General features: G+C 42.5%; 2 protein-coding genes, 3 long non-coding RNA genes and 2 pseudogenes across 14 annotated transcripts; 4 read left to right on the plus strand and 3 right to left on the minus strand.

Annotated features, from left to right (window-relative positions):
- The first annotated feature begins 9,147 nt into the window (after positions 1-9,147).
- On the plus strand, positions 9,148-151,848 carry MYOF (myoferlin). 6 transcript variants are annotated; one of them, XM_072806081.1, is made up of 55 exons: positions 9,148-9,545; positions 9,656-9,823; positions 33,107-33,162; positions 35,326-35,417; positions 46,919-47,027; positions 49,475-49,562; positions 60,376-60,542; positions 61,180-61,308; positions 63,660-63,722; positions 63,808-63,858; positions 65,366-65,396; positions 66,288-66,403; positions 67,054-67,180; positions 68,577-68,680; positions 70,782-70,850; positions 70,949-70,992; positions 74,279-74,361; positions 76,444-76,482; positions 79,867-79,991; positions 81,156-81,272; positions 89,159-89,336; positions 90,718-90,842; positions 93,007-93,113; positions 95,771-95,963; positions 97,126-97,281; positions 100,177-100,308; positions 101,565-101,728; positions 104,184-104,298; positions 105,973-106,078; positions 107,309-107,454; positions 108,233-108,406; positions 109,512-109,620; positions 110,696-110,773; positions 113,871-114,052; positions 114,146-114,304; positions 114,453-114,551; positions 115,518-115,679; positions 117,661-117,826; positions 121,239-121,315; positions 125,029-125,040; positions 126,454-126,552; positions 128,094-128,219; positions 130,045-130,200; positions 130,662-130,753; positions 134,192-134,362; positions 134,941-135,089; positions 137,157-137,296; positions 139,459-139,547; positions 139,636-139,731; positions 143,324-143,465; positions 145,968-146,067; positions 147,185-147,375; positions 149,241-149,350; positions 149,728-149,875; positions 151,263-151,848. In XM_072806081.1, exons 2-55 carry the CDS (start codon positions 9,736-9,738, stop codon positions 151,299-151,301), a joined length of 6,186 nt encoding a protein of 2,061 aa, XP_072662182.1. In that variant the 5' UTR covers positions 9,148-9,545; positions 9,656-9,735; the 3' UTR covers positions 151,302-151,848. The 6 variants fall into 6 exon arrangements, 5 of the variants coding, with proteins under 5 accessions (XP_072662182.1, XP_072662181.1, XP_072662183.1 ...); XM_072806080.1 differs by lacking the exon at positions 9,148-9,545 and having other exon boundaries at positions 9,569-9,823; XR_012020855.1 differs by lacking the exons at positions 9,148-9,545; positions 137,157-137,296 and having other exon boundaries at positions 9,569-9,823.
- Positions 141,388-141,517, plus strand: LOC140621253 (U4 spliceosomal RNA; annotated as a pseudogene).
- Positions 151,849-152,422: 574 nt separating the features above from the next.
- Positions 152,423-209,227, plus strand: LOC140621129 (uncharacterized). Of its 5 annotated transcripts, none has more exons than XR_012020858.1 (10): positions 152,423-153,083; positions 167,816-167,956; positions 175,633-175,735; positions 179,670-179,760; positions 183,171-183,829; positions 184,836-184,908; positions 186,076-186,310; positions 195,223-195,501; positions 205,414-205,514; positions 208,792-209,227. It is a non-coding gene; the product is annotated as an uncharacterized lncRNA (long non-coding RNA). The 5 variants fall into 5 exon arrangements; XR_012020857.1 differs by having other exon boundaries at positions 152,444-153,083; positions 183,602-183,829; XR_012020860.1 differs by lacking the exons at positions 179,670-179,760; positions 183,171-183,829 and having other exon boundaries at positions 152,449-153,083.
- Positions 154,444-159,596, plus strand: LOC140621130 (uncharacterized). Its single transcript, XR_012020862.1, has 2 exons — positions 154,444-154,517; positions 159,311-159,596. It is a non-coding gene; the product is annotated as an uncharacterized lncRNA (long non-coding RNA).
- On the minus strand, positions 176,491-176,813 carry LOC140620592 (small ribosomal subunit protein uS14-like). The gene has a single exon (XM_072804736.1). It carries the CDS (start codon positions 176,778-176,780, stop codon positions 176,610-176,612), a length of 171 nt encoding a protein of 56 aa, XP_072660837.1. The 5' UTR covers positions 176,781-176,813; the 3' UTR covers positions 176,491-176,609.
- Positions 185,790-209,712, minus strand: LOC140621131 (uncharacterized). Its single transcript, XR_012020863.1, has 3 exons — positions 209,445-209,712; positions 187,984-188,153; positions 185,790-186,197 (listed from the first exon to the last, which is right to left on the minus strand). It is a non-coding gene; the product is annotated as an uncharacterized lncRNA (long non-coding RNA).
- On the minus strand, positions 202,238-202,782 carry LOC140620493 (large ribosomal subunit protein eL33 pseudogene; annotated as a pseudogene).
- Positions 209,713-272,563: the final 62,851 nt, after the last annotated feature.

Consider the following 272,563-nt stretch of genomic DNA (forward strand, 5'->3'; position numbering starts at 1 on the left):
TGGTGGTCCTCTTCTGGGGCTGTCTCTGGGCGCTTCTGAGCGCTCAGACCTCGGGCTACGTGTTTCCTTATAAGGAGCCGAGAGTTGTGTTTGTCTGCTTTGGGGATCAAGCACAGTACTATGTTCAGTGAGCTAAATCCAGTAACTGAACTGGGACTAACTCGTTCTGTGTCCCGGAGCATGATTTGCCTTTCTAGAAACCAATTTTGCCCATTATGGAATAGGAGAACTGCATTCCCTGAGGCAGGACAGCCTGTCTTCCCACTGTGCTGAATCTTTCTCTTGCCAAAAGTCAGGGGTGGAGTACTGCGGAGTGTAGCAGGTGGCAGAACTGATAGGCACGCCAGACTGAACTCGTAGATTATGAGCCCTAGAGGAGACTAGGCAGGCGTTTGCTCCAGATTGCTGCCCTCTGGCTTGATGTAAGTCAAGTCTGTGTCATGGTTAGCCACCCTAGGGGCTATATTGCTAAAACGAGGAGGCACAAGGAATGTTTGACAGAGCCTCACCTTTCTTATTTATTTATTCAGAGAGAGACGGAGACACAGGCACAGGGAGAAGCAGGCTCCATGCAGGGAGCCCAACGTGGGACTCGATCCCAGGTCTACAGGATCACACCCGGGCTGCAGGCAGCGCTAAACCGCTGCACCACCGGGGCTGCCCAAGCCTAACCTTTCTCTTTTAGACCAAGCATAATCTCACCAGAGACTTAATAAAAGGATACAGTAGCAAAACATCCTAGAAAAGCAGGGTCGCATACCAGTTAACCCCAGATTAGGGCTGCGTTTAGCTCCTGACTGCCTCTTACCGGATGTGTGATGTTAAATAAGTTCTTTAACCTCTCTGAGCCTCGGTTTCCTGACCTGTAAAATGAGGCAAATAATATTTACCCTACAGAATGGATATAAGAATTAAACTGGAGAATTTATGTTAAGTGCTTGCCATTTAGTAAATGCTCAGTTGGAGTTAGCCATTCTTACACAAAAAGCAACAAACTCCTATGTAGCTACATATAATGGATGAGAAACCCTGAAGAGAACTTTAAGGATTTTTTTTCAACATACAAAGATAACGTTTGCTCCCTGCTTCCAAGGAGCTCACATTTCTGATAGAAAAGTGAATAGAATTGGGCTCTTTCACATCTGCTGTGTTTAAAGTATCAGATGGGGTTGGGTGGGAAGAAGTCATGGCAAAACATAACGGGGTTTGTGAAAGTTATACATTGCCCACAGTTGAGAGCAAGAGCAAAATTGGTTTCCATCGAAATTTGCAAAAATCCTTAGAGTGACAGAGAAAGAAATCTCCCTGCTCAGCTTTGAGCCAAATGGGGAGTAAAGAAGAGAAGGAGTTGGGGGAATTATGTAAAGAGGGGTGACACCTGGCAGACTGGCAGCTTGAGGCCTGGTGTCTGGGCCTGCTGGGCCAGACACCTCAATTGTACACATCTGCTTCCAGGTCCCTCTCTTCTGGTGGGAGCTACCACTGTGACTGGGGACCCCTGAGGATGAAGAGCAGGCAGAGGGTCATTGGCTCCGTGGCTTGTTGAATTTTGTAATTGTCATTATTAGACTTGAAAATCAATGTTTGCTCTTTGCAGATAGGTGCTGCCAGGCGCAAAGTGTGAGGAGCTGTAGTTTGCATAAGGCCTCACAAAGGTGCTAGTACTTTGATGTTGACAGCTTATTCTGAGAATCCTAGGGCAAGGATTCAAACAGAAAAGTAACAGCCGTAACAGCCTAGCATACTGGATATTTATTTCAGCAGGTTAGCTCATTTTCCTCCCAGTAGGAAAATCTTCCTGAGAAACCAAAACAGTACCAAAGCCTGCTGAATGTGTTCAGCCTTAGTAAAACGAGATAGTGGGGCTGTTATAGATAAATATGATCAATATCTTTGAAAGATTAAATCTTCCAAAAGGATGCTGATGAATGCCCAAGGCCTCACCAGCAGGTACATCTGTGTTTTCCAATACAACTTTCTGCAGTGATGGAAAAGTTCCTTCTGCTCTATCTAATATATGGCACTAGCCACATATGGCTGGTGAGTGCTTAAAATGTGGCTACTGTGATTGAGGAACTGAATTCTTAATTTTACTTATTTTTTAATTTAAAAACTGGTAGCTAATTTGGTTATTGGAAAACTTTTAAGTATATTTGGAACAATTTGGCTATGCAAACCTATTTTTTCAACTGTAAATTTTATGAAATCTAAATACAGATGTATTTCCAGTGAAAATTTTGTTTCTGAATTGAAGTGTGTGAAACACACAGCAGATTTCAAAGACTATGAAAAAATGTGAAATACTTCACTAGTACTACTTTTTTATATTACTACATGCTGAGATGGTAATATTATAGATACGTTGGGCAAAATAAAATATATTAAAATTAATCCTGCTATTACTGTTTTTTACTTTCTTTACTGCGACTTTTAGAAAATTCAAAATGATAAATGTGGCTTATGTTACATTTCTATTGAACAGTGTCAGTAAACACACAATAAATGTTCTTTAGATGCAGGTAAAGAAGAACCAAGTAAACTCTTGCCTCCTTCCAATGCAATTTTCTTTCAGTAGAGATATTTTTGGAATAATGCAGATCTAATCATGCCACACATTCCCCAATACAAACACTGAAAACATTTTATTGACCCACCTTTGTTCTTGTCATAAAATAACAAATCCCCAATTTGTTCTCTCAGGCTTAGCAGGGCTAAACTGACCTCCCCAGCCTAGTCTCAAACCAGCCACATTTGACACCTTGCATTCCTTGACCAGGCACCATTCTTTCTGCCTCAGGGTCTTTTCACTGGAGGTTCCCCAATCAGTAATGCTCCCACTATTATCTCTTTTCCCTTTCAGACCTTTACTCAATCTTCACTGCCTCAGGGAAGACTTTCCAGCCTCCTAGAGAAGGAGATTTCCTCTCTTTACTGCCTACTCCTTCAAAGCATTCACTATAGTTACAATTGCACATTTGTTAGTAATTCTTTGACTTGTGTCCTTTACCCTCACTAGACTGCAAACTCCTTGAGGAATTTGTCTGATTTTGCTTACCACCATATCCTTCGCACCAATCATCACAGTGCTTAAACCAATTAGGAAGTTAATAAATATTTGCTCGATGAACCAATGGATAAATAAATGATCTAGGCATCCTCTGCCCTAGACTATTGTGGAGAAATAGACAAATTCTTTACTCTCCTCCTTTCTTTACTCTCCTCTCTTCCTAATGAATATTGATCAAATATTCATTAACTCGCACAAAAAGCATCATTTTAGAACCCAGCACCTTCTCAGGGTTGACCCACTGCTCTTTCCTGGATTAGAAAAGTTCATCATGGTCAGCCAGGAAGGGCTACGTTCTAAATCGGTAAATAGGGAGACACCCTTAGCATTTAGCTGAGATCAAAGCAGCCCTATCAGTAAGTAACACGTTGGGAAGCCATTTCCGGGCCAGGTTAGGCAGATTTTCCCTGCTGACTAATCTCATTTAGGAGAGTTGGTTCTCAGTTCACAGTGCATTCTGTTTGAAGAGAGCAAGCTCCTTGGGCACTGACTGCTCTACCTGTTTTAGCTCATTTTAAACTAATTTTCAGTCTGTGGAGTTATTAAAATGTTTCATTTGTATCCAGAGTATTGGGATGTAATTCGATTATTTTGCTTCCCAGCTGAAAAATGCATCTCTAGTTAAAACCTCCACTGCCACTGAGGCATGGTGCAAGTAGGTAAGAGCATGGAGTCTAAAGGCAGACTGCCTCTGTTCACACCCTGACTCCACTTGCTGTGAGAACTTGGACACTATTTAACCAAACTAGGCCTCAGTTTCCTCATCTGTGAAGTGGGGGGTGATAAATAGTACCTACCTCATAGAATAGGGCAGCAGAAGGATTAAATGAGATTAATAAAATGCTTAGGGTAGCATCTGGCACAGAGTGAGCACTCATTAGATGTTAATTGTTCTTAACAGAGCAATAAGTCTCTCTAAGCGGCTGCCCACCCAACTGCCTATGTTCACAGTGTGATGATTTCACCTCACATGTGATGTTTCACCAACATTGAATGCCCTGAAGTTTCTAATGCTTACTATATGTATTTGTTTAATTCAATTTCAGATCATACATATGTCAATTCAACCATTAATATAGATATCCCTGACTTAACAATTTTTTGACTTTATGGTGGTGCAAAAGTGATATGCATTCAGTAAAAACCATTCTTTGAATTTTGATCTTTTCCTCAGCTGGCACCATCTGGTAGAATCCTCTTTCATGTCACTGGGCAGTGACAGGCAGCAAGCCACAACTCCCAGACAGCCGCACCATCACAAGGGCTATACAACTTACAACCATCCTGCTCCTATATAACCATTCTATTTTTCATTTTCAGTACCGTATCCAATAAATTTCATGAGATAGCCAACACTTCGGTTAAATGGTTTTGCCCAACTATAGGCTCATGTAGGTATTCAGAGCATGGTTAATGTGAGCAAAGCTAAGCTATGATGTCTGGTAGGCTAAGTGTATTAAATGCATTTATGATATTTAATGCATTAAATATATGTATCAATTTACGATATTTTCAACTTATGATGGATTTATTGAGATGTAACTGCATTGTAATTTGAGGAAGGTTTGCACTCAATCCAGCTGACACCTCCTCCAGGAGCCTACCCTGCTCGCCCTCACTTGCCATGTTAGACGCCTGTCTTCTCTGTCTCCCTCTATCATTGCACTCCATTAGGCTATGATTATCTGTGAGCTTTCTTGCAGAGAAGACATGTATCTTCTTTATCTTTGTAGTTAGCATGTGCTTGGCACCAAATAGACTTCCACTAGCTGTTAGCTGAATACACGCACGTGTGCATGAATGAAGACTCTTCCAGAAGGATGATTGGGAAGCATTTGTCTATTAAATATTTGGATGAGGAATTCTTTCCATAGGTAAGCACAAGGCTTACTTGATTCCACTTTTCTCTGGTCTTTTTTTCTAGATATATTTTAGAATATGTTCATAGTGAGTTGGAGAAGTTTGGATTCATTCCTATTTTGTATTTAGCTCCTCAATTGCCTTAAATAATGACAATATAATGGTGCCAAGTGTTATAAAATACTTTGTCCCCTCCTGCCCTCCATTTAGATTTAGTCACTACTGGTGCCTTTTTAAAGAAGCAAAATTTAAATATACCGCATATTAAATTTTTAAAAAATAACATCTACTGCTATGTAAAGCCCTGTAATTAAACTACCAAAAATAGTACTTTTGTTCTAAAAATCCTTTTAGTTATCAACTGAAATAATTCTTAACAAAGTACTTCAGCAAAGAGATCTTAAACAATGGACCCTCTGTGCATGCCAGTTTGAAAACTACTGTTAGGTAATATCTAAGATTCTGCAAAAATGGAATAGGAATAAGATATTATGAATTTATCTTCTTTTCTCTTCCACTAACCCCTCTTTGCTACCCCTGTTACTTTGTTCTTCATATCTAGATTTTTTGCTAAGACTCTCCTCTCTTCTATTTCTTTTTCTCTGCCAAGAGCAGTAAATGATAGACACATGAGACCTGTCATGTGGTCCCCACTAGCTGTGGAGCCCCATCAGGTCAGACTTTGGTTTATTTTCCACTGACGCCCCAGTACAGACCCCCACTCCCACCCTCCAGAAACATAGAAACAGACTTGCTCACATCTACACATCTCATAATATGACCTACATTTGGGGAAAGGTCAAACTTTTCAATAAATGGTACTAGAGCAGTTGAATATCCATATTTTTAAAAAATGAAATGTGACCTCTGACTTTACGTGACATATACTCAATTATAAGTGGAATATAAATCTAAATGTGCATGATGAGGGGCACCTGGGTGGCACAGTCATTAAGTGTATGACTCTTGGTTTTGGCTCAGGTCGTGATCTCAGGGTCATGAGATTGGGCCCTACATTGGGCCCTACAATAGACTCTGCACTCAAGGGAGAGTCTGCTTAAGGAGTCTCTCTCCCTCTCCTCTGCCCCTTCCCTCCCCCATCTGTCTCAAAATAAATAAATAAATCTTAAAAAAAAATAAATGTGCAAGATTAAACAAAATGCTTCTACCAGATAATATTGTAGAATATCTTCATGATCCCAGATAGGAAAAGTTTTTGTTTTGTTTTGTTTTAAAGATTTTATTTATTTATTCATGAGAGACAGAGAGAGAGAGAGAGAGAGAGAGAGAAGCAGAGACACAGGCAGAGGGAGAAGCAGGCTCCATGCAGGGAGCTGGACGTGGGATTCAATCCTGGGTCTCCAGGATCAGGCCCTGGGATGAAGGTGACATTAAACCGCTGAGCCACCCGGGCTGCTCAAAAGGTTTTCTTAATATGGAAAATGTACTAATCATAAAAGAAAATATTGATAAATTCAATTGTATTAAAATTACAACCCACAAAGGACTAGTATTCAGAGTACATAAAACAGCTCTTACAAAAACAGTAAGAAAAACAGAGAACTCAATAGGAAAAATGGCAAAAGATTTGAACAAGCACTTCACAAATCAAGAAAGGTAAATATGAAAAGGTATTCAACCATGTTAGTAATCTGAAAAATGCAAATTAAAACTCCAGTGAGGGGATCCCTGGGTGGCACAGCGGTTTGGCGCCTGCCTTTGGCCCAGGGCACGATCCTGGAGACCCGGGATCGAGTCCCACATCGGGCTCCCGGTGCATGGAGCCTGCTTCTCCCTCTGCCTATGTCTCTGCCTCTCTCTCTCTCTCTGTGTGACTTCATAAATAAATAAATAAATAAATAATTAAAAAAAATAAAAAATATATTTAAAAAATAATAAAATAAAATAAAACTCCAGTGAAATACTATTACAAGGTCACCGGATGGGCAAGCATGGAAAAATCTAACATTACCACCTAGATGAGCAGGAGTTTTCACATGCTGCCCATGAAACTTTAAATAGTATGACCATTGGGGAAAACAATTTTAAATACCCACTAATTCTGTAGAAATGCATGCACCCTTTGATACAATTCCAATTGTATCAACAATTCCACTCCTAGGTTAGATCCTAAATGTGCTCATGCACATTTGTAGCAGGAAACATACACAAGCAGTAGCCCTCTTTGTAATAGCTCCAAACTGTGGATAATCCAATGTTCATCAAAAGCAGAGTGGATTAATAAAATGTGGCATATTCACACAATGAAATGGTAGATAGCAAAGAGTAAACAAAGTAGTTACATGGATGGATGTCAAAATGTAATGTTGAGAAAGAGAAGCCAAGCACAAAACAATTCATACTGATTCCATTTCTACAAAAGTCATAATATAGCAAAGAATTCATTCTGTATGAATATAGGTATATGTGTATTATATACATAGGTTTGTATATGTCTGTATACAAAAGTCATGTAATATATAAAATAATTCATGTTGTCATATGAAGGTCATAATCAAGGGGGTTAACCCTATAAAGAAAAGAACAGAAATTATTACCATAAAAATCAAGATAGTGGTTATCTCTGGGAGAAGGAGGTGGAGATACATATGGGAGGGTCTTCTGAAGTGGTGGCCATGTTCTCTATATTGACCTAGATGTTCATTTGTTAAACTGTCACATTTATGTTCTAAGAATTTTTCTGTAATATATTTCACAATGAAAAGAAGAGATGAAAACCAGCCAAACAAAATAAACATAATTTTGCTTATATCCTACCAAAATATAGACTATTTAATCTGTGTCTAAATACATTTAATCTAATATAGTCTATTTAGTCAATGATCTATATAGTATTGTCCATTTGTTGATTACATAAGCAGTTGAGAAGCTCACAGAATTCCCGTAGATAAACAATGCCTTTTCAATGCACTTGAAGTGTTTGCTTACAAGTGCTCTTTTCCGTCGTGTGTTCAAAAGTGGAAGGAAACACTGTGCTCCTTCACCCTAAGTTTTTAGCTTTTCTTCTGAAACACAGTGAGATCCTGATTTAAAGCCAACTTGCATTACAGGAAATGCTATGAAATCACGTACCAGCATGAACTTCTGGTTGCGTACGTGTGTGCCTTAGTGTGCATGCTCTGTGCCAAGGACCCACGCTAAGACCTTTATCTTATGACACCTTTACCTTTAACTTTAGTTCATAGATTAGATAACTATAGATGGGGGGGAGTTGGTTAGAAACTTGTAAGGTGACATAGCTCAGAAGTGGTGAAGCAGGGATCCATACTCAGGTCTGGCTGGCTACTAACCCCAGGCATCCTCTTGCGAACTTACTCATCAGGCTACACTGCTTAATACACTCTCCAGGTCACAGAGATTCTTTGTTTGAGCAAACTGTAGTCAGGCTTCCCCCTGGGCCCATCTGTGCACTTCTTTGTAAAAGTCTATTAAACCAAAACCACTCCCCCACCCTCCATATCTGATCACTCTTAATACCTGATGGGTTTCTCATCCTTCCCGGTCTCCCAACTGATGTCTGGTCATCCTGATCTACCTTCAACAAGAATCCTGTTAGGTCTGTTGAACCAGAACCCCCTGACCCCTATGTTTCTTCCTAGTAATTCTGCATCCACTGGCCCCCACCCTGACTATAAATTCCCACTTACCTATGCTGCACTCGGAGATGAGCCCAATCTCTCTCCTCCACTACATTGCAGGGGTCCCTATACCTGTTGCAATGGTCCCCTTCCCTTGAATAAAGCCTTATTGTGCTTTAATAAGTGTCACTGAATTTTTTTTTTTTTCTTTAGCAAAGGAAAGGAAGACACTGCTGGGGGTTAGCTCTGAAAAAAAAAAAGTGGAGAACCATTCTCCATTTCCATTGAAGACTTAGCAGCTTTTGATGGACCGGGAAAACGTAAGTTCCCAGCTGTCATTCCTTAAGGATTTTTTAAGAAATCCAACGCTGAATCCTTTCATAAAGCAAAAGATCAGCTCCCAATACACCAATTTTGCAAATACCGCCTCCGGATGGGTTTACAATAAACTCAGTTATCCCTCTGTCATGCAACAGGGGGCACCCTTTAACTGATTTTTTATTTTCTTAAAACCCTTTTCTAAGTGGTTGCTGAGTGGAGGTGTTCAACAGCATGAGAAGACACAGCAAAAGTAAAATTAAAAAAAAAAAAAAAAACCCACAACGAAGTAAAGTTTCTAAACTCCGTGAAGCTCAGAAGAGAACGAAGGGGGTGGTGGAACGCCACATCCATTCGGCTTCTCGATCTGGGGCTGAAAGGCGGCCGCGTCGGGGTGGTCTCCGGACCTGGCCGCAGGTACTGGCGCCCATCCAGGCCGGCTGCGTTTGTCGCACATGATTGTTGCGAATTGAGGCTGGGCCCTTGACACTCCACCCTTCCCAGCTGCTGAGTGCGGGGGCCCGGGACTTCGGGCATCCGTTCACACGTCGCCTTCAGGCCGCGACCGGTCGGAGACCCACCCCTTCCCCGCCCCGCGCGGCCCTCCCGGGCAGCAGCGCAGACTCCGCGGCTCCTCGGCTCGGCTCCGCGGCTCGGCTCCGCGGCTCGGCTCCTCGGCTCGGCTCCTCGGCTCGGCTCCGCGGCTCGGCTCCGCGGCTCGGCTCCTCGGCTCGGCTCCGCGGCTCGGCTCCGCGGCTCCTCGGCTCGGCTCCGCGGCTCGGCTCCGCGGCTCCTCGGCTCCTCCGCTCCTCGGCTCGGCTCCGCGGCTCCTCCGCCCCGCTCGGCCCCGCGCCGCCGGCTGGGACTTGCTCTCGGCGCGCAGGAAGAGCCATGCTGCGGGTGATCGTGGAGTCCGCCAGCAATATCCCGAAAACGAAATTTGGGAAACCGGATCCTATCGTTTCTGTCATTTTTAAGGGTAAGGAAACGTGTTCTTCTTTTTTCTCGGGTCCTGGCGTGGCATGCTAGGTTCTCGTGGGTCCCACTGGTTTGACAGTCGGCGCTTAGTCCACGGAGAAGGCAGAGCCTCTCTGGCTTTAGCCGGCTCGTTACCTGGGCAGGTGAGGGGAGAGACCGGTTTTCTACGGGAGGCATTTCAGCTTCCCCGGGGTTTTGAGACGCAGACGATGACCGGATGTGTGAACTCTAAAAATGTGATTTCTGTAAACCCGGGTAGGGATTTGTTGATTTGTGGATGGGACCTCAAATTAGAAGTCTCAAGGAGGCCTGCGTGGGATCAAAGTTAGTGTCGGCCGTCTGGTGTGCAATTTTACCGTCTCTGCGTTTGAAAAGTCGGTGACAGAGGGAAAAGTACCAGTTAAGTTTTTCCAAGCACCGGTACTCCCCACAACAGCCCACTCACCGCCGCTTGGTCCCCGGGCTTCTGGAAGCTGCAGTGAAGTTATTATTTCGGATTCGTCTGTTTTCACATTGTTTTGTGCCGTTTTGTAACTGCGCTTCATCTTTCCAGACTTGGAGAGCGTGTGTTCCGTAGCTTCTAAAGTGCTCACGGAGGAAGGAGCTCTGGACGAAACTAGTCTGTAGTTTGCGCATCTACTTTGGTTTTGCTGAAAAACCTTGGGCAGATGACCTCGTTTCTCCGAATGTCAGTCCTCTTTTCTGTAAAAACTGTGAGCAGGGTTTAGACTGAATTATCTGTAAAAGGCCTACTGTAATTCCAAAAGTTTATTCTTTTACGAGGCTGAATTGCAGCGGAGGGGGCAGGAGTGGCTCGTGTGAGGGCTCGCGCGCAAGCATTGTAAGTGATTCCAGTTTGGGCCTGGGTGATGTGTCAATATCTGAGTTTAGGAGCTTTATCATTTTCTGTTTGTTCAGGGTCACTGGTAAGATTGCCAGCTCACTTCTTGGCAGGAGGGATGAGAGCCGTGGGGGAAGACAGAGAAAGTAGGAGCCTTGATGGGCACCGAGTTCCTGACCACGCCTCTGACCACACCTCAAACATTTCTCGATTCCTCAGGAACCAAGCAACTACTCCCTTCCAGTTTCTGGTTTATCTCTGCCTTTTTCCTTTCTTTTGTCTATTTTATCTATTTCTCTTCTCCAACCTTTCTTTATAAGGATGAGCAAGATGAAAGAAAGGAAACCCAAAGCTGTCAAATGATTGTTTAGTTAAAAAAAGAAAAAAAAAAAAAACAAATTTAGAAGGCAAAAGTTCAATTCTTAAAGGACACCGTGGTTTGAGAATCTGGTTAGTGAATGTCATGTAGTCATGTTATGACAATGTTCCCTTACCTGTATTAGTTGCTTTCAAGTCTTTTGTTTTTCCCTGAAGTAATTGCGTAATAGGGACATAACGTAAAAAGTTTGTACCCTCACCACTGACACATAAAGACATGTAAAAGTATATCAGATTCAACTTGGTAACGTCATTATGGGATACAAGTCATACAGATCATAGAGGAATTAGAATTTAACACTGAATTGAAATCTGACTTAAAATTTTTTGGAACGAATATGCATTGGTCAAAACTTTTATTTTTTTATTTTTAAAAGATTTATTTGTTTATTTATTCAAAGAGAGAGAGAGAGGCAGAGAGAGAGGCAGGCTCCATGCAGGGAGCCCTATGTGGGACTCGATCCCAGGTCTCCAGGATCATACCCCGGGCTGCAGGCAGTGCTAAACCGCTGCACCACCGGGGCTGCCCCTGGTCAAAACTTTTAAATGACTAAAAATATGCCTGAAGCTATCAACATAAGTTGTCAGCTGAAAGTGGAAAACCAGTTAGACTGGGCAAATGCAGTCTCTCCAAACAATTATAGTTATTAGATCATTTAAACTTTAGTCTCTTTTCTAGTCTGCTTTGGTTGTGCAAACTGGGGAGTGAGGTCAGTCATTCATTCACCTAACAAGCAACTTGACAGCAGAATCAACTCTGAGCTCAGAGTAGGAACACCCATACTCTAGCTGATATTTCCTAAATGACCTAAAGTTACCACCCAGGGCTCTAGTTTCTCAGCTGTGGAATGATGGGAACTGATCTCCTTGAGGTTCCTTCTGGCTATAAACTTCTATCATTTTATAGTTCCATGTATCACTCTCACCAAGATGTGGAAGGCAGAGCCTTAGGGACAGGAGCAGACACAGTAACAGAAGTGGCCTATTTCTTCCCCTCAATCTCTTTCCTAGTTTTAAACACTGGTGATGGCAGATCCTTTCCAGGTGTGCCTCCCGGTCTTGAGCACTGTATATAACTAAGTAACATTAAGTGTGGACAGAACTCAGCATACTTATTACAGTGAAGCTAAATGCACTTCACAGTGCAGTGTTGAGAAGTAGAGTGTGGAGAGTGAGATGTCAAAGATGAGGTGAGAAGATGAAGGAAAGCCCCTATGTTTACTGAAATGTGTAAAAGTCCAACCTTTAAGTACATAAAATGGTAAAGTTGGGCCAAAGCCAATTCTCCTCTAACTCCAAGGTGGTAAGAAGAATGTCCAAGTGATGGGCATTAGGGGTGATGGCTGTATAGACCCCAAGGTCCTTGAAACTGAAATTACTCTGTAGTAGAGGAGCTGCTGTGCTGCCAACCAACTGGTTTCAGGTTGACCTCAGTCTTTTGTGTTCCAGCCTCTCCTGAGGTTGACTACAGAACTTCATAGGACCTGGTAGGAACCAGGAGGAATTGGGAGTTGAGTCCCTGTTGAGAGAATGTCATGGATGTTTCACAGTGCAGGAGTAGATTATGATGACCATTAAGCTTATTTGATTTTTTGCATCATTGTGGTGCACTAGCTCTGACTCTTCAGGCCAGAGCACCTGCAAGCCTGAGGTGGCCATTCTTTCTTGAGTTCCATGCAGAAAGCCAGGCCATGAAGCTGAATCTGGCTGAGATTAGTTTCAAAATAATATTTAAGACATTTATTAATTAAAAAATGCAATATAATATAATAGAAGATCACGTTCCTCCTATTCTTTCTTTCTAGCCACTCTTTTTTATTTTTTTTATTTTTTTATTTTTTTATTTTTTTTTATTTTTTTTTTTTAAATATTTTATTTATTTATTCATCAGGGACACACAGAGAGAGAGAGAGAGAGGCAGAGTCACAGGCAGAGGGAGAAGCAGGCTCCATGCAGGGAACCCGATGTGGGACTTGATCCCGGGACTCCAGGATCACACCCTGGGCCAAAGGCAGGCGCCAAACCGCTGAGCCACCCAGGGATCCCCAGCCACTCTTTTTTTAATTTATTTTTTATTTTTTATTTTTTTCTAGCCACTCTTATTACCTAGGAATAACTACTCAGAACAGTTTGATTTGAATCCTTCTTGACTTTTAGCTATAAATATGAAAGTTGTTGCAACAACTCCCTGTTAGTGCCCTGAAGTGCACATTCTTACAGTGTGTATCTTTTAAAAAAACTAAAGTTTATTTATTTATTTGAGTGAGAGAGAAAGAGCACAAGCAGGGGGAGCAGGCAAGGAGCCTGCTAAGCAGGGAGCCCAGTGCAGGGCTCCATCCCAGGACCCTGGATTACAGTCCCAGCCGAAGTCAGATCCTTAGCTGACTGAGCCACCCAGGCGCCCCTTATAGTGCATGTCTTTGTGAACATGTGTGTTTCTGAAGGACAGTTTCTCTTTTTTGTTGTTATTGCCTTTTTGGGTTGTGGTGATTTTTTTTCCCTTTTTTGCTTAAAGATGATTTGCTGGCAATTGCCAAGGATTTCCATTTTCCCTTTAGCTCATCTCTTGCTTTGGTGTCAAATCTCTTAGCATTAGATTGATTGAGAGGGAATTTTCTTGCAGTCCTTAATATTTCTGTGCTTTTATAATGTGGCAACATTGCATTCATATGAAACGTCCAGCTCCTAGGGTGCATAATTGTTGCAGTAATGACATTTTTCTCCTTCTATCCTTATGCTATCGCCCATTCCATCAGCCAGAATTTTCCCTTCTGGTCTTGTGTAGATCATTGCCTTGTGAAATGACTATTACTCAGATGGTCACCAAATAATTGTCATATATTATTACCTGTTTTTACAGATGCCTGTTATTTCATTTGAACATGTTTTTGGAGTGAAATCCTAGATATTTCTGGGACCTCCTTTCAAAGAGCTTATCAACTTTGTAATCTTAAGAAACCACTTGACCTCTCTAAGAATGCTTTCTTTTTCATCTTTTGAAAAATGGAGTTTTAATGGCTTATCTGAAGGGGAGTAGATCTGTAGAGATCCCTTGAGGCTGGGGTTTATGCAACAGAGAATTTTCTGACTTTTTTTAGCAAAATTTAATTTGCTCTTTGACAATTTATAGTTAAATACTTTAAAATGACCTTTTAAATAAGCAGAAAAGCTATGAAATTCTATTTAAGTAGGATGAAGCATGATGGGGGGAAGAGCCAATGGGTCTTATTCACTGTCATCTATGAAGGCACCTGGGGAGCAGCCCACGTGGTGACTTGGTTTACCCAGATGCATCATAGGACTAACAGGAAGATTCCCACAGGCTCAACTGACAATCATGCTATGATGCTGGTACTCTCATAGAACCACTGTCTTGCATTTATTAAACACTCAGGAAAGCAGAACTGTTTGATCTACTGAGTCATTTCCCTCACTTCCGGGAGTACAGAGCTTAGAGAATCACCACCTAGGGAAAGTGGCCCCACTCTATGGAATGAAGCATGGGAACTCTCAGAGGTATACTTCCCAAAGGCACATTTTACAGGCTCTCAGTCATTTACAAAACCACAAATGCCTTTTAAAAATGAATTAACATGGTTTGTTTTTCTTCCCCTCTTCTACAACATCTCTTACTTACATGCATGCCCTCCAGTCATGCCCAAAGTTGCTGGTGTTTTTCTGGTTTGGGTTTACTGGTGGGTTTCTCCATCCCAGGGGGATTCAGCTCTGCCAAAAAGGAATGAGATTTTATATCCTCTGCAACCCCTAGCATATCATTGATGTTGAATAACATTTCAGATGTTAACCATGGAGGCAAGAGCTGGCAGGAGATTTGAGACAGCTTAGTACAATAAAATAATTGATTCTTGGTCCTGAAAGGGATCACCAGAAGTCTGCCAATCTCCCTTCTTTCAGGAAGAATTAAACTGAATATTCTCTAAGGTAGTTTGTGAGTGAAGCTTGGCAAAGAAAAGGTCACTTTACACATTCCTTTTTTTTTTTTAAGTTTATTTATTTAAGTAATCTCTACACCCAACGTGGGGCTCAAACTCATTACCCTGAGGTCAGGAGTCACATGTTCTTCTGACTGAACCAGCCAGGCACCCCTGCACATTCCTGAATGCGGAGCATAGCCAGTTCCTAGCATGTGCTACCCAAATCGATGTTGTAGTACTTTTTTGCATTCTTGATACTGCAAAGAAAATGTGAAGCTTTTATGTTGAAAATTCATACATAAACTGTGCAGTGGTCTATAAGGCATAATAATGCATGTACCACGAAATGTCAATGATCGCCTATTCTTGGTGTAATTTCTATTGAACAACTGTCCTGTTGAGTAGGAGTGTGCTTTGAGCGGCTCTGAGCCACAACTGCTTGGATGGCGGGCACCTTAAGCTTTCTCAGCTAACTTAGCATTAGGTGATAGGTTGCAACGCCTATTGGGCATTCCAGTGCAAAGGCCCTGGGCTTTGGGGTCAGGGGGTCCTAAATAAGAATCCCATTTCCCATTCTTTGCTTGCTCTGTGCTCATGGGCAAATGAATTAAAATTTTTGGCTTAGTGTTCTTAATAACATTTACCTTGCAGGGTTTTTTGAGGATTAAATGAATATACATAGGAAATTGCACATGGGAACTCCTAACTTACTTCCTCCATTTGATAACATTTGCTTTTATGGAGATCTCCAAGCACCAGAGAGCACATGAGGAATAAGTCTAGAAAAATATACTAGCACAGTTTGGTCTCGTAGGCCTAGGAAATCAGCTAGTAAGAACACAAGAATGAGATATGAACCAGAAAAGATGTATAGATTTATAGTGTAAGAGCAGACGGAGGAGAAATATGCTTGGTGGGGAAGTATCAGTGCCTTGGTCTTAAAGGATGAGGAAATTTCACAGAAATGCCAGGAGGAGGATGACATGCCAGGCTTTGAAACAGCACAGGAAGGCCAGGGAGCCATGAGCTTGTGTTGTGAGGCTGACAGAGGGTAATCCAGTGTGGCTAGGGATTGCACTTTACTCACAAACTAGTGGGGAGACACTAGGCAGCATTGTGAAGGCCGGATTAGTACTAGTCAGGGTGACAAAACAGAAGGTTTACTGGTTGAGACAAAGCTTTGCAGGACAGAGGGAGTTCATCCCAGGGCTAGAATGAGAAGGAAGAAGCTAACATAAAAGATACTGAGAAAGCAACCTGGCTCATTGGGTCACCCTTCCTCACACTCCTCTATAAAAATGGGGACATCAGACTGCCTTCCTTCCAGCTGGGGGGGTGGGTGGTGGTACTCTGTAGGTGAGTTCAGGGTTGAGTTGGGGTTTTTCTCTGCAGGAGGCCAGTATGAGAACATGAGCTACCTGGATAGGAGGGTAGATGCCCACTAAGAGGGCAAAGAAAGGCAGAGAAATAGAAAGTGACCGGGAAGACAAATTCTGCTGTTTTCCCAAAGGCCAATGGGGAGCATTTCTAACCAAGCTGAGCTGTGATCTCATTCATATAAAGTCCTTCTCGCCCTACCCGGTTGTCCCACCTGGAAGGTGATGTGTCATGGCCAGCAATTGCTTAATTGCAAGGAACACATACCCACAAGCTTACTTAAATAAAGTGTGGTTTTTTTCTTTTTCTTCTTCTTCTTCTTTTTTTTTTTACCCCCAAAGCTAGAGAGAAATCTCCCAGAATCTAAATCATGGGTCCCACAGGAGTCAGAATCATGTCAAGCAGGGTGGCATTCGCTCTCTCTCCCCTAGGAACGATGGGGCCTCATGCCTCTCTTCTTCCCTGCACAGTGACTGCCTTCATGGAGTCTCTTACTCCTGCTTCCCCACAGTTGGCAGCATGCATGGGGCTTTGGGTTACTTTAGCGGTGACTTGGTCCAGATCTTATATCTCCTATAATCCCAGTGTCTCTTAGTAGGGCTCTTTGAGAGAAAAATACCAGTTGGCTCAGTTTGGGTCAGGTGTTCACCCCTGGTCCAATTAGCTGTGCCAAGAGATACAGATGCATAAGGCAGGTATCCCAGATGCCTCTACTACACAGGATAAGCTTTGAGGACCTAGACCATCAACTCTCTGGCCCACCTCCCTCCAGCTGGGGCATTTGACCTGCTTTGCCATCTTTAAGTTACTCTCTGAACAACCTTACTCTATCCCCTAAAAGAGCTGCCCTCTTTTAGTAAACAACACAATACATGTAAAGTGATGAGCTTTGGATTGGGCAGACTAAGTTTCACTCTTGAATTTGTCATTGGGAACTAAATTTTTTTTTTCTGAGTCTTTATTAGTCTATAAAATGAGGAGAATGATACATACCTCATAGGGACATTGTAAGGATCAACAATGATAAAATATCTAAAACACTATCATAGTGTCTGGCAGATAATACAGATCTTCCTTGACTTATGGTAGGGTTACATCCCAATAAACCCATCATAAGTTGAGAATATCATAAGTTGAAAATACATTTAATACACCTCACCTATGGAACATGATAGCTTAGCTGAACCTACCTTAAATATACCTAGAATACTTACATTAGCTGACATCATCTGGACAAGCCAGATGATGGCTTTGATCAAACAGCCAAAGCCTGTTTTATAATAAAGAATATATATATATATATATATGTAATAAAGAATAAAGGTACTTACTACAGGAATATCTTATGTAATGTATTGAATACTATACGGAAAGTGAAAAACCAAATGGCTGTACGGTGCAGAATGGTTGTAAGTGTATCAGTTGTGATTGTGTGGATGACTGGCAACTGTGGCTCACTGCCCCTGCCCAGCACCATGCATGAGTGTATCATACTGCATAGCGCTAGCCCAGGAAATCCCAATTCAAACTACAAAGTTCATTTCTATTGAATGCATGTTGCTTTTGGGCCATCATAAAGTTGAAAAATTAAATTGTATCATCCCAAATCAGAGACCATCTGTAGTTGTATGGCAAACACCCACTTCCTCTCCTCTTTGTGCCCCCACTCCTTCCCCCCACTGCTGGGGTGGGGCATCAAAATCCTGGGGGACATCTAAGGGGTGGTCCAGGCTTAGATCAGGAAATCGGATGCCTGGTAGCTGTGGTGCACAAGCAGGTCAAGGCAGAGCCAATGCCTGATTCATTTGTGACAGTGCATTGTAACTTCTCCACCAGGCACATGATAGGTTCTTTGTTGCTATTGTTTTACTTGTGGTTAAATGTGGTTAAATGTATATGGTATAAACATTACCATTGCAACCATTTTTAAGTGTACAGGTTAGTAGCATTAAGCACATTCATGGTACTATCATCACCACCTTCAGTCCCAGAACTTTTTCTCCGACTTCTCAAACTGAAACTCTGTACTCTATTCAATAATAATTCTTCATCCCCCACCTCCACTCCCAGCCCCCAGCAACAATCATTCTATTTTCTCTCTGTGAATTTGACTGTGTACCTCATATGATTGTTATCTGTTTGTGACTGGCTTATTTCACTTGGCATAATATCCTCAGGGTTCATCCACATTGTAGCAGGTGTCAGAATTTTTTCTCCTCTTACAGTGGCTGTATGTACCTGCCACATTTTGTTTATCCATTCACCCGTCAATGGGCACTTGGATTGCTTCACCTTTTGGCTGTTATGGGTAATGTAGCTTTGAACATGGGCGTTCAAATAGTCTTCTTGAGTTCTCAATTCTTTTGGGTGTAAAGCCCGAAGTGGAATTTCTGGGTCATGTGGCAATTCTATGTTTAATGTTTTGAGCCACCACCTCACTGTTTTCCATACTGACTGCATGATTTTACAAACATTCCCACCAGCCGCATACAGGATTGCAATTTCTCCACATCCTTGCCAAACACTTATTTTCTGGTGTGGTTTTGTTTTCATAATCATCATCCTGCTGGATGTGAACATAGTAGATTCCTAGTAACTCTCTGTTGATTTGGATTTTCAGCTCACACCTCAGTAACTCAGAGTGAAGCTGTCTGCGGTGTAGTCTTCAACCTCAGTGGCCGGCAGCAAGGCAGCCCTTTTGTGGTGAGAAGCCTGCCTGGCGGAGGCCCAGCAGCAGCCTGAGAGAGGCAGATGGCCAGCTAGCCAGTGGAGCCTGGCTCTCTGATGTCTGTGTGGCCAAGGTCATGCCAAGAGCTATGGCAGAGCTGAAGGCAGATGGAAAATTGGTCTTCTGCAGTGCTAGGTCTTCCGGTTGGTCTGGGCTCCCCAGGGCAGGGCTGGAACCAGAAGTCCTAACCCTCTGTATATGTCTCTTCTAACATTGTGTACTCCTTCATGGCTCCTACTGGAATACACAGTTATATATTTGCTGACTTACTTGATTTCTGTCTGCCTAACCATCAGATAGTAAGCTTCATGATGTCAGGGATTGTTGTCTCTTTCCCTAGCACCTAGCTTAGTGCTTGGCAGGTGGTAGGTGATCAATAGTTATTGAATGAATGGATCTAGCTCCTCACCTCATTCACTCAGGTCATGTTACCAGACCAAAGTGGGTCCCCTCCTTAGTGAGTTATAGACAGAGACTACACCATGTGGAGTCACCTCTCAATGTCATCCTCGATTTGTACAAATAAGGAGACCATGGAAATAATTCCAAAGATGTGGGAGGCTCCTTTCATTAGGGCTTGGGATGAATATTCAGAGAAGGATTTTGACATTATAGGGAAACTGAGGTAACTGTTGGTTACTTTCTGGTTGATTTGCTACAGATCCTCAGATGTTTCTTTTCTTGTTTTAGCAATTCATTAGTTAGCTGCCTTTTCTTTTTAAAGATTATTTCACACACAGAGAGTGCACAAGTAGGCAGAGTGGCAAGGAGAGGGAGAAGCAGGCTCCCCGATGAGCAGTGAGCCCGATGCAGAACTTGATCCCAGGACCCCAGGGTCATGACCTGAGCCAAAGACACCTAATTGACTTAGCCACCCAGGTGCCCCTCATTAGTTAGCTTCTAAAAGATGAAATTGATAGGCAGAAACTTCTAACAGTTTCCTGAGTTCAGGAGGTCAGTCCTGAGTTCAGGGGGTCAATGGTGAATTGAGGGGTCAAGCGGTCTTACCAGTAACGGTCAGGGTCTCACAGGCCTGAGGGACCAGATCCGCCTGCCCACAAACTACAAAACTGATCTTGAATACTTCAGAATTTCCACTGGCTGGTTGGGATCCTTTAAGCTGCATCCCAAAGGGAGCTGGAAGGCAGGGGAGCCCCAGTCTACCTCTGACCATGATAGTAGGGCTTTGGTGTTATTAATAGCAAGAAAGTTCTCTGAATCTCAGTCTTCCCAGCTGTAAAGTGGGCATAAGACCTACCTCTGAAGGTTATACAAGTCCAACGAGATGATGTATTTAAAGTACTTGGACTAAAAATAGATGTTTACAGGGGTATCCAGCAGGCTCAGTTGTTAAAGCGTGTTGACTCTACCGTGAATTTGAGCCCCACGTTGTATGTAGAGATTACTAAAAATAAATAAATAAATAAACTTAAAAAAATAGATATTTACTGTGACCTCACCTCTTGAAGTTTGGCTCTCTTTGCATGTAGCAAAGTGAAAAATCAATGGTCTAGGTCAAGGACTAAGGAAATAAGAAGTTTGCAAATCAAACAAGGACAGCTGATGCCAGACTTTTATGCTCTCCTTTCCCAAGGTGAAGCTATGAACTAGAAAACAGGTCTAGGTTGGGTTCTTATTTTGTCAAAACAACTAGTCAGTTTGGTGAAAATAAAATACTGTTTTACTCATTTTTATTTACTTCATTCAGCAGTCATTTATTTGTGTGCTCAATTATTTAGTTCAGAACCATCCACTGAAACTTCTAGGGTGGTGGAGATGGTTGAGATCTGCCCTGTATGTTATGGTAGCCCCGAGCCACACATGGTTGCTAATCACTGAAATGTGGCCAGTGTGATTTGAGGAACTGAATTTTTAAATATTTTCTAATTTTCATTCATTTAGATGTACACAGCTACATGTAGCACAGATAGCGGGAGGACAGCCACAGTGGTGAGGAGTCCAGGACCTCCTCTCACTCACAGCTGCCCAGCTTCTCCATACCTCAGTTGTCCCATCTACAAAATGGGCAGCAGCCCAATCCCATAGCATAAGTAAAGTTTAGCATAAATAAAAGTTAAGCACATACATAGAAAATGCTTTAAGTGTTCATTGCTCCTTGGGTCTTCCTGAGGTTCTGGCATGTGGGGGTTAAGAGGGAGAGAGCTTGAGGACCAACCACTTGCTCTACCACCACCACTATTTATTAAACACTTACACTGTGCCCACACTTGTTGCATATTGTCTTATTTAATCCTCATGGCATTTGTAGGGAGTAGGTCTTACTATCATATTCATTTTACACACGGAGAAACTGAGGCAGGGACCAGTCAGGATTCAGCTGAGGACTGATTGCAGAGTCTCCATGTGCATTGCCTGAGGTCAACATGGGTAAAGAAACAACCAAGTCAATTTATGATCGCTCTCTTTGTGCTCTGAGTGGATTGAGTTGTTCAGTGTGTGGGGATCATTTGGACCCAGCCTGAGAGAGGAAGAACATATACCAAGAACACAAGAACTTAAAAAAAAAGAAAAATAAAGCTTAGCCTTCCTGGAGTGAGTTTCCCCAGGGTAATGAAAGCCTTTAGGACTTGCCATGACTCAGAAGCTCAGAGCTGACATAGCTTAGCAGTGAATCATTCCTCTGATAATCGAGTCAGAGCCATTTTATTAGTGGAGACTAAAACTCTAATGTATTACATGAAAGGAATTAAAAATCTAATATTTGAGTGGCAAGGGGAGTCTCCTTCGCCTCCTCTCAGCTCTCAGGTGTATTACCTTCATCCTCTTTTACAACCCAATAGCACAACTTACACATTTATTTTTAATTTTTTTAAATTTTATTTTTTACACATAAAAAAAAAATCCTTTTCCTCATCTCTCTTCCCTTCTTAAAAAATAGAAAATTTTCTTTTTGCTTACCTGTCCCGATTGGCAGAAATCACTGCCTGAAATGTCCCTGTCTCCCTCCCTTCTCTCATTTGCTGCTGTGTCTCCCTACTGCTTCTCTCAAACACAAATTCATTAAAAAAATATTGATCAGGAGTGCACTCTGTCAGGCTCTGTGCTCAGCACTACAAATCAGGCGAGGAACTAGCCAGACTCACCCCTGCTCGCATGCAGCTCACAGCCTGGCTGTAAATGCAGCCAGAGGTCAGTGACTTCAGAGTAGTGAAGAATTGGGGGCAGTAGATTAAACTCTTGGAAAATTTAAACTTTTAAAAATTTTGTTACTTGCAGATTATATTGCTGAAGAGAGCTAGTAAGTACAACAAGTGCTTTACATATATATTCACTTAATTCTCACCAAAAAATGAAGTCTGTCTTTTTATAGTTGAAGTTCCTCTTTCTATGGACGTGGGGAGGGCGGATTGCCTGGGTCAAGGTCTGGCAAGAGGTTCAAGTCAGAGCAGGGACATACAGGCCCCCCGCTGAGACTGTAACACCCTGACGTGAGTAGCCCCCCCACGTCTCGGCCCCTGTATACTTTCAGCCCACCGAGGGTAATGCACACAGACCGGCTTGGCTCCGAGCTCAGACCTGGTGGCTGACATCCAGGCTCCGTCTCCTTCTCATTGTATTTCCTTGAGCAAAATCAGCCCTGAGGGCATCTAGCCAGAGTAATGCCAGGGCCTGGGGCATTGGTGCCTGTGGACTTGACACCTTTGGTGGCCTCAGAGGTCTTGTCTGGGGCTCCAGATGCCCCTCTGGTTTGTCCCAGTGTGCTGGACATGTTAGGATGGCTTCCCTTGTGTGACACGGCTTGAAGAAGGGGCCTCCCACCAGGGTACCTACAGTGTGGAAAGCCCTGCCCTGGGATTGACCACAGCCATCCTTCACAACAAGTGTAGCAGGGGTCCAGGGCACAGATTGTGTATACTCATTTACCAGATGGGGAGATGGAGCTTCAGAGGGGTCAGGAGCAGCCAAAGCTGGTCAGCAGGACCAGGCAAGGAGAGACTAGAACCCCAGTCCTGAGACTAAGTTCCCATTACTGTATGTATGTCTGGCTTTCTCTGTGCTTGGCATCTCTCTTGGTTAAGTCTACTTCCATCTCCATCCTAGACACTGATTCCCAGCTCTTCCTCATACCTTGTGGCAGCTGACCAGCCGAGCTCGCTAAAGAGCCCAGAGGTCAAAGCCATCCCCAGTACAGGCAGGGGAATTGGGGGCAGTAGATTAAACTGCTGGTGATGGCAAAAATCCCACTTAAAGAGATTATTTAGTATGGGACACTGGGGTCTGAGGCTCAACATAATTCAACTAGAAATTTGTTGCCTAAAAGGTATGGAATTGAATTCTTAAGACTTTGACTCAGGCTTTGTGCTTATTTTCAAAATTCTTTTCTCTATTTTGTTTTCTCTTGATACTATCTCTTGGAATCAGGGAGGGCAGAGGAACTGGATCCTCTTCATATTGTCTGATGGAGGTAGTTTATGATTCTGATCCTGATCCAACACAAAACAGTGTCCCCTATGTCCTACACATTCACGTTTCCTCATCTGATCCTCAGTACAGCCATGCAAGGTGGGTGTCTTCATCCTCATTTACAGGGTACTCAGGCCTTGGAAGGCCCTTCTGGAACTCTAGGAACTCTCCATCTCCTCAAGCTGGGGTGGAAGTGAATTTGCTAAGTACCAGCCTTCATTCATTCTCTAGCGAATTGTCTCAAAAACATACCAGGCAGAGGAAGGAGAGGTTAAAAGGCTCGGAGCCAGAACACCAACATTCGAATTCTGGCTTTGTCTCCTACTAGCAGGAGACCCTACACAAGCAGCTTAGTTGCATTACGCCTCAAAATATGGATGCTAATAGTAACAGGTAACCTATACCAAGCCCTTAGAAGATTGCCTGGTGTACTATGAGTCCTGTGAATGGTAGCTCTTATTCCTGGATATTAGGTACCAATATTTATTAATGAAGAAATGTATACGGAGAGTTGGATAACTGGCTCAAAGTCACACAGATGGTAAGTGGTGCCCTTGGTAGAGGTTAAGAGTACGGGTTTGGAAATGAGGCAGACGTGGGGCTGCAGCCCAGCTCTGCCACTTACTGGCTGTGTGATCAAGTCACTTAACATCACTCTCAGTTTTCTTATCCATAAAACAGCAATACTAATACCTCCGTTTTAAGGATTAGACATGATAGTGTTTAAAGTGCCTGGCACTTGGGGCACCTGGGTGGCTCAGTTGATTAAGCCTCTAACTGTTGGTTTCTGCTCAGGTCATGATCTCATGGGTCATGGGATCAAGCCCCCATTGGGCTCTGCATTCAGCAGAGTCTGCTTGAGATTCTCTCTCTCTCTCTTCCTCCTCCCCACCTCACCACCAAATAGATGGATAAATCTTTTGAAAAAAAAAACAGAAGAAGAAAAGTAAGGTGCCTGGCACAGAATGGATGCTCACATGCAAAATAAACGAACAAGCCCAAGAGTCACACAGTTCTCCACCGAGACAGCCAATCCAGATGCCTGTCCTGCCTGGTAGCCCTTCACCTGCAGTCCTGGCAGTTGGCGGAGCTGGAACACAACCACTCTCAGGGTCAGATTTTAGGAAGTAGATTCTGTATGGGTTGTTCAGATTGACTGGGCTTCACTTCAGTTCCCTTGGAGGATTTGGTTTTAAGAGCTTGTGTGCCTGTAAGGGCAACTGCAGAGGCCAGTGGGGCATGGGGCATGGAAAGCAGAGCAGTAACCCTGTGTGCCTTTTGTTTCTGTTTATCAGGAGTATCAGTGACTATTTCAGAAATGTACAGAACAGCCTTGCTTTGTATCATAGTTGCCATTTGGCTAAAATGCCTTCCCCAGAACCCGTTTGACAACATATCCTAGAGCAGTAGGGCAGCCGGGGTTAGAAAGCAAAAAGTCAGAAATACACCTTTAGCTGGGTAGAACTGGATGGGCCATATATGTCTTTGTGCTCCCCCTAGGTCCCTCTAGGTCCTGAGGGTGGTGGAGTCTCCTGCTGGACCTTCCCTGCCGTCCAGTTACTGTGAAAATTCTCCCAGATGCTGGTGGCTGCCAGGCTGACTGCCAGGGAGGAGCAGCCACTGCCCCTATGCCAGCTGCCCCAGGCAGGCCTGCGAGGTCTGGAACAGAGCCATGTGAGAGAAGTGCTCCAGCAGGGCTGTGCCTAGCAGAATAGGGCTCTTTCTCTGGTCACTGGATCCTGCCCTCCAGGGAGACTCCACAGTCTGGGAAAGTCTGTGGGGCACACAGGGCATGCTGCCTAGGTGCCATAGTGAAAATTAATAGCTCCTATTAGTTCAGTGCTTCCTGTGTGTTAGGCCCTGTGCTGAGCACTTGCTATTCATTTCCTCACTTAATTATTAAAGTTACCCTAGTAGTAATACTTCCATGAGCTTATGAAGGTCAATTCACTCAAATCATGGAGAAATTACTATGAGTGAAATAACAATATTAATAAAATACAATTCCAGCCTTCAAGGAGTCACTGTCTGGTCTTAATCCTCCAACTCAGGCAACTGTTCTGTGTCTCTGTCTACTGGAGTCTGAATCCCAGCTCCACCACTTCCTAACTGTGTGACCTCTGACAAATTGCTTAACCTCTCCGTGTCATGGTTTCTCCTTTTGTAATTGGGGATGATCATAATAGAATTTACCTTTTAGGGTAGTTGTGAAGATTAATGAGACACTCCATGAAAAGCACTGGAAACAGTGACTAGTTCAGAGCACTTAATGACTGTTAGCTATGCATGAATGGCTTCAGGGGACCTGTGATATTCTAGGCCATATAGTGGGTGATTTTGTATTTGTCTGTGAATATTCCGTAAGACAAAGGGGCCATAACCTGGGACCCTGAGAAAATGAAGAGGTATTCCTAAATGGAAGGTCAAGTTTAGATGCATGGCTGGACCTAGAGATCTTGTTGATCTACTTTGCCTACCAAAAAGCTAAGTTCTTAGGGGAGCTTTGTAAATGGCACCCCCACTGCTCCTGGGGTCATGTCAGTAAGATATAGCAATCTAGCCAGTGAGGACTTGAGGGACTTCATAAGGCACATGATCCACAAAACCTGGAAGAAGACTTAGAGATCATCTAGTCTAAATTTCCCGGGGTATACAAGAGGGACTCTGAACTCAGTGGTTGAGCCTGTGTCTCTCTGAGATAACAGTTCAAAGAATTGGAGAGTTTACTGATTTGAAAGTCCAGTCTGAAGAACTGGGCCAACTCCTGTGTTTTTTCTTGCAGGAGTGCAAGGATCAGGGAGATGGGGTGTCTTTGGAAGCACTGAAAAAGTGTTACCATTGTAGATTACTATTACTAACTTGGTGTTGCTCCTTGTTTTAGCGTTTTCCAGAGAAATGGAACCTGTACCGGTGTGTGTATGTGTGCACGTGTGTGTTCAGAGAAGGGGATTGAGAGATTTATTTTAAGGAATTGGCTCATGTGATTATAGGGACTGGCAAATCTGAAATTTGTGGGGCAGGCCAGCAGGCTGGAGCCTCTGGCAGGATTTTCTTCCTTCCTTTCTTTCTTTCTTTCTTTCTTTCTTTCTTTCTTTCTTTCTTTCTTTCTTTCTTCTTTCTTTCTTTCTTTCAGATTTCATTTATTTATCTGAGAGACAGTGAGAGCAAGAGAGAGAAGCAGACTGGCTGCTGAGCAGAGACCCTGATACAGGGGCTCAATCCCAGGCCCCTGAGATCATGACCTCAACCGAAGGCAGACACTTAACCGACTGAGCCACCCAGGCTCCTCTCAGGTAGGATTTCTGTTCCAGTCTGGAGGCAGAATTCCATCTTCCCTAGGAAACCTTAGTTTTTGACTGTTTGGATGAGGTATATCCACATTATGGAATATAATCTCTTTTACTTAAAGATGATTACAAATGTTAATCACATCTATAAAATACCTTTATGGTAACAGCTAGAGTTTGATCAAACAAGTGGCACATAGCCTCTCGGAGTGACAGATAAAATGATCGACCACAGGAGCCCTCATAGTGGGGTCGTAGCAGTCTGATCCTAGGAGGTCTGGTGACCTTGGCAGCCTTGTCCCTTAGGGTCCAGCACACTGTGCAGCAGGAGCACAGCAAAGGAAATGGCTCTGCAATAGGGCGGGGTGGCTTGGCAAGGAATGCTTATTCACTTCTCTGAAAACCACATTCAGAGGTTGGCATGCAGGTTAATTACTGCAATGGTGACCTTCAGCGAATGGAGACAAGCAGGGAGGCTGACTTATCAAAAAACAGGAAATGTCCCAAAGAATGCCTTGAGTCATGGTCCGGAGTGCATTCTGCATTTGAGTCAGTTGTTCTGTTCTGGGTTGAAAGCATTTAATTCCTGTCCATAGGAGGAAACAGTCATCTTAATAAAATTAGAGATGAGAGCAGGGGTGGAGAAGGGGAAGAGAGGCTCCCGTGATTCATCTGATGTTTAGCACCTGCAATTTAGACCTTTTTAAAAAAAAAAAAAAAAGTGATGAAATTGAATAATTGAATAATATAAATATGTGGCTCTGTGGCTGCTGACAAGAAAGAAATTCATTTACTTTCGAGGTTTTTTCTTTTTTTTAGCTAATATATTTATGTGTGAATAGACTTTCAATAAAATGTAATGTCATGGGATCCCTGGGTGGCACAGCGGTTTGGCGCCGGCCTTTGGCCCAGGGGCGATCCTGGAGACCCGGGATCGAATCCCACGTCAGGCTCCCGGTGCATGGGGCCTGCTTCTCCCTCTGCCTGTGTCTCTGCCTCTCTCTCTCTCTCTCTCTCTCTCTCTGTGTGTGACTATCATAAATTAAAAAAAATAAAAAAAATGTAATGTCATATATTTGGATAAAACGAGAGCCTCCTTTTCAGAATGAATTGAGCTGGGTTTCTTCAGAAGGGTAGGAGCTAATGTTAGCGGGTGATCTTTACTTACTGAGGAGGAGAAGGAGGAACAGTGGTTGAACGCGTGGACTACAGAATCACACTAGTTCTGAGTTAGAGCGTTTCTTCCTAGCTCTGTGATCTTGGGAAAATTACCTAACCATTCTGGGCTTGTTTTGCTCCCCTGCAAATAGGAGGTAATTTACCTGGAGGGCTTGCTGGCAAAGTTAAATGAAACGACCAATGTGCAGGATTTAGCACATGCCTGGCTGGAGAGAGCGCCCCCTAGAAGGTAGCACTACTGACACCAACGCGAGCGCCGGGAGCAGCCACAGTTCCACTTGAATAGTCTCGCTTGGTCTGTGGTCACCTGCTATCTGCAGGGACTCGGCCAGTTCTCTTTGTTCTTAATACACAACAGGATCGTCTGTTCAAGGACACGTATCAGAAGAGTTGTTACGCAATTTGGTTTTTCTTGTGGGATTATGAACCTCTTGGAATTATAAAGCCCAAGGTCTTTTTTTTTTTTAAGATTTTTATTTATTTATTCATGAGAAACACAAAGAGAGGCAGAGACAGAGGCAGAGGGAGAAGCAGGCTCCATGCAGGGAGCCCGATGTGGGACTCAATCCCGGGACTGCAGGATCACGCCCTGAGCCAAAGGCAGATGCTCAACCGCTGAGCCACCCAGGCGTCCCTAAAGCCCAATGTCTAAAGCCCTCTTTACTAAGTGGTTTGTATCAGCCAGATGAAGCTTAGTTTGGCATTCATGGCTTCACAGGGTGGCCATAACCTTCCAGCACAGCCTGGTTGCCTCTACTCCCTTCCACATCCCTTTGGTTCCAGCCACTTGGGCAGTGCAGTGTCCCCAGACATGACCTGTTCTCTCTCCCCTGTGGCTGACCCACCCACCCTATTGCCTCCACCTGGAGTAACTTTTTCTTCCCAACTCCACGTTTGCAACCCATTCTTGTCTTTCAATCCCCAGCTCAACCTCTGCTTCCTCTGTGAGGTCTTACCTGCTATCTTGAAGTCACCTCCTCTTTTCATTTGTACCCCCTCTGATGGCAACTGCAGCCTACTCTCTGTACCAGTCACCTATCGTTAGTTACATCAACCTCCCTGTTGGAGCACCTGAAGCCAGAAACTGTGTCTGGGGATCTCTGTATCTCCCACAGTGTCTAGCTCAGTGCCTGGAAAGTGATATTTCAAAACTGTTTATTGGATAGAAGAATGAGAAAACTCATTAATGCTTATGGAAGAACTCACTTAGTGGATCATTTCCATGGGTTGAGCTACGAGGTCCCTTGCCTGATCATTTCCATGGGTTGAGCTACGAGGCATTGTTCCCATTATTCCTCCTCTGGCAGGAGGAAGCTCCAACATGAGGACAAAGCAGGCAGGAACATGGTGGGCTGTTTGCTGTTTGCTGAAAACATGTATCAAGATTCATTTGGCTCTTCTGTTCAAGAGCCCGTGAACTCTATTTGTTCAATGTTTGAAGACCAAGAATTATCTTATACTCTTCTGTTTCTCCAGTTCCCAGCACATAATAGGTGCTGGGTAGATGTTTGAAGATGAAAGAATGAACAAATGACCCTTCCTTTTTCACACTCCGCAATTGCTGACTCTGGAACAATCCAGCCCCTATTGGGGAAGGGGAGGGGGGTCAGTAGTAGCAGGCTCAGCTTCAAGGTCCCCATGCAGCATTTCTTCTCGTATGCTGACTCCCAGGTCAGTAACCAGCTTGAGATTCAACTCAAGTGAGCAGGTACTGGCTCTTTCCACAGTCTCTCTGGAGCTCTTGTCCCTGTCTAGAATCTTGGGGATTCAGAGGCCAAGTTTTGCTTCCGTACCATCCTTCAGTAACCTGAGTCCTACCTCAAGCTCCTGTGCCCAATTTCCATAAATTACATGTGGCTTTCTCCTTGCTTTACTTACATGATGTGATGTCTTACGATTTCCTATCTTTTCCCTTGAAGGTCTGCTGCAGTCCCAGGATCTAGATTCACTCCTTCCTGACTCAGTTCTCTAGCCACCCAGCTCTGGTTGTGGCAGCAAGAGTGGTGGTGAGCTAGAGGGATATTAATGGTACCATTTCATGCTTGTGCAAGGCAGGAATTCCTAACTTTTGTGAAGATCATGAACTCATGTGAGAATCTGATGAGATCAGTAAACTGTCTCCCCGGAAAAACTCACAGATGTCACGTTTTGTGTTGGAGCAGGTAGTCTTAGAGAGTCTCAGGGTACTCTAAAACCTGACCTTTAGACTTTCCTATGGCCATTGCCTAGGAGGCCAGGTGCATCACACATATTATATTTATGTGTTTTCTTTATCTAGTGTTTCTGACAGCTTCCAGACGGGCGCTATGGTGCGGTGGTGAACACACAGTCAGGTTTTAGAGCCAAGGAGATGTAGGTTCAGAGTCTGGCTTTCTTTTTTATTAGCTGCATGACCTTAGCCAAGTTAACCAGCTTCTCTCAATTCTTTGTCTGTAAAACAGGGATGAGAATATTAACCCTGCAAGGGTGCTGTAAGGATTTAGAGACATGGCAGTAGAATGCACATCCAGGCCCCTGTAGGTGATTATTTAGAGGGAGCTGCTACAATTATCGAAAGAAGCCCATTGTCCAGTTCCATCAGTTTAAACTTTGCTTGGCTTCTCTTTCTCTCAAGAGTACTTGCTTATTCTGTAACCAGAGAACAAAATTGAGAGGTTTCCATCAGATGACAGGAGGGGTGGGTGTGGCCAAATGGCAATGTGGGAGGGGACAGGACAGCTTCTAGGTCCTATCGGAATCAGATCCATTGAGGGGTTCCATAGGCCACATAGAAAGACCACATTTAGAACTAATCAGTACAGGTCCAGGCATGAGCCAATGAGCAAGGTCATGCTGAAGTCTAGAAAGGGAAGCCAGCTAGGCTCTGGGAGTCACTCAAGTGGAAAAGTTAATACTAAGCAGAGTGAGGGTGGTGATTCATGGCTTTATTATGCTGAGGTCTTGGAAGAATGAGGTGGTTAGTCCCACAACTCTTGGAGGAGAGGCTGCTGGAGTTTAAAACCTATCCCTGCCACTTACTAACGGGGTCACTTTGAATATGTTACTTCTCAGTTTCCTTACCTCTGAAAGGGGGATGAAAATTATTATACATATCTCCTAGGGTTTCTTCTTTTAAGATCTATTTTTATTTATTCATGAGAGAGAGAGAGAGAGAGAGAGAAAGAGACAGAAATACAGGCAGAGGAAGAAGCAGGCTCCATGCAGGGAGCCTGACATGGGACTTGATCCCAAGTCTCCAGGATCAGGCCCTGGGCTGAAGGCGGAGCTAAACCACTGAGCCTGCCGGCAGGCTACCCTCTCCTGGGGTTTTTAAAGAGATTAGATGATGTGAGAGAATAGAAAATATACATGTTGTATTGGTCTCTGCCCCCATTCCCCACCACTTCCTGGCACTGAGCTAAAACCTTTATAAATTTTTAAGTGATAGGAGTGGGAGCATCTTTAGTTCTAATGAGGTGACTCTGGGTGGGCTCCTGGATGGGGACTGGTCATTAGAAAGACAAGGCCATGATGAGAAGCTTGGAATTTTTGGCCCTGCCAACCACTTCTCAAGACTGGAGAAAGGGGCTGGAAATAGAGTTAATAATTGATCTTGCCTATGTGAGGAAGCCTCCATAAAACCCCAAAAGCATGGAGTTCTGAGAACTCCCAACCCCATGGGGACAGAAGCTCCTGTGCCCAGAACCTTCCAAACCTTACCTCATGTATCTCTTCATCTAGCTGTTCATCTGTACCCCCTATCGTATCCTTTAATAAACCAGTAAACATAAGTAACTGTTTTCCTGAGTTCTGTGAGCCACTCCACCAAATTACTTGAACCCAATGAGGGAGTTATGGGAACCTCAGATTTATAGCCTGCTAGGTCAGAAGCACACATGACAGCCTGGACTTGCTATTGTCATCTGAACCCTTAACCTGTGGGATCTGAAGCTGTCTCCACGTAAGTAAGTGTCAGCATTGAGTTAAATTGTAAAACACCTAACCAATGTCACATAAGATTGCTTGGTGGGGGACCCCCCCGCATACCTCTGGTGTCAGAAGTTTATGAATGTTCTATGTGATAGTAAAGGAGATACACAGAAGGAAAACTGCTTTGTTTTGTTTTGTTTTTTGTTTTTGTCCTGAAAACAGATGAGCTCATGCTTACAACCTTTTGTATTCAAACACTAGCTTTTATTTTGATAAGTATTTGGGGATTAGAGACCCAACAGATGCCCCTGCTCTTTGGACTTCTCCAAGGAAACTTTAAGCACTAGCTGGATTAACATTTATTCATCCAGGAAGGTGTACTGTCCAGTCTCAGATACAGAAAAGGAAAATCTGTATCTTCAGAAAAGGTGAGCCTGGAGTAACGGAGACCCTATATTCTCTGCGGGTCCCAGAAAGTATATACCCACTAATTACCGGGTGCCGAAGCCCAGGGAGGGAGTCCAGCTCATTCTTGAAGCTATGGAGAGTTACTACATGCAGAGGCAACATGGGCTTCAGAAATTGCAGGCTATATAGGACCCAGTGCCCAGTATTAGCTCACAAGAATTTCCTTGTTCCTTTGAATCTCAGTAGTCACATCTATAAAATGGCAACGCTTGTTTGTTAAAGGTTAGCTTCATTGGCTTCTTTCTGCAATAAGCTGGAGATGTGGAGGCCCTGGGTAACCTTGGTCTATGGGAGCTGGTGAGGGAGAGGCAGGGGATCACAGCATTCCCATGATTTTGAGTCCCTCATCCCCTAACATCCTGTAGATCTGGGCACAGAAGAAACATTTTAGGCTAAAAAAATGCCATTCAGTTTGGAAAACTTTGACTCAGATAGCCCCAGCTCTAGGCAGATGAATGAGAAAATATGGGCACACTAGTCAGCCCTCAGGGGAACACTCTTTTAATGAAAGAATGAATGGTACATGTTCAAAAAATATTTCTAGGGACGCCTGGGTGGCTCAGTGGTTGAACATCTGCCTTTGGCTCAGGGTGTGATCCCGGGGTCCTGGGATCCAGTCCTACATCGGGCTCCCTACATGGAGCCTATTTCTCCTCTGCCTGTGTCTCTGCCTCTCTCTGTGTGTCTCTCATGAATAAATAAATAAAGTCTTTAAAAAATATATTTCTAATTAACTGATCTCTTTTTTTATTTGCAGATGAGAAAAAGAAAACAAAGAAAGTTGACAACGAACTCAATCCTGTCTGGAATGAGGTAACTTGTGATTTTTTTTTTTAACATTGTTTCAAGGGATAAGCTACCTCTGAATGTACCATCTTGGGTCAAAGATTAGCTTTTCCCTTTGGAAGAAGAATCTCTGCATTGTACCCCCACCCCCTCCATTTCCCTTGTGGCCACAGAGACAGCAGAACCGTTCAGGAGATATATCACGATGACATAATACAGTAGTGCAGTGAGCAAAGCCTAGACCTGGAGTGAGAGGGTTGAGTCTAACCTGAAACAGCCTGGAGGTTGCTGAGTGACCTTGTCGCATGTCTGGGGCATATATGTAGAGCAAGGGGTGGGGTTAGATCATCTTCAGAGCCCCAGAAGGAAAGATCCATATTTAAACACCTGTCTGCATGTGACTAATCAAGAGTGTATTACATGACATTTTGTGTGTCTGGGTGAGTAATGACATTTACTGTTTTTCATGTTTTGATAAAGTAATATATCCTTAATGTAGACATTTTGAAAGCTTCAGATCAACATAAAAAAATTGACCTTTGTACCCACTACCCAGAATTAACTACTGTTAACATCTGGGATATATCAATAAATGTTTATTGCATAAATATATTGAATAAAATATGAAATTGGCAAATTAGCATCATATAGCACATATGGCTTCCTATCCTATTTTTTCTTACTATTATATTCTGAGCATATACCATATCATTCCATTCATAAATATTTTAATACTATGCAATATTCTATAGAAGGGTTATAATTTCTTCACTTCTCCCACTGTGGACTTTATTTTATAAACAGTTCCATGTTGAATATATTTATAGGTATGTAAAAATTTTAATTCTTTCCACTGAGTAGATTTTCCTATGCTGACTCATTTTTTAAAAGATGATCATAAGCCCCATTGTTTTTCCCAAAAGCCAATCAAACCTTCCTGGATAAGCACAGGATAAATGTCTTTGTTATTTTCACTGAGTCATCAGGCTGTGAAGACTTCTCCACCAACTGTAAATTTGTCTCTACCCCCACAACTAGTGTCAATATCCTGTAAAATAAAGACTTTGCCTTTTCATTGAGTGAGGTGAAGACAAAATGCCTTTTTAATGCCTTTCTGAGAAGAAGAAAATTCCGAGGCAATTCTACTTCTTTGAAATTTCACTGGAACCCAGAACACAGCCAGCTGGACGGCCAGTTCTGTGAAAGCAAGAGGCTAGTCTGGTTGGTCCAATGGACACTATGGATCCTAGCACCTTGTACAGAACTTGATAAATAAAACAAATTGAAAATACTTACATGTATACAATTAGTGCTTCAAGTTTTGAGTAATTCCAACAGGTGTCTTTATATTTGGTCAATCCATATGGCTAATGGCAGACGTAAACAGACATGTCCTCTCAGGGCATCACCCATCTCGCCCCATTTTGTTTCCAACATCTATTTTTTAAATTGCAAATGTATTTATCAAGTAAACTTCTCAGTTGTAGTTTTATAACTAGAATCTAGCCCAAATGAGATGCCAACCCAGACCCATTGGAGTTAGTATTCTAACATGAGCTCTGACAAATTCTCCATCTACTCCAAACCCATTACAAGGAGAATCAAATCATCAGTAGACACTGTTTTATTTAATTCATATATTACATAATCAATCAAAGGCATCACTGGTGTTTTGATTTTTTTTAATGTTTGCCGTTAAACAGCAATTTATTATATTAAGATGAAAGTCTCATCTGACTACAGACTAATCCTGGTGGAACTTAAAATAAAGGGCTGATGCATTTTAGAAAATGTATTTTTAGATTATTTGTCTCTTTGATAATAATATGATTAGGAAGAGCAAATATTTAGCGAAGAAAGCATTCATTTTATTCTTCTAGCCAATTGTGGTGGACATGAAGTAAATTCTCTATGAGATGGGTTTGGTGACTTGTCCATAGTCACTGAGCCTAGAAAATGGGAAGCAGAAGTCACCCCAGGTCCTCTGAGGCTAAGTCTGGTTTGCCTTCCCACAGCTCTCAACAGCTTTCAGGTTTGGAATTTGGTCACTTCTATCTAACTATAGAATTAAGTAATTCAAAATATTGTTATTGGTGAAGATAATGACCTGGTGTTTAGTATTTGTACATCTTATTATACTCCCTGATCTCTTTAACAACTTTTTTGTTTTTATAACCTTCCTGTGCACAGATTTTGGAGTTTGACTTGAGGGGTATACCACTGGACTTTTCATCTTCCCTTACAATTGTTGTGAAAGATTTTGAGACAATTGGACAAAATAAGTAAGTTGATATCAACTATTTTTTCATTTTACATATTATTTTACTATTGTCTATTTTGTTGAAGGAACATATTGTTAATGACATTTTTATATACTTCCAATATAACTGTGCTTCAATTCCATGTCCCACTGCCCCCCACAGCCTTCTGAGCCAATATCAGATGTGATTAATTGATCACAGTGCCTTTTCCCAAACTTCTGTACAATAGTTCCCCCTAATAGCACTCATGGGAAGAGGGCAAATCCCCACCTGAAGCCTCAGCTTGGCACTTATTTTGGATATTCAGTGTCCCTTTCTGTAGACTGAGTTGATGTGCAGTCCATCTGATCCTGACATTCTCTTCCTAAATTTGAACAAAGAAAATGTGGTGGGTCGTGATATAGGGTCCTTCCAAAGTTTGGGGCTCCATGCATCTTGCTGAGAGATATGTTGCACTTGGTGTTGTGGTGTCTGCTGAGCATAATGACCAAAGGAGCAGGCCATTACTGTGGCATTATTTTGATGGGAATTTTCAGGCCAGAAAAAGGTAAATTCCAGGCAAAATACGAAGCTGGTGTTCATTACTCTTTCTTTATTTCTTTTTTTTTTTTTAAGATTTTATTTATTTATCCATGAGAGACACAAGAGAGGCAGAGAGATAGGCAGAGGGAGAAGTAGGCTCCCTGTGGGGACCCTAATATAGGACTTGATCCCAGGACCCCAGGATGACGACCTGAGCCAAAGGCAGATGCTCAACCACTGAGCCACCCAGGTGCCTCTGTTCATTACCCTTTCAATCCCCCCCCCCCACGCCGCTTCTGGTAGGGGGCCTCCCTCCTCCTGACCTCTCCCAGGCACCCAGTATCTGTATTTATGTTTCAAGGCTCCCACCAGGGTGCCCACTCCACCCTGCCTTCTGGGCCATATCTGCACCCTCTGCCAATTCTTTTCCCAACAGAATTTACCTGTCCTGTATCTCAGTCCTTCAGAGGCTCACTGGTTGAAAGGAGCTGTCTGGGAAGCTACCCCAGGTCATGGTGGTACGGAACTAATAGTTTATACTGTGTGAACTTCCCAAGAACAGTGATCTTGTGACTGAGGCAGCTGGTGACTTATCTGAAGAAGTGAACAAAATGGAAATTTTAGGCCCTTATGGCAGGGTCCTGGGGGAGGTCTTTTAAATTGGGAGATTAGTTCTGTGTCCTACAAATGTCACTGCATAGGTGTTCACCATCTTCCAGTGAAACGCGACCCTGAGTCTGCTTTGAAATGAACAGTGCAGGTGATAATGACCTTGTGCTGTCTGTGCGCTCACTGTGCTAAGCTGCATGCTTCTCCACCATCAGCCAGGAACTGTGAACTTTGACCTTGTGGCCACCAAGTAAACAATGCATACACCTTGGTCAAATTCAAATTTGCCCGTGAGTACATTGCAGGAAAAAAAAATTAACCCATCTGGAATATGCTCTATATTGGTCCAAACTATTTCTGTATTTTTGCCCCAGGTTTTTTTTTCTTGGCTTTTTTTTACTAAAAATTTGGCCTTCAGGGATCTGCTTACGGTTCAGTGTGGGAACTGTCTTTTACCTGAAAGTGCAAGGCTGGGGCAGAGGATTTTTCTACCAGCTTAAGGAATGTCTTGCTTGTTGACATTCCTGTTGCTGTGGAAACTAGTTGTGCAAACAGGACTCTCACTGAGCATCTGCTGCTCTGAGCCTGGAAAAAAACAGGTTTGCCTGTGCACCCATGCCCACACCCACAACAGACTGCCAGGTCCAGTCCATGCAAGCATTGCTCTGGTATGTCAGCGATGTCCCTCCTCAGGCTCTGGGAGCCTGCTGGGCTATTCGGTGCAGACTCTGCTCTTCTCCACTTCATAGTCATCCAACCAACCATCCAGGCTGAATGAAGGTGAAAAAGGAGCCAGAAGTGCCTCTTGGTCATGTGATGAAAATGAAATATTTTTAGCTGAAATGTCAGAGTAGAAGGATTTTAACAGCCACTGAAGAATGAAGAGTTCCCTCTGCAGACAGGCAATACAGCTATCACTTAGGGAATGCCAAGGGCTATGCCAAGCTCTTTAGATGCATTATCCTATTTAATCTTCACAGACACTATGAAGCAAGTGATAGTTTTCCCCAAAGACGCATAGTATTCTGCTCAAGGTCATACAGTATGTATGTGTCAGAGTCAGCATTTATGTCTAGGCCTTTGCTCTTGACTTTTACATTATACTGAAAACCTCAAACCACCTGTGGGAACCAAAATGTAGGTGGAATTATTCGTTAACTGTTGGCTAGAGTAAAAGTAATTTTTCTTTCTAATTTTGCAAAAAAAAATTAAGAACAGTCATCAGAGTATTGGTAATTCCTCCTTATTTAATGGTTTTAAGCAGGCATTTTTATACTCTTGAATAACAAGTCACTTATGCTCATGCTTTACAGTGGACAAGATAAATTTGTAGAGTATATTCTCATCTCCTGTGGTCATCACAATAACCTTGAGAAGTGGAGATGAGATTTGAAACTGGGACTCTGATCTCTTGGCATCCTGGTCCTGCTGTCACTCCATTTGAGTTCCTAAAGAAGAATCAGCTTCAGGAGCCTGGAAATGTAGGAATGAAAGGTGTTTACAATGAGTTTTCATGTTAGTGTCTGTGTGTGTGTGTGTGTGTGTGTGCGTGTGTGCATGCATGCCAAAGAGGAAAAAGAGTTACCAGTTAGGGTTTTTGTATTACTGTTCGCTCTGCATGGAATACTTTTTCCTTCTAACTGCAGTAGATGTGAAATGTAGTCATTTGGCTCCACACCTTGGACTACCCACCCTAGAACTGCCCCTACTTTTGCTCTCCAGCTCACTTCCCTGCCTTATTTTCTCAGAGCCCTTCTTGTTAGCGAGCTCATATGGGCATGGAAAGGGTGGAGGGAGTCCAGCTGGGTATGTGGACATTTGTGTTGGGTTTTAGATAAGTACTGAAAGATGTGGCTGGTCCACATTCCTGCTTTATCTAGCTCAGTTCACTACCATCTGACATGTTCTTATCTATTTGGTTACTCACTTGGCCTTCCCCTTCCCCTACTATAAGCTCCACATCTATCTTGTTTGCCACTATAACACCAATGCTTAGTACAGTGCCTAGCACATAATAAGCTTTCAGTAAGTGTTTTTTGAATGAATTAACAAGTAAGTTTATGATATCAGGGATGCCTGGGTGGCTCAGTGGTTGAGCATCTGCCTTTGATAGAATCCTGAGATTGAGTTCCACATAGGGCTCCCTGCAGGGAGCTTGTGTCTCCCTCTGTCTGTGTCTCTGCCTCTCTGTGTCTCTCATGAATAAATAAATAAAATATTTTTAAAAAAAGTTTATGATACAAATATATGAATGAAACCTAAAGTATCTTGCATTGGATAGTTGGCCCACTAGTAATGGGCCATTGGTGTAGACTGTCCATCCAGCCCAGCTCTCTGGACAGCCCTCTGGTTCCAACTTCAGTTAAGCTGCAAAGAAGTCAGAACATAAAGGAGTCAGAGCACAAGGGAAACGCATGCCTGTGCCAAAGCTGCTGCCTTTTTGTAGAGAGATGTGGGGCTTACCCCTGAGCTCACAGGGAGGCAGCAGATCATAATGCTTGGAAGCTGAGATTCGGGAGCCAGAGACTGCTTAGAGACTCAGCTCTCCTGGTGACTAGTGGGGACCTTAGGCAAGTGACTTAACCCCTCCAGTCCTTAAAGTGATCATAGTTTGGATATTTGCTTGCATTAAAATAATACAACAGGGACTAGATGTACTCACTCACCTGCTGCACCAAAAAACAAGATAAAACATATGTAACCATGGTTTCAGATATTGAACACCAGCAGCATAGGATAATGACAGCCGAGAAAGGGGAGGTCAATGAAATGAGCTTTTTGAGTGCCCAACTTAATGCCTAGAGAGCATTCCCAGGCTGCAGTTCAAGGAGAGGGAAGTCAGGCAGGTCCCAGTTGTCTCCCAGGGTTGGGGACTGCAGATGGGAGTCTAGAGCTACACACACGCCTGCACACAAAGTGGGACCTGGGGATACAGAATTAGAAAAGGAAAAGAGACAAGCTTGGGTTGCAAAATATACGAACTCCCTGAGTAAAGGTTTGTGGGGTTTTTTGGAGGTTTTGTTTTCGTTTTTTATTAGAGAAAACAGAGAATGTGGTTTGGAATGGAATTAATTTAGTGGAGAAGTATGGTATGGCTTATGAGAAATTTTCATTTCCTGGTATATAGAAGACCTTGTCTTCAGTCTTTTTATACTTTTATTTCTCCTAGCAATGAGGCTCACTTCTCACATCACCACATGTACACATGATAGTGAGATTTGTTTAGGTGGAGCCACCACCTTGCTTTCTTCCCCTGTAGTTGGTGAGGAGGGATGGACAACCCATGGGCTGAGGCGGGCTTTCTAACTGACGCAACTTCTCAGACTGTGTGGACATCTAAACCAGAAGCCAGAGTTACTGTGGAAAGGAGTTCTTAGTTCGGTTGTCTTTAGTTCCATATTATCTATCAATAGAGTGGCAAAACTATGAAAAGATCAAAACTGGCTTGGGCTGGCTGACTCCGGGTGCTAAGGCTGAGCCCCCGTATTTGGGGAGGCCTGCTAAGTAGCTGCCACAGTCCTGCGGGCATCCCTTAACATCTCATGAGTAAGTAAAGGGGGACCACAGCCCTGGAGAAAGACACCTAGAGAGACTTGAAAGAGAAAGGCATTTCATAATGACAAGAGCTATAATTATCCTCTAATTGCACTTGGAGGACCATCTCTTAGGAGAGGAAGCTTTACAATTTGTAAGTCATTTGCCAGGTTATTGGACTATCTTCAGTGACGTATCAATTAATGTATTCATTCGACAAATAATTACTAATGCCTATGCGTGCCAGACATTGCTCTAGGCATTGGGAGTACTCCATGCCTTTTATCAGGTTTATATCTGAGAGGAGGGAACATATCAGATGGTGATCAGTAACGATGAAGAAAAATAAAGCAGGGGAAAAAGAGGAGAAAATGATGAGAGGTGTGTGTGTGTGTGTGTGTGTATGTGTGCATATGTGCATATGTATATGTGTGTACTGGTTAGGTAGGGTTTTTGCATAAGGAATTATTTTGGAGTCTGTTTTATAGTGGAATATCTATCTTATGAAAACTCTGGCCTTAAAAACTTTATTCAGATTCCATTAATTGGATCTTATGAGAATTCAGCTATAGCTGAAGTTTACTTCTGGTCTAATTCTGAAAATAAAAACTGTTTTCCAGAGAAACTCTTGGTATGCACAGCATTGAGGTTGGGGAGGGAGCTGTTTTGTGTAGAAAGGGCTGGTTTTAAGAACTTTGCACAGTGATTGCACAGAAATGGATGTGGGTAGTTAAAAGGGTTCTCATCTGTTCATTCCTGCCTGCCTACCCATATCCCTGCATAGATATCCCACTTTCCTGTGATTTAGGCTTGAGTTCATACCAGCTTTCCCTGTAAGTACTGGGCTGGCATCACATGCTTCTTTTGGATCCCCTTTACTAGAGTAGTGTCTGAAATTAAAAAAAAAAATGACTGTTAAGCACTTACTGCACCATCCTTACAATACTGTTAGGTAGTAGCTGCTATAATCCCCACTTTACAGACGAGGAAACTGAGACTCAGAGAAGTAAACAACCTGTATACGGCCTCTAGTATGAGGAGGAGTCTGCATTAGTCAGCGCTGCATAGCTCCAAGTTCTCAATCACTGTTATTCTGTCTCCTTTACTTGTTAGGTCCAAGTACTTGATGAGTAAATAAATGAGTGAATGAATGAGTGAATACATGAAAGCTACTACCTTGATTCTAATGGCTGGGGGAATTAGACAGAGGCAGAGCCTGGGTATTCCCCTACAGTGTTAAAACAGGCAAGCACAGATTCAGAGCTTTGAGGACTGAGTGAACAGGAGAATTGGTTAGGTGAAAATAACAATATAGCAGGTTACAGTCATTTATTCCAGAGCTAATTATTGAGCAAAGCCTGCATGCCAGGCATTAGGCTAGCTGACCTCCTTGCAGCCACAAAGTGACTGACTCTGGCCAAGATGCCTCACTGATCCAGAGAGCTTTTGTTGCAGAGGCTTTGGCTTCCACTCAGTTCCTTCTCTGGTTAAAGTGACGCCATTTGCCACAGGCAGCAGGGTTGGGAGGGACTGGAAAAAAGGGAGTTGTTGCCAGCCCTGAATCCTAAAAAAACCTGCCACAGCCCCAGACCAGGTCAGTGATTCCAAAACCCAGGAATGGAGTTTGTGAAAAGTACAGAACACAGCCCAGCCCCAGAGGGGGGCTGATACACAGCCAGGTTTGGGAGTCACATCTTGGACCAGTGTTTCTACATTTGATGAACAGGACAAAGGCCCCAAGGCTCTCTGACAATCCTGGTATGGAGTAAGGAGGGAAAGCCACAGGAAAAGTACAGATAACTAGGCTTGCTGAGTGGATTTTATTCAAGTTTTGCTTACTACTTTGTTCTATTAAATAATTGGATTTCTGTGCCCAATTATCAAATGTGAATGTGTGTTATCATATTGAAGGTACTTTTAAAAACCATACATGAAAAAAATAAAAAATAAAAAAAAATAAAATATAAAAATCGTACATGTCTCCCTCCCTCCAGATCTAGCTTTGCCAACTGCCTTTCCTGCCCTGACCCACCCTCCACCCATCCCTCTACTTTTCTTGCTCCCACTTAGAATCACTGGTTTTAGACCATTGTTTCTCAAACTTCCTGGGTATAAGAATGAACTAACACACAGTCTGACTCTGAGTCCTGAGAATCTGTAACTGCCCTGGTGATTCTGCTGCAGGGAGTTCTGGGGAACCACGGTGTATGAGCTAATCCAAAGGGCCAGGTGGGCTGCTTGGGAGACTCAGGAGGGTTCTTCACTGGGAGACCCAGAAGATGCCATTTGAGGGGTTTTTTGCTTATCCACAGCTTCCTGTGATAGGACTTGCTGTCATGATTGCCCCAGCTTTTCCCACCCATCTGGTTGTAAGCAAGGTATAAGCCTGCCTCTCCCATCTTTGGGCTCAGCTGGGGGTATGAGTGGGGGTGGGGTGGGGAGGAGTTTGACAGATACAGGCCCTGGGGAATAAGTGTAGGGGTAGGTGATGGGGCCCAGCCAGGGAACCCCAAGACCACTCTGGCCTGGTTGAAATGACAAAGCTCAGCTGGCTGAGAGCCCAATGCTTCAAAGGGTGGACATGACTGACCCTTTCAGGTTTTCTACAGGGGACCTGGGAGCAGCTTGGAGAAGTATCTGTCCTCAGCCCAGTTGGGGATTGTTATGCCCTCATAGAGGATGGAAAGTTGAGACACGCTGCAGTCTCTAGGGGCAGAAACAGTGCATGTGATTTGCTTTCCAGAGTCCAATGTATTTTTCCTTTCCTTCACAAAGGAATTTCCAGTAAACCCTCCTCCAGTAATCCATGTGGGCTGTGTCCCTGCTGCACAGAACAACTTGATATATGTGAGCTCTCATGAACTCAGCCAGCAAAGCCCTTACTCACCACAGTGGCATGTGGCTGTTTGGGTCTATGCTAATAGGGAGAACATTTCCCTTTTCTCTTTTTTAAACATACTAGACTTTGTTTTAACAAGTTAGAGAAGTTCTTAACCAACCCTTGCCTGACGAAGTTGACGAGTTTTCAATTCCACTGCTTAGAATTACTTTCATGTCACAGACCCAACTCAAGACTATCTAGAGATTCAAGAACTGTAAGGGATAAGAACAAGACTGGCTTTTTCTTCACTTCAGAATACATCTGCAGCTTATTAATTCTGCAAACAAAGCTAAAGGGCCCTGAGATTCTTCCACTGTAAAGTTTCCTTTTGAGACGTGGTCCATCTGTTTTAGTGTTGGCTGAAGTCCACAGGGAGACTCTTATTTTTCCATGCAAATTCAGGGCAAACTGTGCGCACTACTGTCACACTGTAATTTGTTAGCATATTTATAGTGTTAGCAATAGGAATGAAAAAGGGCTTTTGGTTTAGTGTCACCTCCTTTAAAGGAAGCTGGCTTGTGGTCCGGCTGCACTGCTCTTGTCCCCTGTGTAGGAGGTCAGGTCATCATTTCCCAGCCTCTCACAGTAATCTGTAGCGAGGCAACATCACAGAAAGCAGCCCACACCAGGCTGGCCGGCCCTCGGAGTCCTGCGGAGCTCAGACTTGCCTATAGGGGGCGCTGTCTCCAATTCACAATGAAAGTTTAGAAGTTGTTACTGTTGGCATTTTATTTCAACTCAGCCTAGCCGTTAAAAATATTTGGGGGGATTAAAATCTTCCCAGGCTTTCATGTTAACACATTGTCTTTACTTCAGAAAAGAAGAAAGTGAAGTTTTCTGTTAAGCCACCTCTCCCACATACAAACACAAAAGCATCAGAATTTTATGATGAAAACAAACAAATTGTAAGAAATGGGGCTAGAGTTTCTGAAAGAAGGAATTGAAGTGTGAGTTTATAATAGGCTGTTTTTATTTTACTCCATTCCTCGTCCACTCTCTGTCATCACTGTCTCTCAGCCTCTTAGGGGGAAGGGAAATCTACACGTAGTGGTTGAGTCAGAACCGAGGATGTAGAGCCATTCATGGCCATGAAGGGCCAGCGGGTGGGCTTTGTTCCAGTTAGCACAAGGCTACCTCTCCAGTTAGCACAAGGCTCCACTCCCTCCTGTCTTACCTGGTGTTCCATAGTTCTGTTATTGGCCTAACCTTTCCCCTGACACCGTATGAATTTAAGCTTGACCACAAGAACATAGGCCAATATGTTCTGGATTGTCCAACATGGACATATTTTAGGATATATTTTTCCTAAATCAATGAACAAGAATTTTAAGAGAAAGAAATATTTAACATGAGATAGTTTTCTACATAGATATCTGTAGAAAATATCACATGTACAAGCCTAGCCACAGACTTTAATAGCTAAGGGTCTGAGAAATTATTTACTTCACGCCACTTATTTACAGAAAACGAAGTGGGCTCAGAGAGTTGGGTGACTTGGTGGTTACGACTTGAAGGAAGTTGGGACACTGAGTTAGGGCAAGAACAGAAATTGTCTACCCCAGTGTTTTTCAACCTGAGGTGATTTTGCCCACTAGGGCACGATTGGCAGGGTCCAGAGATGCCCGGGGGTTGAGGCCAAGGATGCTGTTGAACATCTGACAAAGCACAGGGCAGCCCCCCAGAACAAAGAATTGTCAAGTTCAAAATGTCAGTAGTGCCAAGGTTGAGAAATACTGCTCCAACTGCAGGCCAGCCCTCTCAGTATTGTCCCAGTGTGCTATATTTTATTTTCTCCTAAGAATTAGTTCCTGCTGATAGAGTTTCAGGTCATCTTGGCCTCAGCAAAAGCAAATCTGTGCATGTCCAAATGTACAGATATTATTTTAATTGTACAGGTAGATTATGAATCATGGGACTGTGAAGAATAAAATCCAGTGTGTTTCCATGTCTTTCAAGACAGGTACCTCATTTAGACATTTAATACCAGTCAGATGACTTTTAAAATTGTAGTTTTCACATTTCATCCTAAAAACTCAATTAGCCAACCTCATGGCTTTCTATGCTATTTTTAAAACTTGGGAAGAAATTCTCATCAGGCTCATATCATGTGGGGCTGACGGAGATGTGGAAGAGATTTTGCCAAGGACTCTCACTTTGTGTGGGAGGTGTACTTGTTTCATCTGGTGGCAATGGAGTTATGTGTAGACTCTTGTCCTCAATATGTCAGAGGAATTAAAATCCAAGTGAGGAGAAAATATACTCAGTTTCTAAAAATCTAGCAAACTTAGTGAACATACTCAACTGAGAAATTACTCTATTACTCTATAAACTAAGAAGTTCCATCAATTCTCAGCATCAACTGAAAGACCTAATTCCTGTATTGACCTAAAAGGGCTGAAATATTCACTCTTAACCATCTAGAGGCAGAATTTCTTTTCCATTGCCAATAGCTGACTCTACTTGCGATATTAGAAGAGATGAGAATCCATCGTGGTCGTTGAGCTTCTTATGTGGTGTTCTGTCCAAGAACATGTATTCTTCCAAGAAGCCATGTGCAATGCTTCATGCCATTGGGTGGATTGGGTGAGACAGGGTACCATAGCAATTTTCTGATCTTGTACAGTCTAATAGGCCTATTCACAGAAAGTGAAGTCCCTTATTCATACTGTCGAGCCAGTGGATGTATGTGGTTGAGTGACTGACCCCATTTCTATAATTCACTTCCATTTCTGAGGCCCGAGGGAGAGAGGAGAATATGGATATATGTCAGCTCACAAATGATGTTCACACATTGATATTACTTTTGCCCAAAAGCCCAGAGTTATGTCTTATGCTCAACCATGGTTTCTTTACCCTGTGTTTTTTGATATAAGGAATCTCTTCTATCACTTTGAGGATTTGATGCTTAGTTTTCTATTTTTATGCTAATTATATTCATGCTATCATGTCTGCCATTTATTTGCATCAGTCACTGCAAATGTAGGCAAAGTATAAGTAAATAATATTTTTAAATTCTTCCTGTTTCTTTTTTCCAGTGTCCATACTGAGAGCACACCTCTGAGCTTTCTTTGTTTTTCAACTGGATTTCACAAAGGGAACTTCTTCAATTCATCCAATCTCATTCTGTGTTGTGTGTTATAATCGCTAATTTACAAACTATATTTTGTAGGTTACATTTTTATATTCACTAACTGTCAGGGGTTGTGTGTTCCATAAATTTCTTCGATCACATTCCTCAACTACAAAAACATTTTGGGTGTTCATTCTTAGTGTATGTAGATTTATTTATTCTTTCCTTCATTCAGTAAATAACTATGAATAAAAGATCTATGTTCCAAGCACTGGGGTGAGAGTATTCAACAGAAAAGGCAACAATCCCTACCTGTAAGGGGCCTGACAGTGGTGGGTAGAGACATATGGAAGCTTCTGTACCTTTCGGTTATGTGCACTGAGAGGTGGATGGGTAAGTAGTAGAGACTGAACATAATCCCTCGGGGTCCAGGAACAGGGAGGATTACGCACATCCAACTTCTGAATTCTGCTCCAGAGTATGCAGGTTAGTAAGTTGGCCTCATCAGTAAACTAGCAACTTATTTGCAGCAGGTCTCCCTGGGGAGGACATTTTTACAGTGGGCCATGGCGGATGGGTCTTTTTACATTTACATTTCAGAGGAATGTCTGAATTTTGTCCTACTTTTCTCTCTTGGATTCTGAAGGGTGCTATTCAGTCTTTGTCACCCATTTATGGTGACTACCTCATTCATGACTTGAAATTTCATAGGCACCATAGGAAGACTCTCAAAATGACTACCTGCTATGGAAAAGTGATGTTTACTGCCCAAATTCCCCAAATTTATTTCACTATGAGTGATTTTAATGAGAGCAGACGAATAGGAGGGGAATTAGGAGGTCTGCTGAGAAAGTAGAAGCACGCCTCTCACTTAGGTTACTGTGTGCTTTCTTGTTTCACCTGCAGATTAATTGGCACGGCCACTGTAGCCCTGAAGGACCTGACTGGTGACCAGAGCAGATCACTGCCGTACAAACTCATCTCCCTGCTCAGCGAAAAGGGGCAAGATACTGGGGTGAGCACATTCTCTCTTGTTGAATGACTTTGAAGGGAGATAAGTAACCAAAATTTCATTAAGAAGAGTGTGAAATTAAAAAAAAAAAAAGAAGAGTGTGAAATTATAATCAGCTCACCATGCACAGACACATCCACACCCACACACCACTGCTGGTTTTGAGATAACAGATCTACTTGCAAATGATATGGCCTTATCCTATACTTGCAATCACAGAACTCATAGATTAGATAAACTTGATTTTCTTTGACAGAATGCTATAGAGTGAGTGGGACCCTCTCTTGGTATAGCTCTGTGAATACCACTTGGGTGTTTACATTTGTGTGGTGAGCATAGCTCTCTGTATCAGACACTCTCTGAGACATTCTGTAGAAGGTGTTTCATTAATATTACTTTGGAACATCAGATGTGAATATCATGATGTTTATCATTGCACTGGCAGCCTCTCTAAATAAGTACATACTAATATTGTCTGATATAAGCCCAGAACTCTCTTTCTCGAGTGCACTTAAAAGAAATAAATGGATTCAAAGCTCATAGTGCTCAGATTTCATTTGCTTGCTAACAGTGCTCATAAAGCTACCACACTTGCTCCATTAACCTTTAACATCTTTATTTTCCAATCAATTTACTTTCCTTGGGAGCCTGGGCAAAAGGAGAAAATTTTACACTAAAATAGGCCAACCCTATAGGCAAGAATACAGGCTAGGCTTCTCAAAGCCTTTTCAGAATGTTGATTTTGTTGGTCTATACTCTAAAACTTAAAGGTTTACTGTGAACCGACATTCTAAATCCTAAAACGTAAACTCAGTGTCGTCTGTCATCTATTTTTCCAAAATCTGGCTGAGAGAAATCATACTTAGGAAAGATGATACCAGTCAGTGGTGCTTCTGGCTGGTTTGGGTTTCGTTTTTTAAGCACAGAAGCAAGCACACATAGAACTGGAGCACTTCTAGGAATCCTGATGTTATCAGGAAATCACTGATCCTGAGGCATCCGTGTCCTTTTCTAAGTTTTAAAAATTTGATTCTTCACTTAAGGTTAGCAGTCAAGCCCCTCAGTGCTCCTTGCATTCAACCTTCAGGTTGTGGCCTGGGTCTTCAGCATAGGTAGCCGTGGGATGCTGCTGTGGGATGCTGCTCTTATGATTCTTTATTTGTCACAAAACTGTTGTTGGGGGGGGGGGGTGTCTCATTTATTGTTTTGTTCAGTGTCTCCCAGCTCTGTAGTTCCTAAGTTGAACACAGAATGTGCTGACCCATGAAAGAGTATTCACTGACAAACAGACAGATGAGAAAAAATAAAGGCAATATGCTGGGTGCATGCGCACATGCGTGCACATACTAGAGTTGACCACATGTAGCAAAAATGGCAGCTGGAAGTATGGGATGCCCATTTAAATTTGAATTTCAGATAAACAATGAATAATTTTTCAGTATGACTATGTCCTAAATGTTATGTCTGTATTTTAACTGGTAACTTGGGTATGTATGTGCAGGTGTGTGGGTGTGTGTACATGCGCCATCCATATTTGCAAAGGATTCTCTTTATTCTGAGGTTTGTCCTTCCTCATTTTTGCTGTTAAGATTCATTTCTTTTGTGAAATTATCATAACAGTAGCTAATAGTTATCGGCTTGGGTTAGTGTCCCTATGTTGATGCTCCCTAGCAAACTTTTTGAAATTTTATAGGTTCATGAAATACTTAAGTATAGGAAACTCTGCCCTAAATTAATCCTCCATGTGAGAAATTTATCTCAGGTTTTAAAAATGGTAAAAACTTTATTTTCTGTAAGGAACTAATATGTTTCTTCCTTTATGAAAATGAAAGTTACATAATATTTTCTGTTCTCCTTTTTGCCTTGGTTCCTAGCTATCTTGGAGTCACATTTTACCCAAGATGCAGTTATCTTGAACCTCATGATTTGCATATTTGTTTTCTCTTTAATCAGACTTGATTCTCTTTTATTCTATTTTATGAATCACATTGTTATATAATTTTTGTTAGTCACTCAAGTTGTTTTTAGAGAGAGAAGAAAAAAATGAAAATAAATTTCAGCAATGAATAAAGAAGTCAGTGTGCACACAACTAACTCAACCATGTAAAATGAGCCTCTGTGATTGGAGGCCATCTCAAGTCTAGGATGAAGGCTAATTACAAGTTCATGCTTGCTTGGCACAACTTTGCTCCAATTTGTGAGATTGCCTGTTAGCAATGGTACACTTGCCAACCTATAACAGGTAATTCCTTTCCCAGGCTTTCCTGCCAGCCTGGCTCTCCAGAGGGAAGATAGAAACAATGGAGCATGTGTGATCCTTCTCTCCTTCTCTTCTCACTTTCCCATCCGCCTGCTCACCCCTTCCAGGACTTTTTACTCCTGCTGATTTTGTTTGCATTGAATCTGCTACCCTACACTGATTCTGCCTGCAATGAATTATTTCTACCCAGGCCACCATTGACTTGGTGATTGGCTATGATCCACCTTCTGCTCCACATCCAAATGACCCCAGTGGGACCAGTGTGTCAGTCACAGAAGGTAAGCTGACCCTTTGGAAGGCCCCACCTATGCCAGGGGTAGTCTGTTAAAGACACAGAAGGAGTCTCCAAGAAAGCTTTCTTTGTCATTGTACTGTCTATAGTGCCCTGCTCACCTGGACAGGGCCCCATGGGATAGGTAGGGCTGCCCCAAACTGGGACATTACAGTTGTTTGTGAAATGCCCTTCAGGGGAGAGGAGGAGGGTGAGACAGCCCCTTACTGGCCAGCCTCACAGTGGGCCCGTCCAACTCACAAGCTCTAGTGGAAACTGCTAAGCAAGGCTTTGCTTCAGGTTTGTAGCTTCTACCCCTGGTTGGAATGCCCCTGGTTGTTAAGCTCCAAGAGTGACCTCTGCTCTTTTCATGGGTCTCTTCACTTCCTAAATGTGTGATCAGCAGGCTGTGCTCTCAGTTACCAGTTTTATGGCTGGTGCCCATGGGTTGGGCCTCTTTCTCTCCCTTGGCTTTAACTCGATCCCAGCCCCTGAATAGCCCCTTGGTCCTTTAAGGAATCGTTTCCCTCAGCATGACTCACCTCCTGCTCCCTTTTCTCTGACGCGGATTGTTGGTTCTTCAGGGCATTGGGTGCTGCTCTAGAGGCGACTGCTGGCTCTGGGGAAGGCTTTGGGCCTCAGGGGGAAGGAAGTCTACAAGACGATTAGGCCTTTTATGCAGGCAAGTTTGACCTCCTCTTAGCGGTTTTTCCAAGGTGATGTGACGTAAAAAGTGTCTCTGTCCCTTCCTCTTCCCGAAGATGCCTAGCCAAATGCTCCTGTTTCCCCAGCCCTGGCATGGGCCCCAGGAAAGAAGGAGTCCCTTTTCTTGCCATACTTACCAGCTGTCTTGAAGTTCTTCCTGGGAGAGCACTTGGGCACTTGTTCCTGCCGGCCTTGGCTCCTCGGGACCTGTCTTTTCATTTCTCTTGGTTCTTTTTTTTTTTTTTTTTAACTTTTATTTATTCATTTGTTCATGAGAGATACACAGAGAAAGAGGGAGAGACACAGGCAGAGAGAGAAGCAGATTCCCTGTAGGGAGCCTGATGCGGCACTTGATCCCAGGACCCCAGGATCACAACCTGAGCCAAAGGTAGATGCTCAACCACTGAGCCACACAGGTGCCCATCAGTTCTCTTGGTTCTGAACTCAGCTCTCTGGCAGCCCATGGGGTTTACTCAACACCTACAGTGCCATATCCCTCCTGCCTGACCCCAACCACTGTCCCTGCTCACCCACACCCCGAGGTGGCCCGTTACTGAGGTTCTGGCTCACTTCTTGACCAGGTACTTGTACGTGTTTAACATGGGTCATCTGGTCCCTTCTCCCTTGGGGATAATTAGAACTGACATAGCCCCAGTGCATCAGCAGCACCTCTATGTACCACCATGGGCATGTTGTATGGTGCTCAGACATGCTCAGCCCTACAAAAACCCTGCAATGGCCCAAAAATGTCCATGGCTCCCTTTGCTGCCACAGCAGTAATGACAAATGAAACCCAGAGGAAACAGTCCAGTCTGGAATAGCACATTATCGGGGGAGCTGAACTGACTGGTCCTACCCTTTTCTTTCTCACCCCCTCTCCAAAGCCTGCTGTCACCAGGATTTATGTTAGCCTGAGAAGGACAGTAGGTACTTTCTGGCCTGCAAAAGGCAACCCCAACTGGCAGGATATCTGGCATTGCCTCTGAATTGGAAGGATCTGCTTACCTTTTCTCACACTGCCATTTTTCCTAGCCAGATCCTGTTTATCAGTTTTCTAGAGTTGCTGTAATAAAGCCCCATAAGCTGGCTGGCTTGAACAATAGAAATTGATTCCCTCACAGTTCTGGAGGCTAAAAATCAAGATGCTGACTGGACTGGTTCCTTCTGGAGACCCCAAGGGAAAATTTGTTCTAGGCCTCTGTCCTAGCTTCTGGTGGTTACTGGTAATCTTTGCTGTTCCTTGGCTTGCAGATTCACCACTCCAATCTCTTCCTCTGTCATCTCAGGGCATGGTCCCTGGGTATGTCCAAATTTCTTACTTTTTGTAAGGATCCCAGTGGTTGGATTAGCCTACCTTCATCCAGTGTGGTCTCATCTTTGCTTGATCCCATCCACAAAGACCCTATTTCCAAATAATGTCACGTTCTAAGGTTATAGATGGGCATGACTGCTGGGAGGATGCTCTTATCCGGGTATACTGGAAGATAAACGGCAGTTTCATTATGTTCATTCCATTTCAAGAGCCAAAATGTTAAATGAGCCCTTTTGTGTTACCAATTCAGGCAGGCCTTTAGGGAAAAGATAATACTGTGGATCATTCAAGCAAAGGAGTAAACTTACAGTTTACAGTAAACTGGTGCCACACCATTTCTTTAATATTTATGAAATAAAGAAAGTAGTTGCTGGGTTTCTCGACCTAACACTAGATACTGCAGTGCTGGGTGATAAATGCTTTAGGGTACAGCTCCTGCTCTCCAGGCATATTTAGTCTAAGTTTTAGAGAAAAAAAACTTTTTTTATTATCGTGAAAGTTTGACTTTATAAGAGCAAGGGCTTTGGGGTCAGACTGGCCAGGTTGGATTCTGTATCTGTTGTTAATCTGCCATGTAGCCTTGGATAAATCACTTAGCCTCTCTTAATCGCTTCTCTCTTAATCTCAGTTTTCTTTACCATAAAGTGGGGATAATAGTGGCACCTAGATCAGAAAGTTGTCACAAGGATTAAATGAGATAAGACATATAAAGCACTTAGCTCAGTGCCTAGTATACAGTAAGTGTTACCTAAATGGTGGCCATTGTTATTATTATTATTACTGTTTTTACAAAAACAATTCTAGTTGACGTGTAGTCATGAGCTCAGTTGGGTGGAACACTCTGTATGAACATTCAAATTGTTTCCTCTAAATATCAGAGCTGTTGGAAAAGAATGAATGATCTGATTTGGCTCAAAGTCACATTGCGATACTTAATGCTTATTTGTAAATATCTTTTTTAAAAAAGGAAAAGAAAAAAGTTGTGTCCTAGTAGACCAGAGAGACTTTGAGAATAAGCAATTCATCGAACTATTTGAGAGTGTACGGGAAAATCCCATCCTCTGAGATGGACCACGGATAGGGCATGCTCAGAGACCATATGATTTCCCTGGAGCAAAGGCTGCCTCCTTAGAAATGAGAAAAGCTCTGAACTTTAAATCCAGTGAGGAGAGAATCCTTGCCATCTAAGGTCCCTCTGCTTGAGGCTCCTGCTCCTCACCTTCTGGATTGTCTTGGTAGCACTAATGCTCCAGCAGTGTTCCTGGACTGGGAGTTTACCCATTCTCTTAGGAAACACTCCCAGCAGGCTCTGCAGTGGCAGTTGGCCAAGGTCTTTCTCAGAAGTTCTCTAGAATCCCTGATACTGCTGGGTGGAGATAGGAAAAGAACCTGAGCTCCTTTTATTTGGATTTCAAACAAAGAGTGTTAACAGGTGCTAGCCAGGAAATGAGCTGTGTCTGCAGGGAAAGTTCATTTTTAAGTGTGAGATGACAAAAATGAAATTTTGTTACTTAAAAAATGAACAGGGCAGCCCGGGTGGCTCAGCGGTTTAGCGCCACCTTCAGCCCAGGTCGTGATCCTGGAGACCCGGGATCAAGTCCCGCGTCAGGCTTCCTGCATGGAGCCTGCTTCTCCCTCTGCCTGTGTCTCTGCTTCTCTCTGTGTGTATCTCTCATGAGTAAATAAATAAAATCTTAAAAAAAAAAAAAGAAGAAGAACAGAGTTCTTTGACCTAGAAGTATTATCTTTGCTTTATTAGATGACTATTCACCAAAGCTGGGTCAAGAGTGACATTCTGAATGTCGGCTTCATAATCCAGCTGAAAGAATCTCTTCTTCGGTATTTAAAAAAATCCTTCAACATCCTGGGTTATTTGGATGTTTCAAGAGAGAAAACCTTTTTTTTTTTTTTTTTTTTGTCTTAATAAGACAATTCAATTCAACTAAGCAAAGATTTCTTTGGGTACTTACTACAACTCCGTACTAGGGAAGATGCTAGGAAAAAAAACCCAAAAAAACCAACAATTTACAGACTTGGGGGAAGAAAAGACCAACAAATATGAGGCAGAGAAATAAGAGCAAGATAGCCACACCTCCTGCCATCGTATACTTCAATAACCTAAGCAGAACATCTGGCCCAAAATTTGTTTTCTTTTTCTTTTCTCTTTTTATTTATTATTTATTATTTATTATTTTTTTATTTATTTTCTTTTTCTTTTCAATTGGCTCTTTAAAAAACTTTACCATTCTATGTCAAAGCAATGAGTCTGCTTCCTCTAATTTATATAGGTCTTTACAAATTAAAAATTTTTTTAACTCATTGATCTTTTTGAGTCCAAAAGCAATGCTAGCTTGTAAAAATGTAGACATTACAGAAATATAAAACACAGAAAGTGCAAATCTTCCACAGTCCCTCCCTCCAGAGATAACCACTATTCATGATTACCAATACTGATTTTAAAGATTGCCATTCATATAATAAGTCCTGCATGGAAGAACTTTGAAATCTTAATGATAGAACATAAAAGTGAAGATTTTCAGGAAAATTCGTCCCTGGAAAGTGAAGAAACTAGTTTGACTATAGGTCCCAGGAGTTGGATACCTGAGGGACTTGTGTGTGCATTGTGTGTATTTAAGGACTTTGTTTTCTTTTAGAGAGGTTTTAGGTTTGCCATAATATTGAGAGGAAGATAACAGATTTCAGATACACTCCCTGCCCCTGCACATGTGTAGCCTTCTCCATCATCAGTGTCACTCATCAGAATGGTACACATTTTACAAAGGATGAACCTATGTTGACACATCGTAATTACCCAAAGTCCATAGTTTCCCTTAGAGTTCATTCTTGGTTCATTCTTGGTGGCATATATTCTAGGGTTTGGACAAATGTATCATGACATATATCTATCAGTTTAGTTTCATACAGAGTACTTTCACTGCCCTAAAATCTTCTGTGCTTTGCATATTCATCCCCCACCCAACTTTGGTGACTCCTGATCCTTTTATTGTCTCCATAGTTTTGCCTTATCCAGAATGTCCTTGAGTTGGAATCATATAGTATGCAGTCTTTTCAGACTGACTTTGAGTTAGTAATATGCATTTAAGATTTTCCCATGTCTATTCATGATTTGATAGCTTACTCTTTAAGCACTGAATAATATTCCATTGTCTGGATATACCACAGTTATTTATTCATTCACCTCCTGAAAGACATCTTGGTTTCTTTCATGTTTGGCAATTATGAATAAAGCTCCTATAAACATCCATGTATGGATTTTGTATGAATATACATTTTCAACCTCTTTGGGTAAATACCAAGGAGCGTGATTGCTGGATCACATGGAAAGAATACCTTTAATGTTGTAAGAAGCTGCTAAATAGTCTTAAAAGTGGCTATACCACTTTGCATACCTACCAGTAATGTATGAGAGTTCCTGTTGCTCCACATCCTCACCAGCATTTGATGTTATTAGTCTTCCAGATTTTGGTCATCCTAATTTGTATAGTGGTATCTCATTGTTTTAATTTGTATTTCCTGGGCAGCCCAGGTGACTCAGTGGTTTAGCACCGCCTTCAGCCTAGGGCGTGATCCTGGAGACCCAGGATCGAGTCCCACCTCAGGCTCCCTGCATGGAGCCTGCTCCTCCCTCTGCCTGTCTGCCTCTCTCTCATGAATAAATAAATAAAATCTTTAAAAAAATAATAATTTGTATTTCCTGATGACATAGGATTTGAAGCATCTTTTCATAGTCACATAAAGGGTTACTGACATTCAGAAAGGAGACAGGTCAGTGTTGGCAGCAGTCAGAAGCTTGGTAGGGTTGACTGAAGGGCATGGTAATTGCTGGAGAGGCAGGATAGCATTCATATAAAGGAATTGTGAAGAGCTTGGCATGGCCAAAGTGACATTTTAAGAGGAATAGAAAAATAGAGCAGTAACCATAGGGAGAGTCAAAGAAAGTTGTTTTGTGTTTGTTTTGTTCGTTTTTCGGTTTTTTTATTGTGGGCTATATTTTACATATTTGGGAATGATCCTCCTGAGAGGCAGAAATTGCAGAAGTAAAATCCTTGAGTGGGGAGAGGAGATGAGGTCTGCGCACGTATGGAAGGATTGCCCTCATGGGGAACACAGTTCAGTGATTGTAGCAGGAGGGAAGGCAGACAACAGAGGCAGGTAGGAAGGTTGACTTGGAGTTGGGAGGATGAAGATATTCTCTTCTGATTACCTGTTTTCTTAATGAAATAAGATGCAAGTTCATTAGCTGGCAATGAGAAGGAGAGGTTATCTGAAGCTTTCAAGGTGCACAATAGGTGGAAGTTCAGAAAAGTAAAGTGATTTGATTGTGTTGGCCAATTAGTGGCTTTCTCAGACCAGGATCCAGGATAGATGCCTTGGAAATATGGTGGGATGGCCTGTGAATCCATTTAACATGTGTGATCATGAAATTAAAGTGGGACTGGCCAAGAGGGTGAGTGTATAGCCAAGCTTAGCTCCCTAGGTGAAGGGGTGGAGTGAGTGGAGGTTGAATGAACCAGGTGAGTACAGTAAACCAGAAGAAGGAAGGAGTTGAGGGTGAAGAGGAGCAGGGCAGTGTTAGAGCATGGACTGGCACAGGTCAAGAGAAAAAAGATGTGAAGGCAGTGGCAGGGGGTGGGGAGGCAGGGAAAATGATGTGGTTGATAGAATGAGGGTGCCTGTGTGGCTGCAGACTGTAGACTGGAGTAATAGATGGAACACACTGGAAAGAATCAAAAGATGGCCTTTGTAGGGAGTTGAATAGTGTCCCCCGCCAATTCCTACACAGAATATCAAAAGGTGCCCTTATTCAGAAATGGGATCTTTGCAGATGCACTTAGCTAAGATGAAATCATACTGTTACAGTGACTGGTACCTTTACAAAAAAGAGGTGGGGGTGCCCAGATACCCAGGGGGAGGAGGCCATGTGCCAACAGAGGCAGGGATTGGAAGGATGCAGCCACAAGCCAAGGAATGCCCAGCACTGCCAGGAGCCACCAGCTAATAAGAAGCAGGAAGGAATTATCTCCAAAATTAATGTTACAAGATATCACAGGCAGAGAATGACATTCTAGGACTCTAGAGAAACGGGGTTGTTATAACATCTTCTCCACCCAAAAAAGCATAAAATATTCCAGAAAGGGGATGCCTAGGTGGTTCAGTCGGTTAAGCATCTGACCCTTGATTTCAGCTCATGTCTTGATCTCAGGGTCATGAGTTCAAGCCCCACATTAGGTTCTAGGCTGGGTGTGGGGCCTACTTAAGAAAATCCCGAAAGGACTCTCCATCAAGGAATGGAAGAGGATTAGATGAGATGATGGTCCTGAGGGAGAATAGCCCTGCCAACACTCTCCTTCTAGGGTTTGGAACTGTCAGAGAATCAATTTCTATTGCTTTAAGCCACCTAGTTTGGGGTTCTTTGTGACAGCCAGCAAATACAAGGAAGCAAATACAATCAGCAACTTTCTATTTAGTCAGTGGTTCCATGTAATGTTGCCCTCTCTAGTCATCCTTGTAGATCACCTGAGCTGTGGTTCAGATTTATTCCTGGGTCTCAGCAGTAGGGCACGCCCACACAACTACCCACATCTGGTAATGAAACAGCTTGCAGAGAAGAGTGCGCTTGGCAGGGCCTAAAGGGCCCCCCTCATTCTTTGTGGAACACTTAGGGTGGCATTGTTTAATGCTGTGTAGCTTCCTGCAACATTATGGGGAGATTTCCTGCTCAAATATCCTTCTGCTGTGTGCAGAGATGCTGACAGTAGCCATGACTCAGGCTGGTTTCCTCTGACCCATCCCTCAGGCTCAGGTCTGAATGGCAGAAGGTATTTCCTAGAAGAAACTGGCTCTTCGTTGCCTGTGGTCCTTCAGAAGCATCCATTAAGAGATTAATGAGGGAGGATCCCTGGGTGGCTCAGCGGTTTAGCGCCTGCCTTTGACCCAGGGTGTGATCCTGGGGTCCTGGGATCGAGTCCCGTGTCAGGCTCCTGGCGTGGGGCCTGCTTCTCCCTCTGCCTGTGTCTCTGCCCGCCCCCGCTCTATCAGGAATAAATAAATAAATAAAATCTTAAAAAAAAAAAGAGTTTAATGAGGATTTATACAGGGGCCAGCATGCAGAGGGTACGGTTTACCCCTCCTTCTCCTACTTGCTGCCCTCCATAACCACTGACCCCAAATGGAACAATTCGCAGCAGGGAGGAAACCAGGATGAGCAAAGGGAGTTTGTCTTAGTTGTCAGAGGAGCCCTTGAGGCATTCAGCCCAGCCACTGCCCAGTTCAGGACAGGTTTGCAGCAGGGGGGCCAGACCTTCCTATGTTTCCCTGAGGCTGGCGCAGGGGTCGGAGGAGTGCCCTGTACTGTCCAGCTGAAAAACTCAAGAAGGCAGGCCTGTGTCTCCTTGTTGGTTCTGCATTCACTGAGCTCCTGGGTAGGGTCACGTGTGGTGCTGTTCAGAGCCAGGGTATTTCATCAGGGGCTTGAGAAAATTGGAAGTTGAGGCACTCACCTGGTGAAGAATGGGAGGAGGGACATTCTAAGACCTGGGAGCCCCAAGGTGGGTGGCAGGCAGGCAAGCCTTGCTTTTGAAGCCTCATCAAGGATGGAGTAGAAGAGTCCCAGATTATCTTGCAGAGGGCCAAGGTATTCCTTCTTGCCTTCAGCCTCTCTGGGGTTTCCTGGTATCCTGACAAAGGTGCAGAGAGCAGCTTCTTCCCCCACAGCCTGGTTTTAGACTCAGTCTGGAGCCAGTGAGGTAAGCAAAGACCCAGTCCTCATTTCAGCTCAGCTCCCAATAACCTAACAGGTCACCTCGGCTTTCCAGACCTCAGTTGTCTTGTCTGGATGCTGTGGTGAGGCGCATGTTCTGACCAGGGATCTTGGAGTCCTCTCTGGCCTCACACTCTGTGGGTCTAAAGTGTAGATGCAGAGGCCATGAGGTCAGAGGGGCAGAGGACTAAGGAACAGAGTGGGAAGTCACATGTGGGGAGCAGGACATGGAGAGGAGCCCAAGAAGAACCTGAGATGGTTTAGTCAGAGGGCCAGGAAGAAAGCTGTGTGACTCAGAAAAGTGTGTGTGGCTGCCCGGTGCCCAAGACCATGTTCAGTGGAGTGGGAAGACTCAGAAAAGGGCCCTGAAGCTTAGCAAGAAGTCATGTTGGATCTCTGCGGATAGAAGTAGCTGGAGAGGCTGAGTGTAAAAGAGGTGATGAAGGGAGGATTCATTCTGGGCTGAACTCTGAAGCAATACACGGTCATGGGTCTGGGCTCCTTGTGGTTGCACCTTCCTCATTCTGTGTCCCCTTCCCCCGTGCTGCCCACTGACTTCTCCAGCCCCTACCTCTACCTCATGACTGCTCTCTGGGAAGTGTTCTTGTGTTCTGCACTCCCACCAAAACTGATTCCTCAACAAAAGTTTTTTTTTTTTTTTAAAAGACTAATATATTGAGTGTTGCTGTGTGCCAGGCACCATGTTGAAGGCTTGCATAAAAATTAATTTTATCTTTACAATAACCCTGTGGCAAATACTATTATTCCCACCTTCTTACATATGAGAAATCTGAAACAGAAATTAAGAAACTTACTCAGACTCACACAACTTAAAACTGGAATTTGAACCCAGGCCACATAACTCCAGAGCCCAAGCTTTAAGAGCGGTGCTACACGGCAGTCTGATTGAACTAATTCATACTATAATGTAAGTGACTGACAAATGTGTCTGCATGGAAATTCAATCTCTTACATGATTTTGCATTGTAAAGGAGGGGGTTTCAGAATCCAAAGGTAGAGAGTGAGAATGCTGTTATTTTTTTGGACGAAGTAAATTCCTTAAATTATATTGTACAGATTACCAGGAGGTCATCACTTTTTGGTCACTTTTTGTCTATTAAGATAAGAAAAGCTGAAGTTGGTCAGTGAGTTTAAAAGAGTTTGTGAATAAAAGAAAGGAGAGACGGAGTAGACAGCATTGAGTTTTGTTTTTTAAGGAGAGAAAGAGCTGTGCCTATGTGAAGAGGGAAGGTCCTATAGGGAAGAGTCGACTGGAGGTACCCTGGGGGACAGGTGGGACACTTGGGGGTGTTTCCAAAGAATCAGAAGGAAGTAGGCTCTCAAGTATTGGAAGGGGCTTCACTCTATCAATCAGGAAATACCTTCCCCCCCTGAATATGAAGGGAAGTTAGGAAGATAAATGAGGAGATAGATGCATGTGGAAGTGACAGAAAAGGTGGGCAAAGGGAAAGCATGAGACCACATTGGTCTGTTGGCAAGGAAACCGGAGGTGTGTTTCTCATCTGCCACGAGGGTGGAGAGGGCATTTAGGAACCTGGAGGCTCAAGCAGAAAGGAGGCAATGCAGCACCCTCATGAGTTCATCTCTAGAGAAAAGACTAGCACTGGGGATGGTGGAGTCAAAGTCTCCTCTGCCAAGCTCCAGTGTCCCCTGGGATTGTCTCCTCTCTCTCTCCTAACCACAGAAAGGCCCCTTGACCTCAGGCTGGGTCCCCAGATCAGAACCAGGTGATTTCTGGTGGGGTCCAACTGACTCTTCTCCTCTTGCTCTCCCCTTCATCTCTGGAGTTCTCTTGGTCACTTTGAATACAGCCTGAGTGAGCACCCGATGCACCCGTGAACACATTTTCCTAAAGAAACTGTATCTGAGTCGCAGCACATCCCAAGTGGAGCAGCTCCTTCACCACTCCTGAACACTGAGAATTCTGTTTTCAGGAAACCTGCATTCAGACATTTATAGGATGAGGGCCATCTCTGACCGGATCTCTTGTTGGTGTTTCAGGAGAAGAAGAGGAAGATGGAGGTGATGAAGACAGGTTGGATGGCACAGTCACGGGCCCTGGGCCCAGGGGGTCAGGTGGGATCGTGTCGGAGGCTCACCTTGCCCGGAGGCTCACGAAAGCAAAGAAGAACCGGCGGATGCTGTCCAACAAGCCTCAGGACTTCCAGGTGCGAACAGCCCTGGAAGCGGGCCCCATGTTTTTATGCTACCACAATATTGTCCAGCTTCTGGCAATTGCACTGTTGCTGGGAAGGACCTGTTGCTAAGGGCAGCTGCCCACCTAGCAAAAAGGGACGTCAGAGCATAAACCCAAGAAGAAATGCTGTCCATCTCTCTGTTGCATGCAGGAGTAGATGGAGTCAAGCCTGATGAGACTCTTCAGAGAAACAAAACTATACCCCTCCTTCCCATTGGTGGTAGGAAAGAATAGAGGCACAGTAGTGCATCTTCCTAGTTCTGGGCACTTCCTTGGCAGACAGCTGTGGAGTGATTTAGTACATCCCAGGCTCAAGCAGACCAGGTGGGAGGCTGGGGTCAGAGCAGCGGGCACCTCCCTCCCACCCCCTACTGCACCCTTTCCCTGGCCAGCCCTGGACTGTTTCAACCCCACTACTCCTCTAGGTTTCTCCAACCCAGCCCCACTTCCACCTTGGGAATGAGCAGGGGGGCTACCCCGGCTGTGCGCACCTGCCCCGGGCCTGGCGTCGGTGATCCTCACAGGCAGACAGGCTGACATGGCACCTGAGGATTCTCTCACCTGGTGCTGGGGAAGGATCAGTAACAACACCCCTTCTGTGCTTGCAGATCCGCGTCCGAGTGATTGAGGGCCGTCAGTTAAGTGGCAACAACATCAAGCCTGTGGTCAAGGTCCATGTCTGTGGCCAGACACACAGAACAAGGATCAAGAGAGGGAACAACCCATTTTATGATGAGGTAAATGGGCGTAGCACATGTTTCTGCTTAGTGAGTCTGTTCTATTTACACACATCTTCCTGCCTTCCACCTTCCCCTTCCTCGTTCCACATTGGAGGGGGACTCGTGTGCAGACATCTGGCAAAGACAATGCAAAGTTCCAGCATTCAGCATTCTAAGAGCCACTGGGTCTCAAAATCAAATGGCCTGGTCTCAGAGCTGCCAGCTTGGCACCTGTCCTGTCGGATCCTTGCACCCCTAATGAGGGACCACAGGAAGTCACTTACATCTGCCTTTGCTCTTTCTAAGCAGCAGGACGTCTCTGAGGGATGGTTAAGGAAGTTCTGTGATCGCTTTGCTACTCAAAAAAAAAAAAAAAAAGCATCGCCACATTTTCATAATTAAGACCAGTTCATGCTGGACCCTCATGAAAGAAAACAATGCTAAGTTTCAGTCACAGCTCTAAAGCAGATTGTCACATATTTCACATGGACGACAATGGTTGACTTTTTAAAGGTGTCAACACCTATCTGGCTATAAAAATAATATATGTAAAAGGAAAGCAATTAGGAACCAAAAGGGTCTTCTTTTCCCTCCCACACCGAGAATACAGTCCTGCTGACATTTTCCATAACACTCCTCAGAAATGCTGAATACCTTGGCAGTTATCTTAGGTACCACAAAACTTGCAGAGCAGGGCTGTGAGAAACATGATGTTTGGGGAGTCCTCTGAACCCAGCCCTGCTCTGCTGAGGAGATGCATTTCTGAGATTCCTCAGGCTTGAGTCCCAGGCCCTGTTGTCTGAGCCCAGGCCTATCCTACTGTGGTTTCCTCTCATCCTCCCTCTGGGTTCCCTGCAGCTTTCCGATCCCAGGCTGGCTCCGGCTTTTGTTTTTTTCCCACCACTGTGCATACAAGGAACCTGTTTCTTCTGTCTGGGGTTCCAGTTTCTCCCCCTTTGTTCAAGGTGGCCCTACCTTCACAGAAGGCCCGTCTTCTTTTCACTTGTCACTTTTCCACCTTGGAGGAATTGGAGACAACAACACGCAGTGAAGTAGTGTCAAAGCAGACATATGATGCAGGTGTGTGCTGAGGTGGTGAAGGGGGTAGCACTTGAAGTGGACTTCTGGAGAGCCTGAGAGAGGTTCGCCAGGGAGGACTTGCAGGGAGGACAAGCTTCTGGGTGATTTGCATTTATAATGCAGGATGAACATTTACTCAGCTGCATTCTGAGGAGCTTGGCAAGAATCTCCACCTTAAAATTTTCCCATAATAATGAATTTTTTTGAGATTAGATCTCTGAATCAAATACCAGAGACTCTAAGCAGACCAATTCAGGAATTAATAAAAGAATTTACTACAAAATCCCTAGTTTACCTACATCTTCTTAACCAAGTGACTAAACTTGTTATCACCAATAATGGCACAAACTGATGTGTGTGTCCTGATGTGATATAGTGGAAGGACCAATATCACCCATGTCATTTCTTGTCAAATAGCCAATTTGAATCTAATAGTGAGGAAATATTTACGCCAGTCTGGATTGTGGAATATTCTATAAGACAACTGATCTTGATAGATAAATAAATAACAAAAATAGGCAGGATAAATAAATAACAATAATAGTTTGCTGTATAAAAGGAAACTAAAGCTGGAGTGCTTGGGTGGCTCAGTCGGTTAAGCGTCCAACTCTCGGTTTCAGCTCAGGTCATGAGCTCAGGGTCGTGAGATGGAGCCCTGCATATGAGGTCAGACTCCACACTTAGCACAGTCAGCTTGGGATTCTTTCCCTCTTCCTCTCCTTCCCCTGTACTCTCCCCCTGCTCATGCTCTCTCTCTCTCCCTCTAAAATTAAAAGAAGAAGAAGAAGAAGAAGAAGAAGAAGAAGAAGAAGAAGAAGAAGAAGAAAACTAAAGAGATACAACAACCAAATGTAATCCTTGAGTGGATCCTAGATTAAAAAAAAAAAAAACTAAAACTAAAAAGAACTTTTTTTAGGACAATTGTAGGGAATTTAACTCAATTTTCCAGGTCATGCAAACCCCAAGCATCCATTTTAGTGAGACTTGCAGCATGAAGTAACCTTAGATCTACATATCAGTTAGCTATCGTATTTTTGGCCCCCAATGGACAATTCAATTTCATTACATAAACACTATAATTGTTACATATTCTTTTTTTCCAACATACAAAAGTGAGTTTGCCAAGAAGCTCATGAAGCTTAAACCTCAAGGCCTTTTCGAAGGCTCATGGTCAAACCTACTTTTGGGATTATGTTTTATATTTTTTAGGAGGGTTCTAGCATTAGATCACACTAAACCTGAGTCCACCCCTGTTAACATTCAAACATTTTTCTCTTCTGTTTTGACAGTTATTTTTCTACAATGTCCACATAACCCCTTCTGAACTGATGGATGAGATCATCAGCATTCGGGTAAGGGGGCTTTGGAATAGAAAGGTCATGTTTTCTAACTGCCAGATAAAGCCAATAAGCTTCTCATGGCTCTTCTTTCTTCCAGGTTTATAATTCCCATTCTTTGCGGGCAGATTGTCTGATGGGGGAATTTAAGGTGGGTTACAACAGTCTGTTTCGTTCAACTTAGACAGGCATTTTCATAGTGAGGAATCAGGTTCCTGGCCAGGTATCAGGCTGTCCACCTTGATGACATATTAAAGTTACGTGTAAGAGATTCACACTATGGGCCATGTTTGTCAGAGTGTTCTCGGCCTGGGTCTAGTCAACTTCTAAAGTACAGCACTTACTATGCCTTAAACCAAATGCCTGGAAGATGCCACATCAGGGCCCTCCTAGAGTTCCAATGCAGTGCTACAGAGGGAGGGGGTGCTTGACAGTGGCAGGAAGCCCGTAAACTAGCTCCACTTACCAGTGGCCCCAGGGTTCCATCTCCAAAGCCAATTATTGTAAATGTGGAATCGGAAAAGCAAACCAAAACAGGAAAGAGTATCAGGGTGCTTTTCCAAGTAACTCATTTGGAATCAAAGACAAATACTTTGTGGTGCTTCTCAGCAATTCTATGTGGAATGGGCTGCCTCTCAAAAGAAGGAGCTCCAAGCATTAGAGGCCCTAGAGAATGATCTGGGTCAGGCATACATGTGTTCATACCCTGTGGCTACCAACTAGCCACATACCAACTGATCCTTAGTTTCCTCTTTAAAATGGACTCATTGTGAATACTAAGTGGGATAGAATATATAAAACATCTAGTAGAGTGCTTGGCACATTGAAGTGCCCAATTGATGGTTATATTAATGCTAACATTAATTAATTAGCATTAGCTGGAGGAGAAGAAAGAGGAATATTGGACAGGAAATTGGACCAGGTGACTTCACATAGGGTGCCCAAAGTCCAAGTCTGTCTGGGACTGAAGGATTTTACAGAATGTGAGACTTTCTGTGCTTGGGGAAAAGTTCCAAGCAAACCGGGAAACACTGGTCATCCTACTTTCATGGTCCCGTCCAGCTCCAAGACTAGTTAGTTCTTTCATTCAAAATGATTGGTTGAGGGTCTTCTGTGTTCCACACATCAGACAAGGCATTGGGATACAAAGAGGGTAAGATGGAAGTGTTGTTCTCGAAGAAATTGACTTCTTTTTTTTTTCTATATTTTTTTATTGGAGTTCGATTTGCCAACATATAGCATAATACCCAGTGCTCATCCTGTCAAGTGCCCCCCTCAGTGCCTGTCACCCAGTCACCCCAACCACCCACCCACCTCCCCTTTCACACCCCGTGTTCGTTTCCCAGAGTTAGGGGTCTCTCATATTCTGTCACCCTCTCTGATATTTCCCACTCATTTTCTCTCCTTTCCCCTTTATTCCCTTTCACTATTTTTTATATTCACCAAATGAGTAAGACCATATAATGTTTGTCCTTCTCCGATTAACTTACTTAACTCAGCATAATACCCTCCAGTTCTATCCACGTCGAAGCAAATGGTGGGTATAGAAATTGAAGTTGTCAAGAGCCTTATATTTAAATATAATAATAATGGTTTCTTTGAAGTAACTAAACTGATTTTAAAGTCGATTTGAGCTATTTTAAATTATCTTTTCCCAGATTGATGTTGGATTCATTTATGATGAACCGGGTAAGTAATATTCTTTCTCTCTATGAACTTGAAGATTCTGGGAATCAAGAAAATCTGAGGGATCAACAAAGGAGTTTAAAAAGTATCTCTTTTCTTTTTTTTTTTTTTTAAGACTTTATTTATTTATTCATGAGAGACGGACAGAGAGAGAGAGAGGCAGAGACACAGGCAGAGGGAGAAGCAGGCTCCATGCAGGGAGCCCGATGTGGGACTCGATCCCAGGTCTCCAGGATCACACCCTGGGCTGAAGGCGGCGCTAAACCGTTGAGCCACCCAGGCTGCCCAAAAATGTCTTTTTCTTAATTGAAGAGGGAGAAGGATACTTAGTGGGAATGAATGAATTAAGGAATAGCTTAATAGGGATATCTTTTTCAATCTGATGGCAATTATCCTAACATTCACAAGTATGTAAGTTCTCTGTTTTGTGATGGTATTTTGATCTTACCAAAATCGAATTAGAGAACTAATTAATAGACCTTAGAGATCCTTGTTTGAGTGATACCAGGGCAGGATTGGGGCTGGGGGCTGGTCAGTCCAAAGCACAGAGGACATTTTTTTTTAATTTTATTTATTTATTCATGAGAGACAGAGAGAGAGAGAGAGAGAGAGAGAGAGAGAGGCAGAGGGAGAAGCAGGCTCTATGCAGGGAGCCCGCCATGGGACTCCATTCCAGGTCTCCAGGATCACACCCTAGACTGAAGGTGGCGCTAAACCACTGAGCCACCTGGGCTGCCCATCATGGAGGACATTAATATAGAGACTCCTCTGGCAAACTTGGTGTCATTATGATACTTCAGAGGAAATGATTGTTTATCTTACAGCAGATGAAATCACAAAGGTGTCAGCTTATCTTTAGAGGGTCCCTGTCTTTTTAATCCTTCTTTATTTTAGGTCACGCTGTCATGAGAAAATGGCTTCTTCTCAATGACCCTGAAGATGCCAGCTCAGGTGCTAAAGGTTACATGAAAGTCAGCATGTTCATCCTGGGAACTGGAGATGAGCCTCCTGTAAGCCCCTATGTTCTCTACTCTTTACATTTTTTCACCAAAAATGGGGACCAAGAATTAAGCAAGTGGGTGTGTCAGTAGTTGTGAAAAGCAGCACAGCTTCCAATCAGTAACTCCAACCTTTCAACTCTTCCTATATTTTGGAAACTATTCTTTCCTTCATATAGAACTATTCTTCTAGCTCACTTGGACTCCTTCCTGGTGTCCATGTATGGGTTTTTCATTCAGTAAAAATATGTGTGTTTCCAAGGCTCTCTTGCATCATTTAGCCTACAGAGTGTGGCTCCCATGCAGAATCAGGCATTGCTACCTAAAGGGACAGTTGTCCTTCTAGGGGGCTGGACGAAGGAAGTGCTGAAGAGAAACAGGAAAAACTTCAGGAACTGTTTCTCTCCTTCTCTCCTATTTAGTGCTCATAAAATTACAAAAGGTCACATTATTTTCTTGTGTTGTTGCAATTGAAGAAACATATGAGCTTTGACTTTGCAGACCAATTTTGAGATCGAATTTGTGGCTGAACTCTTAAGCCTGAAACACAGGAAATCCTAATGGAAATAGTCCCAGTCGGTTTCATCTTACAAGCATCAGTCTGGCTTCTTACAAGCACTGTTTTTCTACTTGTCTCATTTGTAATCATGTCTCCCCAATAGGCTGAGAAGCGAGATCGTGATAATGACAGTGATGACGTGGAGAGTAATTTGTTACTCCCTGCTGGCATCGCCCTCCGGTGGGTGACCTTCTTGCTTAAAATCTACCGAGCAGAGGACATCCCCCAGAGTACGTATGGACTTAATCCTACCCTAGGAAGACCATTTATTTGCATGGTCACGTGCGTTAACACCATACTCTGAATAGTGATTGGTGCTGTCATGTTTTTCTTCATGGACTTCTTTTCATTCATTCTGACCCCATTTCTGGCCCCATGAAAGCTACCTGAGCAGATTGATGGGGCAGCCAGTTGGTCACTGATCCATTTTCCTTAAGCGTTTGGCCCATCCCGCTCATCTCTCCTCTTCTCAGTATTCTACAGCTGCTCCTTACTCTAGAGGATACTGAAGAGAGGCCAGCAGGCAGCACTTCCAGCTCCTTTCATCCGAAGGAAAATATGAAATTTTTGAAACAAATAAGTGTGTTTGTTATTGAATTATTAAAAATGGCTGAGCAAAGGGTTGCTACGTGCCAATAACTAGTAATTTGTCAATATGATGTTATGGGGTACGTATAATAAGAGGTGGGTGCATTTAAGAGAATCACTTACTGTGATTTTACTCATAGAGACTAGTCCAGAACTCCTGTGTACTTGCCAAGGACCCAGCATCCTTTTGCCCTGCCTAGCCTGTCTGCTTTCTGCTGGGTCCTGGGACATGGGACCCCTCTCCAAGTCTCCAGGTGGCAGTAGTTTGTATATAGGCCATGGGTCTCTTCAGGATTTGCTACTTTCTCTGGGAACCCGCCTCACTTGTGTAACACCCTATAGTGCTTCTCTCATCTCTCCTTAGAAATATCCTAAATGAAGTAAATAAGTTAAACCTCACATTCAACTTGTGAATGTGAATTCAACTTGCCAATTACTTGGCAAACCAGTGTAATCGATCCTCATTTGCTTCTGAGTTTGTTAAAACAGAGAGAGAGAGAGAGAGAGAGAGAGAGAGAGAGAGAGAGATGCTGTTTATAGTTGCTTAAATGTGTTATTTATGGTTATGTTATTTGTGATTATGCCAAAGCTCCTTGAATTTCTCTGAAGAAAATTGAACTAGGCTTATGTCATTTTGACCTAAAGCACCTTTTCCAAGTTGAAGCCAGGTTGAGTTTTTGAATGGCCTCTTATCCTATCTAGATGGACTTTATTCTACTTTTTCCCTCAACAAATGACTGATTTTCAATATAATAATTTATTGGCATATTTTTCAAGATGTTTTTGTTTTGTTTCATTTTATTTTTGACTTTTTTTGGTGTTTTGTTTCGTTTTTGACTTTTTGGGGAGAACACATTTCTTTCTCAGCTAAGACAAGATTTCTGCAGTTATAATGCTATTAGCGCATGCCACTTTTGAGAACAATTCTTGTTGAAACTGTCTTCATGGATAGGAGAAAAATTTTAATTTTGCTGAGTGATTTCTATCCTTTTAAGAAACTCAAATTTAATTTCTGCTGTGTGATGTATTGCTTTCCAGTGGATGATGCCTTCTCACAGACAGTAAAGGAAATATTTGGAGGCAATGCAGATAAAAAAAACCTAGTGGATCCTTTTGTAGAAGTTTCCTTTGCTGGAAAAAAGGTTTGTATGTGATCTAAATGCAGACACCTCTAGAAATAAATATTTAAAGCATCATGCTTTCCTTGGAGTGAATTTCTGTTTACTCTTTGTTAAAGTAGCCCCCTGATGGTCTGGGAAGTCTGCAGGAATGGAGATTATCTGAGTCAGAACATGCAGACTTCTCCACAAGTTTATTTTGGAGCAGAAAGTATGCAGATTCAAGTTAGAAAAATTCAATCTTCAGAAAGAATAGAACATGAAAACTATCACTGAATTATTTGGATTACTTCTCAAGTCCAAGCATTTTCTTAATCTAAGGCAAGCTCCCTCACTGGCACCAATGATTCCTGGTAAATGTAGAATATGGCTCCCCTAATGTCCAGCTGCCCACTCCTATCATGTTTCTCACTTTCCAGACCCCAGTGAGCTGCTGAAACTGGAGAGCAGTCAGGGGAGCTCCATCTCATTCTGCTGGGAAGAGCCAGGGGACTCTTGGTGTAGACACATCTGTAACCACCACTTTTACCCACAAAGATGGTCAAAGATGGAAGACTGGGATTCTGTAATAGAATAACAATGCACCATGGACAGCTGTAGGCACAAAGAACTAGCATCTTTTATGTAGTTGAACCAGTTACTTATGAAAGCGAGATTTGGGAAACCATACACTTATGGACCAGGTGTTACTTCCTAGGAGAATCAGTGGTGGGGGAGGCGGTGAAAAGCCCTAGAGTGAAATTTACATTCAGACTTTAGGGACGCCTGGGTGGCTCAGCGGTTGAGTGCCTGCCTGTGGCTCAGGTCATGATCCCAGGATCCAGGATCGAGTCCCACATCAGGCTCCCTGCAAAGAGCCTGTTTCTCCCTCTGCCTGTGTCTCTCATGAATAAATAAATAAATCTTAAAAAAATAAAATAAAATAAATAAATTCAGACTTTAACCCACTCCAGAGGTGGGTAAGGCAATTTCCGTAACCTCTCAGTGTCAATTTTCTTAACTATAAAATAAGATAATAATAATCTCATAGGATTGTTGATAATGGTTAATTAATTAGAGAAGTAATTTTGTGAGCCTACTAAATATCAATACTGTCCCATATGCTGAGGATAGAGAAGTTTGCAAGACAGTCATGGCTTTCATGGAGCTTCCTTTGTAGTAGAAGGCATAACAATAAATAAGTTAACAAGTAGTTTAATGATCTTAGGTAGTGCCCATTACTATGAAGAAAACAGAGTGGGGTACAAGAAGTGATTTGTACAGGGGGTTGGAGAGATGGGTTTTCGTTAGGTTATCAGATGGGACACCTTTGAGGAAGTAACATTTGAGCAGAGGCCTGGATGGTGTAAGGTCTGGGGACGGGGGCTTCCAGGCAAAGAGAAGAGCCCAAGGAGAAGACACATCTGCAGTGAAAGAATCCCCTTGAGGCTGTAGTGCCACAAGCCAGGGGGAGCTACAAGATGAAGTCAGAGAGATTTGGGGTGGGGGAAGATAGGTAGGCAGGGTTTTATCAGCCAGAGTAGGGTCTGGACTTCATTCTAAGCGTGCTCGGAGAGCTCACTGAGACTGCTACGCAGGGGTTATCATGAAAGTAAGGAGGCAGGAGAGGACCATGCATCAGACAGGAGCCAACAAGAGGTGTCCAGGGGGAGATCAGTCTCTGCATGAAACAGGGGTGTCAGGACTTACTCGCAGATTAGGTGAGGCACGTGAGGGGGAGAGAGATATGGCTGATTTGATTTTTCCTGTTTTGACAGGAGCTGGTTTGGGGAGCAGGGAGAGGGGCTAGTGGGCAGGATCTAACCATCTGTGTGCACACATTAATGAAGAAGTGCTTACTAGACAGTATGTAACAAGTGCTCAATAAATATTAACACCGGCATCATTACACTAATCCAATGTTAGCAATCTGGCAGTTGAAAACTAACTTTTAGTGCATGGAAGGAGCAAAGATTAATATTAAACCCATGTTACATTTACCAAATAGAGAAATAAACTTGAACCAGGCTACTAAGTATATATCTAGTAAGTAAACTATTAAAGTCATAATCTAGGATGCATATGTTGTGAATTTATGGAAATTAGAATCTTGAATACCTATAGTTGTGTTTTGATGATTTTACAGGTTTGCACAAATATAATTGAGAAAAATGCAAATCCTGAGTGGAACCAAGTCGTTAATCTTCAGATAAAGGTTTGACTTTTTTTCTTCAATAAAAAGTAAGACTACTTAATTTAATAGTTACTGAATAAGTTGAGAAATAACTATTTTTTTCTGTTTCCTTTTAACAGTTTCCTTCAATGTGTGAAAAAATAAAACTAACAATATATGACTGGTAAGTTAAAAAATAAACTTATTAATTCAAACTTAAAGAATTGAGTGTTTGGATTTTGGGGAACACTACTCTAGATGGTCTCTTACTTTTCAGTTTGCTCCTTTTTTCTTCTTTGGCATAGTCACAGGGGGAGGTGATAAATTGCTCCTGGAATTGGGTGTTTTCTTTTAAAAAAATTAATAATGGTATTGTTGCAGAAAACCTTCATGTATCTTGGTTCAATTGCTTGTAAACAAGGGAAGGGAAAAATAATCTGAAAAATCCCGCAAGATAAGAAATCAAGGATTTTTTAAAAAGATTATTTATTCATGAGAGACACACAGAGAGAGAGGCAGAGACACAGGCAGAGGGAGAAGCAAGCTCCTCACAGGAAGCCCGATGTGGGACTTGATCCCGGATCCCAGGATCAAGCCCTGAGCTGAAGGCAGACGCTTTTTTTTTTTTTTTTTTAAGATTTTATTTATTTATTCATGAGAGACACACAGAGAGAGAGAGAGAGGCAGAGACACAGGCGGAGGGAGAAGCAGGCTCCATGCAGGGAGCCCGACATGGGACTCGATCCCAGGACCCCAGGTCACAACCTGAGCCAAAGGCAGATGCTCAACTGCTGAGCCACCCAGGCATCCCTGAAGGCAGACTCTCAACCGCTGAGCCACCCAGGTGTCCTGAAATCAAGGATTTATTTTATTTATTTATTTTTTATTTTTTGAAATCAAGGATTTAAATAGCATTTAGGCTATCCAAAATAGACTTCTGAAATGGAGTAAACAAACCATTTCTTGAGAAGAATCACCAAAATGTTCCAACAGCTATTTTCTTATGGTTAGAAAGGAAAATGGACAAAGCTACCTATCTGATTGAATGAGAAGAAAATTCATTGAAAAGTTCTGATGAAATTTTGACTAGACCATCCTCCTAGCGAGGATGGCCATCATAAGGCCATTCTTTTTTTTTTTTTTTTAATTTTTATTTATGATAGTCTCACAGAGGGAGAGAGAGAGAGAGAGGCAGAGACACAGGCAGAGGGAGAAGCAGCCTCCATGCACCGGGAGCCCGACGTGGGATTCGATCCCGGGTCCCCAGGATCGTGCCCTGGGCCAAAGGCAGGCGCCAAACCGCTACGCCACCCAGGGATCCCCATAAGGCCATTCTTAATGTAATGTTCTAATTGGATGAAGCATTCAGTTAGCAGTCCTTAACTCCTTGAGAGTGAAAATGGCAAATACTGTCCTCATCCTCATCATTAGTGTTTATTCTGGAGTTAGCTACCATTTTTTTTTTTTTTTTTTGAGTATGAAGAAGTGCTGTGCCTTGTGCCTTAACTACAATATCCCACTAGTCTTTAGAGTAATGCCATGGGTTAGAGACGATTATTAGTTCCTTTTACAGATGAAGACACTAAGGCTCAGAGAGGCCAGATGCATGGCTCACTGTCACTCTGATGGTTAGAGACTGAGTTGGGCCCCCATCCTGTCTAGCTGACTCCAGGATTTTTCCTTTGGCAGAATGTATTTGGCTTTTGTGTTAGCACCCTCTTGGTACTATGACAACAGGGCACTTTGGGAGGAGGATAGTAAGTCTCATTTTATTCGATGATGACATCACCATTTATTGAGGGTCATGGAGGAGTCGAGAGGACAAAAAAACCCCTTCCAGTGAGTGTAAGCTTGATTGAAGTACTTGAGACCCTCAGACAACATTGTGAAAGTGTTCTGTGGGCCTCAAGAGACCCCAGGAATGTGGATATGGGCCTATATATCACAGGTTACTACTCTGGCTTACCAGCTTTGATTGTGGATTGAGCCTTCCTAGAGTTGCCTGTGGCCACTACAAATGTGGTTCCTTTCTGACCTAGTGTGCCCTCTCCAAAGAATAGTGTAGACTAGGATGCACAGGGAGGCCCTATTTAAGGAATCCTTGGGTCCAAATCTTAGGTTACATATCCTGTGGGTATTTGCATAACTGAGAAGCTAAGAATTCTTTAAATGTAGTCTAGATCCTTTTGGATGAACAGAGAAGGTTTAAGACTTGTGCATGTGCTTAATATCCTTAAATATTTTTTTCTCATGCAAACTGTTTCATTAGTCTTTCTATAGCCTAATACTATTGTACTATACAATGTATAATATTATATGTAACATGTGATATTACTATAATACAGTATAATAGTATTACACAGTAGCATAATCTTTCTCCCAAATACTTAACCTTTCTTCTTTCCCGTGGGGTCTTAGATTCAGAGCGGATATACCACTATTTTGAATAAAGAAGAGGATGCATTAAGCAGAGAGATGGATGCTATTAATAGAAATCTTATGGGGTACCTGGATGGCTCAGTCAGTTAAGCATCTGCCTTTGGCTCAGGTCATGATCCTGGGGTCCTGGAATCGAGCCCCGAGTCAGACTCCCTGCTCAGCATGGGGCCTACTTCTCCCTCTCCCTCTGCCTTTCCCCTCAACTCGTGTTCTCTCTCTCTCACTCTCTCTCAAACAAATAAAATCTTTAAAAAAAAATAGGAACCTTGTTTTTTACACCTACTGTTTGTCCAGCCAGAGATCACTTCATGAGTTAGGCTTGCAAACTCTCTGTGATATCCATGGAAAAATTCGTTGAGTTTTAGTGGGAATACTTGTTCCTACCATGCAGATAAGATTTAGGTTCTAGGTAAGCAATGCCCTCTGCTGCCCTGCATCTGTTATACAGTAGGTGCTCAATTAATATTTGAATTGAATTGGAAAGGAATTTTTCTCACTCTAGAGGAGAAAAAAATATATATATATAGCCCATTGTAGTCATTAAATCAGAGTAATTAGTGTGAACATGATAAAATCAGATAGTGCACTTATCCTATGTAATGTGATTATATTTCACTCATTATATAATGTCCCTATAATTGGCTTATTCATTTTTTGGCAATGGTATTGAGTGGCTATAAGCAAATTCCTTGGCCTCTGTGTACAAACCATAGTTTCCATAGTTGAAATGAATTGTCTGATTAATGTTTCTCAATGGGTGGTTGGAGGATCATCTGTCCAAATCAGTTGGGATAATGCAGATTGTGTAAATGCAGATTCTTGTTCTCCACTCCTGCCTTTATTAAATAAAAAGTATGAACAGGAGAGGAGAGGTGGGGTTTCCAGGTGATTTTTAAAGTACAGTAAAAACCTTGAGTCCCACTGGCAAGGATGATTTCTGAGGTCTAGGGACTTTTCCAACTCAACCTTATTATTGTTGAAGGGAAGCTATTTATTTATAGGTAGAAGCCTTAACCTGTTCTTTTACACAGGGACCGTCTTACTAAAAATGATGTTGTTGGAACAACATATCTACACCTCTCTAAAATTGCTGCCTCTGGTGGGGAAGTGGAAGGTAAGTCACTCAGCAGAGCTGAAACAAGACAGAGTGCAGAATTTTTGAAGCAGAATAAACTGGAGTAGCCACCTGGACTTGGTTTCTTAAAAGCCAAATGTGATGAGCCTAGTGAACTATTTTGATGATGTTTTGGTGATGACCAGAACAGTTAATTAGTAGTTAATAATTGAGGCAACTAACAGTTTGAAGACTTTATATTCTTGCTCCCATCCAAAAATTCTTCCCAGTAGCTATTTTATAAATTTTTGAGTGTCAGTACAGAGGGCTAGCACCCTATTTTTTTTAGATTGGCATTGACAACAGTCCACTCAAATATAAAATAATACTTCCTTCTCCACTGACTTCTTTAGCAGGAACAAGGATGTCAAGTAGCAATGAGCCATATAAACTCCACTCCTGAAGATAATGTGCATTTTGTTTTCATGTTAACAAGCATCGATAACAAATACACTTTTCGTTGTTCTCCATACTGAGAACTACTGGTTGCTTATACTTGGCATTAGGATTCTGTGCATATTCCAGAAATTATAATAAGAAATGAAGAAGAAAATTGAAGATTATAAGAGGAAAAAATGTAAATTAACATATCTATGATATCAGCAGCTGATTTTTTGTTACCAAAACAAATATAACAAAAATTCTTTTAATTGCCAATATATTAAACATATTGAATAAGTTATATGAGAAAATTTGAGACCAAATATTGTCTTGAGAAACTCAAGGTTCATCTCATCCTCATTTTAAGAGGGAACTTTATAGGTTTTTAAAAAATATATTAATTCAAGCAATATAGCATGAATAAGAATCTGAAAGATTTTAGGGATATAATGAAAAAAATAGAAATTTCTTCTCTTAAGAAGAAAAAAAAGGCAACTAGAAATTCCAAGAAAAACAAAATACTGAACAGAAAGGCATAATTCAGATATAAAGTCCCATGTGGCCATTATTCTAAACAAATGTTAAAAACTAAAAAAGATCCCATCTGCACATCCTCTGCTAAGTGGCAAAGGGGAACATATGACTGGATCTGTAGCAAAAGAAATGTAGTCACAACTTTTTCCTTTCCTCTGCAGAGACAGTATTTATATGGCTGCTATACTGTTAGCACTTGTAATGGATTTTTAAAATTTTTTTCTTTTACCCTAGAGCCAAAGCTCTGAACAGAATATAAATGCTATTGCCCATCGCAATGTAAAAGTACAAAACATAGAGGTTAGAAGTGGAGGAAGGAATGGAAGAGAAGAGAGAGTAGGCCTGCTGGTAGCCTCTTCTTATCAAGTGAGGAATCAAGACAGAAAGGCTAGATTAAATCATAATGGTAAAAAATAGAGTAATTAAAAAATCATACCAAAACCATGTGGGTGGGGAGGGCCAAAATGAGTTAAATTCATCTATCATTGGCAAGAAGTCATTCGATAATTACTTGGAGGTAATTATTCAAGACATATTGGTATAAGCAATTTTCTTAGTGATACAGCAGTAACATCCAGAGCACTAAAACCAGAAATTGTTATATGTAGGTTTCAACCTTGTCTCTGAGGCCTTCTCTCCCTGAAGGCCCTGTAATCAGTCTGATAAGAGTCTCAAAATAACAAAATGCAGCAGACATCCCCCCATCACCACCAAAAAAAGGAAACAAATAATGTACCATAAACTACAAGCCCTTATGTGCAAAGCCTCAGACTAAATTAACTTGGATTTTCTGGCCTTGGTCCCAATTAAGTCAGACCTAAAACAAGTGCAGATTTTATGAAAAACATGAATGTTGGTAACTTCACCAGGCCTCTTTTGGTGGTGAGAAGCTCCCTCTTCTCAGGTGCCTTGCTGCCTTAGAGCTGGAGAGATTTGAGTTATTTAATGGGTGGTGGTTTTGCCAGTTATCCCAAAGGTTTGAGCTGTTTTGCATTTAACTGATGAGATTTGTGTAAATAACAAAAGGGTCATGTCATTTGGGTCTGAATTTGGGGTTTTTCTAGTGTTGCTAAACCACTTACCATATTGGATTTGATAACTTTTTCACTGTCTCTGTTATAATGCCCATGTTTCTCTTGTTTAACCAGTCATATTTTTACTATATAGATCTCTCATCTTCGGGATCTGGGGCTGCGTCATATACAGGTTTATGCTTTGTAATTTTCCTATCTTCTAGATTTTCCTATTTACTCTTGTCTTACTAAGAATGTCTCAATTGACTGCATTTAGAACCTTTTTTTTTTTTTGACATTTTGCTGTCTCAAAATAGTTTTGCTAGCGTATTAATTTTTGTACTTGTGCTATATGGTTGTCCTGCATGGCTAAGCTTAAAGCAAGTGTGCTAAAAGGCTTTGCTACCATCTCACCTAGATGCATACCAACCTATTTGGTGTCACTGTAAGAATTGTGAGAGATAACCTTGTCTGCTATTATTGTTTATGTTCAGTAGGTAGAGTTTTGGGGCACCAAATCAATTATTCAAAATATATGCAGTAACTGCTCCTTACTTTGAACATGGATCTCTAGGTTGGAAGACACTGAACGATTGTACCTTGAAGGTTTTCATCTTCCAAATGGGGGGATCATAACATGTCTTTTGATTTGTACAGCACTGGCCATCCTTTGCAAGTTTGCTCAGTGGTCTCACATTTGACCATCACAATTCTATTATTATGGTTCCTCAAATAGATGAGGACTCTGAAGTTTACAAAAGTTTGTCTTCTTTCAAGTAAACATGAAAACCCCTGCCATGCTAATTTACCCAGGGCTGTGTGGTGAGGGGAAAGAGATATTGCAAGTGAGAAAGCTTTGCAAATATAAAGCATTATTGTCTGCCTTTGTGTTACTGACACAATGCCCCATTCATATTCATTTTTAAAAATAGATCTTATTATTATCTTATCATCAGATTTTATATGAATATTAAGTAGTCCTTAGGTTTATAATGAACTTAGAAGATTTGGTAACACTTCATTCTTTCATAATAATATTTATGTGGTAGCTCCCTATGTTAGAACTAGCCTTTGGTGTTTAGGGAATCAAAATATGTTTGAATCCTTCCCCACCTACCAAAGGAATTTATAATGTTGTCAGAAATTAGCAGCTATTTAAAGTTCAAAAATTAAAATATAAAATAATACCTTATAGAAATCCAAGATGCAAAGGAGCTTTGGAGAGGTGAATGAAGTTTGGAAAATACCGCTTGAAAAGCAGGTCCGAGGAAAAGGTTGATGACCCAGCTAATGAATTTTTGTTCATTGGAAGTTTGATGTAACAATTGTGCATAAAATGGGTTAGGAAAATTTGGGGGAAGGAAGAGACTTAGCTTGTGAGACTATTGGCTTTCCAGGGAGACAGTGCTGAGAAGCATAGAAGGAAGACTCAGACACATAGAAGGAAGGCTCTCCATGTTACTGCATAACCAACAGGCCTAAGTGTTTAAAATACTTGAAAAGAGATTTGCTTGGACAAAAAGAATTAAGCTATTGATATCACAATAACATACAGTAGATCATAATTGACAATGTGTGTCTCCATCCCTGGAAATGTTTAATGAAAAGCAAGTACTCATGACAAACAACTTAATAAGTCGCCCATGCGTACAGGCTGGGGATGAGGTGGGACTAGATGAGAGGGATGGGTCATGTACTGGAAGGTGCCCTTGTCTGAACTATGAAACTATAAACTATGAAACTCAAGATCTGGGCCTAATCTGTCATCTTGAAGGAACTTTGACAAGTCATGTCACTTCTGTGGGCTTCAATTTGCCCATCCATAATGTGGCATGACTATGGTGCAAGAGTTTTAATGTCCCTTCTTTCTTGAACATTCTGTGATTCAACTTCTGGAAGTACCTTCTTTTTCTTACTATGTATCTCTGCTCTAGTTCCTTACAACATATATTCTAGCACAAGGAAAAATCTTAATGCTGCTTATTAATAATAAATTAGTCAACTTTGACATATTCCATATGGCAGAACAGATAAAACCAAAACAATTCATAACAATTCATATGTCCAGATATAACGGTCATTTATTTCATCCTGATCATTTGATAACATGGTAGCACAATCCAGAGAAATCTCTGTTGGAAAAATTCTTGGTTCTTATTTGCATTTCACAAGAAATTTCCAAACAGGTGTGAAATATGGTCGCCTACGGTGTTACCATATCTCACTTAGGCCGTCAGTTATTACTTTCCTATATCATTATTTAAATCTTTATTTTCTCTTGCTTTCTTCACTGAGATTGCACTTCAACTAATTTCTGCCAGGGAGCATGGTTCCTACCTCATCTCAAAAGTGTCCCAGCCCATTTACACATGTAGAAGAGCCTCAAATTAAAAAAAAAAAAAAAAAGGCAAAATGTACTTATATACAGTTTGGTCAACTGTTCATTAATGGATATTCTGCTCATTTGTCACTCCACATTTATCTTTCTTCATTTCATTTAAGCATAGAGTTGGAAAGGGCCATAGAGGTGATGTGGTTAATTTCTCATCCATAGGGGAATTGTCTTGATAATAATCCTAAAAGTCTTGGCCTCAACATTTCCTCTGTCCCCAGGGCAACATATCCCATTGTTTGACACCTCTAATTCACAAAAAGATCTTCCTTATATTGAGTGAAACAAAGAATGCCTCTTTGTAGCACCCATAAGTAATCTTTACTTTTGGAAACAAATTCATCCTTTTTCCCTATAGGAGCATTCAGGTGGTTGGAGGTAGCCCTTACATTTCCCCATCTTCACCTACAATCTCCCTTTGACCCCCTATTTTGTTACATTGCCCTCAGTTCCCCTCATTGCACTAGGAATAGTCTTGCTAAGACAAGGTAGCAGAAATATGGAGCACTATTAGATGCTCATCAGAGAGAGAATGTTATGAATGGGAACTACTTTAGACCAAGTGGCATTTTGGGTGAACAAATACAGTTAATCTGATATACATCATTTAGTATCATTTAGTGACTTCCCCAATCAGTATAATTTTTAATAACAATTACCAATGACACATTTAATACAATGCTAGTTATAAACTTGCAAAAAGGGCAGCCCAGGTGGCTCAGCGGTTTAGTGCCACCTTCAGCCCAGGGTGTGATCCTGGAGTTCCGGGATCGAGTCCCACGTCCGGCTCCCTGTATGGAGCCTGCTTCTCCCTGTGTTTGTGTCTCTGCCTCTCTCTGTCTCTCTCTCTCTGTCTCTCATGAGTAAATAAATAAAATCTTAAAAAAAATAAACTTGCAAAAATGTGAAGATCATCTTGTAAGTCTTCTTATTCTTTCATTTGAATAGCATTATCTTTCTGTAATAAGTTTAACTGAGCTATCTAGAAAATGTTTTTTACTTAGTATTTTATAGCAATAAGAGAAGGTAAATACAGCAAGTCTCACAAGTGCTTATAATTTGCACTAATACAACTAACTCACAAATTAGAGGAAAATATGCTCACTCAGCTAACTACTAACTAATATTTATTTCAATAGACCAAGTGTTAAAAGCTTAAAATGTAATAATGATGTTATCTCTCAGCAAATACAGGAGAAACAGAGGTGGGCTTTGTTCCAACATTTGGGCCTTGTTATCTGAACCTTTACGGAAGCCCTAGAGAGTACACAGGATTCCCAGACCCCTATGATGAGCTAAATACTGGAAAGGTTAGTTTCTCAATTACGGTTTGTTATTAATAAACACTGATTAATGTGATTCCTTCTTATAATGCTTATAATTAAGTCTCATATCTAAGGAACTAGTGCACACGCACACACACACACACACACACAAATAGACCCAACATGTGATGGATCAAGTGTTGAAGGACAGAAGTCCCATTCTCCTCAAGTCTTTGAATGCAAGGTTAGGAAAGGATCCTGGAGGCCATCTAATTCAGCAATTAGTAATGTATAGCATAAAAAAAAAATGTATAGCATGGCCATTCCCCTGGTCCTGCACTTAGGGCAAATGTCAGCAATTAGTGCTGGCTCTTTCCTAACAAGCAATGTGCTGCCTCAGAATTCTGCTCAATACTGTGTTCTAGGAATGTACCAAATGATTGGAGGTAACATGCCTGAAGAGACTGTTCACTATCACCGATCCAATCCACATCTTCATTTTATACAGATGAGGGTATGGAGGCCCAGAGATGGGAAATCCTTTTTCCAGCACGTTAGAAATAATGTCTTTGAGTCAGCTCTCAAGGACCCCAAGAAAGGGACTGTGGTAGAGATAAAACGCTGAGGGATGAGGGGTAAAGGACTGACTGTGGAGGTGGAAGCCTTCCCTTCCTCTCTAGAAAATTCTATTGCCAGCGCTACTAGGTATGGAGGGAGGAGTATCCGCTCTTCATCTTCATGCTCAGCCACACCCAGACTATCTTCCTCTTTTATTTCCTGGCTCCTCTGAGACTTCCCCTGGTGGCCAGTATGGCAGACTTCTCTTCCTGAAAAGAGGAGAGAAGGAGCCAAGTTGTCGCAGATAAACTCAGACAACTACTTTAATAGGGTGAGGGAGACTTGGAGTACCTTCCTCTTCATCCCCCACCTCCAGGAACCCCTTCAGGATCCAGACCTCAGTCATGGCCAGGACCCCTTCCAGTCCCAGCTCTCCTGGCTCTCTGGGGATCCTTCCCGAAATCACCGACTTTTCTTTCAGATACCAGAGAGCTGAATCCAACTGAGAGAGTTACTGACTGACTGATTTTGGAGGTTAGGGCCGTGGGGAGGAAGCACAAAAATGTAGCTGAATGAGCCTGCCTAGAGAGACAGAGTTCTTTTTGCTGCTGTTCACTCCTAGAGGAATAATCCTGTGTTGTTGCCTTTCAGGGGGAAGGAGTTGCCTACAGAGGCAGAATCTTGGTTGAATTAAGCACTTTTCTTGAAAAGACACCACCAGACAAAAAGCTTGAGCCTATTTCAAATGATGACCTGCTGGTTGTGGAGGTAATCGTTGAAGTGTGGATGATGCTTGGTATGGAAATGGGTATTAACGTTAGAGGATTGGTGGTGGGATGGCTAGTACTGGCCTGCCTGAACAAGTGGGGACATCCAGGAACTGAAGAGTCAGCTTTGACAGAATGGGAGAGAGACTTGAATGCTCAAGGACCTCTTGATCTATTTAACACCCTCTTGATCTATCTAAAACAGTCCGATGGGGGGTAACGAGACTTGCTTCATCTTTGTGATGTGAATACCCTAGTGAAAACTGGAGAGACTGACTAATGATACCTCCAAACTGAATGGCCCATTTGCTAATTGGAATTGTGTGGTCATGGGGAGGTTGCCACACGAGCCATTCCAAATGGCTAATCATTTCCACTTTCAGAAGTAGGCATATCTCAGGCTTCCCAGCATGTGAAGGCATGTTTATATTAATGCCCACATTATAATAGCTCTGAGCCCCATTCTTCCTTGAAAACAGGAAGTCTTCCAAATTCACCTCCCCAACCTTTTCTTTCTTCTTTTTTTTAAATCCACTCTTTCCCCTCTTGGGAGACAATTTATGCATAACACCCATCATCCTGTGGTAAAGAGCTACGGATGTAGTTTTTTCCTAGTAAATTCAGATATCAGTGTTACTAACTCCAGGCAATAAATACCAAAATATTATTATCATGAAACCGTTAAATGCTCCATTTTTCTTGTCAATTATTTGGCATATACAGTACAGATTTGTTAACATGTGATGAATAGCCCAGTATTAAACTAGCCCTGTCTCTATTGTTCACTGAATCATTTCCAACACATCCTGTGCCATTACTAGGGGGTTTTAAAAATAAATTAGGCTAGTTTATTTATATTTTTATAAATGAACATACAGCCCTGTGTAAGTTTAAAGTACACAGTGTAATGATTTGGTGTATTTATATACTACAGTATGATCACCACTATAGTGTTAGCTAACACTTCCATCACATCACATAATTTTTTGTGGTGAGAACATTTCAGATCCAGTCTCTCAGCAATTTTGAAGTCTGTAACACAGTGTGGTTAACTATAGCCACTATGCCCTGCATTAGATCCCCAGAAGTTATCTAACTTCTAACCGCAAGTTTGTACACTTTGACCAACATCTTCCCAATTCCCCCAACCCCTGGTAACCACCTTTCTACTCTCTGTTTTTATGAGTTTGCCTTTTTTAGATTCCACATATGCACAACACCATATGGGATTTGTTTTTCTCTGACTTACCTTACTTAGCACAATGCCCTCAAGATCCTTCCATGTTGTCACAAGTGACAGGATTTCCTTCTTTCTTATGGCTGAATAATATTCCATTTTGTATATGTATATCACATCTTCCCCCATCTATTTCTAAGAATCTTAGGTTGAAGCTTACATGTTCCAGAAATCTGAATTTTTTGCCAGAGCAGCCAGCTCACTGATGCCCCTCTGCCCACTCTGCCCCTTGCTGGATTTTCCACACCTCCACCCAACAGGCTTCTTCAGGCTGCTTCCCTTCTCTTACCCTCCATTCCAAGCATGGGAAAGACCTTTCTCTCTTTTTTAAAATTTAAGTTCAGTTAATTAACATATAGTGTATTATTAGTTTCAGAGGTAAAGGTCAGTGATTCATCAGTCTTATATAACACCCAATGCTCATTATATCACATGCCCTCCTTAATGTCCATCACCCATTTACCCCATCCCCCTACCCCCTTCCCTCCAGCAACCCTCAGTTTGTTTCCTATGATTAAGAATCTCTTATGGTTTGTCTCCCTCTCTGATTTCATCTTGTTTTATTTTTCCCTCTCTTCCCCTGGGATCCTCTGCTTTGTTTCTTAAATTCCACATATGAGTGAGATCATATGATAATTGTCTTTCTCTGATTGACTTATTTCACTCAGCATAATACCCTCTAGTTACGCCCACGTTGTTGTAAATGGCAAGACTTCATTTTTGATGGCTGAGTAATATTCCACTGTATATATACCACATCTTCCTTATCCATTCATCTGGGATAGACCCTTCTCTTATTTCTCCATATTACATCAGAAACCAAATAGCAACTTTAGAAAAGCTTTAAGTCCAGTTTGGGACAAGAGTAGGGTTACACAGTGAAATGAGTAACTTAAAGTGGTTGCTAAAGATGGCTAATTTCAAAGCCCCTGGGCTCACACCAGCTTTCTGGATCGCTCACAGTTGGTTTCCCTGTCTGTCTCCAGCCTACTTCTTTGTTGCAGGACTCAGCTCCCCATCTGTCCTTACCCCCAGCACTACCCTGTACACATGGCCACCTCAGAGTCCATGTCTAACAACCATGAGTTCCCAACCAAACCAGGCTTTCTCCTTCCTTCTAGGAGTCTCATGTCTGCCTGTTATGAGATTTATGCCTTTCAGTATGATTGACCAGGAGAATATCCACTCCCTTTAGAGGAAACTCCCTTTCTCCCCCAGAGCACTGTGGCCTTGTTCATTGACTCCCAAGAAGACAATATTAGGAAGTTAGAGTCCAAAGCAGTATATTCTGGATTTTTCAGTCCTGGCATGTTTGGAACATGAGTAATCCAATTATTCATGAGACACACAGATTTCATGCCAGTGCCTTTGTCTTCCCCGAAAGAGAATATTGTGCTGCACATTCTTTCATAGATTACCTCTTTCTCCAACCCTCAGTCTAGGGAAGGAACTTAAACAACTATAAGCATCAGTCTAACCTCAGGGAATTAGATTAGGTTAGGTTAGGTTGGGAATTAGATTAGATTGGATTAGATTAGATTAGATTAGAACATAGTCCTGGCTAAAACACGTACTTCCCAGTTCATGTTACCAAATAGAACAGTTGAATTCAGGTTATTTAAATTGTGAAAGAACCCTGGTCGGTATTTGTTTTATATTATAGTTAATGGTCTATCCAGGCAATCTTCCTAAAAAAAAGCAATGATTTGCCTTGAATGTGAATTCATATCTCTACTTCTAGAATCAGGAACTGCTTAGAATTTTTAAGTCACAGTTTTCCCAATTTTTTACATTAATGTATCCAATAAAAAATTTTAGGGCAGTTTTTTGTTATTGATTTTTGTTTGGTCTTGTTGTTTTGTTTTGTTTTGTTTTGTTTTGTTTTGTTTTTTTTCCTGAATCAGCCTCTTAAGCAAGTGGTTATAAAGGCCAGATTATTACAGTAACTCTTGGGAGATAAGTCTTTAAGAAATTATCAAGTCTCTCTTCATCACTCCACTCTTAACCCCCTACCTATCCCCACTGGTATACAGACACACAAATAATACCATTTGACTTATAATACCAATGGTGCCATAATGCCATTCTTAGATTTAACATTAATGATTTTATCAAGCAGAATACTGAGAAGGGGTAACAAGTAACAGCTTTTAAAAGTAGCTGTGGGACCACTAGGCATAGGACATGAAGGGTCAGTGACAAGGAGACTGTGCCAAAGTAAACTGCCCAACTTGCCACCTTGGTGGCAACTGGGACAGGTGGTAGAAGAATCTGAATGTGATTTTTCAAACAATAATTATTGAGCACTTATGTAGGCCAGACTAATGGGAGAACTCTAATTCTCTAATTCTCTAGTTGTCTAGAACTCTAATTCAAGGAGGCTCTAATTGAGCAGAAGACAGAATGCATGCTCATGAAATGCTCCCAAAGGATATTAGGTCACATGTAGAAATATTGGGAAGGAGTAGGAAGGAGGTGGTCTAGAAACAGATCCCAGATGGTGAAGACAAAACAAGGGTCCTTCAGTGGCCAGGCAGAGGTTCCAGAAGCCAGCAGGTATCTGAATAGGGCTGAGATTACAACACTTGATCTTCTTCTACCTGCCCAATCCCTTAGGGAAGTGCAGGTTGAGCCCTGTGGCTTCTCCCGAAGGGTCTCTCAACTGCAGCAACAGGCCAGGTTTGGTTCTAAGCAGCTCAGGGCTCTTTGGCAACTGAGCAGGAAAAACTCTTTCTCCCTCCTCTGTGTTCCTCCTTTACTCTCCCAGGACTACTGCACTCTCACCACTTCTGACAACTGATGAGGGGGAGGGCGGGGATTTTTCCACACCAAGCAATTCTGCGACACCAGTTAGGTGTCCTATAACTTAACTCAATTATGACACTATCTACCTAAAGACACATTAAGATCTCAGTCCCACAAAACTGTGCCTCCCTCACTTGAGATGCTAATCGAAAGTCCAGGTTCTGATCGATCAGCTATAAATTGGAAGTTCCTATGACTTCCTCCTCAGGTTCTAATTAACTTGCTAGAGCAGCTCACAAAACTCAGGAAAACAGTTTACTTAATGTTTATCAGTTTATTATAGATGATATGATAAAGGTTACAGATGGACATCCAGATGGAAGAGACAAGGTATGTGGAAGGGATTCAGAGTTTCCAGGCATAACATTCTCCCAACACCTGTATGTGTTCACAAACCCAGAAGCTCTCTGAATCCTGTATTTTTGGGATTTTTATGGAGGCTTCATCACATAAATATGATTGATCATTAACTCAATTTCTAGCCCCTCTCTTGAGAACAGAAGGTAGGACAGAAAGGTCCAAGGAACTGCCCCATCTTGAGCAGCTTGCTCACAGTGTGTGCTGATCTGTTGGGAGGTATGATGGCCAGAACCCAAATGATTATCTTAGAGCTCAACTCTGCAGTGTGAGGGTCCTGTTAGGGCTTCTGCAGGTGCCTGAAGCTCTGCTCAGGAAAATCCAGGGGGATTTCATAGAATCATGGCCATATGCAAGGCAGAAGCAGCCCAGCCAGAAATGGCATTCCCCACCCCTTCCAGAGCCTTCTCAGGCATTTCTCCTCTACAGCCCCTGAATCAGCAGATGGCTCCAGATTAAATGTTGATTGTTGTTTCTGGGCCCTGACTTTGGTCCCAAATTATATTTCATATTTTGCTCTTTCTCTTCTCTTTTTTCATCCCAGATGGTTTACAAAGAAGAAGCTATGCTGTATATATAAGTTCTGACTAATACAAATAACTCCCTACTTTCTAATTTTCACACAATTTGAACCAAACCCAGAATTCCCATAGTATTCCTGAACCATGACTAATTCAGGAGGATTAAGTTTATTACTTAGTGAGTAGTTAAGGGGACTCCTGACAAGTAACAAAAGTCTCCAACATTCTTTCTACCAAAGTGACAGTGAACTAATGTAAGGACGTTTTTTTAATGCACAGTTGTAGACAGAGTCTGTGGCATGTGGGGCCCAGCTATAAGTATATTTTAAAGCCCCTCTAGGTGACTCAATATGCAGCTAAGGTTTCAAACCAATGTTTTGGAAAGACTTTCAAAAATGATGGAGACTCAGAGGGATTTCTGATGAAATCCTATTGGAGGTTTCCATGACACCATGTCAAAAATTCCTTTTACCGAAATGGAAATTTTGTAATAGTGGAATGTCCTGCAGTTCTTCAAGACAACAAACTAAAGTTACTGTCAGATGTTCTTAAAACATTCCTCAAGAAGTTAAAAATAGAATTACCATGTGATCCAGAAATCCACTGCTGTGTATATGCCCAAAATTGAAAGCAGGGACTCAAATGAATATTTGTATACTCATGTTCATAGCAATGTTACTGACAATAACCCAAAGGTAGAAGCAGTCCATTGATAGCAGCCATCAATAGATGAATGGATAAACATGAAATATATACACACTGCTAAATTTATTAAACAAGGACGCCATCAGACAGAAGTGGCTCTAATGCCTTGGCAGCCTATATAAGCAAACGAGAATGTAAACCTATTAATGCCTGAAGGTTAGGAAATCAGGGGCACCTGGGTGGCTCAGTCAGTTAAGCGTCTGCCTTCTGCTCAGGTCATGATCTCAGGGTCCTGGGATCAAGGCTCTCATCTGGCTTCTTGCTCAGTGGGGAGTCTGTTTCTCCCTCTGCCTCTCTCCCTGCTCATGCTCGCTTGCTCTCTCTCTCTCTCTCCTATCTCCAATAAATTAATAAAATTTATTTTAAAAAATCAAAACTAAAGGGCAGTGAATAGCAAATAACCATCTAGGCTTTCTCAAATAATGCAACCACTTAAGCTATAGCCAATCAAATAATTTCCTTGTCTTCCTCCACATTTGCTCTGTAGAAGTCTTTCCCCTAGCTCTTGTAAGTAGAGCACTCAGAGCCACTTCTGCTTTGTCACTGCCCAATCCAATATGTTTGCTCAAATAAAATCTTGAAAATTTTAATATACCTGTTTATCTTTCAACAATACAGTGCAGAATTATTCAGTCTTAAAAGAGGAAGGAAATTAACATGTGTTGCAACATGGCTAAACCTTGAGGACATTACACTAAGTGAAATAAGCCAGTCACAAAAGGACAGATACTGTTTTGTATCTGTCAGTTACATGTTTTGTGTACATGAGATACCCAGAGCAGTCAAATTCATGGAAACAGAAAGTAGGTAGGAATGGGGAGTTGAGGTTTAATGGGTACAGAGTTTCAATTCTGTAAGATTGGAAGACTTCTGTGGATGGATGGTGGTAATGGTAACATGGTAGCATGAATGCCCCTAATGCCACCGAACTGTACACTTAAACATGGTTTAGATGGTAAATTTTATGTTATGTGTGTTTTACCACAATTTAAGAAAAAAAATGTTTTTGAAACTATTGTCTAAGTACTTCCGTAAACACACTCTTATACAAGGTCGAAGATCTATCTGTGATTGTGATTCATTTAATAGAATAAAGGCCATGGTATGATGAAAAGCAAAAGAAAGGAAAATCAGCTAATAAATATCCTACAGGGATCAAATAATTTTTGTTAGCTTCCTAGAGATGAAAATGTCATTACTTTGCTACTTAGATTATGGTCCTCAAATTGGTAGCAAGGTAGGAATGCAAAAAGGCAAATCCAACAACAAAAAAAGTCATCCTGTGCCAAAGTTTGATAGCAATGTGGCCTCCAAATCTCAAATTGAAGGACTATAGATCTAGAAGTTCTTTCTCTATGGGCTTTCAGGACAAACTTGCTATGGTGAGAATTTGTCAAACAATTTGAGTATTATCACTCATGGATCTCCACAAGTTCTCTAGTGAAACATGTAGCCAATGTAGCTACAGTATAATAACCACTATAGTCTCACCCCCAAGTTTTGCAAGTGTCTACAGAGCCTGGGTGCCAACAGGGATCTGGAAAGACTTTAGATGCAGACAATATTAAGTGGAAGAATGCCTAGAACATAATGAAACACAGCAGTTTAAACCAATGTATGGCTCCATATGGCTAAAGAAGGCAAAGTACCCAAAGATCAGTGGAGATATGATCCACAAAGAAGGAGACATGCCATCTGAGCAAGGATTTGGGGCAGGTGGATTCAAGAGATTTTATGTGCCCAGATGAAGGAAGGCCAGAAGGGCCCATGGTCATTTCTGCTAGGCTGAAAGATCCTCAGTGTGGTCATTGTTGACCCTATGATCAGCTCCCAACCTCACACACCCACCCACCCACACACACACATACGCACATACCTACATACACACATACACAGTAAACCAGTAGTTTTTTTTAAGGTAGACCCATATATGCTAACATGGAAAAAAAGACATTTTTAGGTGAACCCTTTATCCCATTCTATGGATGTAACATAATTTTGTTTAACCAGTGACCTATTGATAGACATTTGTATTGTTTTCATCTATTCTCTATTTCAGTAAACACTGTAGTGAACATCCTGGTACTTCTATCTTTGCCCACTTGAATGAGTACAAGAGAAACTGCTAACTTTATGAACATTTTCTACTGGTATATAATGCAACACTAATTGTTAGGTTTAGAATTACACCTGCTAGAAACTCACATATAAATAAAAGCAAAAGAAGTCTCACTGAGCCTCGTGTCTGCTCAAACTTTCTAGAAATACCAACGAAGGCGGAAGTATAGCCTGTCTGCCGTGTTCCATTCGGCCACCATGTTGCAAGATGTTGGCGAGGCCATTCAGTTTGAAGTCAGCATTGGGAACTATGGCAACAAGTTTGACACGACTTGTAAGCCTTTGGCATCAACCACTCAATACAGCCGTGCCGTATTTGATGGTAAGAGTCACTCTAACCATCTCTCCTTATGCATTTACAGTGGGTGCACCCAGCATATTCTTCCACTAGCAGCCATTATGTTCAGCATATGCTTTGTGAGAAGAAAAGGTGGAATGGGGAAGAGAGGTGGCTGGAGTCCAAGCATCTTCAAGACTGGTCAAACCCAAGAAGTCGCAGGTCCATTGCCAGGGTCTGAACCCTATACCCCTTCCCATGTCCAACTTTCACACTGGCTCTGTCTTATAAAATCAAAAGACGGCAACTTGCTGAACTCTGAGATCCCCAAATCAGCTCCTGCTCTGCCCAACTCCACTTGACCAAGCCCCTAACTGCTCTTAGACTGAGTAGTGAAAGTGCACAAGACTTTGGCTCAGGAAAGCTGGAAAATCCAGCTTCTGGTCTTCATTCTGTGACTCGCCAACACTATGACCTTAGCGATATCACTTAATTGTAACCTTCAGTTTTAGCCTCTTCTCCCAAATTGCTGTGTGGATTGAATAGCTGTATTTGAACAAAGGTGGATGATAAACAGTCCCTGCTTTTAAGGAGTTTGCATTCTAGTGTATAAAATAAGTCATAGTAGAAAGCAGAGTATGAGAATGCTCTTGTTGATGGTATCAACAAATAGTTTAAGACTATACAGAGAGGAGAAAGAAATTCTGATGGAATGTTCCAACAGTATTGCCATAGTTTTTACCTAAATTCTGTACAAGCAATGTTAAAATATAAGATGTGCTAGAAAATGTTGGCTGATAATTCTTAACCATTATAAGGCTCTCAGTAATACAAAACCCCACATATCCAAAATCCTTTTATTTTCTTGCCCCAATTCTGGCAAAAATGTTTATTTAGAGCAGCACTTTGCAGGTACAGACCCATACAATCTAGCCTCCTCTTCTCCCTGTATATTCTGCGGCCGTGTTATATGATCATTAGTGATGTTCAGACACATGATCCCGAACCACTACAAGGTCCTAAAACTGGTGTGTTCAGTTTAGGAGGGTATTTTAGAGAGATTTTCAAAACAACTATTCCTCAGTTACTTCAAATAAAAAATTTTTTTAAAGATTTTATTTATTTATTCATGAGAGACACACACACAAAGAGAGGCAGAGAGGCAGAGACACAGGCAGAGGAAGAAGCAGGCTCCACACAGGGAGCCTGACTTCGGACTCGATCCTGGGTCTCCAGGATCATGCCCTGGGCTGAAGGCAGTGCTAAACCGCTGAGCCACCAGGGCTGCCCTCAAATAAAATTTAAACACCAAATTACCCCAAACCATTCCCCGAGTATACAGATTGATCAGTAGCCCAGTTTGCACATCTCTTCATAAACATGTTTAGGTGTCCAGTGTTCACTGACTCTCAATGTCCTATACCAGGGAACTACTATTATTACTTGCCTTGGGCCCACACAAAGCCGGTTGTTACCCTGACTTCATACTGGGAGGACATCAGTCATCGCCTGGATGCAGTGAACACTCTCCTAACCATGGCAGAACGGCTGGTAAGTCCATCTTTTCTAGGTGTCCTTCCCACCAGACAGTAAATTATGTGCTAGTTGTATGCTAGACCCTCTAACCTAAGACCTCGGAATATAACGATAAGCAAGATACAAGCTATTTCTTTAGTAACAGTTGAGGTAGGTGTTCCACAGTTGGTATAGAGGTTCAGTGCTATGGGGGACCCAGACTCCTCCCCACTTGTTGCTCTCCCATCACTGAGGAGTTGTCATTGTCTGCATGGTTGAGGTGGCTCATCATTATACCTACCTTCCAGCCCGATGGAAAGAGAATGGGGAAGTAGATGACACACTTGCTTTCTACTCATTTTCCATTAGGCAGAATCCAGTCACACACCCACATCTTACTATAAAGGAATTAGGAAATGCAGTCTTAAGCTTGAGTTGACATATGGCCAGAGAAAAGCCCTGTCACTGAGGAAGTTGGGGTGGACATTGAGGCAGGGATATCCAAGACAACCACCAGTTTCTGCCACAAAAAGGTGTGATGTGGAGAATGGTTTGTTACAATAGAAACATGCAGCCCTTAGAGCTTTACTGCTAGAGGAGTAAAATCTCCACTGTGGGAACAGATGGGCTCAGAGGAACCAGAGCCTGACATTTTATACTCTTTTTGTAAACTAGAGGACTTTGTTTGGAAGTTGGGTGTCCTCTCTGGTAGAAACTGCATAGATGTGGTATCTGCAATTCTCCATCTAGTTGACATTGATGAGGAGAAGAAGGGGCACATGGTTGGGATATTTCTAAGTCAAAGATACTAAATTACTTCTATCGGGTACTGATAAAATCCATCTGTTCTTAGAGTGTTGATTTCCAAATTCCATTAGTATTAACTTTTTCTAACATCTAACCTCTGTTAGGGCAGGACCAACATGTGTGGGGGTCCTGGAATATACCTGATCTAAGAGTTCACAGCAAAATCTAAAAATACCATTTTATGTTATAAAGACAATATTGAAGGAGTATTGTAGGTTTAAGCTAACTTAAGCATAATTGTTCACGTAATAAAGTTGTAACTGATACGCACTCTAGTTTTGGTATTAACTTCCAGGCTTCTGTCTTGAGGGAATTAGTGAAAAATTGATCACCCCTCTATCCTGATTATGTTTTGGGTGCTCTTCAGCCTTATTCATCAGCCTTGATCGGGCTGTCTATATTCCATGTTCATCTGGACAGGCTGGTGATTCCCCATGATGGGGACTTTTGCTAATCATGGAGGGCACTTTCTCTGTCTCTCAGTCAGCATATGCTCAAAGTGACACAACAGGATATGCTAGGCTCTTCTTGCACTTACCTGTCCGAGCCCAAATTGCCATTTTCCCAAGGAATTCTATTTCCTTTTAGTGTAATAGGATGTGAAAACCAAGGTCTGGGTTTTAGAATGCTGATGACTATTTGGTTGCCTTTGCTTCCAGGCCTTCTCACCTTCTCAGTGGGTAGATGTAAACACACACACACACACACACTCACATGTCAATTTATTTCTAGATCGATCAATATACGGAAAGCAATGAATTTATAGGGATTACTCCAATAATACTCTAATATCCTAGGTTTATTTTAGTCTTCCCTATTTCTATATTTGTAACTCCTTTCTCCAACAGTGAGAAACCTCATTTGTTCATGTATTTGATCCTAAAATCCATAGATAAACCCCTGTGAAAAACAAACAGATTTGGAGTTTGATATGTTCGTGGTTCTTTCTTTTCTTCAAACTGAGAGTATATCATCAAAACATTGTGTTCAAAAGCTATTTGGGTTAGTTTAGTGCAATTATGTTATTCATCTATAATATAGGTCATTTGTTTCTGTTTTATATTCCATGTTGGGGTTCCTTCCCCCATCTTTGTTGGCTTTATTTATTTCTTGAACACATGGTTTCAAAATATTTACATGGTTTCAAAAGTCAAAGGTATATGAAAGATTGTCCTACTACTTGTACATGTCAGCATTGACTGCATTTTGAAGACATGTAAATAGTGCTAAGCTACCGTGAGCATTTATTTTTAAATGTAAAAAAATAAACTCTTTGGTTTTTCTGTTAAGCCTTTTATGCATTATTTTTTCTTGAGGATAAGCATTAAACCTTTACTGGGTTTAATGGCATGATGCATAACTACCAATTATTTCCTCTTTCCAAACTCTCCAGCAATTGAACTTAGAGGCTCTGAAATCAGGGATGCAAGGTAAAGTTCCTGCAAACCAGTTGGCTGAAATATGGTTGAAGCTGATCGATGAAGTTATAGAAGATACAAGGTACAGTGATCTTGTTCCTATCTCAGAATTCCCAGTCATGCTTTCCTCCCCAAAACTGAAACACTAAAAGAGCCTCTAGAATTGTCTACAGTGTTTGCCTGAAAAATGAATTTGAATTAGTCAAGATTCTCCAAAGGTCCTAGTCACTGGGAGGAGTCTCTGAATCACCACCAGGAAAAGTTCCACTTTCTGATTAAATGCCAATTCTAAAGCAGCTAGGGAGGCTGAGGTCCCTCCTGGAAACACATCCCAGGGCAGCCTCAGGCAAAAAGTGGGGAGAAGGAAGGAGGGAACAGGCCCAGGCCTGACTCCTGTCAATCCTTGTGCCCACTGCCTAGAGAAAGGTGACTCCTGGCTTCCACAGAGAATAATAGGTCCTAGGGGTGGAGCACTGATTTTGCCATTCAGAATAACATTCCTAATTCATGAACACATTTTTAGAAAAAGCCTTTTTTTTGGGGGGCAGCCTGGTGGCTCAGCGGTTTAGCACCGCCTTCAGCCCAGGGCCTGATTCTGGAGACCCAGAGTCCCACAGTTGGGCTCCCTGCATGGGGCCTGCTTCTCCCTCTGCCTGTGTCTCTGCCTCTCTCTCTGTCTCTGTGTCTCTCATGAATAAATAAATAAAATCTTAAAAAAAGAAAAGAAAAGGAAGAAAAGAAACAGCCTTTTTACTTGCCCCCCCCTTTTTTTATTGAACGCCTAATAAACTGTGGCTAAGTCTCCCTTCACAAAGCCAATATATTTGACTTGAGCCATAGAGAGCCTTTTATAATGTGAATTGGGGAAACAGCTCAGATCTCTGGGCATTTGGAAATCAAAGAGGGAAGTGATTCATCCCCAACTCATTTTAAATATTGACTAATAGAGCAGTGGACAAGGAAGTTCTAAAAGAAGAGCATAATTTAAAACATATGACAAAAAAAAAAAAGAAAAAAGAAAGAAAACTTCTGACAAGCCGCAAGAACTGGGGATGGGTTCCCCCCCTCTTCGGGGCAAATGCCCTCAGTCTCCCTGTCTTCTTGTGCCTTCTAGTGGTTTAGCGAGGTCATTGAAATGCAGCTGAGATCAGAGCAATGCTGGGCTCTAGTTTCAATTCAGACCCAGATTTACTGGGTTTTAAGAGGTCATCTCTCCCAGACTCCTCATTCTATGGATGAGAAAACAGAGGCCCACGGAAATGATGCATCTGATGCCCAGAGTTGGGTTTATCCATACTTTTCCTACTACATGCTTCACATAGTCAACATCTATTTATCAAAGGTCTCATGTGTGTCTTTGAGCTAGCAGCTTCCATATGCATTTTTTGCCTCAAAGAATCATTCCAAGGGCTTAACCTTTGCCCCTGCTTTGCCACAATTACTAATATAACCAAACAGAAATATTTGGCAAGAACTTCGTGTAGAAAATTCTGTGAATTTTGGGGTTTGCTGAGCGAAACACAGATATATCTATTTACACAGTTTTTGAAGAACCAAACTGATGTGAACTGTTTATGAAGAATCAAATGGAATCTTTTTTAACTTGATGTAACAGGAAATTTGTGTTTAAAAGAAGTCATACTAGGATTTCCTTCATTTAGAAGCGAGGGGACATTCACACCAATGGAGTTTCTAGGTAGAAACAATGTGAGTGGGACTTCCTGGAATCAGTGACACCCTCACCCTGTGGCCCTATCAGCTGCCATGGTGAGAGGAAGACCCTGCAGAAGAAGGCAAATTAATTCTGGTGCCAACTTGGCTGTTCTAGACTTCTCATTTTAACGGGAGCTTTGCCTACACCAGTGGTTCTAAACCTTTTGGGAGCTAATGAGCCCCTTTGAATGCCTTTGAATGCTCATTATATATAATGAGACTATGGCAATGAGGAAGACAAAATTTGATGATGATGGCAACGTCATTCAGACTTTACTCTGCAGTAGGCATTGTTCTAAATGCTCTCCATATATTAATTCATTTATTTCTCACAACACCCCAAAAGATAGATGCTATTTTCCCCACATTTGAAGATAGGAAAATAAGAGATTAAGTAACTGCTCAAGATCACAGAACTAATAAATAGTGGAATCAGGATTTGTACCTAGATGGTTGGCTCCAAAGCATGGGGTCTTTATTCATAATGTCAACTGCCTGGCAACACAAACATAGACTTTTTAAGTAAGTTCCTGGGGTTTGCAGGCCTCCTGAGCCCCCCCACCCCCCTCCATGGACTGCCTAGGGGTGCATGGTCCTTAAAAACCTTCTGCTAAGTGCTCTGTAATCTGCCTTCCCTTCCTTCATTTTGCGGGTCTGTACGCTGGTTGCACAAAGCAAAAGAAGGGAAGGCCTGCTCCTCCCAAATGCTGCAGCCATTTCCATCTTCTCTCCTGTGACTCCATGTAGTCAAACCCAAGAAATTGCTTTGGAATTTTAATTCCAAAAGTCCTGGAAAGTCTTCCCCCCCGTCACATTCCTCGTGAGAGTTAGCAGTCTGTCTGGCAAGTCTGCTCTGCCAATTGCCACATACACTCAACTTCAGCTTAAACCTGGTCATGCTTATGGAGTCAGGAAACCGGTGTGGCTTGCAAGATGGAAATCAAACATAAATGAATCTGACAGTTCTGAAGCCCAGAAAGTGATTCTGCAGATTATCTGTTTCTTTTCTTTCCTTTCTTTTTTTAGGTACACATTGCCTGTCACGGAAGGAAAAGCTAATGTCACAATTCTTGACACTCAGATCCGAAAGTTGCGGTCCCGATCTCTCTCCCAGATTCATGAGGCAGCTGTGAGGATGAGGTCTGAGGCCACAGAGGTGAAATCCACACTGGCAGAAATTGAGGACTGGCTTGAAAAATTACTGCAACTGACTGAAGAGGTAGGACTTTAAACTACTCAAAGTCACTCGATATGGCAGAGAATGGATTCTGTGGAATGGCACCACAGAGAGAGAAGGTGGTTGGAGAATCTAGTTTATTATCTGGATAGTGAGCAGACCTGACAGATGGTGAAGCCAGGGAGTTACTGGGCTGGGATGCTAATGGGTAATGGGCTGAGCATCACTGAAGTGAGGACTGGAGAAGAATTTTGAGTTGGTGGTCCTGGAAAGTCTTCAAAGTAGACAAATCATTATCATGATACAATCAAATACCTCAGGTAGAGGGATAAAGTAGCACAGACTATTGAAGTGCAAATTTGCTTGGGATTGGGAAGACCTGGGTATGAATCCTGGATCTACCATATGTAAACTTGGGTAGCCTCTGTAAGCCTCAATTTCCCCATAAGTAAAATGGAGATAATTGTGGTACTCCTTTCACAGCATTGTATAGTGAAGATTGAAGATGATGAATATAAAGGGCTTAGCACGGTGCAGGGCACACAGTGGTGCTGGATGAATGTTGGCTGCCGTTAACCTCCGGGGACAGGAAAACCAAGAGAGTAGGAGACCTGTCCATCCTCTTGAGCTTCAGAAATTTGGAAGAAGGGGGATCATAATATATCTGTGGATAGAAATACATTTGCAAAAACATGGGATTATAAGTAATTTTTATTTTCTGCTTTCTATGCTTTGGTACTATGGTGAACTAATATCACCTTTATAATCAGAAGAAAAGAGGTTTTAGAAAACGAAAATAATATCTCAGATTTGGCAAACATTGGATTATGAGCTGGAGATGCTTTGTCTGTGTCCTATGACAGGTATGAAACCTGTAATGCTTGACTGCTGTTGAGGGCTTTCTTCAAAGGATGGGTGAGATAAGAGGGGATATTTCCTAAAATACCTCTCAGAGCTGTGTAGGTCAGGTTTGGGGCAGGTGAAGTTCCCCCTCTGCTTCACCTTATTCCTCCTGGCCAGCTGCGGTCTGCCTCCCGGCCCTGCAGGCTTCAGCATGGTCCCAGAAGATGTGCAACTCAGGAATTCAGACAGATCTCTGAATTGCTAAGGAGAGTCCTGAGGAGCCAGCCTGCAGAGTCTCCAGTCCCTCTGAGTGTAGACTAACTCCAGCTTTTCTTCCTTTTCCATCTTCTCATATGGCCAGCCACAGAACAGTATGCCTGACATTATCATCTGGATGATCCGGGGGGAGAAAAGACTGGCCTATGCACGCATCCCTGCCCATCAGGTTCTATACTCCACCAGTGGTGAGACTGCATCTGGGAAATACTGCGGGAAAACCCAAACCATCTTGCTGAAGGTAAGGTTTCATCCCTATGCAACATGAAACACTAAACGCAAAACCCGCATTCCCAAGAAAGGGGCTGCTTTATCTGCCAATCACTGAATAACTAATATGATCGTGATCAATTCCCACCCATTCTAGCACTTTCCCGTAGGCTGGTAATTCCTAGAGAGTCTGGGGTCTGCTGGCATTCAGTCAAGGACACTTCCGTAGAGATCTCTTTGACACCAATACTAATGTGACATTGGGAATGCTGTGCTTTCTGGCATGATTTTTCCTCTTATTTCTAATGTCTTGTGCTAAGCAATGCCTCCTTCCCTTCCCTTCTGATAAGTGTTCAGGAAGTAGAAAAAAAAAAAGAGAACATAATATAGATAGTCCATGGAATCCATGCCCTAACCTCAGATTGAAAACTTCGGAGAGTTTGCTGCTTTAGTGCAGTGGTTCTGAACATTTTTAGTCACGGGCTCCTTTAACAACCTGATGGAAGCTACTGGCCCTCTCTCCCAGAAGAATGCATATGTGCCACGCATCCAGTATTTAACACATGATTCAGGAGCTTCGTAGACCCCTGTAAGCCCATCCCAGGACCCTGCATCAAAAACTGCTCTGTGTATGCTTAGGGAGAACCAAAGGAGGGCCTGGGGCTGAAAACCAAGAAATCAAAATAGTCCCAGCTGTATTGGTTTGACATCTGTGTCCCTGGCCAACCCTAGCTGAAGTCTTTGGATTTGAGGAAGAGGAATAAAAATCAAGAAGAGAAAAAGCAGTCAGGGGAGAATGTTCTTTGAAAACAAGGACATATCTGCTAACTTTTAATATATGTACTCATTATTCTTTAATCAGGAGGGTGAAAATAGAACCAAAGTGATTATCTTCCTTCAAATATCTCTTGGTGGAACAAATGTTACTTAAGATAGAACCACAATTATGATTGTGCCTGTCAGCAGTTGGTGGAGGCAAACCGATTAATAAATAAAATTTCACAGTTGGTGAGAGAGGAAGGCAAAATGGTATTCTCTGTGTTAGTTTTTAGAATTTGGTGGATAAACAGCAAAATGCTTTCAAGACAATGTTATATGTATTTATTGATTTTGTCAACACTCATTATCCAGTTTAGGGAGACAATTTAATTCATTGGGATTTTTTTTGCTGGTCTTGGGACATCCCCACCCTTTACACTCAAAAATATTATTGAAGACCCCAAAGAGCTTTTGCTTAGGTGGGTGATATCTATCAATATTTACTGTAACAGAAATTAAAATGAGAAATTTAAAAATATATTAATTCACTTAAAATAACAATAATTAAACCCATTCATGTCAACATAAATTACATATTTTTAATAAATTATAACTATTCTCAAAATTAGAAAGAAGACTGATACTGTTTTACATTTTTATAAACCCCTTTACTACCTGGCTTCACAGAAATATAACTGAATTCTCATATCTGCTTCTACATTTAATCTGATGCAATAAAATTTTTTGGTTGAAGTGTATGAAGAGAATCGGGCCTCACATAGATGTGTAATTGAAAAAGGGAGAAGTATTTTAATATCCTTTTCACATAATTGTGGATACACATCTTTGTTATATAATACCAAACTCAAGTAATGGCTTCTAAAAGGTGATTTGCAGTATGGAATTTGAAACCATATCAGTGAACTTTTCATTTTCGGCTACATTAAAATCTATTGGTTTATTTTGTATTTGAACGGTTCTTTTATCCGTGCATGATTTTGTAACATTTAGCATTGATTATTGAAAAAATATCACTTTATTGGGTTATACAGGTCTTCCTAGTGTTGACACATTTCATCTTGCATTGCTGAAAAAAACACATTCATTAATATCACTCGTCAGAAAAGTCTTTATGGATCAGGATGCTATCAAGCTTACCATGACAGATAGAAGTTTTCCAAAATTCTTTATTTTTACTTGAAAGCCTGAATTTAATCATTGATAACAGAATACAGTCAGTTGTTGTCCTTGAAGAGACAGGCTTACTTTGTTTATGTTCAAGGTAATGTCTGCCCCATACCCAAGTCTGAATAACCATATTTGTCTGTAAATCGCTATTTCAAGTAAAAAAGATTTCCATTAAAAAAGAAAAGCTAATTCGGTTCACATTTCAAACAATTGCACAAGAGCTTTTTCTCAAGATATACATAAATATGCAGCAGAAGTGATTTGTGTGTACTTTCCATTTCATTATACAAAATAATAAAAAGATGTACTCACAAGGGCATCTGGCTGGCTCAGTCAATAGAGCAGGCAACATGATCTCAGAGTCGTGAATGGAGCCTATTAAAAAAATAAAAACAAAAACAAAACAAAACAACAACAAAAAAGATGTACTCAGGGATCATGATTTGGTTAAGATTAGTTAATTTTTACTGTTTTATTGAGAGAATTCATAGGTAAATTTATATTTATATAAATCAATTTATATTATTGAGGGAATTCATAGGTAAAACTAGTCAGTATTTGTTTTCTCCACTGAGAGTGATGAAGAAAACCATTCCCATGGGTTCAGTTTGGTGTTACTGCCCTGATTCCTGCTGCAGTGCCTGCACTCTTACCCACCATGCTTTTGTACCAGCAGTGCACGTATCAATATAGCAAAAAAGACAAGAAACATCTTGGTATTATTAGGAAAAGAGTTTAACTCCATGAACCTCCTGGGAAAGTCTCAAGGACACAAGGAGGGGGGTCTATGGATCACACTTTGAGAACCACCACTTTGTTGTTATTATAATCTCTGCAGGGTCATTTGGAAGTATTTTAACTAAGCAAATGTAAAATTAGACTGGGGAGAGCAATGATTAGATCTGCTTTTGGCTTGAACTTAATGTCATAGCCTATACTGCACCCAACATCACAGAGCATGTTATTGTGCACCTCACAGTATCCGCAGGAAAAAACCCACGGACCAAAGGTGCCCACAGAGCTGCGAGTCAACATCTGGCTGGGCTTAAGTGCTGTTGAGAAGAAATTCAATAGCTTCGCAGAAGGAACATTCACCGTCTTTGCTGAAATGGTACATTCAATGACATCACTATCGTTTCCTCATTGGGGGGAATCCTGTTACTTGTCATCCTTAGAGAAAACATTCATCCATGTGCTAATATTAGACCTCAGTTCTCTGCAGAATCCCCCACCACTCCCATCCCCCACCAACTTTCTGGTGGTCTCTGAGGTACTTCACATGTGCTAACAGTCTTGCCCATCTCCGTGCCTAGATTTTACTATAGGCATGCTGGCTACCAAGTAGAAGTAGTGGGAACACTCTGCTTCTCCATTCTATGTCCTTGTCACTTAGAAACCAAAGGAGCTGTGCACACACCCCCAGGTCTCAAAGCCCCTTGTGATAATAGCTTCTTTAGCTGCTTCCTGGAGTTTATCTCCTTTCAAGGTTCAGAAACTATATCTGAGACAGGTAATGTTGTGGCTGCTTAAACCCAATTTCCCCATCAAGCCTCTACTCAAACTTCTTCCTTCCTTCTTCAGCCTCAAACCCCCCTGTCAGGTGCAAATCATCTTTTCAGTGGCTCATCAGCAGAAAAATGGAAATTTCAGCTTGCACCCAAACAGGGACACTCACTGGCAAATCTCAAGCCTTTTAGTGGTTGACATTGTGAAGAGCAAACCATTGTAAATTTATAACTTCTAACTTAGACAGAAATGCCCTATAAACAGGAGTCTGTTTTTGCCACTAAAGCTGCTTCTAGAAAGGTTTTGGTCTTCATCCCCACTACATTCGAAGGGATGAAGGCACAGAACTTTTAGGCACCATAAAGATTGGACCTTTAAAGGACCTTCATAATGTCAGACAGATTCTTTGTAGACTGCCTGCAAAAGGTACCATCAGTTATAATGTTGATTCTGTGGAGAAATGCGCCCCAAGTTTTAGGCAGTAGACTTTACAAATAAGCTCTTAAAATGAGGACTTTATGTGTATTTAAAAAATTAGGTTCGGAGAACCTTTTGGAGCCATTCAATATAATAATGGGAGCAACTAGTGTGCTATACCACTGTTTACAAAGCACTTTTGATTGCACATTTGAACAATTCTATGAGAACTGGTGGTATTATCCCCAATTAATAAATGGGAATACTGAGTCTTAAAAAGAAGAGTGAGGTACCCAAGGTTGCATAATCAGTAGCAGCCCAAGTTAGGTCCATACCTTAAGTTCTTTCACGTTCTATCATGGTTTAGCTTAAATGGGCTTAAAAATTTATGAGTGGGCTTTATTTCTTGCTCTTTGATATGTTTTCTCTAATTGTTTTTAACAGTATGAAAATCAAGCTCTTATGTTTGGAAAATGGGGCACTTCTGGATTAGTGGGTCGTCATAAATTTTCTGATGTCACAGGAAAAATAAAACTCAAGAGGGAATTCTTTTTGCCCCCGAAAGGCTGGGAATGGGAAGGAGAGTGGATAGTTGATCCTGAAAGAAGGTAAGCCCTTCCATTTTTCTGAGAAAAAAGGGTGACAATGAAACCTTTCCCTAGATATTGCTAAATAAATCTTGTCTATCATTATTCTTGGTAATACTTATGCAATACCCACTGAGCAAACTCCATAGAAATTTAAAATAGGTCATTGGTGCCCCATAATAAAACAAAGAAATAAAAAGCACCTGGTACTAACATTCATTGAGAACTTATGGGTGAATGTATCAAGCAGTGAGCTAAGCACCAGGGTGTTAATTACTTTATTGAATCTGGCCTATATCCCTATAAGGTAGCTAGTGTCAAAAATTATGAAGGATCTGAGATGTTTAGCTAACTTGGAAGCTAACAAGGTCACCTGCCATACTTCATGGATGCTGGCAAGAGACAAGAGACACAGGACTCCTGGGTCAGAGACAAGGGACTTCACTGCCAACAGCAATAGCATGCCAGTATTAACATTTGCTTTAGTTATCTGAGCTCCAATTCCCACAGGGAGACAAGAAGATGGTCAGATGACACTTAAACATGAAGTGGTTGTGTAATAGGAGAGGAACTTAAGCTTAGGGAATCCAAATCTTTTTAATGAGTAGCAAGCATCTCGATCCCTTTGCTCGAGAGAGAGAGAGAGAGAGAGAGAGAGAGAGAGAGAGACTATCTCTATCTTCCAAGATTATTCCTCATATAGGTATCCTTGATGCTGTGGAAACATAAGAACTCATAGAGAATTACCTCCCAACAAATAATAGCATGATCTCCACTGTACAGGTGAGGAAAGTAAGACCTACAGAGATTAAGTAACTTGTCCAAAGACACATAGGTTGTAGGTGGTACAGTCCAGACTTAACTATTAGGCTGGAATGTCTGTAAGAAACAGTGAGAGTACACTTTAAATGGGTGAATTGTGTGGTATGAACAGTGTGTCTCAAAAGCTTGTTATTAAAAAGAAAGGAACAGTAAAGGGGAGGCAAGGATGTGTCCCCTGGAGTTAGGGTTTCTGAATGTTGCCAACAGCATCAGAGTCAGAGCTCCCTCTTCTCCGCCTCTTGACAGCAAACTTGAGTTTGGAGGAAACAAGCTTGGTAAAGTTGGAATTCAAGTCTTAAACTAGAGTTTTTCCTCTCTTTCCACATTTGTTTCCTGTGATCACAGGCATTAGAGAAGGAGGGGAATGAGTGCGCTGGGTCTGGTCTGTTCTGGTCTGGTAAGACCCAACGATTGCACATGATTGCTTGTAACCCATGACAGCTTGCTTTGGATAGAGTTGGGGTTGCTGGTGGGGACAAGGGAAATGGGATTTGAATTGGACAGAAGGAAAAAAGGGTAATGAGGACAGGGAAAGGTGGAGGCATTGGAAAAGCAGAAGGTCAAACCATGTCAAGGCTCTACGGGACCCCAGAGGCAGCAGCCAGGTCTTCTGTTCTCCTTCTCTGGGACCCAGAGAATGATGGGATGAGCTTAATTTATACAAATAGTTGGGGCTACTTCTATTCTGATTTATTTTTTTTAAAGGTTTTATTTATTTATTCATAGAGACACAGAGGGAGAGAGAGGCAGAGACACAGGCAGAGGGAGAAGCAGGCACCATGCAGAGAGCCTGATGTGGGACTCTATCCAGGGTCTCCAAGATCACGCCCTGGGCTGCAGGCGGCGCTAAACCCCTGCGCCACCAGAGCTGCCCTCTATTCTGATTTCTTTCCAGTGCTTGATTCTAGGGGAGGATTGGGCAGGGAAAAGATGTAGGGACGGTAAAAGAAAAAGACACCTCACTTGAGTGGGTACCTGGCAGGAGACTTAAGTCAAAGTTGGAGCCTCTATACTTTCATTTATGGGCTGTCAAAATAGTACCAAATCCAAGAGGAAAATTGGCATGGCAGAGAGTTGTATGGGTTTCTTAAGTACCTAAATGAAGTCTGGAGTCTTAAATGACCTGGTTTGGCCGTCAACCTAGGAAACTATCCAGAAAATTTAAACTCCTCCCTTCAGTTTGTGTTACGTAGACCATGCAAGCCATGAGTAAAAATTTCCATACTTGGCCTCAAGAGACTATTTCCACGCCATTTTTTTTTTTTTTTTAAGTAGGGGGAATAAGGGTGGACAATATCCTATTCTTTTGAACTGTTAGCCAGGAGTTTTGCTGACCGGCCCTGAACTGAAACAAAAATATGGAACATGAGGTCTGTATAAGGAGCTGCCCACAAGACTGTTTTCCCAGTCCCCACCCTGATGACTGAGAAGGAGCAGCCCTGCTAACTTGAGGAGTCCTCTGTGATTCCGGTCTCATTGTTCCCGCAGGCCCCTTCTCCAAAAGAATGTCAGAAGTTATTAGCAGGAAGAGGAGTCTGGTGGAGAACCCCAGGGCTAGAGTAAGGAGGGAGCTGGTGTAGATGTTTCCCGGCCCCTGGGCCTCTGGGGTTGCTGGCTACCATTGCTCCTTTGGTAACTCAAGCCTCACCCACAGCTTGCTGACTGAAGCAGACGCAGGGCACACGGAGTTCACGGACGAAGTGTACCAGAATGAGAGCCGCTACCCTGGGGGTGACTGGAAGCCAGCTGAGGACACCTATACCGATGCGGTGAGGGGGCTGCTCCCCACACGGAACCTCCAGCCCTAGCTCTTTGGAACCGTGGTCTGTGAATCCACCATCCACAAGGCGTGGCCTCCCCTTCTCTTCTGCTCTGTCTTGTGTTCTGAGTAGCCACACAAGTGCACCTCTAAATATTTTCTATAGAAAAGACATTGGGCCTGTTTAACTGAATGTTGGTATATGGTAAAGTTTGAGTTGTGCAATTTTTTATTGTAAATATTTATTACTTAACTAGTTTTTTTAAATCACAAGAAATAAAATGGACATGTCTCTAAAATGTCCCAAGAGCATAAAAGGAAATGAAAAGTAAGTCTTCTCCCAGATTTACATTCCACCCCTCAGTGATAACCACTGAAAGTATGTTTCTGTTCACACTCAAATGTAAAACTTCTCTCCCGTGCCAAAACACACCTAAATAGAATTATGTTGTATGCACAGTTCAATAATTTGTGTTTTTCATACAACAAAATATCTTGGGCATCCTTTTATATCAATATGTATAGATCTATGAGCTTTGTAAAAAAATGCCCACAAGTGTCTTATTATGTGCACCCTGTATAATATATTTAAATATCCTCTCCTTGTGGACATTTTTTTATTTTTTTCCAGTCTTTGTTTTTTTTTCAAGCAATGCAGCAGTAACCATCCTTATATATACATTTTTATCCACTTGTGGAAGTTTATCTCTAAGAAAGATTCCCTGGATGAGTTTGGTCAGATTTCAATGCATATGCAGTTTTGATAAATATTGCCAAACTGCTTTCAAATAGGTTCTATGAATTTTTATTTCCAGCAACAGCATATTAGAGGGCTGTTTTCCTAAACACTCATTACCTCCACTACACCAGCTTTGTCGGAGCTTGAATCAGTGGTGCCCTAAAGTCTTTTCCATTTTCCAACTGTTAATTTAAAGTGAGGCTGTGGGGCATCTGGGTGGCTCAGTCGGTAAAGCATCTGACTCTTGGTTTCAGCTCAGGTTGTGATCGTAGGTCATGATCTCAGGGTTATGAGATTGAGCCTCGAGTCAGGCTCAGTGCTGGGCATAGAGCCTGCTTAAGATTCTCTCTCTCTCTCTCCTTCTGCCCCTCTCCACCACCAAATAAATAAATAAATAAATAATCTTAAAAAAATAAATTTAAAAAATAAAATGAGGCTGAGCATTTTTCCATATGTTTATGGACCACCTTTTTATGTTCTTAGGAACTTTTTCTCCTGTCAGTTTTCATGCAGTCAATACTTTAGTCAATAGGGAACCTAAACCTTGCTCAAATGTTACATGATTAACATCTAGAACTTCCAGTGATATTACCTTGTACTTGAAAACATGTGTTTTTCATGCTTTATCCATCTCTGATGGTTCCCTTCCAATATAACTCCTTATAAAGAGTCACACCATTTCATAATATTAAATTGAGCTATATGAAATTGCTGATATTTGGCCATTTTTGATCTACTACAACAATTTTCCATGGTTCAACCCAACATACCCCTAACAGAAGGTATTCTAAAAAACTAATCTTGTGTAGGGATTGTGAATAAATTGAGATTAGAGATTCCTAAATTAGCATTCGAATGCTATTGTTAAGTGTGAGTCATACTCTCACCTTTGCGTTTTATCTGACACCCTGGCTCACTTCTCTTCTTTTTTTTTTCTTTTTAAAGAATGGTGATAAAGCGGCATCACCTAGCGAGCTGACATGCCCTCCAGGATGGGAATGGGAAGATGACGCATGGGTATATGATATAAATCGTGCAGTGGATGAGAAAGGTAACATTTTAGATCTATTACCTGATGGGCTCTCTGTAGCAAGGCCCTGGTTAACCCCAGAGTAAAGTTTCCTTGGTTGTGGGGCGGTGGGGAGCAGTCCTACTTCTGTCAGTCTGTGACAGTCAGGTCTTGGATATTACCTGTGACTATTCAGAAGCAGAATCTGAAGGACAATGAAGTGCTTGAACAGGTGCAGGTAGGGGTGTCATGAGTGAACACTACAAGATCACAGTGGGCCATGTTGAGATGTTGGGGATCCAGGATGAGAATATGGGAGGGAACTGGCATTTGGATATTCTTCTCTATTCTAGTCGCACCCCATAGGCTCCCTGGGAACATCACACTCAGGAAGAAGGAGTGTAAAATGCCTTATTAGTCATCCTGTTCAGCAATAATACAGATTGTTTTGGGTTTTTTGGAAGTCTAGTTAGCACACAATAATGTAGATTATTAACATAGCTTCTGTTACTGGTGTTTATCCTTTTCTATGAACAGTAACCTGAAGTTAAGTGAACTATAATATTTGGAAATATCAAAAGAGAAAATGTGATTTTTTTTTTCCCTTATAAGAGAAAGAAAAAGTATGGATAGAGAAGGGTTCAAATTGATTATAAGTTCTTTGCTGATCTTGACACACACACCAAGCCTTATAATAATAGCATTGATTGAGCACAAACTATGTGCTAAGCATAGTCCTCATCATTTGCATGCATTATTTTGGTGAATTCTTTTTAAGGAGGTATACTTTACCTTTATGCTGGGGAAATCCGGCCATAGGCAGGTTTTTTACTAACCTGCAAAAAACTTACATAGTAAATAGCCAGCGTGCAGGGATGCTGGGATTTAAACCCTGCTGTGTAACTACACAGGCCACACCCTTCAACATTGTCCCCATGGCCTCTTGCACTGTGCTTTATTCTTAGATGCACATAATTACCATGAGTGACTGGAGGGATAAAAGGGGAGGAGAACCCGGCGCGGGGGGGGGGGGGGGGGGGGGGGGGGGGGGGAGGGGCAACAAAGGAAGCTGTTTGAAGAGGAATCCAGGAGAAGAGAGCTGTATTCAGTTTGGTTGAATTGCAGCAAACTGAAAGGAGCGACAATGGCATTTAATGCCACAGTAGAGCATGTTGGGGGAGCAGAGACAGTGACTGGATGTTTTCTGGAAGTTTATCTGGCAGTCTGGCAAATGCATCCTTTTGGGATAACCATTTGCAAACTCTGTTCCAGGCTGGGAGTATGGAATTACCATTCCTCCTGATACTAAACCCAAATCCTGGGTTGCAGCAGAGAAAATGTATCATACTCATAGACGACGAAGGCTAGTCCGAAAACGCAAGAAAGATTTAACACAAAGCACTGCAAGCACTGCAAGGGTAAGAGTTACCACGGGAGGGAGCTAGGCTGGGGGCCATATAGAATTCCTGTTATTTGGCTATTTCTACAGAAACTGTTTGCCAATCAAGGGCCTAATGCCCTCCCTGCACAGGGGTTCTCAAAATGCACTTGCTACCCCAACCAGCAACAACACATTACCTGGGAATTTGTTAGAAATGCCTCACTCCAAACCTACTGACTTAAAAATTACAGGGGTGAGGTCCAGCAATCTGTGTTTCACAGTGTCTTCTAAGTGATCTGAAGTAGGTTAAATGATAAGAAACACTCCCCAGTAGTAATGGAAATTATTTTGCATGATGAAGTAGTGGCAATAGTTCAGTACTTAGAATAAGAAACACAAGGACTCAGGGGAGCCTGAGTGGCTCAGTGGGTTAAGCATCTGCCTTAGGCTCAGATCATGATCTCAGGGTCCTGGGATCGAGCCCTGTGGCGGGCTCCCTGCTCATCGGGGAGCCTGCTTCTCCCTCTCCCTCCGCTTCTCACACCTGCTCTTGCACACTCTCTCTCTGGCAATGTCTCCTTCTGTATCAGTTGCCTAGGTATCTCTCCATATACCCACAGTCCATCGGCCCCACAGGGGCCAACAGCCGGTCTGCTTTGTTCTTTGCTGTATCACTGGCTCATAGCACAGTGCTTGGAACAGAGTAGATATTTGTTGATGGACCAAATAATCTACCTTATCAATTAAGGGATGTTATTATTGTTGTTATGATGATGATGTTAACATTCACCTTAAAAGTTTTACTTCTGTTTTAGGCCATGGAAGAATTGGAAGACCGGGAGGGCTGGGAATATGCTTCTTTAATTGGCTGGAAATTTCACTGGAAACAGCGTAGCTCAGATACCTTCCGCCGTAGACGCTGGAGAAGGAAAATGGCTCCTTCGGAAACGCACGGTGCGGCCGCCATCTTTAAACTGGAGGGCGCCCTCGTAAGTAACAGGTCCTCAAAGCTCAGATACTATTGGTTGAGGGGGGCGCCTCGGTGGCCCAGTGGTTGAGCGGCTGCCTTTGGCTCAGGTCGTGGGGCCCTGGGATGGAGTCTCACATCTGGCTCCCTGCTCTTCGGGGAGTCTGCTTCTCCCTCTCCCTCTGCACCCCACCCTGCTGGTGCGCTCTCTCTCTCTCACTTGAGCTTGGTCTTTCTCTCAAATAAATAAATAAAATATTTTAAAAATCTATATTGGTATAGGGAAAATAGATGAGTGTTGTATACACTACTGACTCCACAGAGATTCCTCTAGTGCTGCAGAACTGCAGATAATTTGAGAAAAAAACGACACATCCTGGGTGCTCAGTAAGTCTTGTTGCCTGAATACACCATGAATAGAGGAAAAGTTCTAAGAAGTTCTACCGCAGACGTGCCTATTTAATGTTATTTCACCCAGCATGTCCCACATATATCTGTTATAAAACCCTCGTTGCAGGTGACATCTGTTATCATCCCAGGTGCGGGTTCCTTGGATTATACCTTGGAAACTACAACTGTTCCATAGACCAAGAAAGTTAAATATACAGATGTGAGGGGGAGAAAAACAGGAGGATGCCTCATGGAATTAGAGAATAATTCCAATGGAAGCACAATAAAGAAGGCAGGGAGGGGGAAAGCACAAAGGTGGGAGGGATGAATACGAAAATGGCACTGGTCCCTCTAAACCAACATGGTGATTGGGAGCCATTTCCTGGTTTTATATTTTTGCACACTGACCCTGCTGTGTTCTTCTGTTGCTTATTCTCATCCTCCTCCCACCCTTTCAATCCCTTTATTTATCTTTTATGCTTTCCCTTTTGAAAATTTTCAGCATCAGGGTTTGGTAAGCCCGGACTTGAGGCAGAAAGACTGGCTTCCACTTCTTACTCTGTCACTTTCCAGCTAAGTGACCTTGGGCAAGATACTTGCTGTTCTGGGCTTTACTCATTTTTAGAAATGGAGTGATTGGATGAGAAGAGTCTCTTTTAAAAGCCACCATTCCATTTCTTTGTAATTCTTGCCTCTCTGTTTTGAGGCATTGCTAATGAACTTTTCTGCCTTTTTAGGGTGCAGACATGACCGAGGATGGAGACGAGAAGAGTGTGGACAAGCAGAAGTATAGTGCCACCACTGTATTTGGGGCAAACACTCCCATTGTTTCCTGTAACTTTGACAGTAAGTTTTAAACATGGATTTGTGCATTCCCCTGCAATGACTTATCTAAGGCCAATTCTCTGAATCACCAAATATGATTAAAATGTCTTTATGCAAATGTAACTTTTATTTTCATCATTTGATGAGGATTTTTTCAGATACAGTTTTAAAAATCATATTTGGGGTGGGGAGGTCATCAAATCATTGACTCTGATATGGTCTGTCCAATATGTGCTCATTCTATATGAAGCTCCCCGAAAGATTGTTTTAATTAGAAAAAGAGGTTCAGAAAGTTAAGTAAGGGTCGGTTCTGATGATAATCTTTAGGAATTTTGGAATGAGGCAGACCTACTATGTAATAATAATAACAAATATTTATCTAGGCCTTAGCACATGCCAGGCACTATGCATATATTAACTCATGTAATCCTCATAACCACCCTAGGAGGTGGTGTTATTATTGTCCTCATCTTAGAGGTGCAGAAAGATGAAATAACTTGCTCCAGTCTTACAGTTTGTAAGCACTGTAGACAAGATTTTAAGTAGTCTGACTCTCAGAATCTGTGCATGAATCACAATGCTCTACTATCTATCTCTTAGATTACATGTATTGTTGGGATGGGAGCAGATATACATTAATATAAAGATGGGGTATAAAAATTTTGAACTATCAAAATAACTTTTAAGTTATTTAACTTTGAACTATCAAAGAAACTTTTAGCAGATAACTGTTTCCTAGATCTGGGGCTGAAATAGTATAGGAAGCCCTATTTCTATAACTCATGGAAACCAAGTTTCATTTTAAAGGTCTGTGATGACAAGCAGTGGCCTAAATCCAGGTGTTTCACAACAGGACTGATGTTCTCCTGAGTGATACACTTGCACTGAGCTTATTGTAATATTTTTAAAGTTAGTTTTATTTTATAGGAAACAGAACTACTTTGGGAGCACATGTCATCACCACCTATGTGTTCTTTACTGTGGAGTAGATTTGAATGACCCATTTATCTCAAACATGTATTATCTCCAAATATGCCAGAAAATTTGCATTTTTCAGTGTTATGTTTCTAAGTAACCTCCATCCTCTTCTTTTTAGGAGTCTACATTTACCATCTGCGCTGCTATATCTATCAAGCCAGAAACCTCATGGCTCTAGACAAGGATAGTTTTTCAGGTAAAGGGACAAAAATCTCTGTCATACATTACATAGCAGGCCAGCTTGATTCTACTTTTCATCAGGTGGGTGCTTTTAGTAATTTCTCACAACAAAAAGTTTTTCCATATTGAGATGAGTTTGATTTGTGTGAAGTAAACTGCTCAGTCATTAAGTAATCACTGGATATGTTGAACACTATTGCTGGGTGCTGGAGATACACAGAAGATACATGGGCTTTGAATACTAATAATCATTAATTGATGAGTAATAAAAAAGCACCAAGAAGAAAAGCAATTTCTGCTCTCTACTTATACACACAGCTATATATATGGTGTGTATATATATATGTATATACACACACCCTGGGCTCTCTCTCTATATGATATATATATATATATATATATATATATATATATATATATCATATATACACACATACATCCTGGGCTCTTGGGCTGATTGCTAAGTTAAGATCCTTTATATAATTTTTTGGTAGCTCTCTCAAGTTGACAAAGGTTCAAAAATTCACCCATTTGCCTACAATCCTCAACAGGATTGAGGCAGTTTGGAGTCCATTTTGACCCTTCTGTGGCCTTCCCCATAAAGCCATGAGATCATAAACCCCTGAGACCCAGCTTGCTTTGTGGCCTTTGGACTGGTTCTAAGGGGAAGGCTGTGGTTAGGGCTGGGGAAAAGGTCAGGGGGCCTGCAGCTGAGGATTTGTGCTGTTGCTGATAGGATCATGAATGGTTCAGGGTCCATGTTGGCTACGTGGGGAGATTTCCACTTCAGGGCTTGAAGGCCAGCAGAGCTTTGATGGAAACACTCTTAAAGCAGTTGCCTGACACTCAGGCATGCTCACATCAATTGTGAGGTATATTCCAAGCACTGATGTAACCAACATTTGTGCATGGTTTCCTTTTCTAATAAATTAGAGCAGATTCAAAGTTATCCTTCTAAAATGCATCTCCAAAAGGGGTTTGAAGACATTTTTCTGAATATTTACCACCAGGGGGCACTCAATCATTGGAAGTCAAAGTTGAATCCTAATCCAAATTCTTGACTAGAATTGCATAAAACTCAAGACATGCCTTGCAGTTTGAGATAGAGGATATATGATCGGAGCAAAAACAAAGCGTCCCATTTGCGTGATGCCTCAGTGCTAAAACTGAAACAGCCTTTTGGATGATGCAACACTTTCAGGTTAGATATTAGGCTGTTGCTCAGAAGGGTCAGCTCCCAGGCAATTGCAGAAGTTTTGGTGAAGTTATTTAGCATGGAAGAGAAACAGATTGCTTCTTTTTTCCTTATCTTTCTTCAGCTTATTGAGGTATAATTGACAAATAAGGTTTTACACTTAAAGTATAAGTAATGATTTGATATATGTTATGAAATGTTCCCAAAACTGCATTAATTAACACACCTGTCACCTCACGTAGTTAATTCCATGTGTGTGAGACAGAACATTCAAGTTCTCCTCTCCTAGCAAATTTCAGTTATACAATACACATTCTTAACTATAGTCCTCATGTTATACATCAGGTCCAGGCCTTATTCATCTTATAACCAAAATGTGTACCCCCCAACTAACCTCTCCCCATTTCAACCCATCTCCCAGCCCCTGGCAAACATCATCCTCCTTTCTGTTTCTATTAGTTTGATTTTTGAGGAGGTGTGGGGGGACACCCACATAGAAGTGATACCATGTAGTATTTGTCTTTCTCAGTCTGGTTTATTTCACTTAGCATAATGCCCTCCAGGTTCATCTGTGTTGTCACAAATGACAGGATTCCCTTCTTTTTAAATGGCTGAATTATATCTATATATGGTATATACATAATACCACATTTTCTTTATTTATTCATCCATCAATGGATACTGAAGTTTCTCCCATACCATGGCTATTGTGACTAACACTGCAATGAACATGGGAATACAGATAGCTCTTTGAGATAATTATTTCATCTGCTTTGAATAAGTACCCAGAAGTGGGACTGGTGGATTATATGGTAGCACTATTTTTTATTTCTTGGGGAACCTCCATACTGTTTTCTGCAGTGGCTGCATCAGTCTACATTCACACCAATAGGCACAAGCATCCCCTATTCTTCACATCCTCACCAACACTGGCTGTCTCCTAACTTTTTGATGATAGATATCCTAACAGGTGTGAGGGGATATCTCATTCTAGTTTTGATTTGCATTTCCCAGATGATTAGTGACATTGAGCACCTTTTCATGTACCTTGTGGCCATTTGTATGTCTTCTTGAGAGAAACATCTCTTCAGGTCCTTTGCTCATTTTTAAATTGGGTTATTTGGGCCTTTTGGTATTTTGTATGAGTTCTTTGCATATTTTAGATATTAACTCCTCATCAGATATGTAGTTTGCAAATATTTTCTCCCATCCCGTGGGTTTCCATTTTGTTGATTGTTTCCTTTGCTGTGCAGAAGCTTTTTAGTTTGATGCAGTTCCGTTTGTTTGCTTTTGCTTCTGTTGCCTTTGTTTTTGGTGTCAAATCCAAAAAAATCATTGCCAAGACTACTATCAAGAAGCTTGCCCCTTATATATTCTCCTAGGAGTCTTATGGCCTCGGGTCTTATGTTCATGTATTTAGCCTATTTCGAGTTGATTTCCTGTATGGTGTAAAACAGGGCTCCAGTTTCATTCTTCTGCATGTGGCTGTCCAGTTTACCAGCACCATTTATCAAAGAGACTATCCTTTCTTTACTGTGCATTCTTGGTGGCTTTATCAAAAATTAATTCTATCCTTTCTCCACTGTGTATTCTTGGCACCTATGTTGAAGATTAATTGATCACATATGCATGCATTTATTTATGGGTTCTCTATTCTGTTCTGTTGGACCATGTGTCTGTTTTTATGCTAAGACCATACTGTTTTGATTACTATAGTTTTGTAATATAGTTTGAAACCAGCAAGTGTGATGCCTCAAGGTTTGTTCTTTCTCAATATTGCTCTGGCAGTCTATCTCTCAGGTGGTGGTGAGAGTCTGCGATCAGTGCAACTGGAGGTAGCACATGTGATTGAAATGAGTGCTCCTGGGGAGCTGGACTTCAGCCATGGCCTCACGAGTACTGTCTTTTTCTGTTTTAGATCCATATGCACATGTCTCCTTCCTCCATCGAAGCAAAACCACTGAGATCATCCACTCGACTCTGAATCCCACATGGGACCAGACAATTATATTTGATGAAATCGAAATCTATGGGGAACCCCAGACAGTTCTACAGAACCCACCCAAAGTTATCATCGAACTTTTTGACAATGACCAAGTGGTAGATAATTTAGAATTTCTAAGATGGCTTGGGGAATGATGGAGGTTTATAGGGATATTTGTTGGGGAATTTAAGGATTGCTTGTTTCTCTAGGGCAAAGATGAATTTTTAGGACGAAGCATGTGCTCTCCTCTGGTAAAACTAAACTCAGAAACGGATGTCACACCCAAACTTCTCTGGCACCCTGTAATGAATGGAGACAAAGCCTGTGGGGATGTCCTTGTAACTGCAGAGCTGATTCTAAGGCACAAGGTACTTACTGAGTTCTCATGTATATGTTCTTTCCTGGTAGCTGTTTAAAAAACTTGCTAATAATAATTTTTAAAAACTTGCTAATAATGCGAGACACCATTTCCTAGAACTAAGGAGAAACGTTGATGCTTCCATGTTTGTTTTACAGGATGGTTCCAATCTTCCCATCCTTCCCTCACAAAGGGCACCAAATCTATACATGGTCCCACAAGGGATCAGGCCTGTGGTCCAACTCACTGCTATTGAGGTATGCAGCTCCCTAAGTTTTATTGATCAAGTCAGATGGCATAGCTACAGAACTGTACTCTCTCATAGGAAATGGATCTTGCTACATATTCGCTTGCTGTCTCCAACAAGAGAATTTGTCCAAAAATTTGAAATATTCATGGAAACAGAAGGCTTGTTGAAAAAAAAAACAGGTCAATTCCAGCATTACTGAGGAAATCTCGAGTTCTCATTTACTAGGAGCTAGGAGACTGCTGGATTTCTCATGTCAACTGGAGAGAAGGAAGAGGGAAAGCAGACAGAGCAGTGTGCACGTGTGTGTGTGTGCACGCATATGGGTGTGTGTGTGTGTGTGTGTGTGTGTGTGCAGAGAGCAGGGGACCCAAAAGGGGGCCAAGATGGGAAGAAGGATGGGAGCAACAGGAAATGGTGACATGGCAGACAGGCTGATAGAGCTAACTGGTAGCTTCATGGACAGCATCTGGTCCACTCTCAAGGTCTCCCCTGGTCCAGTCAAGTGGCTGTTACCTTGGGATTTCCCTTCTCAGGCTGTCTTAGTAACAGTTCACAAAGACCAAAGCAGACGGCTTAAAACAACAGCTTTCATTTTTGAATGCTTACATATCAGACATTGTGTTAAGGAGTTTACACTTGATCCTCAGAATGATCCTGTAAGTGGATAATAGTGTCGGTCCTGCTTGCAGACGAGACCTAGAGAGAGTCCTAACTTGCCAGGGTTCACAGCCAGGATTCGATTCCTGCACTCTCCACTGCTCTGCCTTTTAGCATCTCAGGCAGAAGAAAAGGGGCAAAAGTGCTTTCTCTGCATGACCTACAGGCTTTCTAGGATAATAGTCCTGGAGATTTTAGGCAAATCTGCCTATAATCTGAAAAAGTGTGCCAGTTACTAAGGAAGAAATTTTTCCTTTTCAATATTATTTGTAATATGCTGAGTTTTCCTCCTCTTTCTTTATATTGTTTTTCTTAGATTCTAGCTTGGGGCTTAAGAAATATGAAAAACTACCAGATGGCTTCTATCACCTCCCCCAGCCTCATTGTGGAGTGTGGAGGGGAAAGGGTAGAATCAGTGGTGATCAAAAACCTGAAGAAGACACCCAACTTCCCAAGTTCTGTTCTCTTCATGAAAGTGGTACAGTATCAAGACTGTAATAGTTCATGTGTGTTGAGTAGCTGAATTTTACACCAAATATGAATATATATATATATATATACATCACATCCCTTGATCACCCCCCGCCACACACACACACACACACACACACACACACACACACACACACACACAGTTAATATATTTCCAAACTCTGACAGCAAATAGAAAAACCCTGCCTTGGCTTTAGCTTGCCAGTGACTTTTCTCCCTTAGATTCTCACACTATAGTAATGGTTTCTTGAAGCTTCACACATCCCTAAAAATGCAGAAATATTTATGAGAAATGCTTAGGTATTTCTTGAATAAACTCTCCATCTGTTTAGCTATCAGGTACAGACTTTTGGTCAATGCCCTGGAGGATAGAACTCTAACCCCCAGCCCTGCTCCTGAAGCTCTGCCATGGACTGGGACCTTCCAGATTGGGACTGCAAACTAGGGAAGGGGCAGCTGAGGAGGCCATTTGGGTGGTGGGGCCATGCCCTATCAGTCTGTGACTGTGCCCCACTTCCAGGTACCCTTAGAGGGCACCCACTTGGCTCCATGGAAGTCCTCCCCTGGTTGTTAAGAACAGGACAGCGTCAGATCTGGTTCACAATCCTCTGTCAGAGACCCCATAGTACTGCAGCAAGAAGAGGTCACCCAGTCCTTCCACTTTTAAAGTAGTTAAATCCTTAGCGTTTTTTTTTTTTTTTAAGTCTTCCTTTCTTACTGTACCATATAAAAAAAGATAAAATCAAGGCATTTTCTTGGCATGATGGAGTAGGGGGCCCAGGACCTTCACATTCCTTTTCCCTCCCTCATCATTTGATGTTGCTAATACACCATTCTCAAACTCTAGGATTCTGTGGTTTAACTTCTGCTTTTGCAAATGAAGAAACTGAGGCCTAGAGAGGGGACACTGTATCCAAGCCCCACAGGGAGTGTCAGGCCACGCACTTTGTGCTGCAGAGGTTACATGGAGAGGTGACAACGGGACAGTTCCGTGCCAGCTGCATTCATTCACACTCCCTGCATTTAGTCTTTGCTCTCACCTGGCAGCACAGACATCTTTCAATCATTATACAACCAGTTTGGAGGAAATCTGGAAGTAAAGTAATTTACACCAGGGACACAGCTGGCAAGTAAGGTAGCCAGAATTTGAACTTCAGTTCCTCCAACTCCAAAGCCCGTACTCTTCTCCCTACAGTGCTGCAGATAGAGTGCCACCTGGATGCTCCAAGCCAGAATCCTGAAGTGATCGCCCCGGGCCACTCAACCCATTCTTGCCCACTCCCTGCCCCTGCCCCCAAGTTCCAGTCTGAATGTAGTCTCAGGCAGCAGGAGTGAGGAAAAGCACTCCATCAACCTGAACTTCTACTCCTGTGCAAGGCCAGAGATAAAAATTATCTGAACCACATACCAGGCACACCTTAAGACCAGCCCATGCTTCCCTAATCGGACAGTGTCACTGAGGCCACCAAATTCCACGTGGAGGAACAGGAGGAATTGAGGAAAAAGGAGCATTCCATTTGAACACTGACCTTTCAAAGCTAAGAGACCCAGCCACAGTTCCCTTGGAGATTCTGTTTTATCTCAGTTACTTCTAAATTCTAACTAATTCTAACTAAACGCTGCCTCTGCATCCTGTCACAGAGCACAGCCAGGTAATAAGGCACTATTCTAAGCGGTTCACACACATCAATTAAACAATCCTATTATTGAGGTCTACCTGGGGCATTGAAAAGTTGCCTGAGGTCACGCAGCTCCTGGTGGCAGAGCCAGGATTCAATCCCAGGCAGCCTTTAAGCTCATGCCCTTAAGCACTATGCTGCTTGCCTAGCACATAAATTCCTAAACTACTTACAGTGAGTCCCCGGGGCTACACCAAATGGGCAAAATGAGTCTGGGTTGGTCCCTTGGGTGAGTTTATTGGCGTGGTCTCGTACAGAGGAGTGATGCCTGCCCCTGTGACCCCTCAGTTCTTGCCCAAGGAGGAACTGTACATGCCTCCGCTGGTGATCAAGGTCATCGACCACAGGCAGTTCGGGCGGAAGCCCGTTGTTGGGCAGTGCACCATCGATCGTCTGGACCGCTTTCGTTGTGACCCTTATGCGGGAAAGGAGGATCTTGTGCCCCAGCTAAAAGGTAAAATGCATGTCTATAAATATCATTTTGGGCTTCTTGTGTGTGATCTGATTTAATCTTTACAAACTTCCTCAAGATAAAAATGCAGATGAGGAAACAGATTTACGGTGGGCCATGTAACTTTCTCAAGCTAGTATAGTTAGTAAGTGGCAGAGCCAAATTTGGATTCCCACCTTGTCTTGGGGAGGATCCAATGCTCAAACTGTTACTTTCTGAAGTAACCTGTCCCTGGCTGAACATAAATAATGTCTCTTCAGGAAATGTTAAGCACTTCCTAAAGTTGTCATATAGTTAAGCAGAGAGGACAAACAAGAAAATGAGTGGTTCAGTCCAGTGTGATAAGTGTTTTGGTGCAGAAATACAGGGATCCCCTCATGAGCACTGAAGCAGTGGGAGGATTTTTATTTCGTATTGCTTTCCATCTGTTGGAAACACAGATTAACACATCCCATTATTATGATGTAATTTTTTTGAAGATTTTATTTATTTATTTATTTATTCATTTATTTGAGAGAGAGAGAACAAGCACAAGCAGAGGGAGCAGCAGGCAGAGGGAGAGTGAAGCAGACTCCCCGCTGAGCAGGGAGCCTGATGCGGGGCTCGATCCTAGGACCGTGAGATCATGTGAGCTGAAGGAATACACTTAAGCGACTGAGCCACCCCAGGTGCCCCTATTGTGATGTTCTTTGAAAAATATTATTTCATTGTTGCCCATGGAGGAAAAACTGACACCTGCTGAGTTTAAATGACTTTCCTTAGGTCACATGATTAAGTAGATGATAGAGCAAGGCATAATACTTACCTTAGGGCTCCAAAGAAATAATAGTTAATGAATAGCATTTTGCTATTGCCTACTCAATAATGACTTATTTTTAGCTTATTATGTGCAGGGTCCATGTTCGGGGCTGGGAACTGGGTCACAACAGTGAAGAAGGTAAGGTCCTAGGACCCCTGGCTATCACGAGATTAGGAGAATTGGCACACACTCATCCAACTGATCGTTGGTGCCTCAAGACCAAAACAGATGTCTTCTGTTTAAGCAGCTGCACTACTCAACCAGTTCTGTTTAATCTTCTAGAAGGTTTGGTATTGATTTTACAGAGCATCTGAAATTCATCTGTTACGTGGTTCTGAGCATGCTGTATCCCTGATTCAGAGAAGAGGAAAAAATAAAATCCACAATCACACTGGGCAAAAAAAGCCTACATGAGTTTACCCAGAAATTTCCCATGCAGAGCGTTTTGTGTTGAATTGATAGTACCTAAAACAGCAACACTTTTTATAACAACAAGGATTACTGTAACTGCAGCATTGTTTTATTTGGGGTTACTAAATGGAGAGAAACTGTTATCCTAGCATTTTTCCTAGTGCTTTCATGGGACAAGGTTCTTTGATCCAAATATGTGAAATCACAAATTCTGTGACCTTTCTCTGGCCTCAAGTGTGGATCTATTGGTGTCTGTTGGTCAGGGGGGTGGGCAGGTTGGGTTTCAAGCAGAGGTCTCTGGTTAGGGACTGTAGGTAATTAATGTGAAGTGTGGTCAAGATTTCAGAGAGCTCTTCAAAGAGGAAAATCCTTAAGGAGTATGAGGCAAGGCATGGGGCGGGGGGGGGGGGGGGGGAGCATAATGTTCCCAAGACCAGAATCTATTATTTTAGAGCAATCTGGTCCTTTCTTAAAACCAATAATAGATTAAGACTTGAGGAATGTGTTTGGCTGGCCTGATGTTGGAAGCATACAGAATAATGTTTTCCTCCTGTCCTTGAGGCTGTTGCTGAGAGGCTGGTAAAGCAGAGAACTGGTAAGAAGGAACTTGCATACAGTTGTATTACTGCTTGCCTGCCTGACTGGCTGTCACCTTCTGTGTCGTGGCTGTTTTGAGGGAGCCCGTCTTGGAAATGCAGAGAGTGCTGATAGATATGGGGCTTCTACTTGGATGTAAAGTAACAGCGTGGCAACTGGAGTATCATAGATGTTCAGTACTTGTCGGTCTCCCTAGCCTCCCCAGTGGCACCCTGATCTTTTCTAACATTCGTTGAGCATTTACTCTGCTCTGGCCTCTGGTATGTCAAAACACAAGCTTTAGGGTCAAACAGCCCCAGCTCACCTACTTCCACTTCCTCTGTGTTTAACCTGAGGCAACTAACTTGCATTCTCTTAGCCTCGGTTTGTTTAGCCTTTATAATGGGGATAACAGTGCATAGTCTACAGGATTATTGAGGAATTAAATGAGATAAAATACATGAAACACTTAACCCACAGCCTGGCACATAGTACCTACCTAAAAAAAAAAAAATGTGTTTTCCCTCCCCTGCTTTATGGCCTTCCTGGGTGGGTTAAACAGAAAGTTCTTTTGGCTTGGCAGTTCCTTCCAGCTTGGTGCCAGCCTCCTGTTGAATGTCTGACTACCCAGTGCTATCTGCCATAAAGAGTGACCATATCCCTTACCCACACCCCTGCCCTGGGGCTAAGGCTTTGGTGGAACCAAACTGGGTGGGCCCAGGGGCTACCCTTGAGTTCTTGCTCTAATTCCAAAGCCGAGAGCCACAAATACAGTTGATCCTTGAACAACAGCAGGGGTTAGGAGTGCTGACCTCCTGCAGTCAGAAATCCATGTCCAGCTTTGACTTCCCTAAAGCTTAACTACCAATAGCTTCCTGTTGACTGGAAGGCTTAAATAGCAATGACATAAACGGTCCATTAACACATATTTTGTATGTTGCATGTATTATATACGGTATTCTTACAATGAAGTAAACTGGAGAGAAGAAAACATTAAGAGAATCACAAAGAAGAGAAGATACATGTACAGTACTGTACGATATGGAAAAAAAATCCACATGTAAGTGGACCCACACAGTGTTCAAACCTGTGTTGTTCAAGGGTCAGCTGTATTCTGGGAATTGCTTAAAGCCAGGGTAATGCCTTTTCCCTGCGTACACATTATGGGAACTGGCGCTGAATGAGCCTTTGCAACTTCAGACCTGAAATGTGCAACTATTCACCCTGCTTTGCTTTTGTGTCTTGGGAACAGATTCTAAGAAACAGAGGAAACAGAGGCTTCTTTAGATGGAGGTTTCCTTCCCCCCCCCCCCCCCACATCCTCTAAAGACAGGTATTGACACCATTTTTTTTTGAGCACTTCCTATGTACAGGCACTGGGCTAATTGTCCAAGACAAGAGAAAAAAAATGGGCCACATCATTCCTTAAAAATGTCTAACCCTACATCACGTTTTGGGGAAAGTGATGAGTCACCTTCTCCATTCAGGTGCGGTCCTCTCTTACTCAGTAAATCCCACCCACGCATAAACTCTGCCTTCCCACTGTGACTGCTGAACTTGAACTTGGACTAGAATGTTCACTACTGTATTTTTCTAAGCATCTTAGGTGAGAAATTGTTTGTCTTGCAGCCTCCCTTCTATCTACCCCACCCTGCCGGGATGTCATTATCGAAATAGAAGACACCAAACCATTACTGGCTTCGAAGGTAGGTTTCAGAACTGATCATTGGATAATGTCAGTTTTATTTTCCAGGTGCTTAGGCATTGGGTATATTAGTCAAACAACCATTCAATGCAATTAAAAACCAGTTTATCGAGAAGATAATAGAATAAAGAATCCAATTCTTACACTCATCAATAGTTAAGATGACATTGCGTAGACTAGTGTCCTCTACCCTGGGTCACCCAAGATGCTTAAAATAATACCCAGACCAGGCCCTACCTACACGAGGAAGACGGGTCTAGTAGACATCAGTGTATTTTAAAAATCTCTCCATGCAATTCTAATGTGCAGGCAGGTCTGAGAACCATTGGTGTGGACAGCCTGAATGATACCATTTGCTAGAAAGAGAAATTTCAAGAGACAGTTTATAATACAGAACATTCAGAAGAGGGACACACAAAGCAGAGCAGGTTTTTTTTCTCCACATGAAGGAGAAGTGTCATGGATTTTTAATGACCCAATTTGTCCGAGTATGGGGTATCTTAGATTTTTATACTCACTGTGGTTTTGAAGTGAAGAAATTGGTGGTGATGCTCACTCAGGACCCTATTTTAGAACCATTCCAGCCAATTCTAAAAGAAGGAAAGGGAAAAAAAAATTTAAAGGTCTCAGTCCAGAAAAAAGAAAACATCAAATATCTCCCTGTTTGTGTTGGCATTTAGGATGGACTTTCACAGCATGTTTTAATGTGCATACTGGCCAAAGAATGCACATGATTGCACTTTAATATGTTATGTCCATAAACAGTGCCTTTTAAAAAATTCACTTCCTTCCCACTTCATTAAGCTCACTAACAACTGGACCATATTAAATGTGGTCTCCACAGCCAGCACTGCATAGCAGTGTATCTGATTCTGTTCCCTGGGAATCCTCCACAGTCACAAATGACAATACCAAATTTGCAAAACTACCACATTCACTTTGTAAACGACCTCACATATTCCCAACAAAACAGTAGTGGTCTAGAGAGAAATTAAGTATTGTATACTTAAGACCCTTTATGTACATTTTCACAACTGCTCTGGAAAAAGGCAGTTTAAGATCCTGTTCTATCATCTGTCTCCAGTTTCCCTACTTCATTGTCAAACAATTCTTTTTCACACCTGCTGCCTACACAGTAGCCCTACACGGAGTGGGGGATCAAGAGGAATGAGGCCAATCTATGCCGATAATCTCACTCATTTCTTAGTAATAGTTAACAGACGACTGGGTTACTGCAGCAACACATTGTAAAAGTTGAGTTTACATCCTGGTATCTGAGTTACAGCCTAACAGCTTTCTGAGGTTTCAGTGACCCACAGTCAGTGGCAGGTCAAGTGGTCGGGAAGCAGATCGTCAGAAGGTCACAGATAGTAGCCTAACACTGCGTCACAATCCTTACATCATCCGCCTCACATCATCTCACACGTAGGCATTTTGTCAGCTCACATCATCATGAGAAGGGCAAGTTCAGCACAATAAGATATTTTGAAAGAGACCCCACATCCACATAACTTACTACACTATATTGTTAAAATTGTTATATTTTATTATTAGTTATTGTTGATCGCTTACTGTGCCTAATTTATGAATTAAACTTTATGGTAAGTATGTATGTATAGGACAAAACATTGTATGTGCAGGGTTCCATACTCCCCACAGTTTTGGGCATCAGTTACAGGTCTTGAGAGGTATGCCCTGCAGATAAGAGGGGAGCACTATACGGAGAATGACTTTAATTCAGCTTGCTCTACTAACACCTCGCTGAGGTCCACGTGTTAAGAATGGCTCGTTGGAACCTCCCCTAAAAAACTGGCTCCGCCTATTCATCAGGGAAGACAGTACACATCTCTGCAAAGTCGAATGAACCAAGTTGAGCTTTGGAAGAGCCAATAACCAGCTTGCTGATGGGCATACATTACATGTACACGTGATGTATGTTTAATGGACATCTGTTACCACTAACACAATCTGGGTAAATTGAGAGAGAGAGTCAAAGCTCACTGTACTGTGGATGCATGCTGGAGGCTCGAGCTTTGGGTGACAGTCTCATGCTCACAGAAACTCACACCATTACTGTGAGAACTGTGGGAGTTCTGAAGTGGGCTCGGCACTACCACCAGAAAAGTGAGAAATAAGTACTTGGGACAACCTGGTAAGTGCTTGCCAGGTCACATGGACATTCCTACATGGCCATTTCAACCATTACCTTCCAATTCCAGTGCTTAAGCAGTTTGTCAACAGCACTCAGCAAAATGGCTTCTCCAACGACAGTGCATGTATGTATGATAAGGAAATGCATGAGGCTGCTTGGGACTGGGGCAATCTTGGTCTGAAGACTTTCATTCTCCTTTCAGATTCCTTCTAATACTAGATTTTGGAGTGAAAGGTGATCTTTAAACAAATATGATTGTTTTAAGCCTAAGGGAGACTCTTACTGTGTAGATACCATAAAGCAAGTTACTTTGGTTGCTCCTGTTAACTTTTCTGCATGAACTATTGAGCAGACAGGTGTGAATAAATTCTCCCATATTAATCCTAACTTTTAAAATCAGGCATTTGTTTTGGGTTGTGCTTTCTAAATCACAAGCTATTCTTTTCTTTGAAATGATTTCAAATTGCTGAAAATAGATGTGAATAAACCGACTTTAAAAATCTTTTTTTAAAAAAATTCATGAACCATTTGGAATGTGAATGCACTTTGGGCATCAAATTCCTCTCTCCAAAATCTCAATTTGGCTGTGATTGAACTTTTAATCCTGCTTTGGGATGGATCTAATATAAGGAATTATTACATCTGTCTCTCTGCCTCTCTTGGCAGTTCTGTGTGCTGAATAAACGTCACCCAGAGAACAGTGAGGGCACTTACAGAGGAAGCCCGTGGCCACCTCATACAACAGCTGTAGGGAGTGCCTGTAATGAGTTGTTCTCTCCTCACATGAAACATGATTAGGATTTCAGGAAGGGGGTCGAGATAGCAATCCCTCAGACCTCCCCTGAGAGTGAACTTGGGTGATGCACTGGCAGGCATGAGGCAAAAATTCAAGCCCCACATCCTAGTGCACCATTCTCTCATCTCTTGGATGTGCCTTGAGATCAGAGTTGGATTCTCCATGCAGAAGCTCAAATGGAAGCATTTGACCACGAGAAACTTGACATCTGAGAACAATTTTGATGGACAGATCTGTATCTGGGATTATAACAGAAGCATGGGGAGAAAGCAAGGAAAGGTTACTATATGATGAAATTGCAGCCATACTAGACCCGAATATCTCATGACAGGAGTGTTGGAAGGGATAAGAATTAAGCCAAGTTGAGGAATACTTTAGGAGGTAAATGAAATGAAAAGTTTAGGGTAGGCAGATGAGCAGCTGCACTACCAGGCACCCCCACCCCACCCCTCCTGTCTTGGGACCACTGTGCTGGCAGACAATGAGATTATCTAACTCTTGAAAACATGGGATGTGGTTAGCTGCCTCCAGCCTTTTCATTCTAGTTTTGTTGATAATTCATTTACACATTTTCAGAGAAGAAACCAATAAGGTGTGTTTAATTATGAGATCATCTTGACCACTTTAAGTAATTCATCAAAAATGTTGACAATATAAGGCATACATGAAAATTAATTTCTCCTTCTCTCTTTCTCTTCAAACCTAATTCTCCTGGGGTCTACATATCCATGTGACTTTATATGGTTTGCCTTCTTCCTGTACACAGCTGACAGAAAAGGTAACTATCATACATGCTTTGCTAGATTTAAGATTCATTTTAGATTTTCTGCCTACAGTGGATATGTGAAGAAACTTTTTTTAATCCAGGCTGGGCTGGGTTACTAACTATAAAGGGGAAATAATTGTGTGTGTATGTATGTGTGTGTACATACATATGGTACACAGATAAGATATAGCTTTTCTCGAGTGTTCCTTCCCCGCGCCTTCCACCCCCACCCAGACTGAATAAGCAATGAGTGCATCTGATGAGGCTCTATTCTTGTCAAATGTGTGAGTGGAATTTTAGCAGCCTTTTATAAACTATAGGCTTCTGCAGTTACAAAATGTTTTACGAGTGATTCTGATATGTTGTCCCTTCTGTGCAACCACGCACCACCCATTTAAACCAGAGGTTCTGAACACTGGCCACATGTTGGAATCACCTGGGGAATTTATGGAAGCATACTAGATGCCCAGGACTCACCCAGGTTCATTGGATTAGAATCTCCAAGGATGGGTTAGGAGCCACTGGTCTAAAGGACCTAGAATGCCTCCCTGCTTTTATTTCACATTTTATCATTTTTTATATATTTTTAAAAGATTTATTATTTGGAAAAGAGAGCATGAGCAGAGGGAGGTGCAGAGAAAGAGGGAGACAAGCAGACTCCCTGCTGAGTGAGGAGCCAGATGTGAAGCTTGATCCCAGGACCCCAAGACCATGACCTGAGCCAAAACGAAGAGTTGGATGCTTAACTGACTGAGCCACCCAGGATCCCACATTTTATCATTTTCAAAGCTCTTTCTCTAATGATCTTACTTGATTTCCCAAACAACTCTCTGGGGTAGATGGAGACAGGTAGTGTTATTATCCCACTCAGTAGATGAAGAAATTGAGGCTCAGAGATATCAGACAACTTGTCCAAGCTGGCATGGCTTGTAACATGAGGATGTATGTGGCTTATAATATAAAGGATGTGACTTGAATTAGAGCCAGTTTTTCCATCTCTCAGCTTAGTTTTGTTTTATAATGCATTGCTGGCTAAAAAGGTTAAAGAAATGTAATAGTAGAAAACATAAATGGGAATTTAATTTATTTGTATATACAAATACCAAAACAACAGCGTAAAAAATAAAATGAAACTAACGAATAGGTTGTGTTTATAGGATGTAAGAAATCATCTAGTATAGCTGTCAACATTAGAGCCAAACACATTTCATTGGCTGCCAACGATGATCATTTCACCTCCAGCTTCTGGGTAGAAGAATCGTGGATGCTGAGTCCATTGTGCATATAAACAAAAATGCTATAACGTTCCCTGTTTCAAGTTTAGAAGTATCTATTTCTCTTACCTATTACATATGGGTTTTCTGCATTGATTGGAAATCTACATCAACACTAAAGATGTTTCCATTTGGATGTGTCTTTCATTAGGAGGAAGAAATCGTTGACTGGTGGAGTAAATTTTATGCTTCCACAGGAGAACATGAAAAATGTGGACAATATGTTCAGAAAGGATATTCGAAACTCAAGGTACCTGAGCCTGTGCTGTTGTGGGTGAAGGATCGGCATCCATTAAAACAGACCAAAAAGTCCAAAGGAGGGTGCTGATGGGGAAGGGCCAGGAGCACCCCTGGCTTCCTGGAGTGTCCTCTTGTAATGGGCTTTGGCTTTGCCAGGATTCCATGAGCTTAAGGACAGCTGTTATATGAATCTCACTTTGGGGCAGGGGGCTGATGGAGGGTTGGGAATGGGTTGGCACCACACTAATTAGGTCAACAATTATCCAGTTTGACCCAGGGAATCCTAAAAGTCATACTCTTGCAGAATAGCATGAAATGTCAACATTTCTCATTCTGTCCTCCAAATGGGCATCATGCCTCATTCTGTCCTCCAAATGGGCATCCATTTCATTAGCTGAAATTTTGATTCTGTTACCTGAGTGTAACATTCCATCACAAATATTCCATGCAATCATGGGTGCATGTTTCCAGAGGAAGGCAAACTGTTGAGCTAGGCAGATCTGGCTATCTGTGATCTCCTGGGCTAATGTTTTGAGTTTCCAATTCCTCATTCCAATTTTTAGATTGTAATTAATGCACTTAAGTAGAAGCAAATGTTAAAGTTTTCAGAACATTGCATGGGGAAAAAATCTTTAAAATGAGAAATATGTAGCCATTAAAATGATTTTCCCCATCAAAGTAGAAAACCCCCACATATTTTCATGTTATCATCATAACATCTCAGTGCAGCTTAAGAAACACCAGCATGTAAGAACCACCAATTTAGAAAAATGATCAAACCGGTCAAGTAGGTCAGTCCCAAATCTACCCTCCTTCCCTCTTTCTCATTCTTGTTCTTCCTCTTCTTCTGTTTTTTTTTTTTTTTTTTACAGAGGTATAATTTACATATAATATTCTATTCAATGGGTTGTGATAATTATATACATCTATGTAAACCACCCCCTAAAACAGGGCAGAGAACATTTCCATTACCAGAGTGAACTCCTGTGCACCCTTTTCCAGCCAATAATCCATACTCCCCCATCTCTCCTGGAGTCAGCTGATCTGGTTTCATCACCATGGATTGCTTTTGCCTGTTTTTATACTCCATATAAATGAACTCATACTATATGTATTTTATGTGTGTTTGGCTTTTTTAGCCCAATACTGTCATTCTGAGATCCATCCTGCTGTCCTGTGTATCAGTAGTTTGTCCCTTCTTACTACTGAGCAGTAGTTCATTGTATGGATAGACTGCAGCGTGGGTATCCATTCTCCTAATGGTGAAGCTGCTTCAGACCTTCTCGTACCATGTGGACATGTTTCCATTTTTCTTGGATAAAAACTTAGGAATTCAGTCTCTGCATCATAGAATAGCTGGATATTTAACTTGATAAGAAACTGCCAGATGTTTTCCCCAAGTGGTTGTACCATTCTACACTTGGGCCAGCAATGTGAGGGTTCCAGTTGCTCTGTCCACATCCCCATGCCCACTTGGTATTGTCAGTCTTTTTGATTTTAGACTCTACCTGTATTTTAATGAGAAATTAAGAATCTGTTGATGGTTTTCAGATATATGATTGTGAACTAGAGGATGTAACAGAATTTGAAGGCCTGACAGACTTCTCAGATACTTTTAAGCTGTATCGAGGCAAATCAGATGAAAATGAAGATCCCTCAGTGGTAGGAGAGTTTAAGGTGAGTAAAATGTGGGATTTTGTGCTGTTTCAAATCCACCTTTAATTCTTTATAGACTTAGGATAAAGGACAACCAGCCTCTGGGGCAGGGACCTGTCCTCTGACATCTGGAGGACACTAGAAGCTAATGACAAGAAAAGGGCCCCTGGGGTTGGGGGTGGAAGCTTCCAAGCCAGTCTGTTCCTGTCTCTCGCCCTGCCCCTGCCATCCAAGCCTGAGTCCTGCAGCTTGAGCTTCTCCAAGCCCTCCTCTCTCTTCCCTATATCCTGCCTCTTCCCAGGCTTTCCACAGGTGACCTGCAGCAGCCTCCAGATCTCTCGTCCTCACCACCTTTCTGTCCACTCTAGTTTATTCCCCCATGCAGCCAAATCTAATCCTGTTTCTTAACTACTGAAAGATGTTGGGTTTCCAGGGCTCAAGTCTCCACTCCTTCCTGAGGCGGAGCTGGACTTTCACAAGCCACTCAGCTCCCAGGCCCCCACGCCCTGCCGCTCAGGACCTCTCCCAAGCCCCAGACACACCTTGTCCTCTCACAACTCAGAGCCTTGGGACAGGCTCTTCTGCCTTCCTCTTTGTGGTTGGACAAACTCCTACTCATCCCTTTCAAGGCCAGCTCAAGTGTCACATTCTTTGTGAAGTGTTCCCTGATTGCTTCTGGCGGATTGACTCACTCCTGCTCCAGGCTCCCACAGGTCTGGTTCCAGCCACCATTAAAGCACCTTTCACATTGCACGTATGGGCTTTCGTTATGGCCCCACCCTCTGATTGCAGGCGGCAAATCCAGGCAGCGGTGGTGCTACTTCCTAATCCTTTCCAATAGCAGATGTCACTAACCTATCAGGGCATTCTACCCTAGCCATACTCTCAACATCCTGTAGCTTCCCAGCAAGCAATCCAAGAAGGCCTGAGAGTCCAGCCTATTTCACATCCCTGTGCCAGACTGGGTTCCTTGAGCTTCTTTTGGGATTCCCAATACCTGGCACATAGTACAATCAGTGCTTACTTCACACTGCTTTGCTGAATGAGTGTAGCTGGAACTAAGACCTACATGGTTTAAATCCAATTGAGTGCTGGTTTCAGGATAAAGTATATGGCATGTCAAGCTGGCCTGATGGCTCCCTCATTCAAAAAAACACTTATTGTACCCCGGCGACATGCCTAGCCATGTGTTAGGTCTTGGAGACAGAGTGATGAGCAAGACATAATTCCCACCCTCAGGAAGCTCCCAGTCTCATGAAGAATGCAGACAATAAATAGACAAGTAGAGGCAGAGGTCAGTGCTGCAACAGGGGTGAGGGCAGGTTAGAAGAGCAAGTTAGGAGACGTATCCAACCCAATCAGGGAGCTTTCCTGGAAGAGGTGACACTTTTTAGTTGAGACCTGAGGGATGAACAGGAGCTTTCCTGGGGGCTGGGAGGCTTACTGGGGTGACGCCAGAAAAGGTAATCATCCTTTGTACTTTACTGGGTTTAAAAGATAATCACGTTTATTCCTACCTTCAGAACACGTGCAGTTTCACTCCTCACCACCTCTTTTGCCACTGTACCGATCCAACACTTGCCCAGATCTGTGCCTGGTCTCCCTGCTTCGCCCTGCCCTTTCTCTCCCCTATGATCAGTTCAATAATTACTTTATCATCATTTCACACTCCCCACTGGAATTAGGCAAAGTGTAATAGACATTGTTTCTTTCCCAAAAGGCAGCCCTCGTGACCCAACCCCATGGCCCCTGTGGCTGCCCTGAAGTGTACACGGTCGGGAAGGCAGGAACTTTCTGCCCAGACTACCATGGTCCTTGGGAGGACATCTGTGTGTCTTTCTCTTAGGGCTCCTTTAGAATCTACTCTCTGCCGGATGACCCCAGCGTGCCGGCCCCTCCCAGGCAGTTTCGGGAATTACCTGACAGCGTCCCACAGGAATGCACGGTTAGGATTTACATTGTTCGAGGCTTAGAACTCCAGCCCCAGGACAACAATGGCCTGGTAAGAGTTTGGGTGTGGGGCCTTCTTCTGTAGCAAGATAATTACAGTCATCAGCCACAATAATTGTCATGTTCTTTCTTTTGGGGCGTCTGTTATCTCACTAGAGGAAAGATACTCTATCCAAACAATGTATTCGGGGGGATTGTCCCAAAGGGGATTTATCTGAGAGCTTGAAGGGGCTTTGAATCCTCTGGTTCATGCTTCTCATTTTACAGATGTGACCTCAAGATTTGCTGGGTCCCTCCTCCCTGCCTCTACCTTTTCACCCCATGCCACTTCTCTGAAGGCAGCTGGCTGTGTGCCGCCCACAGGGGCACGTTGCTCAGACCTCGGCCGAGGTGCGAGTGCCACAGCCACCAGCTTTTCATCACTGTGGGTGTGGAGGCTCACCTGAGTCCCAGAAACCGCCTTGAACTTGCACCCCATGGTGACATAGCATGCCATCTGTTTTGTCTCCGCAGTGTGACCCTTATATAAAAATAACACTGGGCAAAAAAGTAATAGAAGATCGAGACCACTATATCCCCAACACCCTCAACCCAGTTTTCGGCAGGTAACGAACATTTCTAAACGTTTTCTGTCATTCATTTCTCATGGCTTAGCTGGTAAGGATGTGACGTGTGCCAAGCACTGTTCTAGGCTCTGAAACTGTGACCATGACTTAGACAGATATTCTAAGCAGCAGAGCAGGTAGTAAGTACCATGAGGAAAATAAAGCCAAGTCACGAGATGGGCTTCTCTGAGAGAAATTTGCTCTGAGTCAGGGAGGTCGAGGGAGCAGGGGGGCTGGGGGAGGGATGGCACGAACCCCAGAAGTCCAGGAAGTTTGCGGGCTCTAGGCGAGGAGGACAAGCAGAGTGCTTCCCTGTAGCAACGTGTTCATTCTCTCTCCCTGAATCCAGTCTGGGCCCTGTCCTCGGGGACATTCTGATTCCACCTTTTCCATGTATTAATGACCCTGTTGGCAAAGCTGAGGAGGGGGTAAGATGCCTTCTGTTCCTCAAGACTCTTGAAAAAGCTGTCGTTTCTTCATTGTTGCCACTTTAGACTTGTTTCTGGGCTGTCACACTGATCTCATCAAGGGAAAGAGATCCTCCTCTAGGGAAAGGCAAATCCAGGTCACCTCTAAATGGGACCCATATTGTTTAGTTACAAACTGCATCCACATTTAATGATAGCTAATATTTGCTGAACTTTTAACTGAGTGCACGCACTCTGCTGAGCCGTTTATGTGAAACATCTCAAAAATGTCACAACTTTGAGATGCAATTGTTCATCCCCATTTGATAACAGAAGAAACTGAGGCATATGGTGAACCAGTACCTCATGTGCTTGGCTGGTAAAAGGCAGACTCGGGATGCGCACCCAGGCCACCCGACCTCAGGGGCTGTGTGGTATCCACACTAGGCTCTCAGTGGCTGCCACCATGTCATTTTCATGTCCATGTCCAGCCTATCAGCAGGGCAGGGCCAAGGTCAGCAGCCCCACATTACGAATGAGGGAAACACAGTGCCAGAAATCTGTCGACAGAGCTAGTCCATGCTAGGGCCAAGATTTAGGTAGTAATTCCTGACCAAGCCCCAGGCCTTTCCAACACCCTTCATAATGCTTCATGGCAAAGCCATCATGTGTAGAAGAAATGTTCTTTCTGCTGTTATTTCCCAGAACCTTGCCAAACGGGAGAATACTTTGTTCTTATTTGATGTGTAGCCTATAGTTTAGTTACTGGCTTTATTATCTTACCCATCCTCTCCTTTTCTACTCATGTTTGTTGGTTTGTGTCCTTATGCATTCTCTCCTGTGTGCATGCATGTGTGCACGCACGCGCACACACACACACACCTTGAAGTCTGTCACTCAGAGACTCTAAGGTTCACACACACTCTTCTCCCTCATACATGCTCACATCCTGTGACATACGCACACACAGGACCTCATGTTCACTCAGCTCCTGGGCACAAGCATTCACACACCTGCACACACACACACACACACACACACACCTCTGCTGCACACCCCAAAGCTGCGTGCTGGGGCCAGGGAATGGAAGTAATCCTCTGGCACGGCAATATGATCATTTTCCTTTTCTTCCGCTGATCCAGCCCTGAGGTCTAGACAGGAAAAGGCACGCAGGGCAGGAAGGAGGGCTCCATGTGAGGGAGACAGGGAAGCAGGGGAAAGCCAGCTTTTATGGGGGAAAGACGGCCCTGTCTGTATTGCATGTCTCAGAGGAGCCAAGCACAGGCTTAAGTGGCAGGAAAAGTCTTGCTCAGAGACACCCTGGGAGGAAGTGATGCTGTCAGGCTCTGCCAAGCCAATCCATGCCTGGTGTATATGCAGATTCTCTCCTCCCCAAGGAGATGTTGGCTTTGCAGCCTCTTGGATGGCTGTTGGTCCCTGGCTCGGTCTTAGGGGGGTGACTTTCTTCTCAGCAGAGACCCTGAGGGGTTCTACGATAGGAATTCAGAAAGAAGCAACCTTTCCTATGTGCTCAGCCATCATTCAGCATATTCTTGTCACATCATAGCAACATCCAGATCAGAATTCAACAGAATGTATGTCTTCTATAGAATGTTAATTGGTATTCTAAGAAAAAAGTATTCCTTCATCAAACCAAGACACTCAGGTTGGAGATGACTGCAGGACTTCTCAGAGCCTTTAGTTTGACCAGAGGGACTCCAAAAGCAGTGGTTCTCAACCATATTTGACCAAAGAATTATTTTTCTCAAAGGACACATCATATATTCTAGTTTAGAATCCAGTTCTAAAAATGTGATATTATGGGGCATGTGTAGATACAGGGCTTCATGTATGGTCATGATTCATTCGCCTTTTCTCATGTGGCTACCTGCCTCTCCCTGCCCCTTCCTGGCCACAGCCATCTAGAGAAGCCCCTGAGAAGTTTGCTTCCAGGGCCCCAGTGGTTCACACCCTTCTGCTCAGATGGATTAACATTCCTGGCTTTGGGGGCAGGAACTAGTCCACACACCAGAGTGCAAGGAGAAGGGAGGAGGCCTGGGGAGAGGAGGGATGGGAGAGGCCTCTCACACTTTGCCTTCACCAAATTTATGGAGCACCTACTATGGGACCCATACCTCTGTGGATGGTGCAAAGACCAAACCTCACCCATCCAGAGCTTATGCCATTCCGTTTATCATCCTTTCAGAAACTGCTCACCTGCCACAAGAATCTGAGATGTGTTTGCAGTTCAATATGAACTCTATAGAAAAGCCTTTAAGAAGTAACGGCAGACCAGAAGGCCTAGGTGGAGGGATTGAGCCTTCTCGGCACCTTGCACATCACATGTGTTGGGGCACACCACTCACCACGCCCCTCCCTGGTGCTCTTATGGGGCAGTCAAGGATGTTCCGTGGGCAGTGGTCTCTGTTGAGGCAGGGGGCACGTAGTAGGGGCACAGAGAGAAGGCTGTAAATCAGGGTGCTGCGTCTTTAAACTCCCAACTGGGCAGAGATGCCTGGGTGCCCCAGTTAATATGCATGTGATAATAATGTTAATAATATTATAATTAATCACTAGTATTATCATAGCTCCTGGGTTTTCAGCCATGCAGTCATGCCGAATGCTTTCTAAACACTGCTCCGCCTGACCCTTACAACCCCAGGAGATGGTAGGTATTACTGTCACTATTTTACAGATGAGAAAACTGAACACAGAAAGGGTAAATAAGTGGCCTAGGGTCCCACAGCTAGTAAGCTAGGATCAATACCTCAGGGTTCACACATAGGTATTGAAAGCCGTGCTCTTCCCCTGAGCAAGCATATAACCTTGCATTGTTCTTATTACTAACATGTGCTGCTGCCAAGTGCCCCCACCCACTGCCACCCACCTGGCTGGCCCAGGCACCATGTTCTCCAGCAGCCATAACCTCCACCCAGGGATTCTCTGCACAAAGCCCTGATTTTTTTTTTTTTTTTTTTTGAGGGACCTGGATAGAATCATGGAGATTCTAACTTTGCGTTTGTTGATTTAGAATGTATGAACTGAGCTGCTACTTACCTCAAGAAAAAGATCTGAAAATTTCTGTCTATGACTACGACACCTTTACCCGTGATGAAAAGGTGGGAGAAACAATTATTGATCTGGAAAACCGATTCCTTTCCCGGTTTGGGTCTCACTGCGGCATACCTGAGCAGTACTGTGTGTAAGTTGCTTTGGCCATAAATGTAGACAATTTTCTCCATCCAACATTAATATATGGGCACGCCTTGGTTCTCTACTTCAGTGCCTGCCTTCTGTGAGCCACTCCTCATTTGAGTCAGATACATACTGTTTTTAATAATAGGATTATCTTTGGGAGAATAGGGCCAGAGCATTACTCAACTCCAGGGCAATGCCCCCGCCTCCCCCCACTCCTGATCAATTTTGTGATGTCCCTCTTTCCCTAAGTGCTATTTGGCATATTCCCATAGTGTCTAATGAGATACGGCCTGCAATTTCTACTTTATGAACTTGCCTATTGTGATTACAGTATGTAGACAAACCTGTCATTTTTGTGGAGGTGGAAATTCAGGGGTGGGCGGGCAGGGAAAGGATGAGTTGGCTGAGGCCAACCTAACTGTGGATTTTAGGTCTGAAATAGATTTCTAGGCAAAAGCCAAAGGGTAGAGCACATTCCCTGTTCCCTCATTACATGGACACACCTGTAAGTGTATATGTGTGTCAATCTAAGAAGAACCTCTGTGCCCTGGAGTAACTCTGAGTGTGGAATGTTATTTACAGTTCTGGAGTTAACACCTGGCGAGATCAACTGAGACCAACTCAGTTGCTTCAAAATGTAGCCAGGTTCAAAGGCTTCCCACCACCCATCCTTTCTGAAGATGGAAATAGAATCAGATATGGAGGGCGAGACTACAGTTTGGATGAATTTGGTAAGTGCATAACCATAGACTGCAAGCTGGTTACAAAGTGTAGCAACCTATCTATATTGCGGGGCCCCGCTCTGGAGGGGGGGATGGACAGAGTAGTGCCCTAATTATACCACAGGAGACTCCACACACAGGACTATCTAACAAAAGCCCCATTATACCAGGTTTTGCTGTCTTGTCAAGTGTCAAAGTGCACACATTTTCTTGTCTGTCTTATGTTTTACTTGCCCTTTTGGTCGTAGCCATTTGAGCTTTGAACACAAAGTTCTAGTAATTTCTATGTAATGCATGTTTAGCTCATAATTAAGCTCAAAAGTGCTCAGGTGGTAATGCAAGAATTTCTCATCCAGTCTTCTTCCATCATTCTTCCAGCCCTTCTCTGAGAAGGCTCAGGGATGCAGGGGGTTGGTTTGAAGAATCTTCTGAGTTCACATCTGGCTCATGTCTGAGCTTGGGGTCTTGCTCTTTCTCCAGCAGTAATTTATAATACACTCTGTCCTGACACATAGCCATCTAGCTGCGCTATGACAAAGCCTGAAATAAGCTTAATAGAGCCTAAGAGCTGTGATGTAATTCAGTGTTTTGTAGGGAGAGAGGGCTTCCGAGAGTGGGTGGCAGTGGAGCTTGCCTTGGAGGGTGGACAGGATATCCAGAGAAGGCCAAATACAGACACATGGGAGTAAAGGTGCTTCCCTGATCCTCAACTGTTTATTCTTGACATTGCAAGAAACTGTATTTTGTCCTTCCATTTGAAGAGGACTTAGTCAATATCAGGAATGATTAGATGCTTAGGAAATATTGATGCTGCTGTCAACATAAGAACTTGTGAAAGGGATTGGGAATCAACTGGCAAGTAACATGGCGTCATGGTTAAGAATACCCCTCAAATAAACAACTCCCCCCAAACTGTCTCAGTCATAAGGCTCATTCCAGTTACTCTTGTTACCTAACAAATCACCCCAAAACTTAGCGGCTGAAAAACATCTATTTTGTTTTGCCCACAGTTTTGCGGGTAGGAATTCAGGAAGGGCTCACTGGGCAGTTCTCACCTGACTAGCTCATGTGGTTGGTTGCTGTCAGATGTTGGGGCGGGGGAGAGCTATAGCTATGCAAAGGTTTGACCGAGCTGGGTGTCCAGGATGCCTCGCACACATGGCCGGCAGTTGATGCTGGCTCTTGCCTGGGGCTAATAATGATCAGAACACCTCCTCAGTCCTTTCCAAAAGGGCGATCACCAGAGACTCATGCTCCCTACATGGTGGATGGCTTCCCTCAGAGCAAGCATCCCAAGAGGACCAACCAGAAGCTATGTGGCATGAGAAGTCACACAGCATTCTTTCTCTGCACTTCAGTGATCAGATATGTCTCCAGATTCAAAGGAAGAGGACAGAGAACTCCACCTCTCTGTCAGAGAAATTGAGGGCTGATTTGAAAATGCCACAGTGATGCTAGCTACTGTAACAATTAAACTTCCACATGTCAGTGGCTTAAAACAATAGAAGTTTATTTCTCAGAAGCTCGCAGTAGGTATTCCAATGGGCAGCAATGCTTCATGGACTCAGGCCCTTCCATCTTGCAGCTCTGTTCTTGAACTCAGGCACCTAACATTGCTGTTTCTTCTGCGCCCAAAAGGGAACAGCACATAGAATCTCTCTCATGAGAGGGCTTTCTGTGCCAGGTCTAGATGTGACACACATGTCACTTCTACCTATGTAATTCAACTTCTACCTAATGTAATTCAAGCCCAACTAGGTTGTGTGGCCACACCTAACTGCAAGGGAAGCTGGGAAATAGAATCTGGCTGTGAGCTCCTGCCACAAAAGTAAATACAGGCTGCTCTCACTCACTGTGTTCTGGTCCCTTTGCTATTGGCAGCCCCCAAGTCAGGTGTGAGCCTGGTTGGGGCAGGGCCCATGGCCAAGAGTGACTTTTCTCAATGACTCATTCACAAACCCAAGTTTGCACACTGGCACTGCCCTTCTGGGATGAAGGGCTACATGCTCCTAAGGGCAATCTGGCTGAACTGTTTGCAGATGCCCCTCCCTGTTTCAATGCCACTCTCCATTCCAGAAGCCAACAAAATCCTGCACCAGCACCTCGGGGCCCCCGATGAGCGTCTGGCCCTTCACATCCTCAGGACTCAGGGGCTGGTCCCCGAGCATGTGGAAACGAGGACTTTGCACAGCACCTTCCAGCCCAACATTTCCCAGGTAAAATAGCTGTCCCTCTGAAGACCCATCATCCACATCCCAAACACAAACACAGTGGCAAGAGCTGACCCAGATTTGCCTCTTTTGTCTCTTTTGGACACTTTTAGATACACAAGAAATAGAAAGGCAGCTTAGATTAGCTTTATCCCAAAGGGGAATTTATTCTAAGAATTTCTGGGTAACTCACTAAATCCAGACAAGAGGGTGACCATGACTCTGAACAAGCTCTCTCCCTGTCTCTTGTCTGTTTCTCTCTCTCAATCTCCGTTAGTCTGGGCTCTCTTCCTTTGATCACCTTTCTACGTGAAAGTCAGAATACTGTGGGCCGTTTCTAAGGTTTTTATGTTATAATGTAGCCCCAGCTACTTCCAAACATGGAAAGGACTGGTTGCCCCAACTTGCCCACCCAGCCACCCTGCTGGACTGCTGAGCAGCAGCCAGGCAGACAGTGCCTGGGGAGCACTGGGCTTGGCCCCACCTGGGTGAGCTGCTGCTGCCTGAGACCACAGGACACGAGATGGCTCATCACAGGGACCACGTGGATAGTGATAGGGGAGGCTCAGTTCCCAGGAGCTGGGAAGCAGTTTCCAGAGAAGCGAGGAGAGACGTGGCAAAGGCCAGAATGACCCGCGAGGAAGCTTGTTCCAAGGAAGACTCCTGGCCGCACCTGCAGTCGTTCAGATCCAGTAGGTCCAAGGTGGGGTGGGGGTGGGGGCAGAATCTGAGTTTTAACAAGTAGCCGGAGGTGTTCTACTACAGGTGCTAGAAAATCACACTTAAAGTAGTATTAATTGAATAAGTGCAAATATTGGCAACAATGACCACACAACTGTGGATGAGCTTCTCTCTAAAATGTTTAGAGAGTGGCAAGTGGCCTGGGCTTACTAGTTTATTTTGTCCCTCATTTCTTGCTTTTATTCTGTTCCACATTTTCATTTTCTTATTTATTCCTTCTCTCAAAGAGCCCATTCCTCCTCCGCTCTCCCCTTCCACCCCTCAATTGGATAAAGTCTTAAGAAATTACAAAGTGAGGAAGATTTCTCCCTCCAAATCCACCCCTCCCTTCTACTTCCCACCCCCCATCAATTCTACCTACTGAACTGGACAGACTGTGACTGGGCCTTAGGAGATACCCAGATGCCTCACGTTCTGCATGGTGCCTGATATATTATAGAACCTGGAGCCCTAGAGATTAGTTAGAGGAGAGTCAGGACCAGAGAAAGATATGTCCTTTTTCAAGAGTTCCAGTTAACTCATTTGGATCACTGTGTGCTAGGAAGCCAATCTGGTTTCCTTGGTAACCTTAAAGACCAGCCTGAAGGCAGAGTCTACATAACATCCAAGAACAGTTTGGGGAATTTAAGTTGGTTCATACGGTTGATATGGTTTGTTAATGGCATTCCTGGCATGTCTGGAAGAACATTCTAGTCAGATAGATGGCCCTGGTCATGGCAATGGAAGACCTGAGCGGGACCTCACCAAGATGACACCACAAGTGTCATTTAGACTTTCACTTCTCCCCTTCCTGCGAGCCTCCTCCCAGGTGGTGGACACTAGCCAGCCATGGCAGGGATTCCTCAACTTTGGGGAACAGTAATGTTCTTGTAGTTTTCTGGATCTCTCCTTGGAAGTACCATGTTGTAAGCCTCTCTTTTACAAATTAAATACCATTTTACATTATTTTTATTTTCTATCTGGAGGTAAGTGGAGAAAACCCTGTGTGTCACAAAATCAGGACTGATAACAAGCAGGCAATATGATAAATAGAGTTCTGAGTGAAGGACGCAACTTTCAAGTCATTGTAAGAGGGTACAGGAGCATGTGTGTGTGTGTGTGTGTGTGCGTGCATGCGTGTTCTGGGGTTGTGTCCGCGATGGGAAGCCCTCTTTTTATTAGCTGGGGGACATTCAGACTATAATAGAGATGGGCACACACAGCCATCGGAGACTCCTGGTGAGAGTGGGAAGTGCATGGCCTAAATGACATTGAAGATAGATGATTTATCTTGGTTTGCTCTTCTACTCTACTTTTTCACTTTCCATATGCATTAATACATTAGCAGGCCTGAATAAACAGTTTCACCTAGAAAATGTGAAAAAAAGTTACAGACTCTACCACTCATAATACAACTTAATATTTTTTTTCATTTTTGAATGATGTAGGGGAAACTTCAGATGTGGGTGGATGTTTTCCCTAAGAGTTTGGGGCCACCAGGCCCTCCTTTCAACATCACCCCCAGGAAAGCTAAAAAGTAAGTAATCTTAAGACCCTGCTATATTAGACTAGGGTCTTGGTGCCGGACCAGAGAAAAAAACACCTTCAAAATGTGCTCCTTTCAGATACTACCTGCGTGTGATCATCTGGAATACCAAGGACGTTCTCTTGGATGAGAAGAGCATCACAGGAGAGGAAATGAGTGACATCTATGTCAAAGGGTAAGGTTAGCATCCCAGGCTAGTTTGCCTTTGACAAAGAAGGAATGAAACAGACTCTCTCCTTCGTGAGTCACCATCATTCAACGTATCCTCTCTAGGATTCTTGGTCAGGTGAAGCTATTTCATTCCATTAATGTAGTGTGCTCAGGAAGCTCCAGCAAGATGAAGGGAAAAAGAGAAATCTGTATGGATCTTGTTTATAAGCAGAGGTATCTAATGGCTATTAGAGCCAATAAAAATTTTACATTTTTCTTTTAAAGTTGGTTCAGTTTATTAGCAGACTTGTTATTTCTTTTTAGTCCTGCAGTTCATTTTTATTCCTTTTTGATATCTTGAGTAACTAGAAACACAAGTAAGGCTTTTAAAATTTCAGTTTGTATATATTTTATTATCAGCAGCTAATGTCCATGGAAAAGAGGAAACATTAGCATATGTCCAAAAAAATCTTTGATTCCACCAACATTTACAGAATGCCTACATCCAACATGTAAAGTTCTGTTATTCTGTTATTTGTATCATTCAATTCCAAATAATCCATGTTGATGTTAGTTTCTTGTTATGCCCCGATCAAAGATGTCAAGTACAGAATGGCATAGTGATGCAAATGCCAGATTCTGGAGCCAAACTACCTGGACTGAAATCCTGATACTTTCCCTACTAGCTGGGCAAGTAGTAAACTCACTGTTATCCATCTGTAAAATGCAGATAAAGATAGTACTTGCTAAAAAAAAAAAAAAAGATAGTACTCGCTGCTCTGATATTCAGAATATTGAGTTACTGAAAGCATTTAGGACAGTGCCTGGGAGATAGTAAATACTATGTGTATTAGGGTTCCCCAGAGAGTCAGAACAAGTTGTGTGTGTGTGTGTGTGTGTAGAGGGAACAAGTTGTGTGTGTGTGTGTGTGTGTGTGTGTAGAGGGAGGGGAAGAATCAGAAAGATAGAGAGGGAAATTTATTATAAGGACTTAGCACACATGATTATGGAGGCTGAGAAGTCCCATGATTCCAACAGGTGCAAGTTGGAGACTCAGGAAAGCCAGTGGGGTAGTTTAGACTGACTCCTCCTTCTGCCTCTTATCCTATTCAGGCCTTCAACAGATTAGATAAGGCCCACCCACACTGGGGAGGGACTCTACTTCACTGAGTCCACCAATTCAGATTCTAATCTTATCCAGAATCACCCTCACAAGACACACCCAGAATAATCTGTAACCTGGGCACTCCATGGCCAGTCACACTGACACAGAAAAGAACTATCACGCTGTGTAAGTGTTAGCTAGTATTATTACTATTCCACATGGACCAGGTTTGGTTCTTTGATATGTAAAAGATAAGATTTGTTGAAATTTAATATATTCATAAAGTGATAACAAAGTTTCACTTATGATCCCAAGTGGCCTTCAATCAAAACTTTGTTGAAGACATAATTACTATCATTTGGGTTCACTGTAAACAGGGAATGTTTCATCAAGTTCTTCATTATTCTTTCTCATTTCAGGATCTTATTACCATTCCCCAAGGAAAACTAATCCTGGCTAATTATATATATGCAAATTTATTTGACTGTCATAAGCATTATTTTTTTTTTTTCAAATCAGAGAAACAAACTCAAGAAATACTGGACTGAGAGAAAACTCTAATCAAAGAATAAAAGCAGCTTTGCGCAGTGGCAGTATCGTAGCCAATGAGGTTTATCCGAGGTGCGATTATTGCTAATTGAAAGAATAAAAGCACCACCTAAAGTACCACATCCTATTTGGAATTAAAATCTAAATACTATATGTGAAAAATGAATTATGCACCACCGCATGCTAATACAGATAGTGTATTACTAACCCTAATACACATAATATTTACTGTCTACCACAGAATAATGAACAGCTATGACCCTTCACATATTGGATACATACAAAATTATACATATGTGTACATAAATTCATAGGGTAGTTGTTTAATTTGTTTTGAAATAAAAATGTGAAAAGGTTCATATTTAGAATTAAATATGAAAAGACTCAGGAAAAAAAGAGAGGGAAGAGCTTCAAGGGGTGAGCGGTCTAGGCAAGGAGGATGGTGGCACTTTGGGGCATTGATGTTGTCAGGAAATGAAGTCACTGAGGGCCTAGCCAAAGAGTGTGATCTCTCTTCAGCAAGCTTAAAAGTGGATAAAGATGAATCTTTCAATGAATCTAGCTAGTCAGTTAGTCAACTAGCAAAAAGTGCAACTGTTGTGTGGTTGATTGATATTAATACCACCACTAATAATAGGATCTAATGTTAGCATGCGACTTTCTAGTCTCCATGGTCCCATAAAGCAGAATAATAGGCCTGGACTTTGGAGTCAGCCCATCCAGGGCTTCATAATTCTTAATACTTAATTCTGTCTGTTACTGGCTATGTGACCTTGTGGAACTTAGCTATTTCTGTCTGGACCTCAGTTTCCTCATCTGTAAAATGGACCAGTTATATAATTGTTGGGAAGAATAAAATAAGGCATGCTGAGTACCTGATTCATGACAGATGATCAGTAACACAGTTAAGGATTTCCCCCTTCCCATTCTGGCCCTTCTAAGCCATGAGCGCCCGTTCTGGCTTCATATTGACTAAGGGAAGGGAGCACATATTGTTAATCTTATTTACAGATGGGAGAGGAAGCCCAGAATGGTAAGTGGCAGAGTGAGTTCATAGCCACGCCTGCCTCCTACTAAGAATCTCTACTGGGGGCAAGGTCATCCAAGCATCAGTATTTTTTTTTTTTAACTCCACAGTTGATTGCAGTGTGAAGTGTGATTCTCACAGGCCATCAGTGGGGAGGACTATGCACTCTGCCACCTTATCAGTCTAAAATCCAGCACTCCCCTGGTTCCTCAACGGGCCCCTTCCCAATAGCAGGCAGATGTGACAACTTCTTCCCCTGCACGTTCATTCATTCCTTCAACAGACCTATTACATGCCAGGCACAAGCCACAGAAAACTTTCCAAATGTCAAAAGTTAAGATGTTAAATTGTTTATGGAAATGAGTTTTCATAAATATGCACATGGAAATAACAGCTTACATCTCTCTTGCTAGTCTCATTAATGTGATCATAGTGAATTTAAGAATAATAAAAAAAAGGAAGCTGTAAGATTACTTGAGTCGTGCCTGTTTTGTTTGCTTAAGTAAAATGTAGAAGAGGAAATGCTAAAATTTTGAACTAACTCATATTCATTAAGCCTATCAGCAGTGATGACAGACACTGATGAGTTATAGTTAGGAAGACTAGCATCATAGCCAGCAAGCTTCAGCATTCCCAAAATAGAAGCTAAGTTGTTGATATTTTCCAGAAAATGTCACCTTATCCCCATTAACTGAAGTCTAAAGGGTTTCCTGCTTTGGTTTTAGAGAAATTATGTTTTATTTGGCTACAACCGGTGTTGGATGCAACAGAGCGCCTCCCCTTCATAAATCACCCCCAGCTCCGTAGATAACTGGAACCTGCCCAAGAAAAGTGCATTAATTCTCTTGCCCTTCACTCCCCTAATCACTGCACAATTTTGCGGCTAGATTACTTGTCAATCACATGAGGCTAAGTCTGTTTGCTTCTGCTTTTCAGCTGGATTCCTGGCAATGAAGAAAACAAACAGAAAACAGATGTCCATTACAGGTCCTTGGACGGGGAAGGGAATTTTAACTGGAGATTTGTTTTCCCATTTGACTACCTCCCAGCTGAACAACTCTGTATCGTTGCTAAAAAAGTGAGCTCTGCTTTATGCCCATGGGAAGTGGGTGTCATGGGTCTGCTTTAACAGATACGGGGGCTATAGGAGCTGTTCCGTGCTTCTAAGGTTATGAGTCCAGCTCCCTCTTGATGCAGATGGGGAATCTGAGACCCACAGAGGTACACATACTTACCCAGGGTCACAAAACTAAGACAGCTATTTGTGCAATTAGGAAGTATCAAGAACACAGTTGTCCTTCCCTAACATGTTGGCAGCTGGGTGAAAGATCTAGTAAAGGGTAGACCTGAGGGTCTTGTGTTAATATATGCAGTAAGCCCAGTGGGTTTTTATGTCACAGAGAGACTGATTTCTTCCCATGATAAGCAGAACTGTTTGACTCATTAGCCAAAAAGAGGCAAAATATTAAAGTAGGTGAAATTTCCCTTTTACCTTCTTTATTAAACCTCAGCATCTGCTTTACCTCCTCCAGAAGCACTTCCATGAAGGTTCATGGCCCTCATGGTCTTAATTAGTTAAGACTCTAGTTACAGAACTCAACTCAAATTGGCTTATACTAAAAAAGTGATTTATTGGTTCACATTACTAAAAAGTCCAGGGCTGGCTGGCTTAGGAACGTTGGATCCCAGGTTGAACTGATGTCTTTAGGAATTGCTCTCACTTTCTCCACCCCCGTCTTGCCTTCTCCCGTGGACCGCATTCCCTGGTGAAGCAAGATGGCCACCAGCAGCCCCAGCCCACCTCCTGCCCTCCTAGCAACCTCAGCAGAAAGAGAAGAACTAAGTCCTGGTGGTGCCAACCAGAGCTGTGGCGTCGGGCCTCAGAGTCTCTGTCTGTGTAGGGTCACGTTCCCAACCCTGAGCCAACCAGTGTGGCCTGGGGAGGCAGTGCTCTAATGGGCCCAGCTCTAGAATCAGGAATAGCGTCACTTCTTCCCAAACTGCATGGACTGGAAGAGAGTCCCCAAGGAAAATCTGGATGCTTTCTTCCCCAAAAGGGGGCGGAAATCTGAGCAGGCAATCATAACAGATGTCTTTTATAGATCCCCTCCCCACCCCTGATCAAAATGCACCTGCTTCATGTCCCACCTCGCCAGACTCTACCCTCCGCTGGTGTAGGGAGCACTTTTCTGTGCCAAGCAAGATAAATGCCTTCAAAGGGCCCTTTCTAGAGACACAGAGGCTCAAGCTGATGTCGAATCATGCACACTTCCAGATGGTGAGGCAGACTGGTGAGGAAGAGAGGGATTTAGGGTCAGGTAGGCCTTTCCTACTTACCCGCATCCAGTGTTGGACCTCTCCATGCCCTGAGTGCCACCTGAGCATGACCCCACACAGGATGGTCAGTGGGGCCAGGCAATAGCCAAATGGGCTTCCTAGCCCCTAAGAGCCAGGGCCCCTGAGTCCTGCAAAGGGCAACATTCCTGAAACATCATTTGAAAAACATGAAACAGGGGCATCTCGGTGGCTCAGTCAGTTAAGCTTTTGACTCTTGATTTTGGCTCAGGGTTGTGAGATCGAGTCCCAAGTTGGGCTTGCTCTGGGGAAAGAGGCTGCTTAAGATTCTCTCTCTCTCTCTCTCAAAAAAAAAAAAAAAAAAAGATTCTCTCTCTCTCTTTCTCCCTCTGACTCTCACCCACCTGAAAGAAAGAAAAAAAAAAAAAAAAAAGGAAAGAAAAACTAGAAACAACCCAACAATATTTCTTCAAATGCATGAAACCCTGGGGGAATCTCATTCTGCTGAGGCCTGAGGAATGTAGGTGTAATTAGGCTGTGGAGAGGTTATTATGTTTGGCGAATGTTGTTCAGGCAGAGGCAGAGACCAGAGGGGAGAACCTGGAGGATCCTCACTCAATCCTCCCTCCACCTAACTTTAGAATGAGGAATCTGGGGATCTTGGTTGATTATAGCATGTAAAACACAGCAATATTTTCAAAAGCCAAAAATATCAGGACATTTTAAATCTGTGCTGATAGAAGAATGAAAACTGAACCCCAGTCTCCTCACCCCTATGTGAAATGACTGTGCTCAGATGTCCATGTTGGGTGGGTGGAAGGTCACTGAGCAAATGTGACACCCCAGCAGGTGATATTGTAGGCTGGCCTAAAACAGCCTGGCTTTGGGAGGCTAGTCTGAGCTGGCCATAGTGGTCTGGGCCGGGGGCTGGGTGGGGGACGGCACAGATACAATCACACCCCAAACCCCAGGAGTAGCAGCAGGGAGTCACAGTGATAGGAACACAACAGACAGGAAACCTTCTGTTTGGGAATTGCCTGGGACAACTTTTTTGTCACCCAGCTGGTGGCCTTGAGATTTCCTGAGGAGCCTGGCTCCATACCATGGGCTCCATACCATGGGCTGGAGGGTTGAGGGCAAGGGGAGGGGGTGTTGAAGGTGGGGTGCCAAGGAGAACAAAGTCCCCATGCCCTGATGCTGGGGTTTCAAGGGGACCCAAGGGGAAAGTTTCAGAGTCCAGTAGTCAGTGTCATTTGTTTTTTTTTTGTTTCTCTTGTCATTTTAGGAGCATTTCTGGAGTATTGACCAAACTGAATTTCGGGTCCCACCCAGACTGATCATTCAGATATGGGATAATGACAAGTTTTCTCTGGATGACTATTTGGGTAGGGCTTACATTTGGATACTTTTCTCTATGAAACTCTACTTGGAATTAGTGAAATCAATTAAAATTTGGAATCAATGATTTTAATCTCAAATACCATGGGTAATTAAGGGTTGGGGCACACCCTCTGCTGGAAGCCCCCTGGACAGTGCGGCCTTGCCTGTTTACTCTCAAGTCCTCTGAGAATTTGGCGTGGCGAACGTCCCCCTTTTCTGTGGCCCTCACCCACCTTAAAGGCCAGCTCCTGTCCTACAGTGAACACTAGAATTCTGTTTTCACAAGGGAATGCTGCAGCCCTGCCTCCAGTTCAGACTGCCCACTCTGCCTCCTCAGCACATCAGATTTGGCTTCCTCAACCCCCTCCTCTGACTGCTTTCAATCCCCTAATGTCACCAGCCATTGTTCTTCCCTTCTCCCCGAGTCCATCCTCCTCTGTGGTTAAAGGCACTAGTTAAACACCCCCCACCTTGGACTCTTCCCTTTCTTGGTACGCATGCCCCACCACCATCACCACAATAACATAATGCTCTTCCGAATTCTCCTCTCCCAGGCCCTGGGTCTGTCTCACTGGCCTGCTCTGTTTTTCCCTCACATTCTTTAAATGCAGGCCTTTGCCTTCATTCCCTGGGGTTCTTTGGCTCTTCCCCAAACCCCCTCATCAGCTTACCACCTCCTCAGTTGAAAGTAAAACTTCAATGTTCATCCTCAGTGAGATATGACTCCTAAACCACACAAGTAGCCTGAGTGCTCAAAGTGCCTCTGTTCGGGGTAGCCTGAGACCATTAGCAATACAGTCCAAATCTGCATTCAGCGGGCATCTAGTCTGTAGAAGTTTAATTCTTTTGAGCTTGTAGAAGAGCCCTGTTCATGCTGGTATCTTTGAGAAATAAACCATGTTATCCTCTGTGAGACACAGAGCAGGGGACAGATATTTCTTCTACCACTTTCCATCCTATCTGGAAGGAATTTTAAATGTCTACCAGGATCTCTTCCTCTAACTCACCCATCACCTGCTCAGAATCACTGTCTGCCTCTCCTCTGACAAGAACATTCTGTTCACTTGTGAACAACCACTGATCCATTGAAACTTATTCAGGTCTAATTATTTCCTTGGCTAGGTTTCCTGGAACTTGATTTGCATCACACCATCATTCCAGCAAAATCATCAGAGAAATGCAGTTTGGATATGATTCCAGACCTCAAAGCCATGAACCCCCTTAAAGCAAAAACTGCCTCACTGTTTGAGCAGAAGTCCATGAAAGGCTGGTGGCCGTGCTACGCAGATAAAGATGGCTCCCGCGTGATGGCTGTATGAGTATTCCCCAGTCCTGGGTCATTCATTCCTTTTGTCAATTAGGCTCTACCCTCTCTCAATGGATCTATGACAGATAAGATAAGGAAGTGTTACATTGGTAAGACCTTAAGTTACAAGAATGGTTTGTAACTGGGATTACAAGAGAAGGTGGCAGATGCCATGACCATGTTTGGAGCTGTGTGTAAGGTGGAGGGATTGGAATGGTGGAAAAGCTGGTAGTCCGAGTGACTACACTCTGCTTCTTGAGGACCCTCTTTCACCAGGAAGGCTAATTTATCCTGAGCTTTCAGTACAATTCAGTACAGGAAAAGGAACTTCAAACTCAAACTCTTCTTGTTTAAAAAAATAAATTTAAAAAGGTGGAGGAAGCAGGGAGTCTTGACACCCACTGGACAAGAAGGCTGAAACTTACAAGCAAGTTTGGAGAATTCCCAGATAAATCATGATAGAAAAGCAGAAGTCTGGGTCACCATGCCATGTCACAGAAGACTACCTCATTCATCATGTATTATTGCTATTAATAACAGCTAACATTCTAGATCATTGATTAGGAGCTGGGGAACATGCTAAGTGCCTCATGTTCATAATCTTGTTTTTGAAAACGACTTTGAGGTATAAACTGCACCCATTTATAGTGCACAATTCCATGAGTTTTGACTGATATAAACACCCCTAAAACCACCACCAGCATCAAGATCCAGAACATTCCCATTGCTCTAGAAATTTCCTTGTGCCCTTTGCACTCTACTATTAGCCTCTACTCCTAGCCCAGGAAACCACTTCTCTGTTTTCTACCACTATAGAGTAGTTTACACATAATCTTGTTTAGTTCTACTGACAATTCCAGACTAGACATTAGCTCCATTTTGTAGATTCAAGAAACAGGCTGGGATATAACATTTTATGTCAACTCTACTTCAGTTTTTTAAAAAAATGTTTTTTAGTTTTTTTATTTAAAAAATAAATAAAACTACTACTGAACTAAGTAGAACAAAAACAAACCCCAAAAACAGGCTTGGAGAGATGTAGCAACTTGTCAGTCAGATACCATGTTTTGTCTGACTTGTCAGCATAGGAGTCATATGGCTCCATCATAAAATCGATTCTCTGAGTTGGGGTTCTCAGAATGTTGGTGACCTAGTGGGGATTCCAGAGTCCTAGAAAGTCCATTTTCAAGCCTGGCCATAAAAGTGGGCAACTTTCTAGACCTCTTTTGGCTTCAGCGTCCTCAAGCACATATAAGGGTCATAGCAATACCTGCTTTATAGGGTTGCTGTGAGCATCACATGAGATTACCCACATAGAAAGCTTAAAAGGTGTCCACTTAGGACACCTGTATGAACATGGAGGCAGCATTCATTCATTCACTCATTCATTCGTGTATTCAGGTAGTATACATCGAGTACCCATGACATGCCCTCCCTTCTCCATACAGCGGGGCAACCATGGGTAAGCAGGAAGCCATGGAGAGTCTCTCAGAGCCTACAGTTAATGCTCAATCAGTGTTACATTCTGTTCTTAGCAGGATTTAGGCTAACCTGGCCCAAATAAAGTTACAAAGGACAGTGTGTGAGAAGGCAAGGAGATGGATATGAGAAAGTTAGAGGATGGGGTACAGGGAATGAAAAGCAGGGAGCAAGGGGAGGGAAAGCAATTTGTCCTCTCAGTTTCCCACAAGGGGTTGGTTCAGAAACACATGGAAAAGGAAATGCGATGAAATCTCTTGAGGAAAATTTAAGGCAATCTAAAGATTGTTTTACAAGAATAAAAATCATTGCTCAGGGAATACTCCTTGGGTTGAAGTGAAAATATTTGTGAAACGTGATGTCATGTGTTTAACCTGTTCTGCTTTACTGAAGGGGAAAGTGGAGATGACGTTGGAAATCCTCAATGAGAAGGAGGCAGACGAGAGGCCAGCCGGGAAGGGACGGGATGAACCCAACATGAACCCCAAGCTGGACCCACCAAAGTGAGAGGCCCTCTTTGTTCTCCACAATGTCTGATCCCCAAACACCTGCAGTCTGAAAGCCCCCCTTCCAATGAGCTTAATGGAATGGATTCAGTGGTGTCTTAATCTTGCACTTGAGGGGAGTGGGGGATGGTGAGCTTGGTGATCCGGCTTCATTTTAACCTTTCTCTTTCCCCACATAACTGAAGTCCAGAGTATTTTTAACATCTTGAGAGGCCATAAAATGTTATAGAATCTTTCTCAGCCAATGATGAGGAATAATACCTTTTCCTGACTTTTTCAATGTTATTAATTATTCTTTAAACTGTATCAGGGTCTGAAGTAAAATATCTGTCCCACCCGACTTGGGTAGGTAAAACCATTTCTTTGCAATGCAGCCGACCAGAAACCTCCTTCCTCTGGTTCACCAACCCATGTAAGACCATGAAGTTCATTGTGTGGCGCCGATTTAAGTGGGTGATCATTGGCCTGCTGATCCTACTGATCCTGCTGCTCTTTGTGGCCGTGCTCCTGTACTCCTTACCGGTATGAGTGCTTGGCCTCATGTCTTGGCTTTTTGTGTGTGAATTATGGTCAGTCATCCAATGTGGTTCTTGCCTTGGTTGCCTGCCACTCAATAGATGGACCTACTTAGCAGTTGTGGTATTGCAGCCCTCAGCCTGTGGAAAATTGAAAGTAATGTGTGTTGTGGTGAGAATGACATTCTTAGGGTTGTATGAATTATGGGCAGAACTTCTTGGTTTGAAAAACATGTTGGTATCAGGAATTCTAGGAGAAATCCCTCAGACCTTTAGCAATGTATGTCAGGACAACAGCCAACATTTCTGACTGATCTTCCTGCCTTCACACGTTCTTGTCCCAAACCATCCTGCAAGCTAACTCCTTAACCCTAGCATTCACAGATCCCTGCATCTGGGCCCAGTATAGATCTACATTAACCCTGAACTTTACCCCAACTAGCTAGTCCCTTCCCAACCCCCTGCAGGTATCCTTACCTTCCAGGATGCCTGTGCCAATGCTGTTCCCTTACCAGAGTCTATCAAAACCTTATTTGTTCTTTAAGGCCTGCATCACATAACTTCTCCCCCAATTTTCCTCAGTCACCTCAGTCATAGATGGGAGTCTAGACAGGAGGTTTGCTGGTGTGCCTAGAAGTCCTACTTTCATTCAAGGGATTTATTGAGCATCTGCTACAGGCTAGGAATTGGGATGTTGAGATCACCAAGGTATGATTTCTGCCCACCAGCAGTTCAGGGCCTAGGGAAAAGCAGGCATATGGATAGGTAAATTGCTAGGAAAGGCAAACTTTTATGGAGAGATGAACAGATGAGCATAGGATCCCATTGCTGAGGATGGTTTCACCAAGGAGGTGAAGTCCATTTTGCCAAGTGGAGAAGGGACAGCCTAGGCATTTAAAGACTTACTTTGATTTGTATTGGTAATAATACAGATGTTTTGGTGTAGGGTAACATAGTCACAACTATAACAGCAGAGATGTAGGGTTTCTATTTATCTCCAGTATAATACTTTGGTTGTCGATGCACAAACACGCCAGCTTCGACTTGTCAAGAGTCCAATCTGTCTTGATCACTTAAAAAAAAAAACTCACAGTAATTCCTTTTTACTGATTTAGATTCTATTGATCTAAACCAGTGATTCTCAACTGGGGGCAGTTTTGCTTTCGTGAGGGTGGTTGGCAGTTCCTGGAGACATTTTAATTGTCACACCTGAGGGGTGCAGGCCAGGAATGCTGCATACCCTGAGGTTCATGGAACAGTCCCCAGCAATAAAAATGTAGTTCTAAAAAAAAAAATTAAAAAGAAAATGTAGTTCTAAATGTCAGTAGTGTTGATGCTAGAAAAACTGAACTTAAATATTATTTTTTTTAACATTCTTTCTGTTTTCTCTTCAGAATTATTTGTCAATGAAGATTGTGAGGCCAAATGCATAGTGAAAGCAAAAGCTTCGTTGCAAGACATCCAGCAATGAGGGATTCTGTCTCTGTTTATGGATGGGACCAAGAGTGATTTTGTTCGTGTCTGACACTACATCCCGGTGGCTTGTTATGTTACTTCATTGAGGCCAGCAGCTACTGGAGGGTCTAGGTCCTGGAAAGTCAGGCCAATGAGCAACATTTGTGTTTTGTTATCTGTTGAAATATTACGAAGTTTTAACCATGTTTTTCAGGATATTTTTCAAGGTGGCTGGTTCCATTTAAAAAGCATCTTTTTATGGGTCCTTAATTTTTTAATTCAATTTTTAGAAACTGCTGAAATCAAATTAGAAAATTTCTGTATCTTCATATACTTCTTATTTGTAATCAACAAAAATGACTGTGCATTATAAAATAGAATAAGTTAGAGTAAAAAAAAAAAGAATAAGTTAGAGTAATTCTTATTTATGCCTACAACTATTTTTACGGTATTTTATATGGATGAATGTCATGAGACTCTATTCAATCTTTGTGATGAACCCAAATAAAAACATTTCAACTTTGACATGTAGCTGTTTATTGTAGCTATGGGCTGAGTTGGGAAGGAGGCAGTTTCTAGTCCTCTGGGTTTCTGTGGATGGAAAGCCACCGCATACCACTTGGCCATAAACCTTTTATATGTGTGCTACCAAATCTTAGCCAGGGGGCCAAACTGAGGCTAATATAATAATAATAAAAGCTCATGCTTATTAAACGTACTTATTCTGTACACCACATTGTTACAAATGCTTTATGTGTATTAACTCATTTAATCCTCAAGATAATCCTATAAAGGTACATAACAGCAACCCCATTTTACAGTTGAAGAATTTGAGGCACAAAGGTAACTTGCATAAGGCCACACAATCAATAAATGGTAGAGCTGGAATTAGAACCCAGGCAGTCTGGGTTCTTTCCTTCATAACTTCTTTTTTTTTTTAATTTTTATTTATTTATGATAGTCACAGAGAGAGAGAGAGAGAGAGAGAGAGGCAGAGACACAGGCAGAGGGAGAAGCAGGCTCCATGCACCGGGAGCCCGAGGTAGGATTCGATCCCGGGTCTCCAGGATCACGCCCTGGGCCAAAGGCAGGCGCCAAACCGCTGCGCCACCCAGGGATCCCCCTTCATAACTTCTTAACCACAACACTATACCACCGATGGGAACACTGTCAAGAGGGGCATGGAACTGAATGGTCAAGTAAATGTATGACAGGAGCAACCAGTGTGGCTTCATGCCGACATCAGACACAGAGCACCTTCTAGAACACTGTCCTGATGCTATAGGATTCCATGGTGAAATCAACAAACAGTTCATTTCTAAGAACCCCAGGGGAGCAAGATATGGTACAATAATGGTGTTGCTTTTGGACATTTAGACATTATATCACAATGGTGACTGTCTTATTAGCATTATTGCCAAGTTGTTTCACATTTTGAACATTTTATGTCCTTCCCCAAATGTTAATATTCTAAGTGTGTTGAGACACACAGCACTAACTAAATCAGAATGCTCCTACGGGGTATTTACCTCAAAGATACTGATGTAGTGAAATGCCAGGACACCTGCACCACAATGTTTAGAGCAGCAATGTCCACAATAGCCAAACTGTGGGAGGAGCCGAGATGTCCATCGACAGATGAATGGATAAAGAAGATGTGGTCTATGTATACAATGGAAGATTACTCAGCCATCAGAAGAGATGAAAACCTACCATTTGCTTCAACGTGGATGGAACTGGATGGTATTATGCTGAATGAAGTAAGTCAATCAGAGAAAAAGACCACCATCATATTGCTTCACTCATATGTGGAATGTAAGAAATAGTGAAAGGGATTATAAGGGAAAGGGGGGAAACTGAGTGGGAAAAATTAGAGAGGGAGACAAACCATGAGAGGCTCATAACTCTGGGAAACAAACAAAGGGTTGCAGAAGGGGAGGTGGGTGAGGGGATGGGGTAACTGGGTGACGGGCACTAAGGAGGGCACTTGAAGGGATGAGCACTGGGTGTTTATTATATGTTGGCAAATTTAATTTTTTAAAAAATAAAATGTCTTGCCATTTCCCCGAGGCACCTTGTACTCTCCTCCCTGAGCCTGGGCAGGTCTTCTCCCAGCCGAATGCCTCCGCCAACCTGCACTGGTAGAAGCTCTGCCTACCCTTGAAGTTCTGGCCAATACCTCTTAGGCCCCAAAGTGATCTTTCAGTATCAGATGCAAATGTACTAGTACAACCTTCCTGGAGAGAAATGTTAAAAGCCTTAAAAATGTTTGTGCCCTTTGACCCAGTACTTTTACTCCTGAGTATTAACTCCAAGGAAATGATCAGAAAGGCAGCCAAAGGTTCATGTACAAAAATGTATGTGACGATATGTCTTATAATGGTACAAATCAGAAACAATCTAAATGCCCAAATATAAGGAAATGGTTGAATATATGGTAAAATCCCTTTATCAGTGCAAGGATGAAAATATATCAATTTTTAAAATTGTGTTACTGACATCGGAAAATGCTGATATGTGAGACACAACCAAAAAAATCATAATACAAATGTATATAAAATAAGTCCCAGAATACATGTGTGCCCATAAAGAGATGCACTAAAATATTAGCAGTGTAAGGAGTTTATGCAAGACTTATATTTGTGCATATTTCAGTAATTTATAAAAATAAATCAACATTGGAGGCTCATGACAATTTTTCTTTCCCTAAAACGAAGAGATCAAGTTTGACAAATGTTGCCATGCTTTGTTATAGCTTCACCTTGTAGCTATAGAGGTGTGGCTTGTTTTTGCGACTGGCTGTAAGCTCCTTTAGGACAGAGGTAACAGCTGTAAGATCACCCCAGGGTGCCCCAGGGCAGCCGGCCTGGATCTGTATCTTGGTCATGTCTCAGACTCATCTGCAACCTGGGAACAATAAAGCTTCCGTCACTGAGTTAAGGTGAGGACGGAATGGAATCGTTTATGTAAAGCACCTCGACATATCTGAGGCCTGGCGGGTATTCAACACTTAGAAGCTTTCGGTATTAGACTGGTAAAAATCAGACTGGTAAAAATCTGATGTCCTAGTTCCAAAAGCAGATAAAAGGAGATTCTTTCCCAAGACTCACTAAATAGGAGAAAAGCAAACTAGAAGACTGCCTTCTACTTCCTCAAGACCGAGAAAGAAGAAAGTGAAGGAGGAAGGAAAACAGGTCAGTTCTTCCCTTTCAGGCAGTAGTGTAGAAGCCAGTATGTGTGTGTGGTGGCAGGGACATCTGCATTCTTCCAGTGCTTTCAGACTGCTCCAGGTTGGGGAGCTCTCATTCCGAGCAGACAGCTATTCATGAGCTAGACTCCTAACCCTCTGGAGTCCCATCGTACCTACACCCAAATTGCTACTTTCTTAGGACATCACATTATCTCCCTTATAATTAACAGAAGATCTATAGCTTTCAGCTAATTTAGGGGACACTTGTGATGTAAGGGAGACAATTTCACTTAAAGTGAAATTTTCTTGGAGAAAAAATAGTAAGTTCCACAGAAGAGCGTTATTCCAGACAAGATTGTTATTTTGAATATTTAACAATCAGTATTGCACTGACACCAGCCAATCAGAACAGATGCTTCACCCCATCAAAATGGAGAATGGCTATTAAAACCTAGACCTGCCATACAGTGTGTGCAGGTTGATTATCAGCCTTCCTTCCAGGGAACCCCAGCAATACACTCTTGCCCAGTGCCTCACTCGAGGAACACAGGCATACCTTGGAGATAGTGTAGGCTTGATGAATACAGCAATAAAGTGAGTCAAATGAATTGTTTTGGTTTCCCAGTGCATCCAAAAGTTAAGTTTACACCATATTGTAACCTATTAAGTATGCAATAGCATTATGTCTAAAACACTAATGTACACATCTTAATTTAAAAATACTTCTGCTTGGGACATCTGGGTAGTTCAGTCGGTTAGGCATCTGACTCTTGATTTCAGCCCTGGTCTTGATCTCAGCTTCATGAGTTCAAGCCCTACACGGGGCTCCATGCTGGGTGTGGACCCTACTTTTAAAAAAAGTAAAAATAAAAATACCTTTGCTAAAAAAAATGCTAACCATCATCTGACCTTTCAGAGTCATAATCTTTTTGGTGGTGGAGCAAAGGGTCTCGCCTTGATGTTCATTGCTGCTGAATGATCAGGGTGGTAGCTGCTGAAGGTTGGGGTGGCTGTGGCAGTTTCTTAAAATACGACAATAATGAAGTTCGCTGCACTGTCTTCCTCTCATGAACGATTTCTCTGTAGCATGCAATGCTATTTGACAGCATTTTACCCAAGGTAGAACTTCTTTCAAAATTGGAGTCAATCCTCTCAAACTCTGCCTCTGCTTTATCAGTTAAGTTTGTGTAATATTCTAAATCTTTTGTTGACATTTAAACAATCTTCATGGCATCTTCACCAGGAATAGATTCCACCTCAAGAAATTGCTTTCTTTGCTCATCCATGAGAAGCAACTTCTCATCCCTGACAGTGTTATCACACGATTGCTGCAATTTGGTCACATCTTCAGGCTCTACTTTCAATTCTAGTTCTCTTGCTCTTTCTACTACATCTGCAGTTACTTCCTCCACAGAAGATTTGAACTCCTCAAAGTCATCCCTGAGTGTTGGAATCAACTTCTTCCAAACTCCTATAAACGTTGCTATCTTGACCTCTTTCCATGAACTATGACTTAATGGCATGTAAAATGGTGAATCCTTTCTGGAAAGTTTTCAATTTATTTTGCCCAGATCCAGCAGAGAAATCATTATGTATGGCAGCCGTAGCCTTACAAAGTGTATTTCTTAAATAATAAGAATTGAAAGTCGAAATGACTTCTTGATTTATGGGCTACAGAATGGATATGGTGTTACCAGGCATGAAAACAGCATTAATCTCATGCATCTCCATCACAGCTCTTAGGTGATCGGCTCTACTGTCAAAGGGCAGTGATGTTTTTGAAGGAATCATTTTCCTGAGCAGTAGGTCTCAACAGTAGGCTTAAAACATTCAGTAAACCCTTATGTAAACAGATGTGCATGTCATCCAGGTTTTGTTGTTCCATTTATAGAGCACAGGCAGAGTAGGTTTAGCATAATTCTTAAAAGCTTTAGGATTTGTGGCATAGTAAATTGGCATTGACTTCAACTTAAGTCACCAGCCACGTTAGCCCCTACCAAGCGAGTCAGCTTCTCCTTTGAGGCCAGGCATTGACTTCACTCTAGTTATGAAAGTCCTAGATGTCAACTTCTTCCAATGTAAGACTATTCCCTCCACATGGAAAAATCTGAAATCTGCTGTTGAGTGTAGCTACCTTCGTTATCTTAGCTAGATCTTCTGGATAACTCACTGCACTTCTACATCAACACTTGCTACTTTGCTTTTATGTTATGGAGTTCGCTTCTTTCCTTAAACCTCACGATCCAACCTCTGCTAGCTTCAGACTTTTCTTTTGCAGGTTCTTCACCTCTCCCAGCCTTCACAGAGTTGAAGAAAATTAGGGCCTTGCTCTGGATTAGGCTTTAGCTTAAGGAAATGTTATGACTGGTTGGCTCCTCTATCCAGACCACTAGAACTTTCTCCATACCAGCAATAAGGCTGTTCTATTTTTTTTTTTTAAGATTTCATTTATTTATTCACGAGAGACAGAGAAAGAGAGAGAGAGAGAGAGAGAGAGAAAGAGAGAGGCAGAGACACAGGCAGAGGGAGAAGCAGGCTCCATGCAGGGAGCCCGATGTAGGACTCGATCTCAGGACTCCAGGATCACACCCTGGGCTGAAGGCAGCACTAAACCGCTGAGCCACCCGGGCTGCCCTGCTCTGCTTTCTTATCATGCATTTACTGGAGTAGCACTTTTAATTTCCTTCAAGAGCTTTTCTTTTGCATTGACAACATGGCTAACTGGCTCGAGAGGCCTAGCCTTCAGCCTCTCTCAGCTTTCAACATGTTCTCTGCACTATTCTTAATCGTTTTCTAGCTGTTGATTTGGAATGAGAGATGTTTGACTCTTCCTTCCACCTGGAAGCCACTGTAAGGTTATTAACTGGCCTGATTTCACAGGGGGCAGGGAGGCCTGAGGAGAGGGGGAGAGATGGGGCAACAGCCAGTCGGTGGAGCAATCGGAACACATGCATTTATTAAGTTTGCTGTCTTATATGGGCACAGTTCATGGCACCCCAAAACGGTTATAGTAGTAACATCAAAGAGAGCTGATCACAAATCACCATAAGAAATATAATAATAAAAATGAAAAAGTTTTAAATTACCAAAATGCGATTACACAAAGTGAGCAAATGCAGTTGGAAAAATGGTGCCAATAGACTTGCTCGACTCAAGGTTGCCACAAACCTGCAGTTCGTAAAAAACGCAATACCCACGAAGTGCAATAAAGTGAAACGCAGTAAGATGAAGTTTGCCTATAGTTGCTGAGTAGATAAATGAATGGCTGTAAGGAAAGTCTTTTCCTCCTTTGCCTTCAGCAGACCTAACTGGAACGCGCTAGCGTGGTTCCTTTGAGTAAGTGGTTGTGGAGCTCTATTAGGAATGAAATAATTCCCAGAGAGAGTATTAAGCTGGCTTTCTGGGTAGCACCCCTCCCCCTCCTCCCATCCCCCCAGAAAATGCTTCATCTTGTCAAAAGATAATGGTCCCTCATTTGAGGTTGTTAGCCGCCTGGTGACCTATAAATGATAGCTAAAAGCTGGAACTAATCACAGTCCAGTCAGATTGTCGCTTCGCTGTGAATTAAATACCACTTAGTCCTAACTGATTCTAGCAAGTGCCACCATTACCGTCAGAGGCTTCATTAGGAAAATAAATCTCCATCAATGTCTTGGGGGTGACAGGGAACTGCAAATACGGACAGGCTAACATTTGATTTTGTTTTGTTCTTCCTTCTCATTTTAGGGCTAGAAAAAAAAATATATATATATATACATATATGTCACAATTAGACCTGCGTGTTGCCTCAAAGAGCTATTTAGAAGGTGGATCAGGTTCTGAAGGCCATTTTGGAAAGGGAGCGGAGGGTGAGCTGAGCAGTCTGGTTCCCCAGCTGCGGGCCAAGTGGCGGCTCTTTGCCCCTCGGAGTTCACCCCGGCTCAGAGGATTGTTTGTCCAAAGACTGGAGCTGACTCGTTTCACCACTGTTGAGCAGATGTTCTTACAAATACGAGTAGAAGGCAAGGGTGCTTTCCAGAAACTGCTGTTCAGTTCAGAGAAAGTACAACCCGACAGCCATATGGGGAACCAACAGTGACAGTGATTTCAAAGTTTGAAAACCTTCTGCAGTTTAAATATTTCAGGCTAAATAGGTTTCTTTGTGAGGCCCAGACCATATGCACGTAGCCTCCCAGAGCGGATGAGAATTCCATTCCAAAGAATGCTTTTCGGAGTCCACTCGATGTGGAATTAGTTCCTAATAGGGTGGATGTTGTAAATAGATTAAGCACCGCCATCTTCGCAGCCGCTTCTGTGTTTGTTCAGCGTTGAATGGCAACTCCCTAATCTTTCTTAGGTTAAACATAATGGTGTCCCAAGGAAGATCAAAGGAACACTGCTTTTCCCTTGGATATACATCCCCGAAATGAAATGCCAGAGTTCATGAAGTTCAAGAAAAACACACGAGAAACGTGTAACACGGACTAACTGCAAGACCTAACGAGTCAGGGAACGTGATGAAAAACACAGGCCCGCCCCGCGTATAGGCAAGCTCGGGACTTCAGGGGCGCAACTTCGCAGGGAACACACACTCCAGATTTTTACTACCTAAATAAACTTAACGGGAAAGAAAAATTATAATTTTTTGAGTCACTCCAGTAAATTGAATGCTTCTCCGGGCAACCTGATTTTGCCAAAGTTTATCTCAGCTTCTTAAAAAGGCCCATTCAGCCCTTGACTAATATTAATGTGCTACTTCCATGTGTTTTCACAAAATCCTACAGCCAAACCCGTAATCCTCTCCCCGTCATATTTCAGCTAGTCCTGCCCCAGTAATTATCAGGAAGAGGACCAGGAATATCCAGCTGGATCCCGACGCGGCACGGCAGCCTCTCAGAAGGGGTTTCGCTTGGGTCAACGGGATAAACAAAATGAATGGCTGGAATCCTGTCTTCGAGGCGGCGAGGGCGTGGGGCTGGGGGTTCCAGACGTCTGGAAGCCTGTGAGCTCAGCCGGGTCGGTCACAGCGTAAGGCTGTGTCTCTGGGTCTCCCGTCTTCAGCCTCTTTCCCTTCCTTTGTGAAAGTAAATGCTGAGTTAGATGAGCCTGTCTGTCCCAGCATTGTTTATGGTTCCACTTCTCTGTGGCTTGGTTTCCTCACCTGTAAAGCCGGGACAATAATCCTCGCGCAATGATTACGAACATGACATTATTTAAAATATGCTGAAGTGCTGGCGACAAAGCGAGCGTGCAATGTGTTTGAGTTAGTGTCTTAATCATCGCCATCATCACCACAGGACAAGAACAGCCCAACAGATAATGGGCCCAAGGGTTTCGTCCATGTTCTGCTTTTGAAAAATGTAGCCTGAGAAAGGATGTGATCACTGCTACCCCAAATGATGATTTCCCAAGTTCTTTTTTTTGTTTTAAGATTTTATTTATTTATTTGACAGAGAGAGGGAGAGAGAGCATGCACAAGCAGAGGGAAGAGCAGGCAAAGGGAGGGGGAGAAGCAGGCTCCCCGCTGAGCACGGAGCCCAACGCACGACTTGGTCCCAGGACCCTGGGATCACGACCTGAGCCGAAGGCAGACGCTTAACCAACTGAGCCACCCGGTCGCCCCTGCCCCCAGGTTCTAACTGCAAGTTCCTAAGTAGAGAAAGCAGGCAAAAATGCTAAAAGAATAAGCCAGCCCCCACCCCCCAACATATTCAACAGACTTACCCTATGGCCCAGCAACTCCACTTCTGTGTATATACCCCCAAAGAACTGAGAGCAGAGACTCAAACCGATTTGTACAGCCGAGTGCGTAGGGGCAGTGTGCCCAACAGCCCGAGCCCATCGGAAGGTGAATGGGTAGAGCACGTGTGGCACAGGCACAGCGAAATATCATCCAGCCTTCACGAGGAAAGAACTCGTGACACGTGCGGCAGCTTGGGTGATGGACACATGATGCTTGAGACACGTAATGGAAACGTGGTGCCAGGTGAAATACGCCAGACACAGAGCAGATACCGCCTGATGCCACCTTCACTGGGCACCCAGAGCATCAGACTCCTAAGACAGAAGGAGACTGGTGGCTGCCAGCGGCGGGGGTTGTGTGTGGGGGGGTGTTCTTGTTTAATGCAGACGGCTTCAGCTTTGCAAGATGAAAAGGCTCCGTGAGAACGGTGATCACGCCGTAGCAAGGCCAACGTGCTTGGTGCCACCGAGACACGTAACCGAGGCGCGCTAAGCTTATGTTATGCGTATCTTACCTCGAAACAATGGGCAGAGAATGCGAGGTCCTTCAGACAGACCCTGCCCTGATCTCAGCGGACCTGACTCTTCTCCTACTTCCGGTGGACCCAAGAGGCAGGAATACTTGCTGACTGACCACGGGGTGAATCCCGTCTCATGAATCACAGAAGGGATCACAGAAGGGTCTTCTGAGAGCTAAATCCAGCACCTGCAGATAGGACTTGTTTGGCTCGAACTGCCTTTTTGGAATTAGGTGTCCATTTTACAAATTAGAAAAATTTATATTAAAAAATAATGGTTTGAGCTTTTCTTAACAAATTATAAGTTCTGTTAATGCTTCACAGTGGGGGGAAAAACAAAAACCTCAACTGGAAGCCCCCAGGCTGGGTAGCTCTCTTGCCCGGTCTCCCCCAACACAGCCACGCCCCTGCCCTGCTCCACCCTGGACTTCAGCTCCTCCCTCCCTCCTGCATCCTCCTCACCCTCCCCAGCTGCCCCAAGTCAGCCACAACCCGCCTGAGGTTCCAGGGAAGTACAATTAGTAGCTTTCAAACAGACCTGTCAGAAAAGAACATGTGAACAGCCAACATGGAAAGAAACTCACTCTCACTAATAAGGAGGAAAATACAAAGTAAACCGTAATGAGGTATCCTATCCTACCCCCACCCCCAATGGGTAAAAAATTTAAAGTCTGGTACCACAGACTTATGAGGGTTTGAACAACATACATTTTTACGCAGCTGGTGGGAGTCTAAATTGGTTGAAACCACTGTGGAAAACCATGTGGCATTATCTGCTAACGGTGGCATTCCCTGCTCTGTGAGGCAGTGACTCCGCTCCTCAGTTTGTGCCCTAAGAGAAACATCAACACTTGGGCACCTGAAGATGATACAAGAATGTGTGAAATTGCAGAACCCGGGAGAGACCTCCAGGTCCATTAACAGCAATTGCATAACACGGAGAGGTGTAGTTCTGTAACAGCACACTGTAAAGCCCTGAATGAATGAATTGGGAATGAATCATAGCCACACGCCGACATGCTCAGTAACAATGTTGAGTGGGAGAACAAGTCAGGGAAGAATACCTACAGCATTCTTTCTTTTATATACAATTTAAAAACGTGACACCAAACATATTGTTAAGTGGGCAGAGACACAGTAGATCTACAAAAACAAGCCAAGGGTTGACAGCCTTGGGAGATGGAGATCTTTGGGAAGGGAAGGAGGAGATGGGACAGGGAGGGGTTCCCCGAGGGGTTCAAAAATAATGGTAAATGTTTCTTTCAACTGGGTGGTGGATACAGGAATGCTCATTCATTGAATCATTAATTATATTGTGTATGTCCTATAAAGATACTCTTTTGGAGCCAATATGTAATTTTTCAAAAAATTTCAAAGTTTCTTCTCCCAAAATGATCGGGTCATTGTGCAGTCTGCTGAGGTTAAACATGAAGAACAGCTCTTTGAGGCACTCAATTCATGGCAAAGCAGATCTGTGAACAAACATGCAGTAAGTCTTGTAAAAGTTGTTCATCATGGTCATTCAAAACCTCAGGCAGAGTGAAAGTCAGAAAAGTGTCAGAGTCTGAGGCGCCTGGTTGGCTTAGTAGGTGGAGCGTGTGAGTCTTGATCTTGGGGTTGTGGGTTTGAGCCCCATGCTGGGTGTAGAGATTACTTAAAAATTGTTTTTTAAATCTTAAAAAAAATCTTAAAAAAAAAAGTGTCAGAATCTAGTCAGGAAATGGAGTCTACATCAGGGATTTCAGTAGAGGTACCATCCCTAGGAAGACAGGAACAGAGGAGGCAGGACACTGCCCCAGAGCAACAGGGGCCTCAGAGGAAATGCAGTCACTGCCAACATCACTGCCCAAAGCAGAGCAAGAGAGGGCGGAGTGCCCTGTCTCTTGATTCCCCCTGCCCTCAGCCTCCCAGAAAGGCCTTCCCAGGGCCAGATGTAACCTGAGAAACAAGAGTTGACATAGTTTGGCCCCTTGCACACAGCAAGGGTGGGGAATGGAGCTTAGGGTAGCCAGGGAGGACAGGGAGAGCCACAGAGAAGCCACAGCCGCCAGCTACTCTGCATGGATTCTCTTATTTAATCTTTGCAATGATTCAGTGGGTAAGTTACATGTTGCTCCTCTTCTACATAAGAGTAAGGTTCAGAGAGGTTAAGTAATTGGCCCCAGATCATCAAGCAGTTTAGTGGTGGAGTCGGGATTGAGACTTGGACAATCTGAGTCCAGAGCCATTCCTGCTGATTCTACTTCTTCATATACTCCTTTCGTTAATGAAATCAAACTAGGAAATCAAAAACTTGAGGGTTAAATTCAACTATTTAATGACTGACTTTATGCCCACGCGGCCACATTTTTACTGTAATTTTCATTCAGTTCTGTTTATCAATCCTGTACCACATTTGTCTCAGGCAATGAGAGGAGGGCTTCCAGAGTAAAACCAGTGGACCTTCCTAATTAGCCTCACTAATTCCATGTGTGCCTCAGTGAGCCTCCACTCCTGGCTCCCACCGGCTCCCAGTGAGTGTAGTGAAGACCCTGGGCAGGCACTCACATCAGCGCTGGAGGGAGATCCTGGAGGGAAGGCTGCAGATGGGAAATCCCAGGGACGCTTTCCCCTTCCGCCTATACCCTGTAGCCGAGAAGGCCCGAGTACGCCCCCTAGGAATTTCCTCCTTTTTTCTCATTGCTTTTAGGATTTTAAAGTTGACACATATTCATTATAGAAGCATTAGAAAATGCAAAAAAAAAAAGAAAAAAAGAAAAAAAGAAAAATGAAAAATTTAAATATCTATAATGTCATGATTATGAGAGAACTACTGTTAATATTTTGTAATACTTCCTTCTAGTCTTTTTTTAAATATAAAATTAGGATCCCAGCCCCAGAACTTCCCTGCCCTTGCCTTTACAAGTCTCTAATTTTAGAGTTTGCTCTTCTTCCCTCTTTTAAAATTATGTTTCTTAAACACCTTTCCACATTGTGGAAAAAACCTAATTTATAACAGCCATTTAAAATTCCACCATACACATCAACTATAATTGAACTAACACCCTATCATTGGACATGTGTTGTTTCCAATTCTTTGCTATTTTAAGTAATGCTGCTTTAAACATCCATGCACCGGGTTCTTTGCCTGCATTCTGGGGCTGCCCAGTCTATTAAGCTGTTAACATGAGAAAGGCAAGATAATGTTTGTCCTGTTCACCCAACCTAGTATATGACATGGAGCTGCCATCGCTGAATGAGTACATGAATGGATGGATGAATGAATGAATGAGTTTCTCATTAGTTCTTTAAGTAAATCCCTAGAAGAAGATAGAGTCTTCTTGAGGTTAAAACAAGGGTAAGAGAAGAAAAAAAAAAAAAAACCATACGTCAATTCTAAGAGTCAATGTGGTTGCTCTTACTTAGCTATAAAAAAGTGACTTGGAATCTCCAGGAAGCTAAGGTGAAGGGAAAAATATCATATGGCTCTTTTTGGCTGGTTGGTAAAAACATACCAGATCTTCAGAAAAAGCAAAGTTATTTCTTAAACCAAAAGGTGATAAAAAACATCTCAGCAGGATCTTCATACAGCTCCTAACATTTGCTAGGTCCACTATAAATGTTAGCTGGTACTGTTGTTGTTATTTGTAAAGTACAAAAATACCTTTTGTAACAGCTTTTAATAAAAGCCAGCGCGGGAGAGGAAAGCACATTCCTTTGAAGGACTAAGTTTTTACGGTTGTCACATGTAACGATAGAGAAGAGTGCAGCTTTTACATTCTTTTCCAAGTATTTTTCCTATGTACCAGTTGTTTGATCACCGGCTGGATGGTGATGCTCTCTGGGGATCCTGGGCACGCAGACTGGGCACGCACCGTCCCTGTGAGTCCTGTACACAGACGAAGGCACCCAGGAGTCCCTTCTGCTAGTTGGGAGCCACATCTTCTCAGCACAGGAATGGGTCCAGGCCAACGCCATGGTCATGTGCTCTGTTGGTCTCTCACAGTCTTACCTGTTTCAGACATTTTCTCTCACAAAGGATGCCACCGTCAGCACCCTCTTTATCACTCCAGACTTGGCTGCACGCCCGGCCCCTGCGGCATGCGAAGGCTGGCATACTCAGAGCCCAGGATGGCATACAAATAATAACAATGGTGATAATACTTCCTTCCCATAGTCTTGACCTCAGAGTAGAGAGATGCCAGTGCTGGGGACACAAGGAAACTATAGGATATCTCTGCAGCATCTGCAGGAGGATGGGTGCCACTAGGCATGTGAGAAGGCCCCAAAGAGGGCACTTGCTTGCCTACACCACGTCCAAGCCCCCAGGATGGACGTTTCAGGGGGGTCTCCAAGGCCTCTGGGGGCCATCGCCACCTGGTTTAGGGTGTCTCTCTTCTCCCTTTTCCCTTTCTAGCTCTTTCCAACATTCTCCTTCCCTCTCTGCATCTCTCGTCTCTCCATGTAGGTCTTTCACCGCTGCGCTCAGAGCTAAGAGCTGTCAGCCAACAGGACCAAGCCCCTGTCTTCCTGTCTCTGCCTGTGCCTGGCCCACAGGAAACGCTCCTTACCAAGTCCTTGAATCAACTGGAAAGGACAGCTGTGCTGAGTTCAGTCACCCCATGCGACACTGCCTCTGTATGGAGGAATGATACATGGGCATGTGGCAGACTCTTACCCCAAGGACCTTAGTACAGGGAAATAGACTGAAAGCCTGGGGTTACCTGCAAGTTTGAAGCTTGGTGGAAATCTTGTTTTAATTTACACATTTATTCTAATTTGTGTATTCCATTTCACAATCTTTTAATTTTAATCAGATTTTGGGGCTTTGTCTAGTACAACATCAGATGCAAATTGCCTATAAATTTTCATCAAACAAGGAAAACTTATCTGGGGTAGTCCAACTCAAGATATAGGCCATGTGGAGTACGTGATACTCTCTGCAGTTCCCTTCCATCCCCTGGAACCTCCAAGAGAGAGGTTACCAATCTCGCCTCTCAAACCCCCAGCTGCCAATGAGCTGCTTCTCACATGCGTTCTGGGTCAAGCGTTCCAGGATAAGGAGCAAAGAAACATATGGATGAATGGATTTAATAATGATTGTGGTTTATACCTCAGCAGTGCTGGGAGGCCAGTCCATATAAAATAAAATGATAAATAACTAGTTAAATTGTTAATCCACACACACATACACTCATCACCTTTGTCTATCTTTATTACAATTATCTTTATTATCTTTAGTCCGTGTCTTTCCTGTGGCTTTGCAACCTCGCTGCACGCATACCGAGGAATACTTTCCCCTAGTCGAACAGATCTTTACATTCTCCTAGTCTAGCAGAGTCCTGGTGCATAGTTGGTGCACAGAGATACATAAAATCCCCACACTCAATAGCTCTGACCAACTCTCTCGGTGCTCAGTGTCTTGTCGGGGAAGCAAAACACATAAACAAACCATTAAAGCACGATGTGACTGGATGTCCAGAGCCAGACTGGCTGGGGTCAAGTCCTGGTTCTCTCTTCCCCTTTACTAGCTAAGTACAAGTCATGCAGCCATTCTGAGTCTCAATTTCCTCTCTCTGCTGTATAGATGGTAATAATAGCCCAGGCATTAAGAAGTTTTTTTGATAATACAGCACTTAGCACAGTGCCTAGAATTCAATAACTGTGAGCTATTATAATTATGATGACGATGCTTTCAACAGAGGAATATAAACAGATTAAGCATGCATCCGGAAATGTAGCCTAGTGCTTTGCAAAGGAGAATATTCCATCAGAGAATCAGCCAAGATTTCTTTGAGAGAAATGGAAGAAGGGTGCAAAGGCCGCGTAGGTCACTTCTCCTGTGTTTCGAACACTGTCCACAAGATGGCAGCAGCAGCCTCACGTTCTCCCTTGGCCCAGGAGGCATTCCGTTCAGCCTACATTCCACGGAACCCCGCCCCAGACAGGCATCTCTGGGACATATTTTCAGTGGAAGGTGACCAGCACCGCAACTAAAGGATGCCCTTCCTTCTGGAATGCTATAGAAGTCTGACTAGACAGACAACGATGCTCTGTCCTTGGGAAAAATCTGGAAACCACCCATCCATCCATTTACTCGTTCATTCCTTCAACAAATATGTAGAGACCCCACAACATCCTAGCCATTGTGCAAAGGAAGACAGCAGAGAAGGCCTCACTCTCATGACCTTCTGGTCACGTCACACACAAATCAGACAGGGGTAGATCATAGGAAGACAGACAGGGGTAGACCATAGGAAGATGTCTCCCATCAAACCTAAAACGACAAGCCAGCGGAGTGTGGTAATACACCAGTGAAAGTCAAGCAAAGAAAAACACGCGATAGGAAGTCCATGTTGACTCTGCTTTGTATGCTGACAAGAGGAAGAGGGAATTTGAAGTCACAGAAGTTGGTAGAATTAAATCATGATTGGGGGTTTTGCTCCCTGTGAAATTACTTATGTTCTTTTTCTACCCCCTCCTTGAAACTAGAAATCTGGGCCGGGCTAATGGAAGCTGTCACCTGGAATGTCTGGGGCAGTTGTACAAGGTTACATTCCAGGCTCCAAGCAAAAAAATGCCAGCAATTTGCCTTTTGTCAACTGCAAATTAAAGTAATTTCCATGCAGAGGGTTTCTCCTGCTGGCGGTGAGCACCCCAAAACACCAGGCTGTTTGCAGCAAGCCTTTACCTGGCCACCCTGCCAGGACACTCCCAGCTGAGGGTGAAGACGCCTGGGGTTGTAATCAGGGGATGGTGTGCTTGGCTCTTCTTTTCACTGCAGCACCAAACCCAGTGAGCATTATTAGGCAGGGCCTGGAAGTGGGAGATAGGGTCAGGTATGTCTTTAGTTCTTTATTGTACTTTCTAGAATGTGGGACAAGAGAGGCTCTCAGCTTCAAAAAAAAAAAAAAATTAAGAAAAGGTAAATGTGTGTGTGCTTCCATACCCAGTGCTATGATGATAATAAAACACAGCCATTGTTACTGAGAGTGCCATGCAGCCACGATGCTAAGAACATTCTAGCCATACATCCCTGAATTGTCAAAGAAGGTAAAATAAATATTATCATCCTTATTTATAGATGAGGAACTTGAGCCTCTGAGAAGTGAAGCAGTTTGGAGAAGGTCACCAATATTAAGTGATAAAGGTGGGATTTAAGCCTGCCTTTGTCAAACTCCTGAACCTAGATACTTCAGCCATGCACAGCCAACCAACTGGAGAGGTGAGTAGAGAAAAGTGCTGCCACCAAAAACAAAGAAGAGCTTATGTATTCATTGATTCAGTAAGTATTTACAGTGCACGCACTTGTACCAGACACTAGGCATGGAAAAGTAGGTACTGTCAACTCCAGATTAATCTCCATGCAGAGAAACTGCTGCCACGATGGGCCCAAGGTCGGACACCAGAGGCGAACAGACCAAAGAGGGAGGCCAGTGCCTGGGGTTTAGATCAAGAGCAAACAGACATGGCACCTCCAGTTACAGATGCCATAGGGTGTCACACACACCGAGGTGAGCGGAAGTGGGCACAGTCGGGGCAGTGGTGGTGGCGTGATGACTCAGAGGACAAAGTAAACCTTCACCTCTTCTTTTTAGAAGAAATATTAGGATTTTGGGGGTTGGACTAATCTGGTTGCTAATCCTGGTACTCAGCTTACTAGTTGTATGACCTTGGAAAATTCATTTATGTCCTGGTAAGCACTTGTCACCCTGGAAAGAGCCATCACCTGCCCCCAATCCCAACACACACCCTCATGCCCCCATCTGTATTCAGACCAGCGCCTGGCCAGGGGACCTTTACGGTTCCAGAATCTTTCCCATCCTGCACCCACTCCCTTACGTGCCTTTGTCATGAACTGTGTGACCTCATGGGAACTCCATCATCTTCCCTAATCTTTTTGGGTCTCCTTTTCCTCATTTGTTAGATGGACTGACTATCTGAGCTCTCTTCCAGTTCCAACATTTCTGAGGTGGCCATTTACTGAGCACCGACTATGCCCCAGGTACTGCTGCTCCAGATTTTTACAATCATTAATTACTTGTCACACACATCCTATGAGTGAGTGTGGCACCCCCATTTTGTAGATGAGCTTTAAAATTCAGAGATATACCAGATGGTTTTTCCAAGGTCATACAACTAGTAAGTTGAGTACCAGGATTAGAAGCCAGGTTGGCCCAACCCCAAGAGCCCCAATATTTCTTACCACCTCTAAAAAGAAGAGGTGAAGGTTTTACTTTGTCCTCTCTGTCATTATGCCACCACCACTGCCCGGACTGTTCCCACGTACACAGCTCTCCCCTTGTTCTTGCCGTCATCCTTTTCCAGCCTCCTTGGCCTTATTTCTGGGAGACATCGGTAGGTGATGTGCTCTTGCCCTGCCATCATTCATTCGGGACTCATGAAGAGGGCCCCTAACCTTTGGCCTTCTAAGATCCTGTGCCTCCCACAGTAGGCACCCCCAGCCCCAGCCCAGACACTGTGTACAGCTGTGGAAATACTCTGCCTCCTAGATCTTGACTTCCTCCACAGACAGAACCTGAGTCAGTCACTTCCCCGGCACCAAAGTCCTCTCCACCCTCCTCCCCGCCCCCCCTCAAAGCACCTCTGAATGGCCTCCCTCCTTTCTAACTTCAAACACCACAACTTAACATGGTCTCTCCAGTTTTTCCTCTCCCTGTCCCCCCACCCCAGCAAGGCTACCTCCTCCCTAAGCTGTATGTCACTCTCTGGGCCACCTCCTCCAGGAAGGACCTTTCTCAAATATTTCCTTCCCTTCAGGCATCTTCAAACTCTCCCTCTCTTTGAGCATCTCTCCCACCCCCAGCTCAGGAAGCATCCCCCACTGAACGGATGGTGATGTTTCTTCCCTTGGCTATTTTTGGAAGACTCACTCTTCATAACCTTTTCTTGGACATCTGAGCACCCATTTCACTCCCCCGAAGCACCGCCCTCCAGACTCGGCCAACTGCAGCCTCCAAATCTAAGGATCTTTTCTCAGTGCTTATTCCTGGATTAGTAGAATCTGTTGTCAACCCCAAGCCTTATGACTCCATTGCTCTCAACTTGTCCTTTGCATCACCTTTTGGCTCTGTTTCCTGACTTCCCTGAGCCTGTTTCCCATCCACTAAAAGAGGAAGATGAACACCAACATCAGAAGATTGTCTGGGGCACCGAATGAGATACCCTGTGCCTGACACACTGAAGGGACCCTACCTGGTTATTGCTGCCAGGGTTGCTTTTCTCTTACATTGGGAGAATCTCGATTTACCAGTCTACGCCACCACACGTAGCAAACACTGCAAGCCTCTGCAGGGTAGAGATCCTCTGGCCCTAAGGAAACTCAAGAATCTGCCTTGCACACAGTAGGTGCGCAGTCAGTTCCCTGTTGATGGTGATGACGGCCTTATAACCTCGAGCTACTTCCCCAGCCTTTCAATGTCAGTAAACCACAAATGCTTTTTCCACCACAGACTTGGCTGTTTAACAGTTTCAATCCTTTGAAAAGGAAAATGACTCCCTTATTTTTCACTTACTTTCTGGTGTTAGAGCCCTTTGATGTTCCAAAGGCCTTTCAAGAAAACCTCTTTAGTAATAGGACCTTGGTTTTTGCCACAGGGAAGTGAACTTGAACCCCAAAGGTTGAGCTGGGACTCTGGAGTCCCAGGCAGGCGTTTTTTTCTCGCAGGCTCCAGGCCTGACCCCAGCCCAGAGCTTGGAGAAAATGCTATTTGCAAGCTCTTCATCCTTCTCAAAGCTGTCATTTTCGTCAGCCTCACTGGGCATTTTGACAAATGCCTTTGCTAATTACTTAATTATTTTGGCCTGCACAAGTGTGGGGGCTATTTCCTTAAAGAAAAGAGGGCTTAGCCAGTCCATTCTCATCCATGCAAGGCTTGAGAGTAGCCTCCTTCAATCCTATTAAAGTGTTTGGCTAACTAAGCACCCCTACCCGTCAAATTAACTCCAATACATTATGATGCAAGAACACAGGCACAAAGCCCTCCTTCCCCAAAGCCAGGCTAAAGCTAGCATCTGTTTTCTTATGCCTCTGGCTTGTTTCTCCTAGCTCCAGCCTCTTTTGCATGGGAAAGAAACCTGTGCTTCTCTTGCTGACTTTCAATTAAAGAAACAATTAGGATAAATGGGTCAACGTGTCCCTCCTGGAATTAGCCGGGAGTGTGAGCCTGTCACCCAGTCCTCGGCACAGCGGGGTGCGCCACAGCGGGACCGTGTGGAAGACACCCTGCCGGGGTGGGAGGCTTTCCCCAGGCTGGCCAGTGGGGACATTCTTGTCCCCCTAAGAAGTGCCCTGTCTGAGCATCCTCTCTCCGCACAAGCCTCACATCTCCGCCCCCCCGCCCTGGCTGTGTCTTCTGTGGCACCTTGGAGAAAAAAGACCCTTGACCAGTTCATTTGTTCAGGGAACACGGGAGGCCCAAACAAACTCAGAATTGAGCCCCAAACGCAAATTGCGCTGGGAGGTGTGAATTCTGCACAGTGGTTGTCCACGCCGACCAGATAAACAGCCAGCGCCAGGCCAGAGGCTAGCACGGTGCCTGGCACCTGGTGGGTCCCCGGCAAAGGGCGGCTGGGCGTGGAATACTCCCCAGCCTGCAGCAAGAGAGGAGTCGGGCACAGTTGAGACTCGGTGGATCACTGGAGGGGGCAGGGGACTCACAGGGGCTCCAATTAGGGCTGACCCAGGTATTTGTTTGCACAGCTGGGACCAGAGAAACTGAGCTGACCTGGGTCTTTCTCATGAAAATGCAATGAGGGCAGAGCTGCCCCTGAACATACCAGCATCTTGCGTAGAGTGGAGGACCGGCTCACACTGTCGGCTAGCCTCACACTAAGGGATCTGGGAGGCACACCCCCATCTCTGCACACAAGGAAACTGAGGCCCGGCAACAGTGAGTGGTTTGCCTAAAGTCACACAGCCAGTGAGAAAGTCTGAAACGCACATAGTTCATTTGCCATGGTGGTTGAAAAGATAAAATTCATAGGACAGGGCAGCCCCGGTGGCGCAGCGGTTTAGCGCTGCCTGCAGCCTGGGGTGTGATCCTGGAGACCCGGGATCGAGTCCCACATCGGGCTCCCTGCATGGAGCCTGCTTCTCCCTCTGCCTGTGTCTCTGCCTCTCTCTTCGCTCTCTCTGAATGAATAAATAAATAAATCTTTAAAAAAAAAATTCATAGGACAGATTTAACCAAGAGTCTGTAAGATCTATAGGAAGAAAATTTTAAAGATCTAGTGAGATTCATAAAAGAAAACTGGAGTCAATGAGAAGACACACCCATCTTTTGAAATGTCATTCTCCCTCAACTAATGTATCTGCTCAGTGCTTTTCCAGTTAGAATAGAAAGAGGACTGGAAGGGAGGGAGAGGTGATAAAATGGCATTAAAATTTATCCGGAAAAAAAAATAAAATTTATCCGGAAAAATGAACATAGGGAAATATGTGGGGAAAGGCCAAAGAAGAATAATGAAGCAGCACTACTCTTACTAGTTATTAAAATACATCATGAAATGACAATAATTAAAACAGTTCACAGCAGAGGAAAAAAATAGTAGAGCAAAAGAGGAGGAGACCATAAATAGACTGAAGTGCCCATGGAAATTCAGTTTATGATAAATATGGCACTTCGACTTAATGAGCAAAGAGAGATCATTCGATGATTGGAGGTCATTGCTTATCAGCTGGACGGAATCATGAAGTCAGACTCTACACCCAAATAAACTTTAGTTGGATGCAAGATTTAAACTGTAGAAAGGAAACCATATAATATCTCAGAGAAAACATGTACGTCTATATAATCTAAAAGTGGAGTACTTTCTAAGCAGATTATGTGACCCAGAAACCAAAAGGATCAATGGATACATTTGACCACATGAAAATGTGACAATTTCTATAGGGCAAAAATAAGTGCCATGAACAAAGATAAATAAAACTGGGGAAAAGTGTTTGTAGTCTATGAGTCTAAAGGGTTAGTTTCTAGTTTCCTATTTTATGAAGAGTGCACCGGAATCATCAAGATCTGCAAGGTACAACTCAACAGAGGAACAGGCAAAGTAGGTGAGTACATACGTAGTTCAATGGAACAAAAGATCCAGGATAATAATGTGGTGAAACTCACAATGGTACCACGGCCACTCCTGAAACAATCTTCCCTATGGCTTATTTTCATCAGAAAGTCCACTGGTGGATTTTCAGTTGTGTATTTACTTAAGACTGTCGTGGCCGGTTTGTTCTCCGTGGGCCCACTCCTCAGTGGGAAGAGCCAGGACAACCACAGGGACCACCACCCCCACCTGCCTGCCAGTCCCCAAAACCACCACCAACCCTCCCTCAGGCCGGGTCCTGGGCAGGTGCCATGCTACCCTCCAGCACTCCAGGAAAGGAACAAAACCCACAGCATTTTAATGTCATCAAATATTCACGCCACCTCCTGCTAAGGCCGCCCTCACTGCTCCTGGCTCCCATAACAGCCGGAAACCCACCATGGGTTTAGGTTTCCTGCAACTCCAGCTACCTACGATGCAAAGAACCCAGAATAGAAGTAAAAAAGAAAATGCCTCTGAACAGTGGTCACTCTTTCCTCAGAGGATGGACTGTGTCCCTTGACAATTCTGGCTGTATGCACTGTCCCATCAAGGCTGGCCATCTGCTGATTTCTCGGAGAGCAGCAGTGAATTAAACACGGTTACTGGGGTCTGCCGCCAGAAACCGAGCCACGGCAGAAAGGTTGGTCAAAGGCACAGAAAGAGGAGGGCAGCACAGAGGTGATGCCTCAGAGGCAGATTACAAAACCAAATGAAGTTAGCCGTGCCATGTTTAAGGCAAGGCAGTGTGTCATCCATTTGAGAAATCAAATGACGTTTTACCCCAGAAAGAATCAGCCTCAAAATCATTGTGGAGTATCAATAAATAGGGTATTGATTAGGCTCGAGGTCCGTAACTCCCCTACTTACTTGTTGTCTAAGCACAGACTGTGCGGGGGAGCAAGGCGAGAACCCACGAGCCACACACACAGAACAGCATAGAATCAAAGGAAACCTAGAACCTCGATCTGCACACGAACAGATGGTGCACGTTCCACAGAAACTCCAGGGAGGGACACTTGCTTTTCACCTCCGAACCTTTTTTATTTTTTGGTGAATGCTCTTCGCATTCAAAAAGTTAACTGTAACGTTCTCCCAATGCACGCTGCTCACTCCTCTCTGGAGTCCTCTGCCCCTTTTAACAGGTTCAGACCTATCTCCAGGCCCCCAGCCCCACCTCACACAGGCCCGTGTCAGGGGCAGGAGTGCCAGGCCGGCCTGCTTCGGGGAGGAGACAGCTGGGCCCCAAGCCACAGACAGGCTGCAGAGCTCATTTCCAGAAACCAACTGTTAAGGGTGACATTCCCCTCAACTCAGGTTATTTTTCTCTGCACCAGGCTTGAAGGGAGATGCTTGGGGGGCCCTGCACAAACAGAACCTCCTCCTCCCCTCCCCAGATTTCCATCGTCAGCCCTTCCTTTCAGGAAAGACAAAGGCTTGCATTCCACAATTAGCGACAGAAGGTTTAAAATGCAAATTAATGGTGGAGCTCACAAACCCTTGTGAAAGAGTTTCCACTTAGGTGTTAATTATTTCCACCTCCTTCCTGGGCTGGGCTGAGGAAGAGGAGGGAGCAGAGAGAGTGGGAGAGGGGAAGAGGGAAGAAAGCCTGTGTGGACCCCGAGGTGAGGGGGAGGAGGTGCCAAGGGTGAAGGTTGGAGGACTTCCCTAGTCACCCCTCCCTGCACGGGACAGAACTAGCCAGAGGGGCCCCCACCCCCGTCACCGTCTCTGTCAGAGGCCTTCCTCTAGACTAGGAAAGCTGGGCAGAGCCACAGAGGAAGCGGAGAAAAACCACCTGTGAGTCTCCTGCTCCACGAGGCCAGAGCATACCTGGAGGGGGTGATGACCCTCGCGACGAAAGGGCAGGTCCAAGGAGCCCAAGATTAGTGCCACCTGAAGGGTCTTCTGTCTGGGTGGGATGGGCACAGATCTGAGCGGCCTGAAGGGCCGCGTTCCCTGTTGCCCAGAGAGTGGGACAGCCGGACAGCCGGACAGCCGGACAGAAGGCAGGGGGAGAGTGCGCTAGCAGGCCACCCGCCACCCGGAGTGGATGAACCCAACGAAGGGCACCTAGTGCCTCTGTATATTTTGCTTAAAAATGGCCAGAGTGACACATATTTATGCAAACATGACAGGAGAGTATAAAAGTAAAGTTTCCCCTCTCCCCACTAGAAGTTAATGTAGGTTTTTCCAGAACTTTTTATGTATATACAATCAACTACACAAGTAGAGTTTTATGACAATAAGATCACGTTCTGTTTTGTCCTGTGGCAGGCTCTTTTTCTCCAGTCAGTAATGTATCGTGGACGTCTTTCCATACCAGTGCACTTATACCTGTGGTTAATAGTAATAGTTGAAATAAATACTTTTAGGAAGTTGTTTTCATGATTTTTTTCTGATGCTTAAAGTGGAGCATATTTAAGAGAGAAAACTTGGGAAGCACACACGAATGTAAAGAAGCAGAGGCTCCCACAGTGCCAGCACCCTGAAATGCCCGCTGCTCCTACTTTGCCCGCGACCCGAAGGCTGGAGTCCCGAGGTGCTGTGGGTTCCCGCCGGGGGTACTGACGGCGACCAGCAAGGCCGCTGGGCCGGGCACCCGAGGCTGCGGACCCCGCGCCTTCTCTTCTGCAGCCCCGAGCACAGAGGAGCTTCAGGCCGCCCCGGAAGCCAGTGCAGGGCCTCAGGGCCCATGGGTCCCCATCCCGCAGTGATGGCACTGCCCCCTGCCTGCAGGAGAGGTCGCTGCCCTTACTAGTCTACCAGCCCCTCTGCTGGTTTCTTCTTTCTCCTCAGGAAATGTATCACAGTCTTCAACATTCCCCAGCTGGACGTAAGCCCCACGAACCAGAGACCATCTTCCGTCTATCTGCTGTGCCCAACATATAACCGGCTCCCAGTAAGTGTCTGTTGAATAAATGAATCGGCTAAGCATGCACCCCACCGCCTGGTCTTTGCTTGAAACATCACCCCTGCCTGTGGCACCCTTTCCTTCTGTACATGGTGTCAGTGCTTAGGGCCTCCCTCAAAGCTTATCTCCTCCAAGCCTTTCCTGACTTGCTCATTTCTCTTTACTCAGACCAGCCCTCATTTCACTATATTCTGATTTTTGCCAATTATTCACCAGATGGGCCAGCATTCACAACTCCATCTACTATATATAGTAGTAGATGGAGTTCTTTCTTTCTTTCTTTCTTTCTTTCTTTCTTTCTTTCTTTCTTTCTTTCTTTCTTTCTTTCTTTCTTTCTTTCTTTCTTCTTCTTCTTTTTTTTTCTTCTTTTAGAAAGCTAAGCCAAGGGAAACTGTTTTTGTGGGTGGGTTGTATTGCTTAGTCTCAAAGCAGAGGCTAGGAGATGTGATCCATCTCTCTGTCTGCCATACTTTCTTTTTCTCAGTCTGGTTTCCTCTTTTATATAAATGAAGGGATTGCCCTACAATCATTCTGTAGTTTCTCCTGAGTGCCAAGTTTAATGATTCCAGACTTGGATCTATGTTTCCATTCATTTCATAAGACCTTTCATTTTGATTAGAAGTCTTACCTCCTGAAAAGATTTCATGAATCTTGATTCCTGGCTTCAATTTTAAGACTCTGCAACAGAAAATCACAAATGGCCTTCATTTAGTTAGAGCTGATTTTCTTTTTTTTTTTTCACATTAAAACACTCATAATTGGAGTATTTTTATTTTACGTACAATGAGTCGGCATCAAAGTAGGTTCTTGGACATCTGCAGTTAAGGTAGGTATCTTGGATGACCCATTCAAGGAAGTTCACTTAATCCAACTTAATGAAGCCTATATCCTTGGCGTACTGACGGAAACACTGGTGGCATATGTTGAGGCCATATTTCCGGATCAGACCGTGCCAGTTTGAACAGATGCGGCAAGAACGAGAGCCCTGGCCAAACTTCCTCGGGTGGCTCCAGTAGAGCTGCTGGTGACCCATCTTGCTCTTTCTGATGCAATGAGGCAAAAAAAAAAAAAAGTAGAGCTGATTTTCAGGAGTAATTCTTGAGTTTACTAATTACCCTTTCTTGTTCTGCATCATGGTTGTAATTTATGACATATGGACAGTGCCCTATTTCTGAATGACTTACTAAGACCTGGTGATGCCTCCTTGTGCTATCACTTTTCCATTTTTCCCAGAGAAGTTCTGGCTGCTGCCACCTGAGAACCTGGCCCCTCTGCTAATGCTACCATTGTTATCAAAGAAGTCAACACCTTTGAGATCCCTGAAGCTCCGAGAAGTCCAGTTTATATTTCCCTTCCTTCACACCACCTCCAATTCCACCAAGCCTAGTGTCTCTTTCCATGACAGGCATTGCCTCTCACCTTCGCCCAACTTGACTAGTCCCCAGACTTGTCTGTGAACCTATGGTGTGTTTAACTTCAGTGTTCTTTTTTTTTTTTTTTAATTTATTCATGATAGGCACACAGTGAGAGAGAGAGAGAGAGGCAGAGACATAGGCAGAGGGAGAAGCAGGCTCCATGCACCCGGAGCCCAACGTGGGATTCAATCCCGGGTCTCCAGGATCGCGCCCTGGGCCAAAGGCAGGCGCCAAACCGCTGCGCCACCCAGGGATCCCTAACTTCAGTGTTCTATTCCTGGAAGTTCTATTTGGTTCTTTTTCATATCTGCTAGATTTTTTTTTACTGTTTATTATTCCCTACAAATATGTTCAAGTTTATAATTTATTTGATAAATACATTTGTTTTATAATAGTCTCTGATCATTTCACTACCAAAGGTAGGTGCAGGTTTGTTTCTGCTGTCTGTTGTTTCTCTTGATTTTCACTCTTGTTGCATTTCTTGTGCAAGCCATAATCTTCAGGAATAAAAAAAATGCTTCAAATGACACACAGAAACAAAATCTCTCAGTCATTCTTAAACCCAGTAATTCACAATCATCCTGATGCAGGAAAAAGGGATGTGTGTTGGAAATATATGTGTAAGCCCAGGATCACCTGTCAAGGTCTGTTGGAGTTGAGTCTATTGAATTTTTGAACTCATCTCTTTGTAGAGCTGACTCCTGTGACCTTTCTTCCTCTTCCTTGGCTACAACTCACCCACTGCCCTCAGGCTTACCTTAATAATTGTTATGTGATGTTCACAAAGCTTGTCAAATCCATTACTACTGTGATTTTCCCTGCAGTCCTTTGAGATGGGCAGAACTGGGTGTTTTTATCCTAATTTTCCAGACAATAAAACAGTTCCAGTGAGCTTAAAAGTCTTGCCCAAAATAATGAGGGTAAAGAATGGGGAGAGAGTGAGATGAGACCTTGATGCTGTCCTCCCCCCATGTAGCATCTCTTCATTGGTGGATTACAGGCAGCTGATTTCCCAAACCAAACCACTGCATTTCTTGCCAAGAGACATTTCTTTCCAGCAATGAGGTTGAGAGACATGACTGGTCACTCAAACTGGCTATAAGGTGATGGTTCCTCTAGTATGGCCCTCAACTCTCTTTCAGTGAGGCCTGGGTTCCCACACCTAGCTAATGCAGAAGCTCTTGTGATTTTTCTTATGTCTTGAGTGAGAGGATGAGCAATCACCTAGAAGAGATGGAAAGAAAGAGGAGGGACAGACCTCATTAACAGGAGCTGAGGAACTGGGCCTGTTGGATCAGACTTGTTGGAGCTGAAAGCCCTTAGAGAAATGTTGCACCTACTTGCAGAAACCTTTACAGCAGGAAGAAGGAGAGACAGACCACTGAGTCATGGAAAATGATGTTTTGGAAAATGCCTGCAGTAGTTTGAAAGTGGACATCTCTGAATGGCTGGAACGCTCCCCTGGGGTGTGAGAGGTAGAGAACAGTAAACACCAGTTTCAAAGAATGCCGGGCCTCTCTGTCAAGCTGATGACTGCTGGAATGTGAGGACCAAGAGGTGGAATGGGCCAGACACTTTTCTCAGTAAGCAATCTAATAGAGATACAAAAGAAAGGAACTCCTTTTAGAGCTGTGAGGACCCTTGAAACCCATGAAAGGGTGTGTGACACCAAATTCAGACAGAGCTGGTTTACATGCAAGCTCTCCAGTGACTGGCTGGTGACCTTGGGCAAATCGTTTAATTTTTTTAAACTTCAGTGTCTTCATCAACAAAATAAGGAGCAACAACAATATTGCCTATGTTATAGGATGGTTTAGAGAGAATGAAATGACCTGAAGCATATTAAGTGCATGGTAACAGCTAGCTAGTACTGCTACCCTTCTTATGAGGTTCAGAGAACCCTCTGAGGTTCAGACAGGCAACATGCCTCAGGTCATCCAGGACAGACTCCCTGATGGGTGGTCATTATAGCAAAGCACTTATTTGGATTTTTTTTTTTAATTTTTCTCAAGGACTCAGTTTCCTCATCTGTAAAATGGTTATAATATATATTCTCAATATTTTATTCAAAACCTTGGAGCCAGATGTGTTCAAAGCTTAGAAAGTTCAATGTGAGGGGTGCCTGGGTGGCTCATCCAGTTAATTGTTGGACCCTTGATTTTGGCTCAGGTCATGATCTCAGGGTCATTGGATCAAACCCCACATCATGCTTTGTGCTCAGCACAGAGTCCACTTGTCCCTCTCCCTCTGCTCCTCCTCCTGCTCACTCTCACTCTCCCCTCCACCCAGATATATAAAATCTTTTTTTAAAAAATTTCATTGTGAATGCCGATCTCCAGAGGGGCATGGGGCAGAATCCAGTAATCAAACACATCAGTATTTTTGCAGCAAAATGTGAGAGTGTTTAAGTGAGAGAAATAAAGACTGCAATAGTTTCATGTTGGTTCAGGTCAGACTTTGCTAACCTGCCAATCTGCAATTTTAATAAGAAGTATTTTGGTTTTTAGGCTCTGAAAATTCAGATTGTGGACCTGTGATGCCTATTTCAGATGATTTGGAGGATTCTACAAGATGGCCCACAGCAAGTGGCTGGCATAGGTGGGAGCTCTATATTAAAGTAACTATTATCATCAGCTAGTCCAGTGCTCAAACGCAGGGCTGCAAGGTGTTAAGTCATGGAGACTGTCCAGGCAGGATATGACAATCTCAGAGACCCTCAGGAAGATGTCTTACCCTAGCACTCAGCCTAAGCATACCATGCCCTTCCTGCAGGGCTAAATAGATGAGAAAGGGGCAAATGCCCCATGAACACCTCTTATACAATCAGTCTGAACCATGAGACCTTTACGAGTTCTCTTGGGTAAGAGCCCATTTTTGGAAGCCTCTGGAAACTGTGAAGGTTATTCTATTTTTTTTTATTGGAGTTCAATTTGCCAACATATAGCATAACACCCAGTGCTCATCCTGTCAAGTGCCCCCTCAGTGCCTGTCACTCAGTCACCCCAACCCCTTGCCCACCTTCCTTTCTACCACCCCTTGTTCGTTTCCCAGAGTTAGGTGTTTCTCATGTTTTGTCACCTTCACTGATATTTACCACTCATTTTCTCTCCTTTCCCCTTTATTCCCTTTCACTATTTTTTATATTCCCCAAATGAATGAGACCATATAATGTTTGTCCTTCTCCAATTGACTTACTTCACTCAGCATAATATGTGAGGGTTATTTTAGTTAGGGAATGAGGAGGATGATGCTCTAACCCAGAGACTGAAACCTCAAGGACCAGACAAAGGAGTTGGGTGTGGCTTATGGCAAGTGGGACAATACCTGCCCATCCCAAAGGGAAGATGCCACCCACTTCGAGTCATTGGTTTCCATGTAGTATTTAAGCCTTGTGTTGCCTAACCATTTGAATTGTTAGGAGTCAAAATCTGAAATATGTGAAATATCCTGGCTTTTACCTGGTGGCCACTAATATTTTTTAATTAGTTAATTTATTTGAGAGAGAGAGAGAGAGAGAGAGAAAGAGAGGGCAGAAAGAAGGACAGAGGGAGAGGTAGAATGAGAATCTCAAGCAGACTCTCACTGAACACAGAGCCCCAAAGTGGGGATCAATCTCCCAACCCTGAGATCACATGACCTGAGCTGAAGCCAAGAGTGGGATGGTTAACCAACTGAACCACCACCAACTGAACACCCCTGCCACTAATATTTTTAAACATTGTACAAATGCAACAAAATGGCTATGGACCTCTGATCTAAACAATCAGAGCAATTTAAGTGAGAGCATACTGTGTGTTAGACAGTGCCCTACAAGTACAATGGGCTTATATTTAATCCTACAGCAACACTAGGAAGGAGGAGCTATCAGTGGCATTTTACAGAGCAGGAAAATTAAGGCTCAGAGGACAACATTACATAAAAATGGTTAATGTCCTACAAGTCAATAAAACTGTAACCTTGGGGGCTCTCCTTTCTACAAACAGAAATCATTTACATCCCTACTGAAAAAAAAATTATCAGTCTTCTACAAGTTAATATTAAAGTTACAGTGTCTGGACTTTAAGCATAGTTATCTTAGTCAGCCCAGGCTTCCGTAATAAAATACCTCAGACTGGGTGGCTTAAACAACAAATATTTATTTTCTCAAGTTCTAGAGGCTGGAAGTCCAAGATCAAGGCTCTGGCCAATTCAGTTTCTGGTGAGAAACTGAATTCTCTCTTTCTGGTTTGTAGATGCCCATTTTTTTTGCTATATCCTCACATGACCTTCCTTGATATATGCATGTGGGGTGATGGGGAGAGAGAACTCTTTGTTATCTCTTCTTTTTAAATTAAAAAAATTTTTTTTAAAAGATTTTATTTATTCATTCATGAGGGACACACATACAGAGAGAGAGAGAGAGAGAGAGAGAGAGGCAGAGACACAGGCAGAGGGAGAAGCAGGCTCCATGCAGGGAGCCTGACATGGAACTCGATCCGGGGACTCCAGGATCACACCCTGGGCTGAAGGCCACTGAGCCACCCGGGCTGCCCTGGTGTCTCTTCTTATGAGGACACTAATCCTATTGAATCAGGGCCTCACTCTCATTAACCTTAAGCACTTCCTTAGAGATCTTATCTCAAAAGATAGCTCCAGTGGAGTTAGGACTTCAATATACAAATTTTGGAGAGACAGAAACATTTAGACTCCAATAGATAATAAATAGTAAGTCAAACAAAATGATAATTCCTTAGAGTATCAGACAGTCCTGAAGTTAGTTTGTTGGACAGTTCTCTCTGACATTGAAACAAGAGCATGCCGATAAGTTAAGATAACTTCTTTATCTTATATCTAAGTTTTGGAAAATTTTTCTTAACAGGAACTTTGAAAGAAAATCTTAAAGAGCCATCACTTGATAAGTCAGGAAAGCTGTTTTGTTCATATGAAAATAAAAGTTAGCACTAAAAACTGGCAAGTGAATACTAAAAAAACTTTATCTCCTGATTCTCTTATAAAATATTCCTTGTATCCTTACTAAATATGTCTGCCATTATAATGCTTCCTTTGGAAAAGTTGGAATTTTCATGATTTTAGCTTCTCTTTCATTGGTTACACTTTGTTTTATTTTTAAAGATTTATTTATTATTTTAGAGAGAGAATATGTGTGTGAGTGTGAGTGTGAGAGGGGGAGGGAGGAATCTCAAGCAGACTCCCTGCTGAGTGTGGAGCCTGAGGAGAGACTCCATCTCACCACCATGAGACCACGAGCTGAGCAGAAATAGAGTCAGATGCTTAACCAACTGAGCCACCCAGGTGCCTCTCAGTGATTACATTTTAAATTGGTGCTTTCTGGGGCACCTGGATGGCTCAGTTAGTCAAGTATCTGCCTTCAACTCGGGTCATGATCTCAGGGTCCCGGGATCAAGCCCCATGTTGGGCTCCCTGCTCGGTGGAGAGCCTGCTTCTCCCTCTCCCTGTGCCCCTCACCTCGCTCATGCTTGCTCACTCTCTGTCCCTCTCAAATAAATAAATACAATCTTTTTTAAAAATGGTGATTCCTTTTCAGAATCACAGTAGCTTCTTGCTAAGATTTATGCAGTCCTCTAATTTTATTTACCAGACCCCACATTTATGAAGCACACATCACTGTGCCAGGCATGGTGCTAAGGCATCTTAAATATGCTATATGATTTATATCCTCCTGTTAGCTCTGTGAGCTACTGACCCCATTTTAAAGATGTGAAAACTGATGCTCACAGCTTGTAAGTAGAAATGCCAGAAACCAGACTTGGATTTTCTTACACCAAGTCTGATGTGCTTGCCATTGTTTAGCAGTTTAGATGTGAGAGTATTTCCTGGGAAGACTGCAATAGTGATATTTATTAATTAAGCAAATAGATGTTGAGCATTAAACATCATATTGGTAGTCACTAGAGATAAAGCAATGAATATGATCCCTGTCCTCACAGACCTTACAGCCGAGAAGGTAGCTTATCTTATCCGTTTTGTGTCATTTTTCTTTCTTTCAGTTTCAGGTAGTCACATGCTACAAACTTATTCAAGGATCTCAGGGAAACACTATTTGAGTTCCTTAGTCTCTGAAATCTGAAACATAGACAATTTTGCCAAGGAAGCTCAAGAGCAGAGCCATGGATAGAATCCCCCAGATGCCTGAGGATGTCATTTCCTAATGGCACTGGTGCCAAATGCCTCCGGTACTGAATTAAGTCAGGATCATCAATACATGAGAAATGGATCTCCAAGAGTATTTCTTTCCTAAAAAAAAAAGGACTGTTTTCCTGGGCAGTCCACTCCACTGGAATTCTTTCTGCTTCACTGAAGGGCTCATCGGCAACTACTCTTTCCTTGGATTTCAAAAAAATTGACTTTTTAAAGATGAAGTACAGAAGAATGATATTCCCTTCGATAATGGATTGTTTTTCTTGCTTCATTCCTCCAGCTCTACTACTTCGGATGACAAGAGAAGACCAACCACATCCATTTAGTTCCACAGATGGACAAAAACCTCAGAGGACTGGCTCTCCTCTATAAGCAAGGAACAAACATGCAGGAATATTGTAAAGACAGACGTCAAGACTTGGCCATTGCTTCCAATTAAGAAGCTATTTCCAAACTCACCAACCAAACTCTTACATGGTGGGAATTCAACAAATGGATGGAAAGATGGGTGATTAATTGAGCTAATGCTTATAGTGGCTCTTGACTCAGTTTTTCTTTGCTTACAGGGGAAAAAGTGGAAAGAGTTTCTGGTCCGGCCAGGCATAATTTGGGCAGTTTTGTAAATTTGGGGTCAGTACTAAGGAAGAATCTCGGCACTTGCTCTCTGGACCTCCAAAGACAGAAAGAAATTGAACTCTTTGGAGCTGATCATATCACTGTGCTGAAAACACATGAATGTGCCCTGACTCATACCCATGAGTTCAGTGTCCTCTGAGTTATTTTAATTCTTTATTTTGTATCCATAGCATTATTTCTCCAACCCTGAATAACTGGGCTTTCTTGATTACATTCAGCGTATGTCTTCTCCGGAGGTTTTATTGCCATATTATTGTTCTCACTGGCCTGTTTATGCCAGAGAATGAAAACACTTCATTCTGAAAAGGACGGTGTGTTTTTTTGCGTGAGGGAAAGAAAGAGTCATAATTGGTTCTGATTGTTAAACATGAAGAATAGGCCCTGTCATTTCTATTTAAACTCAGTGAAATGAGAAAACGAAGTTCCAGCTCTGAATGAATAATCCATATTGCCTAAGTAGAGTAATTATAAAGGGATAAGTGGAGAGCAATGGAAGTGAAGCTAGAGACCATGATGCAGCACGACTGAAAAACAAGTGCTCACAATACAGGCTTCCCACCCCCGCCCCCCGCCACCCCCCTCATCTTTTCATCTACAACAGAAGGGGATGGATCCTGAGGAGCTCTTCCTACTTCAGAACCCTGCCGTTCCCACCAGAATCTCACTATTTACTAGCATTGTGGCTTTTTCAGAGGAAAACTTTTATAAGATCCCTACTTCAGGGAGAAACTGGCTTGATTCCTTCCTCTCATCCCCACACCATCTTTACTCTTTCAGCTACTTCAGTGTTACTTTTCTTGCTGCCCTTGACTTGTCTTTCCTTTCTCTTGACATGTTCTCCTGGGCATTCCTGCTGCTTACTGCAATGTCAATCTCAGAGAAAATGGGGTGGCAAGAGTTGTGAATCCTTATGTTGAGTCAGAGCAGATAAAGAGCACGTCCATGGAAAAGGTACTTGAGGTATTTGCCTCTGAGGTAACTGTCATTAGCCAAGGTTTCACATAAGCACTTTCTAATATTTGAGTTTTAAAAATAGAACCTTTATGAGAATGCCTTTGACCCCGCAATTCCCCTCTAGGAATGCACTTCGCTAGAGTGCAAGGCTATAGGTTCAGAAATGACCTCGGAGGCATTGCTTGGAAGGGTCAAAATGGAAACAATGTAAGGGCTCTGTGAAGGTTAGAAAAATCATGGTACATTCAGGCAACAGGCAGTCCATTTGGGCTCCGTGATGTTTCCAGGACACTGAGCAACTCGGACACCTTGTTCAAAGGACTTAAACTCTATAACAATTTTCTTTGTATGATGCAGAAATATGAGCTCCTACTAACATCCTTTAGATATTAGCAGGGAAAAGCCATGATGCTCTAGTCCCTTGTGTAAATAGGTGTATATGCTTCCAAACTTCTCCTAGAGGTAAAAGATCAGACTTTTACTCTCTTCCTGATCATAAAAGCATCTTCTGTCCGAATTAACTGACATCTACTGAGCCCTTACCAGGAGTGCTGGGTGCTGGGACTAGAGAGATGACTTCGCATTCTTGGCCTCCAAAGGCATATAGAGACCCAAATAGATAATCATAGTACGGTGTGTGCATCTGCTATGAAAGGGATAGCCTTATGAAGCTGTAGGAATGTGGGATTTGTGGTGGGGGCAACCTAGTCAGGCTGGCAGGGGACAGTGGGGATGGGAAGGGAGGTGGGGGGACCGGGAGCAGTGTAAAATGGTTTTCCAAACGAAGCAGCACAGAGCTCAGCCAATTAGAGAGGCTGGCCTTTTTTTTTTTTTTTTTTCATTTTTTAAGATTTTATTTTTTCATGAGAGACAGAGAGAGAGAGAGAATGGCAGAGACACAGGAGGAGGGAGAAGCAGGCTCCATGCAGGGAGCCTGGCATGGGACTCGATCCCGGGTCTCCAGGATCATGCCCTGGGCTGAAGGCAGGCGCTAAACCACTAAGCCACCCAGGGATCCCCCCCACACACACACACAGCTGGCCTTTCTGAGATCACTCATACTAGGCAGTTGGTGCCCAAACTGCCTCATCTTACATTCTGTAAGTCTTCAGAAGACTTTTCTCTCTGCCTGGGACTTCCTCTTTCCCCTCTTTTCTCTTCCAGCTCAGCAAGAGGCACCCAGACTGTTCCAGCTGATCCTTCTGTGCTCCTCATTCTGATATTCCAAGGACAGTGTAGCTAGGTGTTCAGTGTTAATTGTGAGACTTGAGCCTTAGTTTCCACATCTGTGAAATGGCATTAAACATAGTTTCTAAGCAACAAAAGCAAAAATAAACAACTGGAACTACATCATACTAAAAAGCCTCTGCACGACAAAGGAAATCATCAACATGAAAAGGTAACCTACTGAATGGGAGAAAATACTTGCATATCATATATCTGATAAGGGACTAATATCCAAAACGTATAAAGAACATATAAAAAATCTGATTAGGTAAATGGCTAAAGGTTTGAATAGACATTTTCCCCAAGAAAACATATAGATGGCCATCAGGTATATGAAAAGATGCTTGACATCACTAATCAGGGAAATGCAAGCCAAAACCATAATGAGATGTTACCTCACACCTGTTAGAATGGATATTATCAAAAAGACTAGAAATAGCAAGTGTTGTTGAGGATGTGGAGAATGCACTGTTGGTTTGAATGCAAACTGGTACAGCCACTATGGAAAACAGTATGAAGGAAATTAAAAATAGAATTATCATATAATCTAGCAATTCCACTTCTGGGTATTTATCTGAAGAAAATGAAAACACTAACTCAAAAAGATACTGCACCCCCATGTTCATTGCAGCATTATTTACAGAAGTCAAGATGTGGAAACAACCTAAGTGCTCATTGATAGATGAATGGACTCCAATATCTATATGGTGGAATATTACTCAGCCATAAAAGAATGAAATCTTGCCATTTGCAACATGGATGACCTCAAAGATCTGATTCTAAGTGAAATAAGTCAGACAGAGAAAGGCAAATACTGTATGATCTCACTTGTATGTGGAATCTAAAAAATAAAATAAAATAAACCAAGCTCATAGATATAGAGAACAGATTAGTGATTGCCACAGGTGGGGGGTGAGGGGTGAAGAAATAGGTGAAACATTTTTCTTTTTCTTTTTTTAGTTTAAATACATTGAATAATTTAATGAAATAAAAAAATTAATCATATTTATCTTATAAAGTTATTAAACAATGAAAGCTAGCACAAATGATTGATCATGTACAAAAGACTATGCTATAAGCACTTTTAAACATGTTATCATTTCATTTCATTCTCAAACAAGCATTGAAGTAGTTATAATGATATCCCCATTTTACACCTGGGAAATGACCACTGTGCTCAAGTAACTTGCCAACACTACCAACTGGTCATGCTCTTGGCTCAGTATCTTACTTCAAAGACTAGGTGAAATAGTGAGTATGCTTAGGAGGAAAAAAAATGCTTAGGGGAGTGCTGGTACGCAGCGAGCACTCAGTAAATGTTAGTTATTGTTGTTGTAGGGGATAAGCTCCATTCAGTGCAAAGACTTGACTGCTTTGATTTTACTGTGTCCTCAATACTCTGAATTAACAATGCCTGACACATATAGGTACTCAAAATATAGGTGACAAATTTATTATCCAAGAGTCATTAGTCCTGGTTTTTTCCTGCTCTGGGCCAGCTCTTTCTTTCAGTACCAGGTACATAAGGAGTCCCTGGCATCTTGGGACAAGCCTGAAGATACGGTGGATTTTTAAATCTGTGAGCAAATCACTGACATGGTTTGGCTTTGGTGGCTTTTCTGATTGCCTTAAGTTTTTGCCAGGATATTGAAGAAGATCCTCAACAGTAGTACTTAAGGGATATGGTGAAAACAAAGATACCGAAGTCATAAAGCCTGATGGTTGAGAGGGTGAGCTCTAGACTCCAATCCTGGCTCTGCCACTTTCTAGCTCAGGCAAGTTACTTCTCTAAGGCTCTGTTTCCTTTGGCTTAAAACTCAGACAAGGATAGCACATACTACATACCTTGTTCAAAGGACGAGACAACACAACTTAGGATACATGCATGTCCGGTGTCTTGTTCAGAGATCACAGCAGCAGCCCAGGAAAAGCGCAAATCCAGGGGCTGCTCTCAGGTTGGTATGTTAGGATCTTCCTGATTCTTCTAAAATTGACTCTCACCAAGAGAAGTCCTTCTGTATTTGCAAGTTTGCAAATAAAGGAAAAGTGTTTTTATTATCATTGTCAGATACAATTATTAATTCTATCTGCTGCTAATTGAAATTATTGCAGAGGGCCTGAGTGGCTCAGTCAGTTAAGCATCTGACTATGGATTTCAGCTCAGGTCACAATGAGATCGAGCCCCACATCAGGCTCCATGCAGGACGTGCAGCCTCTTAGGATTCTCTCTCCCTCTCCCTCTACTCCTCCCCAGCCTTTATCTCTCTCTCTCTCTCTCAAAAGGAAGGAAGGAAGGAAGGAAGGAAGGAAGGAAGGAAGGAAGGAAGGAAGGAAGGAAGGAACTATTGCAGCCAGCAGTATGCTGATAAATGTTTAACAGTCTCTCTAAAGAAGAAGGAGGAGAAGGAGGGAGAAGGTGGGGCCAGGGAGCTGAGAGGAGAAAGAAAAGAAGAAAGTCCTGATTGGAAGCATTTGCTAATGTCCCTAGTGTAAATACTCCTACTGTGGTTGCTTTTAAGCTACTGCAATAAATGACATGGGATGTGGAGTTTATAAAGAGACACTAACAACCAACTTTGAGCTGGCTCCAGTGGTTGTGGGTATCATTTCATCCAAGGATTCTCACTTAAAAAGTGTTGATTACGTCCATCAGTTCCACTTGATTTATTCCTTGTCATTATATGAAGAATGAGACGTACTATACACAAGAGGCAGTGCTGGTAGACTGTTGCCAGCCTGCTGGGGTCACCCATTGTCTCCATAATTGCCTGGCTCTGGGACCTTGGACTCAGATAAGTTATTCACCATCTCTCTCCCTCAGCTTCTTCATGTGTCAGTTTGGACTAAAATATAACTTATCTCCTATATGTTCAGGGACATCATGTCACATGCCAGCCTAGTACCTGATGCATATGTGTAGGACATGTTAGTTGTTATTAGTAGCTAGCACAGGGAATTCTTGCAGCTAGCACGGTAATTAGTGGCTAGCATTTGTATAGAAACTCTTCATTCATAAAATGCTTTTTCACACATTATCATATTTGACTTTCATAATGGCCACAGTTGAAAAACCTGAAGGCCATTGTCATATGGGTGATTATAGCTGTTAGGTGGATCCCTTGTCTTTCAACACTTCATCCTAAGTTCAGACTTATATCTTAAACAGGTATTTTGGAGAACATGAGTCTATATCATGAAATTGGGTCTGTTCCTGAAACTCCTTTAAAATCTTCCAAGTTCTCAGGAATGAATCAAGGAATGCATGACTTGCTACATAACAAGGCAGAAAGCAAACCAAGAGGCCTAAAGTGGTATTCTAGAGACCCAGAGTGGAATTACCCTTGTCTTGATAACTCTGAGAATCTTCATGACCCCAGCATGCACTACACAAATGGACTTGGCTCCAGCTGGCCCTCCAGCTTTTCCTCTCATGGGCACTAAAGGAGGCCCTCAAAGCCATGTTCTCTTCCCAATTCCCAACAGCGCCCTGCTGAGGTGAGGTTGCCTAACCAGTTCCAAGATGAGTGAGATATTATTGTACTAAATATTGAGAAAATAGGTTGCTAAGGGAAAAAAACACTTGAAATGTGCCTAATATTTTCTATTTAAATCTTTGCTCCTTGTTGTTTTCTTCTCTTTTTAATTGCGGTAAAATAAACATAACAATTCACCGCGTTAACCATTTTAAAGCATGTGATTCTGTGGCATAGTACACTCACGATGTTGTGCAGTTATCACTGTTGTCTAATCCAGAATATTTTCATCATGCCCAAAAGAAACCCTGTACCCCCTAGCAGTCAGCCCCCAAAAAACCCTGTACCCACTAGCAGTCACTTCCCATCCTCCACCTCCCAGCCACTGGCAACAGCTAATCTGCCTTTTTTTTTTTTTTTTTTTTTTTGAGTATAGTTAACACACAATGTTACATTAGTTTCAGGTATACAACATAGTGATTCCACAAGTCTATGCATTATTCTATGCTCACTAGCGTAGCCACTGTCACCCATACACTACTTACTATAATACCATTGACTATGTTCCTTATGCCATATCTTTTATTCCCATGACTTACTCATTCCATAACTGGAAGCCTGTATCTCCCACTCCTCTTCACTCATTTTGCCCATCCTCCTACCTTCTTCCCCACTCTGGCAGCCATCAGCTTGTTCTCTGTATTTATAGGTCTGATTCTGCTTTTTGTTTGCACATAATCCAATAATTCCACTCCTGGGTATTTACCCAAAGAAAATGAAAACACTAATTCGAAAAGATGCACTTCTATATTTATTGCAGCATTATTTACAATAGCCAAGATACGGAGGCAGCTTATGAGTTCATCGATAGACAAATGGATAAGGAATATGTGGTATATGTATGCAATGGAGTATTACACAGCCATTGAAAGAATGAGATTGTGCCGTTTGTGATATGATATGACTTAGAGGATATTATGCCACTAACCTGCCTTTTGACCCTATGGATGTGCCTATTCTGGATGTAGCGTATATTTGGAATCATATAATCATATAATGTGTGGGCTTTTGTGACTGGCTTCTTTAATTTAACATCATGTTTTCAAGGTTCATCCATGTCTCACCATGTATCAGTGCTTCATTCCTCTTTATGACTGAATAATATTCCGTCGTGTGGATAGACCACATTTTGCTTATTCATTTATCAGTTTGTGGATGTTTGGGTTATTTCCACAATTTGGCTATTGTGAACAGTGCTGCCACAAACAATTTGTGTACACATTTTTGTTTGGTCATTGGTCTTTGATTCTTTTTGGTATATACCTACGAGTAGAATTTCTGGGGCATATGATAGTTCTGTTTCATTTAGTAAAGAAAAGTGTCTTCTTATCAAAGATAAATTTAGGGAAAAGCTATCTTAGAATAAAGAGTATGAGCTCGGGGACCAGAAGAACCTGTCTGAATCTTAGCTTAGCAGTGGCCAGTTGACCCTGTTAACCTGTCTCCTACACAGATGGAAGAGCAACATCTGAACAGTCACAACATTGTTAGTAAGCAGTTATGTGTGTAATACTTCATTATGTCCCAGACTCAGAAAAAGAAGAAGAATTTCTTTCTCTCTTTTTATTTTTAAACGAGGCTTTACTTCTTATATCTCAGCCTTCAAGCAGAAGTGGTGAATATGAGGTGATGCTGAATTACTAGTTGACTCTTACTAGCCCCCAGCCCCACCTGCTCATCTAATTAGACCTTGTGGAACATGTCCCCCTCCCCCTACACTTATTTTCTAGAATTCCCAAGGGACTCTGCTCCTGGTCTTCTGCCTCTACGGAGCATCACGCTCTGTCCCCACCACCCCATGGCCCTCTGTGGGGACTCTGTCGATGGTCCCCTTAGACCTACAGAGCTGCCCTTTGGTCTCAGCAGATTGGAAAGAGGGTGGGGGCACCTAGCCCTCTCTCCCTGCTGAGGGTGACGTTTTGCCCCTGGGTTCTGAACCAACAGTGCTTGGCACAGTCTCAAAAAGTCTCCCTGACAGAGGGCCATATCTATGATGGGGGACAGTGACCAATTCCTCCAATCTTCCTCCTTCTCCAGGCACTCCTAAGGAGAAGTAACAATGACAAGGAAACCCGGCACCCCCCTCCCTCAACCAAGAACTAAATTGCTATGCACATCAACTCATGCAAGCTCCTTGGAGTGCATGGCCAGCCCATCCCCTCCCAGAGACATCTCAGCTCCAGTCAGCACGAACAGCAGCTCTCACAAATGGTCTCAACCAGTCTGCAATCTTGTGAACTAGCTAACTGTATCCCATTCCATAGATTGTGGAAAAAAGTCATAGTAAGAGACATTCAGTATTAGGACAGGCCAAGCCAATGCAGCAAGCAACAAATTCAGCGAATCCCCACCCATCATCCCTGGCCAGGGACTTGGTTATCTTAAGGCACATTGCTGGAATGCCTGGACACCTGCATATAAACTTCCCTTTGTGGCTTCCTTTTTCTGGTTAATTGTTCAAGGATAACCCTGCTGATCCTCTATCTTTGCCGGCTGTGGTCTTTTATGACCCCCTGATAGGATCCCAGACCACCCCCTGGTATGTAAAAGTTTGAGACAACTTAGGGTCTGTGAAAACAGATGCCAATTTTGGCTCCCAAAAGGCTAGGAAAAGTAGGAAAAGTCAGGGTCTGGCCTGGTTGTGTTGTTTACCCTGGCTAGCAGGAAGAAAATGAGGTTCTGGAAAACATGGATGTAAAGAGCCTGCCATCCTGCCATCCATTATAGATGGAGGAAGGGATTTTGAGATTTAGATAAACCTGAGCCAAGGTGATGGCTGGTTTTATCCACCTTTTTAAAGGAGCCCCAGGACTCATAGCAAGCCTCCATTTCTGAGGGGTGCATATTGGTATCTAATCACAAGTAGGGAAACTGAGGCTCAAAGAGGTTAAACAACCTGCCCAAGTTCACACAGCTTGGCCAAGCCAAGAAAAGACGGCACCAAACCAAGAAGTTAGAAGTTGGAGCTCTTGCTTAGGCCAGGATGGCAAAAGAACTTTTCCTTCAACCCCGGAAGCAGTGACCTTATTGTGGCCCCAGGCTGCTGCCACTCCCCAGGACTTGTAAGGAGAACTCCAGGGGGTCCTGGACCTATACAGGAAATAATCACATCTTCCTTTTCACAAATCTCTACCTGCAATTTAGCTTTTTCTTCAATTGTCAATGTTGAACCTGGGACTTTGTAACCGAAATTACAGATTTATATATGATATTGTCTGTTGTATCTTACTCTAATTACTGCATGTATATCAAAATATCATTTATACTCCTAACTGTTCCAAAAAATTTTTTAATTAATTTATTTTTTATTGGTGTTCAATTTGCCAACATATAGCATAACACCCAGTGCTCATCCCATCAAGTGCCCCCCTTAGTGCCTGTCACCCAGTCACCCCCACCCCCCGCCCACCTCCCTTTCCACCACCCCTTGTTTGTTTCCCAGAGTTAGGAGTCTCTCATGTTCTGTCTCCCTTTCTGGTATTTCCCACTCATTTTTTCTCCTTTCCCCTTTATTCCCTTTCACTATTTTTTTATATTCCCCAAATGAATGAGACCATATAATGTTTGTCCTTCTCTGATTGACTTATTTCACTCAGCATAATACCCTCCAAGTCCATCCACATCGAAACAAATGGTGGGTATTTGTCGTTTCTAATGGCTGAGTAATACTCCATTGTATACATAGACCACATCTTCTTTATCCATTCATCTTTCGATGGACACCGAGGCTCCTTCCACAGTTTGGCTATTGTGGACATTGCTGCTATAAACATCGGGGTGCAGGTGTCCCGGCGTTTCACTGCATCTGTATCTTTGGGGTAAACCCCCAGCAGTGCAATTGCTGGGTCTATTTTTAACTCTTTGAGGAACCTCCACACAGTTTTCCAGAGTGGCTGCACCAGTTCACATTCCCACAAACAGTGCAAGAGGGTTCCCCTTTCTCCACATCCTCTCCAGCATATGTGGTTTCCTGCCTTGTTAATTTTCCCCATTCTCACTGGTGTGAGGTGGTATCTCATTGTGGTTTTGATGTGTATTTCCCTGATGGCAAGTGATGTGGAGCTTTTTCTCATGTGCTTGTTGGCCATGTCTATGTCTTCCTCTGTGAGATTTCTGTTCATGTCTTTTGCCCATTTCATGATTGGATTGTTTGTTTCTTTGCTGTTGAGTTTCATAAGTTTCATAAGTTTCATAAGAGCTGTGGGAGAAGATTAGGGGAAGGGGTGGCATTTGTGACCATCCTCACTGTCTACCTTTTCCTTGACCTTCCTCACTGATCCCCCCATCCACCATGAAATACTTCCCCCTTCTCTCAGCCTACAGAAAATTCCTGCATCCCGCCCCTCCACAAAGTCATCTTAAAAAAAATTTATTTATTTATTTATTTATTTGAAAGAGAGAGAGAGAGCATGAACAGGGTGGGGGGAGTGGCAGAAGGAGAGAGAAGCAGGCTCCTCACTGAGCAGGGAGCCCTACAACATGGAGCTCAATCCCAGGACCCTGGGATTATGACCTGAGCTGGAGGCAGACGCTTAACTGACTGAGCAACCCAGGTGCCCTCCCAGAAAGTCATCTTTGACCATTCTGGCTGAAGCAATGTCTCCATATCCACCTTCAATTAGTGGGTGATCTTTCACAGATAAATATAATCCTCTCCTTGACCAGCAATCAAGAGCAATGACATTGGCATTAGAGTCCAGGTGTGACCCTAGGCTTTGGCACTGACCCACAGCTGTCTGTCCTGGATGGAGAGCAAGCTACTTAACCTCCCTGAGGAGGCTTATAAAATATGAAATAGGCTGATAATAGTCACTTCATTACAACCGTTGTACCAATTCAGTGAGATAATAAACATAAAATGCCTGGAACAGAGTTGATATTAAGTAATATTATTCTTATTATTCTTGGACAATAAATACCTTCAAGGAATAGATTTTAAAAATGTGTACCCCCACAAAACTTTAGGGTTCTGAGCAGCCTCATAGACTCATAATAAATATTGGATACATAGATGAGGACAGAGAAATCACTTACAAATTATTTGTCCAAAGATATCATTCTTGGACTTCAGACCCTGTGAGGTGAGCTAAGCAGCATTAGGATTCCCCTCTTGGAGGGTCAGAAACTCGAAGAAGTAAGTAGTATATCATCATTATTCTCATTATCCCAGGAACACAGAAAAACAGAACACAGCTAACAAGTAGCAGAACCCCAGGAGGCCACCTCCAGAGCTCAATTCCTAACCTCTCCACCACACTGCTTCCTAAATGGGTTTAAAATGCAGTGGCAGTAAGTGCTTCGGAGTCAGACAAGTCACCAAAGCAACAAGAAACAGAAAAGCATAAAACCCTCTCTTCACCTCACACATTTTAGCCCTATGCGTATGATCTTGGTGAAGCCACAGAACCCCAGTCTCTGGGGCCCCACTAGTAACTGGAGATAATGCTGCTTACCCTGCAGGGTTACCGTTAGGAGTAAATGCGGTACAGATGCAAGATGCCTGGCACACAGTAGGTGCCTAATAAGTAATAGTCCCCTCTCTCAATCCTAGATGGGAGCCCTCTGACTTTGGTGATCTCGGGCAAGAACTCTGTTTCAGAGTGAACATCACAGATCTCTATCTGAGGGAACACCCACATCAGCAGCAGGACGCTGGATGCAGAGGGAGGGAGAGGTCTATGCTAGTTTTCTCTCGTGGCTCTTTTGAGACACTGTGGAACTGAACAGAAGAGAGACTGGATCCAATGGATGGCTGACTCCTGGGCTCTTGACACCCTGTTTGGGATTTCCAGTTATTCGTGTTCGTGTGCACAGAGAAGAGGATGAGAAGGTGAAGTACTGAGAGCCATGTGTTCTCTTGGCCTGGTGACTGGAGTACAGGAGAGGAAGGGTGGAGGGGACAGAGTGTGCACTGGGAAACAGGAGCAGTCAAATCTTCTGTAGGCTCAGTGAATTTGAGGCAGCCTCCTGATTTCTTCAAACAAACAGCCTGGCTCTTTATACAGGTTCCCATATTTGCGCTGTGCCCATTGAACTGTCGACCCTGCCAGGCAAGTCCAGTCCTTCCTTTACCCCACTACACCCAGTTCAGCCTTCCACATGCTGAGGACATCTACTCCCTGTCCGTGAACAGATTGGCCGGAAATCTCTCTTTCTCTTTCCTCTTTTCTTCATGATTAGAAAGAACTAGAGTTGACTTCAAGAGGTCAAAGTAGACTTCAAGAGGTCAAAGTATTCTTCATGGATGGCCTCAGCCAAGAACACCCAGACCATTTCTGGAGCCAACTTTTTAGCATATGATGCACTATGCCATGGAGGAGATATGGGAGGAAAACAGTAGGGCTGGATTCCAGAAAGAGAGCATATAAACGGAGGCCAAGTAGACACGCAACTGAAGGTCTTTTGAGAGACGTGCTGGGAACAATTAACCTTTAAGCCAGTTTCCTCTCAAAGTGTGGTCACAAGCCACTTGCATCTGAATTAGCAGGAGTGTCAGTTAACACTCTACTCAGATATACTGAATCAAATTCTCTGGAGATGGGACCCCAATAAGGTTCATTGTCAAAGCAGCCCTACCCCAGCTCTGATGAGCTCTAATGTCTGAGAAGCACTGCTGTAGACCTTAGCCACTTCAGCCCAGAATTGGCACTCCACCTTTCAAAAATGGATCATTTCCATGAATAAGGGGCTCACACCTCCCAGCCTGTCACATGTCCCCTCCATCATCACACCCACTTAGCCATCGCTTTTCCCTCCTATCTTCTAATATCTTACTTGATGAGCACATAAGCCTCAAATCAAACTTAGTATTTTAAGAATAAGACCTAGAAATAAGAATTCCAAAGAGGGAGGAGAAAAAAAACCCAACACTCTGTAATCATACTTTCTCGCAAGGGGGAATATAAAAATGGATATAAAAGGGCCCTTTCATCTCGACTTTCTATAAATGTTTAAAATAGGGTTGGTGATAATTAATGTTTCTATAAGTATATGCTTAAGAAGTCATTACAATCAGCCTTTGTCTGCTTGGAGCTGGCAGCCTGGACCCACTGCATTTCAAGGGAATGCTTGAGGGTCATTTCACATTGCCTCACTCCTGGCAATCCAAGAGCTGCTATAATTCTGCCAAAGAACATAGAGGGTTTCCCAGTCAAGTTTCATCCTGATTTTGATTATTGTTTATCTCCAGTCCCTGTCTGAATAGTCGTAGTAAAATAGAGGAAGTTTTACTCCTGAATCCGAGGTCAGCTGGTAATGAACCATGGTTTCAATTGCATGAACAGCTGCTTCTTTTATAAGCAAGGAGGGTTCACTTACAGTTCAGGGTAACACAGAAATAATTCAAAGAACAAGGACGCTTCTATTCATTTCTTGATTTTTTTTTATGTTTTTGAAACATTTTGACATTTGAGTGCTGTAGAATGTGGATTATTGACTAGACTCAACAAGGGGAAAAAAGAAGCCAATAAAGTTAAAAAAAATAAGTTACACAATATTTTTTGACCCACCCCCACACCCTAATCATTACATAAAAATTTAATTTGTGTAGATTAAGTTCAAATAATTGACCACACATTTTTTAAAAGGTACACTGAACATATTTAAAATTTTTACACCAAATACTTTCAAAAAGTTCCAAAAAATAAAACAAATCCTCCCACCTGTCCCCTTAAAACACTATAATGCAAATTTAAAAAACGGCTTTTCATTTAAAAAATAAGACCTAAAACGGAATATTTTAAGGTTTACATTTTCATGTTGCAAATATGTCTGACATTTAGCCAAGAATAGTACGGCACATACTGTTATGTTCTGAATCTGTAAGGACCTTGCAGGTCACACAGCCCAGCCTCCCACCTGCAGAAAGAAGGGCTGTCATCCCATCCCTGACAGCCAGACCCAAGCCTAGTGACTGAATAAGCACGACAAGCGCAGGGAACAGCCTCTTCTCTATGGTCAGTTCTGCTTATCACTATTGCTCTCTTCAAGTTGGCATTTATCTCTCCAAATCAAAAGTGTATGTACCCTTGGGAGCCACAAATTCCATTTGTAGAAATTCATCCAACTCCTAGACTTGCCTGGATGCAAAATGGCATTATATACGTAATTCTGCAATGCAGCTCTATTTGGAAACATCCTAAATAGAAGACCAGTTACATAACTTATGGTGCATCACTACTGAATGCTACTGAATCACTACTATGTGCCAGGCCCTATTCTATGTGCTTCCAATGTACAAATTTATTTAAATTTTTTAAAAGATTTTCTTCATTTATTCATGAGAGGCACAGAGAGAGAGAGGCAGAGACACAGGCAAAGGGAGAAGCAGGCTCCTTGCGAGAAGCCCAATGTGGGACTTGATCCCCGGACTGAGGATCATGCCCTGAGCCGAAGGCAGACGCTCAACCACTGAGCCACCCAGGTGTCTCTATTTAATCCTTTTCATTATAATTTTATTATACTGTCGTGCTAATGAGAAACCTAAAGCAAAGTGAGATGTAGTAACTTGCCTAAGATTTTATAGCTAGTACATGGTGGAGCTAGAATTTCAAACCAGACTTTCTTTTCTTTTCTTTTCTTTCTTTCTTTCTTTCTTTCTTTCTTTCTTTCTTTCTTTCTTTCTTTCTTTCTTTCTTTCTTTCTTTCTTTCTTTCTTTCTCTTTCTTTCTTTCTTCCTTCCTTCCTTCCTTCCTTCCTTCCTTCCTTCCTTCCTTCCTTCCTTCCTTCTTTCTTTCTTTCTTTCTTTCTTTCTTCTTTCTTCTTTCTTTCTTTCTCTTTCTTCCTTCCTTCCTTCCTTCCTTCCTTCCTTCCTTCCTTCCTTCCTTCCTTCTTTCTTTCTTTCTTTCTTTCTTTCTTTCTTTCTTTCTTTCTTTCTTTCTTTCTTTCTACCATTCAGTAAATATTAATTGTATGCCTACTGCAATACACCCTACATGGCATTGGAATAAAGTTCCTGCTGTCATACAGCTTGGTTTCTAATGGGAGAGATGAATGATAAACAACAAAACAAATGCATACATATTGTGCCAGGTAGTGCTAGGAAGAAAAATAATGGAGGGGAGGGGAGACAGGGTGATGGAGAGGTGCCATTCTAGATGAGGTGGCCTTTTTGTTTTATAGGCCTGAATGCAAAAAACGTGCCAGCTGCAAGGCTAACCAGGGTCAGTTTGACTTCAGAACATGCTTGTTTCCCAAAAGGACTGAACACATCTCAGCCAGGAACACAACAAAGGCCACTCTGGGGGCACCCAGGTGGCTCAGTCAGTTAAGCATCTGCCTTCGGCTCAGGTCATGATCCCAGGGTCCTGGGATCGAGCCCCCAGTCAGGCTCCCTGCTCAGAGGGGAGTCTGTTTCAGGGAGTCTGTTTCTTCCTCTCCCTCTGTTCCTCCGTATTACCCATGCTCCCTCTCAAATAAATAAAATCTAAAACAAATAAACAAACAAAACACCAAAGGCTACTCTATGTGCAGGTTTTGAAAGCTCTCCAAGTTTTTCTCTGCGACAATGTATGAGCAGTATAAAGAACACGTGGTCACTTCTGCATATGTACACATGTGTCACATTTGTAAACACACCTACTTTCTGGAAAGACACAGAAAAAACAGATACTAGTGGCTGTCTCCAAGCAAGCAAAGGAAGTAAGATCTACTTTTACTATATGCCTTTTTGTACATTTTATATTATATTTTTATTATGGATTGTTTGACATCTACAAAAATATGTGCAACATGTATGCAAGTTATGTAGTACAATTTTTTAAAATAAAAAGTGCAAATTCCCCTCAGAGAGTATACCTCACTGCTAGGACATTTTCAGCACCATACAGGCTACCTGTGGGCTCTTCCTCTACCCCATTCTTGTGTACCCCTCCTCTTCTCTTACAATAAAACCTTCCTGAATTTCATGTCTATTATTCTCTGCTACCTTTTTTTTTTTTAAGATTTTTATTTATTCATTCATGCGAGACACACTGAGAGAGAGAGAGAGAGAGAGAGAGAGAGGCAGAGGGAGAAGCAGGCTCCATGCAGGGAGCCCTATGTGAGACTTGATCCTCGGTCCCCAGGATCACACCCTAGGCTGAAAGCAGTGCTAAACCACTGAGCCATTGGGCTGCCCTCTCTGCTACTTTTTTTTTTTTCTGCTACTTTTTATAACAACTTTACTGAGATATAATTCACAGGCCATACAGTTCATTCATTGAAAGTATACAATTTGATGGGTTTTGTTATATTTGTAGACTTGTGCAACCATCACCATGGTTTTAAAACATTTTCAATAGCTCTATACCCACTAACAGTCACTCCCCATTCCTTCCAAAACCTTCCCACCCCGGCCCTTAGGCAACTAGCAATCCATTTTCTGTGTCTCTGGATTTATTAATTTCATATAAATGGAATCACTGAGACCGGCTTCTTTTTATTTAGCATAATGTTTTGAGAATTCACCCATGTACTCTGCTTCAGTACTTTGCTTATTTTTATTACCAAATAATATTCCATTGTATGAACATACATCTTATTTAACCACTTGTCAGCTGAAAGACAGTTGGATTGTTTCCATCTTTTGGCCATTAAGAATTATTCTTAATTATTCTTAATGTATCATACAAATACAGCTTTAAGCAATATATTATTTCATTTGGCTTGATTTTGGGTTTGTAAAAACTGTATCACACTATGTGTAGTCTTCTACATCTTACTCTTTTCAGGTCAACATTTTCTAAGATTTTTCCATATTGTTGCATGTATCTGTAGGTTTTTCTAGAATCTAGCCACTGACCCCTGCTCTGTTCTTTGGAGCTATACAGAGCAAATCTAAATCCCACTGTCTGAAGAGCCAGCTTTCCGCATGTTTGAAGATAATTACCTTATTTGTCTAATCCAGTCTTCTCTAAGCTACCTAGATAAGTCAAGGGGGAGAAAACAGAAGTTAGGATTGGATGTACCCTTCCTTGATTAGATGTGGAGAATTCCATAGTTTCTTAGGAGGCTGATAGGATCTTTGTCTAAAAAGGAGCTCTGTGGGGGAGAGCACCTGGGTGGCTCAGTCTATTAAGTGTCTGCCTTCAGTTTAGGTCATGATCCCAGGATCCTGGGATCAAGCTCCACATCCGGCTCCCCGTTCAGTGGGCAATCTGCTTCTCCCTCTCCCTCTGCCCCTCATCCTGCTTGTGCTCTCTCTCTCAAATAAATAAATAAAAATCTTTAAAAGTTAAAAAATAAAAAGGAACTCTGTGGGCAATGAACTCGGGAACGCTGGCCTAACAGCAACAAGAGCATTTTCTTGACTGCAGAACTTTTCTGAACTAGTTTACATTATAAATTTCTGAGAGAGGTCCTAGAATGTAACTGAGTGCCTTCTGAGAAATGCTTAGGCCACGCTGATCTTAAGGCAGGGTGGGGACTTGTCTGTGTTCCCCTGACTTCTTTCCATTCACTTGTTTCCTTTAGGCTTATGTCTTCCTCCCCCTCATCCCTGTCCTTCCACCAAAACATTTCTCATAAGAAAAAAAATCTATACCAGAGATTCAGAACTCTAATGCGAACTTTTATTCGAGTCTTGTCTTCCTCAACTCCAGCACAGAAGATTTGAGCCTGGATTAAAGTGAATTCCAAAAAGAAGAGGTAACTTCGAAGGAAGTATTGGAAGCGTTTTCCTTCTGTCTTAACTTCTGCTCATTGCTGTGGCCAGAAAATGCAGTTCCGAATGGCAAAAGCCAAATGAAATATTGCATGGTGATGTGTTTTATCAATGGTCATGGACAAATATTCTGATAATAAGAATTGTATAATAATAGTGAACATTTCTACTTTACAGATAACATGATATTAGCCCCCTAACAACCCTGAGAACTAGATATTAGCTGCATGTTACAGATGAGGAAACTGAGGCTTACCCAAATCATGCAGTTCCAGAAATTCCTCTCTGATCCCAAAGTTTGGACCCTCAACTCCTTGTTCACCCTCCTTCACAGCCAGCACAGGCCTTGTCAGTTATAGGCTTTATGAAACCTGTCACCTGGGACGCCGCCTAATCAAATGCTCAGCAGCCTTTCAATTGGCTTTCCTGGTTTTCCTGCAATACTAAGTGTTCCTTAGAAAGCCACTTGGGCTTCCAGGACATAATTCTCAACTAACGTCTCTCTGACAAGAACACTCTGGGCTTAACTGTGGGCTTCTTAAGCTCTTCTATGGCCCCAGCCACCTTCTCTAGAAGGATTAAACCAAACCTATCTGCTCTTCATGAATCCCGATCATAATCCCATTCTAATCTTTTTTTTTTTTTTTATGATAATCACAGAGAGAGAGAGAGAGAGAGATAGAGAGGCAGAGACACAGGCAGAGGGAGAAGCAGGCTCCATGCACCGGGAGCCCGATGTGGGATTCGATCCCGGGTCTCCAGGATCACGCCCTGGGCCAAAGGCAGGCGCCAAACCGCTGCGCCACCCAGGGATCCCATAATCCCATTCTAAACAGAAATCTGCCAATAAACTTCCACTGACTGATGTTCCAAAAGATGTTCAGTCTGAAAATTATGTTTGGAAATAACCATGGGTGTCCTCAAAGATTCTGATGTAAGAAGGAATACTACCGCAGTACCGAAACGGTTTCAGAGTGCCCATTCCCGAAAGTTGCCTTCTGGCTGAATCTGCCTCATTTACAAGTGCTACTGTCCTCAACAGTCATTTCTCTTTCTTTTTAACAAAAATACCAGAGCATAAACCTACACTTTTATTTATTTAGTTTTCACTAAGTTTAAATCCTTGAAGGGTACAGCATCATACGGATCCTGTGGCCAATGGCTTTAGCAGGAAGGTTGCTTTGGAATTTGGCATGAACCATGCCACTGTTTCCATGAGTACAAGTTACTTTCCCCAGATTACTCTGGTTTTGTTTGGTCTGCCACCAGGAGTCACTGTGTTGTTCTCTATGTTGTAAACATAAGCACATCTCTTGCCTAGACAGAATTCAGCTTCATCTCAAGCATAAACACTTCCAGTTTTAAGAAGAGCTGTGCTCTCCCTCCGGTTCCAGAGACAACCCCCCTGCCCCCGCCATTATAGCCAGCAAAAATGGCCTTGGATCACAGCCTTCTAAATATATTTGTCATTTTAGAAGTCCTGTTCCCAGCAGGCCTTGACAGGCTCCAAGATAGCCCTCACAGTCATTTCTATACCATCTGACATTGGCCATGACTAACAGGACCAAGAATGACATTTGGCCCAATGAGAGGACCATGAACCATGGTCCTGTCCATGACTGTCCATGAACCAGTCAGCACCCATCCATAAACCAGCTATACCTTGTATTACTGAGCTCAAGAGAATAAGGTTCCACTCTAGAGAACTTAAACTAAGAGTTTTCAAAGGAAATTGCCAGGTGGCTGTGGTGGTGACACTATCGTTTGAAAAGCCAGGAGAATGGACACAGGGCTAGCCATTATGGTATGTGCAAGGAGAGATTGGGGAGAAAGGAGAAACTGAAACCACACAGGAAAGCTAAAGAGAGGTGGAAGGGAGAGTATATGTGCTGAGAAAAGCCAAGAAGCCATTAGAGACGAAGAGAGACAGACACAGACCCTTGTAGAGACAAGCCCCTCTTCCTAATGGCTCTGGGGTTTCCTATCCTAGTCTCAGTGAAATGTGACTATGTTGGGATCTTTACCATAGATTTTGTTGTGTTTTCCTTTTGAGTTCTCATAACTAAGTCCCTTTTTCTGGAACATATTCAAGTAGGTCTATGTTCTTGGAAACCAAAAGGATTCTGAGTAGAATCCCCCAAATTCTAAGGACAAGTGTCTATTGCCCCACCAGTTTGGCCCAAAGCAAACACTCCTAATCTGTTTAAATGCTGGAAGCCTCATTTAAGAGAAATGAAATTGCTAAGAAACTTAAGACTTAGTCCATTTTTTTCCGTTTATTTTAAGCTTTTATTTTTTATCTATTTAATTTTTAAAAAACATTTTATTTATTTATTCATGACAGACACAGAGAGTGTTTTTAGCTTTTAAAAAGCAACACAGACATGCAAATATACACAATAATTTTATCTAGTATCTTATAATTCCACAGTCTTGTTTAAGAACAAGAATACATATTAAATAGAACATTGTTTTCATATGACTGTGTTTGATGGTTGACATTTAAAGTTATACTTATTTAGACAGTTAACTACATTAACTACATGGATTCACCTCTAATATCTTATCTACTAAATTATAATTTCCAACAGGGAAGGTCTTTTAGATTTTCAGTTTGCTCATTGCTATATTGCTATTCCTAATACCTAGCACATAATTGATTGATTAATTTTAAATATCCATTTTTAAATTGAGTTATAAGGTAACAATTTTAAAGGATTTTCCAGATGCATTTCTTTCTTTTTTTTTTCCTTAAACTAAAAGTTTTTAGTTCACTCAAATCAGGCAAAACCTGATAGCAAAAGAAACCATCCCCATTATCACAAGGCTGTCTTTAAGGACAACCAGACACTACAAGTGTCAATTTGTGGGGAAAGCTCCAAAGAAGAAATAAAAGAGGGGAAACTGCATGACTTATTAGGCATATTTTTCCCACAGAAAAATTGGCTTAAATGTTCTGAGTTAGCCCTCTCAGTATTTTCCACTTCACCCAATGCTTGACTTCTACTATCTTCTTACACCTAAAAATGGAGGAGAGGGGTGGAGCAACCTGGGATGAGCTGTAGAGGCTGTTGGGGTGCCCTGCAGCCCCCTGGACTCTGAGCCATGTTAGAGACCCATTTCTGACACTTCCCAGCCATGTGACAGAGCTGGGACCTCAGCTCTCTCAGCTCTAATGTGCTCAGAGAAGGGAACAGGACAATCTCTCATTTCTTTTAGTGTTAATCATCCCTGGTTCCAGACTGCTCACTTTCAAGATATATTCAGTGCTTTGCTGTATTTCTAGACCTAGACAGTTTCCTTCCCACATGGCAGAGACAAAGCTCTCAGAAGCCAGGGGCGACAGGCGCTGGGTCCTGCTGAGAACCTGCCAGCCTGGCACAGGCCGGCTGTGCCTGGAAGTCACCCAGACCACATTCCTGATCCAAACACTCAGCATCTGTGACATCTGAATGTACCTTTCCAACTTTAAGACCTACACTGTGTATTTCATTCACTCCAATGTAGGGAGTATTACAGTGCAGACTTTAAATCAGAAGAAATTTTTATCGTCAGATGATCAGATTGATCAAGGAGAAGTTTCTTAAGTGTGTCTCTACTTTTATTCTCTATTTTTAGGTAGAGATACACCTATAGTAGGAAAGTTCCTCAAAGCTCACCTGTGCTGAGATTTCAACTCCCATTTTCAGATTCGAGGCACCTCGGCATTTTCCTAAAAATACAGATTCTGGGGCACCCTTCAGATTGTGTCAGGAACACGGAGGGTAGAACCCAGAAGTCGGTGATTTAACAAGCCCTCAGGTGATTATGAGGAGGAGGTGGGTTTAGGACACACTACCGTGGATCTTAGCTTTGAATTCTGGAATATTCCCTGCTGGGGATGCAGCACTCTGGCTAATGGAGAGCTCATCTATGGGAACTTGTTTTAGAGTTTCAAACATTTTAAATTTCCTCAGAAATAGCCATTGCAGGGCAGAGGCTGGACTCAGTCACCTGGGGCAAGACTCCTCCCCCCACTAGGTCCCAGGCAGGTGAGATGAGTCCATTTGAGGGAACTGATCTCCTGGAAGGTTCAATTGCTTTTTCTTTTTCTCTTCCCAGAAAGTATGCCTGTCCAAGGTGACAATGATGACCAAGCCTCAAATATGAGCTCAGCTGGATCAAGTGGACTGTGTCAAGTGGGACTCCATGCATTTGTAGCAGTAAGCTTGCTTTCCCCCCAAACTTTCTACTCTGAAAATTCTCAAATCTATAGTAAAGGTGGAGAAAATAATTCAACACACATCTATATACTCTTTATCTAGAAAACTCAGTTAACATTTTATCATATCTGTGCCGGATTGTCTCCTTTCTTCCTTCATTCTCTTCATATACATACCTTTCTCCCCTTCCATGTCATTTGGGAGGACATTGCAGGCATCACAATACTTCACAGCAAAGTACTTCTGCATTTATTTCCAAAGAACATGAATGGTGTGCTACATCAACACAATATAACCATCACACTCTGGAAATTTCATATCAATACGGTACGATTATCTAATGTAGGATCCGTATTCAGAGTTCCCAAATTATCCCCTGAATGCCTTTTATAATTTTTAAAAAATATTAATGATCCCATCTACAATTACACATTGCATTTAGTTGTGAGAACAGCTTTTCCTGTCTTCCATGATAGTGACTTTTTTTAAGCATTCAGGCAAGTTTTTGCAGAATGGCCTTCAAATTTGGATTTCTTCCCAAATGTGATTGTTTCTTCATGATTAGGTTCAAGTTAAATGTTTGGCAAAAATACTAGAGATCACCTTGTGTCCTTATATCAGAAGACACGTGTGGTCTGTTTGTCTCATTTTAGATAAGTTTGATCATTTGACACAAAGATACTTTTTTTCCTCTATTAAGTGGACATTTACAGGATGATATTTTGAGACTGTGTGAACATCCTATACCCTAATGGTTTCATCCAGTAGTTGAGCACCCACTGATAAGCCTTTACTTCCTTCAGTTATTGAATGGTGATTGGAAAATGATCATTTCCTAATTTTATTATTCCTTTTACATTTTTTATGGCATTATTCAATAAAGAGCTTTCCCATCTCACCCCACACTTTTAAAATTATTATTATTATTAGAATATCTCAATGGATGCACTGATCTTTTGTTTGATGTTATTATCTATGATTTCACTATTCTTTTTGATGTTCCAATTGACCCAAACTTAACCAATACGAGCTCCTTCAAGATGGCTCCTATGTCTTTTGACAGTTTGAACGCTTCCTTACTTGGAGTACTTACTGGCATGACAAGGCATCCCAGATCCACCTTAGAGTTTTCCTTCTCTAGCCCTGGAATTAGCCATTTCTCCAAGGAGTTCTGGTAGCCTTCAAGCTCATTGCCACTGGGGTGTCATTGCTTCCAGGCCTTTGGAGTGAACAGAACTAGGAAATACACATCTATTTTTAAGGTACTATTTCTTGCAATTCTAATCTAACATGAAAAGTACTTCCTTTCCTTCCCCCATTCCATAGTCATATGTCCTTTCTCCAACAATAAAATCCTAACTCCCCCAAATACCAGTCTATTCACTCATTTACTACAATATACTCAAAATAGCTTGGGAATTACTTCACTACAATCTCTACTGACCACAAACTGCCTAAGTTAAGGGGAAGGTTTCTGCAGTTCAGTAATCCTTGGCCTACATCCCACCAAGTGTGTTCAGTAAGAGTACTGTGTTCCTAAGTTCCTTGGATGGGTTCTTTGTTTTCCTCTGCATGGTTATATTGTCACTCTGATTTACAGTTAGGTTTAACTAAGCTTTTAATAAATATTAAGAAAAGCTCAATGTTATAGTCACAGACAGAACCTGGAGGGCAGAGACACATGGTGCTAATTCAGAGCACACTCCTGCATTCAGTCATGGAGGGGAGGGGGGCAGAGGGGTAAACAGAGTCTGCATCCTTATAGGAATAATGGCCCAAGACTCTTCCTCCTCCACATGACATGAAGTTATCAGAAAATGAACATGCACACATTTGCAGAGCTAACACCAAGTTTCCCAGCACAGACCTTTCAGCATTGAGGTTTGTCTTATTGTTCTGAAGCTTCCTTGACTGGGGAAAGAAAAGCTGTGAATGGAGAACATGAGAGACAGAGAAACGAGGGAGACAGGGAAGGGACTGAAGGAAAGAGGGGGAGAGAGAGGAAAACAGAGACAGGAAAGATGGCACCAACATCGAGCCAAGGCTATGTCATGTCCCACAAAACCCAAACTGCACTAATCTTGAATGAACCTTCCCTGAATTCTCCTCTTTACAGAGGAGGTGAGTTTGAGTTGGAGGACTGGCCCTCCTGTCCAGGCTAATTCTGACAGTTGGGAGAAACACAGCCAGCAGTCAGCTCTGGTGGCTAAAGAGAACTGGAGAGACTGGAGCCACAGAGGCAGGCAGCAGGGCAGATGCCTGTGCTATCAGGGTGCCACAGGGGGGTGCTGGCGTCCTTGTAAGACTTTCTTCCTAGTTTTCCAGGTGTGAGTCAGCTCCAACTAGGGATCTTCCCTTCCAGGGGGGCCAGGCCATGGGCAGGGAAGAAGGAGAAGAGCCCAATGCAGGGCTTAAACTCATGACCCTGAGATCAAGAACTGAGCTGAGATTAAGAGGTGGATGCTTAGCCACCTGACTGAGCCACCCAGGTGCCCCTGAGTCCATCCTTCTGCTGTCTACTTTATGCTGTCATGGCACAGAAGGAAGCTAGAAAATTGCACATCTGACTTGGGAGTGAGAAACCTGGGTGAGGGATGAAGATCTGTTGAGGGTCCACCATTCCTGCAGAAGTAGTTCCCCCACCCTCCATCACACTGCTCCATCACACTCCATCACACTGTTCTCGCTGGCCAGCCTGCTCATGGGGGGGCCCATCATGTGGGCAGTGGAGGCCTATAGCCCTGTGGGAGCATTCTCTACTCTGTTCCTCTGTACTACCTGCCGTCTGGAAAGGAGTTAATATATATCCCACCTCCCTCAAAGTAAAAACCCACACGCGGTTTAAAATGTGATCCCTCCAAGAGAATCGTTGAGTTTCAACCACAGACCCTTAGGTAGTAGAGGCTAAAGCAATAATGGTGGAAAGTCAGACAGTCTTTTCTAAGCAGAGTTGACATTCAGGGATGGGAGTTCCTTGGTCTCCTTTCAAATTATGACATTGACCTCTTACAAAGGTGGCTCTGAATGAACGTTTGGGGGATACTTGGAAAATTCTGTTTCCTCCTAATTAATCTTTTGAGTTACCATAAAGCTTGAGGGCCTGAGTAAATTCAAGGGGCACCATAAAATTTACTTCAGCAACAACCAGCCAACATCTCACACAACTCTGTGTAAGATATTCCACTCAATCACAGCATGAAGTCACAGCTTTGGTAGGACCCAGGCAAATAGAACATTACACTTCCTCCATCCAACCTATGCTTGTTCTTTGATACAGAGTGAAATGCTGGCATCGTTCTTTCATGAAGACAAGTAAGAGACGATGGCCAGACATGGTATATGGACCAAGACTCAAGGTGGAGTGGAGATGCAGCTGTCACTACTCTCTGAGCTTTCTTGGCTCCCTGCACCCTGGTCAGACGGTCTAGAGAACCACGAGTCCTAGAGAGGAATCAGAAGAAGGAAGCCTCCAGAAGCACCACTCTGGAAAAATATGAAACTGGGAGACAAGCTGAGAGGTTTACTAATGGGAAAAACTGTTTTAAGCAGCACTGTTGGTACACTGGAGGATATGGGGAGACTGAGCCAAAGGTTCAAAGAAATCTAAACAATGAAAAGAAATGAGCAGTAATTAGCCCCAGGAAACTAAAAATTTATACAAGAAAATAGATGTCATAATAGTACACCACTTGGCTCAGCATTAAACAAGACTAACGGTGTGTTTTTTTTTTTTTTTTTCAGTTATAACCTTGTTAGCATTATTTGACTTTTTAAACTGTGTTCAAGTATTATTTTGATAAAAGCTAATTTGAAAAGATTTTAGGGACTTTAAAATCATCTTATTTGGTGGAGTAAGTAGATCGGACCTGAATTCCGTGTGGCATTTGGCAGGAAGTTAGATGTTGACATCCAGTGGTTTTGTTCTCTTACCTCTTTTGTCTAAAAGGTTCAAGTTCAGAGGGAAGTCAAGGGCTTGGAATGTGACATCAGATCATGTCTCCTTGAGGTGGTGGGAACATCCAAAAGTCACTCACAGTTTAGAGCGCCTTGAGGGCATTAGGCATCCTTGTGAGCCTGAGATTTCCCTAGCAGGACAGCCCAGGGACAGAGAGGCAGTAGAGGAGTTCTAGTCCAAGTTGACAGTGTGGGGTGAACTTAAACAGCTCATTCTACTCCCTGCCCTTCACCCTGGGCTCCAGTTTGCTCACTGCTAAAATTGCTGGGGCAGGGAAAGGCACAAGACAGTTAATTACCATTCATTTAATCACAAAAGTTTATTGATTACCTCACACATCCCTACTGGTCACAGGAGTTAAGCCATGAAGCAGACTCACAAAGGCTCTGCCCTCGTGTGGTTTACAGTCCAGTGGGGGAGACAGACAAGAAAGCAGGGAGCAGGCAAATACATACCTCAAATTGTTGGGATAAAAATCATGGCAGGCAAGTGTGGGGTATTTATTAGATGGGATGGTCAGAGAAGGCCTCTTTGAGGAAGTGATTTCTGAGCTGAGGGTTGAGTGGTAAGAAAAAGCAATTTTGGGTTTTATCCAAAATGTCAGGAGAAGAGAGCATTTAGAGGACCATGGCAGGGTTTTAAGAGGGAGCGGTGTGATCCGGGCTGATTTGTAGATTTTTTTTTTTAAGATTTTATTTATTTATTCATGAAAGACAGAGAAAGAGAGAGAGGCAGAGAGAGAAGCAGGCTCCATGCAGGGAGCCCGATGCGGGGCTCGATCCCGGGATTCCAAGGATCACGCCCTGGGCCAAAGGCAGATGCTCAACCGCTGAGCCACCCAGGCGTCCCTGATTTGTAGATTTAAAAGCATTTCCTGGCTGCTGTGGGAGGACAGCAGGTGAAGTGGGGTGGTGAAGGCTGGTGCTACCATCCAGGCTGCAGGATGGAGAGGAGAGAGTACATTCACTGTGGAATTATGTATGTCCTGAAGTATGTCTGCAGTTCCTTCCAGCTGGAGTGAGTCTATTACCACCTTCAAGCGGGCTCAAGAAGAATCTCCTCATCTTGTCTTGGAAGGACTGGGGCTATCAAGCCATAAGCAGTGACTTAATGGTGACTAAAGAAACCACAGACCCAGACAGAGCCTTCATTCACTTTTTAAAAAGGCACCCTATTCACCACACAAATGCAGAACTACAGCGGGGCTGGTGGTCTGGCCAGTGAGGATGATCTGAATTTGAGCGTCGGCTGTGCACTGGCTGCCAGATGGTCTATGGCAGCTCTCTCCTCTAGGTATCAAAGGTCAGACCTTAGAAGCTGAAACAGAGACCTTTCAGACTGAGAGGGTGACAGTGCTGGGCAAAGAGAAAGGGGGAGGGGGTGGTTAGAAGCTTCTCTGAAAATCCCATGGGAGCTACGGATGCTCTGGAACCAAAAAGTCCTCCTACACACACACACACACACACACACACACACACACACACACCATTTAACATTCTGTCAAAGGGTGACAGCTCCTCCATCAGCATCACTGCCAACTTCAGTCCCTCATCCGATCCAACTGCTTCATTTCCGGAATGGGGAAACTGAGGTCCAGGTGGGGTCAACTGATTGCCCAAGGCTACAGCTGTGAAATGAAGAAGAGGCAATGCAAAGACCTAGGTTGCTTTGCTTCCCTAAGCTCCAGGGACCTAAGCACACCTGGTCAGCCTCAGTCTACTGCAATCCGAGGCGTCCTGGGACAGCACAGCCTCCCAGCCCACTGGGTGTCCTTGAGCCACTGCTTGGTCAGAAGCATCACAGGACAGAGGATTTCGGTCTATGCCTGGAGGGAATGCTCATGTACTCTTGGGAGGAGAATCTCTGACTTTTGCAGAAGAGGAATTAAGAGCAGAGGAGATTTCTTTCTCAGAAAATGAAAGGTTAGGACTGGCTCTGAGATGTCCCTTGGCTGTGTGCTCACCCAAGTCTCCTGGCCCAGCTGCCGACCCACCCCTTCCCTGGGATTCTGCAGTTTCCAGGGAGCCCACCGCAAGGTGACAGCCCAGGCAGGCTGGGGAGGAGGAAGGCATGGCACCCAGGAATCCAGAGCAACAAACAGAAGGGAAAGAAAGTGAGAATGGGAAAGAGAGAGAGAAGAAGGAAGAATCAGAGGAGACATAAAGTGGGAAAAAGAGGGACAGTAGACAGGAGAGCAATGATGACCTCAGGCTCATTAACCTTAAGACATGGGATCTGGGCAGCCCCGGTGGCGCAGCGGTTTAGCGCCGCCTGCAGCCCGGGGCGTGATCCTGGAGACCCTGGATCGAGTCCCACGTCGGGCTCCCTGCATGGAGCCTGCTTCTCCCTCTGCCTGTGTCTCTGCCTCCCTCTCTCTCTAAGTGTGTCTCTATGAATAAATAAATAAAGTCTTTAAAAAATTAAAAAAAAAAGACGTGGGATCTAAGCCTCCTCCTCACCTCCCCATTCACATTTCTGGTCTGTGTCTGTTCGGCCCCATCCATGTTCGTTCGTTCATTCATTCATTCATTCATTCATTCATTCATCAATATTAATGAGTGCCAGGCTTTGTGCAGAATGCTGAGGTACAGACATGAGCCAAACAGGCCAATGCCTGCCTTTGTGAAGCCCAGACAGACAAAGTCAAATAAATAAACAAAATACAAATATAAAACAAAAAGTCCTAATAAACCCTAAGAGGGAAAGAACAGCCACTCTGAACACATAACAGGAAATAGACATCATATTTTGTAGTCCTAAGACCTTGAAGATGAGATAAGATTCCTTCCTCCCAGGTTTTTGTTTTGAAATTTTCAAACCTACAGAAAATTTACAAGAATATTAGAAGGAATACCTCATACCCTTTATCTAGATTCACCAATTGCTAACCTTTTGTCTAAACATTTGCTCTCTCTACATACGTGGTTTTGTTTTTGTTTTTGTTTTGTTGCTGCACCATTGGAGAGAAAGTTGTAGATATCATGACTTTTTACCCCTAAACATTTCAGCATATATATTCTAAGAACAAAGATATTCTAAATAACCACAATGTCTTGTCCCACTCACCAAGTTTAAAATTAGTAGCATCACTGTTCTGAGCCTAACTGTATCTCCCTACAATTCGCATGTTAAAGTCCTAATACCTATTAGGACTATTACGTGGAGACAGGGCCAAACATAAATAGAGATAGTTAAGGTAAGATGACGTCACATGCGTGGGCCCTACTCCAATAGGAGCATATTCTTATAAGAGATTAAGACACAGATGTGTGCATACAGAGGAAAGGCCATGTGAGGACACAGTGAAAAAGAAGCCATCTGCAAGCCAAGAAGAAAAAACCCAAATCTGCAGACACCTCAGTCCTGGACTTCTAGCTTCCAGAACTGTGGAAAATAAATGTCTGTTGTTAAGCCACCCAGTCCGCGGTATTTTATTATGGCAGCCCTAGCAGACTACTACACAGACCATAATCAAAATTTTCTAATTGTCTCAATAATATTCTTTATATCTACTTTTTTTAAAGGCCAGGAACCATTCAAGGATCAATATGTTGCATTTGGTCGTCAGTCTAGTGGAGCACAGCCTACAGTGTCTCCAGAAACCTAGAACCACTTTTCCCCAACTTTTTCTTTCTTGTCTGTCCTGCCACTGACATCTTGGAAGAACCCAAGCCAATTAAATCTTGTAGAGTGTCTTGCACTCTAGATTTGTTTGATTGTTTGAATGTGCTTTAATATTTTGGGCTTGGGCACTGGATGAGTTATGCCTTGTGGATGAAGCAGTACTGAAAACAAGTAGTGGGCATTCCAGACAGAAATGATCAAAGCTGCCTTTCAGAGCACTTGTTCTGTAGCTCACTGCTCTGAGCATCCTAGGCATATTCCATTCACAGAAGGTGATTGGAGAGTGTGCAGGGGGAAAGCGCGGTGCTTTGGAAACACAAAAGGGATCTGTGGCAGGGAGGAGGAATTTAAGGATGGAAAAGGCACACTGAAGCCAGAATATGGCTATATTCTGAATATAGCCAGGATATATTCATTCAGATAATGAATGTCAAGTTAAGGCATCTCGTTTTACACTAAGGCTTTAGGAACCCTTAGAGGTGTCTAGGGGGCCATGCAGAGTCAGGGACATGCTTGTGACCAGAAAGCCCAGAGGGTTTGGGTGGCCTGCCCAAACTACACAGGGAGCAGCAGGGACCAGGACTCCTGACCCCTAGGAATTGTCTACGCACTATTAATAATACTTCAGCACAAGTGCTTGCAGGATGGTAAGAGCACCTCCTTGGGAATCACTGAGCCCATGCCCAGGGCACAGGAAAGAGACAGAGGACATTAGTGGAAATCAGGGAGCTGGTCAGTCTCCAGAGCCTGGCTCCAGAATGAGATGCACTCTATGAAGTTCCTGGTATACAGTAAGTGCCAAATAACCATTTGTCTTCTTCCTCTTTTTTTTTCTTTTGCACTGTTCTTTTGTTTCACATTGCCTAGTTCATTTCCCCTACAGAACAGCTCTATACAGTGATTAAGAGGATGTTCTCATTTGACAAATTTGAAAACCTGAGGCCCAGAGAGGTTCAGAAACAGTTCACAAAGGAGTTCACACTGGGGTTAGGGTGGCATCACAGATTTCCCAGTGTCCTCCAAGGTGCCCTGTGTCTCTTGGACTTTTCAAATTCCATGACATTCCCTTATCTCTCTCCAATTTGCTGTATGAAAATGGAGTTGCACAAAAAGGTGAAGCAGATGGGGGCTGGGCTTCTAGGTTTGCAAAAGAATTCTTTTTTGAAGACAGCAATTCCTCTTGCTTTTCAAACCCATTTGTGAGCACTGCAGCAGCTGTGCCAAGGAGGTCCTGGGTATAGACACTGAGCTCAGCTGGGCCCAGCCTGGGAGGGCAGGGACAGCCAGGGTTCAGTGTGTCATATGGCAGTCACCACTAAGTTCTGAGACCCATGTGCACCTGGAAGCCCCTTCCATGGGAGCCGGTGCCAGGGTGAAAATGGGCTAAACCACAGCCCAGCCCGTGGGAAAAGAAATGGTCCCATGGCTGCCGGCCCTAAGAGAGGAAGGTGCCTCTGCCAGGTCCTGTGATTTTCTCTGGAGCCAGACCCTGCAGGTAGATCCTGAGACCCATGTGAGAGCCTGCAGGCAGCCAGGCTGCCCAGGCCTATGCCAGAAGGAAAGGCTGGTGACGAAGACAACCAAGTTATGCCCCAAAGCCTTGGGGCCCATCCAGACTACATATGGCACAGATCGTTATGAGACCCTGCAGACCTGGCGTGGCATCCTCAGGGCCTGTGATTAGCCTACAGGAGAGCAAACAGTAGACATAGGTCATCAGGCTCAAATTCCCCGTCTGCCCTGTCCCCACTCAGCCACAGCAGCCCCCAACCCTTTTCCACATACCCTTTGTCCTTGGAGAGGAGAAACTCTGGCATGTCATCATCAACAATGACTTATGAGGGAGACAAAGAGCCAAGCAAGACCTAATACTTGCCACAAGGAAGCTTGCACAATGAAGCTGCTAAAGAGGACGTCAGTCACCATAGCACTCTGAGGGGTTAGTTTATGGTAAGAAAAAACAAGTAACAATCCCAACACAGTACTTGGCACAAAGCAAGAGCTCTGTAAGCTAGAGATGAAATACAGACAGGAAAAGAAGGGAGGGAGGAGGGAGAGAGAAGAAAGGGAGGGGAAGGGGGAGAGGGAAGAGAAATGGGAGGACAGGGAAGATCTAGATAACAGTGACCATACTGCAATTGCTTGGAATGCTTTGGTGCCAACAGGAAATCCTCTGAATTCTGATATAGAAAGGCCACAGAACACCACACAACCAGCAGGCACACAGCCACAGCCACAACTACCCAGAGCCACATTCACCTAGGGAGACACTAGACCTCACTCTATAGTCTCAACCTCCTAAATTCCCCATAGGTCTGCAAGGACTCATTCAACATCACCTCACTCACCCATGGACTGAGATGGACCATCCCCACCTGCCACTACCGTACCACACTCATGTCACACTCTCAAACACACAACCACATCCCCAGGGATATGGCCATACACACAACCCAATGAACAATCCAAGTCAAACATGCAATGACCCTCAGACCAGACAACCAATGTCCCCACCCCTCTCTGTAAGCACATTCACAGCCACTCTCTCTTCCCACCCAGAATCACATTGATGGTCTCTGTTTTGGCCACATTTACACCCAAATGCAGTAGGTAGGGCTAGAATGGCTGGTAGGGACCACATCCCTGTCTCTAGTTCCAGAGTGTCAGGTGGGGACCCGGGCTAGACTTTGACAGGGATTCCCACCTTCCAATAAATTTGTCTTTGGCCCTCAAAAGACTGTGTGTGTGTGGGGGGGGGGCGGTTAGATGGAAAGGAAGAAAGGGAGAGGGACAAAGAATCAGAGGAGATACTCAGTCTGAAGCAATAGGATGACCTCTCAGCCCTGAGCTTGAGTCCTACATCACCCCTGTGAAGAGGAAAATATTCCTTATAAGAGCAGGCATCTGGCTCCTGGACAGAGTCTTAGGTATCCAGGTTCTAGAATGAGGTAGATGTCTGGGGAAAAAGAAAAATCTGCCACTCAGGGGACATTTTCTGGTTCCATTAAGCTCCACAGAGCAGGGCAAAAATAATAACAAATACCATTTCACATGTGAAACACCTTATTGATATTGTTGTCAGGTTATTCTAACCATGCACTTCCTTATTTTTTAAGATTTGATTTATTTATTTGAAAGAGAGAGAGAGAGAGAGCAGTGGGGAGGAGCAGAGGGAGAGGGAGAAGCAGGCTCTATGCTGAGCAGGGAGCCCCATATGGGGCTTCATCCTAGAACCCTGACCCAAGCTGAAGACTGACGCTTAACCAACTGAGCCATCCAGGTGCCCTGAACCATGTATTTCCAAGCCATTACTTCATTTTATACAACCTACTTTATTCAGAATCCCAGCTTCTGTGCACTCTTGGCCAGGAGAAAAGAAATCTGGGTTCCAGTTCTTGGGAAGGCCATTTAAACTCCCAAAGTGTCAGATTCCTCACCTCGAAAATGAGGATGCTCTGACCTTGCCCAAGGCCCCTAACAGACTTAATGTTTTATGCTTCTACGCACCTAGAGCATCAGCGTCCAACAGAAATATCACGCAAGCTATATACATAATTTAAAATTTCCTAGTCACCACATTTAAAAAGTCCAAAAAGTAGGTAAAAATATTTTCATAGGTATTTTTTATTTAACCCAATACATCCAAATGATTAGCATCTATCCAGTAATCAATATTTAAATAATTATACTGATTTATTTTACATTCCTTTCTCACACTAAATCTCCAAAATGTGGCATGTATTTTACATTTTCAGCCTATCTCCATTCAGATGCTAAATTTTCATTGGAAATACTTAATCTGTTTTTAGATTTCATAAAAATGTACACTTGTAAAAGTAAAAGGTATGATCCACATACCTAAGCTGTTCCAAACATATTTTTAAATGTTTCCAATACCTGAATCAAGCATCTGTTTTTTAATTAAAAGTAAATGAAATGTAAGGGTTCAGTCTTCAGTGGCACTAGCCACATTTCAAGTGGAACCTAGCAGCACGTGGCAGGTGGCTACCTCACCAGACAGTCGACACTGGGGATTAGTGCATGGGGGTACACCAGGGGGCCCAGTGTGGGGGGGGTTGGGGGGATCCTGCTCTCTGTTCACCTTCCCCCTGGAGCACTGGACATACTGCTAGTTGAGAGTGACAGGGAATGGAAAGGAGCCCAAGCCAATGTCATTCTATCAACACCTCCCCCACCACCTCACTGTGTGCAAGCCAAGAAGCCAGAATAGGGGCCGACCCACCTCGCCCACGGAAACAGTTTCCAGCTCCTTTCCAGGGAACTGTTGCCAACGTTTCCAGCTCAGACGCAAAGGCACGGGCAGGCGTCTGAGCTTCCTCTCCTCACTCAAAGGAATGCCCGCTGGGCAGCTGCCCAGGGCTGCAGCCCAGACTCTACGTGTCACATCAGGGATTTGGGCTTTAGTACAAAGTCAGATGCAGGATGGTGGGGGCCGGGGTAGAAGGCAGGTAAGATATTAGCATCAGAAAGCAAGGTCAAGAGGACACATCTGCTTCAGGCTCTGCATTCTACGGTGGTGGACGGTGGACGCAGGGAGAGTTTCTGGATTTCAGAGATACTGCCTGGAACCTCACAGGCCTGAGTGAGGAGAAGCCCTCAAAGACACTTGCAGGATGAGCCTTTCATGCATCTTAGAGCTTGGAGAAATCTTAAAACCAGTAGGGTTTTCACACATAGAGTTGTTATCTTCATGGAAAAACTGAAACTCAAATAAGTTAAATAACTTGCCTAGTGTCATGCAGCTATAAAGCTGAAATTCAAATTCAAGTCTGTTGGACTCCAAAGCCTGCACCCTTTCTATAATACCCAATAATAGTAGGTGATGATTAGTGAGTGGTGTCATGTGCCTGGCACCATGATGGATACTTTATAAAAGTCATACTCACAACTTCTCTCCAAAGTAGGATCTCATATCCGTTTTACAAATAAAATAGGAAGGATCTTTCACTGCCTCCTCCTAGCTTCTGGTGGTTGCCAGCAATCCTGGAGATTCCTCGGTCTGTGGCAGCATACTTAAATTCTCTGTCTCTGTCCTCACATGGCCATCTTTCCTCTGTGTGTCTTTGGGGCTCTTCTCCCCTTCTTCTAAGAATACCAGACATACCCACCCTACTGCATAGGACCTCACCTTAATAATGATATCAGCAACAACCTTATTTTCAAATAAGCCCACATTCTGAGGAAGAACATGAATTTTGGGGGAAAACTCTTCAACCCATTTCAGGGGCCAAACTTCAGCCAATTGGGGGGAGGTGAGTAGGTATGCAAATGCTCCAGTCACCCAATCCACTGATGCCACAATTCTGAGATGGTGCTCCATATGGTTTCCCAGAAGTTCCCCAGCAAGATGGAGTCTCTGTTTCTCACAAGAACCCTCTCTTTAATGTCCCCACCACTGGCTTTTCTCATTTGTCTGTCTCACTTCCCCAACACGTCTTCATTTGGGCTTCCTGGGGTCACCTCCCAGAGAAAACACCTGTCTCTAGATTTATTTTATGGGGAATCCAAGTGAATGACTTACTTTAGGCTGAGTGTAAAAAGGAAACGAACCTCAGGCCCTAAGTCGGTTAGGTATTCTTCGCCTCACTCAGGCAGCCTGTAGACTTTTCAAGGATCATAAGATGACTACTCTCCGGAGATTCCACATTGATTTAAGCAGATGGCTGGGAGCTGGCAAACACTTTGTAAAGGGCCCCCTGTGGGAAAGACTGGAGTTGGGAGACATGAGATATGTCAAAAGATGGTGGCTCAGTTAGTTACATGGCTAACTCTTGGTTTGGGCTCAGGTCATTGTGTTGGGATCCTGGGATTCAGCTGCATGTCAGGCTCTGCACTCAGTGGGGAGTCTGCTCAAGGAGTTTCTCTCTCCCTCTCCCTATACCCCTTCCCCTGCTCACTCACGCTCTCTCTCTCCCTAGAATAAATAAATAAACCTTAAAAAAAAATGATGGTGGCATCATGTAAAATGACTTTGCTAATGGTTGTATAATCAATGTTGAGAATTTTATCAGTCATTCCCAAGAAATGGTATCAGCATCAAGAAATGTTTTATATACCCACTATTTGCTTCAACATGGATGGAACTGAAGGGTATTATGCTGAGTGAAGTAAGTCAATAGGAGAAGGACAAACATTATATGTTCTCATTCATTTGAGGAGTATAAATAATAGTGAAAGGGAATATAAGGGAAGGGAGAAGAAATGTGTAGGAAATATCAGAAAGGGAGACAGAACATAAAGACTCCTAACTCTAGGAAACGAACTAGGGGTGGTGGAAGGAGAGGAGGGTGGGGGGTGGGGGTGAATGGGTGACGGGCACTGAGGGAGGTAACTTGAAAGGATGAGGGTGTTATTCTGTATGTTGGTAAATTGAACACCAATAAAAAATAAATTTATTTAAAAAAAAGAAATGTTTTATAAAAAAAAGTAAAGAAAAGAAATGTTTTATAAACCAAGGAAATCCAATACACTATCAGAGGGAAAATTTAGGAAAGGAAGAATATAGGATGGTAATAATATAAATTAGGAATTTTCCTAATTGCATCCATCAGATCTGTGGTTTTGTTCACCATGGGCTCATCCATCACTTAGTTCAACATTTTTCAGAATGCATCCTGCAAGATTTTCCTGAGAAAAAAGTCTCTATGGTCCAATCAAGTTGATGAATGCTGATTACTATTTACTTTTCCTAATGATGCACAGTCCATGTGAGTATATTAAATTTTCTAAAATCTTGCTTTTGGAAATAAAATGCAGGTTAATATTGCTCCCCAAACTTATTTTGCCATGAAATCTTTTTATCATGTATTATCTATTTAATATCCTCTAGAACAGGTATTCCACAGGATCCACTTCGGGAAATCCCAATCTATCTGACCAGTATGTGCAAAACTGCTCCTGCCCCTAGGACTCCTACTGCAGAGTGCTTTAGGGTAAAGCTATCTGTCTTTGTCCACATCTCACACCCACCCCAATCTCCAACCTCCTTCCTTCCTTTTTGTTCTTTTCTCCATGTTGGCTTTGGTCACATGACTTTCTGGCCATGGACTAAACCCCCACCATCACGGGCCTGACATGTCCTCTTGCCTAAGTCTGCCATGGTTACGCTGAGCTTCTGAGTGGCCCCCTCATCCCTAGCTCCTCCAGGAGCAGAACAAGACGGGGACCCCCGAGGGGATAGACATCCACACAGGAAGTACTCCATTGCCAATGAGAATCTGTGAGCATCCACAAGCAGTCAGCATGATTCACATCCTCCTGCTTCACTAGAGACATTGAAACCATTTTCCAACCCATGGGGTCTGTTATGGGTTGAATTGTATCCCCATCTCAATTCATCTGTTGAAGTCCGAACCCCAGTTCCTCCAACTGTGACCTTATTGGGAAATAGGGTCATTGCAGATATAAATAGCTGAGGTCATACTGAGAGGGTCCTTAATCCAACGTGATTGGTGACCTTACGAAAAGGGGAAATTCGGAGACTGGACTGTACACACGTGAAGACTGGAGTTCTGCGGCCCCAAGCCAAGGAATGGCCAGAAGCCAGGAGAAAGGCTTAGACCAGATCTTCCCTTAGCACCTTCAGAGACAGCATAGCCTCCGGACACCTTGATTACAGACTTCTAGCCTCCAGAATATGAGACAATAAACTGCATTGCATAAGCCACTCCATTTGTGGTACTTGGTTATTTATGGCAGCCCCAGAAAGCAAACACATGGGGGCAAAGTCTCCTCCTAACCTCTCATTCCCTAGTCACCTGCTCCTGACCCAGCTCCTGTGGGCGGGGGTAGCACGGAGGTAGAAGTTAGCCCTGGCAGCTATGTGGATAGACTCAGGACCCTCTCTGGCTGGCTGTTTAGATCTTCCTGGTTTCCACTGTGTCTCTGGCCTCTGCCCTGTCACAGCCAGGCTCTCATGATTAGCGGGAATGGTCCTGCCAGCTTCTCTACCAGTGCTCTGGGCTCACTACAGACCCTGACAAAGGAGCCATGAAAGGGGCAGCAGTGCTGCCTGGCTGGAGAAGCGTCATTGAGAGGTTTATGTGCTGAAGGCCAGCCCCAGAAACAAGGATCCTGACCCCCTCAGAGACGTAGTCAAAACTGCCAGCTTTCGCTTAGCACTTGTCAGGCTGAATCCTCCACCTTTTGGGGTGCTGCCACAGAGATGAGCAGAACAAGCCACTTGTTTTGAACAGACAGACCAGTGTACTCGAGGACTCAGATAGGCCAGGTCTCTCAGTCCTGGCACTACTGACATTTGGGCAGGATAATTCTTTGTTGTGGGGCTGCCTATGCACTGCACAATGTTCAGCCGTGCAGCAGCCTCTCTCTCATCCACTAAATGCCATTAGCCCCACTCCCCAAGTTGGGACAACCAAAAATGTCCCCAGATATCAGTCTGTTCAGACTGCTGTAACAAAATACCACAGACTGTGTAGGTAGCTTATAAAATACAGAAACTGATTTCTCACAGTTCTGGGAGATGCTGGGAAGTCCAAGATCATGGCACCAGCAAGGTGATGTTCCAGGAAGGGTCCTCTTCCTATTCATAGCTGGCACCTTCTTGCTGTGTCCTCATGCAGCAGAAGCTCTCTGGGGCCTCTATAAGGGCACTAATACCATTCATGTGAGCTCCACCCCCATGACCCAAGCGCAACCCTAAAGTCCCACCTTTAACCCTATCACATTGGGCACTTGGACTTTGGGGTATAAATTGCAGGGTGGGGCGCCAGATGTTGCCAAATGTCCCTTGGGGGGCAAAACTACCCACAATTGAGATGCCCTGAGATGGACCAACCTTGATAATCCCTAATCTGAGGTCCTCACAATCTGAAATCCTCATAATCTGAGGCAATCTTATTATTTCAATGATTTTAGGTTTTAAAAACCTATTTATCTAATCTTAGTTACATAAGAAAAACCTACAAAGTAAAAAATGACTAGAAGAAAATGCTCATCATTGTCTCTGAATGCTAGGTAGTAGATTTGCCAGTGGATTGTCTTTTCTTTCTACTTTTTTGGAAAGTAATAGGAAAAAATCCTATTTGTTGATTTAGGCATCTTCATGCTAAGTACAATAGTAAGACTCTATGCACACATGATTTTTTTAAAAAAACCTAATTAAGAATAACCAGAGCAAGATGATAAAGGAGAAAAAGTATGGTTTTCAGTACCTCCTACTCACTCGCTGGCAACAGGGATACCATTAATATCTGCCCTGCTAGGCTAATCTAAACCTGAATGTGGGAATATTTGTAAAGCATGTAGAGGATGGTAGGGATTTAATAAATGGCACTTGCACAATTTTTAGTTTCCCTTTCAGCTCAAGGACCTGCACCCCTCTTTATTTTGTGTCTATGCTAGTGTGGAATCCTCTCAATAGAGAGAGTCACCAGCATGCCCTTGCAAGGCCCAGTAAGATCTCCCTGGGCAAGGTAGCCCTTCTTTCCAACCTTCCAGACTCAGGGACTCTTAGGAAGGGTAGAATGGCAGTCATCGGTATCATTATTATTGTGCCAGGTATCATGCCCCACACTTTTCATACATGGCTCTTCTTCCTCTTGACCATCGTAGAAGGCAGGAATGATGTTCCCCTTTTCAGCAATGGGGCATCCGGCTCAGCTTATGCAACTTCTCTAAGGCTACACAGCTGGTAAGCAGCAAGAGTCAGCATCAAATAGTCCAACCTCCTCATTTTACAAGTGATAAAATTGAAGCTCAGAGAATGAAGTGATTTGGTGCCCAAGGTCACCCACAATGCCGCAAATGAGCCAGATTCTTGGTGTGATAGTTCACAGAACACACATGGGCAGTTCCTAGGGGAGGAGAAGTAAAGTGGGGATGCCAACATTTTACTAAGCAATTAATGAAGTCACAAGGCAAGGATAAAATCACAGTTTACAAAGTAAGACCTGGACCCAGACAGCCTGAGTTCAAATCCCACCTCTATCTCTCACCAGCTGTATCATCTGTTTTGTTTTTAAGTTTGTTGTTTATTTTTAGTAATCTCTATGCCGAACATGGGACTCAAACCCATGACCCAGAGATTAAGAGTCATATGCTTTTCTGATTGAGCCAGTCAGGTGTCCTCGAGCTATATTATCTTGAGTAAGTTACTTAAAGTCTCTGGGTTTCCATTTCCTCATCTCTGAGGGAAAATAAGAATGTATTTAAGAATAAATAACTTAATCCACATACATACTTGGACTATACCTGCCACATAATAAACTCAACAAACAACAGGTGTTATCAAACTGCACAGTGAGCTACTAAGAAATCAGGCAGGGACTAAACTTTAGTTTTATTCTTTGCCAGAAAGCATTCTTCCCAGTATTTAAAGTAAATCACTATCATTGTGAAAATTTTGGGAAAAAGGGAAACATATAAGAGAAATATAACAATCAACCAGAATGGTGACTAATTAAAAACAACAACAAAAACCTTTTTTACTTTGGGAAATTTCAAACACACACAAAAGTATAAAGAATAGTATAGTGCAACTCCATGTCCACTCGGTTTTCTTAAATACCAGCTCCTAGCCTATCTTATTTTATTTAAAGCCTCATATAATTCTCTCCCCTTCCACCTTCAATCTTTTAGAGCAAATAGCACATGATATAATTTCATCTTTAAACATTTCAGAATGTATCTCTGAAATAGATGAACTCTTTTTTTAAAGTTGAAGTACCAATATCACACCTTTAAAAACTAACAATAAATATTTAATATCCTTATATTACCAGTCAGTGGCCAAATCTCCCTCAGTTGTCACGTGAATCAGGATCCAAATTACATCCACATGTTGGATTGGTTAATGTTTCTTCAATATCTTTTAATCTATAGATTCCCTTACCATCTCTTCTTCCCCCTTGCAATTTGTTTGTTTAGGAAATTGAGTCATTTGTCCTGTAGAGTCTCCATAGTTTGGGTTTTGCTGATTGCATCCCTGTGGTATTACTTCACATGTTCCTTTGAACCGTGTGTTCCTTGTAAATTAGTAGTTATAGAGGCTTGGTCAGATTCAGGTTTGATTTTGTGCCAAGAATGTACTATGGATGGTGCAGTGGACTTCCACTAGAAAACGTGTAATGTCTCTTGATCTGACCTTTTAAGAAGTGAGCAGCCTTTGATGAGTATAGCCCAGATCCACGAATTTTGTTGGAGGTTACAAAATAGTGATATTCTAAACCTATAAATACTTTGTATTTTTCAGCAGGAATGTTTTGGTAAGAAGAAACTTACCTTCATCATAATATACAGTCTATATAGGAAAAGAAAGATAAATGCTTGATTCTTTCCCTTTAATGGCTAGCTTTCAAAATAAATATCCTAATATCCTCCAAAGGTGATAAGTAAGTTTTGTTGCTGTTATTTTGTTTTAGTATCATTACTAGTTGGCATCTATATTATCAACTGATGGATATGAGCATATTTTACATTCTTTCAGCCACTATAGCTATCAGTCTCACAAATGCTTAAATTATCTGGAGTTCTTCTTTTTCTTTGCTCTTAAGTAGCACTAGTATTACCTGATCTTTAAAGGTTTGGTAGTTTCCCTGTGAAACCATTTGGGCCTGGTGCTTTTCTGTAAGGAAACTCTTGAACTATTTTTTCTATTTCTTCTATGGTAACTGGTCTGTTAAGACTCTGTCTCTCCTGGGATTACCTTACATAAGTTGTATTTTTTTCTAGCAAATTATCCATTTCATCTAGTTTTTCAAATATTTTTGCACAGAATTTTTAAAAAGTCTCATATTTTTATTATAGATTTCCTCTGCTTTGATGGTTTTCCCCATCTATGCACTGCTACCATTTCTAATTTAGTGGCCATGATATCATTAATTTTTAAAATAGTTTAGCTGGTGGTTTGTATATTGCATTGATTGTGTCAATCCTAGGCTTATTCTCTTTTTCTATATTCTAACTCATTAATTTTTGTTTTACCTTTATCGATTCCTTTCTTCTGCATCCTTTTGTCTTACTTTGTTGTTCTTTTCTAACTTTTTGAGTGGGGTACTTGATTCATTTCTTTTCATTTGTGTTGATATAGGTATTTAATGCTAAACTATTCCCTCTATTAACTCTTTAGCTGAATACCATAGAGCTGATTATTTGTATTTTCATTATCATTATTCCCAATAATTGCATGTGATACTTCTACCTCAGACCAAGAGCTGTTTACTAGCATGATTTTTATATTTTCCTTAATTTTCAGATGAAGTGGTCTTTGCTATTCTGTTTGCTAATAATTATTAGTTTCGATTGTATTGTAATCAAAGAGTATTTTTTCTGTTCTTTGGAATTTATTGAGTTTTTTTCCTTTGTGGCCCAAGGTATGGTCACTTGAGAAGAGGCTGTTCTTTCTTCTATTGAGGTTCAGATTTCCACACAGATCTATAAGAGCTACCTCACTGGTTATGAGTTTCAATCTCTGATATCTTTACTGATTACTTGATCTTTCTGGGATGAGAGAGATGTATTTAAATCACCTATTACAATGGGCTTTTAGGTCCCCTGCATCCCTGCATCTCCAGTTGTTAGTTGCATAAATATTAACAATTGATGGACCTTCCTTTGAATTGCTGCCTCTAGCATCTTGTATCTCCTTCTTTGTCTCTGTAATGCTTTGTGGTTCAAATTTCATCTTGTCAGACATCAAGACTGCAACTCTACTTTGAGGTTTTAATTTGCAGTTAGTATTTCTGTCTATCTTTTTATTTTTAACCTCAGGACCTCTTGTTTTAGGCATATCTCTTGTGTACAGCAGAATGTTAGATTTTGCTTTGTTAGCAAAACTGAAAATCTTTCTTTTATATGAGAAATTTAAGCCCATTTACATTTATTGATATGATTGGTATGTTTGACCTAAACTCTGTCATCTTACTTTATCTTGTGACTAACTTTTAATACAATTTTTTTTATCCCTGTAACTTTCCTTCTAACTTTGTAATCCCTTTCTTGGGTGAAGTTCCACACGATTCCCTTTTGTTTCCACCATCCTTCATGCTGTTTTTGATGCTATTTTGTAGTTCACACTGATCATATATCCATCTTGTGATCCTAAAGCTTGGAAACCTCCTCAGCCTGTTAAAACACTTAGAGTCAAAGCATTAGTCGGCTGCAGTGTGTTCCATCACGAATGAAGGAGTTGTTTAGAGAGACTCACCCAGGCTTGCTTGACATAGGAATGAACCCAGAGTTTGGAAATTAAAAGACAAAGGGTGTTAGGAGAGGAGAGAAATGTTTCTGGGAGCGTTTCCCTTTACTTAATGAATTACTAGGAGATTTGTGGCTGCCCAGCCCGTTCGGGTAAGTCTTTCAGCATGTGGACTCAGAAGTGTCATGGGCTTGCTCCACTATATCCTCACTGCCCTTTCTGTGAACTGTGACACTTCCTGTCACCAGTTTATTTTCACTTCTCTCCTGGCAGCTGTCCACTGTAGTCGGCATGCATTTGAAATCATTTGCTACTTACTTGAGAATTCACGCTAGGGAGAAAGGGAAGAAAATAACCATTCCTGGGGACACCACATCGCCATGAATTTGAAAGAAAAATCAACATTGCAGAAAGCTCATTTCCACCTTTTTTTTTTTTTTTTTTTTTTGCCACCCAAATGACTGGATTAAGGACCCAGAGAATGCCAAATAAACTGAAGGAGAAGGGAAATAAAAGTTCAAGTCAGTTAGAGGGTGGAGATGGGGGTGCCATAATGAGGCTGCAATGCCTTTGGGAACCCTGCTCCAGCTGGGCAGCTCTGCAGGCTGTCATGCCCCTCTCATGAGCTGCTCTGGGTTCAGCGCCCGCCCATTGACTCATCATAGGCAGAAGCTACACATGCTCAGGAATTTCTTAGGATTTTCTGGAAAGCTCTGGTTTGGTCTTCAATGTGTAGGTTTTGTTGTTTGTAAACTAGAAACAGGAAACTGAAATTGGGTGAGAACCTCAAAAGCAAGCTGTATGTTCAGTGGTCATTCCAAGAACTTTGGTTCAAATAGTCTTGGGTTTAAATCATAGCTCTGACATTATCTGTATAATGCCTTGAGCATCAGTTTCCCCATTTAAACACCTGGGAATATAATATCATACAGGGTTGCTGTACGTCTTAAATGAATTAACGTAAGTCAGTAGTCTTCAAAGTGGGGCCCTCAGATCAGCAGCATCAGCATGACCTGGCAACTTGTTAGAAATGCAAATTCTCAGGCCTTAGCCCAGACCCACTGCCTCAGAAACCCCAAGGGTTAGCCCAGCAATCAGTGTTCTGAAGGACCCTGCAGGTGATTCTCCTGCCCACTGAAGTTTGAGAACCACTGGTATAAATATAGCAGGTAGCACAGAGTCAGCAACATATCAAGTCCTAGATAATGGTAGCTCTGAGCATTGCCATTATTTAGAGTCCACTCTCTGGATTTGATTGTGGCAGAGTTAACTCCATCCTGACTTTCTGTGATGTGCTTACAGGAGACAATGAGGAATTATTTTTTTCCAAAGTAAGTTAGAGTTGGATTTCCGTCACTTTCAACCAAACAAGTCCTGACAAATATATGCCAGAAACAGAGGTTCCAGAGCAAGGATCCAATCTGTGTCCCCTAGCCATATCATACATACCTGGTCACATCTGGAACTGATGAAGCAGGTACATGAGGAGTCTATGGGCATGAGAGACTTTAGTGATCTCTTTTAATTGCCTTCCATCTACCCACTATGATGGGCCCCAAAAGCCATGAAAGTCCTTATCCTAAGAATCTGGAACTGAGACAGAAAGAGAATTACAGTCTCTGATTGTCTAGAACTGTTGTATATGAATTTTGACACAGTAGGTAACTTTGCATCTGTCCCACAGACCAAATATAGAGCCGGTGGTGCAATGTGAATGTCACAGAAGTCCAGACAAAGGCAGAGCAAGAACTCCCTAGTTTTATGCACATTTCCCACTTCTCAGCTAGGCTTGAACCTTGGTGCATTCCTGCTCTTTAATTTAGTAAAAGATTCTTGAATCACAATAATAAATTATCTGTCTTTGCTTCTAAAGTTCAAGTGTATTTCTCTTACTTGCCTCCAAAAGAGCACAAAGGAACATACAATCAAATGTAACATAGTCTCAAGTGCAGAACTCTTGTAGGAGAGTACAAGGGAGGGCACAGAGTTGGTGCTACATCAGGTTTATCCCCATTTACCCAGGTGGATGATAAGGCATAATTAGACTGGAAAACAAAATCATGCAGAATGGAGAAGAAGGAAACCTTTTGCATCAGCATTATGTGGATGAATAGGTTCTTCAAACTACACTAGGGGGGACTGGTACTTGGTTGAGGGGGAGGGTTACTGTGACAAGGCCAGGTGGGAAGGTGGGTAGGATGGGTAGGATTATAACTTGGGAGGTGTCTATAAGTCTCCTTATGGATGAAATTGGGAAATTTTGAGCTACTGCAGCTCCTATGACCTAGCTGGCTGGGAAAACCACAAAATAATTATTAGCTTCTATTTCTTGTGAACCTATTGATTCTTCCTGAAACATCAAGTCAGCTTTCTGCGACCTAATAAGAGATCAGCTCCTTCCTGGTCTAGCTCAAGCCAGGAGCTGCTGTCACTGAAACAACAGCCCAACAACCAACTAAAAAGTTGTTATAAAATCTTTATCTCTCTGCTCCTCCTTTCAGCACTGTCAAGTGTTATAGAGACTGTTTAAATAGCTCTTTATATTTGGTCACCTATCCACATCCAGGCCTCTTTGTTTGTTTTTTTTTATTTAAATATTTTGTTTTTTATTTATTCATGAGAGACACAGAGCGAGACAGAGAGGCAGAGACACAGGCAGAGGGAGAAGCAGGCTCCATGCAGGGAGCCCGATGTGGGACTCGATCCCAGGACTCCAGGATCATACCCCGGGCTGCAGGCGGCACTAAACCGCTGCGCCACTGGGGCTGTCCCCCAGGCCTCTTTGAAGATAAACTCTTACCCTTGTCCAACGACCCAAATGACCCTTGCCTTCCAAATTAGAAGTAGATGGTGGTGCTCTTTCTGCCTTTACTTCTGTCAATGACCAGCAACTGCGTTCTCTGCCAACTACCTCCTTCATCCCCGTTGTGATCTAGTTTTCAAACCCCACCCTTCTTGGTCTTAGCAATCCTGACATTCCATGAGTTCCCATTCTGAGAAGGCAATTCTTTTATTGATTCATTCATTTATTCCTTCATTTGTTGCATAATAAATCACCCCAAAAATTCATGGCTTGAACAGCAATAGCCACTTATCATTTCTTATGGTTTATATTGGTTGAGAATTTGGGAGTAGCTCAGTTGGGCAGTTCTAGCTTAGAATCTCTCATGAGGTTGCAGTCAGATATTTGCTGGGGCTTCACTGTCCGAAGGCTCAGCTGGGGCTGGAGGATCCAATTCCCAGGTAGCTTGCTCACCTGATTGGCAAGTTGATGCTAGTTATTGGTTACAGACCTTTGTTCCTTTCTACGTGGGCCTCTTTACAGTACTGCTTAAATGTCCTTGTGACATGAAAGCTGGCTTTCCCCCATAGTAAGCATTTCAAAGGTGAGAGAGTGCTAGGTAGAAGCTGTATCTTTTTTGACAGTCTCAGAAGCCACACAGTATTACTTCTGCCACATTCTATTTGTTAGAAGTGAGTTACCAATGGCCACTTTCAAGGGTAGTGGAGGGGAATTAAATTCTACCTTTTGAAAGAAAGATATGCCAATGAATTTGCAGACATATTTTAAAATTACCACAACCACCAAATATTTCCATGGAAACAAGGGGGAAAAGACTATAGTGCCTTCTTCTCTTTATTCAATATTTGAATACCTATAATCAAGAAAGGCTAATAGGATTCAAATCCTATGCCATTTCTCACGTATTGCTAGTAGCTTCCAAGGGCATTATGTTGCAACGGGTTCCAAGGTCTTACTCAGGTCCAACAGGGAAGATTGCCATGGTTGATTAGTGATGTCTGCCATAAACATCAGAGCAGGGAGTGCTGACACCTGAGTCAAGTGTTTGTTATTTCTGTGGCAAGTGTTCAACCCTGTGACAGGGACAAAAGTGAATACAACATAGTCCTGGCTCTCCAACTGTTTACAGTCTATTTATTGAGGACTATAATGGGTATAGTAAGCTACTCATTGAATTCCATTCATCCCTTCTTTCATTGTGATGTGACTGCAGCTAGAAACATGGCTGCCAGCAGATACATTTCCTACTTTCCTTTGAATTTAGATTGATCACAAGACTAAGTTTTATCCAAATTAAGTAGAAATAATATATACCACTTCTAGACTAAATGCCTTAACACTAGGCCATACCTAGGAGATGGTGGAGAAAAGTATAGAAGGAATCAATCTGGACGACCATGTGGTATACAGCTACCAGCCAACCTGAAACCTGCCTCCTAGACTTTCACAGGAGAGAGAGAGTTAGATGTTTTTGTTCTTTAAGCAACTGGTCTGAGGGATCTTTTTCTTAGAGCAACAAATATAACAAACACAGATGAGATACATAATAAATGCTACAAAATCTTCATGTAGTACTAGATAAATACACATAAGACATGATAAACCTTTGCAAGGACTAAATGAGTCCTATGGAATATTGGTGGTATTTCAGCAGTAATAGCACCTAATTATAAATAGTAATGACTCCTAGAATTGCTGTGGGGGTTAAATGAAATCATACCTATGAAGTTCTTTAACCCGGTGCATGAAATAATTTAAAGAGAAGTCAGCTATTTTGTTCTTATAAATTCACTTATAAACACTGGTGTCACATTTAGGCAAAAAAAAAAAAAAATATATATATATATATATATACGCTGAACTGTTTTTTGTAGCTAAATGCAATTCCAGTCCATTATTTCATTTGTTTTCAGGGCCAGGTCTATTTCTTGACCATTAATCCATTACCTGGTAGGCAAGCAGGAGGATATCTAAGGCAGAAAAGCTAATGCGCAGCATGCATATGGCCTTAGTCTCCAAGGAGTTCATTATAGTCATGAAATTGAATAACCAAAACCATGAAAGAAATTTAAAGCATTAGAAGTAAAATCAGTTATTCTAGGTCTGGGCCAAGGCAATCTAAGTATCAGACATGTATCAATATTTGTGAGCAGAGCTCTGTATAAGCAGCAAATTTCCTTGTGAAGAGATGCACTTAGAAGAGAAGCACACACTCCACAAATACACATAACAGAGAATGCCCCCTCTGCTCATCAGAAATCCATCAGGGAGAAGAGCGCAATGCAAATTATCAGGAATTGTATGTTTGGTTTTTCCTCAGTATCAGGAAGAAAAACACCTTTATCTTTGTTCCTCCTGCACACTCTTCTGAGGCCTGGGACTTCCTTCGACAGTCACTGGGCTAATGTATGAAAGCTTGGGAAGCAGCTGGAGGTCACAGCTGTAGGAAGTGAGAGAAAATATATGATCAGTTCCTGCCCTCCCTAAGCTTACAATCTTATTGGATGCTCCCACAGGAAAAAACAAAGGAACATAACTAATGAATGGTTAAATCACACAGCCCAGGCTGAGTGCTGCTGGAGGCAGAGAACGGACTGCTCTTGGGAACTGGGTTAGAACCATCAAATATTAGCACTAGGAGGGACGATGGACTTGGTATTGGTTTCCTTCCCATAGTTGGTAACTGCTTGTTAGTCCAATTCTTACTCATACTGCATAAAAACATACATTCCAGAGCCAGGTAGAGAGAGAGAGAGATGAAAACTCACAGCAGATTGTTTTTTTGACTGGACAATGAGAGGGATTTTTTTGTTTCGGGGTATGTTTGTTTTGTTTTGTTTTTGGAATGGGGGTTGGTAGGAAGAGAGAGATGAGGAATAAAAGAAAGAAGAGAGAGGACTTTTGTGTCCCTCTTTCTGGGAAAAACTCAGAATGCACTCACTTCACCCCCTACCTCCCCTTTGACTTTGGGTTGATTCTACTCTAGTCTCTATTCAAGGAGAATCAAATGAACACATTTAAAGTGTCACATAGCCTTCCAATATATTTGTTTTTACTTGTATATAAACTATCAAGGATTTCTCACTGGGATTTGAAGCTTTCAGAGCTCTCTTCCATTCCAAAGATGGCTTTGTCTTTTGAAAGTCTGAGAAATATCCCTTCAGCTGTATTTGAGATGTGAGAGAGTCAAGTTAGGGTAAAAAAATTTTTTTAGCTTAAAAAAATTCTCAGACATTTTTTGCTAAGCCATAAATCAACAGTGGTTGAATTAAAACAGATCAAGCTTGGCTTGGAGTTAGACCTCCATGAGGTCTCTGGCTAAGCTTGAAGGGAAAAAAAAATAAGTTAATACTTTTTTAAAAACCAACTCCTGTGCATGTCCAATTGGAAGAGAGCAAATCCCATTTAATGAGAGCCGGCTCTTCTAACCACCCCTACATTTGTATCTTCATAGCATTTCTGTGTGTTGGCCCCAAAACTGGTTTTCTGTCCCTTCCCTTGCACATACACCAAGACAGATAGAGACAAAAACAGAGCTTATTTGGAGAATCCAGAGCCCACGTCTAAGATAGTGTGGCTTGCCCAGGGAATTGGTACCTAACCCTTTATATTAACTTCAGTGAGAACATAAATATTGGTTCTTTGTTCTCTGGCTTCCAAGCAGCAGCTTCCAGAAAGAGCCATCCAGGATGGTCCACTCCCCAAGACAGAACATCTGGACCCTGGAAGGATGCTACATACGAAGCTAAGCATCTTTTTCTCCTCAGTGGGTCAAATCTAATGGAAACATCTTTGTTTTCAAAGCTAAAAAAAAACAAGCATAAAGTCATTATGAATGATACTCAGAGGCAGCATCTGCACAGAACCATGGCATCAACTATTTTGATCACAAATCCTTCGGACATCTCTCTGAGTAGCAAGATAAAAGAAGTTTCCAGAGCCACTGGGTTTTTGAGGATGCATATTACTTCGTAGGCATTTATAAGCGTTTGCTTCTGGGGTCCACAACCTTGGAGCTTGTATTAATTAAGTAACATAAGCATTGTATAATTGCATATGATTTTTTCTTGTCTTCTTTCCTTCTTTCTTTTGTAATTTTATCATCCATGTTTAATGTGGGGGGACAGATCTCTAAAGGAGCCTTACCCCAGCCCCACCTCAAGTTATAACCATTAACTGATTTGCCTTACTTTCCTTCTGACTAACATAATGAGCAAAACAGTTATTTCATGGACAATTGAAGTCCTGGAAAGTTTAAACACAGAGAGATACTTCACCATTGTTTATATAGGGTAGACAAATCTCTTATTAGATTTAAAAATCACTAGTGGAATCAGTTATCAAACATAACTACAACAATATCATATGAAGAAAATGGAAAATTCTAAGTACCAAAAAGGTATACTTAGTCTCTGATCTTGACTGTCAATCTATTGCTTTAGCTCTTTTAAGCAAAGTTTTAAAGGAAAAGGTCTTCACAGAACATGTTAATACACCATTTAGTCTATAAGATGTTAACCTTATTTAGCCTATAAGATGTCTAAAGTTACAATGACTTTAAGGCACATGCTAATTCTTTCTTAGTTCTCAAAACATCAAGTCTTTGCTAACTTTCTTTCAACAACTCTCAATGTCAATCTATCCTCGAAAGTCTTGTATCTTTTTTTGTGTCTGCTCTTTTTTTTTTTAAATAGATGGTCTATCTTCTTTTTAAGATTTTATTTATTTATTTACCTATTTGAGAGAGAGACAAAGCAGGGAGAGGGGCAGAGGGAGAGGAATAATCTCAAGTGGAGTCCATGCTGAGTGCAGAGCCCAACACGGAGCTCAATCTCACAGCCCTGAGATCAACCTAAGTTGAAATCAAGAGTAGGACACTTAACCAACTAAGCCCGTCAGGCACTCTTCTGCTCTAATTTTTGTAGTAGAAGCCTACAATTTTACTTTAGTTCCATAGTTTCTGATTCTCTTCCTCTAGCTATGGAGACGTGTCCTGCATTATCATGGGGGTAGGGAAGGCAACTAGATATGGAATAATAATTTGCATACGTTAAATGAATGCATTCACCAGTTCACAGATTAAATGTATCTCAAAAATGTGTTGTTTGTAACTTGATATGCTTTTCCCCCCATAGAGACCAGGTTATGAATGACAAATACAGTCTAAATGGCTCTTAGAAGTGTGTTGCTATTATCAACAAGCTGAATGATAATATTAGCTGCTATCTAGTTTCCAATGATTTCTTTTTAAGTTTATTTATTTAAGTAATCTCTACACCCCATGTGGGGCTCAAACTCACAAGCCCCAAGGTCAAGAGTCACGTGCCCTTCTGACTGAGCCAGCCAGGCGCTCCTAGTTTCCAATTACTTATTTGTGTTATATCTGGAATTCTAAATTCCAGCTGAGAAATTCAGACACAGGGGTGGTATCTTTCCCAAGGCAACCCCAGAAACTAGAAGAGAGCCTCCACACTCCAAACTCCACACCCAATGACCCAGTAGCAAAAAGAAATTTTTCTACCTGCTCCTGTTTGCAGATCAGAGACAAAAGAGGAAACATAGTTTCATGGGTAAAAGTAATGTCTAGTTCAACTTCACACAACCTGTGGGGGCTTTGGAAAGTTATAAAACCACTTGAATTTCCATTTCCTCCTAATACTTCCCTCTGCCCTAAAATGAAGATAGTAACACCTACTCACTGGATTGCTGTAAGAATGAAGTAAGATAATGTATAGAATGCCCTTAACACACAGTAAGTGCCCGATGAATGGCAGTAATGATTCTCATCCACCTGGTCCCCTCCCTCATAGTCTCGGTGGTGGGAGAGGACTTTATTCTCATCTAAATTCTTCCAGTCCCTCCACGATGAGTCAGGTGCCCACCAGGACCCCCTGTGCTATCTTTGCAGTGAACCTTCCCCCAACAACTGCAAGTCAAACAGATTTCTTCAGGTTAAAATAAACAAAAAACACTGGTTGTGTTTACAAAGATGGGTTGGTAAGCCACAGATGCCCATCCCTATTACTAATCAGTTCCAGCCACAAGCCAGACTGGCAGTAAATGCAGAACCCTTCACCAGACTGGGGAGTAGGGGGAGAATAGGGGGAAAGCTGCTGGTCAGACCAGCTTGGCTTTCTTAAAAGAAAGAAAAACGTTGAAATTGGCACATTTGATGATGGCTAAGAAATAAACATTTAGGTTATCTTAACCACCTTTTAAATATAGATTCTGGTGCTGGGTCTATTTTAAAAATAGTATCAAGATACCATGTAGACCGTGTTTTCCATACTGCAGAGTGCAATCCATTAATACTGTATAAAATCAATTTAGGGGGTTACTATCAGCATTTTTTTTAAAAAGAAATAGAATAGGATAGAAAAAATTGAATGCATCAAACAAAGTAGTAGTGAGTATAGTTTCATGAAACTAGGTTCAAATATACAATGTATTTTTTATTGAGGGCTACAGTCAAAAAATTTGCCTCTGATATGGACAGATTCTTGAAAAGGATTGTTTTCTCGTTAAAGTATTTTCTACATTCAATAAGACCAAGTTTTATTTTGAAAGTTCACAGAACCAAAAGTGTTGCTCCTGCAAACACACACACACACACATACACACACACACACAGGCATCAGCAACTTGAGTTCTAGCCCAGAAAAAGACTATAAACTTTCTGTTAGATTCAGAGAGGCTTTGGGGTTCAGTTGTCCAGGACAGACTATCAAGTCAAACAGAATTGAAATTTACCAAAAATTTAGCAGATGTGGTTATAAAAATACTGGTCCAAATGGAAAAGACTATTTGGTATTTTATTTAAAAGTGGAAGGTGAAATGATCCCTATGAATGGGAATGATGGGTGGGAGGCAAATGGGACTTTTTCCAATAGTGCCCAGTACATAGTAAGTAAGTACCCAATAAATATTTTTAAATAAATGAAAATGATAATGTTACAGGGATAACCAGCCATGACTTTCAGAAAGCATTTGCAGGAGGAAAAAAAAAAAAAAACTAACCCACAACTCTTGGGAGGTTTGACCAATAAAATGACATTTAGTAAGAGTCGATGGAAAACAATGCTGAGTAATTCCATATTCTGGGTCTGAGGGAGAGTATCTCTCCTGGTTATTCTTTAAATTCTGCCCACTAGTGCACTGCCCAATACATTTTGTACCTTTTTCTGACGTGTTCTGTGTCCTGGGATGAGGATCCCCTTAGGGACTGCATCGTCTGCCTCCTTTGACCTCTCCTTTGGCCATCTGGCTTCCGGTGGAGATGAGCAGGTGGGAGGAGAGAGAGGTCAGGGTGTTTCTTTCGGCCCCTATTCTGCTGCAGCATCTGATCCTGGTGGAGGCTGCATCCCTCCGAGGCTGTGGTTTCCACCAGCTCCCTCTCAGGCTCCAGCTTCACCGGCTCTTCAGTAACACTGGCTCCTCTCTTCGCCCCTCCAGGACCAGAGGTGGATTCCCCACTGCTGCTAGTCTCTAGATGCCTCAATTTCCCTTGTGGATTCCCTCTAGCCTGATTATCATCCCTCTATTAAGTGGTCATTTTCCAAAAGTTCCCTAATTTGAACCATTTGAGGTCAATTTTGTTTCCTGCCTGCACTCTTAGAAGTCCTTTACCTAAAGCATACAAAATTGGCTTCTTTTTAAGTTGAAGAATGGCACAAAATATATAAAACAACTTTTCAAAGCACCATTCCATCTATCTTTAATAAATGAAAAGGCATCTTAAACTCTTGAGAAGTCCTTGTAAATAGTGTTTAGTTTTGTAGAGAACTGGTTGTCTACAGTTCTCAGCCTAACCACTGAATTTACCAAAAAAGTAAAGCAGATGTGGTTATAAAAATACTGGTCCAAATGGAAAAGATTTCAGTGGGTAGGCTTCTGGTTGGCTGATTTCTGGATAAAGAGACATTTGTCCTCCATTGACACAGGAGGGTTGATAAGGCCCAACTGGGCTAGTTGTCTGGAAAGAGCTTCAGTAGGAATATTCAGGCCTCAGGGCTGGAGGAAGGAGGAGTTGGTGAGTAGGGAAAAGAGGAGAAGGAATGGGCTGGCTTCCTTTCACCCAGAGTTTCTGCAAAGAATGGGGAATAAAAGGACAACATTTAGGACAATGTAGGGGGCAAGGTGGGCAGAGGCATAGCCAGGAGAAGCTCCTGAGAAGAGACTGAGCCAATCCTATACTGCAGCTTTGCCAAAGCCCGATATGGCTGCAGCGACACTTCCTTTCAGCCGTCCCTCCGTTTATTTCTCTCTCCTAGTGGGTACTGGCCACTCACCTATCTCATCCTTTTTTTTTTTTTTTTTTTTTCTAGCTACTGGATGAAGTCAATCACTCATCCTCTTCCAGAAATACTCTTTTTTCACTATTCTTGGACTTGTAGACTTGAGTATTTTCTAGAGTTTTACTTCCATGTCAAAGGTGGTGGAAAGATTGGTACTATCAGAGGCTGGGTAGAGAACAACCAACAGATGGGTTTGTGAGTGCAGAAAGTCAGCAGTCTGTGCCCAAGTGCAGGAAGACACACCAGGGCAATGTGCTTTCTTACTGGTGGAAGCGAGCTTCCTGAGTCCAGGGATCACACGATCTTGCTCATTGCTGTCTCTCTCAGTGCGGAGACAGTGTAGGGCACATAGTAGATGTTCAATGAATACTCATGTCATGTACCATGGTGTCAGAAACCAGCCAATAGTTTGTCTAAAACATCTTTGGGTTGAGCAGTGAAACTAAAAGTTAGGTCGGCAGACTCTAATAAAAAGCATATTTCCCTAAAGTTAAAAAACGTTGGGATTCCAACATGATACACTTACATCCTAACTTGAAATACTTCACCAAGAACTGGAGCCTCCACTGGGGAAGTTCCTTGGACCTACAGAGGCTCCTCTGCCCCCTACTGCCCCTCTCCCCAGATGAAAGGGAGCCCATCTGGCACATGCTGTTAACCAGATGTGCTGCAGGAACCAGCATAAAGGTCTCCCTGTGCTCACAATTCCTGTCTAGGAAGTCAGAGAACTTTTGGGAAATGCAGAGAAATGGCCAAATTGGTTTGCCATGGAATGTATAAACCCAACTGACCCCATGATTGGATTTCATCCTCTGACCACAAGAGTGCCAGGCAAGGAAAATGACTGAAGTTTTCCCCATCTAAGGCCTATGAAGACAAACTGATTGACTTTAAACTTTTAGGTTTTAATTTGTCCTCTACCCAGAGGGCCCCTAGGGATGGACAGAACCATCCTTCTCCCTTGAATACTGGTTTAACTTTTTTCTCTTCGGTTTCTTTGAAGATGGTATATCTGATGGAATTTTTAAAATGTAATACATACTATTTTTCTAATTATAAAAGAAGTACATATTTATTGTAAAAAGTTCTGGAAGTCCCAAGAAAATATTTCTAGAATAACTTTTATTTTATCTTTTTTACAAGATTTTATTTATTTATTCATGAGAGACAGAGAGAGGGAGAGAGGCAGAGACATAGGCAGAGGGAGAAGCAGGCTCCCTACTTGATCCCAGCACCTTGGGGTCACGCCCTGAGCCAGAGGCAGATGCTCAACCACTAAGCCACCCAGGAGTCCCTTAAAATAACATTTAAAAATCAACTGCAATCCCTCCACCCGAGAGAAAATCTCACAATTATAAAATTGACATTTTGGTATCTTTCTTATTGGATTTTTTATATGAATATGTGTGGGTACAATGTATATATATTTTTAAATCAGGAACAATATTTTTCTAGTGTAAATTACCCTGTTATAAATAAATATTCTGGAACACAAACTTTCTCTACACTTTTCTCTACATTTCCCCAGACCTGATATCTAAAAAAAATAGGATTTAGTGAATCAGACATATTTGTAAGGCTCCCAATGCTTGCATATTGTTAAATTGCACTATGGGATAGTTGTAACCAATTTTTGCTTTATCTGGTGGTATGATTTTATTTTTTGGTGGAAGTTTTCTTCTTTCTCTCAGAGTGTTCTATGTGTTGAGATTCTAGGGCAGGGTAAGGCTATTTATTGAGTAATATAATCCATCTGTGAAGCTGATGGCATCCCACATGGACTTTTCTCCACTACAGGTGAAGAAGTGAGTTAGACCATCTCAGGAATGTTTTCCACCCATGAGTCAAAGTCTGTGTATTAAGGAGTCCTCAGCCTCCAAACCCTCTCACTCATTTAGGTACCAAGGGATTTTTGGCAGGGGGCTATTAACGTGTATTCTGTTTATTAAAAGCACCAGTATTTACAGCAGTAGTTACACCTGTCAAGAGAAAAGACTTGAAGTCTGGTGCTTGGAGAAGGCAAAGATACTCCCCATGGAAGATCACCTAGTAACAGCATTTGGGTGTGTCCAGATTGGATGATGAATCCAGATTTCTCAATGGGGTAGCTATTTAATGACTTTTGGGCTACCCTAACTTCTGATTCTCTTTCTATGTTTGAAAATTTCCACACCAAATGAGTTTTGGAACATGAATTTTCTTTACCTGAAAGTCAGTGTTCCCAGCATCACTTTCAGTAGGACACAGGCATGTGATCTAAGCTGGGGTAAGGAGATACCCACCCCAGATTCAGAATTGGGAGCTGTTGACTCAAGATAAAGAGAGCATTCTTTCTGCAGTAGCAACAGTAGCAGCAAGGACTGGTTTCTAAATGGCTGCAGTGGTGGCGGCAGCTCCCAGGGTCCAGGGTCAGTGGTACTGGGGAACAGTTCTGTGGTGTGGATTTGGCTGCAGACTTTAGAGCATTTGTTCCAAGCCTGTTCCTGCCCTGTTTTCTAAGCCAGTCCCCTAATCTTCCCAGTGATTCTGTGAGCATCTTGATACCCCTTGCATAAATTCTTTTTCTGCTTAAATCAATCCATTGCTGTAACCAAGAGCCTTGACTGATATATAACTAGCCTCTTTAGATTCAGGGTATTCATCTATAAAATGGGACTATTAGTGCCATTTCAGAGCACTGAGATGAGGACTAATGAAAGAGCACATGCAGGCACCTAACCCGACAGCATAGCACATAGTAGAAGCTCAAAATACAGTGGCTTTTCACCCTCATTTTCAATTTTGGGAATCCCAGCTTACCATGCCTATGAAGATCAGAATGTATTGGGGAGAAGAAAAAAATCAAATTGTTTTAATCTCAACTGTAAATATCACTATCATCACCTCAGGTATAGCACTCCTTTCCCTAGTGCTCTACTGCATTCCTGGCATTGTGCTTGGTAACCCACATACCCTGCCTCTAATCCTCACAACACTCCCATTTTACAAATGAAGAATCTGACACTCCAAATGGCTAACAAACTGCCAAACTTATTCCAAGGAATTTAAGCCCAATGGAGGAGATACTGGAGGAATTGTGCAAAAGTTTAGAGAATTCTCATAAAGACAGAAGAACTTGAAGTATAGCCACATTTAGACATCCATACATAACCAATTCAACCATTTTGACCATATCAAAACTATTAAATGGTTTGATTGAGGTTTCAGAGTTGAAACCCTGACCAAGACTCTTGTGAGTTTAGTCAAGAGGCCAAATTAACTATGCCTTCATTTAGACCCGAGAGTCTCAATGGGTGCAGGATGGTGTTTACCAGAAGGACCTTGAAGATCCTTTCAAGCCACACATACCTGCCCTCACTACCACTCCAAAGAAAAGGAACTGTGTGGCAGCAGCTATACAAGAATATCCTGAGACCAGTCTTAGATGGCTTGCAATTTAGGGAAACACAAGAAAAATTTTTGTGGTTAAGATTCATGGTTCAGCTTCACTGTCTCTAGGTGCAAGGAGGAAAAAAAATTCTCAAAGGTCAAAAATAAAAATACTAGTTTCATACAGTGCAGCCGGAGTGACATTGCAATGACAGGAAAATGTAAACTATGTGTGAGAGGGAGAGTCAGACATGCACACAGACAAGCTCTCCTCAGAGCGGGAACTCCAGAGCTCCAGGCGTCTGGAAAGAGACGCCAACCCACCCAGCAAAGGCCTTGTGCGGCTTGCAGGTCTTAAAAGCCAGGCTATACTTTGGCTTCTGAAATGAAAAATCATACCAAAAGAGATGCCTGATTTTTATTAACTATCTTAAAAGGAGTCTTTCACTAATTCTAGGGAAGATATTTTGCTTGAGTGTTTTCCCACTTCGGCAAATATAATCCAGAGGGGTTGGATGGAAGGGGTTTCGCCCTGGGCAAATGGTTGAGCACAAAAACCCTGCTGACTCCAGTAACAATTTAAAGAAGAGGGAAGAGATTTCCTTGAATCAATATGGTGGAGCCAAAATAAATGGCTACTCCGGTTCTCTTGAGAAAACATTATTGCATTATTTCACAAAGAGATCTCTGATGCAAGGGACCAGACAGCGTACTAGGAGACGTTGGGTCCGGATTCAAAGAGACTGGGCTAGCCTCGAGCCTCTGAAGCCATTTGCTCAGCCACCATGTGGCAGGAACAGGGGAAGGGGTGGAAGTGGCTTTGGACAGGAGCCACCCTTCTCAGCCTGTGAACAGATCTGGGTTTTGACAGATTAAAGATGATTCCTGCAGATAGGGCAGGAGTGGGTGGTGCCAGGGCATTCACCCAAAGCTCTCCGTCAACAGTGGCAAAGCAAAAACCCACATGGACAATCCTGGATCCGCAGTGAAGATTTTGGAAGGAAATCTTAGCAAAAAGCCAGAGCAAGAGACGGGAGCAATAAATCAGGCCGGGAGAAAGTCTGAGTTGAAGGACGCTGTTGCCTCGTCTATCACTCCTCGGCCAGCGGAAGCACACGTGGGTCCCAGCCGGCATTGACTCTAGCACCCTGCCAGTTTATTCTGGCTCCGAGAAAATGAGAACATCTTGGCTAAACATGTTGGGGGCAGTGAGTGATTTTCAGTAAAATAATTTTTCCCCAAAGGGGAACTGAAAGCCTGGGGCCTCTTACATCAGGCAACAGCTCTAACCATAGCATGGTGGCCCAGTGCTAAGGCTTACTCGGACAGTTCTCATCATTCCAGAAAGCTGCTGGAAAAGAGCAAAGCAAGGAAAAGAACCAGTCCCCATCTCTCAGAAATGGTTCCTTGGGTACCACACTGCTGATTAGGAAAAGAAAAATTAATAATGACATGCTAACCAAAACTCCCCAGTCAGTATAATGGAGTGGTTACAAGCCTAGGATTTAGATTCAGACCTCTGAACCTCAGTTTCCCCATCCATAAAATAGGCGCAATAAGTCCTGCCTCATATTGTGAGGATTAAACAAAGCAGAAGACCTGGATGTGGTAGCTGAGATCATTTAGAACCACTTCAGAAAAGCAGTTTTCCAGGAAGCATGGAAATTCATGGGGAAAATGTTCCATTCTTTGAAATACCTAAGTGCCCAAGAAAAGCAGGGAACAATTAACTTACTAATTGTGTGTTGGTAAAAATAGATGGGAAGGAAGGGAGGGAGGGAGGGAGAGAGGGAGAGATCTGCCTTGTATTTTTCAGACTCTACCTCTTGTAATCTGCCTCTCACCATGAGGTCAAAGGGACCTTTATAAACCCAGTTCCCCTGTGACCAGGTCTTTCCCTTGTTCAGAATTTGCACTGGTTCTCCACACTCTAAGGAAGAAGTCCTACCTCTCTTAAACAAAAGCCTATATTTTTTTTTTCAAAAGCCTATATAATAGTGACTCCCTCCCACTCAAGTCTGAGGAACTTCCTCCAGTGGCTCTCATGCAGGGTGGCACTGATTGCCCCCAGTCTTCTCTTACCCAGGGGCCAGGGGCCGTTAGAAATGTTTGAAAGGCTCTGGTTGTCACCATAGGGTGTTAGGTAGAGAAGGGACATAAACCCCTTGCAGTGTAACTAAGGAGTGGGCAGTGTCCTATCACAGTCCTGGCCAAAATGCCAATAGCAGCCCTGCTAAAAAAACGAAAACAAACAAACAAACAAACAAAAAAACCTGAGCCCCTCTACCTTTGTCCCTTTAGTGTCCCCAGCCTAAAATGTTCTTCCCTTTATTCCATTCCACTAGACTTTCTTATTCTCAAAGGCCTCGTTCGAAACTGATCTCCTCTAGGAAGACTTCCAGGACCCCTGCACTTCCCCCACAGCAGAACTGATGGCTCTTCCCTACACACTGCTCTGAACCAGCCTTTGCAGGACCCCTATTCACACTGGCTGAGTTGGCACATCTGCCTCCCCACACACACTGACGCAGTGAGGTTCAATTATACATACTGAATGAAGGAATGATGACCTCTAGTTCTTTTGCTCATCCATGAGCACATGTAAAAAACAAAAAAAAAAAAAACAAAAAAAAAACAAACTTCTGGAGGACAAGGGTCCATCTTCTCCAGGAAACTGCATGGGAATCTTGCAAGATTAACTGCGAAAGCACAGCATTACCAGCATTCACCAACTCTGCTGCAAGCTGTGTTGCTGAGATGTCTGCTCTTCTCTTGACTTTTTTCTGTGAATTGAATTATTTTTCTGGGTCATTAAAAGTTGTTTGATTTGGTTAATACCTTATTTATTTAATAATAGATTCCACCCTGGAAGCCAAGTTCAGGAACTAGGAGGCAGGGTTGCTATTTCTTTGATAGAGATCTCCTAGGCTCCAGTAATCTTAGTCTGGGCATGCTCTAGGAAACAGACTCAAACTGAAAATTTGGATTCCTCAGGGAGGTGCTACAATGGTGGAGATAAACATATAAATAACTATATGAAGCAGAAGGCTTTTGGTGCTGAACAGAGGGACAAGCACACAATTAAAACAACAGTAGTAAATAATACGGGGTGAATAAATAGAAACCAGCAATCAGTTGAGAATAGAGGAGACAGCAGGGACACAAGTTATCCATATAATGATCATCTTCATGTTAGCTCAAGAGGCAGGCCACACAGTGATTATGACATTTGATTATTGTCTGACATTAATTCGTTGCCAGATTCATATCCTTCAATGCATTGTGCACACTGCCATAGGTTAATATTCTGGAAAGATACTTCCTGCCTCCTTCCCCCATACTTAATTTTCAATAGCTTCCTATAATCTCCAGTTCAAAGTCCTTAACCTGGCATCTAGGGGTCTCTCCGAGCCCTCCGGTGTGGGCCCCACACCCTCCTCCCGCGGCCCCCACTGACCTTCTACACCAGGGAAGGTGGTACACTGGTGGAGAGGCCCTGTCACTTCTGTCATTTGATCATGCCGTTCCTGTTATCTAGAATGGCTTCCCCTTTTAACGCCTCCATATCCTGCCTTGTTAGCTTCAATTTCCCCTACACTCAGTTGCTCAGATTCCCAAAGTCAAATTCTCCCAAACTGCATAGCTGGTTTGAATCAGCTCTGGTGTGAAGGATGGATCACATGATTCAGACATGGATACCATGGGCCACTGCCTTCAGTACCAACCAAGCAGGCTCATGTCCCTGAGAATGGAATAGAAATTGAGACATGCATAGCAAATTGAGCTTGTTTTTCATTTTTGCTTTTCTCATCACTGACAGGTTTCACAAATGATTCTAGACTTAATGAGTCCATTAAAAAAGAAAGTTATTCTTTTTTTGCAAAGCTTATTAGACCCGAATCCAGGTTCAAAATCTTGCTGTCCTTAAGGTTGTAGGAAGGATGATGGGCCCCACCTGGCCAAGGATGTCACCTCAGGGCAGCCTGGAACTTCTCAAATCCATCTCATGGCATGAAAGTGCAGACCCAAGCTGTCTTCCTGGTAGCCCATGGCTGTCCACAAAGGCAGCCATTTCTGTCCCCACCACCAAGGACTCAAGTGAAGACCTCCTTCCCCTGAGGCCCAACATTAAGGAAGCTGCCTCCCAGACCATCTCTGCCCACCTGTAGCTAGGTGCACCCAGTAAAGTCATTTAACTTGTGGGCCTCTGTCTCCTCAATTGCAAGCTACAGATCCTAGCACATACCTAGCAGGACTGTTGAAGGATTACAAATAATATATATAAAGATACTGATGTGAAGAGGATGACAAGTAACTGCTAGTTGTGGTGACCTCTGGATAACTTTTCGGGGTTGGTCCTAAAAACTAATACAGAGTAAAATCCATATAGGCAAGTAAGTCATATGGACAGAGCAGAGACCCACAGAGAGTGAAAGTTTAACTTTTTCTGCATCTGAAATCTGCCCCTCACCTCTGTTTCCACCATGCAAACACCCCAAATTCAGCCCTTCCAAAGCCTGTGCAGATCTTCTGAGGCTCACCCCCTCAGAAGTCTTACTTCTTTCCGGCTTACCCACACATCTCTCTTTTATTCTGAGGTCACTGCCATGCACTCTTTTGTCCCTTGAGAGCCCATACCCCTATCCCACCACTCTACAGACACAACAAAGGGGCAGAGACCAGACCACAGCACTGCCTCTACCACCTTCACCTCCTAGCATCTCTCCCACAGAAGGTTCTTTCTCTCCCCTCCTAACCTCGACCTGACAGATGCCTGTCGTTCCCCTGAAGTGCATTCTCCATAAACGCTTTCTGAATGAACAAAAACTCCTGTCATTATTCACTATCTTACAAGCCCTTAAAAGAATGCCACCAACTCCCTTCCTGTACTGGCCTCATCAGGAGACACACAGTCCCACTATGAAGGGCAGGTCAACCAGAAGCTAGGCTGTCCAATCTGGGCAGCCCAGTTCACCCAGCCACAAAGGCAGGGATCCCTGCTTCCCCTTCCAGCCTTACACCCCAGGAAGACAGACCACCTTTAACTAGGTCAACCAAATCCACAGTCTTCACTCTACCCTCTCCGCCTTTATTGTTCTGGTTCTCGGTTGGAGGCACTGAGTTTATTGTGTTGATTTACGTCTGGAAAATAAAACAGAAAAGTTTCACCGATTCTTGACTGAACCGGACAAGATCTTGTGTGGAAAAGCACACTGCTAAGGACAGCAGGATGCCAGCTGACTGTCTCCACTGGGAGATTTTTCTAAGAAGGGTTCTGAGCTGGCTAGAGCTAAAATCCTGGCAACTTTGAGATAAAAGTCAGAAAAGAGGGAAACTGCTTTTCAAAGAGCCAGTCTCATTTAGCTCCTGAAGAGCCATCTGTCACAGGACTTGACCTTCTTACCCCTTCTCTTCCTCTCTGTTTCCACAAATGACCGAGCACGGCTTTCCTCTCCTGACCCATAGACCAACCCTTGATGAATAAAGGGGAATAAACAGCTGCCATATAAAAACTCACCTTGCTGTGACTGACCCCCTTGCCCCAAACTATCTGCCTCAAGCTGTCCCTTTACCAGTACATGCTGCATTGTAAAAACCAACAGGAAACACCTTTCCTTGTAACAAATGAAGCAAATATTGATGCGACATGAAGTCACGTCCCGTGGCATTGAGGACGCGCTGGGAAAAGCTAAAGACGCCCTAACCCAAGGAGCTTGTTATCTTGTTTGCTTTACCCCTGAAGGCGAAACTGCACCAACACGAGGCTTACAAAATGAGGGGTTCTTGAACTTCATTTGTGTGTGTGTGTGTGTGTGTGTGTGTGTGTGTGTGTATTTATTAACAGACAAGTGAAAGCACAGCATTATTCTCATTCCTGTGAAACTTTCGCTTCACCTACACTTGTGTAACCAGGTCAAATCAAGCCTGAGTTACATGAGAACATGGATTCTAACTTTAACAAATACATAAAGTCATGACCCTTTTGTTTTGATATGGTGCTGGTTCCAGACAGGCAGAAAAGCCACCACTAAAACCAAGAGGTATACAAGACTTCACAATTTATTAAGAAGATTAGCTGGCCTAAGTTTGTCCACTAATGATTAGTCACAAATGTTCCCTTGGAAGCCTCGGAGGTCAGGTAATTCAAGGAACAGTTTGGTTTAATTTTGTTTCCCTTTCTTTTTGATGTGTTACTGTGTGCTGTAAATTAAGGGCTGTTTTACGTACACCCGTTCCTAACCAGATTACATACGATGCAACAAGCCCACCTTAAATATTGTATGTTTTTTCACTTTCCACTATATTTGTAGAGCTGCCTGCTGTGAAATTACAAAGTTCATGGTTCAGCTGAACTTTTGAACTCAAGTGAGGATTTGACACAGCAAAACAATCTAAATGAACCCAACACGAAGTTTTCATAGTCGAAACTGCTTTTCAGCCTATTGTCTGGGGTAATTGGGTAGGAAAGTTCTTTATTGATGTTGTAAAAACTACCAGTTTAATAACAGGCAGAGGGAGTGGAGAGGAGAGGAGTGGATGTACCTTGGAGCGTCTAAAATCACGCTTCTTTGCGAGTTCACTGAACTCTACCTGACCCCATGAGGAAGGTCTCCCCAGGAAAACCCACCAACCCCGGGGTTTGTGACCAAGTAAGTGGCTGCAGCCTGCTAGTGCTTAATACCGCAGAGCAATTGACTTCTCAAAATGCGACATGAAATGATAACAATGTTAATTTAAAAATCATTACAAAAAAACAGCAGCCACTACAATACCTCAAATGTCTACCAAGTGACAGGTCCTTTACATATATGTTTTTTTTATTCAATTGTCACAAAAAATGTACCGAGACTGCTATTACCGATTGTTTTATAGATGAGGAAACTGGCACCAGAGAGAGGAAGCAATTTGCCCAAGATCACACAGTTAGCATTCAGCCTCTCAGTGCCTCGATTTTCTTGTCTGCAAAACAAAAATGTTGGACAAAGTGACCTCAGATTTGGAGCCTCAGGTGCTGGATTATGCACATGGAACAACTGTAAAGGGAAAGTTCTATGTAGAAGACAGGGAAGCTTTGATTCAAGGTGGCTCATTTAACCCTCTCACAACCAATGAGGCAGGTAGGGTGACCTCCCCTCTACTGAAGAGCTGACTTTTGGTGGCCTTGTTGACTTGCAAGTTCCCACAGCTGGCAAGAGCAGTCAGGAGAAAATCCCTGACTCTGAACCTTATTCTCCTTCCACCTCTTGACTGCAGAGTCAATATGATGTCATTCAGGTTTCCTCACTTCCACATCCTAAACTTTGATTGAGCTTGAAAGTAAGGGTTGGCAGCCTGAGGCTGGGAAAGACGGTTTGTTTTGCTTGACTAAATATCAGATTGATTCCTACAGAGTTTTTATTTTAAAACCAAAACATCACCTCCTGGATGTGGGAGCAATTGTGCCCAGAAAGCTTTCCCGCAGTGTGGCACTGACTCCTGCGACCACAGCATGCCCACCACCACCCCTTGGTGGCAGTTCCTGAGAAAACTGACAGAGGTTACTGGACACTGATCACTGAGATAAGCTGCATAAAATGTTTAGTCCTAGTCCTTTAGTAAACACTTAACAAACACTTAACAATGACCTATGATAATATTTTATTATTCCTCCCTTGAAAATAAAAATATCAGTGCCCCTACTCCATATCCCAGCCACATGGGGTCCAACAGGCTTTGTCTCTTATGTTCTACACATGCCTCTTGTAAACCATACATAGTTAGATTTGTTTTTTAACTTGACAATTTTGTCTTTTAGTTGAATGTTTCATCCCATTCAATTCATTGAATTTGACGTAATTACTGACTTATATGGTTTTAAATCTACAATTTTATCATTTTCTTTCTTAGTTGCCCTGCCTGTTCTTTGATGTCTTCTTTGGAACTAATCCAATATTCTATTACTCCATCAGTCCCACCATTTTGCTTACCAATATACACACGTAGACTATTTTTAAGGGGCTATCCTACAGATTCTAACATGTATCCTTGACTTATCAAGTACTATTATTATTGATATTGATACTTTTACTCCTTTCCTATTAACCCCTCCTACACTGTATTATGCCATGATTATGTATTTTATTTATATAGTTGACCCTTACACAATACAGGTTTGAAGTACACTAGTCCACTTATACATAAATTTTTTCGATACATATGTTGAAAAAATTTTGGGAGATTTGCAACAATTTGAAAAAATTCACAGACAAACCACATAGCCTAAAAAGATCAAAAGGATTTAAGAAAGTTTTTATTGCTAGAATACAGCATCTAATACATATAGGATACAAAATATGTGTTAACCTACTGTTCCTATTATTAGAAAGGCTTCCAATCAACTGTCAGCCATTAGAAATTAAGTTTACAGGGAGTCCAAAGTTATGTGCAAATTTTGACCATGTGTGGGAGGCAGGTCAGTATCCCTACTCCTGCATTGTTCAAGGGTCAATTGTATTTTGAACTGCACTAGATACTATGATGGTTTATACAGTTAATATTAATTTAGATTTACCAAATATTTGCTTTTTTTGTTGCTCTTAGGTCTTCCTGCACCTCTGAGCTTCCATCTGGGATAATTTTTTCTCTGCCTAAAGAATACCATCTTATATTTCCTTTTTTGCAATTTGCTGATGACATATTTTCTTAACTTTTGTTTGTCATTCTTGAAGGACATGTTTTGAGGTTAAGAATAGTAGGTTGCACATCAAAGATATAATTTCATCGTTTCCTGACTTCCATTGTTTTATTGAAAAGTCATTGTTTCTTTTGAGAAGTTAGATGTTAGTCTAATTGTTGATCCTCTAGGTAATCTATACTCTTTCTCTGGCTGCATTTAAGATTTATCTTGTCTTTGGTTTTCAGTAGTTACTGATACACCCAGGCATGTGCTTCTTTATATTTTACCTGTTTGGGCTTGAATCTGTGGCCTGATGATTATATAAGTTCAGGAAAATTTTTGGACTTTATCTCTTCAAATATCACTTCTGCCCCATTTCCTCTCCTTTCTATTTCTGGGATTCCAAAAAAACATGCATATTAGATCTTCTCCTGGACCCTTTTGTCCCCTAGCCTCTCATCTGTATTTTCTTCCCCCTTCCTTTTTTTTTTTTTTGTCTTATTATGCCTCATTCTGGATCTTTTCACTGACATATCTTTCATTTCATAAATTCTCTCTTCAAGTGTATATAATGTTCTATAAGGCCTATCAACTGTATTCTTAATTTGTGTTATATTCTTTTTCTAGAGTTTCTATTTGATATTTTTCAAAATCTATTGTCTTTTATTATCATTTCCAGATCTCTGCCAAAATTTTTTATCTTGGAGTCACTTCAGGTGGTGCAGTCAGTTGAGCATCCAACTGTTGGCTTCAGCTCAGGTCCTGATTTCAGGGTCCTGAGATCGAGCTCTGCACTGGGCTCTGTGCTTAGCATGGAGTCTGCTTGAGACTCTCTCTCCCTCTGCCTCTCCTACTCATGCTCTGTCTCTCAAATAAATACATAAATCTTTGAAAAAAAGTTTTCAATCTTGTCCTTTATTCCTTGGAATATTACGCATAGTTATTTTAAAGTCTGTGTTTGAGAATTCCAGTATCTATAGAGTCAATATAGGTCAATTCTATTATCTGTTGTTTCTATTGGTATCATCATGTGTGCTTGGTTATTTTTTACTATGTGCTACATGTTATACCTAGAAAATTATTTGTAGAATTACTTTGAAACCTAGGGTATTATCTTCCTCTAAAGAGGATTTATATTTACTTGTTACAAGTGCATACGGGCACTAGCAACCCCAATTTACCTTAATCCAATTTCAAGGACTGATACCATTCACAGCTAGATTTTAAAAGCCCAAGATCCCTTTTTCTCCAAATGTAAACCTTTGAATATTTCAACCCAAAGAGGCAGTGGTAAGAGGGAGCAGCAAGCTGTTTTTATAGTTGAATTCCAACTTCTGTTCTCTTAGCCCTATCAGACTGTTAAAAGTGCTGATCAGCCTCTCAATCACCTTGTCCACATTCCACAGCCCCTTAAGTGCCAATGTCACCTTTCTGGATTTCCTTCTTTTCTTAGATCTTAGACCAGTAGTTCTTTACTCTCTTTGTCTCGTTGGTGCTTCCAAGTGATTTTTTATTTTTATTTTTTATTTTTTATTTTTTAAAGATTTTATTTCATTTAATCATGAGAGATACAGAGCAGGAGAGAGAGAGGCAGAGACACAGGCAGAGGGAGAAGCAGGCTCCATGCCGGGAGCCCGACGTGGGACTCGATCCCGGATCTCCAGGATCACGCCCTGGGCTGCAGGCGGCGCTAAACCGCTGCGCCACCCGGGCTGCCCGATTTTTTAAAAAATATATTTGTTTAGCTACCCTGGTTATCCTTAGCAGGAGGGTTGATCTGAATTACCTCATTGGAAACTAATTTTTTTTAAATGTTCTTTTCTTAGAGATTGTTCTCTTTCTAGATACTTTTTTGCATTAAAGTCCTTTTCCTTATATGAAGTGGTGTTCATAGTGAATGAAAATTTGTTTTGGTGCTTTCTGTTTTTAATATATTATTAACAAAAAAGAATATCAATCTAATATCAGACTTCAAAATTATTTTGAAGTTTTAATGATTCATAAAATGATTTATAAGTCCAGGAAGTACTACATTGTTAAAACAAGTCAATAAGGTAAATAAATACTATCATTATTTCCACTTTATAAATGAAGAGACTGGTTCATAGAAATTTCATACTATAACTTGCTCAAAATGGTACAGTAACAACTGAGTCAGATTTAAAATCCAGGCTTAACCTTTCTCCGGAGACTGAGGAGTAATTTAAAAAATTTTTAATTCTCTATTATAATTAAATATACATAACATAAAGTTTATCAATTTAAGTGTAAAGTTCTGTGCTACTGAATTTTTTTTATTCACATTATTAACAATATTCACATTGTCATACAACCATTGCTACATTCATCTCCAGAACTTTCCTCTTTTCCAGTGGAAACTCTGTATCCATCAAACACTAACTCTCCATTTGTATCTTCCTCCAGCCCTTGGCAACAATCATTCTACTTTCTGTTGCTATAAATTTGACTACTCTAGGTATATTATATAAGTGGAATCATACAATATTTGTATTCTTCTGACTGGCTTATTTTTTTTTTTTTTAATTTATTTTTTTATTGGTGTTCAATTTACTAACATACAGAATAACACCCAGTGCCCGTCACCCATTCACTCCCACCCCCCGCCCTCCTCCCCTTCTACCACCCCTAGTTCGTTTCCCAGAGTTAGCAGTCTTTATGTTCTGTCTCCCTTTCTGATATTTCCCACACATTTCTTCTCCCTTCCCTTATTTTCCCTTTCACTATTATTTATATTCCCCAAATGAATGAGAACATATAATGTTTGTCCTTCTCTGACTGACTTACTTCACTCAGCATAATACCCTCCAGTTCCATCCACGTTGAAGCAAATGGTGGGTATTTGTCATTTCTAATGGCTGAGTAATATTCCATTGTATACATAAACCACATCTTCTTTATCCATTCATCTTTCGTTGGACACCGAGGCTCCTTCCACAGTTTGGCTATCGTGGCCATTGCTGCTAGAAACATCGGGGTGCAGGTGTCCCGGCGTTTCATTGCATTTGTATCTTTGGGGTAAATCCCCAACAGTGCAATTGCTGGGTCGTAGGGCAGGTATATTTTTAACTGTTTGAGGAACCTCCACACAGTTTTCCAGAGTGGCTGCACCAGTTCACATTCCCACCAACAGTGTAAGAGGGTTCCCTTTTCTCCGCATCCTCTCCAACATTTGTTGTTTCCTGCCTTGTTAATTTTCCCCATTCTCACTGGTGTGAGGTGGTATCTCATTGTAGTTTTCATTTGTATTTCCCTGATGGCAAGTGATGCAGAGCATTTTCTCATATGCATGTTGGCCATGTCTATGTCTTCCTCTGTGAGATTTCTCTTCATGTCTTTTGCCCATTTCATGATTGGATTGTTTGTTTCTTTGGTGTTGAGTTTAATAAGTTCTTTATAGATCTTGGAAACTAGCCCTTTATCCGATATGTCATTTGCAAATATCTTCTCCCATTCTGTAGGTTGTCTTTGAGTTTTGTTGACTGTATCCTTTGCTGTGCAAAAGCTTCTTATCTTGATGAAGTCCCAATAGTTCATTTTTGCTTTTGTTTCTTTTGCCTTCGTGGATGTATCTTGCAAGAAGTTACTATGGCCGAGTTCAAAAAGGGTGTTGCCTGTGTTCTTCTCTAGGATTTTGATGGAATCTTGTCTCACATTTAGATCTTTCATCCATTTTGAGTTTATCTTTGTGTATGGTGAAAGAGAGTGGTCTAGTTTCATTCTTCTGCATGTGGATGTCCAATTTTCCCAGCACCATTTATTGAAGAGACTGTCTTTCTTCCAATGGATAGTCTTTCCTCCTTTATCGAATATTAGTTGCCCATAAAGTTCAGGGTCCACTTCTGGATTCTCTATTCTGTTCCACTGATCTATGTGTCTGTTTTTGTGCCAGTACCACACTGTCTTGATGACCACAGCTTTGTAGTACAACCTGAAATCTGGCATTGTGATGCCCCCAGATATGGTTTTCTTTTTTAAAATTCCCCTGGCTATTCGGGGTCTTTTCTGATTCCACACAAATCTTAAAATAATTTGTTCTAACTCTCTGAAGAAAGTCCATGGTATTTTGATAGGGATTGCATTAAACGTGTATATTGCCCTGGGTAACATTGACATTTTCACAATATTAATTCTGCCAATCCATGAGCATGGAATATTTTTCCATCTCTTTGTGTCTTCCTCAATTTCTTTCAGAAGTGTTCTATAGTTTTGAGGGTATAGATCCTTTACATCTTTGGTGAGGTTTATTCCTAGGTATCTTATGCTTTTGGGTGCAATTGTAAATGGGATTGACTCCTTAATTTCTCTTTCTTCAGTCTCATTGTTAGTGTATAGAAATGCCACTGACTTCTGGGCATTGATTTTGTATCCTGCCACGCTACCGAATTGCTGTATGAGTTCTAGCAATCTTGGGGTGGAGACTTTTGGGTTTTCTATGTACAGTATCATGTCATCGGCGAAGAGGGAGAGTTTGACTTCTTCTTTGCCAATTTGAATGCCTTTAATGTCTTTTTGTTGTCTGATTGCTGAGGCTAGGACTTCCAGTACTATGTTGAATAGCAGTGGTGAGAGTGGACATCCCTGTCTTGTTCCTGATCTTAGGGGAAAGGCTCCCAGTGCTTCCCCATTGAGAATGATATTTGCTGTGGGCTTTTCGTAGATGGCTTTTAAGATGTCGAGGAATGTTCCCTCTATCCCTACACTCTGAAGAGTTTTGATCAGGAATGGATGCTGTATTTTGTCAAATGCTTTCTCTGCATCCAATGAGAGGATCATATGGTTCTTGGTTTTTCTCTTGCTGATATGATGAATCACATTGATTGTTTTACGGGTGTTGAACCAGCCTTGTGTCCCAGGGATAAATCCTACTTGGTCATGGTGAATAATTTTCTTAATGTACTGTTGGATCCTATTGGCCAGTATCTTGTTGAGAATTTTTGCATCCATGTTCATCAGGGATATTGGTCTGTAATTCTCCTTTTTGGCGGGGTCTTTGTCTGGCTTTGGAATTAAGGTGATGCTGGCTTCATAGAACGAATTTGGAAGTACTCTATCTCTTTCTATCTTTCCAAACAGCTTTAGGAGAATAGGTATGATTTCTTCTTTAAACGTTTGATAAAATTCTCCTGGGAAGCCATCTGGCCCTGGACTCTTGTGTCTTGGGAGGTTTTTGATGACTGCTTCAATTTCCTCCCTGGTTATTGGCCTGTTCAGGTTTTCTATTTCTTCCTGTTCCAGTTTTGGTAGTTTGTGGCTTTCCAGGAATGCGTCCATTTCTTCTAGATTGCTTAATTTATTGGCGTATAGCTGTTCATAATATGTTTTTAAAATCGTTTGTATTTCCTTGGTGTTGGTAGTGATCTCTCCTTTCTCATTCATGATTTTATTAATTTGAGTCTTCTCTCTCTTCTTTTTAATAAGGCTGGCTAATGGTTTATCTATCTTATTAATTCTTTCAAAGAACCAACTCCTGGTTCTGTTGATCTGTTCCACAGTTCTTCTGGTCTCGATTTCGTTGAGTTCTGCTCGAATCTTTATTAACTCCCTTCTTCTCTTGGGTGTAGGATCTATTTGCTGTTTTTTCTCTAGCTCCTTTATGTGTAAGGTTAGCTTTTGTATTTGAGTTCTTTCCAGTTTTTGAATGGATGCTTGTATTGCGATGTATTTCCCCCTTAGGACTGCTTTTGCTGCATCCCAAAGATTTTGAACGGTTGTATCTTCATTCTCATTAGTTTCCATGAATCTTTTTAATTCTTCCTTAATTTCCTGGTTGACCCTTTTATCTTTTAGCAGGATGGTCCTTAACCTCCATGTGTTTGAGGTCCTTCCAAACTTCTTGTTGTGATTTAGTTCTAATTTCAAGGCATTATGGTCCGAGAATATGCAGGGGACAATCCCAATCTTTTGGTATCGGTTCAGACCCGATTTGTGACCCAATATGTGGTCTATTCTGGAGAAAGTTCCATGTGCGCTTGAGAAGAATGTGTATTCGGTTGAGTTTGGATGTAAAGTTCTGTAGATATCTGTGAAATCCATCTGGTCCAGTGTATCATTTAAAGCTCTCGTTTCTTTGGAGATGTTTTGCTTAGAAGACCTATCGAGTATAGAAAGAGCTAGATTGAAGTCACCAAGTATAAGTGTATTATTATCTAAGTATTTCTTCACTTTGGTTAATAATTGATTTATATATTTGGCAGCTCCCACATTCGGAGCATATATATTGAGGATTGTTAAGTCCTCTTGTTGAATAGATCCTTTAAGTATGATATAGTGTCCCTCTTCATCTCTCACTACAGTCTTTGGGGTAAATTTTAGTTTATCTGATATAAGGATGGCTACCCCTGCTTTCTTTTGAGGACCATTCGAATGGTAAATGGTTCTCCAACCTTTTATTTTCAGGCTGTAGGTGTCCTTCTGTCTAAAATGAGTCTCTTGTAGACAGCAAATAGATGGGTCCTGCTTTTTTATCCAGTCTGAAACCCTGCGCCTTTTGATGGGGTCATTAAGCCCGTTCACATTCAGAGTTACTATTGAGAGATATGAGTTTAGTGTCATCATGATATCTATTCAGTCTTTGTTTTTGTGGACTGTTCCACTGAACTTCTTCTTAAAGGGGAATTTTAAGAGTCCCCCTTAAAATTTCTTGCAGAGCTGGTTTGGAGGTCACATATTCTTTTAGTTGCTGCCTGTCTTGGAAGCTCTTTATCTCTCCTTCCATTTTGAATGAGAGCCTTGCTGGATAAAGTATTCTTGGTTGCATGTTCTTCTCCTTTAGGACCCTGAATATATCCTGCCAGCCCTTTCTGGCCTGCCAGGTCTCTGTGGAGAGGTCTGCTGTTACCCTAATACTCCTCCCCATAAAAGTCAGGGATTTCTTGTCTCTTGCTGCTTTAAGGATCTTCTCCTTATCTTTGGAATTTGCAAGCTTCACAATTAAATGTCGAGGTGTTGAACGGTTTTTATTGATTTTAGGGGGGGATCTCTCTATTTCCTGGATCTGAATGCCTGTTTCCCTTCCCAGATTAGGAAAGTTTTCAGCTAGAATTTGTTCAAATACATATTCTGGCCCTCTGTCCCTTTCGGCGCCCTCGGGAACCCCAATTAAACGTAGGTTTTTCTTCCTCAGGCTGTCGTTTATTTCCCTTAATCTATCTTCATGGTCTTTTAATTGTTTGTCTCTTTTTTCCTCAGTTTCCCTCTTTGCTATCAACTTGTCTTCTATGTCACTCACTCGTTCTTCCACCTCGTTAACCCTCGTCGTTAGGACTTCTAGTTTGGATTGCATCTCATTCAATTGATTTTTAATTTCTGCCTGATTAGCTCTAAATTCTGCAGTCATGAAGTCTCTTGAGTCCTTTATACTTTTTTCTAGAGCCACCAGTAGCTGTATAATAGTGCTTCTGAATTGGCTTTCTGACATTGAATTGTAATCCAGATTTTGTAACTCTGTGGGAGAGAGGGCTGTTTCTGATTCTTTCTTTTGAGGTGAGGTTTTCCTTCTAGTCATTTTGCTCAGTGCAGAGTGGCCAAAAGCAAATTGTATTGGGAAAAAGAGAAAAAGAGAGGAGAGAAAGAAGGAAAGAAAAGAGAAAGAGAAAAAAAAAGGGAAGAAAAGAAAAAAAAACGAGAAAAAAAAAAGGAAGAAAAAGAGAAAGAAAAAGAAAGGAGAAAAAAAGGGGGTGGGGGAAGGAAACAAATCAAAAAGCAAAACAAAACAAAAACAAAAACAAAAACAAAACAAAACAAAACAAAAAAAAAAAAAAAAAAAAAGAACCACCGGGGAGTATCTTCTGATTCTGTGTACTTTAAGTCCCTTGGCTTCTCCTGGAAGTTGTCCGTCTAGCTGGTCTTCTGGGGGAGGGGCCTGTTGTGCTGATTTTCAGGTGTTAGCAGTTGGGGGAGCTGCTGTGCCCCTGCCTGGTGCAGGGCTCGGTGGGGGTTGTTTACCCCGTGAGGCCGCAGGAGGAACAGCCCCAGTGGCGGGGCAGCTCTGGAAACCTGGATTCAGCTCCGGCAGTAACTCTGTCTGCAGGGCCTGGAGGCTCCGGGGCGGGGCCGCTGATCTGCTCAGCTGGGGCAGGAGCGTCCTCGCTGTCCTGGGCCCTCCCGGCCTCTGCCTGTCCCGGGGGAGGCCGGATCCTGGGCTGTGTCCCGGCGCCCTGTGCTCCGGAGCCTGCGCTGTTGGATTCGCGCTCCCGGGCCGCGCAGCCCCCTCCGCGGAGCCGCCGCCCGAGCCCCTCCGAGCTGCTCCTGGAACCGCGCAGCCCCCTCTGCACGGAGCCTCTTCCTCTGCCCGAGCCCCTCCGAGCTGATCCCGGGGCGGCGCAGCCCCCTCCGCGGAGCCGCCGCCCGAGCCCCTTCAGCTGCTCCTGGTCCCGCCGGGTCCCGCCGTGCGCGCTGCAGCCCTTAGGGAGCTCGGCGCACTCTCCTGGGCGCGCAGTTGCTGTTACTGTCCCCGGGAGCCCGAGGGCATCCCCGCCCTCCTGGGTCCTGCTCCAACTCCCTGCGAGCCCCTTTCCCCCGGGAAGGTCGGTGCAGCTCCTGCTCCTCCGGGACGGGGCTCTCCTGTCCTGGGGACACTCGCCCCGGCCTCAGCCCGGCTCCTCGCGGGCCCCTCCCCCTTGGAGGCCTTTGTTTCTTTATTTCTTTTTCCCCGTCTTCCTACCTTGATAGATGCGCGAACTCTTCTCACTGTTGCATTCCAGCTGGTCTCTCTTTAAATCTCAGGCCGAATTCATAGATTTTCAGGATAATTTGAAGGTTTTCTAGGTAGTTTGGTGGAGACTGGTGATTTGGAGACCCTACTCCTCCGCCATCTTGCTCCTCTGACTGGCTTATTTTTATTAGTCTAATGTCTTCAAGGTTCATCCACATTATAGCATGTGTCAGAACTTCCTTTTTAAGGCTGAATAACACACACACACACACACACACACACACACACCACATTGTGTTCATCCACTTATCAGCTGGTGGATACTTGGGTTGCTTCCACTTTAACTTTTTTATTTGTAATTTATCTTATTTACAAACTTTAGTACCTACATACATCCATTTATTTATTCATACATTCAACAAATATTTGTAGTTTTTATTGTAAACTTAGGAGTTTATCTTGTGACAAGATAAACAAGGGTCTTGCTTTTACACAACTTTTATACTGGTGGGAAAAGGAAATGACAGACAAACAAATGTATAAATAATCAAGGAAGTCAGTCACTATGATAATTGATATGCATAGAATTAAGATAGGGTGATGTGATAGACGTGAGCTTGAGACTACTTTAAACAGGGTGCTCAGGGAAGACATATCTGAGATAGTAACACTGAATGTAAAACAAAGGCTAATGTCTAAAGAGTATTCAAGGCAGAGAGACAGCAAGTATATAGGCCTTAAAGAAAAAATAAGCTTGTGTGTTCAAGAAAAAAACAAAGTCCTGCACTTAGGACTTAGGTCCCAGTAAATGAGAGGAAGAATGGTGAGGAATGAAGTAGACATGGTAGGCAGTACATTTTAAGACAGGATAGAAAGTTCTGATTCTTTGATAGTAGGATGGAGTGGTAGACATTTGGGTGTCCTACCTGTATCTTCTCAGCATTCATATCCAAATACAAAAGATTGCTTACTATGACTGTCTGCCTGAGGACTACATGCAGGGCAGACCAAAAGTTCTGGGGATCAATACCCCTGGAACCATCTTTCTAGCAGGGCATTGGTGTATTGTGCCACCACCACTGATGAATAAACACAGGGAGTTGGTGGATAAACACCCTATCATATACATTGTTTGGGATAACTGAGGCATGACCTCACTCTCTCTCAGAGTTCCTCAGCAGATTTGAACTTCAGTCATAGCTCATTACTTAATAACACAAATAATTGTGTTATTTCTATGTTGACTTTGTTGACTTCTATGTCTCATATCTCCACTACCTGATAGGTGTTTCGTGGAATCATCTCCCCCCCCCCCCCAAAAAAAAAAACTAAAATCATTTAAAAATCACACTAAAAATCCTTATCTTATAATCTGTTTCTGAAAGAACTCAAACCAAAACAGGAAGGCATTGCAAAAGTCCAATTTAAATTTTTAAAGAATCACTCAGGAACTTCTGGCTTCCAGTAAGGACAGAGTAGTTTATATTGGACTATCCTTCTTATCAATAATTAGGAGCTCTGGACACAACACAAATAACAACAGTTCGGAGGCACAAGAGAGCAACCAAACCAAAGCCAGCAGAAACTGGAGGGGACAGACTCTAAAAGATAGAAACTGAAATGGATGAAATCTAGTTTTATATAAATTTTTACCTGAGGGCACTCCTTAGTCTGCATGGTGCAGAACAGATAGAGCTCAAGCAGAAAGTATCAGTTTTGTCAGGCTAACGAGTCAGAGTTTGGAATTCAGGGCTGTCATAGCAGCTGCAAATTGAAGGAAAACATGAGTCAAAGCAGAGGCCTTAAATTTTCCATATAAATTCTCCTCAAATCTTTGACCAACCCTCGAGCTATGCATGCATGGGAAAGTCTACAGGAGCCCAGTGGAAAGTAACAACTGGAAGACTGAAAAAGTTAAGTAGCTATCCAGTAGGGGTTCCAGAGTTGAGAGTTCAAGTCCCAGCAAGTTACAGGGAGTTGGTAAATACCTTGAGCCTTCCATTGAAACCCAAAAGGGCCACACCTTAGGATAAGGTTCACATCTCAATACCAAAGGTTATACTCTAATACTAAAGGTTATGCTCTAAAACTAAGGGCAAAATCCAAATAAATCCACTTAACAAAGCATAAACCAAGCTCTCACAGGATCAAGATGTTCTGCTTACTAGAACCAAATTCAATACTTTTTATAAGACAAAGATAGAACAAGAATCTCTGTGATGCATTTTGTAGTTTTTGATTTTATCAAACAAAAATTACTAGATATGTGAAAAAAGGAAAATGTGATTAAGACATGGAAAGAAAAGCAGTCAATAGAAACAAATCCAGAGATGACTAAATGTTGGAATTAGCAGACAACAATCTAAAAATAACTCTGACAAATATGAATAGATAATAAAAATAAATAAAACTAACAGATAAAATGGAATTTATTGGAAAAGATGAATATAATGGGTGAAGAAATGAAGAATTTCAGGAAAGCTATGCCAACTTAAAAAAAAAAATCAAAAGGAATTCCTAGAACTGAAAATACAATACTTGAAATAAAAAATTCATTGAGCATTAAAAGCAAATTTGGCAATATAGGAAAAAGGATTTATGAACTTGATGACAGATTACTAGAAATTACACAAACTGAGTAACAGAGAAAAAAGATTGGGGGAAAAAATAGAGCCTTAATAACCCCTAGGAAAGTATCAACTGGCCTAATATGTAACTGAAATCCCAAAAAGTGAGAAAAGAGAACTAGGTAGAAAAAATATTTGAAGAAATACTGGCCAAAATTTTTCCTTATTTGATCAAGTCACAGATCTAAGACACTGAGGAAACCCCAGACAGAATAAAGTCAAGGAAAGCCACACTTGGGCATATCAAAGTAAAACTGCTGAAAACCAGAGATAATGATCATATCTGAAAAGCAGTCAGAGGAAAAAATGTAATACATATAAGGGAACATCCATAAGCAGATTGCTCATAGGAAATAGTGGATTTCAGAAAACAGTGAGATATAATTTTGAAATGTTGGAGAGGAAAAAAACACCTGTCAATCTAAAAATCTATATGTAGAGAAACTACTCCTTAAAAATTATGGTAACATCAAGACATTTTTAGATAAAGGAAAGCTGAGAGAACTCATCACCAGCAGTGCTACACTATTAGAAATGCTAAAGGCATTCTTTGAGGTGAGAAATGATACAAAATGTAAATATGGATCTATCTGACAGAATGAAAAACACTGGAAATGGTAAATATATGGGTAAAGAGAAAAGACTATTTTTCTTCCTTTTCTTAAGTACCCTAAAGGATAATCAACTATGTAAAGCAAAAATAAGAGTAATTAATTGTATAGCTTAGGGATCCCTGGGTGGCTCAGCGGTTTGGCACTTGCCTTTAGCCCAAGGCGATCCTGGAGTCCCTGGATTGAGTCCCGCGTCGGGCTCCCGGCATGGAGCCTGCTTCTCCCTCTGCCTCTCTCTCTCTCTCTCTCTCTCCATATATATATATCATGAATAAATAAATAAAATCTTTTTAAAAATTGTATAGTTTACAATTTATGTTTAAAAAAAAGTAGAAAATAATTTCATGAGGATAGGTAAAGGTAAATGAAATCAAGTTGTGTTTCAAGTTCTTAGATGTAAAGCAGTAGAATATTAACTTAAGGAAGACTGTGATTAAGATAAAGATGCATATTATGGTCCCTAGAACAACCAATAAAAGAACACAACAAAAAGATGTAGCTAAAAAAAAAAAAAAAAAAAAAAGATGTAGCTAAAAATTCAATATAAGAAACAGAATGGTATACTAAATAAATTTTAGTTAACCCAAAAGAAGGCAGAAAATTAGAAACCAAGAAACAAAAAACAGAAGGAATAAATAGAAAACAAAGAGCAAGATAATAGATTTTAACACAATCATATCAATAATTACATTAACTATCAATGGGATAAACAATCCAATTAAAAGTCAGAGACTGTCAGACTCAACTTTGTGCTATTTACAAGAGACACAAAATATAAAGGCACAGACAGGTTGAAAGAAGAAGGATGGAAAAAGATACAAGAACTAACCATGTTAACATCGGATAAAGTATACTTCAAGACAAAGAAAAAAAAGACAAAGAGAATTATCAGAGATAAATAGGGACACTTCACAATGATTAATGAAGAGAATATAACCATCCTAACTGTATATGCACCTAATAATGGGGCTTCAAAATAAACACAGCAAAAATTGACAGAATTAAAGGGAGAAATAGATAAATCCACAATTACAGTTAGAAACTGTTACACTCCTCTGTGATTGATAGTACAAGAAGACAAAAAGTCAGTAAGTGTATAGATTTCAACATTATTAAACAAGATGATCTAATTAGTATTTATGGAGCACTGAACAACTGCAGAAAACACATTCTTTTCAAGTACACATGGACCATTCACCACCATAGACCAAATGCTATGACCCAAACCTGAAATCCAGTCTTAAAAAGTCTCTGCCACTCTGCTCTACTGCTTCTCCCAATTTCCACCCCTCTCTTCTTCATCCTTTACTCTCCCTTTCTATTCCCTTTAATGCTGATCAAATTGATTCTCATGTTTATTTCCTTAATTTTGCTAACTCATGCTCTCAGAATCTTCTGTGTAGATAGGCTCAAAGACCATTTTCCACCTGTTTCCTGCTGTTATTTGATTTTTCACCCAACTCTCAAACTGGATTTTACAACTACTTGTTCCATGTCAAGAGTTCTGGCTGGCTCTTTGGAGAACTTCATGATGATCTGAGGACCCCTTACTCTTTCTCCCCACCTGTAGGTATCCATATGGCTGAGATGGGAAGACACACTCAGTAGACACCAGAGTACATTAAGCTCATAATCTACTTTCCTACATCGCTGCTTTGAAATTGTCTTTTTCAGGCAAGGGTGAGTTTCCCAGTCTCAGTCATCTATACTGTGCTGATGTGCTTCCCCAGAAGAGGGAAGTGGCTGATTCCCGGGAACCAGCAGTAGCAGACAGTGTTGGCTCCTAGAACAGACAGCATGGCTCCTCATAGGCAGAGCGGAAAGCAGAGAGGCCAAGCCACAAACAGAAGCAGCCTTAGCCGACACTGGGCACTCACAAAACCAAAGGCCAGGCCTCCCACAGCAACCATGCAGAGGCCTCCTCTGCCCAAGTGGGGAGCAGAATCATCAGCAGAATCTTCTAAGACAAGCTGTAGCATGAGAACCATGGCCTACCCACTCTAGGAAATTCAGACTGGAAAAGGAACAGCTTTTCCTAAGTGAATGACATGCCAATCCTGTAAAGACAAGAGATTTCAATACATCTTCTCTTGAGAAAATCAAAATTTTTAAATAGAGGCTAAGAATAATAGCAATTCCTATATTATTTCTAAGCATTTTACTAAATATTTGTACATATTCTATTTCTAATTCTCACAATAATACTGTGTCATTATGTGAAGTATCATTATCCTCATTTTACAGATTAGGAGACTGAGGTCTGGAGAGATTAAGAAATTTATCCAAAGAACACAGCTGGGACATGATGGAGAAAGAGTTAAAAATGAAGATTATTTGTTCTAAAGCCCATACCACACTGCTTTTTCAAGAATTCCCTTAGAAGCAACCAAGATTCATTAAATGCTCTATCTATAATCCTAAAAGAAACTGCTTCTGGCCACTTGCAGAACCTTACAGATACTCTTGCCTTTGTTCTCATCTCTTCCTATTCTTTGTTGTCTCTTGGCCAAGTGGTTTCTGGGTCCAACCTGGTCCTTCTGGCCCTCAGTTTGTCCAGTTTAATACTTCCCCTGAAAAACATGAGATCTATTTTTCTAGGCTCAAACTTCTGGACACCCTGCTAAGGTCTTCCTTTTCACTTCTGGTTTCTGGTCAGAAGACCATGCCTAGACCCAGTGTGATTCGTAGGACTGTGACAACTGGTAGTCATCATGTCCAGTGAAAAATTTAGCTCCTCCCACTTCTGGAACATACAGAGGAAATCCTCTCACAAAGACCCCCATGAGAAGGCCAACACTGCTAGGGTTACCTTTTTTTTTCTTAAATAGATTTTATTCTCTGGAGCAGTTTTAGGTTCACAGTAAAATTAAAAAGGAAAGTACAGAGATTTTCTACATATTTCCTCCTCCTACATTGTATAGCCTCCTCCACCATCAACAGTCCCCACCAAAGTGGTGCACTCATTACAACTGATGAACCAATATTGACACACCATTATCACTCAAAGTCCACAGTTTACATTAGGGTTCCAGCGTTAGCTCTTTTAAAAACAAATCTCATTATGTTGAGATTTAACTTTTTCACTTAAAAATCTCTATTAGACCTCTGTTACTGAAGTCCACATATCTCACAGGATGGATTATCAGGATCAAACCATCTTCTCAGCCTCTACGTTCCCATCACACTGAATTTCCCACCTTTCTCCAAGCATGACCTTTCACATCTCCATGCATTTGTACTTATTGCTGCTTCTGCCAAGAAAATCCTTTCCCCAAGCCTATAGAATTCTAGGACTACCCAATTTTTTCTCAGAGCCGCCATGGCTTTTTGCATATGTCCCCGTAACAGTGGTTCAGTGGAATCCAATTCAATAAATATTTCATGAGTAACCACATGCTGGACAAAGAGCTGGGGCCATAACGATGAGATAGCCAGAGTCTGTTCTCAAGAAGTTCCTAGCCAGAGTGTGCCTGGGGGATTCAGTCAATTAAGCCTCTGCCTTCGGCTTAGGTGATGATCTTAGGGTTCTAGGATGGAGTCCCACATCAGGCTCCCTGCTCAGCAGGGAGTCAGCTTCTTCTTCTCCCATTCCCCCTGCTTGTGTGCACATACGCACACGCTCGCACTCTCTCTCTCTGTCAAAATAAATAAAATCTTTTAAAAAAGAGAAGTTTCTAGCCTGGTGGAGGCAATAACACCAATGCCATCATCACAAACATATCTATCAAAAAAGTGCGATACAATTTATAAAAAAGTTAAACATACAAAGAGGAGAAAAGTCAGTTCAGCCTGGGGATATCAGGGAGGGAGATATCCACCATCACCAAGGTGGATGACCTGAGCACAACTGGATGAGTGATGAATCTATGAATAAATGGGGTAAGGAGAGAACATTCCACAAGAGTATTCTTGCATAAAGATAACAAGGTCAGAATGCATGTATCTTTTGGCACTCCTTGAGGAGAAATAAATTTGAGCCTATTTCATCTACAGAATCCACTACACAATTTCGTGCCAGAAATACACTTCAAATGAACAGAATTAAAACTTGTTGTGTAAAAGATAAAATGGGGCACAATATTTCTTTACCAAACAAGAGATAATCACAATTTGCTTTCTTGAGATCAACCATCAAAACTAATAAATATTTAGACCAAAAGCGTTACAAGTGAATTCTACAGAATACAACATTGCCACAGACACAAAGATCAGAATTCAGTAGGCCACTTGAGGTTGTTGATGATGTGGCACATGATAAGCAATTGGATTGGCTCAGTTTGAAAAATAAATTAGTCTACTTATAAGAATGTACCTGTTACCAAAAAAAAGAAAAGTAAAGAAAATATGCAAATGGCAGAGGGTTTTTGTGTTTTCTTTTAAATGGCAGAAAGTTTTGATCACATAATGCAGAAAGACAAAAATTAGAAATTTTGTAAGTTGTGCTTTGCCTCCAACGGACTGCTCAGGCTTTACTACCCTTGTAGCTGCCCCAGCCATGCAGTCAGGAGTTTATCACCAAGCACAAAGGATAATTCGGAGGCAGAACCAGGCTCAGGGTGCATCCTGACAAAGATGGTAAGGGCAGGTGCTTAACCAACTAAATTAAAATGAGTTCTCAACAGTGGTGGCTCTGGGATTTTAATATATGAGCAAATTAGTGGCAATACTCTAGTTAGAAGGGTGAGTTGGAGGCTTTTCTCAAGAGCATTGTTTTTGTTTAAATTGTTTATGTGGAATACTCTTGTAAAGATATATAGAGCTGATAGGAAACCAAAGCCCCCATCCATCCCATCACATAAGTCCATGTCGGGCACCACTACTGTTTACCAGTCACCACCCAGATTTTCAAAAGAGAGGTCTACATCACTGTCTCTCCTTCCTTGTCTCCCTTGTAAGCCAATTTCTACTCCCTCTAACTGAGGCCATTTTCTCAAAAGTCACCAAAAGCCTCTATCAGACCCCACCCCCCAAAAAAGGGCATTTTTCAGGCTTGTTGTTTCATTTTCTTCACAAAATTCATATCATGACCATAGAATCTGTAACTTTCCCGAAATCCTGTTCACACTGCCAACCTTGGTTTCCAAGGAAATATATCATGCTGGTTCTTTTTCTCTGTCCCTTCCCAATTCTTATTCTCTACCCCATCCCTTACAGATACATGTGCATTTCTCAAAGTTAAGCTTGACTTCCTGTTATTCTTTCCCTTCAATACCTCCTTTGAGATTCACCTGTGCTGAAGGCTTTAATTACCACCTTAACACAAAAGACACTGAAAACCTTAGTATTTAGTTTTAAAAACCCAAAATAACTTTCTTTTTATTTCTTGTTATACTTCATTGTCTAGGATTTCTAGCCCAGTGCTAGTAGTAGGGCTGATTTGTGCCTCTTTGCTTAGACCTAACCATAGTGCAAACACTTCTAATATTTTATCATTTAATATTACTAGTATAGGTTTCTAGCAGATACTCTTTATCAGACTGAGGAAGTTAGCTGCTATTCCTGTACTACTAAATTTTGATGTGTTTTTGCTGTTTCAAGTTATTTTCGCCTTTTTGTGTGGTAAAGTACAGGTGAGATAAAATTTTCCATTGGTGATATTAAGTGCATTTGCAGTATTATACAGCCATCACCACTATCTAGTCCCAGCACATTTTCATCTCCCAAAAGAAAATCTATGCCCATTAAACAGTTGTTCTCCATTCTCTCCTTCCCTCAACAATCATTTGTCTGCTTTATGCATCTGTGGCTTTGCAGATTCTGGATATTTGGTAAATGGAATCATACAATATGTGGCTTTTTGTATCTGTTTTCCTTCATTAGCATAATGTTTAGGTTCATACCTGTACTATGTATGCACTTCTTTATTCAAGTAATATATTGTTTATTTACATTTTGCTTATCCATTTATCAGTTGATGGATATTTGGGTTGTTTTCATCTTTTGGCTATTCACTTTTGCTATAAGCATTTATGCACAAGTTTTAATTTTAATACATGTTTTCAGTTCTTTGGGGGTATCTACCCAGGACCAGAATCCTATGTTGAATTTACTAAGGAAGGGTCAAACTGTTTGTCCATAGTGTCTGCACCATCTTACATCTTGGAGAATTACAATTTCTCCACCATCCTTTCCAACACTTATTATTTTCCTTTTATTGTTATTGTTATAACTATCCTAGTGGATATGAAGTAGCATTTTGTGTTTTGATCTGCATTTCCCTAATGACTAATGATGTTGGGGATCATTTCATATGCTTGTTAATCATTTGTATATATATATATATTTTTTTTTTTTGCAGAAATGTCTATTCAAGTCATTTGTCCATTTTTTAATTGACTTGCTTGCTTTTTTGTTATTCAGTTGCCAGTGTTATTTATATATTCTGGATACTAGATCCTTGTCAAATGTATGATTTAAAAATATTTTCTCCCATTCTGTGGGTTGTCTTTTTACTTTTTTGATAATGTCCTTTGATGTTTAAAAGTTTTTAATTTTGATAAAGCCCAATTTCTAATTTTTGTTGTTGCTTATGCTGTTGGCATCATATCTAAGAATCTATTGCCAAACCAAGGTCATGGAGATTTACAATTAAGTTTTCTCTTAAGAGTTTTATGGTTTTAGCTCTTATATTTAGGTCTTTTATCCATTTTAAACTTTTTTATGGTGTGAGGTTAGAGTCAATTTTCTTCTTTTGCTTGTGGATATTCAGTTGTCCAGGCACCATTTGTTGATGAGACTATTTTTGCTCCATTGAATGATCTTGACACCATTGTCAAAAATAAATTGATCATAGGTGTTGGCTTTATTTCTGGACTCTCAATTTTATTCCATTGATCTATATTTTTATCCTTGTGCCAGGACCACAATGTTTTTATTACTATAGCTTTGAAATTAGGAAGTAAATTTTGAAACTGGGATGTGTAAGCCCTCCAATTTTGTTCTTCTTTTTCAAAATTCTTCTATTAGATACTATTCTAAGTACCTTGTAATTTCATATGAATTTTAGAATCAGCTTTCCTATTTCTGCCCAAAAAAAAGGACATTGAAATTTTGATAATGATTGCATTGAGTCTCCAGAGCTCTTTGGGTAGTACTGTCATCTTAACAATATTAAGCCTTTGAATCCATGAACACAGAGCATTTTTCCAATTATTTAAGTCTTCTCTAATTTCTCTCAGCAATATTTTGTAGAGTTCAGTGTACAAATCTTGCATCTCTTGACTAATTTCTAAATATTTTGTTTTTGTTTGTTTTTAGCTATAGGAAAATGTGTCATTTTATTAAATGCTTTTCTCCTCTATGACCTTATGATTTTTCTTTTAGTTTGTTAATATAGTGAATTACATTGATAGATTTTCTAAAATTGAACCATCCTAGTAACCCTGGCATAAACTTTACTTCATCATGATGCATTATGCTTTTTATGCACTGCTGGGTGAAGAAAGGAAAGGATGGAAAAAGATATTAGAGAAATGGGAACCAAAATCACAGACCTGGTGACTGAGCGGATATGAGTTGAAAAATAAATAAGGATGATGGCTGTATTTCTGATTTGAATAACTGAGTTGACAGTAGAATCATTCACTCACATGAGTGGGAATATATTTGGAAAGAAGATACATTCTGTTGAGGACACTGAGTTTAGATGCCTTTGGGACAACCAAAGCTGTTAAGAGGTTAGATGCTAAGGAGTTTAGAATACTGACCCAAGACTGCTTGAAATAATGGGCCATGTACTCACAGTTGGAAAAGGAAATGAAAACAGGAGTGAAGTATAATGGACACTGTTAGTTGTTTATGCAATATCTATGATCCCCTTCTCCCTGATAAAATGTTGATTTCATTGGGAAGGCCTGACTTAAAAAAAAAGAAAAAAAAACAATCAAAACACCAACCTTATTTCTCAGCCTGCCTTGCAGCTACGGGTGGGAAGTCATTTGACATGGTCTGGCCAAAGAGACAAAAGCAGAAGTTACTGGGTGGGGTTTCCAGGAAAGCTCTCTAAAAAGAGCTGATGTGGAGGGTCTAAGCCCCTCTTCCAGAAAAGCACAGTTGAAATAAAACTGGTTTGCACAGTGACTCATTTTGGGGTGATGGAGCCTGCTTTGGTGGCCAACACATCTGAAAGGGATTTGGGGAAAAGAACCTATTTTCTACTTAATTCTTGGGTAAAGAATCTAATAAATGGGATGACTAAATACCATTGGAATCCAAAGTTCTGAAGAAACACTCTCATTTGCCAGGTCCATTTGTTCCTATTCCTATTAAATGCCCTCAACTCTGAGTAAGAGACTCCTTCTTCATTATGAGGTAAGGGGCAATATAGAATGATAATTCAGACTATGGGCTTTATGAACTCAGATCTGGATTCAGGTCTCAGCTCGGTAAGCTCTGTGGAATTAGTTAATCTCTCTGGGCTTCAATTTTCCCACCAGTGAAACAATAATGGTAATGGTAAATAATGGCAATTCCTACCTTGTAGGATTATTGGGGGTAAAGAATTAAATGAAATGAGGTGTGTAAAATATATGGCACAGTACTTAAATATTAGTTGTTTTCTTAATACTAATAATTATTATTACTTATATAGCAGTTTAAGTATACTGAAGTAGCTACTGCCTTTTAAAGATTTATTTATTTGAGACAGTGAGCGAATGAGCACGTGAGTGGGGGCGAGAGGGCAGAGGGAGAGCGCTAAGCACAGAGCCTAATCTCATGACCCTGAGATCGTGACCTGAGCCCAAACCAAGAGTTCAACACTTAACTGAAGGCACCTCCCAGGCACCCTGAGTAGATACTGCATTTTAAAAAACAATAATGGGGCAGCCCTGGTGGCTCAGTGGTTTAGCGCCGCCTTCAGCCCGGGGTGTGATTCTGGAGCTTCGGGATGGAGTCCCACGTCGGGCTCCCTGCATGGGGCCTGCTTCTCCCTCTGCCTGTGTCTCTGCCTCTCTCTCTCTCTCTGTGTCTCTCGTGAATAAATAAGTAAAACCTTTAAAAAAATAAAAATAAAAAACAATAATGTGTTTTTGGAAAGGCCTCTATTCAGGTTACCTGAGTGGACAGCATCATTTGTCAATACCCAAGGAAATGATTATGACACCTACTGACTGGAGAACCTCAGGGAATAGGGGTTAGAAACTCTGGGTCACACTGTCTGCCTCAAAGGCAGAATCCAAGGATGGGAAAGGGAGGGGGGAAATCAAGTAAAACAAACTAACTAGCAGGGACCAAAGGGCCTCTTCTACTGGGTGCTCAGGAGGCTGGCTCAACTGCTGGCTCATAGCAGGAGGCAGAGGGTGGAGCCCTGGCCTTCCTCAAAGACAGATATCATCCCTAAGTGATAAAGTAGTTTCTGGTGGAAACAGACTTTCCTGAGATGACTGAAAAATTTAACATGAGAAACTTCAGGGTGTTAAAAGGAAATGGGTTTCTCCCTTTAAGATTCTAGAGCAAAGACAATTTGAGAAGCACAGCATGGCCTGAAGCCTACACAGGTACCTGGGCCTGGGATGATCAGCTTGCTCCAGGGGCCAGGAGTGGTACAGATGCCCTGACTGAGAGTGGGGCTAATAGTGCAAGCTGGGGGGTGGGGGTTGACTGATCCACATCAGAAGAGGAAATGCCTGAACACAGGGTCTTCCCTGATATAGTAAAGGATATCAATGCTTTGCCCAGAACTGCTTGGATCCCAACATCCTCTCTAGGCATACTGGCTCCCAGCGTGCTTTCATTCCCAACAGCACCTGTGCCTGTTGATGAAAGGTTCCCCTCAAGCTATCAGAATTGCTTTCCTTGGGTGCCTTGGAGACCCAGAAGTACCTAGGAATTTATGTCTCCTTGGAGGCAGCCCTTAACCAATAATAACAGCCCTTATCAGGACAATCCAGGAATGACCTACAAGTCTCTGAGCTCCCCTGAAGGGTTGATCCAAAATTACCCTCTGTGAGATTCTGCTTGATAGAGCACCTTTGGCTGGCTTCCTCCCCTCCCTGCCCCATTCCCATTCTGGCTTTCCCTGGGAAGACTTGTAAACAAACCACTTGACAAGGATCTTCCACTCTCAGAATTTGTATCTGGGGAACTGTGTGCCTCATAGCAATGGTGCCTACCATCATGCTGCTCACAGGCATACACAATAAATTATTAGAAAGAGAAAGAAAAAAAAAAAAAAAAAGAAAGAGAAAGAGACAGAGAGACATTTTGGTGTGACCTAAATCACTTCTGTCCATTGACAAAGAACCCAAGCCTGGGCAGGACAGCATATGGTCAGAAGAGAAGGCTCACTCTAGAAAAATCATTGCAACCTGGGGCAGATAAAGCTAATACTTTGTCCTGTGGGTAGAATTTCTTCTTCATTTCCTTTTGCGAATGCCTCCACAAACCACAATAGGTTGGGTACAAGGTCTCTTTGACTCAAGCTTGAAGGAAGTTCAATGTCGGGTCAAAAACAGAGAAAGAGAGGTGAGAGGCCATACCCAGAGAAGGGGTCTGAGAGACTCCATGGCCACAGAACATTGCTATCCAGCCTCTCTTGGGTGGCCAGGGAAGGTGGTACTGAGACCAGTACCCCGAGGTGGACAAATATCCTGCCTCTTTCCAGTCTCATCTTTGTTTCTGCCAAAGTGACCTTTTTGGAGTGGACTCAGGGAAGACAGTGCAGAGAAGGTGGCAATCATGCTAGGTCATTGTGGTGGGCAAAAAAAAAATGTTCCCCTTAAGATGTCCATGTCCTGATCCCCAGAACCTGTGCCTATGTTACCTTATGTGGCAAAAGGGACTTTGTAGATATGATTTAGCTAAGGATCTTGAGATGAGACATTATCTTGGATTATTTGGGTGGCCCAGTGTCACCACAAAGGTCCTTTTAAGGGAGACATAGGGGGATCAGAAAGAGATGACAGAGGTAAAGGTCAGAATGATATGGCCATGAGCCAAGAAATATGGGCAATCTCTCAAAGGGACACCTTTATTTTAGCAACCTGAGACACATTTCAGATTTCTGATCTCCAGATCTGTAATAACTGTAAATAGATTTCCTTTGTCTTAAGTCATGAAGTCTATGGTGATTTGTTACAACAGCATTGAGAAACGAATGCAGTCATAAAGGATGGAGAATTTTCCAGAAAAAAAGTGGGAAACCAAGATATTTTTCAGAACAAATGCAAAAGCCATGATTGGTTTGGCAGAACGTGATGGGTTGAGGGTACCATAAATTCTTCTTTGTGCCAGAAAACCTGGTGGTGGACAAGGTTTGTT

This window comes from Canis lupus, chromosome 29 (assembly GCF_048164855.1).
Source record: "Canis lupus baileyi chromosome 29, mCanLup2.hap1, whole genome shotgun sequence".
NCBI classification, from domain to species: domain Eukaryota; kingdom Metazoa; phylum Chordata; class Mammalia; order Carnivora; family Canidae; genus Canis; species Canis lupus.

Bases quoted from the DNA above. Each gene is read 5' to 3' on its own strand.
- LOC140620592 (XM_072804736.1), bottom strand. From the start codon at position 176,780: ATGGGTCACCAGCAGCTCTACTGGAGCCACCCGAGGAAGTTTGGCCAG.
- MYOF (XM_072806081.1), top strand. From the start codon at position 9,736: ATGCTGCGGGTGATCGTGGAGTCCGCCAGCAATATCCCGAAAACGAAA. The intron at 66,404-67,053 runs GTAAGCCCCTAT...TCTCCCCAATAG, and splicing joins GAACTGGAGATGAGCCTCCT to GCTGAGAAGCGAGATCGTGA. The intron at 130,201-130,661 runs GTAAGAGTTTGG...TTGTCTCCGCAG, and splicing joins CCCAGGACAACAATGGCCTG to TGTGACCCTTATATAAAAAT.